This window comes from Acanthopagrus latus, chromosome 20 (assembly GCF_904848185.1).
Source record: "Acanthopagrus latus isolate v.2019 chromosome 20, fAcaLat1.1, whole genome shotgun sequence".
NCBI lineage: Eukaryota > Metazoa > Chordata > Actinopteri > Spariformes > Sparidae > Acanthopagrus > Acanthopagrus latus.
The window spans coordinates 22,579,680-22,841,351 of record NC_051058.1 but is presented as its reverse complement, the minus strand read 5'-3'; the positions used below and the strand labels follow the sequence as shown (position 1 = coordinate 22,841,351).

General features: G+C 43.2%; 10 protein-coding genes and 2 long non-coding RNA genes across 33 annotated transcripts; 7 read left to right on the top strand and 5 right to left on the bottom strand.

Moving 5' to 3' along the window:
- Positions 1 to 475: 475 nt before the first annotated feature.
- On the top strand, positions 476 to 1,881 carry atoh1c (atonal bHLH transcription factor 1c). Its single transcript, XM_037082207.1, has one exon. The coding sequence runs from the start codon at positions 476 to 478 to the stop codon at positions 1,136 to 1,138; it is 663 nt and encodes a 220-aa protein (XP_036938102.1). The 3' UTR covers positions 1,139 to 1,881.
- Positions 1,882 to 3,876: 1,995 nt separating this feature from the next.
- LOC119009684 (wings apart-like protein homolog) lies at positions 3,877 to 28,244 on the bottom strand. The gene is made up of 20 exons (XM_037081173.1): positions 27,907 to 28,244; positions 26,564 to 27,072; positions 22,076 to 22,814; positions 20,196 to 20,596; positions 19,576 to 19,700; positions 13,723 to 13,818; positions 13,405 to 13,575; positions 12,999 to 13,135; positions 12,757 to 12,868; positions 11,784 to 12,041; positions 11,171 to 11,282; positions 10,992 to 11,089; positions 10,025 to 10,101; positions 7,155 to 7,291; positions 6,915 to 7,030; positions 6,383 to 6,556; positions 5,415 to 5,628; positions 5,231 to 5,319; positions 5,002 to 5,097; positions 3,877 to 4,378 (listed from the first exon to the last, which is right to left on the bottom strand). Exons 2-20 carry the CDS (start codon positions 27,048 to 27,050, stop codon positions 4,313 to 4,315), a joined length of 3,705 nt encoding a protein of 1,234 aa, XP_036937068.1. The 5' UTR covers positions 27,051 to 27,072; positions 27,907 to 28,244; the 3' UTR covers positions 3,877 to 4,312.
- A 6,245-nt stretch (positions 28,245 to 34,489) lies between these two features.
- On the top strand, positions 34,490 to 50,347 carry plekha1b (pleckstrin homology domain containing, family A (phosphoinositide binding specific) member 1b). 4 transcript variants are annotated; one of them, XR_005071841.1, is made up of 13 exons: positions 34,490 to 34,590; positions 36,267 to 36,452; positions 38,225 to 38,281; positions 38,454 to 38,499; positions 39,269 to 39,366; positions 40,544 to 40,669; positions 41,431 to 41,568; positions 41,800 to 41,868; positions 43,275 to 43,339; positions 43,428 to 43,491; positions 43,729 to 43,818; positions 46,379 to 46,556; positions 47,956 to 48,095. XR_005071841.1 is itself a non-coding variant. In XM_037081617.1 (13 exons), the coding sequence occupies exons 2-13, from the start codon at positions 36,312 to 36,314 to the stop codon at positions 48,212 to 48,214; spliced, it is 1,227 nt and encodes a 408-aa protein (XP_036937512.1). In that variant the 5' UTR covers positions 34,490 to 34,590; positions 36,267 to 36,311; the 3' UTR covers positions 48,215 to 50,347. The 4 variants fall into 4 exon arrangements, 2 of the variants coding, with proteins under 2 accessions (XP_036937512.1, XP_036937511.1); XR_005071842.1 differs by having other exon boundaries at positions 46,379 to 46,664; positions 47,956 to 48,088; XM_037081617.1 differs by lacking the exon at positions 46,379 to 46,556 and adding an exon at positions 44,576 to 44,649 and having other exon boundaries at positions 47,956 to 50,347.
- On the bottom strand, positions 48,628 to 51,660 carry LOC119009895. The gene is made up of 2 exons (XR_005071843.1): positions 51,503 to 51,660; positions 48,628 to 51,409 (listed from the first exon to the last, which is right to left on the bottom strand). It is a non-coding gene; the product is annotated as an uncharacterized LOC119009895 (long non-coding RNA).
- Positions 51,661 to 60,078: 8,418 nt separating this feature from the next.
- On the top strand, positions 60,079 to 77,585 carry htra1b (HtrA serine peptidase 1b). The gene is made up of 10 exons (XM_037082449.1): positions 60,079 to 60,665; positions 65,637 to 65,736; positions 65,872 to 65,986; positions 66,164 to 66,253; positions 73,081 to 73,275; positions 73,396 to 73,428; positions 74,192 to 74,306; positions 74,934 to 74,991; positions 76,024 to 76,119; positions 76,960 to 77,585. Exons 1-10 carry the CDS (start codon positions 60,206 to 60,208, stop codon positions 77,126 to 77,128), a joined length of 1,431 nt encoding a protein of 476 aa, XP_036938344.1. The 5' UTR covers positions 60,079 to 60,205; the 3' UTR covers positions 77,129 to 77,585.
- A 3,377-nt stretch (positions 77,586 to 80,962) lies between these two features.
- c20h10orf88 (chromosome 20 C10orf88 homolog) lies at positions 80,963 to 87,377 on the bottom strand. The gene is made up of 9 exons (XM_037082450.1): positions 87,239 to 87,377; positions 86,620 to 86,791; positions 86,187 to 86,384; positions 85,930 to 85,999; positions 85,548 to 85,739; positions 84,954 to 85,082; positions 84,561 to 84,684; positions 84,122 to 84,332; positions 80,963 to 82,088 (listed from the first exon to the last, which is right to left on the bottom strand). The coding sequence occupies exons 2-9, from the start codon at positions 86,745 to 86,747 to the stop codon at positions 81,866 to 81,868; spliced, it is 1,275 nt and encodes a 424-aa protein (XP_036938345.1). The 5' UTR covers positions 86,748 to 86,791; positions 87,239 to 87,377; the 3' UTR covers positions 80,963 to 81,865.
- On the top strand, positions 87,365 to 91,301 carry asb3 (ankyrin repeat and SOCS box containing 3). Of its 4 annotated transcripts, none has more exons than XM_037082448.1 (10): positions 87,365 to 87,506; positions 87,761 to 87,965; positions 88,292 to 88,459; positions 88,605 to 88,717; positions 88,809 to 88,941; positions 89,092 to 89,269; positions 89,617 to 89,835; positions 89,936 to 90,238; positions 90,327 to 90,460; positions 90,552 to 91,301. In XM_037082448.1, exons 2-10 carry the CDS (start codon positions 87,764 to 87,766, stop codon positions 90,782 to 90,784), a joined length of 1,683 nt encoding a protein of 560 aa, XP_036938343.1. In that variant the 5' UTR covers positions 87,365 to 87,506; positions 87,761 to 87,763; the 3' UTR covers positions 90,785 to 91,301. The 4 variants fall into 4 exon arrangements, with proteins under 4 accessions (XP_036938343.1, XP_036938342.1, XP_036938340.1 ...); XM_037082447.1 differs by having other exon boundaries at positions 88,289 to 88,459; XM_037082445.1 differs by having other exon boundaries at positions 88,286 to 88,459.
- Positions 91,302 to 91,498: 197 nt separating this feature from the next.
- On the top strand, positions 91,499 to 111,669 carry abca5 (ATP-binding cassette, sub-family A (ABC1), member 5). 3 transcript variants are annotated; one of them, XM_037082442.1, is made up of 39 exons: positions 91,510 to 91,648; positions 91,874 to 91,975; positions 93,336 to 93,505; positions 95,213 to 95,399; positions 95,559 to 95,732; positions 96,433 to 96,530; positions 96,806 to 97,032; positions 97,146 to 97,287; positions 97,465 to 97,653; positions 97,882 to 98,029; positions 98,201 to 98,378; positions 98,831 to 98,889; positions 99,117 to 99,403; positions 99,686 to 99,805; positions 99,965 to 100,103; positions 100,485 to 100,575; positions 100,697 to 100,836; positions 101,062 to 101,181; positions 101,307 to 101,508; positions 101,926 to 102,092; positions 102,375 to 102,502; positions 102,735 to 102,872; positions 102,956 to 103,069; positions 103,545 to 103,715; positions 103,896 to 104,009; positions 104,166 to 104,303; positions 104,768 to 104,836; positions 104,933 to 105,024; positions 105,199 to 105,322; positions 105,574 to 105,691; positions 105,973 to 106,064; positions 106,283 to 106,458; positions 106,613 to 106,688; positions 107,108 to 107,202; positions 107,405 to 107,524; positions 107,609 to 107,761; positions 108,029 to 108,108; positions 108,193 to 108,248; positions 108,408 to 111,669. In XM_037082442.1, exons 2-39 carry the CDS (start codon positions 91,945 to 91,947, stop codon positions 108,546 to 108,548), a joined length of 5,064 nt encoding a protein of 1,687 aa, XP_036938337.1. In that variant the 5' UTR covers positions 91,510 to 91,648; positions 91,874 to 91,944; the 3' UTR covers positions 108,549 to 111,669. The 3 variants fall into 3 exon arrangements, with proteins under 3 accessions (XP_036938338.1, XP_036938337.1, XP_036938339.1); XM_037082443.1 differs by lacking the exon at positions 91,874 to 91,975 and having other exon boundaries at positions 91,499 to 91,648; XM_037082444.1 differs by lacking the exons at positions 91,510 to 91,648; positions 91,874 to 91,975 and adding an exon at positions 91,988 to 92,158.
- A 564-nt stretch (positions 111,670 to 112,233) lies between these two features.
- Positions 112,234 to 122,441, bottom strand: LOC119009673. The gene is made up of 4 exons (XR_005071787.1): positions 122,293 to 122,441; positions 120,835 to 120,927; positions 116,592 to 116,744; positions 112,234 to 112,461 (listed from the first exon to the last, which is right to left on the bottom strand). It is a non-coding gene; the product is annotated as an uncharacterized LOC119009673 (long non-coding RNA).
- A 1,641-nt stretch (positions 122,442 to 124,082) lies between these two features.
- On the top strand, positions 124,083 to 128,300 carry LOC119009672 (charged multivesicular body protein 6-like). The gene is made up of 8 exons (XM_037081154.1): positions 124,083 to 124,308; positions 124,793 to 124,902; positions 125,123 to 125,210; positions 125,299 to 125,385; positions 125,473 to 125,538; positions 125,623 to 125,703; positions 125,860 to 125,932; positions 126,330 to 128,300. Exons 1-8 carry the CDS (start codon positions 124,246 to 124,248, stop codon positions 126,377 to 126,379), a joined length of 618 nt encoding a protein of 205 aa, XP_036937049.1. The 5' UTR covers positions 124,083 to 124,245; the 3' UTR covers positions 126,380 to 128,300.
- Positions 128,301 to 129,576: 1,276 nt separating this feature from the next.
- Positions 129,577 to 204,669, top strand: LOC119009671 (brain-specific angiogenesis inhibitor 1-associated protein 2-like). Of its 8 annotated transcripts, none has more exons than XM_037081148.1 (16): positions 129,577 to 129,643; positions 130,476 to 130,658; positions 152,434 to 152,509; positions 157,375 to 157,461; positions 173,077 to 173,088; positions 173,700 to 173,761; positions 174,816 to 174,887; positions 177,079 to 177,216; positions 187,723 to 187,875; positions 190,510 to 190,746; positions 191,708 to 191,912; positions 192,300 to 192,501; positions 192,806 to 192,886; positions 192,982 to 193,147; positions 194,349 to 194,386; positions 201,263 to 204,669. In XM_037081148.1, exons 2-16 carry the CDS (start codon positions 130,620 to 130,622, stop codon positions 201,417 to 201,419), a joined length of 1,725 nt encoding a protein of 574 aa, XP_036937043.1. In that variant the 5' UTR covers positions 129,577 to 129,643; positions 130,476 to 130,619; the 3' UTR covers positions 201,420 to 204,669. The 8 variants fall into 8 exon arrangements, with proteins under 8 accessions (XP_036937043.1, XP_036937040.1, XP_036937044.1 ...); XM_037081153.1 differs by lacking the exons at positions 129,577 to 129,643; positions 130,476 to 130,658 and adding exons at positions 133,853 to 134,163; positions 200,803 to 200,846 and having other exon boundaries at positions 201,263 to 201,401; XM_037081145.1 differs by lacking the exons at positions 129,577 to 129,643; positions 130,476 to 130,658 and adding an exon at positions 133,852 to 134,163.
- A 326-nt stretch (positions 204,670 to 204,995) lies between these two features.
- Positions 204,996 to 253,691, bottom strand: aatkb (apoptosis-associated tyrosine kinase b). Of its 7 annotated transcripts, XM_037081742.1 has the most exons (16): positions 233,093 to 233,356; positions 230,745 to 231,128; positions 230,439 to 230,525; positions 229,374 to 229,507; positions 223,426 to 223,567; positions 217,549 to 217,628; positions 216,726 to 216,844; positions 215,661 to 215,748; positions 214,492 to 214,625; positions 213,955 to 214,039; positions 213,434 to 213,555; positions 213,078 to 213,227; positions 209,257 to 212,779; positions 208,719 to 208,848; positions 208,406 to 208,612; positions 204,996 to 207,820 (listed from the first exon to the last, which is right to left on the bottom strand). In XM_037081742.1, the coding sequence occupies exons 3-16, from the start codon at positions 230,497 to 230,499 to the stop codon at positions 207,792 to 207,794; spliced, it is 5,004 nt and encodes a 1,667-aa protein (XP_036937637.1). In that variant the 5' UTR covers positions 230,500 to 230,525; positions 230,745 to 231,128; positions 233,093 to 233,356; the 3' UTR covers positions 204,996 to 207,791. The 7 variants fall into 7 exon arrangements, with proteins under 7 accessions (XP_036937637.1, XP_036937639.1, XP_036937640.1 ...); XM_037081744.1 differs by lacking the exon at positions 230,439 to 230,525; XM_037081745.1 differs by lacking the exons at positions 230,745 to 231,128; positions 233,093 to 233,356 and adding an exon at positions 229,712 to 229,831 and having other exon boundaries at positions 230,439 to 230,457.
- Between the last annotated feature and the right edge of the window lie 7,981 nt (positions 253,692 to 261,672).

Sequence of the window (261,672 nt, the reverse complement as noted above, 5' to 3'; positions counted from 1 at the left end):
TCCTTCCTCTCCTCTCCTCTCCTCTCCTCCTTCCTCTCCTCCTTCCTCTCCTCCCTCCTTCCTCTCCTCTCCTCTCCTCCTTCCTCTCCTCTCCTCCTTCCTCTCCTCCCTCCTTCCTCTCCTCTCCTCTCTCCTTCCTCTCCTCCCTCCTCTCCTCTCCTCTCTCCTTCCTTCCTCCCCTCCTCGGCCGTGCTGCTCTTCTGCTTGGCCGCCTCCGTGTATCGGGTCCACAGCAGCGCACTCAGACGCTTCTAATCCTCTTTTGATGAACTTGGTTAATGGACCTCCTGCAGCGGACTTTGGCTCTGTTCATTAAGCAGCACACGACCCTCTCCACGCCCCCGGAGCACGCACTGCGCGTCCCCGCGGCTCCCACCTCCATAAATTCACGCATCAAAGTGAAGAAAGTTGAAGGCGTGTTGTTTTGTTGAACTTCTCAGTAAACTGTCCGCTCTGAAGAAGAAGAAGAAGCGCCATGCCGCCGAGTAAAAGCCTCTTTGCGCCCTTCATCTCGGTGGACCCGGAGGGGGGACCCGGCCCCGCGGCCCCGGTGGCTCTCCACGCAGACATCCACGCTCTGCTGCAGCGGAGAGGCGCGCAGGAGCGGCAGGGGACAGAGCGCTCCAGGCGGGGCTGCGACCACCGAGACCCTCCGTGCGCCATCGTGGAGCTCCGGCTGGGCCCCGCGCTGCACTACCTCCAGCCGGACAAGTGCGCTCTGGAGCGGGCGCAGAGACGGCGACGCCTCGCGGCCAACGCCCGGGAGCGGAGGAGGATGCTGGGGCTCAACGTCGCCTTCGACCGGCTCCGGAGCGTCATCCCCAACCTGGAGAGCGACAAGAAGCTCTCCAAATCGGAGACGCTCCAAATGGCGCAGATTTACATCGCCACCCTCAGCGAGCTGCTCCAGGAGGGGCCCTGCGAAGCCGCGGCACCGATCCGCGCACCGCGGCCCCCGGGGGCCTCTCCGCCCTCACAGGGGACCGCAGTCCTGGCAGGGGAGCCATCGGGGCCAGTCAGGGACTTTCACTCCGGGAAGAGCAGCTGTGTCCCGGTGCGCACAGAGGAGGAGGAGGAGGAGGAGGAGGAGAGGAGTTATAACCAGGACATGTGGGAGAGAAGCAGCGGGACCAAGTGACGCTGAAAACCTGAGTGAACTTTTAAAAATGAGACTTTTCTATTTTTCTACAAGATTGTAATTATTGGTTTCCTCCAGTTGAGACACTGAACTCCAAGAATTCTCACTTTGTAACGCACAATTCATGATGCCTGACACTGTAGCTGAGGTTCGATGTGTTCTGCCATAAATGTCTCATAACTATGCAACATATTGTGTTTTCCTTCTGACCAGCGAGGCTGCAGTGAGCTTGAATCTCTGCAAAAAAGTTCTAAACCAGATTTCATTTTTCCAAAGCGTTTATTTCCTGTTCATCATCGACTGTGGGAGTACAGGAAGAAAAGAAAAGACGGAGCAGGAGGTACTGAAAGTAGCAATTTTTATTATTTTAAAATTATGTACAGGTAACCAAAGACATCAGTCTGCAAATTGGTACAAAGATCAAGTTTTCCTGCAGTTGGCTTGTTAAGAAGCTCTCTGTCTGTCTGTCCAAAACAACAACACGACTGGGAGAAAAGGCTTTAGAAAATGAAAAATAGAGTCAGATTCAGAAAAGTAGAGTCTACTGGTCTAAATTTAAATTTAACCCTCCCACCCCCACCCACGAACCCCACCCACAGTCCCACCCGCACCCCATTATACCCATCAGCCTCTCCTCCTATGTGAGGAAATCAATCTATGTACAAGGACTATGTACAAAAAGCTATTCCATTCATTCTTCCAGACGTCTGTGAATAAAGCTCTTGTAAACTTAACAAAAAAAAGGAGTGTGAGGGTTAAACTGTGTTTGTGTGTGTGTGTATGTGTGTGTATGTGTCTGTGTGTGTGTGTCTGTGTGTGTGTGATGCTTGATGACACGTTTCAAACTTTAACAAACGGATGAACTTCACAGAACTTGTCAGTAATGGGAGAGAGAAATACAATTATGTCTTCATTTTCCAAATCTGAACATCAAATCGAAACAGAAAATGAAATCTCTGCTCCGCCTGGGATCATTTAGGAAAAACACAAATGAAATAACTACAGCCTTTCTGAGGTAACAGAGAAACAAACACCCGCTTTTGTTTTGTTTTTTTCCTGCCCTGACAGCGAAACACTTCGAAGAGAAAGGAACAAAAAAATGATTATTTCAAACAAAAGGCTTTGAAAATGTGACTCTGCTCTGACAAAGCTAATGAAAAACATGTTGGGGGGGAAAAATCTCCACAATACATCATCTTTTCTGTTCTGTGTTTGGAAAGTGAATTGTCGGATCGTGAACGTTAAGTGCCGGGAATTATTTTCAAAGGTTTTCATGTTTAGAAAATCTGAATGTTTTCCTATTTGACGTTTCTTTTACATCATTTCTCTGCGTTTCACCTCAACAGCTCGTCTTCAGCAACACGATGGAGCGAAGAACATTCGTTATCACTTCCTCATTAGGCAGCTTCAACATTTCACACCTGCAGCTCCTGAGTATTTAAACCTAATTCTGAAAGAGGACAAATACTATTTACTTATTTCATTCGTACTGGATGAAGGAAGGGATTTAAATTCATATTTGAGTCACATTTTTGGACTGATCGACCTGACAAAGGAAACGGTCAAATTATTACAAGTTTACAATCTTCGACATCATGTAAATTTAAAATACACGTCTTCCTGTAATATGTTGGACAGATCAGGTCTGACCTAGTCAAAGGGACCAGAGGATCATTTTTACATGAGGTCTGCATACAAACGGACGACTTTGGGATTCTACGGCTGAAGTCTCTCAGTCCAAAACAGGAGGCAGAAAGTATCGGCTCGATCGCTGAAAGCTTCTCTGCTGGTGGTTCAGTTCAAACAAAAGCAAAGCAGCTCGACTTCACCTCTCAGGCTGGAGTATTGGCTGCCTTTGTGCTGTAATTGAAGGCTCTTCACCGAGCGGCCAGCGAAGACGCAGGCGGTAAATTGAAGGACAGGTTCTGGACCGGAGGGCTCAGGTCCTGCCGAGACACGAAGCTTTGATGCCGAGTGAGAGGGCGATCGATTTTTAAAAGGAAAAACTTTCTACTTTTGGGGGTTAGGGTAGTGGTTTAAAGTTTTCCAGAGAGTTTGAACAACCTGGAGGGTCATTTTGTTTCGGTCTCAGGTGTTCTGTTCGCTGCTAACGGACGAGAGTGCTCGGCATGCTGGGAGAAGGACCTGTTTCGATAACGGCATGAGAAGAACACCCCAATTTAAAATCAGCTGGTTTGCTCAACAGATTGAAGGGGGAAGATCAGCTCCTGCCTGCAAAGAGAGAAAATTTCTGGCCCAGTTGAAAAAAAAAAAACCCTAAAAAGAGGCCAGATGGGAACGTTTGAAAGGCAACTACCTTAAAATACCACCTCTACTTCACAAAAGCCCACAACTCAGGGTCTGAATTCTGGCTGTTTCTATGTTCTTGGGCCAGAAGAGATCAATACTTCTGATTTATCTACAGAGTCGAGAGTTGAGAGGTCAAAGTAGCGCAAAGAGAAGAAGAAAAACGCAGCGTGTAAAGCAATTATTTTGGTCGGTGGTTGTTTTTTTTCTAACCATTTGAGTTGTTTTGGCGATTATCAGCTCCAAAGGCGGAGCGCAGGGGTGCCGGGCTTTGATGACAGGCGGGAGAAAATGGCAGCTCCACTCCAATCTGTCAGTGATCGATAAGAAAGTCAGATCTTACCCTGAGAGAGCGGAGCGAGCAGCAGAGAGGAGCTGAACTGAGGAAACTTCAAAGGACATGTATCAAGAACAAAAACTGAGATAAAACATCGTTCTGAGCAACTTTTATAGAACAGAAACGGTGGAAAAATATCTCAATACTGACTTGGATTGTGTCTTAAATAAACGTAAAATAACATCTGATCACAGCTGGGGCAGTGGTGTCACACATCGTTATGTCATAAAGTTAAGTTCCTCAAAAGTCTATTAAAAGTAGAAGTGTTGGAGTTTCCACTGCTGGAACAAAAAAATAAAACAGCAGAAAGCTCCTTTAACTGGAGGGCGAGGAGGACGTCTGGTCCCGACACGCAGAGGAGAAGAAGAAGAAGAAGAAGAAGAAGAAGAAGGTTTCCAGCAGTGAACTTAACCAGAGGTGATGTTGAAGATGAAGTAGATGGTCGCAGTGTGTGTGTGTGTGTTTGTGTGTGTGTGTGTGTGTGTGTGTGTGTGTGTGTGTGTGTGAGAGAGAGAGAGACAGGCTTCTCTCTAGCAGTGCTCCAGATAGTCAATGATCCGGGAGATGGACTTCTGTCCTGTGGTGCCGACGTCACACTGCAGAGAGAGAGAACAGAGGTCAGTTACCACACACACACACACTTACGCACACAACAAGCTCATTCATACACACACACACGCAAACTTACACTCACAAAAAGGCAACTGTCACACAAACTAATCTGTGTTGAGGACACGAGTTCGATCGTCTCACTGTGAATTCTTCACTGATCATTTCAGATTCATTCTCTCGTCGCCTTCATCAAACCACAGGCTGCACAACTAATCGTAACATTACTGACATGGTAATATGACTGAGCGCAATATCCAAATCACAGGAACTGCAGTTACTTTAGGTAAAATGTGTCACAGAGCAGAGTTTTAATGAAGTGTTGTTGTGCTGCAGAGAAGCTCTGGTCTACAAAGCTTCTTCTCCAGATGTAATAAAACATGTTTGTTTGGCCGAGACCGAGAGAAAAGTGTATTATAATCATCGTTAATTTTTGACCATACTGTGCAGCTCTACTGTCCCACTATAACAGTGCTGCAAAAATGAGTGTTAAAACCTAAAGATACGTTTATAATGAAACTGAAGCTCAGAGGTGATGCCGTTGAAGTCGTACGACAAAGATGCATTTCATTTATACACAAACATTTGATTTTCACTTCTGCAGACTCACAGTGAGGTTCATGAAGTTGAGGAACTTTTTCAGCATTTCTGTCATGATGGAGAAATCTCCTTTTGGCAGGTTGTCCCTCACAGTAGTCACATTCAACTGGTGGACAAAGACGCAGTGAGGAAGAGAGAAAGAGAGGTACACAAAATAATTAAAATAAGGAATCAGAAAACTGAACATCCAATCAAAATGTTGTCTTGATATGTTTTGTTTGTGTGTGTGTGTGACTCACAGGGCTCCCCTGACACAGGCAGCCCAGCAGCAGTGCTGTGTAGGAGGCCACGATGCTGTCCTCCATGTGCTTCCCTGCATGCTGCAGAGCTGAGAAGAGGAGGGAGACGATGATGATGATGATGAGGAGGAACAAACATTTTAGTAATCTTGTTCTACAATCTACAATAATTCTGTGGTTGTACCTTTGTTGAGGTCCAGCTCCTCGTCCTCCTCCTCCTTCTCCTTCTTCTTGATGTCGTCCTGTTTCTCTGGGGCGTTGTCATTAGCGACCCACTGGATCTCCCCGCCCGACTCCTGCCACTGCCCGCTCTGGTCCGCAGGCTTCGGCGTTTCCTTGATGAGGTCATCGGTCTGCGCCTCAGCCAGGATCGCGGCCCGCTCACGCTGGAGGAACAGCTGAGGAGGAGGAAGACGGAGGAAGTCAGTGTAGCAGGTGAGCGGATTTTAATTACAGCATCTTACAAACTATTCTGATGACCCAACATTTGGACTTTCTTGATGGACAGATAGTTACACCGCTAGCCTCTGCTATCTGTAACAATAACTGGCTTTAGCAAGTTAGCTTGATTAGCTGTGTAGCTAGCAGTCCTATCCTAGCATGGGTGTAACAAACAGCACTACTGGCTAATGTAAATGCCAGTCAGTACCCAGGAACGTGTCACACATATTGACTGGCATCCACAGTAGACAGTACAGAATGTTCTGATTAACCGTGCAGCCCAAACATTGTTGTATCCCCTCCACTCTCGTTTCTTAGATCTTGTTAGTGTGTGTGTGTGTGTGTGTGTGTGTGTGTGTGTGTGTGTGTGTGTGTGTGTGTGTGTGTGTGTGTGTGTGTGTGTGTGTGTGTGTGTGTGTGTGTGTGTGTGTGTGTGTGTATCATCAGGCTGCTGTTGACCTCACTGAAGTCAGTCTGGATAAGAGCATCAGCCAAATCTGATTACACAGGATGATTCGATTTAAATGAAGCTTTAATGGTGCTCATGGGAAACTGAGCTGCCACAGCAGCACAGAACACAACACAGAAGACAAACTGTGAGCACCGTGGATAACAACTATCAAGTTACAGTAAAAAATCTAAATGAGATCGGCTTAAAATACTTCTCACACAGCACACCTGCTGCATATCAACTCACACACACACACACACCTGTACGAGTGCAGCGATGGCGCTCAGCGGGCCGTTGCTGGTGATGTCCTGGTGCTGAGGGCTCAGCAGGACGGTGGAGTTGCAGGGACCCTGACCTCCCTCCATCTCCATCTCCATCAGGCAGTACTTGTTCCTGGCACTGTACTCCACCAGGTTGATGAGCAGGCCCAGACCCTGAACACCACACACACACACACACACAAACACACAAACACACACACAGTGAGTTATTAATAATTAAACATCTGCCACCTTGTATCTGTTGGCTTTCAAGAAATGTTCTGCCAGATATTTGTTCACAGATTCTGAGCACCTTTAAATTCTGAATGTCACACTCCAACAGGAAATTCATGACCACAAACTGAATGTCATTACGAGCTCCACAATGATTACAAGTGACACCTGTAGCCGTGTAGTAATGCTGATCTTCCAGGTCTACTTGTTTATTTATTTGTATATTAATATATTTTTCTCAGAGTCAGTATTTGTGGATTAAACACTCTGTCAGTGTGTGAGAGTGTGTGATACTCACCAGCACTCGGATGTCGAACCTCTGCTCTTGTGGAAGATACTGAGGGACTTTGAGAACACAGTTCAGAGCCGTCATGATTAAATCCTGCTGTTCTCCCGTCTTCGTACTGCCCCACTCTGCACACACACACAAATATAAGAGTACATACTGTGATCGAGCTAATGTCAGCTGTGAATAATTCAACAATCCACTCAAAAGAAGGAACCTTTTTATAGTATGTGTGTGTGTGTGTGTGTGTACCGTTGTCGTGCGTCAGGTTCAGCAGGACTCCTATAATGGCCCTCATGCAGTCCTCCACTGCCTTCCCCACCATGGCCCAGTCTGAGTTCAGCTCCCTGCTGTAACGCTGGATCATGGCCTCACACCTGTTCAGCGCCCTGACAGAGAGCAGAACAGAGGAGAGTCCAGGTTAAAAACAACTTTCTCTATCAAAATGTTTCCACTGTGTTTGGATCGAAGAGATGTACGCCTCCAACATGAAAAACAAGATGGAGGATCCGAAGAACTTTTACAGATCTTTGATTGTGTTTACCACAGAAACACGCTTCATTCCAGGCTCCCTCTTCCAATTAAATGCAAACTGCCCGACTCGACTTTGGAGAGAAGCCCAACTGAATTAAATGTTGTGTACTGCTGTGTGTAATTACAACACGTTGGTCTACCTCAAACTGCTTTCCTCGTATATTTTATTGCCTTCATCACACACATACAGCCACGCAGACATGAGACCTGAAGGAGGTTACCTAGAACAAAACGATGTAAACAAATGTACCAGAACTAAGACAGACAGCATGTGGGAGTTATTTGTTTCATTTTATTCATCATATCTTCTTTTGTTGATTCACTGACTTCGTCTTATCAGAGGAAAAAATTAAAAACCATTTATAGTCGCTCGTTCGTCACTAACGAATCACTGGATTTACATCCAGATGTCATCTGGATCCATCTCAACTTGACTCTCCTCTTTCCTTTTCTACTCCATCATAAAACAGAGCAGCATTCAGGGAAAGATGTGTCCAAACACACACACACACACACACACACACACACACGCCGGCTGCAGCAGCAGGAGGGGTGAAGCAGGTCAGCCGCCTGATGTAAATAACTTGATTAAATCTAATGACGGCAGCGACTGAACGGAGAGCAGAAGCCAGAGTCTGAACACCAGAACGCAGGGAGAGGAAGGAAATACAAGAAAACTGAAAAGGGGAAAGAAAAAGAGTGACAGTATAACATACAGGACACACAGGATGTGTGACAGAGAGTGACCGTCAAGAGGACGGGAAAGAAAAAACTGTTCAAATTTAGGTTATGACTTCCTTTTAATAGTGTGAAATGTGCATTATTTCCTGTTATTTTCTGTTTATTCTCCATGAGGTCCATTAGTGCACAAAACTAATAAAATAAAACCCAAATTGCAGAAGCCAGAATTATTCCTACAGATGAAAATGTCTGTCAATGAAAAGGTTTGGCTCCCGCTTAGACACAGATGAAGATAGACAATAAGCAAAAGGACTTAAACGTGTGTGTGTGTGTGTGTGTGTGTGTGTGTGTTGCCTAAATGGGTGGTTGTTGTGGGATTATTGAATTAGTCCTGCAGACAGCTGAAACAGTCAGAGGCGGAGGGGTGAGTTTGGGTTTAAACAATGAGAGCAACGTGTACGGTGACAGAGAGGAGAAAACCGAAGAGACCAAGCGAAGTCAGATGAACGAAGAGACGAGGGAAAAAATTGCAAAAATGATGGGGAAATGAAGAGGAAATGGCAGAGAGAGGAGTCCTGAGGTGGATGAATACACAGCCTCAGTGTGTGTGAGGGTGTGTGGAGTTTAGGTGACAGTGCTCGCTCGCTCGCTCACCCTGAGGTTTTGGGGGTTAATCGAGTTAGCAGAGAGGACAGCTGAACGCTCAGACTGAGGCCTGTGTCACCCACTGCAACAGCAGCTCTTTGTTGACCCATTTGGCCTTCATCCTCATCCTCATCCTCATCCTCACCCCCACCGCAGACCTTCACATGGGGATGAAGGTCTGGTCACACAGAGGGTGATGGAGGTGGAGTGAGAAGATGAAGTAATTCAGTACTGTGCTGTATTTTTCGAGGCTGATATTGATATTTGTTGTTTTAACATACAGCACATTAACAAACACGTCAGCAACTCAAGTGGGTTCATACAATTTAGCGACTAAGACATGTACGAGTGGGACTCTTCACTGTTGAGTAATGAGCCTCCTGGTGGTCAAATTGTAATGAAGACACTGCCTCCAACACAGGAACACAGTTCATCTCTCTAACATCATGTAATTCAGACCTGAATCTAAACCGCAAAACAAGCATCCATGTTTAACCCAGAGATCCACTGAATACTGACTATGTCACGAAAATAAAATACATGTCTTATTTATTATAGTTCAGATCAAGAGTTATTGGTCAGTTACAATTTAATCTATGACTGTATCAAATCAGATTTGAAGAAATACACTGATGCTGTGTGTGCCTGAGACACTTGAGTGAAAAGACACACAAAACAGAGAGCAAAGTCAGGTCATTTCCACACACACACAAACACACTACTAACACACAGACAGACAGACACACACACACACACAGACATCTGCTGGTGCTCTGCCAACAGCGAGGTCCTCGAGGTCACAAGGCAAAGGCCACTGCTGTGACTGACAGGATGTCACCACCAGGAAATTAAACAACAAAACCCTGATAATAATACACATAATAACCATCAGGCAGACTGAGTCAGAGTGACACACACACACACACACACAGATGTATATAGACACAGTATACAGCACAGTTGTAGAGCTGAGTCATTGTGTGTTTCTGGAGGCAGAAGAGTTTCTGCATTTGAATCCGTTGTCAGTGTTCAGCATCTGTAGATGTGAACATCTTTCAAATGATTCAGTGTTCAAGTATTTCCTTAAAAAGCCCTTCAGACTTTCATGAGGTGACTGACAAGATGAAGAAAAGAGGAAGGAAAGGAAGAAAATCTGATAAAATTGGTTCCGTTATGATAAATTCATCATTACAGCTTCAAGACGACCCATCAATCAAAATGATTTTGAAAGTGTGTGTTTGTGTATGTGTGTGTTTGCTCACTTTGCAGAGGAAATGATGAGTGACGAGTCTTTGTAGGCGATCAAGTAGCTCTGGTTCTCCGGGTTGTGGACCGTCACCTGCACGCACACAAACAAAAGCAATGACTTCTTTTCTCCCAGCAGGAACTTTATGTTCCACGAAAGAGTTATAAACTGATTTCACTCATTCTTGGCATTTTTGTGTGTTCAGCATTTTTAAGTAAGCCTTAAAAGCTTAAGATAATCAACAAGAAATACATATTCACAGTTCACTTTGGGGAAGAAGTAACCACATCAGAGTGAATTTCTCTCTTGCTGGTCAGAAGTTATTAGAAGGTTGCGTCTCTCAGGCAGGAGTTTATTTGATCTTTTATTGTGTAGCTTCCTGCAAAGATTTTGGACTTTGTGTTGGTTGTGGCACTGGATACTAAACAGGCCAAATATGTTTTACCTGGCCTGAAACAAACCGTTTATTTAACAAAGTGAACTTAATTAAGACGTGAACCTCTTCTTTGAAAATAAAAAAAGACCCAACAGACCAAACAGGATCCGACTGCAGCTGAACAGTCGACGTCATTCCAAAAGTTTACTAAGGTTTTCACACTGTGCACCTACACTGCCAGCTATAATTTCTTCTTTGTGTAAAGATAACCACAGAGGTTACGAGACAAACTTCATTGTGCCTCCCAGCAGACAGACAGATGCCTGAACCTGCATTTCCACTGCAGAGTACCGTACAGCTCGACTCACTTGGAGCAGTGGATACTATCTGATCACATCCTGGTGGAGTGAAAACACTGCAGATAACTGACTGATCAGAGAGACTCATCACGTGAAGCATCACTAGTGCAACACAGACATCCTGCACACCAGCTGCAAATACAACACCGAGGTTTAACTGCCAGGTCGCAGCCGTTCCTCTGCTTTGGTTGTCGATGAAAGGAGGAAAGAATTTTCTCCACTGTTCCAGTTTATGTTGTCACACTTACACTCTCTAACACCCGTAGACATCTCTCAGCTCCCCACAGAGACGACACCAGCTTCTCCTTATCATCCTCCTGGTTCAAGTTATTAACACATTCCTTCACTGTGGAGAGAAAACAAAACAATCATCATCATCATCCTCTTTTGTTATTTTGAGCCAACATAAATTCTTTACAACATGTACCTTTATCTACTATGTGGTCCAGTCCTCCCAGTAGCCGCAGTTCCTCTTTGAACCAGTCTCCCGCTCGCTTTGACGTCAGCGACAGTAACGTCTCCATGGCTAAATGACCCGTCTGCAGGGAGAGGAGAGACCAGGGGAGTCAGCCTGAATCTAAACCGTCAGGTCACTCTTTCAGAAAGGTGACATCTCAGCCCACAATGCACTGCAGCAGCTTCGTGGACTGTTTCCTGTGCTTGAACAAGTTGGATGACTGTTGAACGCTGGTATAAAATGGAAGCTCTTGATTGCAAGAGACTGACACCAAAACCTGATATTTATTGTAGATGTCTGGATCATAAAAGATCCTCAGCTCAGAGGAGCTGCTCGAAATATCTTGACACACGTGGGTGGCTGTGACTCATCGTGACTGAAGAGCTGCTAAAAGAATATCATGAGTCAGAGCTTTTAGCGGCGAGGTGCAACCGTCTCAATGTTTCAAGGTTATTCCACCATGACATTATTTGCAGGAAACACTGAGCGTATGGAATTAAAGTGATCCAGTGTGGTGACTAAATACATCAAACTAGAGACCAGAAGTGTAAGTTTGAAACAGAGCAGGATCCTTTTTCTGTACCGTTATGTTCTGTAGGTCCAGGTGCTTGTTGTGCACCGTGTCACACAGCTTCCTGATCTTCTCCTTCACCTTGGCGATTTCCCTGGCGCTGAACTGAGGGGTGGAGTCTACCTCTACCTCTACCACAACCCCGCCCCCTTGGTCCTGGTCCAGCTCCAGCAGCCGGATCATCAGGTCCAGACAAGACCGGTCCAGATCCATGTTCAACCGGTCTCTACTGAGGATATACATGAGAGACGCCGTGCACAGAGCCAGGTTCTGCAGAGAAGAAATGTGTTTCAATAGAGTTAAATGAATCCAAAAGAGAAGAAAATAAGATTTTTCACAAACAAAATTTAATTCTGAGATTTTTGAAAAGTCTTCGCTTTGATAGAAATTCAGAACTTTCTCATGGAACTTTCTCATTATATACTTTAGATAATGCTGAATTTCCAGATGTGTGTGACATTAAAGGACGGGATTACGACGCCAGATGTCCTCTCACGCTCGCTTAAATTCCAACAGATGATATAATTTTCCGGTCTGTGCACATTTACTTTGTCAGAACTCCCGTACAGATGGCTTGTAAATGTTAACAGGAACATATTGGGGCTTCTGATCTTCTGAAATAGCTCATCCATCATGCAAGTTAAAAGTTTCTTTCGTCAGAATTGCCAAGTAACTCGTTTTCAAAAAAAAAAAAAGGCAGAAACTATCTCAAGCAAGTGCAAAACCTTCTGAGTGAAACTGAGGAAGATTTTAAAATCATGCATTTTCAATCACTGTCTTCAAATGCCTACTTCAAAATGTGAGAAAGAAAGAAAAAGGTTAATGGAAACACGTCTAATGCGACAACACTGACTGAGTCCAACCACCGATCCAGCCAAACAAAATAGACAGTAAAAATTTAAAAGAGCTAAATGGCATTATTCCTGCCGTTTCATCCAGGAAGCAGAGTGAGGGTGTGTGTTTGTCTGAACTGACTGATCCTTACTGGGTGTTGTGGGGCATCATTGAGTGTTTTGAAGACCTGCGCCACCTTCCCTCTGGCCCTGAGGTGCATCCTGAAGCTGGGCATGGCACAGCGCGTCGCCAGGCTGATCACACTGAGGAAACAACACGACACACGCAGCATCAGCAAACAGTGAAAAGTATATCTTGATATTTCTGTCATTTATCTACTTTAGACAAGCTTAATGTACAAAAGTAACAAATGTGATGCCAGCAGGTTCATACCTAAGGCAGCGTGTGTTGAGAGGCTGTCCAGTCTTCAGACCAGTCGCCAGATACTCAAAGTCATCAGTAAACTCCTGGTTCTCCCCAAACTCAACCACGTCATTGAAGTGCTTCACATGCTGGACGACTGTATACAGCTAGACAACGCAGGGGAAAGAGTGAATCAGTGTGATGAGTCCAGAAATACCTTTTTAAAACATTGTTCCTGCTATGTTGATGTATTAAGTGGAATTAATCAAAATGCAATCAAACACTGGATAAATCTGAATCCACATCTTTGTCAACTAACTCAGTGGTTTATGGCAGCAGATTTAAAATTAAAAAATCAGACATTTTCACAAGCCATTTGAAGTGGTGAGGTGGAGTTGTACAGTTCTAGGATAAGTGCAAAGTGCCTGATAAGTACCTCCTTGTGCTCCTTGCGGCACTTGAGTGCGGTGACCTGGTCCTGGTAGAGATCTGTGGGGATGGTGACACACTTGGTGACCTTGGGAGGAGGGGGAGGAGCCTTAAACACACCTTCGTCCTTCTGAGCGTCAGAGGGCTCCTTACTGGATCCTCCTGCTGTGGCTGGTGCCTGCAAAAATATAAATATAACATGTATAAATAAATGATATCAAAGTGTTTTAAAGCTGATTCTTAAAGTGTGTGTGTGTGTGTGTGTGTGTGTGTGTGTGTGTGTGTGTGTGTGTGTGTGTGTGTGTGTGTGCGCGTGTGTACTTACAGGAGCAGTCTGTGATCGTGAGAAGAAAGGTGGAGGGGGCTCCTCCTCGCTCTCCAGCGTCCAGTGTCGGGCGTTGTACACAGCTTTGGTTGGAGACTGCAACAACAACACACACAGAAACAACATCAGTCACACTGGCAGCACAAATCTTGAGTAAGACAGACGCTATACAACATGTTTCAACTGGCCATGAAAAGAAAACAGTGTTAGGAGATTTAATATGAGTTTAATATGATGAAATTAACTCGTAAAAATTGGAATATGTTTTAACTTGTCTGCTGTTATGAAAATGAGCTATCAGAAAGATTACAGTTGTTTATTACTAAACCTGATTGACTGTGAATGCAAACAATATGTCTGATTCTACAGAAGCTTTTTTCTGATTCCATGGGAATTGTTTTATGTCTTTTACCAGACGACTTCATGCATGGAATAAAAAAGATGAACTCTCTGGTCCGGCTGTGTTACAGGAGTGCACTGCTCGACCAGTGTGCTGCTTTTCAGAACATGGCACCTACATTACCCAAAATGCAACTGTGAGTGGCACTACTGGAGGACTTTTCTCTGGTGGAGTTACGCTTTAATCTCGGCTATAGTCTGTTCAGCTGTTTAATTAATCATTTGGTTGATAAAATTAAAATTTCCCAGAGCTCTAGCTAACACATTCAAAAGTTGTTTTGTTTAACCAGCTCTTAAAAACCAACAGATTTTTAGAATTCAGCTTGACTGAAGATGACCAAAAATCAGAGAGGAAGTTTGTAGATATAAACAGATAAAAGAGGAAACAGAGGAGTGACGGAGAAAGAAGGGAAACACGATAACTGGATGCACATTAAACTGGTGATCGTCAGCCAGCACTGATCAAACAGCAGGACACACACACACACACACACACACACACACACACACACACACACACACACACACACACACACACACACACACACACACACACACACACACACAACCCTCATCTTTCATCCTTGGCTCGTCTCCTGTCCTCTCCATATATTTTTGCCAAACCTGTGGTTGGTGGTTGCTGGGGCATTCATAATGAAAAACAAAAGAAGGAAGGACAGGACAGAGAGAAAGAGAAGAGAGGGAGCTGGCTGTGGAGCAGAGGGCTGAGGGAGGTGTGGGGGGGATTCTGCACCACAGGGTTAATAAGCAGAGACAAAAGAGGAGTTTGGGAATGAGCTTTGCTGTGCTGGAACATCAACACACCAAATTAAAGCCTCCTCCAGTAATCTGAATGACACAGACGGACACCTACCCCACCCGCCCCGCCCACCTGCCGCTAAGCAGCATGGGAGAGATGAGAGAGATGGAGGAAGGTGGGCGAGCGAGGCCGTGCTCCTGCTGCGGACTGTTTTGGCGTCAACAGTAAACTACCTCCTCACTGGAGTCAACAGCACGAGCCCGGGGATGGGCAGTGAAATGACTCCTGCGGCTCTGGGAGAGTTTTCAAAAGTCTGAGAAAACAACTCCCTGATGATGTCCTGGTGATGTCATCAGGGTATTGTGGTCTTAGGGAACACTCATTCTAAACAGAAGGCCTGTGTGGAGTTTGAATAACGCAACCATTTGCAACCAAAACCTGCTTTCACACTGGACAAAAATCTCACCAACGCTCACTAACATCCAGCTTTTCTCTTCAATCACAAAGGGTACGATCAACATTCAGTCGCATGTTAAAACGACTCTGCAGTAGTCATGGATGATTATCAGCTCCAGCTCCGACTGGCTGTGATGGAAAGATGACAGTCACGTGGACTCGCTAATTTTCCTTTTTCCGGCACGATGCAATAACACGGACGTTGGCGCACAAACAGTTTTCCATCCGTCTCCATTCAAGCAGCACTCAAACACTGTTCAGTCTGCACCAAGTTTTAAAGACAAAACGAAGTAGATTAAAACAAGAAGACATAAAACAAAGTAAACCACCGTAAAGAATGTCTGTACAAACCCCTCAACCCTGGTGTGATGAGGTTTATCATGTGATGCTTTCTACCGTCTACCTGAATATATACGCATTAATTCTGGTCTCCTTAAATGTGACAAAGGCCGAGCTCTGTCCAGTCAGCAACATGAAGCTCACACAGGACAGTGATTATTGGCCAAGTGTAAAACCTCCAGGATGACGAGGTCCAAGCAGGTGCATAATTTCCCCTGGTTGTGCTAAAATTTGTTTAGTGCTTCTGTAGACAGAGCTGTGGACCAAACCACTGCACTTTTCTGGTAATTCAAATGTGTCCACACATACAACAACATAGAGAGTATCAGCAGTGAATGCTGGGACCAGTTTGTGCACTGATCATTTATCTTTGCATTTATCAGACAAATTATGACTTTAAACGTTTTGTATCTTATTAAGGCATGACTGCTCCACATCTGACAAGATTTGCTTCAAAGAAAAGATGCAGGGGTTACGTGATTAGCTGTCAACTATTAGATTACTCAACAAACATTATGTTAATCGATGAGCAATTTTTAAAGGAAAAAGCGTTAAATGTGAATATTTTCTAAATGAATATCTTTGTGTTGTAAACAAAACAAGACATCTGAAGACGTCATCACGGGCTTTAGGAAGCACGGATAGACATTTATTTTACCATTTTCTGTCAATTTGTCGACCAAAACACAAACTGATTAATCAACAATTAAAATATTTGTTGGTTCAAAAAGAAGGGATTATCTAAACAAATATGTTTTTATTTCTCAAAGTAGAGATTATGAAATTAAAAAGTTAGATCTTTGAACATGATGACATTTTTCCTCTGTTTCCTTGTGGGATGACAAATCACACTGATGGCACATCAGTGAAAAGATCCGCTGTGGAGAGGGTCACTGTTACGGAAGTAATAACTGCTCATCCCATAAGAACCCTCTCCAAATAAACCCAACACGTCTTCTAAATATGGATGAGCCTGTCTAGGCGCTGTCATTATGGAAACATCTAATATCTCCCAGCGTCCTCTGCAGAATAACCTAACAGCACTCCAGCTCCGCCGACACACAGTTTACTGTAATTGAGGCAGAGTTTTGATAACTGCTCTGTAGGCAGGTCACTTCCACCGGCTATTGTTTATATAATGAGCCCATCTCTGCTCTCACTCTCAATTATGTTAACCGAAGATGGAGTGAGGGAGAGAAAGAAATAAGAACAAGAAGGAGAAGGAGGAGGAGGAGGGGGAGGGAAGTAAAGAGCATTATTCACAGAGGTAAAGACGGAGTGGTCAAGAGAAAGTGATGGAGACGGAGAGGAGAGGACATAATTCAAGTGAGAGGGAGGGAAGTTATTGTGAGAGTCGGGGCATAAAACTGGAGAACATCAGAGAATGAGAGAGTACATTAAGTACATTATTACGTTCCTACGGGCGACATGTCTGCTAATACTCTAACAGCTGCTCTGCAACAGAGGAAATTAACTTTACATTTGGCCCTGCGAAAGTTCCCTTCAGGTGCTCAGAGAACTTTACAACAAAGTCTTCTCTGCCTCTCTTCAGGCTTCTGACGGCACAACAGAGACCATAAAGTCCACTTACAGGAGTGTTGTGGTTGGTGACGTGGTTTCTGCATTAAAACACATCTGCCAGTGAGTTCAGAAAATCTAGAAGTACTTGATGCTCACCTTCAATTCAACGCAAAATAGAGCCTCTAGACTAAGAGGCCCCTAACTTTACTGTGCAGACGAGGCCAGAAAATTAACAATCAATAGAAGTTGGCTTCAGTTTTTAATAGGCAACAAACTCCTGATTAAGGTCCGTCACTGCATCATGATCTTCTTTGAATAGAAAGAATTCTACACCATGAATCAGCAAAAACCCTGATCCGAGGTGTCGGGAGAGCAGAGGGTTTTGAGCAACTGTACCACTGAGTAAAGCGATGTGGCAGGTTGGAGGCAAACAGGTACTCAGGTAATTCTTTGCATCCTTAATAAGACTGATGATATGACACTCACCTCTGCAACACTGTCACTGCCTCATACTACATGCAGAATTGTTTAAGGTGTTTTCTGATACTTGCTAAATGAACAGACAGCTTGGTGTGAAACTCCTCATGTTGTACAACATGTTTGTGTTTCAGGTGACGAAGATTTAACATTTATCTTTATTCATCCTTTATGTATTCTTTTTTCTCCTCATTTGCACCTGTAACTCTCTTGAACATTAACACACCCCTGCCTTATGAGGCTGTTCAGAGATGTATAATGTTGGTTTAAAGTTTTGTTTTGTAAACTTGTCCAGCCGTAAAACTTTTTAGTTATTTGATTCTATGAAACCCCTCTCAGCCAAAATTATTATTTTCTTTCCTGCACAATAATGTACTGGAGAAGAAAAATGTAAATAATATGCAACCGTAATTTACCGCAGACACCAGGGGCAGTGAATCGTATCGTATTTAAATCATGTTCTGGCTAATCCTAACACCCATCTATGAAACTAATTTAAATTAAGAAATTAGTCTTGCTAATTACAGCTACAATCGTGCATCACTTTTCACAACAAAGTTAATAAACGCTGCAAACTAAAAAGAACGCATTAAACAAGCAGCTGTGATGTAGAGCGGCCTCGCAGAGCTCGTTAAGACAAACACGGCAAACTGTTCTGAGATCTAATTACCAACATTCCTGCAGCATAACGAGAGTGAAATCAAATTATCAGTCCAGTCCAATCCAAGTTTTTCACCTGATGTAAGGCTGAGACTGGAGCCAGATTTATGTGTAATACAGCCTCAAGAAGCAAATGCTGACAATTCATATACTGTAAATATGAGTTACTCGAGACCTGGATTTCAGCTGGTCTGGACTGATGGCATTGATCGGTCTCTGCTATAAAAAGGCAGCAGGTTCTTTTGAAATCGACAGAGACTGATATCCAGCCTGAGAGCCGGGCAGCGACGGGCCATTAGCACGCTGATAAATAAAAGAGAAGCAGTTCAGAGATGCTCAAAGACGACTCAATCCCTCCCCTCATGCAGCCATGAATAAACCAGAACAGACTCCACTGCTCTGCCCGCCCACACACACACACACACACACGCACACACACACACTGTGCTGAGTCACAGTGGGCGTAGGTGGATGGTCCCCACAGGTACATCACATAGATCTCTCTGAAATGCTACGAGGCAACGTTTTACGCTCGGGGATGAAACATTTTTCAACATTTTTTCTATTTATTCTTCCTCATCAAACTGAAATTAAGCTTTGAGACTCTTAATGCTTCAGTCAGACGCCAGCGGTCAGATTCCAAGATTTTAATCAAATTCAGCTGCAGCAGTAAATAAACTACAAGCTGTTATGATTTTAAACTGACCATATTTCCATCTATTACAAGTCTGTCTTTTTTAATCCAACTGAATTTTTGGCAAGCTTTGAACATGTTTAATAACTTCCTGTTTAAACTTCAAACCAGGGAAAAATTTTAAAAACTATATTGAGCCTTTTCTTTATTTTTTGTACTACTTCCAAAAAAAAAAAACCCCGACACATCAATAGCAGGATTTTTTTACTCCCAAAATGTCAGCATCAGCCCTAAATCTCAGGTAAAGGTCAGGCTCCATATTTACAATAATAAAACTATGAAATATTACAAGCCTCCTCCTTTCCTTCATATGGTAAAATATGACGATACTGTGCAGAAAATATTATCGTCTGTGTCTGTTTTTTCTTCCTGGTTCAGTTTTACAGAGGATCCTGGGATTCAAGTGAGTGAAAAGTACCAAGCGCTTTTAAAACACAGCACCAGAGGTCGTAACATGAAGTATCAGGCAGCACTCAGCAGTCACCATGCTGTGGGAACCTCGGTGTGACCCGACGGTGGTGTGAGTGAACACAGTGTTGATTCTCACCTTCTTGTGTGCGCTGAAGATCCTCCGCAAGGAGTCTTGGTTCTTCTCGGCCTGTTTAGTCTTAGTCGGCCTCCTGGGAGCACTGGCCACCACTCTGAGGCCTTCCTCTGAGAAGTCCATGACATCTGTACACAGAACAAACAGAACACAAACTTCACAGTCAGTGAATGGAAATCAAATACAATTAATTTTAACAGGAGATACATTATCAAGACAACAGCTTGATTAGGGAGACAAGAAGATAATAAGCTGTCACAAAACCATCTCTCCAGCCGGCGTGGTTTAGATGCCAGTGGGAGAAAAAACGTTTGCCAGCAATGGTGATTCATGGAGGTTGTGTGTGTGGTTGTGTGTGTGCGCGCGCGAGTTCATAGTGCATATGCTGGTATGGGGGTAAAACCAAAGCACAGCATGACGGTGTGTTTACATACCAACATTACACAAAAAAAAAGACCTTTAGTCTTCAATAGAATGTAGAAATGCAGTCTGGTTATATGAATAGCCCTGTTACACAAAAAAACTGTTAATTAAATTACATTACCCTGTGTGTGTGTGTGTGTGTGTGTGTGTGTGTGTGTGTGTGTGTGTGTGTGTGTGTGTGTGTGTGTGTGTGTTTTAACCTGCTCGTATCCTGCTTTCCTGCCTCTCGGAGCACTTCTTGTTCTCCTTGGCTGCCGGCCTTTCCTGAAACTCTTGAATCTCTGGAATTTCCAGCCTCTCGAATGGATCGGGCGGCTCGTCGCCGTCGTCCTCTCGTATTTCTTGCACTGCTGTAACCACCGGTTTCCCCTTGGCAGCGGCAGCCTTCTTGGCTTTCCTCCTCTCTTTCGAGCCGTCGTCATCGTCATCGTCTGCTCCATCACTGTCACTCATGTCATCAAAGCCGAAGTATTTGATTTTGTAACTGGATCCACCATCTGTGTTGTCTGCGCTGCTGTCCTCCTGATGGGCGTCTGCATCCTCAAAACCAAAAAGCTCCAGCTTACTTTCCTTCTTTGACTTGGTCTGGGTCGGCCTGGTCCTGAGGCGAGGACAGGTACACATCAAGGAACATGTTAAAAAGACAAACAGTGTTCATGAATTTAAGAACTTATCAAGAATGTGTTTTTAATTAAGCACTCAGGTGTCATCCTGCAGAGTCTTTATACCTGTCAGGTGTATTTCTCAGTAGAATCTGCTCAACAGTAGCTGACATGAAAGACAACCTGCCAAAGTTTAATTAATATTTTCACGATACTTGCCCCTGTTGAGGAAACTAATCTATTAATTTCACCCACGTAATGAAAGCCAACTTTTGTTTCTTGCAGCATTTCAAAAACTTAATTAGGTATTCTGTTGGGGATGTTCTCACTTTGATGATGTGAGACTTCGGCGGCTTCAACCAAATAAAACTACTGGGCCTTTAGTGTTCGTGGCAAACTGAGACCATAATGAAATGCTGCTTTAACCTCGAGCCTCTGGCCAAGACATGAAAATATGTAAAAGACGAAAGATGCGTGAAATGGCAATAATCCATGAATACTTTTCACAGAATGATCAACTGTCCCTGTGAGCAGACACATGCCTTCATACAAAACATGTTCACTCAATTTGCTTTAGCAATTTTCCTCTTTTGATCAGTGACAGCATTCAGAGCATTCAGAGAGAAGTTGTGAAAGCGGAAAGTAAGCAACCTTGAATGTCTGTTGCTTTAAAACAGCAAGTGTCATCAGTGCTCTGCCCAGAGAAGGATGGAATCTGTTTTTATCGGTAATGATGTTGATGATCTATTCATTTGAAATATCACTTAAATTACAACATGGCCAACAACAAATTCAAAATTTCATGACCTGCCAAATCGTTTCCACACAGCTCCACACATGCACTGCGAGTCAACGTGCAACCTTTTCAATTCTATGAGAACTTGTGATCCGATGTGTTTGCAGGACTCCTGAACTTCTTTCCAGTCCAAAATACGTCTCAAGTATTTTCAAAATCTTTAATTCTGCACCAGATTTTGGACAGATCGTATGCACTGTGTGCCACAGGAGGTTAGCATAAAAATGATTTAGCTCACTGATTACTGGATGTAAAACTGCTCTTTTTGTAAACTTTCCTGAAGTGAAAGTCATTAGTGTAATGCTATCTGTGTAACAAATCTATAGAGTGCAAGCATATATGTGGTTTAACAAAATATTGCACAAAACTGGCGACACATCTGGCAGTCAAACCTCATCACCATCCAATATTAGTCCTGATTTGTCTTGATAATGCTACATGGGGAAATTGGCTTCTGTAACATTTTAGCAGTGGTGCTATCCTCCGTAAAGAAATCAACTTCCTTGCACTGAACATGCGTACATGATGATTACAGATACTAAACAAAGAGTGTGGAAACAGGTTGTAAGAAAATCCCATTCCAGCGTAAGGGAACATGCTCGTTCGGTAAAATCGCATCATTTAACAATTACAGTATCAGATTTCAGAGGCGGCTGAGCTCTGCCACCTTGTGTTTTTCTACCTTGTGTTTTGTTGTTCCGTCTTCTTCCGCTGCCAACCTGCCTCGCCCCGCTCTGTCGTACTGCCGGACCCGGCACTGCTGCTACCACTAGAGGGCGCTGCCTCGGTGCTATACTCCTCCACTCCTCGGTCCTGGATGGTGACGTTACACATCGAAACAGAGGAGGGATGCAGCACTGTGTAATCCCTCGTCCTGCCCCGTCCCCCTCCACCACCTGTCGCCTTATTACTGCCGTCAGATGTGGATTTGGGAGGATCGGTGCCAAAAGCAGTGCTGGAAAAGCCGCTGGAGTCTGAAGCTTTGCCTGAGCCCTGTTTGTTGGGCCTCCTGTACGTCCGACAGTTAGAGTTTCTCGTAAGTGATGAGGAGGAGGAGGACGTCTGGGAGTAGTCTGATGATTCGACAAGGAAGTCCGAGTCGAGCCCAAGGTCCTCGCTCTCACTCAGGGTCTGGAGCCGTGGAGGGGAGGGGAGCTTCTCATGGCGGGTCTGCCCATCACAGCTGCCCATCGTGAGACCCACTGAAGACCAAGAGAGCGTGGGGGCCGGGTTTCGAGGTTCCTGGCTGGGCGAGGGCGGACGGAGACCCATGATGGCATCCCAGGAGTCGTATGTGGCTTCAGACCCCGTCTTCAAGGTCGTGGTCTGCGCCAAGGGCTTCCTGTCGCTCTCAGAAGCATTTTGGTACCACGAGTAGCTGTGCTGGTTCTCTGACAATGAGGAACTCTGCTGGGAATTTCCTGTTCAAAAAGAAAAACAAACTCAGTATCAGGACGATCAGATATAAACTGGTGGCATCTAATGTGGTGTATGTAGTGTACAGCTCAGTCATCAGAGCGTCACATGGACAACACAACACAACCGCAAAAACTAAGTCTTAAAAATAAACAAATAAAGTTCAATCCATTCTTTACAAGCAGTAACTTTCTTATTTAAGTATTGCAGGTAATGTATAAAGGTGAAGTGAGCTGGTGTTCCCGTGCAGACGCAGTTGTTAAAGAATTACAGAGAGCTCAGTAACATTATGCATTATGATCGCTGCTGATCAGAACAAAATGATGGACACAGAGGCTTTAGGTTAACATGCAGAATAGGTTAATATGATGAGTGTTGTTCAAGCTGGTGCAAACTAATTTCAACCAAATTCACGCAAACTCAACACTGAAGCAACACAGAGCCTGTAGTTTGGTTTCTTAACTACACAGGCAGCTTAGAAAAACCATGGCATGCACGGTGATTGCACCATTTCACCATGAAAACAGGTCACACACACATACACCCACACACACTCACACCTGGAACTGCTACCGAGCTTCACATCGAACGCTCATTCTACAGTTGGTGTAATTCTTTAAGACAATCTAAAAAGGTTCTGGACCCACATGCCAGGACATTACACACACTACGGTTATTAGCAGCACCCTGTGGCCATTTCTGCCTTCACAGATAACAAACGGATGACAACATCGAACTCGTTATTCTGAGCAAAGACCGGAAATTGCTTAACATGTAACATCAAAGAACATCGTTATCTGTAAAAAAGCTGTGGTTCTTCTGAAAGGCTGTGGCATCGGAGCATAAGCGGAGAAAAACTAGAAAGTAGTCCATGTTGCTCGCTCATGCACGAGGGTATTTCCCTCTTCGTACTGACTGCTTTTTAAAAACACATACAGCTGATTAAGCAAGAACAGCATTTGGCTGGAGAGGAGATACAAGACCTAGAAATCATGTGTCAGTTGGGTTAGTCCTCAACTTCTGTCATTCACTACTTTCATGATCTTGTCTCATGTTTGTGGTCTGTCTGATGTTTTACAAATTAGATCTGTTAGATCACCATCTTAGAACAAGTCTAAGATCTTAGAACAAGTCTAAGATGGTGAAGGCTGATCATTGTTCCATACTTCAACTCTACCATCCACACTGGCTGTAGGGTTTCCAAAATATTCTCCAAAATGACCACAGACAACATGGCAGACCAACAAAATGTACGATCAGCATCGGGATGATAAAATCGATTCTACTATAAACTCTGAACGTCTGAGAGGTTGCAAATGGGCCGCAGAGGTATCTGAGTGTACCATTGATCCCTTTTCTATTTGCACATTTAACAACGAGGCAGACAGAAATAACAGACTCTGGAGGGGTGACACCTCAGGAACCTGCAAAGATGACACTTTGGGTGTCTGGCTTCAGGAACAAGATGAGACTTGATGCCAGGGCGTGTCTGGGCTCATGTGTGAGTGAGTGTGTCAGGGGATCGAGAGATTGCAGTGAAATGCACATCAAAAAGAGTACGGGGGTGAACAACCACCAAGCACCAGACACAGACTAGGTTGATAAATCAGTAAAACCAATTGACTGATCACAGCATCACCATGTTCAAGCTCTGCAAAGGGGTTCAGGAGCTGCCAGCTCTGTATACAGCCATCAGCCAGCTGCTCAGGGACGACCCATGGAACGTGACAAAGCGCTCAAGACATCAGGCTGGTCTCAGAATCCCCAGATCTCAATAAATTTAAACACCCCTGGGATACGCTGGAACAGGTCCGATCCATGGAGGCCCCCCACCTCATAAGTCAGGACACAGGACATCCACACAGAGCCTGTGGTCATGCCTCAATGGGCCACAGATACAGATTGGGATCCTGAGCTCTCTATCACGTTCCTCAAACAGCTCCTGAGCAGTTTGTGTGATCTAGCAGGGTGCGTTGTCGTTCTGAGGGTTAGGGTGGACTTGTAGACCAAGTATTGCCTCATAGAGGTGGTCTAAGGTGGGTGCATGTTAATCCAAATGAATGCTATGAGCTAAGGATTCCCAGTTGAATACACTGTAATGAGATGCTCAATGTTACCCTGAGGATATATTTAATAATGCCTAAATTTTTGGAACTGACAGTAAAGCAGGAAAGATTTCTGATTGTATTTTCTGTTCTCAAATGAAACATTACTCTGAACGCAGCAGGAGTCAGCTCTTCAGTTTTGGCATTGACATTATCAGAAGTTATTTGGTCAAGGATTTCACCACGTTTACTGAGTCAACACTGCCGGTCTTAGTGGGCAGATAACAGGGCTGTTGGTGGACACTGTTTCAGCTGAACTTCAGTGTCGCGCTGGCTTCCCTTCAGCGTGGCTCACACTGTGGGTACGTCACTCTGAGCCCAAGTGCTCACTGAGGGACAGCTTGTTGTTCAGAGGCAGTTGGAGTGTCTCTGGCAGGTGGCCAGCAGCGGTCACGGAGAGCTGAGGGCAGTACGAGCTGAAAGCGACGACAATGGCGACAACCGGCTACGAGAGGGAGACAATAAAACTGATTTCTCCAATGCTACAGAAGCACTTACCAATTGATCCTGAAAATTAAATGATTTCACACAAAGCTGCCCAACATGAAACATTAGTCTTCACATCTGTGCAGTGTGGTATTACACCTGTGCTGATGATGCTCAGTGAAAACTGTAGAAATTCACTTCACTTCGCTTCACCTCACCTGGAGACAAACACCCCAAAAGTCCACAGGAGCGTTTAGTTTCAGGTGTCACTGAGTTTGTGAGCCATCTGATTCCACTGCAAGACTACCAAACCATTTCCCCCGACATGGGGTTTCTGTTGTGTGCCAAGAGTAATGTGTGTGGTTCATATGAACCTCAGGATGCCACCAGACTGAGCGATCATATCTGTCCATCTATGATGGCCAGATGTTGTTTCTAATCTGCAGGATAAAGATGTTCAGATGATAACCTTTAAAAAACTGCCGGATGCCATTCAGAGCTGGTTTCCACTTATACAACAGCTTCACTGAGACAGTTCATTGTTGCCATTATATTAAAGACTTTGAAAGACAAAATACAGAACATTTAAAAGAGTCCAATTCTCGGCCTGCCACGCTGTGTTTCCATGATTCAGTTCAATACCACACATACAAACAGAGTTATTATTCCTGAAACGTGATCTAAGGTTGTGTGTTTTATACAGCAGTTGATCAACTTTGAAATCCATTAACCTCTTATTGTCATCCATCATCAATGTTAAACATCAACATCATGACTCCATCCTGCATAAACAGTGTTTACCTTTAATGTATCATTGTAGATTAAATGTTGACTGCACAGTGTAATGGCTTTAGAATAATGACACCAGCCACATTTAGACTGGTTCCCTATAAACTTTGCTGCCACTATGCTGTTCTGCCTGCAGCCGGGGAATTAAATCTCATTTCATTCATTCTCATCATTTACTCCACGATGCCACCTGCTTTCACGTCTCCATTAAAGACTACATTAATGAAAAAAGTAACACTTTGTCCTGTTGCTGGCAGTTGTAACTCTGTAGAAAACCGAAAGTGATGTTTGTCTTCTTGAAACTGGCACCAACAACAGTACAACTCAAATAATTAGCATCTACATCAATCAAGAAACAATCAATCATTGACAAATACAGATGCCATCTTAGTCCAGATTGAACCAAGATCAGAGATTGTAAATCTGTGTATTACCTATGCTAGCACTGCTGCTGTTGAAGAACCGAGCTGTATCCTCCAGCAGTGTGGGCTGGTTCCTGTCATTGGCCAGCCATGATGGCCCTCTGGAGGGTGCCAAAGAGAGAGATCCTCCCTGGAGGCTGGACCTGCTCCCCGTGTCCAGAGACAAGCCTGGCCTTTCTGCCAGAGGAGGCTCTGCAGAGGTCGGCTTGGCGGGTGACGACTTGTTGCCACTGCGAGACGACACCGGCTTGGATTCCTCATCGCTGTCGAATCCAAACGGATCCTCCAAGCCATCTGCGGATGGACGGGGCCTCTTGTGAACCCCAAGGATGGAGTCATTCTTGGGAGCGCCAGCGCGCTTGGAGCCCACCTTGGCCTTGTACTTGGTGTCACCCCATTTGGTACTGAGGGTGCCTCTCTTGGTGGACAGAACCTCATCAAACTTGGACGTGCCCTCTCCACCCTTACGGCTGTAGGTTTTAACGAATCTGGATGTCATTGTTGCATCTGGGTCATATTCTCTAGCAGGACAATAGAGCAGACAGAAAAGAACATTGTTTAAGACTCTGTGAGAACCTTTTTCATGAGCATCATGGATGCGATTCTCCACGTCCACCTTTGTCACAATTTCTCTAAATTACTACAAATTGTATTTACATCTATGTTTCAAATTGAACTGCAGCAGCCAGTGACAGCCATATTCACTGTTCAGCTGATTAACTGGTTCAAAACCATCATGACTTTTATAAACATTGGTCCAAAAAATATCGGCCTCTAAATAGTAGTGTTCGCCAGCAAACATTAAAAAATGTTCAATCTTATCATATATGTATGTATCTGGTTTTACTGATAATGAGGTTAATACAGAAACGGTGTTACAGAAGTTAGCTGTGTGAATTACTAGCTAACATCTTGAGGACTTCTCGGCCAGCTGGTTTGACAAAACAAGGCTAACATTAGCTTGTCAGCGGGCTAATGGCGCTAAGTTACCTATCAACACTGGCAGGATGCTAGCAGGAAAATTAATGGAGATACAACAAAATCTGCTGGTGGAGGTGAACCAAATCAAGCAGAGAGTCAGTTTAATAACCAGCCGAGACATGTGTCACGCAAAAACAGATCAACCTTTCTCCAAGTTACTACTAAGCTAACGTTAGCTCGAGTTTTAGCCGTTGCCATTAGCAGAGAGCTCAACAGAGGAGAGGAGCCGTCAGTCCAGCAAACTGCTAGCTTCAAGCTAACAGCTAACAATAACTACAAACTGTCATCGTGTCGTGCCACAACCAGAAAAATCCACACATATGCCATTTTCTGCTGGTATGAGAACACTGACTACTACCCGTATTTCCACTTACTTGGTGAGCTAAAGGGCCGATCCGCACAAAACACACTCCAGAGCCGAAACGGCCGTTAAACTCGCACCGGACTGGGCCTGTTTCTCTGATTCAAGCTGCGGTGCACAGTATAAACAAGGCCGATCAGACGCCCTTAACGGCAGATTAGCGGGGTCGAAAGACTGCAGAATGAACCGCAGACCCAGACTAGAGAGAAAAGATCCAGCTTATTACCAAATCTAACGAAATCGTCTCTTATTATCAAGCTAAATCGCACTCGATTGTTTCCTCCGGGCTGCGACGAAGGCTTCCATTGGACTCCCCCGGTACGTCAAGTTACCCGGACATTGAAGAGCGTGACCGGAACTTAAGGTTATCGATCCTTAAAATAAAATAAAAGCATAAATTGACGATACGGTATAGGTATTTTAATAAAGGCAACTTAACATTGACGTATTAATACATAAAACGCGCGTTCTGTCAGATGTGACTTTAATACACTCCCACTTATTCAATATGTATTCGATTTCACCTTGATACATTATTCTGTTTACGGTTTAGACTGGCTGGTTTTTGCCTGGTTTTGTTTTGAAATGTTTCACCGGATTTGCTTATATGTAGCACTTCGAGCTTCACACTAGTGGCTTCAGCGATCTTATCATTACAAATGCCGCGTTCAGGGACTCCCATTAAACTCGTAAAAAGGTAAATTCCAAACGGCCCACAGTTAAATACTCGGAAAATGAGGCAAAATGGAGAAAAAAATATTCAACTCAACAGAGGAAATCACAGATAAACCATTTCTGTAGTTACTGTAGAAAGTGTGTGTTGTTATTTCTTTCCTGTTGAGCAAATCTAAAACATATTTCAACTAACAGTGTTTCTGAACCCAAACAAGTTTATTTTCCTACTTTCAAAATTGAACAATCCGCAATAATAACCTCATTGTAAAGGAGCCACAGGCTGTACTAGTAATCTAAATGGTAGTCAGATCACAAACACCTGAGGCAGTTCCTCAGCGTGAGGAGACGGGCGGGAGATCAACATGAAACAATCAAAAGACAGGCACTGTTTTCTGCACCTCTTCCTCCAGAGCAGCCACCCTCACCTCTTCTTCTGCTGCTTCTTATAGAAAAGGACTGATAAGGGTTTTTTAAATCTTCCCTAATCTGTCTGTCTGTGTTTCAAGACTGCTCATTGACGTGTTCTGCTGTTTTAATAAAGACCTTGAACTCATCCTATAAGGGTATCAGAGATTTCTGGAGCTCTTCTCTGTGATCCTGTGCAGCTTCCTGTAGTGAGAGTGTCACTCCATGAAGAAAATGTCTGATGAACTGGACACTGAATTGTTTCACTCCTCAGCAGCTCTGCAGACGGGCTTTACTGAAGCTGTGGCAGCGTGACGGGAGGACAGGATCTCTAAAGATTTCATGGCAGGCTGGACTGCAGTCATCCTCCTTGGACCTAACAGCCATTCTCCTCTGAGTAAAGCTTTTGGTTGAATGGTAATAATCATCAAATTAGTGTTGAGCACTGCTACATGCGGATATTGTAATGCAAGATTGGATACCGTGGCAAACAAATTAAATACATTGCCGCTGAACATTTTACTGAAAAGCATTTTCTGTGCAGCAGTACAGGACAAACAAAGCGTGTTTTCCGTTGCAAAGAGTCAATATAATTTCTTGGGGACTTTTCCTTTACTTTAAAGAGACTATTACAGACGTACACCTGCTCACATAACCCCTTTTTACTGAAAATAAAAACTGCAATTTCATTGTGTCTTTGAGGAGCATTGAAGCAAATGTGATAAATGGTTCAAAACATAGCTAAGATGTATTTGGAAGACTTGAATATGTTTCAGGACAATGAAAAAGATGAGAGAAGAATAATAGGAATATCTGAACTGCCTGGTGTTTTCTGAGCTGTCAAGCACAGTTGGATAATGTTGTTACTGAATATCTGAATGTACCTGCAGACACAACACAACCAGCATTTTCAGCCTGCTCTGTTTTATCCTCAGATGAACCACCATTACAGTCCCCGTCTTCTCTGAAAGGTTCCTGACACGAACAAACAGAAAGAGATTCTCTGAGTCTCTGTCTCTTTGTTTCTGAGGAGGGATGGAGTCACCAGAGCTGGATGACTGGCTCTTGCCATTTACCACAGAAGGACCTGAAATGATCCCAGTGCTTGTTGACATGCACCCCGCTACGGCTGTCTGTTTCTTCAGGGCAGTCAGGTCATCTTGGCATTAAGCCTTGCTTCTTCAAACCTCAAAAAACCTGTTACTGCGGAGCTCTAAGCCTGGCTGCAATCCCTGCGTGGCATGCTGCAGCCCCTGTGCCAGCATCAGCCGTCCTGTCAGCCAACACACTGGCCTTACTGTACCATGAGGGGCTCCATATTCACACAATAAAGAGCAGATCTGGAAGCAAAAGCTCCCTGAGCAGGCGTTGGTTGTTGAGATCCTGGCAGAGCTTGGAGGTGGCACCTGGAGTGCTCAGGCATCATACGGTTTTGAAGAATAGACCAGCGCAGGGTCTGGCATCAGTGCTGGCGGCGCCTTCCTTAAAAACAATTAGGCCTTTGACATTTAGCAGATAGCAGCTGTAGGATCAAATCTGGCAAAGACAAAGAGGACTGAAGCCAAATGACTTACCACCCCAATCAACTCACTGTTTTTTGGAGAGGGGGGCACTCTCTTTACTTTCTTTACACAAAAGATATTGTTGAAGTTCCATTTTGCACTAAAACATATTGGATCTATCAGGACTTTGAGGACCGCACCTCAAAACAGAAACTCACACAAAAAATCGCTCTGACTGGAAGCATCAAACTGGCACAGTTTGAGTCTTTAGTTGACTCCAGGGTAAGACTGTTGATGGACTGTCGTGGCTGCTTGAGAAACCAAATCATATTATTTACATATGATTTTGTGAGCACAACCGGCGACATTGAATATGTTTGCATTCTCCTTTACTGAGAGACTTTATGGGGCGCTGGGACGAAAATAAAAGAGGCAACAGAGTGTTTCCCTGCCTGATGCCCCTGTAGAGTTGTGCTGGAGGGTGACAGTAAGCTGGTGAATATATTACACTTGTTATATTATGCAGTCATGAAACTGGGACCCTGGCACAAGTTAAAGTCCACAAGAGCTGAGCTGCTGCAAAAACAGACCTGTATCCCTTAGAATAAGAGCCATATTGGAGGACTAAGCAATGAGGAGGAACGTTTAGTGAAGCTGAGAGTCGGCCGATCTGGTTGAATCAGAGACTAATGTGACGCCACCTTGAAGCAGCTGAGCGTTGTTCCTTTAGCTGACTTCCTGTCTGTGCTGCAGTTAGCGACTCCTCCCTCCTCTCTCTGTCACCACACTTTGCACAACTCCTTTACTTTATTGCAGGGCAGCTCTCGCCGTTTATCATTTCTCTCAGTAGTATAAGCCAGGAGCACTGGAATGTACCTGTAGCTGTACCTGTTCCACCATCTTGGTGAAGTTCTCTGCCCTGATTGGATAAAGTGGGCAGGGATACCAGCACATGCAACATGACTATAGTCAGTATGAGAGGAAGGTTGTGGCACTGTGGTTAAAGTCTGGTTGTAGTTAGACAGCTGTGACGCCTGGTGTGGGTTAGTGTGTGATTAAGGTTAAGAAACAAAAACAAATCTCAGCAGGTGTTGCCAAACACTGCATCCTCCTCCAGACTCTGTTTTCAGACATTCACACCCAGATGTTTCCTCATCACTGATATTCTGTCTCATATTCACATAATTCTAAAACACCAGGCTGCACTAAGGAGATTACTTTTGTCAGGAAGTCTCATTTGGAATAATGGCCTCGATATATGTATATATATATATATATATATATATATATATATATATATATATATATATATATATATATATATATATATACATACATATATCTCGAACAATATGGGGACAAACATGGACACAAATGACTGTTGGCACTGTGACAAACCAAGCACAAGACTTCAGTGTCATCACAGACCAAATCCATCCAGATGTTTTAAACTCCTCGTGGTAAAATCTTTCTCACTTGAATATTCTTGGAAGCGTCATCTTGATTGAACCTCACGTGGTCTATAAAGACAGTAGCAGAGCTGGTCTATGGTCCCTGCACACACATTTTTACATTTACTCATTTTTTCTCTTTATGAGCACCATGTTCCCGACCTGACACTTCCCTTTACCTGACTTCTTACCATTTATTCTTTAGTTGGAAGCAGACTGAGAATTTAAGAAACACAATTGTCAGAAGTGCATCGACCAGCCGGCAACATTGAACAGGTTTTGTGATTTCCTGTGCTGTGATGTTGGTCTGCCACCACCAGATGTCAGAGTTCACCCACAATCTGTCTCTGCTTCACTCGTCTTCTGTCTCATCCTTTCATCTCTGTGTGTCTGTTATGTTTCTCCCTCCTTCCTTCTTATTGTCCTGTTATAATCAAGGAGACATGATCTTTGACTTCTGTATTTCTTCATTATGCACAGACATGTGCACAGTGCAGTGCAGACCTATGTGTTGGAGTTATTTGTGTCTGTGTGTACAGTTGAATAAACAGCTGTAACAGGGACATTTATTGCCAATTTAAATAATAATAATGATAATAATAATAATGTTATAACTCAAGGCTTCTATAATTGACATAACTTTTTTTCTGTGTGATAAATAAAGTGTGATGAGGGGAAGACGACACTGAAGATTTGTAGAAGTAGCCGCAGTGCAAATGTGATTTTCCAGAACAGCAATTGTAAAATCCATGAAAGATTAACGGACTCAATCCCAGACTTTAATCTGAGGATTAACACTTGGCTCTAAATGGCTGATTTCAATTAAAGCCAATGCAACTATCACTGTAAATCTCGCTTCTGAGACAGTGTTCACATCGGCAGAACCTTATTGACCTCACTTGTTCCAATGGACTGTTACCGCAGGGCTTGAAAAAATGCATTGTGATCCAATAGTTCTAGGCTCAGGCTGACGCTTGATTAACAACTCTAAAGTCAGTGAATTTTATGTATCTGGATGAAAAAATGTTCCTCCTGCCACACAATATAAATATGAATATTTGTAACCTTTTTCCTCAAGTTGCAACACAAAAATGGGTTAAAAATCAGTTTGATCCTGCAGATCAGTGGGAAGAGCTGGGAAACAATCTGTTGGCTTTAAACTACAGCAATGTGTTAGTTTGTCTGTCACATTCATTTCTGATGTCAACGAGACGACCTGAACCAAACTCAGAGGTTTATCACCAGGTGTCGAGTGTCAACGTCACCTGACTGTTTTCACCTGTTTATTCTCCTTTAGACTGCTCACAAATCATCCTTCACAAAGAGCCTCTACACACACACACACACACACACTGAAAATAAATTTAGGGCCAGTCAGTCAGAAACACACACACACACACACACACACACACACACACACACACACGTGGTAAGTCCCCTACTTTGGTTTGAAGCATTATACCAGATGCTGTTTCCGTCTCTGAGTTTCAGATCAGCTAGGTGTGTGTGTGTGTGTCACCATAACTACCTGAATATCTCAGGTTTCTAGCGGCAGGTACATGAGAATATTTCCTGTCAGGTGACATTTTGACCTGAGTGACTGTTTCTCTGTTTAAATTGATCTGATGGATCACAGACTCTCTGTACTCGCTGCTCTTCAGCTGACCACTTGTCTGTTCTTGCAGAAGGAAACAATGTTTGACTGCTTAGTGTTTTTGTGAGACTGCATTTCCCATCAGCTTTTGCAAGAAGCGCAAGAAAAAACAAAATTAAACTGGCTGTGGATTGGTTGCAAATCTGCATCAAGTTTTCAGCAGTAAGCCTGTGAGGAAAACACTGTTTTCTGCCTTCAAAATAAAAGCTCAAACGTTTCAGAGGAAAAAAAAAAAAGTTTTGTCTTCTCTTCCTGGATAATTTTACCACCTCAGATCTGTACACGTTACTGAAACTAAACCCATCATACGGTGATCATGAGGTCATAGGTAGACTTTGTTATTTCAATATTTTGGGAAATACAATTATTTTCTTTCTGTCAGAGAGTAATCAGTTATCTGTCCATCATGAATCTTCAGCCAGGAGCTGGTTTGCTTACTCTTACCTTAGATTAGCACAAAGACTGGATGCACAGGGAAACTTTTAGTCTTCAAAATCTTAAGAAAACTTTGTTTATTACACATGACAGCTTGAATAATATATATTTTTGTGTGTGTGATATGTTACATCAGTTGTCATACAAAAGATAAATGACATATTCTGTTATTATTTTCAGAGATTGACAGGTCCATATTACCAGTTCAATAATTTCTGCACGTCCATTTTGACCTAGTTCATTTAATGTCATAACATAAGTTTTTATTTAATTTATTTCATATTGTTGTGCATTATTTTTTTACATTTATGTTTAAATTGCACACCACATACTTAACATGTATTTTTTGCTGATGGTTCTGCACTTTTGCACATTTCATGTTAGAATAGTTATTTGTCTGCTTTCCAGTTCTTCAGTGTTCCGGTATTTTACGTTGAAAACCACACGGAAGTGACGCAGTTGTCGGCTGCTTTTATTTTTAACAACTAAAACCGGAAGCGGGTTGTTTGTCTCGCGTGTAGCTTGACGCTGGTGCCTGACAGCTGCCACACTGGACTCGGACTGAGCCGAACTGTGTAAGTAAACCCAAAATCCGCCGCTTCTTTCCCGCCCGTGTTCCGCCTGGCGGCCGGACCGGTACGTCAGCAGAATAATTCCCGCCATGAATATAATAACTGAAGAGCGCGAGCTGCCGAGCGGGCAGCTAATGGAGGCGCGAGAGGAAATCGGTCGATGTGTGTAGGCCCGTGACAACAGTTCGATCTCCGCCGGGAGGAACTGAGCTCCGGTGGCTGTTTAAATGGACCGCAGCGGTTCTGGTGTTGGTGTTGGTGTGTGTGTGGACCGATGGTGTCTGAGTTGAAGCTAACAGCGGCGGAGACAAGACGAGCTCGCGCTTGTTACCTGAGATATAAAGCAGTAATGTGACGGTCAACATGGAGGAAAGTGGTGATGTGTTCTCCTGTAGAGAAACACTGGAACTGTCCTGAGATGTGAACTTAACGTGTGTCTGAGGTGTGTTGATGTTTGTTAACGTGCTGTCAGATGTTTCCACACAGCTGCAGTGTGTCTGTGACTGGTGACAGACTCTAGATCAGCTCCAATGTTCATTTTATAGACCTCTGAACGTGTCTCTCTCCTACAGAGATGATCTTTTTAATCAATTAGCTGATTGGATGAAAATTAATCTGCAGTTATTTTGATCGTCCGTTAATTGTTTCAGTCATTTTTCATGCAGGACAACAGATATGTGCTTAGTAAATTAGATATCTTAAAGGAGCAGTTCACCCCAAACTAAATGGATAAATAAGTAAGTCATCTTCTCCTCCTCCTCCTCCTCCTGATGATATAAAGTCATCCTCTCCTCCTCCTCCTCCTCCTGATGATATAAAGTCATCTTCTCCTCCTCCTCTGACAATTGAATCTGACATTTGAACATTGCGTTATCTTGTGTCCTGGGAAACTTTATGTTCTCTCTGTCAGTCTGGGAGTTTCCTTGCTGTCATTTTGTTTCAGCTGCTGTAGTTTTCCTGTATTAACTGTACGGTCGTCATCTAAAATCCTGCAAAGACTCTGTGTAGTTTTGAGTTGTACGGGACGAAAATGTGCCCACAAGAGGAGATGATTGACTAGTAGTTGGAGAAAAGGAGTTTAGACATACAGTAGATCATTCTTAATCCCAATCAAATCTGTGAAGTTAGTGACACACTCACACACACCGTGAACACATGACTCTTCAGGTGTTTTCATGCATTTGAAAATTCCTCTTGCAATGTGCAGAAGCCTGAAACTGAAAGGTGAAGAAACCAGATAAAGAGGTGAAGTCTTCAAATCCTCATTCTTGGTGTTCTGATGAGAGTTTTCAGGTCACCTGCTTGTAGCAACAGGTTTTGTCATGAGAGGGAACTGAAGAGTTCAGCTGTTGCTCGCACATGCTTTGAGATTAAAATAATGACCTTCAGCTTTTATTTGAAGTTGTTTATGTCCATGTGAGGTGAGACGTGTAGCAGTCTACACCTCCTGCACTGTTTATGCGGGTGTTGAAACATTTAAAAGCTGGAGTCAGATCATTGTTACCTTTCAAATCTGATCAAATACAAAGCCGGCAGACTAAAACATGTCTCTGTTATGAGCTGGGCATTAAGTTAATATTTAATACAACACACAGCCAGACTGCAGCTATAAACCTTCAAAGTGTAGCTCCTTTCACCTGAGGTAACTCTACCTGTCGACCTGTCCCGCCTCCCGGCAGTGTTCCTGTGATGCTCCAGGGCGGGCTGAGCTGGTCGGGGTCGCGATGCCGTACGTGGACCGACAGAATCGCATCTGCGGATTCCTGGACATCGAGGAGAATGAGAGCAGCGGCAGGTTCCTGCGCAGATACTTCATCCTGGACACCCAGCAGGGAAACCTGCTGTGGTACATGGACAACCCACAGGTGAGGCTGTGTGTGTGTGTGTGTGTGTGTGTGTTTAAGCAGTTTGTTTAGTTTACTTTTTAAATGATCTGTAGCAGCTCTGATGTGTGAAGTTATAGAAGTGATAGATTAATTTCCTTCCCTCCAGGCAGCTGTTGTTAACAGTACAGCATCACTCGCATACTTGCAGCGACTTGAGACTCGCTTCAGGAGATAATCTGTCGCATAGTTTCCTGTATTGTTTTCACTGAAGTCAAGCAGACATTAGAAATACAGTCTGACTCACCGATGTGCCCTCAGGCATCTATTTCAGTCAGCTATTTTATAATGAATTGACTGGTTTGATTCAGTTTTCTCTCTTTTAAGTCAGAATTCTCAGATTCCAGCTTCTTAAATAGAAATATTTTTATGACAGTAAACTGAATGTCTGTGGGTTGAGGACAAAACAAGACCTTTGAGGACGTCATCTCGGGATTTGGGAAACGCTGGTCGACATTTTCCTCCCTTTCTGCAACCTGCGAGCTGCTGCCATCAAAATCCCTGTCGCTTGGGGAAACAACGACAACGACATCCAAACGAGAAACATACATGATAACACTTAACATCAACCCAACCAGATTTGACTTTTTTCATCCACTGTAACTCTGGGGCTCGCCCCGACAGGCGGAGCCGTCGTACATCCTGGGCTTTGCACCACCCAAGACAGTTGTGATTGGTTTAAAGAAATACGACATCAATTATTATTTCACAAGGTTGCATTTCAGCCTCAGCCCTCAGAGGTCTGTGGCACTCAGCCTAAAGACCATTGGTTCAGTTCTGTTGGAGACAAATCTTTATTTCACAAACGTGTGGTTTTCATTCCTCTGAAACAGCTGGTCACTGTTGAGCAGATGTTGGTCAAACAGGAGGAAACGGTGCATTTGTAGGGGACTATTTTCAGCAGCGGATTAATTCACATTTGTTGCTCCAGTGAGTATTTGGGGCAGAAGGACGGTGTGTGTGTGTGTGTGTGTGTGTGTGTGTGTGTGTGGAGTCAGACTGAGAACTGCACCGTCAGTACAGCTCACAGAAGAGGAATAAACAGAATACAGTAAGGCAGATGATATCTAACCAGAGGAGGGTGAGCTGCTAACGCTGTGAAACCCTGAAATAATCTGGGTTTAAACGCTCTGAAGAGGAAGTCGTGGGTTTATAGGAGCAGATGTGAACGTGATTGGTTGAATCTATAAGTCAGACAGCTCTTATCAAACACATCTGAGAGCTCCATCGGATCGCGTGTGAAACAATGCAGATAAACAGGAACCAGAACAAAAAGTGAAAAGTTTAGTAGCGTCTATGTTTCCCACAGCCGGGGAAGTCCTCGAACACTGCAGCCTCGGGCAGGTCGGCTGCTCCAGCTGCTGCCAGTGACCAGATGTTTGACTCCGGCAGCTTAAAGTTAATATCTGCTGCTGATGCTGCTGCTGTGTGGTGCGACAACACCTCATATCACAGTATAGTCCATTTCATATCCAGATAATGACATATAGATGCGTTTGTGTTCTAAATAAAATGAATAGTTCAATAACATGCATGGAGAGGCCTTTTGTTTTATTGCATTTTAAACAGGTGCTTTCTTCTTTTTTAATCATATTTTCAATGAACATTTTAATTGATTTGAGCACTTGACTGGACGTTCAGACACCCAAACCATGTGGATGCAGCAGAGGCAGCCCCCTCTCGTACCTGTAACACTACCGCTACTGTTCAACATGAAAATAATGGTTCGATGTTTTTTGTGTTTTCTTGTTCAGAATCTGCCTAAAGGTGCAGAGAAGGTGGGATCTCTCAAACTCACCTACATCTCCAAAGTGAGTCCTCTCTCACATGCACACACACAGTTTTAATAACACTTTGGTCTATTATCAAATACCTGCTAACCTAAGAAGATCTCTGTATTAGATCCTGAACATCCTGTTGGCTTTGACACATGCAGTTTTCTTCTTCTTCTTCTTAATTAACACCTTTCTCGCTTTCATTCAGGTCAGTGATGCAACCAAACTCAGACCGAAGGCAGAGTTCTGCTTTGGTAAGTTCATCTTTCATTTTATGCTCCCTATCTTTATTACTTTCCTTCCTCCCTCTTTTCCTGAGTCAGACCTGATCACCACCTAAATCCCTGGATCCAGCTCCCAACATCTGGTGGAAAACCTGATGTAGCAGCAGATAAACGCACACGTAGGTGTAGTCTTCAGGTGTCCATGTAGTTTCGGCCATCGATTTTGCTTTTTCCCCTCAAACCTCCTCTACTTTTTCTCCGGCATTTCTTCCTGTCCAATCTGCTCTATTCCCACTCCTTCCTCGCTTCCTTCCTTTCTCGTTTCTCCCTTTTTCCCCTCTCTGCCTCCCTCTTTTCCTCCCCCGTAAGGTTTATTTCCTCCCTTTTGTCCCTCACTGCTTGTTGTTGTTCCTCTGGTGGCCAACGGTAGCTTTTTGTCACTCAATAGGAGGAAACTGTACAATATCCCTGACCTGACCTCTGTATGTGTGTGTGTGTGTGTGTGTGTGTGTGTGTGTGTGTGTGTGTGTTTGCATCTGGATTGGATGTTAGCATATGCACACACACACACACACACACACACACACACACACACACACACACATCCTCTGCCTCTGAGAAACCAGAAACAAACTGATATTTTTAGCTCAGGATTTGCATGCAGCTCGGTGTAGTTTTTCTTCTTCTTCTTCCTCCTGTTGTGCTTTCATTTGTCGAATGTTTTAAACCAAGAAGAAGATGAAAAAACAACACATCTTGTTTTGTCTCCCTGACTCTCTCCCTCTCTCTCTCTGTGTAGTTATAAATGCAGGAATGAGGAAGTTTTATCTGCAGGCCAACGACCAGCAGGATTTGGTGGAATGGATCAGTGTTCTCAACAACGCCACCAAGATTACTGTGAGCCTCACACACACACACACACACACACACACACACACAGATGGATCAATAGGTGACCCTGTTTCTCTGGTTGTTGTAGGCCGCTCTGTCTTCTGCCTCAGGCTGCAGCAGATGGAAAATTACCCATCAGGCCACAGAGATAAAGTTCAGTTCAGAGCTTAACAGAGTTTAAATGGAACGAGAACATGAAAGACTTTCACATCCACCTGCAGCTGCAGCAGCGTCCATCAGCAGGGCAGCACAGGTGTCATGTTCGTCTGTTCTCAGAACTTTATGTTCCCTTTTCTCTACTTTGAATTTTGTACCACAGAATTCCTACATTCTGTCGTTTACTAAGTAAACATCTGTAACACTATACGTTTATAAAGGAATATAGACGTGTAGATAATCTTCTTTCAAAAAGTCCGAGACATTTTTCAGACATGTTTCAGTAAGTACACTGAGCATGTAGGCTGATGATATTTAGACACGTTGTTTGCCCCGCGTTGGATCGCTGATGTACACAGGAAGCAGATTGTCTACTCGGTTGTTTAGCTACAGAGTCGACTGTGAACGAGGCAGTGAAACCTTTCTGCTCTTCACATGATCTTCAGGATAATTTGTCATCAAAATGTTGTCAGCAGCCATTTTTGTCTCTCTGTTCCATCACTATATGATTAATGCCTGTTTGTGTCTAAGTATAACGTCAAGAAACGTCCTCTGTACAAACTCAAATATGCCAATATTATAATAAATATTCAGATTCCGTTCACGTTTGCCAGCAATAGTACAAACGCTGGTAAAGTTGTGTGTCTTTGTCATCGTATACAAAAATCTCTTCCTCTGGTTTCTGTCTGTCTGACTATTCTGTAGTGACCTGAAACACTGTTTTCATGAAATATCCCAAAAAGTCTCAGGTCTTTTTTGTTCAGTTATTGTCAACAGATTCCACAAAAGACCAAAACCAACAACAAATTGGTCTTTCTAGCAAGTATTTTGTGTGCCTGGTGTATCTTCTTTACAGCTCGAAAACACAAAAGCACTGTGCTGATTTTGGTTGTTAGGAGACAAAATACAAGATGAAAGCTCCTGGAAGAGATAAGAAAACAAAGATAAACCATGAACTTAAGACCTGTGGGTGTTGACCGTGTGCTCGACAGACGGGCCTTTTGTTCATCTCCTTTTGTGTTTTTAGGTGCCAAAGGCAGGCGAGGGCCACGCCGCCCACGCAGAGACTCCCCAGGAAGCCCTTGGAGCCATGAAACAGGTCTCCTACAAGACTGAGATCATCGGAGGAGTCCCTATCATCACTGCCACACAGGTAACACACACACACACACACACACACACACACACACACACACACACACTCTGTCATGTGCGTTGCCTCAGCAGAAGCCTGTCAGGTCCGGTCCTGCCTGCGATGGTATGCAGCCACAAATGCGCGACCCAACACGCATCGACACAAACGAGTGATGGCTGGTTTGAGTTTCATGATCTGTCCTGCATCTCGACTCGGCTGCTGGGAAACTAAAGACACAGAAATGTTTCGGAGCTCATTAAGAGTTCAGTTATTAAAGGAAAATTTGTGTCCTTAAGTGATGTGTGGAGCTACAGCAGGAAGGAGGAAGTATACCAGGCGCTGTAGCCTGCTCCAGCAGCTCGAGGCTACGTTAGCTGCTACCAGCACAACTGCCACTGACGAGGAAGAGGAATGCATGGAATGAAAAGATAAAATCTTGCTATGCTGTGTTGATTTTTGATTTGAAAATTGAGGACTTAAATTTGAACCTTTTGAGAATTTATACCTCAGCATCTCTACAGCATGTTGAATGAAAGGTTCTCTGCTCACCTGATGTTATTGTGACTGTTGTAAGTAAAATGAAACGATATGACGACCTAAACACCAAATAGAACTAAAAGAAATAAAAGTAAAGAGTATCAGACAGATCAGCAAAAACTTTGAAATGTTTTTGCTTAAATATCTGAGTTGACAGTAGGCAAACATTGTGTGTGTGTGTGTGTGTGTGTGTGTGTGTGTGTGTGTGTGTGTGTGTGTGTGTGTGTGTGTGTGTGTTTCAGGAGCAGGGGGAGGGGCAGAACGGGGCGGACCGCGGAGGTTTGAAGCGTGGGCAGAATCAGCTGCCCTACTTCCTGTCCAGAGGAGCTCAGGACCAGGCCGTCATCAAGGCTGGATACTGTGTCAAACAGGGAGCTGTGGTGAGAGTACACACACTCTTTATGATGTGTACATGACTACATTCCTGCTCCTCACAGGATGAACCATCTGGATGAACTTAATGAATTTTTACATTTTAATCTGCACTACTAATGGCTGAATTCATCGAGATCTTCTTTGTTTCTGTGAAAAAACACCCAAAGCTTTTCTCTGGCAGCCGTGTCCAACTAACTGGGTTAAACTAACTACATACACTGATGTCACTTCCTCAGATGAAGAACTGGAAGAGGAGGTACTTCATGCTGGATGAAAACGCCATCAGCTACTATAAATCTGACCTGGTGAGAAAATCTGTCTCTTAGTTGGTTAGCTGGCAGCAGGGAGCTGCCTGGAACCAGGTTATTTAAGAGCATGTGAGCATGCCGAGTAGCTCACACTTAACCGTGTACACACACACACACACACGCACACACACACACACGCACACACACACACAAGCACACACCCACACGACATACACACACTTGGGCGTTCTCCTACTTTCTGTATTTCATTTTTCCTCAGGTTATTTGTTTTGTTATGGGAGGTAAATGTCTAATTTCTAGAAAATGGTGTGTGTGTGTGTGTGGGGGTGTGTGTGTGTGTGTGTGTGTGTGTGTGTGTGTGTGCGTGTGTGTGTGTGTGTAGCAAGGCTTGTTGTGCCCTCAGTCAGTTGTGCGTCTCTACATGCTGTGGCATGCGTCCTGAATACCTCATCATATGATCCACGTGTGGACAGATAGGCGAGTCCCAACCACAGCCTGTCAGGAGACACACCCAGTGTGTGTGTGTGTGTGTGTGTGTGTGTGTGTGTGTGTGTGTGTGTGTGTGTGTGTGTGTGTGTGTGTGTGTGTGTGTGTGTGTGTGTGTGTGTGTGTGTGTGTGCATACTAGCTGTGTGCTCATGCCTTGATATTGATGCCATGAGTACCACTGTTGAGAAAATCGTCACTTCTTTAAATGTTACAACAGAGAACAGAGTTTCTCTCCGACTGTAAACTCCCATGAAGAACCTTTTTCAGAGTTCCTCAACACAGCAACACAAGATTCTCCTGGATAATGTTTTAATAACATGATACTAAAGAGAGGAAACACTCTACTCCCACTGAATTTATCCCAAAACTGACTCAGAATCTGAAAGTGAGCTTATTTAAACTGCTGAATCTCAAATCAGGTTTATACAAAACAGGGGTGTCGCCAATAACAGCTGTTGACAGCTGTGATATTTAAAATATAAATATGGATATCTTGTTAAAAAGAACACATATGATGTTATAGTGTAAATGATCCAGCTCCTCTTAAATCACTGCTGTTTCTCTCTGTTAACTTTTAGCCAGATAGTGAGTTGCTGCTACGCATTGATTAACTACAGCAGACATGATGACGGAAAAAACAGACAAACCACAAGATGAATATATATATATATCGTGATAATCTCATTTTCATGAATTCTTTCAGACATGATAATCATCCAGTGAAATTATGAAGTCATGACAGCCCAGATACAAATCTTTAGATATTGCTCTGTGATTGGATGTTTTGTATTTTTCCTGTTTCTGACAAGGTGAGAATCCAAATCACATCAGGAAACATGCGACAAACATAGCACAGATATGAGTCACGGGGTTTTCTTAGAGTCATACCTGTTTCTACGCATGTTCCAGATGATGTGAAGCGTCTCTTATTTTCTCCTCTCGCCTTCCTTGTAGGAGAGGGAGGCGCTGAAAGTCATCCCGCTGAAGGAGATTCACAAAGTGCAGGAGTGCAAACAGAGGTCAGTGTTGCTGCTGGCAGGTGATTATGTGCTGCTGAATCGTCTCAGCACATCTGAACATTTCTGCTGCTCTGCTCTGTTTCTGCAGTGAGCTGATGATGAGGGACAACCTGTTTGAAATGGTCACCAGCTCCAGAACCTTCTATATACAGGTGACACACACAAACAGGACTCACTGAGGCGTTGCTTACCATCATTTTTCTTGTTGGAGTTTAAATGTTTGTGGATGGATTGACGTGAAGGATTGTGCAGACAGCTTCCTAATATCTCCTGATCACTGTGGGGATCTCTTACCTTGTCCTCCAGTGCCACCTGCAGGCTGACATGTGAAAAAAGTCTACCAAACTAAAATATTACACATTAACATTGTTTGTCTCTGTGTGTGTCAGGCTGACAGTCCAGAGGACATGCACAGCTGGATTAAGGCCATCTCCGGGGCGATCGTGGCTCAGCGCGGCCCCGGACGCTCCGCTAACACTGTAGGTGCCCCGTCACATCATGTTGCACTAACATATGTTATCAAAGAGGAAATATCTACGTAGACACCCACAACTCTCCAAGAACACAAACTGTACGTGGTGTAACCGCGGCAGAAAAACACTTTCTGACACTTTTCCATACTTCCAGACATAAGCTCTGTTGCTTTTGATGAGAGAGTTCCTGCAGCAGGCGAGGTTTAAAACGTGGAGCGATATAATGACATTGTTCACTTCATCTGTGCACCACAGTCAGTAACATGTTTTAAATCAGTCACTAGGTGAATGTAAGTGTTCTGTCATTATCATGTAGTGGAACCTGAACAGGTTCAGTCCATGTTTTATCATCTTCTCTCTTTTTTTAGGAGGTTCACAGCCCGATGATGATGATGATGATGATGATGTTTGAAATGTGTTTTCTTTTGCACAAATTGTCTGAAACAGTTCACCTTACACTCACACAAACACACAAAACGACTGATGTTTCTCCCTCTCTGTCTCCAGTCTCTCTCTCTCTCTCTGTCTGAAGAGTTTCCTTCCAAAACGACACAATTAACCACCAGAATCATAAGCAAAGTCGAATAAATGAATTACATTAAACGGCAGTCAGGTCTGCATGGCCGTAACAGTTCGGATCGGATGTGTAAAGTTGGTTGACTGACGGGGACACTTCATGGCCTCTGTGGATGGTCGGTGGTCGTTTGGAAAGAAGCTCTTCACTTCGCTGTAACTGAGCTGTGCTATAAACTGTTGTTTTCAGATCCGTCAGGCCAGAAGGCTGTCCAGCCCTTGTATACAGAGGTATACACCATTCTGCAGTGGTGAATGCAGCACGTATGTGACCCCATGCCCTTCCCCCCTCCAAACCCTCTCCCCCCCATTCACCCCAGTCACCAGCCGCCCCTCACCGAGCATCGACTCTGCACACTACAGGAGTTTTCTGGTTCTGTGTCCAACTGAGGCGTTCTTGTTTGGATCTCGCAGCACAGTGAACCCTGTAGTGTCCATCCATCCTGTAAGCTGCTGCTGGCTGTCTGGTTAGTGTCACCTAATGCTGAGGCAGAGGGAGAGAGCCTGTAGTAACAGCAGGTGGATAGTTTGTAGATTTACATGAATTGTGTTTAAGATTCATCTCAAATACAATCCAGTCCTGTCGTTTCACTTCCACCTGCATTAACAAGAGTCTTTCATCCAAATGGGCTCTGAATCTGTGGCACAGTTCACAACTTGGAATTCAAACTGAACTCTCTCTTCTCTGTACCTCAAGACAGTTCAGATTCTAACAAGAATCTCTGGATCCTTGCTTCAAAGGTCCAGTGTGTCCAGGCTTTAGGCTCCATCCCATCAGGACAGAGAAACAAGAGGCAGTGGTTGAAATCTCCACCTACGATGTTGGAAAACCCTTCAACACCTTCATTTCCAACAGCTGTCTTCAGCTGCAGTGATTGCTCTTGTTCTACTGCGGCAGACTTGGTGTCTGACCACACTGCTGCTATCAATCAAGTCACTGAATATGAACGAACACTGTGTCATTACCAGGACGCTAGCGGTGTTTTGTGGGCTAACATCAGCAACTGGTACTCCTGCCCTTCTGTCTGCACGGACATTAGAGGAGCAGCAGCTTTACTGCTGGGCTTCTGTTTTCTTTCAGGGATCATGTCATCAAAACGACACGGATACAACATAACAAGACGATCCGTAACCATGTAATGTTAGCTAGATGGCAAGTAAGCTACAGAGTAGAAGCAATTGAAAAATGAAAGAGAGTCTCGTAACCTTCAGTTTGAAGTTTGCCTCTGACAGACATTTGGAAGGACACCCTACACCCGACATGGGAGCTCAAAGTGGAGGGGTTGGCCTGACGGGTGGAGGCAGGAGGGGTCAGGGATTTGTCCTGAGGTGACATGTGTGATGCAGTGTGATGCAGGTGGAATGTTAGCGAGTCCTAAATTGTTTCTGGGATCAATAAAACGAAGATGTTACAGTCTCTGAGTGCTGCATGATAAGGGCCTGATCACTGACCTTTGACCTGAGTCCCGCCTGCAGCCAGATGTGCTCGCTCATCACTGACGATCACCTCATGCCTGAACGTTTGTTGGCAGCAGCCCCATCATCCTCCATCATCCTCCCTCATCCTCCATCATAATCGCCCCCCTCCCCCAGACATCGTCGTCCCCTTATTGATCTTTGTTTATTCTTTTATTGGTATTTTCACACATTGTTCAGTTGTCTTGTGGGCTCATCCATCCACATCTCAGTCAGCTCAGATCTGTCCGTCCCCTCTCATTCTCATAATCATCTCTGAACTTTACTTGTCTGTCTTCACTCCTTTCGTCCTCGTCGCAGTGCTCTTTCTTCCTGTTGTGGGTCATTATTCACATCTTAACAGCATTTACAGCGTTCCTGACTCCCAGCAGGATTTGGCAAAAACCAAACTCATCATGAGCTTTTTCTTTTTTTCCCCGCTAACCCTCTGTCATGTTGTCTTTCTGTCTTTCTGCTTGTTTGTCTGTGTGTGTGTGTGTGTGTGTGTGTGTGTGTGTGTGTGTGTCTGCTTTTTCAGAGAGTGAGGTGTGACAGTGACGTACTAACCTTCCCCAAATGAGCCCTGCTGCCTACTTCCTGCCCCTCCCACTGCTGCTCATCGTCCAATCACCAAGCCCCACTGCCTCTCTCCGCTTCCTTAGCAACTGCTGTTCGATTCCTGCCCTGCTCCTTGGCAACTGCAGCATCACTCGTTCGTACGTGTTGCTTGTAACTGCATGAACCCTCGTGCCACAGTCACAGTTCACAGCATTTTCTCCGGATGGATATTGTGTGACCTCGTATCTCAGAAATTAAGCTGGCAGGTAAAAAATGTTAACAGAAGGGACAAAATTGTACTTTCCAGGACAGTTCAGTCGTCCACATTGTACTTATGATCTTTACTGATAGTGTGCAATAGATTCACAGAGATTTGTTTTGATGTCCGGTTGGAGCACCTCAAGACTTAAACTGCAATGAATCACCAGAGCAAAAGATGAAGAGCTCAGTTACAAAAAATACCTGGGTCTTTTATTTTCTAAAAGGTCAAACTAAAAGTCTGCGGACATAAAACTTTCCCAAAGTTTAAAAACATCCGGTTGCAGAACTTCAAATCAGCAGTTTGCAGCTAATTCACGGCTGAAATTCAGGCTTTTAAACATGAACTATGTGTCGGCGCCTCTATGATCACCAGGATCTTCGCTTCAGCTATCAGTGCTGAACAGACGCTTTTCTTCTGCTAATTAATCAAGAGCTGTGAGGCGAGCTAATGCTCTTTGGCAGCCGTTAAAGACGTCCTCAGCATCTGCTGAACCCAGATTTCCTTTCATTAAATGATCTGGTCATCATCGATCCATCAGGTTATTCTGTGAAGATGATATCATCTGAAATCTTTGGCTTAATAGATACGCTGTGTGATATTGTAGAGTTTGATCTATCTTAACTTTTCCATCTAATACCAAATGTTTACTGAGCTTAATCCTCACTCACACAGTGACCTGAGAAGCATGTCAATCAAACCATATGTCAAGATTTACAATGTAAATGTTTCCTTGATCATCAGCTTTATAATCTTAGATTATTATTATTTTATTTATTTATTTTAGTTTGCTTAAGTAAAGGTTGGATGTTTGATATTTCAGACCTGAAGTCGAAAATTCTGAGAATATAATTTGAGGAAAAAAATACAGAAGTGTGAGTTGAGATAAAAAGTTTGTATAATGAATTAAAAAGGTGAATTTTTAAGATAAAAAGTCAGAATGATGAGATACAAAGTTTCATCTTTTTATTTTATTGCTTTTATCTTTTACTGGTAGAAGTTTGATTCCCTACAAATTTAAAAAAATATATAAAATATTTAGTTTCCTGGTGAACAAGTTGACGTTAGACTTCTACATTTTACATTTTACCTGCAGCTTAATTAGATGCTTTTGTCTGGAGGAAGAGAAGAAATCTGACAGACTTCTCCTTTTACTGCCTCCTCCACCCACTGAGCCATCCCTCCGTTCAGCCCATCCATCCATCCATCCATCCATCCATCCATCCATCCATCCATCCATCATTCACAACCGTCTGTCTCTTCTGCCTCTCACTTCCTGTCCTCCTTCCTCTCTCCAGGAACGCAGTGACCACTCCTCTCCCTCCCCAACATCCTCCTCCACCTTCTACTACCCCCTTGACCAGGAGCTACACTACCCACAATCCTCCTCCAGCGCCACCTCATCGGGCCCTCAGCCTCACACTGGACATGCACCACCAGGACAACTTCCTGGGCCTGCTTCCGTGGAGGCTGAGCGGCGTCCAGTCCGTGATGATGCCCCTCCCATCGGCGCGCTCCCGCCTGTCGCTGCAGGAGACGGTGCAGTCTTCAAAGTAACGGAGGAGATCGAGTCCCCGTGGAAACGCCGCAGCGAGATCGCCCGGCTGGGATTTGTTGACGGCGATGGCGGGGAGCAGCTTAACAGTCGACCCACTGAGAATTCTGACCTGCAGATGACAATGATTTGATGATAATTCTTGACAATCTCTAAAGGACACACACACACACACACACACACACACACACACACACACATACACACACACACACTTCTACACAAGCTCCGTGTGCTGACTGCGCCGCGTGCTTAGAAAACTACCTGACCGGTCACATGATCCTTCAACAAAACTTCCTGGGACCATTTAATGTTCGTGTGTGCACATGTGGAATAGGACCTTCTTCTTCCTCTGCTGTTTTCTCCTTCACGTTTGTCTTCCCGGATATTATTCACAAAGTATTGCTGCGGGGCAAACAGAAACCGTGTAAAGAAAAAAAACAAATCTTTAATTGTACAGTGAAGTTTTAACGTGTTTCAGTAGCACAAGAATCACTAAACCCGGCTCGTAAGAAACGGATGAACCAAAGTTTGCAGTCGTTTGGTTTTTCAACAGCAGCGGCATGAAAAAACTGTGTCAGTCGTCTGTGACGCTGAGAGACTGACTAATCCAGCGTCTCGGTTTATTTTCGAAGACAATCCCACTGAATATTTTAACACTGGAGAGCTTTTTACCTTCTTCTTTCTCTCATCTCCAGTTGAAGAGTTCATCCTGTCAAAGATGTTTTAAATCCAGACTCACTTAAAAATGCTTTTTTAAGGGACGTTCAATGAATTATGCTCTTGAATTTATTTTGAAAAATGATCCATATGACAGAAGGTCAGAGCATTTTCTAAATGTTAGGGCTTACACACACAAGCATTTATAATAGTTAAATTAAATACCAAGACAGGTTAATAACAGTTTAATCTGTGGATTCACTTTTGGGGGTGAAGTAAATCTAACCTGACGGGCCAGATATTTGACACGGAACCTTCTGGCACTTTCAAAAACATGATTTTCAGGTGATCGTCTATCACACACTGACTTCAACCAATCAGAGTGCTACCAGCGGAGCTAGCTGGTAAATCAAACTCAGAATTGATGAAAGCGCTCGGTGCCGTTCTCTGCTCGTCTTTTTATACATTTAAACTCTGCAGGAGTATAAACGCTCCACCAAACTGAAGCATCAGGTTTCGAGTGGACGGTACAAACGTATGTTGTATTGTGTAGTTAGCGAGCTAACTAGCTTGCTCAGTGGTCGTTAGCTTCCTGGTTGGCTGCCATGTTAGCCCCATGAGTGCTTAACGCGTCAACACACTTCCAGCAGCGCCTGTTTGGCGAGCTAGAAGCTGTGCATTAAGATTGATGCATTTAAGCAAAACATAAACCATCAACATATTTCCAGCAGTAATCCTGAGCCATTTATTATTTTTGAAAATGTATCATTCATAAAAATAAAAGACAGACAGACATCTCCTCATCTACGGAGACAGTATGTGGATTTTTTTCGATGCGAGGTAAAACATAGTTATAAAACGTTGACATTTCTGATAAAAATCAACACAAACTCAAAACTGAATCCAGAGAAGATTGTAAATCTTTCAGCTGAAGCAAAAACATGAAGTTTACCAAAGCAGTGGAACATTTGAGTTTGATAAATGACTCGACCCCCAGAGAACCTGAGCTGAGCGCTGACAGAGAAACATTTAAAGGTTTCTGCGTGTTTCTTAAGATAAAGACGACTGCACACAGCAGCAGAGATTCAAGGACGCTGCTGTGGACTGAAGTGTCGAGGGACTGATTCTCATTCTGCTCACCAGCTTAACTCACCTCACCTGCTGCACTGTGCTCTCATGTGACCGCTCCTTTGTGACTCCATCACACGTCGATGTATTTGTTTTAATGTTTTTAGTGAAAAGATATTGGGAGACATGAAACCAAACTCATATTGTTGATTTGTTGACCTGTAAATGTTGTTTTTGGACTCGGGAGCTGCAGACGGCCGCGGTCCTGGTTCGGTTCCTGTCGGCTCTCAGGTTGCCGTGGGAGACGGGCCGCGGGTGTTTTTTCTTTGTTCTGATGTGTTTTTACTTTTGATGACCTTACTGTTCACAGTGATGAGATGCTTTTGAGGAAAAATAAATACATATATGTTGTTTACTGACTTTTATAAACACGTGCGCATGAATGCATGCACACACACACACACACACACACACACACACACACACACACACACACCCCTCCTCCTCCACTGTTGTTCCTGTATGACATAAGCTGGTAAAGTGCCTGCGTTGTTCTTTCTAAAGAGTTGTTGAGAAGATGTTTTGACCCTTTTTAGTGTGTACTTGATTCTAAGACCATGTGCTCTGTTTATTAAAATAAATTTGAACATAACTTAAACTGGATTCAGGTGTTTTCTTCGGGAAATGGAACGACATGGTGATTAAACCAGTACCACAGGGAAACTCTTCCTCTCTGAGTGTCTGTAGGTTGCTGGTTTAACACCAGTGGGCCGGAAGTGAAACTCTGCTGCCATCTTGTGGGTTTAAAAGAGGAGCAGATCTGTGTCAGTGCACTAGGTGTCACTGTGTCCAAATCCTGTAAATCTTCTCACATATTTCCTCACATCAGGCTGGTTTATTCTGATAAATGGTTGGAGGAAGCCTCCATTCCTCACGCTGTTCCTCATCGGGTGGAGGCTCTCCAAATAAACTCTTCTGAGGCGGTTGGTGGTCATTAGGTCATGATTTCTGGACCACAGCTGCGGCGCGTCGGTCCCACAGCCCCGTAACGTCCCACACCTCCAGGAGTTACGTAAGAGGAACATCATCGAGGCCGAGTGTGATGAAGACATGTATCTGACTTGATGCTCAGTGCAGGTCCCAGGTCGACGTGACCTCTGGCGCCTGTAGAGTTTATTCTTATGAAATCCAGCGTTGTGAAAGGATTTCTCGCTCTTACATTGGTGTCCAGTAGATTTATTTTCATCAGGTTAGGAGGAAGATGTTTTCTATCTTTCTGTCATTCTTCATCTGGACTTCATGTTCCTCAGTGGAACAATGAATCACAGCGCACAGACTCTTTGTTTCACTGCTCTCTGTAGGCATGTTGTTGGCCACGTCCCAATCAGTGATCTCAAAGCCCGGCTCGTTAGCCAAGCGGACCCACCAGCTTTACATTCATTGTCGATGACAAATAAATGAACTGTGACCTGAAAGTGATGAAAAATTGTACAGTCCAGCTCTGTTAGATATTTATCAGAAATAAATGTGAATTGTACCTTAATTTAATTTAATATACTAACATTAGCTGCTTCATCTGTGTATCATGGCTCTATTTATCAGTGCCTTGTTTTTGGTTTAGTTATTTGCAGTTTTGTTTTGTAGATAATATCGTCTTGTGTTACTCTCCACTTCCTGTCGTCAGAGCCTCTTTTTCTGAGTTCGTCCCAGCCTGATTCATCAGTTCTGAGGGAAGCAGACTTCACTTCCCTTCCTCTCCTGATTCACCTCACCTGTGTTTCTCCACCTGCACCTCATGCTCTCGTCAGTGTAGGTTGTATTTAAGTCCAGTCATGAGTTTGGTCTTTGTTGGTTCGTCTCTCCTGCGTCTCCTGTGGCCTCGGGTTTCTCTTCAGTTCTTCTGAATGTTTTCTCTGGACTTTCCTTTTCTTTGTCTGCATTTTGGTTTTTGGACTCTGTCGCCATTAAAGCTCACTTTGTGTTGTTCAACAGTCTAACAATTTATTTGTCCTCTACTTACTCTTCTTCCCACTGATCCAATTGAATGGAAGCCCAGAAGCTCTTAACTGGTTATGAAACATTTTGATTTAATACGTATGATTCTATATGAGGGACTTTAACAAACAATAAGATCTGTCTGTTTCTATGTAGTTATTATAGATGTTGTACTGACGTAAAGGCGAATACAACCAGGCAACATTATGGTGAGAACTCAGTGGGTGTGGACAGGATGTATACGTCTAAACAAATCCTTCACCTCATCTGTTCTCCTCCAGCTGTTACAGTCGGCTCTAAATATCCACAAAAAAACATTTCCAAACCAGCCTCAGTTCATTCGGACCGCTGAGAGCTGAAAGAGAAACTCCCACAAATGACTCTTGATTATTTATTCCTGACGGTAACCGGCCAAACAAAAGCAGAGGTCAGTCACATCTCAGCCAGATGTTTCCAGCAGCTACAGCTGAGTTTGACATCAGAACATGAGGTGTTCGGACTTTCCCAGAATCCTTTATCATCTTATCAGCTTCTTAAATGAGGCAGAGACTGTTTTCTATTTGAGGGGTAAAGTGGTTCAGTTCAGGTCGTGAGTGTCTCTCTGAAATGTTCATCCAGATGAAGACGTAAGCTTGACAGTAAAAGGTTTGTGGATGTGATGCTCAGCTAGAAAAACATCAGCCCAAGAGTTTACATGAGACTGTCCTGCTTCCACAAGACGCTCTCCATCTGCTGCCGTCCAACTCAAGAATCACGTTTCTGTTAGTCGAGTGAACCAGGACGAAGCTAACTGCAGCGGTTAGCCCACAACAATCCATCATCCGTGCAGCACTTGAACACATCACCTCTCCATGAACCGTCCTGCCCGAGTCACACAGAGAGACTTTCAGAGTCAGCGATCATTTAAAACTGAAGACAAAAACTCTCAGGATCCCACACAGCTTCATCCAACCACAGCTTTTGATTCTGTAGTTTTCATTTTCTCGTGCCATTCACTCAAAAACTAAAACCTGCTGCAGTATTCAGTCCTTGTGAACATTTTCAGCATGATGCTTATTAGCTCTCTTACATCCAGTAGCTTAGCTTAGCATAAAGACTGGAAACAGGGGGAAACAGCTAGCATCACCATCACATCTAAAGCTGACCAGTTATTACATAACATAACATAACCAATGTTTTAGTCAGACACTGCAACTTTATTTCATTTTCACCAAGTCGTAGGACAATTACAACAAAAACGTTTCCAGGAACCTCTTTCTGCAGTTTCACATCTTGGCTTCAGTTTTAGGCCAAACACAGATTTCCCAAGGATCTTCAGTTTTTCAGATGTGGTGGAAAAAACCACCACAAACATGCAAACCAGAGAAAAATCCCTAATTTAGTGGCATGAAGGAGCTAATCAGTCTTCAATATCAGACCTCAAAGGAGGCGGGGCCTTGAATTATGACGCAGCTCAGAAAAACGAATGATTTTTCTGCCAAACCAAATGGAAATGGTCATTTTTATTAGCAATAAGTCTGTCTTCTTATCCCACTAACCTAGACAACACATCCTCGTACACTGAGTCTTTATCAGCTCTGCGCTCATCCGTCTAATGAAGACGCTGCTGTCCAGCATCAGAGACGAATGGGAGCGAGGGAGGAGCTGGCTCTGAGTTCATGTTATAGATGGTCCCACTGAAAGAACCATGTTTTGTTTCATAGAAAAAGACAGAAACCAACCAGTACTGCCAGTTTTTAGGATTTAAGAACCAACTGTGATGCTGCCAGTAAGAACAACATGAGAGCAAAACAAGGAGTCCTGCAGCCCGGCTGCTGCACAGTCCATCCAAAACCCTCCATGTCAAAGGAAAGCTGCTTCAGTGGCCTTTAGTGAAGCAATATGAGTGTGATATAAGATGTTCACCCCTGATGACAGGCGTCAGTCTTCACACAGGAATATTTACCTTATCTTACTACTTATTACTGCCCTGTGAGAACCCTAATATCAACTGCTTTCTGCAGGAGACACCTGGAACCTGGAACAACCTGGAAAACAGAAGAAAGGTGTTATCATCATTTGACAACTCATAATCACTGTTTAAAGCTACAGCTGACTAAAAAGAGCCCTGATCAAGGATCCAAAGCTACTAAACAGTCATACAGTCGTCTTTGTTTTCAGGGCCTTGTCATGCGTCCTTGATGCAGAATCAGTTGTTTTCCACTACAACAGTGTATATAAGATGACACGCATTGGACCATTTTCAGCTGTGTGTAATCACAGACAGGCTATGTGTTGAGAAAACTCAATATCCAGCATGTCTGCTGGCCAAAATAAACGGTTGTAGCCATGCTAAGCCAGGCCTCTCCTGTGACACCAAGATGTTCTCAGTGTTTTCACACACCTTCTGAAATGATTCAACATTTACAAGATCAGAAAATTAACAACCTTCACTGACATTTGTTGTAGGAGGCGACCTCTGGCGGCCATAGGAATTATGACGGAAGTAAAAGAGGAACTGGAATGAACAGAGAGAAAGTTTGTAAAGGGACGCCATCGCTTCAAATGTTCTGCCTGTCCAACACATCGATTTCTTTGCATAGTTGCTAGTTAGCAACGTTAGCACATAACATGCTAAACAAAGACAGTGAACACGGTAAACATCAAACATTATAACTGCTGAAGACAATCATGTTAGCACTGTCTTCGTTAGCATGTTGAAGTTAGCATCTAGCTCGAAGACAAACATGGTGGCAGGAGTGTAGAAACTATTAAATCCAGAACTTTGTTGCCTGATGGAGGCCAGATGTATCACACAGCACTGTGTCACGTCCTCAGGCTTCTTCATGTTGTCCCAGGTTCTGTCAGGTCCAATCCAGATTCTGCACACACCTCAGAACCTAGAAACTTTAAGTCAGAGCTGAATAAGTGAGATGGACCACAGACAGTTGATCTAACACCTGGTTCTAAATCCAGTAGGAGGACGGGCTGTTTCTGGTTGAGGATTTGTCCCAGTTTGACTGTGTGATCTCAAACTGTCTGATCTGGACTTGTTTGCCTTGACTTCAACCACAATTAGCATCAAAGATCTGACGTCCACTTGTGATGCAGGGAGGGAACTAAAGTCTGCAGAGCGGCTGTGACGTGAGGGCTGATGGGAGGAGGCCTGAGTCATCTGAGAGACAAACACACACAGACACACAACACTCTCTGCACAGGCCTGGCAGCTGCACCTTCAAATATGCCAACTCTGACGTTGCTGTTGTCTCTTTTGTCTTTTTCACGCTCTCTTTTTCCAACTCGGACACACACACACATAAATCAAAGCATTATTGCCAACTGACTCAACTTTAACGGAATTAAACTGATATTTCACACAACCACACACACACTCACACTCAAACTCCCAGTTTCCAGGAAAACCAGAGCGTTTGAATGTCCTCCAGTGGACTTCACATCATAAACAGGACTGATGAGCTGTCCAACAGACCCTGGAGCCGAGCAGAGACAGGCAGGCAGAGGACAAATCCACCGGGACCGGAGCTTTTGTTCATTTATTATATTGTACAGTGTACAATATAAAATAATTTTCTGAATTATTTTACATGCGTGACTCACAGAAAAAACATTTAAAAATCCTGTTTCCAAGATGAAGAATCTCAAATTTAAGATCAGTTTCAGCTCATTAATTTTCCTGCTCAGCTGTGTTCACTGCCAAATTAAAATAAATGCAAACGTTCGGTTTTATGACTCAGCTCTCCGGTGCATGAACACAAACTCGTTACAAAATGCAGACTGCTTTATTGTTGAGAAACTGACATAATTTGATTAAACAGAGTGGAACAAATTATCATGTGTAGCCAGACTTTCTGCCGTTACACTGCAGTCTTATGTGAAGTCCAGCGTGCGAGGAAAACAATCATATTATGTTTATTCCCCGTAGTGAATTTATGATTATATAACAACTAAATCATGTTTTAGACCACATACGCTCCTGGCGAGGCTTCTCGTCGATCAAATTGTTCCTTATGATATTTGGTATTCCTTCAAAGGCTGAGCTCACTCCTTCAGCACTCTTAAAAAGCCAGTCAAAGCCCTTGAAGGACCAGCTGACCGGTCTCCAAGGACCAAAGGAACCATGTTGAGGTCAGTGGAAGTCCTCCTTGAGAAATCAGACAAAGTAACAGATGCACTCGATGCCAGTGAGGAACTGAATCATTTAAACCCATTGAAAGAACCATAGAACCTGAAAAAATAGCATTAGTACCCCATCAGAGACCACAGACTCATCTTCAAGTGTCTTCAGAACCCCTTGAAAAATGCATGGAGTTCCTTCAAGACCCCTCAAACCACTAGTGGAGCCCCTTTAACCACCAGACACTACAACAGTGGATGGCCAGATGCCTGAAAGACCTTCACTGACCGAACTAACGTTAAAAGGATCAATAAATCTGATCACAGCCACCAAGAGCTCTGCAAGGGAACAAGTTCATGATACAGTGACCCCAAGTACACAAGTACACATTCAAGGACCACTAACTCACCTTCAAGTATCACTGGAAATCCTTGAAGGATGCATGGAGTTCACATCAAGGACTAGTGGAGCTCCTTTAACCAGCCACTACAACAGTCAACTCCTTTCAGACAATTAGTACCCATTTAAAGAACCCTGGACCCCAACTTTGAAACTCCTTCAAGGATCCATGAACTTCCTTAAAGACCTCCTGGTCTTGGCTCTTACGGACCAGTGGAGCCCTTTTCACCAGCAGTTATTGCAAGAATCCATGGAACTCCTTTTCCAGGATGCATAAAAGTCCTCAAAAGTTCCCTTGAATTTCTTCAAAGGCCCCTGGAACCCATTCAGTGACCAGAATAACATCTCATACGATCATTTAAAGTCCCATCACAGACCTGTAGAACATTTCAAGGGAACGTTGCCACTGGAGTCCTTCAGAGACCACTGGATAACATTCAAGTCTCCTTGGAAGGTGTTCAAGGGTCATTGGACGTTCTCCACAGAACGAGTCCCTTCACTGACCACTGGAAACTCTCAAGGGATCACTGGAACTGCTTCAAGGACCATTTGAATCCCCTCAAAGACCTCTGGAATCCAATCAAAGGGCCTTGGAAATCTCTAGAGAACCTTGAACATACACACATTCTCTTTCTTCAGTGAGTCTTGAGATGATCAGCGCAGCTCTGAGACCCTCGTGAGTACGTCTCTATGGCGATGAGGGTGGCAACAGCAACACACACAAACAGAGAGACAGAAAGACGGATGAAAATCCCCTTTGTGTCACGGCTCGTCTCGGACTGATGCAGCAGCTGGACGAGAAAACCCCAGAAAATACAGATATTTCATAAAACAACATAAACACACATTTACTCGTTCGTAACTCAAAACCTGATTACAGGAATCGTCTTGTAAACTGAGCACAGACATATGGACGTACGTTAAGTCTTACAAGTAAATACCACACACACACACACGCACACACACACACACACACACTGAGAGCTGTTTGAAGCTGGTTCCAAGACATTAGCATAACTCCCTCCTTCGCATTTGTGCATATAGATGTTGACTTGCACTTTCTCTCTCTGCCTCTCTCTTTATCACTCAGATTTACATGTCACCACATCGGTTCCAGACCCACACACACACACACACACACACACACACACACACACACACACACACCCTTCAGAGATCCGACTCTGGGTGGATTTTCTTGGCTCCCTCCTGCAGTAACTCTGAGAACTCGGCAGCAGCCGGAGCCTTCTGACACAAAACACAACAGCAGCGGCTCTGTGGTGAGTTGAGCCGGACGGGAAGGAAATGAGCCCCAGCAGAGGCTTTACAGTCAGATCACACAGCGCGGAGGGACGACTGTGGAGCTGATTGTCAGTTAATTACGTGCAAATATTTACCAACCGGGCCAGAGACAGAGAGCTGAGTGAAAACGCCTGTTGTGGCGCGGCTGTAAATACAGTCAGTAAAGTTCACAGGACAAAATCTGACCCATTAAGAAATAAACGCAGATATCAAGTCCCATTAGCACCTCACAGAGGCTGCAAGGTTCATCATACCGTACAGAACTGAAGTGGTGGACCAGACAAGAGCAGCACGGAGCTGAGCAGAGATTCTGACAGTGGCCACAGTTGGACCTGCAGGTTATACAATATCTACCTTACAAGCAAGTCAGTGATACTTGTAAACTGCTTCAAATGTTTTGGTCGTGTCTTAAAGTAAAAACAGTAAGAAGGCTCAACACAACATGAAAATTAACTGTCCTCCAGGTTACGTCTCATTCTGAGGTCGACTCTTCTCCACTGGCAGGACGGCGGCGAGCGGAACAAGCTACTGCTAACATGAGCTGTTCAAAAACTTTCTCTTTAGTAACTCTGTGTACACAAACAATGTTGTCAGTGCTGGTGTTCATGTGTAGAGACCCTGGTGATGCTACCAGCAAAGTTTCATGTTGTGTTGAGACTTCTTACTGTTTTAAAAATAGAGATTTTGATGCTATCGTAAAAGTGCCCGTAGCACTCCCACTGAAAATGAGTTGGACCCGAAAACGAAAATAAGGTCAATCTTAAACGTGCCTCTTTTAATTATGTTTTTACACGAAGGTTTGACTCATATACATTCACAAAAAAAGCCTCAGTTGCATTTTGTCGAGAGTTTCACTTTAAGTGAGGATGAACAACAGGAAGTCAGTGTCCAGGTACTCTAACGAGGGATTTCCTGGTGTGAGCTATTTAATCACAACATTTACAGTTTTTTAAAACTTACTTGCTGCATTGAAACCACTGTAGCACATTTAAATGAATGTATTTAGTTGTGAAGGCTAACGAGCGCTGGTCTGACTGGTAAATGAATAAATGTGGAGCACCTGCTGGAGTCACCACAGCAGAACCAGCTGCTGATGGTCAGTATGAGACAGCAAGAGCTTCCAGAAGTGAGAACGTCTGATTCAAAATGAACTCTGAGGATTGTTTGTGGTTTGAAATGTTTCAGCATCAGGGAAACAAATCACTGGCTTCATCACGGTCGTCTACAGAGCAGGACCATGACGTCATAGAAACCTTGACATCGAGTGTTTGGCGGTCAGAACAATTGACAGTTTCGGAAACAGAATCTGCGTCATGCTGCTAACGACGTGTCTGCTCTCTTCTCCTGGATGAATCGATCAGTTCGAACGATTCACTCGTGTGTGTTTGTGAGTCGCAAACTGGCTGAACAGTCGACTAGAAGGCTGTGAACATCGTTGTGTTGTCAACATGAACACACAAAAACACAGCTCAGCATTACTGATGATTAAAATGTTTCTTTTCCAGAATTGTACTCAGCTGTTCGAGGGTGAGTCAGCTCATCCTCCAGGGAACAAACGCTGGGTTTGAGTCAGGGACACAGATGAAACTGTGAAATAAGGGAACAATGATTTATTATTTCTTGATTGTGTAATTAAAGAGCGAGAGTTGGTTGAAGAAGTGTAACCTGTCCCTGCACAGTTCCCGGTCTCATACTCAGGATTCAAAACAGACAAATCCCAAAAACCCGGCTGAACGTTTCCATCACTGCACCGAATCGTCTCGCATGGAAAAATCATTTGTTGCACGGCAGCATGATCAATGGAAATGTGCAGCCTGCAGAGTGAGATTACGTCTGATTACATAATACAGTCAGACTGGAGGACGTAGAATCTTTAACTAAGCATTATTAAAACAATATTATTTCATAACAGCTGACTGACTGCAGCCTGGTATGAGGTCAACACTGAGGAGTTCAGTGAATCAGACATGTGGGTTCTGATCTGACCCGTTCTGAGGTTCTTGCTGCTTTCTGCATGTTAAAATACTTTTAATATCCACAGTAATTATATCAGAAACTTTAAGATTTACTAAAATAATAGATGATTGATATATTATCAAAGTGATATTTTGAGAGTTTTTACAGCAAGTGAACTTAAAGTAAAAGTACTCTACTTGTTTGGTTTGTTTATGACTTTACTTCAGTACTAATAGCACAGGTGTTCTCCACCAGGCTCAACTGTGTTCACCTCCACCTCCCCCCCATCATCCCCTCCTTCAGTCTGACAGACGTCACACACGCCCACCAATCGCCTCGTGTGTTTATCCTGCAGCTTTTATAAACCGGGACAGCTGCACTCTGCATCAGAGTGAGTCCTGACCTCCAAACTGACTGAGAGCACACGTTGACTCTTTTAAACTGTAACTTAGTATTTCTTTTTCAAATCAACTTGAAGTTTATTTTCTAGTTTCCCATCATGCGTCTGCAGTTGCTCCTGTGCGTAATGGCCGTGCTGGTCTGTCCATTTCTGCTCGCCGAGGCGCGGATCGCCAAACGCTTCGCCATCGGCTGCCCGGAGAAGTGCGACAAGTCTCAGTGCCCGCCGATCCCCGCGGACTGTCTGGCCGGCGACGTGCTGGACCGCTGCGACTGCTGCCCGGTGTGCGCGTCCGGCGAGGGCGAGCAGTGCGGTGGACCCGAGGAGCGTGAGTGTGCCGAGGGGATGGAGTGCGTGGTGACCGACGGCGTGGAGGTGTCCGCCACCGTCAGACGCCGCGGCAAGGCCGGTGTGTGCGCGTGCACCAGCTCAGACCCGGTGTGCGGCAGCGACGGTGTCTCGTACCGGAACATCTGCGAGCTGAAGCGCGTCAGCAACCGGGCCATGAAGCTGCAGCAGCCGCCGGTGATCTTCATCCAGAGAGGAGCCTGCGGGAAAGGTGAGAGCTGTGCGTGCGTGCGTGCGTGCGTGCGTGCATGTGAGAGGTTGAATCTTAAGAAATTCTGAGGAAAAGTAAAGAGAGGGCCAAGTGTGATGAGCACAACATTTGTCAACGTGTGTGTGTGTGTGTGTGTGTGTGTGTGTGTGTGTGTGTGTGTGTGTGTGTGTGTGTGTGTGTGTGTGTTGGATCAGAACCTCGCTGACCTCAGCAGCAGTTCCAAACTCATTTCTCAGCGCTTCTCTTCGTCTATCTGTGGATCAGAACTCTTATCACGTCTCCCAGAGAGTCCAAAATAATCAAATTAGCTTCATGGACGCATTCATGAGGGAACACATGAGTCTGTTCTGAGGCTCCGACAGCTTCATCACATTCTGCAGCAGGCAGCAGATGAACTCAGCCAACCTTCCTCATCCCCTCATCACGGTCCGGTCAGCTGTAGTGGTTTGATAAAGACAGACTTTCTCTCCTGTTTCCTGTGATGGTGCAGCAGCTCACTTAATCTGAAAGATGTTCAGTATTCTCCGATGCAGCAAACAAGAAGATGTTGTTGAAAAACTTTAGATGCTTAGATGCTGCTCCGATAAACCTGCGACTGCACTGAAGTGATTGGAAAAACTCCCAAGTTCTCTCTACAAGAATAAAAACACTAAATTATTTTAGTTGTGTGTCCTGGGTCCAGATTTAGAAAGTCATTGTTTCTGACCAAAGATTCACCAGGAGACAAAACTCAGAAAGTTGCAGCAGTGTAAACCTCCAACACGCCTTTTATTTTCATCACTGGTAGAAATGCAACTGCAGCAAGTAACTTATTCAGATTTCATGATGCTGCAAATTAAATTCAGCGCTAAAAGTAAAATAATAAAAAAGCCGTCAGCGTCAGAACAGAAGAACAAAGAGTCTCTGCTGTCGGGACGATGCCGCCTCGTCTGGTCGCCTTGCAGTGAACCAGAAGGTTTCCAGAACGCGAAGGTTTCCAGTTTCAACTCGTCTTATCGTGAATCTTTGATCTGAACGAGGCTTAAACACATTAGCATGTCTTATCATCACTGACAGGTTGCCAGGCAACCGGCGGGGAAACAGCCAAGAAGTACAGTAGCTCCAGGATTCGACCCTCCGACTTGTTTTTACACTTTTGTACGAACCGTTCGGATCAAACAAGATGTGACATGTTTATTATCCAGCTTTAGAAGTGCCGTTTCCTGCAATATTTATGTTAAGCTAAGCTAACTGCCTGCTGGCTCCAGCTTCTTATTTATAATATGAACAGAGTGGAATCATCCAGCTCGTAGAAGAAAGGGAGTCAGCATCTTTCCTAAAATGTCAAACTGTTCACACACTCAGGTTTGTTTCTGCAGCTGGTCTCAGTCTGGTTTAATGCCCGGCTGCTAATTTTAGCAAACTTTTGATATTTTAGTTTTCTTTCATCCTTCCTCACTCTCCTCCCTCTGGGCGACCTCTCAGGTGATGCTTGGACGCTGCAGATGAACAGAATTAGAAGAATCTCAGTGTTTTCACACAAAGGGAAGATTTTATATTTGGACCTGTCACAGAACCAGAACACTCAGTCAGACAGTATCAGGAGCTGCTCTCACATGTCTCCCCTTTTCATCTGCTCTTTCTCCTTCTCACACACACACACACACACACACACACACACACACACACACACACGCACGCACACACACACACACACACACACACACACACACACACACACACACACACACACACACACACACACACACACACACACACTCTTTATGTTATCTTGACAAGGTCACAATGTCTTGAAATTTGCCCAGGATGTCCTGAGGGCCGGCCCAGTGCTGCAAAAACAAACTATGTTCCCATATTTCACACACACACACACACACACACACACACACACACACACACACACACAGCTGTGAACACACTAGTTTGTTGAGTACAGTTTTATTCTAGACTCTTAATGGAGTTCAACCAGGTCAGTGTCTTCTTTCCTCTCTCTCTCTGTTTTCTCCTCTCATCCCATTCTTTTTCTTCTTCTCCTCCTGCATCTCTGTCTTCTTCCATCATTGATCTGGTGGTCTTCTTCTCCTCTCTCATCATTTTCTCTTTTCTGTCCATCACCTCCATCACTTCCTCTCCTCACATTCCCTCCTCTCCTCTCTCCTAGTTTCCTCTCCTCACATCTTGATCGTCTTTCTGTCTGAACTTCTTGAGCTGACACACACACACACACACACACACACACACACACACACACACACACCATGTGAAGTCTTCTGCAGTGATTCATCTCTTGGAGCTGATTGGATGATTGTGTAACTTCCTGAACAGACGCAGATGTAGGTCAAACAGTCGTTTTACCCACATTCGACGGGATCAGAATTGTTTTTTTTCCTTTTATCGTGTTTCTTTTTATTTTTTCTGCTTCCTGTAAAGACGTGCGAGCGCTCTGACACTCTGACAGGCTTGGATACAGTGTCAACAAAACACGGTTGCACGGTGACTCAGCTCCTTCAGGAACCGGAGGAATGTTTCCCCAGTTCAGGCTCGTTCCTCAGAATGAGATTTCACTTAATGATGCATTCAGGGACCCACCTGAGCAATTATTTTGACAGTATAATCTACCTGCTGCAGCTTTATTAAACAAGTGAGCACAACTGACCCTGTTGGACCTAAAAGATGCAGCGCTGCTACCGACACTCGCCGTGTGTCTGAGGTCACTTTGTTCCTTCGCTCATCTGATGCAACCATTCACTTCACTTCACTTCACTTCACTTCACTTCACTTCAAAGCTGAAACAACTGGTTCACCACTAACATCCAGCCAGCCAAACACACACACACACACACACACACACACACACACACACACACACACACACACACACATAAACACATCAGTGTCCTCCAGACCGTCTGCTGCACCTGAAGTGCAGGTGAACAGAAACTGGCTGCACTTCACATCAGAGCGTCTCTGAGGTGTCGACTCGAGACGCGTCAGCTGAACTTGATCCAAACAGCAGTCACGTGACTTGGAGTGTCGTCAAGACTTTGACATCTTCTGATTTAATTGGATGAAATAAAAGGAGGCTGAACTCGACAGAAACATTAACGACTGGCGACTTCCAAAAGTTCAAAGCTGGAAATCTTTGGCTGAGCGAGACAGTAAATTCAGAGAAAGAAGCAAAATCTACGTCACCAACAGAGACGACGTCCACCAGGATTACGAGATCAGAAGCAAAGACTATATGAGCTGCAAATTCTGAATCTAAAACTGTTTAATAATTGTTATTTGAATGATTTTCTCCAGGTAAAAGCATTTAGTGTGAAAAAAGAAGTACATCTTATATATAAAACACAAAAAGTAAAAGTGGAATTATCTTTGAAATCTACAGACAGTCCATATAAAAAGTCCCAGAACACGTTATTGGTTCGTTTGCGATGAACAAATGTTCAATCAGCTCCACCTGCGTGACCTGTTTAACCACTGAGTAAGAAGAGAAATGATAAAAAGTGGAATGAGGTGATAACCGAGCGAGCTCCGGGGCTCGATCGTGATACGATCTGAAGGCAGCTGCTGATACATGAAGTGGATGAGTTCAGATCTCTGAAGCCTGAGGACACACAGACTCACGGAGTCACCGACTCTTTCTCATGTCATAAGAAATGATGCTTTAGGTGTTGAAGACTCCGCAGCACGACAGGAAGTCAAATATTATCACACCAGTGAAGATTTGCCTGTTTTGACATGAACATTAATGTGATGATTAAAAATAAAATAAACATTTTACTTCCTCTCAAAAAAAACCCCCAAATCATCAGGAAGTCGGCTTACTTGGGCATTTTGTTGGTTTTAGTTTTTTAATCAACTTTTTTATGAGCCGTCATTTTTGCTTCTATTAACAGCCGACAGGATGTAAATGTTTAAATACTCCGACGCTCCGGATGGTTTGTTACATGGAACCATCTGGAGGAGCAGCTAGAAACTGTTTAGAAAACTTTGAACCAGCCTGATCAGCTGGAGGAGAGCGCTGAGCGACCACCAGCCGGAAGATGAAACAAAGTCAGTCGACAGAGAGAGAGAGAGAGAAATACATTTCCAGTGTCGTTGTGCCAGGCAGTGTTTGTGTGTTTGTGCCCTGTAACTTTGAAGCATGGAGCTCTTTTTACACCCTTGTGCTCAGTATTTTCGTTTGCTGCTGCTCTAGCTGCCATCATGTTTGAATCAGCCCCAGCTGCATGTGATCGTCATCGTAAACAGTCGTTGTGTCACAGTGCGTAGTAACATCTGTATGTCAGGTCCCATGTGCTGCTTTAAATCACTTCGCTTTGAGAAAACATGTTTTCGCCACCAAAAAAGCACAGATGGAGGAAAGTGTCTGCGAACCGGTCCCAGCCGGTCGGAGTCGGGGGAACTTACAAACGACCAGTGAAATGAGAAAAGAAAGATCTCAATCTGTGACAGATGTTGCAGCACAGCTGGAGTGGAACCAGGACGGGGTTATATAAGGTGACAGCGAGAGTTACATGCAGACTGTTACCGATCCATCAGAAAACATCCCAACACCCTCTCCTGCCATCTCTCTGTATGTTCAGAGGCTCTCAGGCACTTCCTTTGTTTTACAAGCATCAGCGGGTGCACGAGACGTTCTGCAGCTGCTGTCTGATGTACAGTTCTTATACCGTTCTGCATCCACATCTGGACTGGATTTAACACAGCAGCTACAGTTTGGGTCCAGTCACACCAGCCGTCAGCACCACACATCATGCCTGAGGTGAAAGTCAGGAAACTCAGACGGAGCTCGATGCCCAGTAACGGACGCCGGGTAACGAAAGAAGAAAAATGATTGACAGACTTTGGTTATGAAGTGGTCAACCAGAACCAGTGTGTGTGTGTGTGTGTGTGTGTGTGTGTGTGTGTGTGTGTGTGTGTGTGTGTGTGATGCAGTTCATTAACACCGTGTCTTCCTCCCTTCAGCTCAGCAGAACCCTGACAGTCTTCGTTTCAAGTACAACTTCATCGCTGACGTGGTGGAGAAGATCGCACCGGCTGTCGTCCATATTGAACTTTACCGCAAGTAAGAGAAACTACACGAACAAACAAAACACACAACTAACAAACTGTTTGGGCATGTTTACAGTCAAGTACTGTAGTATATTTCTCAGTGTGTCCACTTATAGACAGAAACACGTCTCTTTCTCTTTCTGCTCAGGATGATATTTTCTAAGCGTGAGGTGGCCGTCGCCAGCGGCTCTGGGTTTGTCGTGTCAGAGGACGGACTCATCGTCACCAACGCCCACGTGGTCGCCAACAAGCACCGAGTAAAGGTTCGCAGAGCAGCGTACAGCTGTCAGCGCAGGGGAGAGATATTCACTATAAACTGTACTGGACATGAATTGTAGGACTGAGAACTCTTGCTCTACATTTAACATATGACTGGAGTCTCAGTGTCTTGTTGTGGAGGACGTCAGTGTGAATGGTACTAAACTTTTCATTTCCTCCAGGTGGAGCTGAAGAGCGGAGCCACGTTCGACGCCAAGATCAAAGACGTGGATGAGAAAGCCGACATCGCTCTGATCAAGATCGATACTCCGGTAAGGAAACGTTTTGAATTATTATTGTTTTTGAGGGGACGAACCTTCAGTTTGCCTCGAAATTATGACATTTTGAAATCTGATTTTGTTGTTAGCCTCCCCGTCTGTCATGCTCCATAAACACATGCATGTAAATCAGGATGAAAGTAGAGCTGAAGCACAAAAGAAGCAGATATTTGTAATGATATGAAGAAACCTCATCCTGCCTTGATTTTTCTGTAGAAACTTCCTGTCTCGTGTCCTTGTGTGTCCCTTTACTTCTTTCTGCTTCTCAGACGAACTGTTTTCTCTTTCCCTCCGTGCGTCTCTCGTCTCCTCCCTGTTTTTTTTATTTTCCAAAACAAATTCAGGTATTTATTGCTGAGAAATCTGCTTCCCTGAACCTGTTTTTAATTCTGTCTCAGTGGGATCTCTGCGGCGAGGCACCTCAGTGAAATAATATCCTGACTCATGAAAGTGGATATGTGAGGGGCAGGTCAGCAGACAGAGGGAACTTTTTATGCGGGTTAATTTGGGATTTTATTTTCTCACTTTGCACTTTGTTTTGGTCCAGGGATGACTGGACGACCGGGTTCAGCTCAGGAAGCAAAGTTTTCCACAAGATCTGTGCAGTGGAAAAACATTTTTAGCATAACAAGGTCGATGTGTCTCATTTCCGTGCAGACTTTGGGCAGTCAGAGCTGCATCATCCTGACAAGGGCAGACGCTTAAAGGGCGATGTTGTCTATTTATACGGGTAAAATTCAGAAATGTCGATGCCCGAACAAAGTGCTAAAATAAATCACATCTCCAGGTTATATTTAGAGCTGCCCTGGGGAGTTTGAGATCCATTCGAGCCCAATTTAACAACCAAATAAAGGACCAAAACATTAAAAAGCAGCCTGTTCATGACTGAGAGTAGCTAAAGTTCTACATCTATTAATAGGCTGAACACAAGAAAGACAGATGAAGTCCAGCTGTGCTTATGAAAGCAGACAGGATGCCTTATGCAACCTCTCATCTGGATTCTATTCTCACAATATTAAAAACACAAGATTCAAGAACTTTAACAATCTTTTAAAGTCTTAAAATGATTTTAAATGACTCCTGCACGAGTGATGTTTGCAGTGGACAAATATAGAGAAATTATCGCTCACTATAAAGCTTAAAACTTAGAATATCTGTACCATAGGATGTGTTTTAAACTCAAAGTAGGTCAGATTTGGATGACTGTGTGTTTGCCCCCTCCAGTCTGTGAGGATGGCAGGTTCAGACCTGTTAATGCCATCTACACACAAACATCCTTCCTGCCATCTGGAACTGCAATCAGGGAGATGATGATGCCTCCACAGAGTCGCACAAATATATAAAAATGCTCTGTTTATATCATTTGCAGATATTTAGATATTTTCAGATGTCTGAGGTGTGTTCATACAAGTTTGAATGTCAGGCGTCTCGAGCAAGATCCATGTTTAAAATGTGTCGGATTATCAGTGAAGGTTCTTTTATTTAAAAAAAAAAAAAAAACTCTGCGGGTGTTTTTGTCTTAATGTGTCTCAGATTTAACTTCAGATACGATGTTTGATTGGCAGAATGAGAGCCGCCCGCGCACAAACACACAAACACACAGACGCTGCAGGATGTGAGTTCATGTTCGCCGGTCAGACGAGGACGATCATGGTTTTCCTCGGCATGTTTTGGGCGGAGCGGCCGGGTGTAGCTGCAGCTCCGGGGGAGGAAATTGTGCTGAAATCCACAAACTGCTCAGCGCTTGTGGTTTTTGGTTCACATGCACACAAAAACCAAAGAGACCGACTGCACACACACACACACACACACACACACACACACACACACACACACTTTCATCAGCTTACAGTAAAGTTTGTCTGCTTCAGATTGTTACTGAGGCAGGTCTCCTCTGAGCTTGTGCAGACAGGAGCTCTCCGCTGCTGCATTGAGTCTTAAATCATCCAGTAAAGCCTCGCGGCGATGTTCCACCTCGATCCAGCATCGATCATTTTCCATGACACGTGTCCATGAGCAGCTTATGCAAACTGCTCTCAGCTTAAGCAGATCTGATTTAACAGGCCCGGACGTCTGAAGGCCAACGGCAGCATTTGATCCACGCTAATACTGTTATTTACTGCAACTGTTGATGGAGACATCTACATCTTTACATTTCTAATGGGTCAAATCATTTTGAAGTCTCAGAGACGCTAATAAAGAGATGAGGAGAAAATATTTGTCATTAGTTATAGTTTGATGTGAATGATAACAGCTGTTTGCACAGGGACGGGATTCTCTGCTGCTCACTGCTTATTTTTCATTTTGCACATGTTATCTCAACAAATTCCTCAGAGGTTGGCACTTCACTGCTCTGCTTGTTTAACCAGATGACTGAAAGGTTCTGGTTCTGCCAAGAGAAATGGTGAATACAGAAGAAGAAATGAGAATAATTAGATAACACTCATGTCTTCTGCATGTTTTGTGGTTCTGGTTCTTGTTGATCAGGTGTCAGATGGACCCTGAGCAGCAGAACAGACAGTCCACACATGCAGCAGATGTGGAGTTGTGTGTCCGGCCATCTGATTTTAGTTTGGTCAACTCCTGAGAGAGAAATGTCTCCTGAATGCTTCACTTTATTCACCGACGGTGTCTGTCTGCTGTGTGGTGCTGGGCAGGTAGAGCACAGTGGCTTTATCAGAGCTTTTTATCTGAAAACAACTGCCTGTTGAGTCTGGGAACAAGGTTGATGAGTGCACTGACTGAGCCAAAACAGCAAAGTTGCAGGTTTTACGACCAGAACTGAACTAAACTGAACTAAACTGAACTAAACGTCCCAAACACCTGGTTCTGACGCCACACAAACGACTGCGAATGTCACCTGATGTCTTTGAAATATCCAGCGGTCTGACTCGAACTGTGCTTGGCCGTTTGTTATAACGGCACCATCATCACCTCCACCTCCTGATGTGAGAGGCGGCTAATAAGAATATAATGTGGACGTGATATGCCACGACTGGTACAAATGTCAGTCTGTGGTTTGTAGAAATGTAACCTGCTAACATTATATAATGGAGACTGAGCTGCACGTTCATATTCAAGTGGCTTACGTACTGAAACAGCTTAAAGTTGTGGATTTTCCAGAGTAACAAAGACTTTCTTTTTGCTAAAATCCAAATTCTCTAGTGACCTCGGTTGTATTTTCTTGGCAGTAGTGATGAAAACTAACCACATGGTCAGATACCGCTGACGGAGACATTTCTGTGTGCATGTGATTTGAGATAACCGACCCTGTAACAAGCGTACTGTACTTGTGATTGTATGGAGAGACAGATAATGAGAAGGAGAGAATGATGAGAGGACAGGAGGGATGAACAAAACCACCGCTTTGTTCCTTGTTGTGGTCTTTGTTGGGTTGTTGCACTCCGCTGTGTTTGCGTGTCTTGATTACTGAACGCAGCTTTGTAATCTCACCCCAAACAAAGTGCTGTCATCCTGAAAACCACCGAGCGGGGAACATGGTGATTTTCCAGGAGGGCGGAGCTCCGCGGGCCGTGTGGTGGACGGCGGATTCAGGCGATTCTGGTTGTGGTTCATTACAGGCGAACAGAGGAGCTTTATGTTGAGCCGACAGGGTAAAACTCTGATTAGAGGAGCTCAATGAATCCATTCATAACCTCCTTGTTTAGGTCTGTGTACAGTATGTTTGTGGGTGGTGCAGGAGGGAGGTGGTGTGTGTGCATGTATGTAGTGACCTCATTAGAATATATACAGCACTCAAATCTGGGGTTTATTATCTATGTACTCAGTTCAAGCTGCAAGTAAAGAAACATGCAAAGTTATTAAAACTGTGCTGAGACGTGAAGTCGAGTCGCATTTACATGTTTGTGCTTTTTGCGCAAAAGTCTAAGTTTTGTTGTTTGAACTTTAATGATCATCTGCGGAGGAAAGTGGCTGTTTTAAGTATTAATGGGAGCGTCATATCTTAGGCATGACCTCATTTTACTGGTCTGGAGTGTTAACAGAGGAGCAGCACGGAGACGCTGCGACGAACGCTCACTTAAAATCTTTGGCTGCTGTTTCAGGCTCCACATTTTATTTTGCTTTGTCATCTTCTGTGACTCATCCAAAAACCGAGGCATGCTCCAGAGTGTGGGTCATGTACAGATGTGTTGAGCATACCTGTGGTTTCTTTCCACAGGCTGCTCACACATGTCACTCAAACCATTTGGTTTGCATTTCATCTTCACTGGATGTCTGGAAATGTCTTCGTCATTCCTCGGCTGCCCTGAGATATAAAACACATTCACATGTGTCACAGCTGTCATCTCTTTTCTGCTTCATTTCATGTGTCATTCATTCCTTCTCCCCCCTCCCTCTCTCTCTCTTCTAACTTGTGTTTCTATCTTACTGAACCCTACCAAAAGTGGGTCAGCATGTTACTTAACAGAGGAAATGGGCACCAGATGTGTCTATCATCACCGGGGGAAACACACACACGCACTCGCTGACAGACAAATAGACGCTTGTCATGCTCGGTGGAGTGTGTTGTCGATGAGAGTCGGGGTCCTAACATCACGGCTGCTTTACATCTGCCCGCCGTCACATCTGGGGCTGAAGTAGGTTAGTAGGACGACTTTCAGGAAGTGAGCGCACAGTTCACAGAGGGTCGGCCAATCAGCCGACTCCGCTGCAGAGCGCCGAGCCGGTTCAACAGTGTCTTAAACTCATAGATGTATTGAAAGAGCTGGACGCTGCGCAGGAAGTCAGCCGTGCTGCCAGTTTGGCTCGGTACCGCAACAAAAAATCTCTTGTGGACCAAAATTTTCCTCTCTGACCAAAAGAGTCTGTTAAACTGCTGACAGGACACACTGAAGTGCACATACTGGTCCAGTGAAGACCAGGAGTGTAATTTTACACAGAGTAAGTAAAGTGCTTACTGGGATGTTGAGGTCTAGTATTAAAACTAAGGTTTTTTATCCCATTACGTTGTTGTCTTACCCTCTCAACACAAGACCCTTCTCCTGATTTAAACCCTGAATATTATGGCATGCTTCTAAGAAATGTATTCCTCCAGTCAACATGTAGCGAGCGCCGCCAGCCCGAACTTATTCCCTCATCAGATACTGACACAAGCTATGACAGCTCAGTATGGATTTTCTCCTTCAAAATAAGAGCCAAAAGGTGCCATAACAGCTGTTCCATATGTGATATTATGAAAAATATTGCATATGATGGCAAATATCGTAATATTCTCTCTTTTCAACTAGCTAAACGGTGGTTTCAACATCATCGTGTCACAAAAATCATTTAGAAAGAGATTCATATGAAGGTATTTCTCTCAGACTGAAGGTGTCGGTTTGCCGGCCAGACATGTAAATATCCAGTCAGCTGAGGCACATTCGGTTCAAAACCCAACTTATTTTTCTTCGCTTTAGTCATAAAAAATAATTAAAGCCCCTGAAAACTTGGCTTCCATCTGTATTTCTCTATAACATTAACCATAACATTGACAAAATGTTTTCAGAGCCTAACGACATGTTTAAAAATCATTTTCTTTTGCGGCAAACAGGAATTTCATTTATGACTTTAACACGAGTTAATGGGGTCGACTGTGGCACATTTCACTCGTATTTATGTTGTAAATTCAGGGTAAACAAGGGGTGTGTGTGTGTGTGTGTGTGTGTGTGTGTGTGTGTGTGTGGAGGCAGAGCTAACAGAAGTTTGAGTGTTTCCTGGTTTGAATAACCCAAAGAGAGAGAGAGAGAGAGGGAGGTGTAGAGCAAATTAAGAGAAATCAAATCCTATTAAAGTCTATTTGCACAGATTATTACATATAAAAGTCTTTACAGGCTCTGGGTTCAGCGGTGGTATAAACTGTGTGAGTGTGTGTTTGCCTGCAGTCGCGTTCAGGATGGAAAAGCTGATAGTTGCGAGCTGGTTAATCAGAGACGCGGAGCTGTGACCTGAAGCTGCACAAACAACAGTGCGAACATGTTGGATTTTAAACACATTTATTCTGCACAATCACATCACACTCATGCTGTAATGACACATGGGTGCAATTAGTTTTGTTTGGCAGGATGGTTTTGGCTCATTTACATAAAATCTGGCTGCTGGAGAAGTGTTACAGAAACAGCCAGGGCAGCATCGAACTGCGCAAAACTTCCCACTGACCACATGTTGGTGAGAATTTATTCATGTGATGGGAGAAAACGGGAAAAATTGCATTGGGAATAGAAAAAAGACAGTATCCTGCTTTCATTGAAGTGTTTTATGAGAGAGGACTGAGTCAACACTCAACATTATGTCTGTAATAATGCTTACCTTCACACAAGACATGAAGGATTAGTGCAACAAACACAAACAGACACGTCTGACTGACACGGTGGTCACGGTGAGCTGTCGCCGACGGTGATTTACAGTTTACAGTTTTTTGGTTGTGGATGGAGAGAAGCGTCGTCCAGACTCAGAGCTGACTCAGCTTCCCACAGGAAGCCCACGTCTGCCTCGTACAGCTCGGGGAGAATAAACTGCTGTTTACCTCCGTGTGTGTGTGAGTGTCGTTGATTCATCTTCTCCCCCAAAATTCAGATGACAAACACAACACGATCACGGTTAAAGAGTTTGGATGATGGGGACTTCTTTCAGTCTGTCCAAGTTAAAAACACGAGGTCAAAAGAGTAAAGATTGGATTAAACAGTGTGTCTTTCTGCCTCAACAAGTGTTTTATTTGTCCACTCTTTCAAACTACAGTTGAAGATAAAGTTGTGTATCTTGTGTCAAACTTCCTCCATTCTTCAACCAGATGTCTCTCTCTCTGTTTCTGTCCGGTGGAGCAGATGAAGTTGCCGGTGCTGCTGCTCGGCCGGTCGGCTGACCTGCGTCCCGGAGAGTTCGTGGTCGCCATCGGCAGCCCGTTCTCCCTGCAGAACACCGTCACCACCGGCATCGTCAGCACCACCCAGAGGGGAGGCAAGGAGCTGGGCCTCCGCAACTCTGACATGGACTACATCCAGACGGACGCCATCATCAACGTGAGTGAAGAGACGGACGTGGGGTGACATCATCATTCTGTCATTCTGTGTGTTCTTTAATAGAAATGTGCTGTTTTCTTTGCTCAAACGTTTCTTGTTTTCTCATTTGTTTTCTTGCAGTACGGCAACTCTGGAGGACCACTAGTCAATCTGGTGAGTGACAGAAAACATGCCAAGAGATTTCCCGTTTCAAATGCACCATATATCCTCCATAAACATCATATGTAAGGAACCTCAGTATAAATAGATACAAATACAAATAATTAAAGCAATAAAAAGAAGACGGGTCAACATTTCTGCTCTGTATCTTGGAGACAGACCCAGAAGTCAAATCTTACAGTCGATTCTTAACTTAAGGGAGCAAATGGAAAGAGGTGAGGATTACCACCTACAGACTGCATGATAAATGCTGATTATATTCTGTGTTTTTGGCCTCACTTAAAGGGCATTTTAAGATATCCTCACCTCTTGATTGGGGAGCTGAAAGTGAATGTTTTGGAGATAAAGTCAGCAGTCATGTGATGTTTGTATCACCCCGGGGATCCAGGCGAACCTCACTCTTACATCACCGCTCCCATATCTCAGAAACAGTGTCGGGAAACACAGCTTATTATTACTGGGATCACATCCATATGTTGCGAAACAGAGATATACGTAATCTCATATAAACAACACCAAGGCTCATAAAGTCCGTATTAGGAAAGGTAAATAAAGAGTTTAGGTAACACTTGGCAAGCAGTCGCAGCCCACAGCTGAGTCTGATCGGATTGTTTTCAGCTGGCCGTGTTACCAAACGAAGAACAACGTGGCGTCAGAAACAAACTGCTTAACGAGCTTCACGAGGAAATTAGATTTTTACTGCTGGGCGTCACTGATGATAAATCAGTGTGGGTGTTTTCATGCGTGTGCCCTGCAGGATGGAGAGGTGATTGGCATCAACACTCTGAAGGTCACAGCGGGAATCTCCTTCGCCATCCCATCAGACAAGATCAGGCAGTTCCTGGCAGAGTCACACGACAGACAGTCCAAAGGTTTGCAAACATCTAACTCTTTATTTTCTCTCAGAGACAAAGAGAGACGAGGACGACATGCGATAAATGTCTAATGGCCGGTGTTTTAATCAGCGGTCTAACGCAGAGAACGACTGTTTATTCGGTGGGATGGAAACAGAACATGGATTATGCACAAAGATTAAGACGGCTGTTCATGTACAAAACATTTACGTCAGCCAGTTACCCAGAGAAATCCTTGGAGAGATAAACATAATCAAAATATTATGTATTTCTGATGTATTTCCACGTGGGACCAGCCAGATACTTGGCAGCAACATCTCAGCAGTAAAATGGAGCCTGATTCAGCAGCTCGTAAAAAGACTCTTAAATCCAGTTCCCACTGAGCCAGACGTATATTAAAATCATGTGTTTATACTTGTGTCCATTTTCTCTCCACTGTTACAGTTCAGAGGTTTCTACCTGCAGGTGATGTGACCATCTGTGTCGATACATCCAAAGATTTTAAGATGATAGAAATATTATCTCAGGGCAGCTTTTTGGGCACAATATGCAGAATGCGTCCACAGTATTATTTCACAAAAGAGAGTTTATGATCGTCTCGAGTGTTCACTAAATGACATCGACTCCTCCTCCTGCGTTCTTCAGGTAAAACACACCAGAAGAAGAAATACATCGGCGTCAGAATGATGAGTCTCACACCAGCGTAAGTTTCCTGTCTGATGACATCACAACACATTTAATGTCATAATGAAACGGCTGGAGCTTCTGTTCAGTTTCTGTGGTGAAGGTTAAGGCAATGTTGGGGGGGAAACAGTTAAAGTATTGTCATGTTTGAGTTAGAAACCATCAATATATACATTTTTTCACATTGCAGTGTTAATGAAAGTTCATTCTCTTGTGTGTTTCTTGGAGATCAGACTATGTGGTTGTGCAGTGAGATGAGGCCGTCTGATTAATCTCCCCAGATCCCTGTAACTGATATTTCTCACTCTTGACTTTCATACATAATTAGGGTGGTGATGGTATTGAAACGGTGACCTCAGCTTTAGATATCTGCCTTCAAATGATGAGTTACAACAGGAATGTAAGTCAGCCCGGCTCTGGTCAGATCAGAGGAACACCCAAGCTTCCCCTCGAGAGCGGCTCACTCTGGGAAACACCCTGAAAACAGCCAAACAAGCTTCATCTGGTGGCAGCTTTTTAATTCTAAACATACCAGTGGGAGACCCTTTCCATCACTTCATAGACTGATTGATTTGTAGAGAGTTTTGTCACTTTACCTTCTGGGGAAACATCTGATATGTCAGAGAGATGCAGGAGGACAGTGAATGTAGCTTCACCATACCTGTAAAGAAAAGATGGAAAAGAGGGATGTTGACGAACGTTGGAGCAGATGGTACCAGTTGTCTTTCTGTTGGATAAACTGACACCATTGTTGCACAGTTTTAGCTTTTTGTTTGCACGTGGCTCATGTTCATGTCTGGAAGAATCTGTTAGACCTAAACAGCTTGAATAATAACTACCAGTCAGCTACCCGACATGTAAACACAATCAGGTCTGTATTGTTGAAGTTGCAGCTTCTCAAAGCGTGAGTGTCGCTGTTAATCAGAGCTCTGCCTCACAAGTTAGGATTTAAAGTGAGTCATGATGTATCACCCCTTCCAGCTGAATTAATGTCAGACTGGTGTGGACATTTAGTACAAAACCTCATGTTTGGGCTGTTTTTCTCCATCAGGCTGGCGAAGGAGCTGAAGGAGAGGCAGTCAGACTTCCCAGATGTCACCTCGGGAGCGTATGTCATCGAGGTCATCAGCCGAACTCCAGCTGAGACGTGAGTGACTCTCTCGGCACTTTTCTTTTTTTTCCCACGCCGTCTGCTGTTCGCTGCCCACAACGTCAAAACAACATGGTGCATGCTGGTTTGCTTCCAGACTCACTCCTCCAGAATATATGTTGTCCCTGGACAGATTAGTGGCATCCACATGAAAAGCTTGTTGGAAGCAAACCGCAGCGTTCCACCTGAAAAAACAGCCGGTGGAGTTTATTTTCTTGTTGTCTGGTGGGTTTATGTGGAACACAGGCTGCAGTCAGGACGCAGCCGATCTCAACGGTCATTAGATTTGAACTTTCTGTACGTGAAGACAGCAGGATGTGGAAAAGTTCACCTCTGGTTTTGAAGCGGTTCTTCTGCTGTTGGCACGGGGCTGAAAGGCGGCGGTGAAGACAGAATCGTGAAATGTTTCCCACCCAGGCCGGCCGGCTCCCTCGGCCAGGGAGGGCACACTGCTGCAGTCACAGCGGGGCAGATTTTATTTTTCTTTTGTGGAAAGTGAACCTGAAATGAGAAGAGACCGACTGAATCCTGCGAAACAAGCTTGGAATCCCCCACATGGATGCACATTGTGTTTCATTTGGTCGCCTCACACGATAACTCCCATCAGTCTTTGCTTCGTCACTATATTATCGAACTACAACTCCCGTTTTCAATGTTTTGATATAGAGAGAAGTTACATATCGTGCATTTAAATGACAAGCGTGTCAAGCTCCAAGTTAAGGAACAGCAACAACACTTAGTTTCCTAACAAATCAGATTTAATCAATCACCTAATCAGCCTGTCTGCAGATCAACTACACCTCATTTGCTTGTGTCGCTCTTCTTTCTGAATGACAGCGCTGGCCTGCAGGAGAGTGATGTCATCATCAGCATCAACAACGAGCGGATCACCTCGGCCAGTGACGTGAGCGCCGCCATCAAGCGGGACGAGACGCTGCGAACGGTGGTGCGGCGAGGAAACGAGGACGTCATCCTGACCATCATCCCAGAGGAGATCGAGCCTTGACCTCAGCCAACAAGAGTCAAGACAACAACCCAGACAGTCGACCAATCCCGAGCTGGCTCTCAGTGTTTTTCAACCAATTATGAACATTTTGAAAAACCAAGCAACGAATAGGTGTGTGTGTGTGTGTGTGTGTGTGTGAGACTGTGTTTAAGAACTTGTAATTATTAGTAGTCTTCCATGGTTTTTTGCTTGCACACACCTTCAAAGGTCCAACGTTCATTATCCAGAGAAATGAAGCTCCTGCTTCTCATGTTAGCTTGAATTTTTCTTCTAATCCCGATCTACTCTTCATCCTCACGGACCTTTTATATCCGACTAACCCCGTCTGTCGCTGCAGGTTACCGTAGTTCTGTTTCATTGTGTATATTCTTTATGGAATATTTTTTTAATAGTATTTTTTGTCTTTACGTGTTTGATGACATTTTTTTCAAAAAAGGGAATAAAAGTCTTTACAGAATCGTTGCATTTATTGACAAGGATGAGAAAAAAATGTTCATTTGATGTTTGATCTCAAACGTGTTTCCTTAATGATCTGATCAGATCTGTTGTAGCAGTAGTTACAGATCATCTAACCTTGAATCTACTGTAGCAGAATAATTCATTGCAGACAAATAACTTGAGGCCATCTTGCCGTGAGGTTACACCAGCTGCAGCACCAACATGTCAATGTTCTGACCCGTTAGTAAAGTAGAGGTCCACTGGCCCCTCTCCCACTTCTTGCTTGGACGACTGTCTTCATTTTGATCTCAACAAGGTTTTGTGACTTTATTCTGCACGGCTGTGACACTAATGTGTCGGCAGACATCAGGCACAGGACGCAAAATCACTCCTGTAAAGGTTTCTCCCACAGAAAGGTCTCCAGGACCACATTTCACCAGATAAACTCACAAGGTCGACGCTGTGGTGGCTGATTACATTTGTCTTCATTTAAGATGTTTAATAATGTGCCTATATGAAAAAATGTAGCAGAAATTCAACTCCGTCGCGACTCCAGCAGCCGAGCTCTGTTCACACGGAGACCACGAAAACAAGTTGAGAAATAAGTCCATCATCTCTCAGACATCTCGCTCTGTGAATCTGGTGTGAGCCATGTAACACCGAGTTCAACACAGCATGACACAATCTGTTGGCTGCAGTGTGTGTGTGTGTGTGTGTGTGTGTGTGTGTGTGTGTGTGTTGGCCCAGTGGAGCAGAGGTGTTACGTAACACCTGACACAGTTAGCACAGTAAGAATAGTGATGTGTTCTCTGTGCCGGTTCACGCAGGAGGTCAGCTGATGTGAGTCAACTCTGCTGCTGTGAACGCTCAGCAAACCTTCTCTGTACATCACTTACAGTATCTACATTTTCTGCTACTCTATACAACTCTCCACTGCTTTTATTTGATGGCTTTTGTTACTCGTTACTTTACAGATTACGTGCTGCATCAGAGCCAAAATAGAACAGTTTAAATGCATTTTATCAGCAATCAGATAAAAAAAACGCTGATTACTTCTGATACTTAAGTTCATTAATAATCAGATACTTTTATGGACTTTTACTCAAGTATTCATATAAGTGACTGTCCCTTTAACCAAAGTAATATTTTAACATGATATCCTTCTGACTCCAGTATGATTTTTTGGTACTTTTTACCTCAGTGGACATGTGTCTCGACTGTGTAATTACCATCAGATTAACAAATTTGTTTTATCAAATCCTTCACTTTGATTTTATTTTATGACTTTTCAATCTCAACTTGTAGGTCAGCATGAACACGCAGTCCTCAGAGTGCTGCAGAGGACGGTGAAGCACAACTAAACGCTCCAGGACTGATGACTGATGTGACAACGTTTGGTCAAGACGTTATTTTCAACCTTGACTCACATCAAGCGATCATTTGCGCACACAAACTGCTGAACTGTCTTGGGAAGATTGGCTGTAGTGTGACAATGAAGAAACTACTGTGATAGAATGTGTTTTTGTCCTCAAATGAACCGTCTTGCACTCCCTCCTGAGGAAAAAAGGTTTCTGTGTCTTGTTTCAACTTTGATATCGTGCTTTCTTCTCGTTTGCCTCGGCCAAGGTTGTTCTGTGGGTGAGAGCAGATAAAACCAGTTCAGGAGTTTCTTATTAAGCACTCCTCCTTTCTCTGCTTTGGTTTGTGTGATGAGAACATGAAACAAGCTGGAAATGTTGACTTGTTGCTCGTTCCCTCTGCCAGACTGAACCCACATGCACATGTTTCTCACCGTGTTGTTGGGTGAAGAAATAACAAAGGAACTCAGAGTCATCCTCATCTTCAAGATCAGATCTGCTGCAATCAGCATTATTGCAACTGTTGGTCGAATTACACATGCACACATCGTCAGTTCATCTTCGCAGACGTTTATAATACAGAGGTTTCCGCGTCGGTCCGATCAGGAATGTGTGATCCGGCTGCAGTGTGTGGAAGAGCTTACACAAACACTGGATGTGGCTGTGAGGTGAAGCGGGTTCACCGTTACTGTAAGACATGAATGACATCTTTTCATCGCCAAGTACCTCCTGGAATGCGGATAGAAGCCGTCGACCAGCAGGAAAAGACGAGCAGAGAGATGTTTCTTTCATTTGGACCCCAGCTGGATGAGATGAATGGAACCAGTGACCCGGTTTAGTCCTGATTGACAGAACAGATTTTGTCCCAGAACTGTGCTGCTCTGCTGACTCAGTGTCTGCTCTTCTCTCCGCACTTCTTACAAAACATCCGCACAACATTTTATAATTTGATGTCCTCCTTATGTAAGGAGTGACCCACTTCACTTCTGATGGCTGAGTCATCAGAAGCAGCTGTCCGTTGGTCCGTTGCCATCATGGCATCGACCGGCTCCTCTGTTTCTTTTTATATTTTGGACCGGAGCCTTTCATGCAGCAGGATTCACTTCAGATGTCTTCTGTCCTGGACCTCTCTGCTGCTGTTCTCCCCATGAGAAGACTTCCACTGACCTTGATAGTTCATTTATGACTAATTTATGACTCAGCATTACTGGAAGGCCCGACAGGAAACATCAGCCAAGTCGAATTTACATTTCGGGAACAAGTCTTAAGCAAACTTTTCCTCTCGCTGCCATTGTCCTCCACACATAATATCCATAAACCAGAATTGTCAACTCTTAGAAGTATTTTCTGACTCATATGTTTTGATTCTGGTCGGATTATGCAGCACTGGAGCCAAAAAATACCAAATTGAATGCCAAGACGTTCTGCTTGGTGAGGCTGCCATAGTTAAACAGAGCTGCCTGATTGTCAGTCATTATGTACGCTTTTGTAACACAATTTTGCATGAAATAATAGATCTTTTGCCATTTTTTATGCAGTTTCACATCATTCGTTAATGTCCCATATCCTGTAAAATGTGTCAATGATTAGTGTTCTAATCTATGAAAGCAAAGCACTGAGCTCTTAAAGTTTCTTTTCCATGCGCCTCTCTTTGTTTAAGCGTGGCCTCAACATCCTAAACATCAGTTTTAGATGTATATTACAGCCGTATGTTTCCACCCAAATTTGTAAACTTTAGAAAGAAAGCAGGCTTGTATTCAAGTAATAATTTCTAGGAGATAAAACATGTTTGTTACTATTTTAGCAGAGCTTTGTTTGTTTTGATTCTTCAATAACACAGCAGGGAGAGTATATATGCCGCCTGTGGGGCAGCTCTGTTGTAATAGAGACGCAAATCACTCAAACCAAGTCGAGTCGAGCCAGCACGTGTATGAAAAAGCCCCATAGAAGTCCTAGAAGTTTAAAGAATATATATCTATATAACCCAAATAAAAAAGTTACATAATGCACCTTTAAAAGAGTTATTAAGAAACCCAGATCTGTATAAATATATTTATTATTGCTATGCACGTCAGCACAGTTATTAAAACCATCAACATCACAGTCCTTTTACTAGTTACACTGGCAGACAGGCTTTATGTTACAGACATGTACATTATTTAAAACATTACAGTGCCATATTAAAAACATTTTTAATCAGTTACACCTTCTTTATACACTGCAGTAACCACAGCATATGGACTCATTCTGAGACTTTCCACAAGTGTCGAACCAAAACACTTAAGGCCTGACGGACCAAAACACTTCAGATAAGTGCAGTTACAGTACGTTACAGAGCGTGAATAAGAATAACTGTCGGTCAGGGTCATGTGGGTTATAAAACCTGGGAGTGTTTACACGCAAAGTTTCATGTGAACATACGAGTGTCCTGCCCATGTTGCATGTCAATTATTATCACGTTAAAATCAAAAAACAACAACCTGAGTGAGATCACATCACTGCAGTTAATTAAAGCTTCTTCTTTATGTTAAAATACTTTCACAAACAGTTGGAGATGTGTTTCTGTCTTCTCCTTAATGTGGCCAAACTTGCCCAGAATGCAACAGACGTTTTCTGAGATCTGAGGGATTTCTACGCTCAGCGGGAGATTCTCACTGGTTGTTAAATAGAGTCGCATTCATTTGCTATTTTCTCCCAGAGATAAATACAAACTAACCGTTTCAGAGGCTGAATCTTAGACAGCTGGAGATGTACACTTTAAGACAATTGTATGCTTCATCAAATTGTCGCAATTATCATTTAAATGTGTCCTGTTTTTGTCTCCGTTAGTATCTGCATCCTGCTCTGCCTTCCTTCTGACACTGAGGTCAGTCTGAGAGGGACCAGGGCCAGAAAGGCTTCCCGGTCACACATCATGTTAGTCTTTTTAGCGGTGCTGAACTCAGTGCATGGCTGGTGTCGGTGCGGTCTGATCCATCGGTCCGGTGGATGCTGCTTCTCCTGCTGAGCTGCTCATGGCTCCCTGGTTGAGGGCGAGCTGTGGCAGGGCGCTCAGGAGGGCCTTCTCCAGCTTCTGCTCCAGAGCATCCAGGCGACGGTCCACGTGCTCCATCAGCCTCTTCTCCATCTCCTCTAGACGACGCTCCATGACTGAGTCCAGCTCCCTGCAGAGTGGAGGGACAGTGTGGTTACATTTGGCTTAACTTTGGTTCTCTTCTGCCTCATCAAAGAAAACCTCGTCTGAACATGAACGTTGGGTGCAGCTGCATTTTTTCGACGAGTTGCAACTCATGTTAAAAGTAATATTAACAGCATGTGGCTTCACATTAGGTCCTGAAATGAGTGCAGAGGAATGAAAGAGGGCAGCAGGCAGAGAAAGTTAAGCTGTGACTGACTCACAAACCCAAATGAAGCCACATCAGAGACAAAACCTCACATATAAACACAGACACTGAAACCAAACCACCCACACAGTCAGCGTTGACCATCATGTTCCCCTGACCTCAAACTCCTGCTGCGCCCGTCTCACTCAGCCACTTTTCTTTATGTAAGATGCTGACTTGTGGTTTGTTTCATCCTGATCAACCACAGGACAATTTCCAAAACCTTTTTCTCTTTTCCCACCTTCTCAAACATGTCTTTGCATTTTCTCAGCATCACTTTTAACCCTCAACCCTCGTCTTAAAGAGTCTTCACAACATCGTCAAGTCCTTCTCAAGCCAGCAGGACATAGACCAGAATGCAGCAGTCTCAATTTCCCACAATGCAATGCAACTGCAAGACGGGTCCAGACATTACTTCCAGTTGCTCCACTGGAAATGAAACCTGTTTCTTTCACAATTGATCCCTACACCTTCGAGTCAGCTGCACAACTGAAAGCAACAACTTACTGATGATGAAACAGGCAGGTTCAAGGTCAGTTCACAAGAAGAAGAAAAACAGTAGCATACCAATAACACATCTTTACAAAAAGCAAACACTCAAATTAGATGATTTTCTTTAAAAACTATAAACTTTCAAAATGTATATATTACCGCTTCTTTGTTTTCTGGAATCTAATTTGGATTCTAAACTAAATCAATAATTTCATCCTGTGGTAACTCGGCTGATGTGTTGTGGTAAAGACGTACCACTGAGCTGCCGTCCTCTCCGCGATGTGGAGCCACAATCAGCTGACATTCTCTCTGAACCCACATGTGCTGCTCTGTCCTGACAAAGAGCCTCATTTATCAAACTGCAGTTTGTAGCACCAGCTTATCAAGACATTTTTCAGCTGTAGAGAAAACTGATGTCAGCTGTAAATCAACTGATACGAGTCTTTGCATCAGTGTTGGCTCAAAAATTCAAAAGGAGGTTTGGTGTGTTTGCCAACATCTTAATGACTCACACATCGAGCGACGCTGATAAATGAACTCTATTGTCTCGATCAGCCTCCTCCCTGCACTCCGAGCAGCCACGGGCCAAACCCACATCCTTCTATGTGACCCAGACTCTTAGCTGAACACTAACAAGAACCCTTACCAGAATGTTTTTTTTTTAAATTAGAACATTAAAGTTTCAGTGACTTTATTCCCATTTAGTCTGATGAACAACATTTGAAGTGCACGCCAACACACATCATGCGTGTTTCGTTCTGCCAGGCAGCCGAGAGATCAGCGAATATTCTAGGACGAGGCAGTGATGGGAAATGTTTGGGCGTCACTTTCAGCCAACAATGCAACTTTAGACCACCAAATCTGTCGGCCCATTAAACAGATGAGTCTTTGTTTCACCCATGCACTCAGTGAGAACAATGTGAGCGAGAACAATGTGATCAAAAATGTTGACTGTTTCTACTACAGTGCTTTCCATTTAATTAAGAACTGATGAGCCTGGATATTCTGCTTAGTCGTGCCTGCAGAGATACATACATCTGCTCTGCGGCTCTGATAACTGTGCAAAGACGTCACGTTTGTTGCTCCACATTTATTTAACAGTAATGATTATTGAACAGTGGTGGTACAGTAGAGAAGTAATGAAGTAAAACATTGTTATCAATCATCTAAAATAATTTTATCTTGTGACCTTAGTTAGCAGGAACCAGGTGTAGCATCCTTCTGACACAAGGTGGTGCTATTTTATCTGATTAAAAATGGTGCAGACATTAACACAGAGCTGTATTTTAATTTCTACTTCTGCTCCACTAAACTTCACTCACCATGTGCCATTTCTCATCTTCTTCTCTTTCTCTGCCACCGCTGCAGCATCATCCAGCCTCAGCTTCGTCACCTGACCGCAGAGGCTCTGCAGCATGGGCAGAAGCTTGGGGTCGGATCCGATCACCTGGTCGCGTCCCTGCCCTTTCATGAAGTGTGACATCATCTCTGCTAGCTGCGCGTGGCTCGTTGTGGCTCTGCTCTCACTGTTAGCTAGAGGTATGAGACCAACATTTTTACATTTCAAAACCAAATTTGAATGTTTGGTAACGTTATCTGCTACATCATCAGGTAGTAAGATGACTTTTGACAGTGGCTGGAAACAGATTTCTTTTTATGCCACTTGAAACAATTTTTCAGGCCTGTGCTGCGTTCTGAGGTACATATAAAATCAAACAGCTTCCTCATTGTGATTTTCAACGCAGGCAAATATTTACTTACTTATATTCTCAGTGTTGACATCAGAAACCGGCCGGTCTGGGGACGAGGAGGTCGAGCCGTTTGACATCGCTCCATTCTGAGCCGGAAGAGATTCATCTGCAGGCCTGATGGAGCCGACTGGAGACTAATGACACAGAAAAAAAAAAGTCTATTATCTAATGTGTAAGTATTTTCTGAACCCACATTTACCTGACATCAGGCTGATGATGGACATGCTCAAGTAAACATTTATGTTTTTATGTTTGGCTGCAGATTTGTGCTGCTGTTACCTGACCTAAAGTAAATTTGGATTATCTATTGGTGTTATGTTATATTCAACCATAATGCACTATGAGGAGCAACAGATTCTAAACTGTTTTTGCAGCTGGTTGAGAGTAGAGGTCAGATTTATACCCTGGAGTCTGCAGGCTGGGGCTGGTGACTGACGGCTGCTGGGGACATGTTGGCTCCTTGAGCCAGGGCAGAGAAAGCTCCACTGCCCATCAGGAGAGGCAGGAATCCACCCAGAGAGCCGGTCTGGTTCTGGAGAGAAACACATACCGACAGATTACATTATTTTGTGCAGCTGCCATTACTGTGCAACAGAAACTACAAGAAGCTGCCAGTTTTCTGTCTTAAGATTTAAATGAGTTGGCAAAAAGCATGACATTAATGAGATGCACTGTCATAAATCCAAATACAGAAGAAAAACAAGAAGAGAAGAAGTTACTGTTCAGCAGGGAGGACTCCCACATCTCTGTCAGAGCATCGATAAATACACAAGAGAGCTTTTAAAACAGTCCTTGTGTCAAGAATCACAAAAATAAACTGAAATTAACTCAACCCAAAAGTCGCCTGGAGGCAGATAAACTATATAATCATTTACGTGACACTTTGGGAAACACAAGCACAGCCCTTAAACTTACGTCACGCCTGTTTTCAATTACACTTTTTTCCCTGCAGAGGTTATTTAATGCATTGAGTAACTTGTTGGTCCTTTACTCCCACCTTCTGCTGGAATTGCACCATTTCCATGAGGTTCTGGGCTCCTGGTGAGAGACTCGTCCCCATCTCCTCAACCAGACACTGCACCTGCTGCATGTCGATGCCAGGCCCGCGGACTGGGCAGACCTGGAGCTGCTGAAGGCCCACAATGACTCGACACACCAAAACACTGCTTCTACCGGCCAGAGAGAGGAGCTGAGAGAGAGAACCAGAAGATAAACTCAACATTGTCATATAACTCTATTAAGAGTGGAGTGTCATTAAAAGAACTATCAAGCATTTACAGGTGTGAAGACTAAAATGAGGTTTGGAAAATGCAAGGGTCTCTAATAGATGTCAAACACTCAGTGTTTTTTATGTTTGGACATCTCTGAACACAACTCACCTTCACCTCACAGGCTGAGGACGGCTGCTCGAGGATCAGCTGTTTCTTATAGAAAGGCCCTCTGTCTGAACTGTGAGCACAGAAGAGAGGAGACACAACTTCAACACTTCATCACACATCAGTCAAACTCAGACTGAATCGGAAAATTATTAATCTGAAATCAACACAGATGAAACTGAAAGATGGATTTCCTGTATATCAAAAAATAACTTGTTAAACATGCAAATGATGTTAAAACTGTGTATCTGTGTGTATACCTGTCTATCTGGATGCCGTCTTCTCTGTCCCCGCGTACAGTCCCACAGTATTCTCCTGTCTGGTTGTACACCTCCATGGTTCGAGCCTCGCTGATGACCAGCAGGCGGCTGATGGCAGAAGGGGAACAGGGGCCACACTGCAGCACCAGGACACACGGAGAGCCTTCCTCCTTCTGCTCCAACAGAACTGGGCTGACGCTGTGAGGGAAAGATCAGCGTTTTAAAAAAATCACACTTCACTGATTTATTGCAGTTAGTGTTAGTAAAAACAATGGTGAGGCTTGTTTGTTAATATACACTTCCATCTCTGACTTTCCCAAAACCTTGGACCTGAATAGGGATTGTGCAAAAACAATTCAACAGCAGGATCAAAACACTGAGCATCTACCTTTTTCATGTAGCAACTTTTACGGTTAATTCTTGACAACCTCACCAGTTTTTGAGCTCGTCTTCATGGTCGTCCTTGTCACCGATCTGAACAGGACTCAGGACATCAGCCAAGCGATGTCCCTCAGCCTGACAGACCCAAGCGGCTCCGTTCTTCACAGCAATGTCCACCATGATGCTGCTGAGGCCACTGGGACTGTAACCTTCTTAGGGAAAAGCTAGGACACAAAATAGGAGACAAGAGTGTTCTTATTCACTCTTGTCTCCTGTTTTGTGTCCTAGCTTGCAAGTTAGGAGAGAAATAAAAGTTCTAAAACAAGACTCGAGGACAAAGCCAAGACAGAAGATAAGTTAGAAAATAAGGTTTGGTGACAATTTAGGAAACTCTTTTTAACAAATTAACATACATATACAAACAACATATATTTTGCAGAGGCTTAGGTTTTCTTGTCCACTTCCCATTTTCATCTCTGTGAGGGACAGGACATTTGACAGCTGTGATGTGGGAATGATTTGACTGATATCTTTTCATTCCAAGATGATTATTATCGGCCGACATTATATTCTGATGTGACTGAAGCGTTGGGGTTAGCAGTAACTGTACAAAAACAAAACAGTACAGAATGCTAATATTAAGACATAACGCTGCTTTAACGTACTCTTACCTCACAATAGCTTCAGCTGAAACCGTTGATTAGCTTGTTTTCCTCAATATGCTGAATTTTCGTCTTCGCATCTCTTCGTACGGATGAATTTGATATATAACTAATAATAAAACGCAGATTTTCTGGCTCGGGGAAGCTAACGCTAACGCTAACTCTGCTGCTCATCTGCACTACACCGACCGTGTGGCAGCACGCGACAGGATGTTGTGGTGTGACGTCATTAAACAGCGACGCGTGAGATGCCATCTCAGGCTGTGATGCTGATGTGGTAAATACGCACTTTTTAAAGTACAGCGAGTAACTTTTGTGTGGCGTATTTAACAAGAAATGTTTGTATAATTCTGTAAAAGCTTGTGAAGTTTTTCACAGTAAAGCCAGTGGTGATAAGCAAGCTATTGTGACTGGTGAAAGGTAGCTAGCTAGCTTAATAGTTGACACAGCTAAATGTACTTTATGATATCCTAGATAAAGAGCTGTACATATAAATGCGGGAATAATGGACCCAGCTCTTTTGTAAAGCAGGACATGGACTTCACAGAGTGCTACAGAGACACGGTGTCCAGTGTTGCTGCCGCAGCTCGCTCGGGCTGTACGAAGCAGGTGAGGAGGCTGATTCAGAGACGCTTCAGTGTGGACTGTCGGGACAACCGCGGCTGGAATGCTCTGCATGAAGCTGCAGCCGCCGGGAGTAAAGGCTGTGTGCAGGAGATTCTGACTGCAGCCTGCGGTGAGAAGGGCTATCACACAGTTCGGGGCTGATATTAGAATCTGGAGTGTTAAGATATGTCCCAGGATAAATAACCTGAACAATTTGTTTTCCCTTTAGTGAACTATTCAGTGAATGGAGCCAACAGTTTAAAACCAAAATATATGTAAAAAATAGTATTAAAATCCTAGTATTTCAAAAGGTGGGACCAGGGAATGTTAAGCTGTTTCTTGATGAGTTACTTCAAAGAGTTATCATAATGGTTTGTTAGGTTATAAAGTCAAATATGCAATTCAGATGGAAACAACTTTTGTTCCTAATTGTTCTGTTCTGACTGCCAGCAGCAGGCTCCTCCCGTGGCTGCCGTGCTTATGTGAACTCTTTGACGCATGAGGGAGAATCTGCATGTTACCTGGCAGCGAAGCATGGACACCTGGCCGTGGTCCGACTTCTCATAAAAGCACATGCCAACATCAACCAGCTAACAAATGACTTGTCCTGTCCTTTGTATGCAGGTACATTTGCATTATCAAACTGGTCTTCATGTGTTTTCAGTTCTGTTTTCATGCTACTCTGACCGCTCTTTTGGATTGTAAACTTAAACTGGCTTTGATGAACTCTGTTTATGATACTTATCAGCTGCTAAATGTTTTCCACCAGCTGTAGACGGTGGGTACAAGGAGTTGGTAGAACTGCTGATCAGTAAAGGTGCAGAGGTCAACAGAACACACACCGCGTCCTGCTGGACCTGTCTTCATCAAGCTGTGTATAAGGTAATAACTGAACATTCAAACACAACTCTAACTCTGTGAACTCTATGAAATGTATCCTAATGTGTATCATGGATATTTTGCCTTCCCTAAGGGTCACAGTAAAATTGTGGATATACTGGTTAATGTGTGCAACCTGGAGGCAGTAGATGACCACAAGATCTCCCCTCTCTTTGTGGCTGCACAGTATGGACAGCAGGAATGCCTAGAGATCCTTGTGAATGCTGGTAAATGGTTGTTTTTCTTTCAACCTTTACATATTCTTCACTTGGGTTCAAGTTTCTCTCTTTGTCACTTTTTTATACCCCCCTCTTCAACCAGTAATTAATGAAATTTTATGTTGATTTGGTTTCTTTACTTAAATTTGTTTACTCTAGGTGCCAATGTGAACATCCAGGCAGTTGATCTTGCCACACCACTGCTGATTGCCTCCCAAGAGGGCCACCAGGCATGCGTGAATTTCCTGTTGGACCACGGAGCAGATCCCAACATGGCCTGCAGTCACGACTGGCCCCAGCTCCCCATTCACGCTGCCGCTGAGTTTGGCCACATCGGGTACTAAATCTTTAGAGTGATCTTATAAAGAAGTAATTTATAGTTGTGTCCATTTCTCGATGAGGTGTTTAATTTTTGATTTTCTTTTTCATTTGAAAAGAAATTGACACTTATAAGAAAAATAAGAGATAACAGAAGAAGTTTTTAATCGTGTAGTTGATTTAATGTCAGAAAATGGTGAAAACCCAATGATATTCCATTAACAATTATAAGATAAGGAAAGTATTTGGATCCAGAGAACATTAAACATTTTTGACAGATGAATTTATTGAAATAACATTTGCATATATTATATGCAAATTTACCCATATTTTCCCCTTAACCCTCTTTTTTTGGTTTTCATCTAGTGTCCTCAGGAGGCTGATAGCTGTTACTGATCGTGTGTGTGACCGTGGTGATGGCACGGTTAGTCCACTATACTTGGCCATCCACAGGCATCAGAACAAGAGTGTCGAGATGCTCTTGAGGGAAGGTTATAGCCCAGATGCTCAGGACTGCACACACATCCTTGGCCTCCATTCACCACTCTCTTTCACCTTGTCTCAGACATCGAACAAACCATACAGGTTTGTATGAAAGCAGATTTAACCTATTCACTTTCTTCAAGAACATAGACAAAATCAAAAAGATGAATTTGTCCCTGAATTCAGTTCAAATCTCTTTCAGTGAATCGGTGAGGTTGCTGGTAGCTGCAGGAGCTCGTCTGAGTGAGGAAGACTGGATTTATGCCTTGGCCACTGACAAAACAGACCTGCTGCAACTGATATTTGAGCACAGATGGATCCCCCGACCAGAGACTTTGACCAATGACTGTTCTGCATCGAATCACCATGGGAAAGCTATATTAAAACTGCAGGAACTGAGGGATCTGCTCTGTGTGGCATTACACCAAATCCATTTTGCTGCCTGTTGGCTTCCTCTGCTTCTGAAGGCAGGACTGGAACCTTCTTTGCTGCTTCAGTCTCATATGTAAGAAAATCTTTTAAATATTTCACTCTTTGGTCAAGTATCGGATGACTATAATTGATCAGTTCTTTCTGTCCTCAACACTTTCCAGGTTGGAACAGGCCGACAGCGAGGTGTTGAATTACCTGCTAGAGTTTGTGAACTGGTCAACTCTGTCCCTAAGTTTGAAACATATTCTGGATCGAAGACGGGTGGCGAACACTTGGCAACCGTCTCCACATTTTGGTACAGTGACAAAGTAAACACTGCGAATTTGCTGTTGCTAATCTGTTAAACTTCAAATAATTATATCTCCCTCTTCCGTCTCTTTTTCTAGACTCCATTACCTCTCTTTCCCACATCTGTCGACTGCATGTGAGGTCAGTGTTGGGACCAGATCTACTGATGAGGACCAATGTAGTCCAACAGCTACCTGTTCCCGCCCCACTTCACAGCTTCCTCCAATTCAGAAACATCCCAGACGCTTCTTACAAACACTCACCGCCATCACCGCTTTCAAATCGAATACAGAGATACCGTAGCACACACCAACACAGACATGTTCTGTAACCCCATCTAGTTTACCTCTGTATGTTGCTTTAAGATTGTTAAAATCCATGTTTCACATATATATCTCTATCAGCTTGTAACAGCTTATTGTGGAAGTATGATGATTGAGTGATATATTCAAACCCAGGAGTATTTGTGGGATCTTCTGAGACTTTGGGATCACAAGAATTTAGAATATAAGTGGGGTCTGAACAAAGTGTGACTAAACAGGTGGGCTACTGAGGTTTAAAACACTTGATAAGATGGTCGCATGATTGCAGATAGTATTCGGGCCAGGGGTGAGAAAACAAAACAAGAAGAGGAAGTTTTTCCTTGATGATGCACTTTGAGAAGTCAAAATATGGAGAATAAAGTCAACTCTTCTGGTCCATCAAATCAAATAAAGGGAGCAGCTGTAAGTTATGCAAGCTAAGCTCAAAGAGAAATAATAATAACTTATTTGCATATTTTATAAATGGACCAGTGCTGTTTGTTTTCACTTGTTTCTTGTGACCATTAAAGTTATTTTTTAATTTGATATACTGAATTTCTTTTAGTAATTCAAGTGAAAACATCATCAAAAAGAGTGTTGTGGCTCCGGTTTGATATTGATATGCAGGGATTTTGATGTGACAATAATAATATGACAATAAAATCCATTTGGTCAAACTCTGATTGGTGCAAGCCGACGTCATTCAAACGTAGACCAGCTCTGATTGGCCAACGTCACATTTTCTGGGCTCTGTATTTGACAGGAGGAGGAAGTAGCGACGCTGGAAACAAGGCGCTCGTTCAGGGGGGCTTTTCTTGACATGAAACAACACCTGTAACCTAAGGCTGTTATACCACACGTTGAAGAAAGATATGTCTTAATGTATTTCATACGTGAGTATGACACATATCTGTTTTTCCTGCATGTTTTCCCAAACGGTGTCGTCTGTGTTGCTGTAGCTTGCTAGCTTGTTTGGCTTGTGCGCGCACACAACGGTTGCCACACGGCGCGTTAGCTCAGAGGAAAGAAACCAACGTCTAATTTGTTTGCGGTTGTTAAATTTGAGCACAACGACACGTATTTGTATACCGACACGTCACTTTTTTTCTATTTTCCAGTCAGCAGGAGAACAGAGAGGGTGGAGACAAAGATTTTCGGATTAAAAGGAAGGATTTGATAGCATGCAGTGATGCCAGGCTTGCCAACAAACCACACAGCAGGTTAGCGTTAGTTCACAGGCTAACGTCGGTTAGCTAGTTGTGGTAACAAACAAACTGCTGCTTCGACAGGGGGTTGGGTTATATTTACTGTCTGCTAGCTGAAAGAGACTTCACGGACATGTTGTCAACCAGTGAAGCGCAGCATGAGAAGCACCGCGCTGAAACAGTGTCTGTCTGCCTGAGGTAGGAAGGGAAAGCTGCTACCTCCAATAAAGCTCGTTTTAAAACTAATGTTTGCTCTTCTCATCATTGTTGGTCATGAAGAAAGTAAAATCATTGCACAGTTTCAAGCATTGAGCTGGTAAGAGGGTCAAACGTTATTCATGTTGCACCATTCACTGATTAAAATAAGTATTTGTAACCATAAAGGCTATACAGAAACGCCTGAATGGACAGGTTAAGGCATCAGGGCACATGACACACATTGACTAATTCATCCCTCCATACTTGATTCATGATTACACTGCTTTAATCCACCAAAGTGTTGTTGGAAGTGCACCACCCATAATTGGTCAGGGATATTTTACTGTCACTCGATCGTTTATTCTGTGATATAATCTGATTATTTATTTGGGTAAATTGTGTTGAGACTGTTTCACTCCTTCATAGCATTTGATTGATTTAAAAGTTGCAATATTAATGGATCAGATACGTGTACTGACAGAGTTGCAGTTTGGTTGCCACCTATTCATTTGATTGCCAACTATTTTGATAGCCGAATAACCAGTTTGAGCCATTGCTAATGTAGAAAGAGTAAAAATTCAATCTCCTCGACTGTGACTGTGCTCTTCTTTCTTTACTCCTTTTCATAAGATTAAAGTAAATGTCTTTGGGTTGTGGACAAAACAAGACATGTGGGTGTCTTTGGCTTTGAGTCCATTCTCTGACATTTTATAGACCAAACATGTAAATCAGAAAATAATCATGTGTTGCAGCCATACAAGAATATGGACGGATTAAATCTCAGACCATGATGATACGGTTATTCAGAAGTACTTTTTCTGCTTTCAAGAACAACCCCTATTCAGAACTACCGTGACACCTCTTTGATAATGTGGGGTGGTCACATGATTTTTGGCTTGGCGGAGAACAGGAGTGTAATATTTGTGCTTTCAAAGGTCACACTGTGTTGATGAGGGTGCTTTGAGCATAATCACTACTGAATGTATCCAGCCCATAGTCCTGAAATATCCTTTGTATTATCAGATGTGACAGAAAAGCTTAAAAGACTGAAAAGAGATGCTTATTAATTCCTTTCCAGTTTGAATAATTGACTAATCTTTTAAGCTCTACTGTATATGCTAATTAACGTCCAGGACAGGAAGGACATTTTTAATTTCCTCTGTCTTTTTTTTTGCAGCTGAGGCCAGCATTAGGGAGACGTCATCTCGTCCACACGTCATCCAGATGAGGCATGCTGGAAGTATGCAGCCCATGTATAGAAGAGATGCTGGAGTCTGGCACCAAACAAGAGCCCTTCTCTACAAGAATCTCCTCATCAAATGGAGGACCAAGCAACAGAGCCTTCAGGTGATTAGTTTTCAGAAGACTGACACAAGAAGACTGTTGATTAAGCAGTCAGAGGAAATGGGTTTGCAGTGTGGATTCAATCTTGAGCAGTTAAAAGGAGAATTTTGCTGCTATATATCACTAGCGACTCAATTCTAGCCATTAAACAGTGCTGATATGAAGCAAGATTGCCTTCGCTGACTTAATAAGAGCAGCGTTTACAAAGTCAGATACAGTAGGTTAATGTTTGCACCTTGATAGTTGAGATGAAGAAGAATATGGAATATTAAATTATCCATCTTTGCGCACAACACGTAAACCTTTCATGTGCAAAAAGAACCAGGTCATTAAGTTAATTTAAAAATACCAAAATGTGAAGTTATCGGTTAACTTACTAGTATCAGGAAGCAGGTTATTATCGGTTTATCACTATCAGCTGAAAACTGAAGTCTTGGCCATGTAGCCCCTTTTTAAAATTGGATAAATCATTAATATAAAACCTGTGTTCAACATTCATTTTGGTTACTTAAGTATTTCACCCTTGACACTTAAATAAGTGTTTGAGATATCTGTTGAAAAATTTGTTTTGCCATTGATGTCCCAATACCTCGCATTCCACAAACATTTGTCTCAGGGCCAGCACACTGTCATGGTCTATAAATCTGCCTGGCTCAGTAAGAGAGCTCTCTCTGGGGTTATAATCAGTCTTTTAGTATCGTCTTTTTTGTCAAGCGTGCTGCTGCTCCAGTGCAACCAAGAAAAAGAACAAAAACAAAGACACCCATAGCTTTTGCCTTTTTAAAGTACTCCTTAATTTACACACAAGATGCATTTTTATTTTGGAGTTGGATAAACGAAGTGGCGTGTGCCTCTTCTCCCTTCAGTTTCCCCTTTGTTGGGTCATGCATTTTTCATTTGGATTTAAGTTGCACTGATGCATTTTTAATGTCTGTGTATCAACTCTTCAGCACAGACGGACATCCTCCAACTTCCTTAACAGCAGTTAGGGAAGTCCAGGGCATTCCTAAGATGCAGTGTGAATAATGCAGCTTGTTTATTTCATACCACAGATGCCAACTAACCCTTTGTCAGTGGCTGTTAAAGATCAGGACTAACATATTAATCCTTTAACAGGAAAGAAAGAACTCAGCTTTGTTTGTATGGAAATGTTGTGATATTTTGGAGGAAACAGTGTTTCCTAAATGAGATATTAGTTCTGTTGTGAACGCAGGTAATCCCATGTGATCCAAAATCTCCTGATCAAGTTTTTCTCCTTGGATCTGGGTCAACCACAAGCCATAAAATATTTCTTGCTGTAAAGCTGTTTTAGAACCAGACAAGCCCCTAAATCAGCTCTTGACATTCCAGTGGCTCTGAATTTATAGTTTCAATTCACCGTGTTGCTGAAGGTCGAGCTGTATCATGTTGTTTATGGCTCGGAGGAGAGAAAGAATGGCTTGTTGTTAGTCATGAGGTTTGATCCAGCTGCCGTCCCTGAACACGAGCGGTATTAGAACTTCTCTTCATCTCCAGGAATTAAAAGCATCCTCCAGGTTGAACTGGCAGATGTTGAGGCTACAGATGGAAAAGTAGCAGAATATCCTCAGGGCAATTGGAGGATTTTTGTCAGTTATGTGGGTGGTTGGACTGACCTCCAGTAGAATCTTCTTCCAACTGTGACAAAAAAATGCAAGGTTTTCTCATCAGCTGTCCTGTCTGTCCTTGCAGGAGTTGATCTTACCTCTGCTACTGTTGGGTCTCCTGATACTCATCAGCACCCTCAATCCTCACGTTTATTATGGAGGCATCAGCACTATGGAGCTGGAGCGTGACGACCACTTCTTCAAGGGCCTGGGCTACACACCGATCTCTAATATCACCAACCACATAATGGAGGAGGTGGCCCAGGAGATGCGTAAGTGCTTGGGAACCATTTAATGTGTTAAATTCACTCCTACAGCATCACTCCTGGTATCAAATTGGGAAACTGACTGATGAAGCGAATCTAGAATAATACAGTGGACAGTATAAGCTTGGTTCATGTACTGTTTTATCCTCCTACTTGTGTTCTCAGACATGCGGGATCGTCTGGAGATGTTTGCCAGTGAGGAAGACCTTGAGAACGCCAGCCTGTACGAGCCTTCCAGCTATGTTGGTGTTGTGTTCATGGACAGCACTGCCACCTCATACAGGCTACGCTTCCCGTACAACCAGCTGCCTCTACCAAGCGATTACACAGAATCTTTTGGTAAGTCTGATGAGACTGATTTTATTATATTCTGTTTTTCTCATGAATATATTCATACTTAAGAAATGTCCTTTGGAAAGTTTTTGAAGAATAGCACTGCGAATGAAGCTTTGCTCACTTTAATTTACTCACAGCAATTCAGCCGCAATTATTATGAAAAGGAAAACATTTATAAAACTCATGGCTGAATCTGATTGTCTTTAGCTGGCCAAAATAGAAGGGCCTGCTGGGAAACTGTAGCTACAGAGATCTCTGTGAATGTTTGCAAACCTGCTGTAAAAGAAACTGCGTTTGTTAGGAGGGGTCGTTATTAATCCTTGCTGGAAGTATGGACAAGCAGTTCTACTATATACACAATCTGAGTACATGTTCACGACAATGCTGGATAGGCTCCAAGTCCATTCTGTGACGGTTCTTAAGTGGATAATCCAAAATCCAGATTTAAAACTCATTGTTCATAATCTGTGCAAAGTCCTGGCTGTTGCCTTTCGCTGTAACTGATCCTTCCTGACAGAGAATGTAAGGATTAATGTCCACATCAAGTGTTATTGAGTTGGCGGGTGGGGATCAATTCTTTGTAATGACTTACGCGCCACGTTATATTTCCCTTTTATTGCTCTGATAAACTTACTCGGATCTGTGACTCTCTTAATATTTTATGACGAATAAAGTGTTTGTCTTTGTGCTTGTTCTCCTCTAGCCAACTGTTTTACTAGCTCGGTGAACTGCAGAGCAGCTAATTACTGGTATTCTGGCTTCATCCGCCTCCAGTCTCTGATCGATGCAGCCATCATCCAGGTGAGACAGACCAGCGATCAGCAAAATGTCGTCCAGTGAGAACCCCCTCGACCCAAAAGATGGAATGAAGATGGAGCGTTTGTGTTTCTTGGAAAAGCTTTTTACACAGCAAAGAAAATGCTGTGTAAAGGAAACTCTTATTTAAAGGAAACATTTTCCTACACAGTGAATTTAAAAATGGTAGTTTGTTGACTGAGTTTCATGAAAAGCGCTATACAAATAACATTATAGTTTAATACACTTTAACGTGCCGTTGGTTCATCTGTGTTGTGCAGATGCAGACGAAGCGATCAGTCTGGAGTGAGATGGACCTGAAGGTAGTCATGATGGGCCAGCCAGGCTCTGTGGAGGTGCAGAAATTCCCCCACGCCCTCATCTCCATCTACCTGGTCCTGGCCTTCACACCTTTTGTCACCTTCCTCATCGTCAATGTGGCAGCTGAGAAAGAACATCGTCTCAAAGATACCATGACCATGATGGGGCTCTATGACACGTCTTTTTGGTGAGGGAGAAGAGAAACTGCAGTTTCAGACACTTAAGTGTTATTTACTGTAAGAAGCAGCTTGCTGTGTGAATACAATTGTGTATATAATATGTTTTTATGTTATTGAACAGGCTTTCATGGGGCCTCCTGTATGCTGCTCTGGTGACAACCATGTCCCTCCTGATGTCCATCATCGCTACTTACACGGCCCTATTCCCTAACAGTGACTTCTTTGTCATTTTCCTCCTCATCTTCCTCTATGGAATATCATCAGTGAGTAGAGTTGTGAGGGAGGGAAACCTTTACAGATGTGTGACATTGTTTAAAGGGTTACTTCACCCAAATTACACTGTTTTTTTTTTCTCATTCAGAGCTCAGAAATGTTTATGTCCTGTCTCTCTCTGCCATCTTTTGCTCTTCTCTCTTCCTTTGTCTTCCCTTTCTTCACAGATCTTTTTCTCCTTCATGCTGACTCCGTTGTTTAAGAAGCCCAAGTTTGCCAGCACGATTGGCTCCATGCTGACGGTGGTGTTCGGCTGCCTGTCACTCTTCACCGTGCTGATGAAGGACTTTCCACAGCCACTGGTCTGGCTCCTCTGCCTACTCTCACCCAGCGCATTCTCAATCGGAATTGCACAGGTAACAAACACACACATATACTTGGTTACATTCCCAAATCCTGCTTGACTGGTCATGCTTTGAAATGAAATACCTATTACACCTATTAATATTGGCTTGTTGTTATTTTTTACCTCCCATGAGACTTTTTAGAAAAAAATGATGCAAAGTTTGGAGGCTGATAATCATGGTTGCTGTGAATTGATCTTTGTGTGTGTGTGTGTGTGTGTGTGTGTGTTGTTGTGATAGGTGGTTTACCTGGAGGCTCAGGGAGATGGTGCAGTCTTTTCCTCGCTGGCCAATGGCCCCCATCCTCTCTACGTACCTCTGCTCATGTTGGTTCTGGACTGTGTTCTCTACCTTCTCTTGGCTATCTACTTGGACCAGGTACTGCCTGGTAAGTACACACCAGGCCTCAATATAATTTAAACCTTATGAAATCTACTTTGATATTGTTAGTTGGTATCAGTTCTGCAACAACAGCCATACTGGGATCACTTTTTTCCTAATCTGTTGTTGTTTAAGTATTATCATGTGTTATAAGGATTACATTTTATGCAAAATACAGGTGAGTTTGGAATGCGGAGGTCTTTGGTGTACTTCCTGAAGCCTTCCTATTGGTCCAAACGAAGGAAGCGCTACGTTGAAGTGAGCTCAGTGTACGACGCAGAGGTGAAAGGAGCTCCTGGTGGGGACGAGTATATCGAGCCGGTTTCACCTGAGTTCAGAGGCAAAGAGGCCATTCGGTAAAGAACTTGCGCATGATTGTCAGCTGGATGTCTTTTTTTCTGTTTTGGATTGAGTGTTTACAATCTGTTGCCGTGAGATGCTTCTTTCACATGCAGCTTTTTAGATAGTCGATGCTTTCTTAGCATCATCACTTAACTTGTGGTGAATTTTAAAAAATGTATTTTTAACATAATATTCACAAAATATCTATATGCACAGTATCCTTTCAGGTGATGAGCCCTTTGATAGCGAAGCATGAGGAGAGAGATTGAAATTGAGAGAATTTGTTGAACGTTTCTTGGTTCAGTACCAAACGGCACTCACTGCTCCATCCGTCCTGGCTGTGGAGCGATTCTGGGATCTGCCTGTAACCTGAGAGCTGCTCGTCACTCTGACACTGTCACTGTGTTCACACTTCTCTCCTGTTTTTTTTTTTGTCCTCATTCCTCATTGGCTAATTCTCTGGCAGCATCAATAACATCCACAAAGTGTACAAAGAGAAGGACAACGTGGTGGAGGCTCTAAGAGGTGAGTCCTGAACACCCTGACTTCATTGTTTTTTGTTTTTTTTAATATCAATGGCTTCTCACATAGCAGATGGTAGTTCACAGTGTCCCATGGTGCACCTTATTTACCTGATTATGTTTCATTCTATTGCACACGCCTAAATTGCTGAGACAATATGCTGTTCAGCGAGTATCTGCGCATTTTCTGATTGACGCTTGCTTTATGAAGCTGTCTCTCTCTTTATCTAGGTTTGACGTTTGACATCTATGAAGGCCAGATCACGGCTCTGCTGGGACACAGCGGAGCTGGAAAGTCCACTCTCATGAACATCCTGTGTGGAATCTGCCCGCCCACTAACGGCTCGGCGACCATCTACGGCTCCCCTGTAGCGGAGATCGCAGATGGGTCAGAAATGAAGCAGCTGGTGGGAATCTGCCCCCAGTTCAACATCATCTTCGACGTGCTCACGGTGGAAGAGCACTTGATGATATTTGCTGCTATTAAAGGAATCCCACCGGCGGAGATTGCTGCTGAGGTAATACAATGATAGAAACGCTGGTTTAAGAGTGTCTGTCACAATTTTCAGTCAGTTAGAAGTTGTCCAGTATGAAATTATTTGTTGTTTGATGATTGAAACATTTTAAACAGTTCAGTGCACAGCATGGTATGAATTTAGAATGGCAAGATTTGGCATGAAATAACATTTTTATTTATTTTTGGGAATGTAACAAATCTTTAACTGAGATACAAACATCTGCGGTCCTGAGTTGTGGTTTCCATCTTCACAAACCGCATTCTGCCTCTGCCTCTGCTTCAGGTTACTAAAGTGCTGAAGGATCTGGACCTGGAGAAGATCATGACTGCTCAGGCCAAGAACCTGAGTGGAGGCCAAAAGAGGAAACTCTCTGTGGGCATTGCCATTCTAGGAGATCCTAAGGTACCTTGAGCTGGGATTGGAGGAGTTATTTTACCATTAAAATTTTACTTTGATTCTTTTTGCATGGACTAGAAGGTCTTTGATTCTGTTAACAGTCTTAGCAGGTTAACATTAGTTTGGACCCATACTGGGCATTTTGCATCATGTTTGTTTTGTCAGATCCTTCTCCTGGACGAGCCCACAGCAGGCATGGACCCCTGCTCCAGACACCAGGTGTGGTCGCTGCTGAAGAGCCGCAGAGCCGGCAGAGTCACCGTCCTCAGCACACACTACATGGACGAGGCTGACATTCTCGCTGGTATGAACTCTCTCTGTTCCAAAACATACACTGACACACAGGCATTAAAACTATTAGGCAGGTCAAAGATCATATTCAGCTTTTCCTCTTGCTATTTTTAATCCAGTTTAAAAGCAACATTACATTTTAATAGAAGGTCTGAGAGTTAGGAGTCATCAAAGTCCTCAACTTTTGAATTCTGTACTAAGCAATGTTGAATAAAAACCTTCAAGATGTTCATTAATTATTTTTTAAGTGCCAACTTAATGTTTTGTATTCATTAGAGAGCTGCCTGTTAACTCGATGAGTAATGAAATAGAATCTCACCAACTGCAGTTTGAGAATCACAGAATCTGTTCTTCATCTGTTGTTTTTGTTTAACACTTATTTTATTTTCTCCAGATCGCAAAGCTGTGATTTCCCAAGGACAGCTGAAATGTGTTGGCTCTTCCCTGTATCTGAAGATCAAGTGTGGCGTTGGATATCATCTCAGGCAAGAGGACTATATTTCTTCTGTGTTGTCTACTATGTAAACTGCATCTTAACCATATGCTGGTCTTTATGTAAGTAGTTTTAGACGTAGTTTTTAGTTGTTTTTTTTTCTTCCACTGCAGAATGTCCATCAATGAGAGATGTGAAGCTGAAAAGATCTCATCACTGGTCAAGCAGCATGTTCCCAAGGCAAAGCTGGTGCGACAACACGAGGCAGAGTTGACATTCACTCTGCCTTTTGAGAGCATGGACACATTCTCAGGTCAGACACGAGATCTTTTTGTAAAGGTTTACGTCAACATTGGTGCTACTTGGACAAATCTCATATTTAAAGCCAGTTTAGTCCATTTTCACTGTTTCCTCTGAATGCCAGGCGTCTGTCATTTAGTATCAAACCCAACCCAGATAAACACTAAAATAATTACTTAAGTTTTGAGGTCAACAGCAGTCGGCCAGCATCAAATGCTAATTAGCGTCTCTTTGATAGGCTTGTTCTCGGAACTCGATTGCCAACCCAATCTGGGAATTATCAATTATGGCGTTTCCATGACAACACTGGAAGATGTTTTTCTTCGTTTGGAGGCAGAAGCTGAAGTTGACCAAGCTGGTGAGTGTGCCACCAAAGCAGCAAGGAGTATTGTATCTAACCCTAGCATAAAAAAGAACCCCAAACTACTCCCTTATTCAATAAAATAACTTTGTGCTTATAGTGTGTTTGTTTCATGTCTTCAGACTACAGTGTGTTCAATCGGGAGCAGGCAGAAGATGAGTCTGACAGCGCCTCTTTGGATGATACAGACCAGCGGCTGCTGACGTTCTCAGACAGCAAGTCGGATGTTGTGATGGGTCACGCTCTGTGGCGGCAGCAGTTCAGCACCGTGGCTTGGCTGCACATGCTCAACATGCGACGGGAGAGGAAGGCCTTTGTTTACACGTGAGTGTGCAGAAACAAAATGATATGAAAGCAAGATGCGTTATGAGGTCAACCACTCGGTACTGAGACACCATATTTCCTCTAATAGAACGTGCTTTTACTTTAAAACAGTCTTGTATTAGAACAAACAATGGCACTTAATGAAAGAGTTAATTGTTGTATAAGTGGTCCCTCAGTGTACATTATTAATATATTCAAACCAATGTTTGCTAATGTTTGATTTGCTAACATGAGTTTCTTAATATAGTAATCTGACATTAATGTATATTTTGCTCATAGCAGGTGGAAGCATCTGAATAAAATCTAATTTATTAAATAGATGGTTGACATGTTTATATTCTGCTGTAGGATTAAGAAGAATCTAACCTCATCCTTCTCCTCATCCTGTCTTTCCTCACCACCTCTTTTCTCTTGCAGTCTGGCCTTGTTCCTGGTGTTTGTTGCGGCAGTGCTTGTCCTATCACTGGCCACAGGAAACATCCAGATTCACTCCCCAGATCGTCAATTTCTGCCCATTTACCTCCTCAAAAAGAACCAGGCGCCCCGGAGGTACAGCACCAGTCTCCTGGTTCAGAACTCCTCAGGTGAGTCCACTGGAGATTTTCCAGAGGAGAACATTTTGCTCTGTGACCTGGGAAGAAACATGATAGCTGAAATTTTGCATCAGGATGTTCGCTGTACAACTGAAATATAGACCTTGTTCTGCTTTCAGGTTCTGTTATAATATGTCCTCTCAATTTTAACCGACCTCCTTGATGAGGATCTTCTGGATTTTATTTTACTCTCCATTCATTCTCTGTTTTGAACTCCTTACAGCGTCAGTGTCTCGAACATGACTTAGCCATGATTTTTCCTTGTACCAACAGGCTCTGATATTTCTGACTTCATCCACAACCTGGAGTCTCAAAACATCAAAGTGGAGATGATGAAACAAAGCGACTACATGGCCGCCGCTCCCCACAGCGCTGCCATCAATGTAACAGGATCCAGCAAGGTCACTTTTTAATATCGGAAATATTTTTTTGAAACCAGATATTTAATGACACTGGAGATAAAGCATGTGATGTCCTGCTTTACCTCCACCTACAGTTAATGTGGATGTTGTGTTCTAGATGAAGGGCCAGTTGTTTAAGGGTCCTCAAACTGAGAGCAGTATATTTAGATGGAGTGGAGTTCACCTACAAAGATGTGAAGACTTTAACACTTTGTCTTCTGTCTGCATTCAGGGTTTCAGATACAGTGTTGCATTCAATAGCACGACAGTTCACTCCTTGCCTATGGCTGTCAATATACTAAGCAACGCTCTGCTCAGAGGTCTGAATGGTACTGGGCAGATCCGTACATGGACCAAACCATTTGATTATGTGAGTATGTGACAAAGCCTATATATTCTGTTTTTCTATTGCCTTTTAAAGATATTAAATGTTTCCAATGTGGTATCTCTCAGCAAATCCCAGATGCTACGTCCTACGCTCTGGTGTACATAGAAGCAATCCTACTGGGAATGCTGGCAGCTGGAATGCCTGCATATTTTGCAATGGACCACACTCGAGACAGAGAGGTAATCACTTAATATGTTAAATCTCATTCTAATGATCATTTCCTCTGTCCAGCATGGAGATAATCTCACAAAGATAATAAACATTGCACATCATATAATGGACACGCAGCCATAGTTTGTACATAAACAAGATGGACCTACACAGGGAAATATTTGTGTCCTCATGAGGCACTCCTTCCTTGTTTTTGAGGTTGTTTGCCTTTAAAGGCAAATTAGACAGTTTGATAAGTAGAGGGCAGCAGGAAACATGCTGTAGTTGAAATTTACTCTTTCTCCTAAGGTTCCTGATCTCTGGGGAAAATTCTTGTGGCAATAGAAACACACAGAAAGTGGTTAGATTATAATTAATTGTCATCTTCTGCGTAGTCCCATCACTGCTTTATAAATCATTGTAATAATACAGTAGATGTCACATATATTCCAACATATGTTAATCCTTTTTGACTTGTGTAATTGCCTTTTTTTCCCTCCTCAGATTAAGTGTCGATCTACACTGCGTATCTCTGGTCTGGTACCATCAGCCTACTGGTGCGGCCAAGCAGCTGTGGATATCCCGTTCTACTACATCATCCTCTCCAGCATGACCATCATCCTTTTCTCCTTCCACACTGGAAACCTGCTCACCTCCAGCAACCTCACCGCTGTGGTCCGTACTGCTGTCTATAAACGGCAGCTCATACATCAATGACATAGTTATTATATGTTAGGCAACAATACTTTCTGCTTCTCAATTTCAACTTTTTGACATTACATAGATTTCATTTTCCAGACAACATACCCCCTTACCATTAATTCATGATTCATGACCTTCCTTCTCCAATCTTAGGTCCTTTGTACTGTTGGCTTTGGTCCGGCCATGATCCTCTTCACCTATGTGTTTTCTTTTGGCTTCGCCCGAGTCCAGAGCAACAGGGATTTCTTCTCTGTCATCTCCATGATGGTGAGGCAGCATACACCATTTAAAATATAGGCATTACTGCGTCAATATGAACTTCAAAAAGTACCTGAAATCATTTTGAAAAGGCCTCCGCTTTATATTCATTGACATCAAAACAGTTTTAGGTTTTGCTTATTAACTGAGTGACTTATTCCTCAGGTATGTGTGGTGTCAGCCTCGCTGGTTCAGTTGTCAGTTGTGAACGACAGTGCTGGACTGACAAGAAACCTGCACAACATCTTGTGTTTCTTCAACCCTCTGTACCCTCTGATGGGCTGCCTCAACTGCGTCACCAAGGTAGGAGCACCAGTCAGCTCTGTCAGTGGTTTCTCCATTTGTCTTTGAACCTACATTAAGCTTTATTTTAGACGATGTGGGCGAGTTGCTTGTAGTGATGAACCCACTGAGAATCAACACCAACTCACCAAGAGTTCGTCTTAGCTTTCAGCCTCTTTAAACTCGATGCAATTCAATTTCTTTGTAACCAATAGTTCTTTCTAGAGGTGAGCAAGCTCACCTTTAACAGCATCTGTGTCTGTTCTCAGAGATGGGTGGGGTTCACAGAAAGTACTTAGAAGTTTTTATATTTTTCAGTGGATGCTTTTTTTCAGCTGAGTACTCGCTGCACCTTGTTCTTTGGATCCTTAAAGTCATTTTGCAAAGATTTCAATGTGTTATTAACAGTTAATCACTTTTTCTTTTACATAGTGACTGCTGTTCCAGCAGGAGTCACCTTAAAAAATGCTGTTCTCTGTTAATAGGCGACCTTCCTCCCCTCTCTGTATGAAGAGAACTTCTTGTGGAAAAACCTGCTCATTGCGGTTATAGCTGTATGTATCTTATCTTATTTTAAAAAATATAACCAAACATTTTTTTGCTCACACAATGAAAACTGAAATACTGTGTGTGTCTGTTTCTGTGCTCAGCCATATCTCCAGTGCATCCTGCTGCTTTTCCTGCTTCGTTGGCTGGAGCTCCATTACGGAGGGAGGACAATGAAAAACGATCAGTTCTGCAGGTGATGATCAGATTTTAGGTCATAACTCAGATTACATGGAGCCTCGGTACATTTCTTTTTGTAGAAAATGACATTAATTCAGCTGAAGAAACTTACACTGTGAGTGTTCATGTCAAAATGATTAAGGATTGTTGATATTTTAAAACCTGGGTGTTATTCTTTAAACCTTCACAGGATCTCTTCTAAGTCAAAGCCCAAAGTGGAGAGAAATCCAGAAGAAGGGCTGAATGAGGATGAGGATGTTCAGATGGAGAAGGCCAGAGTGAAGGAGGCCCTCACCTGCCAGTCCTGTGAAGAGGTGAGTGAATATCTTATCTTTTGGTCCAGGAAAATAAGGAGTTGTTGAATTTTGCTTCAGTATTCCAGATCAGACATGGGTTGTTTTATCAAAGAGGTAAAAGTACAGGTTGGACATAGAGAAGCTTGGGAACCTGAATCTGCAGGATTTGTTTTTATTTGTAGAACCATTTTGTCCACTAGCAATCATAAATAATTTGCTGAACACAAGTTGATTTGGGCTTGCTTATCTGTTTCCTGTCCTTTTTTTAGAAACCGGTGGTGGTTGTTAGTAACCTGAGGAAGCAGCACAAGGGCAGAAGAGAAGGATTTTCTCTGAACAAAACAAGGAAGGTGGCCACGAAGAACATCTCTTTCTGTGTTCGCAAAGGTATGTTTAATCTCCTTGTCAAGTGGACTGAGGATTATAACATTGTGTGCAGGATTTCCATTTCCACCTTTTAATGAAATTCAGATTGTTCTTAGAGGGGATTATTCAACTGGACATTGTGACTGGAGGGATTTAAATGTGTTAGACGTTAACCTTTTCTTTTCAAAAATGGTAATTATGAGATAATGGGAACCCTGATTACATGGTTGTTATCCATGAGGAAACATGACAAAAGGTCCCCATAGTGGTTGTTTTGAGGTAAAACCTTGCTGTTTTTTCAGGTGAAGTACTCGGACTGTTGGGCCCCAATGGAGCAGGAAAAAGCACCATCATGCATATGTTGTCTGGTGACACTCACCCCACTGCAGGCCAGGTTGGTACATGTACTACCAAGGCTTACTTCCTTTTTCTCTGCTGTTGAAAATACACATTTCTAATTGCCATTCTGGACTGGGGGTTAAATGAGTGATGCATGAATTCCCCACTAGTGTTGGTCTCATGTGGAAACACCTGGAAATGAATTCAAAATGAATGTCAAAGTGTTGAAAGATAAGTAAACTAATAGTGACCCACCTGTTTTCTCTTGTCCAGGTGCTGATGGGCGACTACAGCACAGAGTTTCGTCCTGTGGACAGTCCGTTGGAACATGTGGGTTACTGTCCACAGGTGAACCCTCTGTGGCCCAGGATCACCCTGCAGGAGCACCTGGAGATCTACGCTGCCATTAAGGGTCTGAGAGGACAGGACGTACCAGGGATCATCAAACGGTGAGTCTCACTTCACTCTTACAAACACAATGAACCATCAGACTAAAATGGCATCCAATCCAAATACTGTACGATTGACAATAGCAGATGATTGCTTACTGTGACAGAGTTCACAATCATGGTCTGTTGCTGACAGTTGTTTTGATGTTGTCAGTGTTGTGAACGCTCTGGAGCTAAAGGACCACTTGAACAAACAAGCCAAGACGCTGTCAGCAGGACTGAAGAGGAAGGTAAGAACATGTTCACCATTCTTAATAAAACAAAGTCCAACCTCACTCAGCTGTCCAGAAAGATACAGCGATTTAGAGTCTGAGACATTTTGCCATTAAACTGCTTGAGTTCCTGCCAAAATGTGATTGTGTGCATGAACAGCAAAACATTTAAAAATTAGTTTTGATAGAAGTCCAGTACATCCTGTTGTTGGCTCCACCGCCTGGACGACTAAGAGGACTCTGAAGGAAGCTGTTCAGACGCTTTTTCGAGATAAAATCTATTTTGTTGCCTAACTTGAGTTGCACTTACCATCATCAAGCTGTTGTGAATAAAAGTTTAATTTAGAGGTATGTGTCCTCATTATTTTGATGAAACCGCTTTTATTCCATGTATTAAACACACAGTTTGACAGCATTCTTGTCTTGTGTGTTTATAGTTGTGCTTTGCCTTGAGTATGATCGGGAATCCTCAGATTGTTTTACTGGATGAGCCGTCATCAGGAATGGACCCCAAGTCTAAACAGCGCATGTGGTGAGAAAAGAACGTCCCTCAACTTTTGTTGTTTTATTAATTGTTTGCTTGATTTTGCTGTAATAACATTCATTTAAATGTTGTTTTTAGCTGGGTTGTGTTGTGCTTCCGCGACCGGACATTTCTTAATCATCTGAAATAGATGTGAACTTCATTTATTCAGCTCGTTCTGGAACTGACCTTGGTGTCCCCTTTTGTGCAGGAGGGCCATACGCGCTGCTTTCAAGAATCGTCAGCGGGGAGCCATCCTCACCACGCACTACATGGAGGAGGCGGAGGCCGTGTGTGACCGTGTAGCCATCATGGTGTCCGGCCAGCTGAGGTTAGCACCCAGAGCTGCGTAGCATTCTGTGAGGAGACGTTTGCTCAAAGAACAGATGCCTGCATCATTGTTTTTGTCCAACAGATGTATCGGCTCCATCCAACATTTAAAGGGGAAATACGGTCGAAGCTACAGTTTGGAGGTCAAACTCAGAGAGGAGCTGACTGGCCTCCAGCAGGTGGCGCTGTTGCACAAGGAGATCCTCCGAATCTTCCCTCACGCTGCCCGGCAGGAGAGGTGAGACCCAGTCTGGTGGTGGACAATAAACATGTCTCCTTTTGTAGGGAACTTCACGAATTCTACTTTTACTCCTTTGCTCCCATAAAAATATGCGCATCACATGCATATATATGTCATGAGCAAAAAAAGTAAAATACTATGTATTCATCTTAATGAGAGTTAAAAGGGAAGTTAAAAACCTTTCTTGTTCTTTGGAAAGTGAAATGTGAAAAGTATCCTTCAAAATAAAAGCTCTGCTAAAACCACAGATGATTTTCTCTGCAGCTTTGCTACTCTGATGGTCTACAAGATCCCCATGGAGGATGTCAAATCACTGGCCGAGGCTTTCTCTCAGTTAGAGAGTGGTGAGTCACACACTGCAGCCATCTGGGACATTACTGCTGACTCATTCAGTGTAATTTATCTTCTTAATCTCTGTTTGTCTTCAGCCAAGCAATCGTTCAACTTTGAAGAGTACAACTTCTCCCAGTCGACCTTAGAGCAGGTGAGTGGCAAAAAGTTGAAGTTTGAAATAGATGCTGGTATGCTTGTATGAACACTTTGCCAAATCAATTACATTTGTTGTCTGTCTGCTTGATAATGACCTTTTATTTTTTTTAAGCAATAATGCTAATGTAACTTTTTTCTTTTCTCTGTCCGGAAGGTTTTTATGGAGTTTGCCAAGGAGCAGGAGAACGAGGAGGAAGAGGTCGGATCCCTCAGCACAACGTTCCAGTGGCAGCGTCTGCGTCAGGACGGCCCAGTGTCCGTCAACCACACCGACAGCATCGTGCACCAGCTTTGAAACTCTGACTGACAGAGGGAGCAGGCTGGTGACTGACCAGGACGGACCAATCCCAGACCTGCCAGGCTTCGACGCCTGAGGGTTCACGCCAGCACTCGCCCGCTCCACGCACACTGAAGTTCACCGCCCGTAAACGAACAGAACAGTCCTGGGTGGGGGGGCTCACATACACTGGGACTGACTGTGTGTGTGTGTTCAGGCTCAGGGCTGTTACGGCCCTTTTCTCTGGGTCTGAGGTGTGCATGTGTGTAACCCTCGTCCACTGGTGCTCCGTGTTTTCTGAATAGCGCTAACCGAGGGGCTTTCTCAACACACTGATGTGACACCTACTCCTCTTTCTATAACGGTGTTTTTTTATCTTCACAGGGAGTCAGTTAAAGTAAAAATATATATAAATAATATATAATATTTATGCTTTGTAATCCGTTCCATCCATTCTTCTCTGAGGGAGACGTTACAGTAAGTGTGTTTGCTCGTCTCTTCAGATGTTTTTGTCTGTTGTGTTTGTGAAACTGTTTTTTAAGCACTACCAGAACTGAGATCCATCCACGATCGTACCAAAGCAGCACATCTCTGAACCACACACTACCACACCTCTTCACACAGTGAAACTGAGATGTACTTTTTGTTTTTTTTTTGGTGTCAGTAGCATGTGCATAAATAGTTTGCATAATAGTTCTATAATTGATGCGGGGCAGTGGAATTAGGCGATGTCTGAAATATCCCATTTTGCTAACACACTGGAGAAGAGATGCTACAGCTCTCCACAGTCTTTGGACCTTAACGAAGCCCCCGACTAACAATAACAGAGTGTTTTTTTTTCTCTGAGGTTGAAGTCACTTCTCCTCATTTTACACCAGCATGCACATCTTAACATTTAATCTCTGCATTCTCCAGGAGTGTTTCAGCATGCACGCTCATGAAGAGGTAGATTATGTTGTGGTAGACAGATGTTGGGATGAGGGTTTTTGGATCGCTGGTCTTGGTCCTGTGGCCTTCCTCTCTGTAGGTTTAGCTTTGAACCAGAACCCATAGTTTGGGAATGTAGTGTAGAATATGCACACCAGTACATGTAGCACACTGCCCTTGTCACACATTAGCCAGGGCCGATGACCTCAAAAAAATATGGAGATGTGAAGCTCGAGGTTGTGTTCAGATCCAGATGTTTAAGTCGTCTCTCATCCAGGTGTTGTGAAGATTTTTGATAACAGATTTTTGAATGTACGTTCGGCCTCTGGTGAGAGGAGGGTTTGTTCTTCAGTGGTGACCGCGCTCTCGTCACGCTGTTTCACTTTGGTGCCACTTTTACTCACACAGCTGTGTTTTGTTAACTCTATCTAACCTGTTAGGTGTGCGTGTGTGTCTGTGTGCGTGAGAGTGTGTGTTTCTTGTGTTGTATATATTGTGTGTAGCTGCGGCTATGTCTGCATATTTAATCAAGCATTTGTACTAGCAGGTGCGTTGTTGGTGCAATACCCATCAGCAAACCGACAAATTGTAATTTTGTTCCTTGACATTCAGGTGAGAGTGAGAATATTCTGTCTACTTAAAGGGATTTAAAGGGACATTTTGTTGAACAGACTTATAAATATGTGATCTGATGGGTTTCATGTTGATGATCATATCTGAGTGCTGGCTTGGTTAAGCACAAGAGGGTGGACAGTTGACCACTCGGTCCTCAAAACTCAGCATTAGAAGTTTCACAGAGGAATTATTAGTTGCAGGGTTATTGTACTGGATTTAATGACACAGTCTGGTATGTTTGTTTTGTCCTCCTCTGCAGTACTTAATCTACGTTAACAGAGCTGCAGGGGAGCAGAAGATGGTTTATTTTAAAGACAGCCTGAGGTTTTTTGATATGAAGTATAGATACCTATTTGTATAAAACATCCGAAAGGGTTCATTTTCTGTCGTAAACTCTCAGATTCATGGCACACATGCTGAAAAATGTCTGGTATACATTTACTTTAAAGGATTAGTTCACCAGAAAAAAAATGAAAGTTGGCTAAAGTTTTAAGTCTAACAGATGTAAAACATTTCTGGAGAATCACAGCAAAGCAGCGATGCATTTTTATGTTTTTTTTAGTCCTCAGCTACTTCACTTGTTTTGCTGTGAGGCTCCTGAAAGGTTTTGTGGCCTATAAAATCTTTCCATTGGCATGGAGGGAGGAGATGATGGAATTTTCTTTTTTTGGGGTGAACTGCTCCTTTTAACATGTTTATGCAGTGGCTTCTATTCATCTGTTAGGACTTTTGTTTGCTGGTTTACCTGCTACGCCGTCATTAATGAAGTTGAGAAAGAGCGATCAGTCATGATGATGGTTAAGAAGTACGAAGCCGATCAACTTTCCAAACCTTCACTACAAACATTAGAGCACATTACAGACACCACAGATTTAAATATACTTATCTTGAGAGAGTGAGTGGGATTAATGCCTTAGGTTCTGTCCATGCACTGTTCTTTTTAAATGTGAAAACTTTATTTAAACCCTGTCAATGTTTTATTGCACACATGTAGCCTTGTTCCATCAAACAGGGAACAAAAACACTGGCTCTGCATGTTGAACATGTGTGGTGAGGATGGATGGGTTTCTATGGATGTCATATACACACTATATGTTTTATATTTGTTTCCCAAGTGCAATGTAGAGTATTTGTTCCCAAAAGTGAACATACTTTGAACTTTTTCGTGCTCCAACATTTATGTGTGTCAGTAACATGTAGCTCCAATATAACGTCACATTGTTTGCACCCGTCTCCTTCTTGCTATCAGAACAAAAAGCATCGAGTCTGAAGTATTTCACACCAAGAAAACCAAACTTTGGCTCTGTGGAAAGTGGAGCATTTAACCGATTGGCATAGAAAGCAGAGCGGGTTACATTTTTCTTTTCCTGGTGGTGGTTAAATTGCACTATTTCTGGGAAATTTTATAAACCTTTCTTTATATTATGCAATCTTTGTAAGATTATTTGTTCACTGATTTTTATTTTTTAAAGACTGTGGTTTAGCTGTGTGCTGTATTTTCTTCTGTATCGCCCGCATGTCTGGATGGACACTTGTCATTAATGAACTCTACGGTCTCTACATGACCCTTTCATGAATAAATGTTAATCCAAACTACTGTTCTGGTCCTTTTTTGATGGATGGATGAGAAAGCCAGAGGCAGATACGACTAACATCAGTGCTTCTGGTGAGTTTGTATGGATTTAACACAGTTCTTGGGAAATGTGAGGCAAATTGGATTAAATCTGAAGCAAATTCATCATAGATGCTAGAAAAGTAAAAATGTATAACTACAGGGGATTATTGCCGACTACATTGTCGCAGCATAATGAGCATATAAACTACTTCAGCTGCTCAAAATGACCTTTCATCTGTCTACTTTGTGATTTTACAGGCAGCACTTCAGGTGTATTTCATATCAGCTGCTGGTAAAACATTTGAAACCTCTCACTGAGCTGCTGGTAGCTTCATTAATGTGATAAGAGACACCATTAAACAACACACGGGCCCTGTTTCTACATCAATCATTTCCAAAGTAGGAACAGATAATGAAGGTAATGGAAGCCCTGGTCTCCACTGCAGAAAAAAAATGTTATATCTAATATAAAATGCCACCCAGAGGAGATGTTGGACTCCATCAAAAGACTCAACAGGGATGAGCAGGATTAAAACCACAACAGAGTGTAATTCAAAAAAAGGGTTTATTATGTAAATAGCCAATAGAGACAGCAGAACTGTCTGAGCAGGTGAAACCGTAGTCAACAACAACTGTACGATCTGAAGGAGCTGTCAACAGAAGACAGACACTCAGATACCTGAGTTTTCCTGCTGGCTCGTCTCCAGGATTGAGCTCTTCTTGTCGGTCCTGACTGCTCTTCTCGGGGATTCTACCTTTCGACTTGTCTGTCACCTGCAGGAAGAAAAAGAAAAGCAGTGGTAGTTGGATGTCTCTTTGAGAAGGTTTTGTGTTTGGTTGTTTGTTTGTAGAGGTTTTTTGTTTGTTTTTTTGTGGTTTTATGTGTTTGTGGAGGTTTTTTGTTTGTTTTTTTTGTGGTTTTGTGTGTTTGTGAAGGTTTTTTGTTTGTTTTTTTGTGGTTTTGTGTGTTTGTGAAGGTTTTTTGTGGTGGTTTTGTGTATTTGTGGAGGTTTTTTGTGGAGATTTTGTGCGTTTGTGGAGGTTTTATGTGTTTGCGGAAGTTTTTGTGTGTTTGTGGGCGTTTTTTGTGTGTGGAGGTTTGGTGTTATTTCCAGAGGTTTTGTGTTATTGAAGAGGTTTTTTGTATCACTGTGGAGTTTTTGTGTTTATAGTTATTTTGTGTGTCATTGTGAAGACTTTTTTGTCTTTTTGGGAGGTTTTGAGTGTATCTGTAAAAAAACATGTACACACTGAGAGCTACAACATTAGAACCAGTGACAGGTGAAATAAATAACATGGATGATTTTGTTCCAATGTCATGTTCGGTTGTGAAGCCATGACTCCTAGCATTCATGTGGATGTCTCTTTGACAAACATCAGTCACCCAAACACAGCTGCAGACCAAGTACACCCCCTCATGGCAGCAGCACTCCTTGGTGGCAGTGCCCCCCCCCTCAGGAACGACCCGAGGAACGTGGGAAAGAGCTCAAGGTGTCAACCTGACCTCCAGATTCCCCAGATCTCAATCCAACTGAGCTTCCACTGGATGCAGTCAGAGTCAAGAACCATCCATGGGGGCCCCAACATGGATGGTAGTTGGTTCTGATGCATCCAACAGATGCTCAGCTGGATTGGGATCTGGAGAACTAGGAGACCAGTTTGACACGTTGGGTTCTTTGCCATGAGGGGGTGCAGTTGGTCTGAACGGTGTTTGTGTGGCTGGTGTTTGTCAAAGAGAATCCACAGAAATGACAGAAGTCAAAGTTTCCCAGCAGAACATTTGATTGTAACAAGATGATCAATGTTCACTTCACTTGTCAGCTGTTTTAATGTTGTGGCTGAACAGTGTAGATATACATGTTAAATACTTTTTATATTTTGCATAAATTGAGTTTTTAACTATGTTATTCATAAATTCACTGCACTTTGTCTTAACAGATTTAGTTACTAGTTACTTTGCAGATTCATACAATCAATATTAAATATTCGCTGATCAAACATGATGTATTATTATAGATTAAGTTATCCAGCATTAAAAGCAGAAATGTGAGAAAAGCCAGTGATTATTATTGGTCAACTGATAATTTGCCTGATGTCGGTATACTCATAAAACAATTCTGTAGAAAGACAGCTGATTTTGAGTCTCATTCTCAGGTCGTCAAATAACGCACTTTGTGGACTATTAACAGGACTCAGAGAGTCGAGTTGTTAACAGCGAGAAGACTTGTATTTCCATATACAATTTATTTCAAGATACATTTATTACAATTTTTTTTTTGTTTATCCAGTAGCTGTAAAAACACTCCTTGAATCCTGTGTGTTTTGAGGTGGGGCCTAAGTCTGCTCTGGTTGGTTGGTTCAAATAAGCCAAAGACACAACAAATTCACATCTCTCTGGTCAGTTCTACTGGTGGTTCACTGCACTTCTACCATCAATATGACTGAACGCACACTTGCTTATAAGATCTGCTGTAACCAGTTCCAGTGAGCCACTGTCTGTGTGGCCACAGCGTACAGGACAGCACAAAGACATCTGCAATGCAGAGTAACTGAACTCCAGTCAAGCTAACCTGTGACTAACAATGAGAACCAGGTTTGCCTTGACCACCAACAACTGGATCGCTGTTACTGAACTTTTGTGCCTAGAACTCCACGGCGGTGAACTGGTTGTTGTAGCTTACTGCGCTCAACATTGTTTAGGTAACACTGTTAGCCTGAAAAGCTTCATACCACGATGTTTTCTCCAGCAAAACAACAACTTCAAAGGCTTCATAAAGCTAATCAAGCACTTCCTGAACGCACAGTTGCACACTTGAGTGGAGATGTACAAGAACTGAAAACAAACCTTCAATACACTCAGAAGGACGCAGACAAACTAACAACAGCTCAAGATGTTTGTAGCTATCAGTTCCCTGCACTGCCATGGACATGACCACAACAACTGCTTCTGAACCAAAAACGTCACCATGGCACAATCGGATCTTTATCAGTGGTCTGCTGGGCATTAAGGCCGAGGGCCCTGTAACAGCTTTGTAATGATCTCTGCATGGTGTTGTCATGCAGGATGCTGTTGCACACACTTGCAGAGAAAATGAATTCCTGCAGTTGCTTTAATTTAGTTTTACCACAGAGGTTCAACGTTATCTTCAAGCAAAGGCATCGCGTCCATACACACTGAACTCGCGAGGGAAATCGTCATGGACAGTTGAGGGCAGAGATCCAAGCTGCTTTAGTGGCGTCAGGCTAGCTTCTACCGTGGCCCTGAGCATGTCCCTAGCCAGGCCGAGGCCCAAGCTAAACACGCACACTGTGTGCACGCTTCTACCAACCATAGGTGTCTGAACATGAGGGACCTGTAAGTTGGCGGGATCGCACGAGGGCTCGTAAGATACGCTATTACCAATACCAGCAACTGATCAAAGGCCTGACTACTGCCATTCATGGAAAACACTGCTTACAGCTCCGATGGACTGCACTCGGGCATTTGCCATTGAAGATAGTTGAAGTCCTGTCAAATTAACCTGTAACTAACAATGATGACACCAAGTTTGCCTGGCAGACCACTAACAACTGGACTGCTGTTACTTAACTTTATACCACAAGGCCTCCAAAACAACAAGCCTCTGCTCAGTCCTGCTGATGCTGTAGCTCTCAATTCTCTGCACTTCTACCATGAATAAGAACGCCAATGTTAACACCAGGCTCTGCTCATCATAGTTTACACACTCAGAAGGACGTAGACAAACTATAAACCACTCAAGAGAAACTTTACATAAGCCACCAGAAATTAACATGTCTCCGGTCATTCTGCTGGTGTTTGTAGCTCAGTTTATTGCACCTCGACCATGAATGAGACCACAAGAACAGCTGAATACGACCCTTATTAGTGGCCTGCTGAGCCAACAGGCCAAGGCTAATGTTAATCTACATAAATGAAGCTGTCAGTTCAAAATGTATAAATCCCATCTCAAAACCCACAGGGTTCAAAGGAAGTAGAAGTATTTCAAAAAAGGTTTTGTTTTACTAAGAGGAAATATAAATAAGTCTGGTTACAGTGCCTAAATGGATTTATCTGATATAACTCATAAAGTATTTAACATATGTATACACTGAGAGCTACAACATTAGAACCAGTGACAGGTGAAATAAAAACATGGATGATTTTGTTCCAATGTCATGTTCGGCTGTGAAGCCATGACTCCTAGCATTCATGTGGATGTCTCTTTGACAGACAGGAGTCACCCAAACACAGCTGCAGACCAAGTACACCCCCTCATGGCAGCAGCACTCCTTGGTGGCAGTGCCCCCCCAGCAGGACAACGCGCCTGCTCGGGAACGACCCGAGGAACGTGGGAAAGAGCTCAAGGTGTCAACTTGACCTCCAGATTCCCCAGATCTCAATCCAACTGAGCTTCCACTGGATGCAGTCAGAGCCAAGAACAATCCATGGGGGCCCCAACATGGATGGTAGTTGGTTCTGATGCATCCAACAGATGCTCAGCTGGATTGGGATCTGGACAATGAGGAGGCCAGTTTGACACGTTGGGTTCTTTGCCATGAGGGGGTGCAGTTGGTCTGAACAGTGTTTGTGTGGCTGGTGTTTGTCAAAGAGAATCCACAGAAATGACAGAAGTCAAAGTTTCCCAGCAGAACATTTGATTGTAACAAGATGATCAATGCTCACTTCACTTGTCAGTTGTGTTAATATTGTGGCTGAACAGTGTAGACATACATGTTAAATAAAAAAGAATTATATCATTTATATAAATGAGATCAAATACATGCAGGCATTCTAAACAGATATACTGTTTTTATTTTCTCCTCTGATCCTAGAGTATTAATGAACAGCAACTGACAAATCTCACACTTTCTGCCTTTAATTCTGGCACCTCCGTTGCACTGACCTGGTTGGACCAGGTGTGTCTCCTCTCCGGGTCTGATCACCATCCAGGTCAGAGCTGTTCCACCTGAAGCTGAAGCTCGTCTCCAGGATTGAGCTCTTCTTGTCGGTCCTGACTGCTCTTCTCGGGGATTCTACCTTTCCACTTGTCTGTCACCTGCAGGAAGAAAAAGAAAAGCAGTGGTAGTTGGATGTCTCTTTGAGAAGGTTTTGTGTTTGGTTGTTTGTTTATTTGTGGTTTTGTGTGTTTGTGGAGGTTTTTTGTTTGTTTTTTTGTGGTTTTATGTGTTTGTGGAGGTTTTTTGTTTGTTTTTTTGTGGTTTTGTGTGTTTGTGAAGGTTTTTTGTGGTGGTTTTGTGTATTTGTGGAGGTTTTTTGTGGAGATTTTGTGCGTTTGTGGAGGTTTTATGTGTTTGCGGAAGTTTTTGTGTGTTTGTGGGCGTTTTTTGTGTGTGGAGGTTTGGTGTTATTTGCAGAGGTTTTGTGTTATTGAGGAGGTTTTTTGTATCAATGTGGAGTTTTTGTGTTTATAGTTATTTTGTGTGTCATTGTGAAGACTTTTTTGTCTTTTTGGGAGGTTTTGAGTGTATCTGTAAAAAAACATGTACACACTGAGAGCTACAACATTAGAACCAGTGACAGGTGAAATAAAAACATGGATGATTTTGTTCCAATGTCATGTTCGGCTGTGAAGCCATGAGTCCTAGCATTCATGTGGATGTCTCTTTGACAGACACCAGTCACCCAAACACAGCTGCAGACCAAGTACACCCCCTCATGGCAGCAGCACTCCTTGGTGGCAGTGCCCCCCCAACGCGCCTGCTCGGTAACGACCCGAGGAACGTGGGAAAGAGCTCAAGGTGTCAACCTGACCTCCAGATTCCCCAGATCTCAATCCAACTGAGCTTCCACTGGATGCAGTCAGAGTCAAGAACCATCCATGGGGGCCCCAACATGGATGGTAGTTGGTTCTGATGCATCCAACAGATGCTCAACTGGATTGGGATCTGCAGAACTAGGAGACCAGTTTGACACGTTGGGTTCTTTGCCATGAGGGGGTGCAGTTGGTCTGAACAGTGTTTGGGTGGCTGGTGTTTGTCAAAGAGAATCCACAGAAATGACAGAAGTCAAAGTTTCCCAGCAGAACATTTGATTGTAACAAGATGATCAATGTTCACTTCACTTGTCAGTTGTTTTAATATTGTGGCTGAACAGTGTCGATATACATGTTAAATACTTTTTATATTTTGCATAAATTGAGTTTTTAACTATGTTATTCATACATTCACTGCACTTTGTCTTAACAGATTTAGTTACTAGTTACTTTGCTGATTCATATAATAAATATTAAATATTCGCTGATCAAACATGATGTATTATTATAGATTAAGTTATCCAGCATTAAAAGCAGAAATGTGAGAAAAGCCAGTGATTATTATTGGTCAACTGATAATTTGCCTGATGTCGGTATACTCATAAAACAATTCTGTAGAAAGACAGCTGATTTTGAGTCTCATTCTCAGGTCGTCAAATAATGCACTTTGTGGACAATTAACAGGACTCAGAGAGTCGAGTTGTTAACAGTGAGAAGACTTGTATTTTCAAATACATGTTATTTCAAGATTTAGTCTTTATATATTTTTTTGTGTTTATCTAGTCGCTATAAAAACACTCCTTGAATCCTGTGGGTTTTGAGATGGGGCCTCGGTCTGCTCTGGTTGGTCGGTTCACACAAGCCTGATAACCACGTTTGCCTGACAGACAAATAACAACTTGATTGCTGTCACTGAACTTTTGTGCCTAGAACTCTATGGTGGCGAACTGGCTGTCATAGCTTACTGAGCTAAACATTGTTTATCTAACACTGTTAGCCTGAAAAACTTGATACCACGATGTCTCTCCAGCAAAACAACAACTTCCAAGACATTACAAAGCTTTTCAAACACTCTCTGAGTGCACATTTGCGCGCTCGAGTGGAGCTGTACCAGAACTGAAAATAAACCTTTAATACAATCAGAAGGATGCAGACAAACTAACAACCGCTCAAGCTGTTTGTAACTATCAGTTCACAAGACAACAACTCCAAAGGCATCGCAAAGCTTATCAAGTACACTCTGAATGCACATCAACGCGCTCGAGTGGAGATGTGCATGAACTAAAAACAAACCTTCAATACAGTCAGAGGGACACAGACAAACTAACAACCGCTTAAGCTGTTTTAGCCATCAGATCGCTGCACGTCTACCATGAACATGACCACAATAACTGCTTCCAAAAGAAAAACATCACCACAACACAATCGGATCCTTATTAGTGGTCTGCTGGGCATTAAGGCCGAGGGCCCTGTAACAGCTTTGTAATGATCTCTGCATGGTGTTGTCATGCAGGAAGCTGTTGCACAAACTTGCAGAGAAAATGAATTCCTGCAACTGTTTTTTAAATTTGTTTTATCACAGAGGTTCAACATTATCTTCAAGCAAAGGCATCGCGCCCATACACACTGAACTCGCGAGGGAAATCGTCATGGACAGATGAGGGCAGAGATCCAAGCTGCTTTAGTGGCGTCAGGCTAGCTTCTACCGTGGCCCTGAGCATGTCCCTAGCCAGGCCGAGGCCCAAGCTAAACACGCACACTTTGTGCACGCTTCTACCAACCATAGGTGTCTGAACATGAGGGACCTGTAAGTTGGCGGGATCGCACGAGGGCTCGTAAGATACGCTATTACCAATACCAGCAACTGATCAAAGGCCTGACTACTGCCATTCATGGAAAACACTGCTTACAGCTCCGATGGACAGCACTCGGGCATTTGCCATTGAAGATAGTTGAAGTCCTGTCAAATTAACCTGTAACTAACAATGATGACACCAAGTTTGCCTGGCAGACCACTAACAACTGGACTGCTGTTACTTAACTTTATACCACAAGGCCTCCAAAACAACAAGCCTCTGCTCAGTCCTGCTGATGCTGTAGCTCTCAATTCTCTGCACTTCTACCATGAATAAGAACGCCAATGTTAACACCAGGCTCTGCTCATCATAGTTTACACACTCAGAAGGACGTAGACAAACTAACAACCACTCAAGAGAAACTTTACATAAGCCACCTGAAATGAACATGTCTCCGGTCATTCTGCTGGTGTTTGTAGCTCAGTTTATTGCACCTCGACCATGAATGAGACCACAAGAACAGCTGAATACGACCCTTATTAGTGGCTTGCTGAGCCAACAGGCCAAGGCTAATGTTAATCTACATAAATGAAGCTGTCAGTTCAAAATGTATAAATCCCATCTCAAAACCCACAGGGTTCAAAGGAAGTAGAAGTATTTCAAAAAAGGTTTTGTTTTACTAAGAGGAAATATAAATTAGTCTGGTTACAGCGCCTAAATGGATTTATCTGATGTAACTCATAAAGTATTTAACATATGTATACAATGAGAGCTACAACATTAGAACCAGTGACAGGTGAAATAAAAACATGGATGATTTTGTTCCAATGTCATGTTCGGCTGTGAAGCCATGAGTCCCAGCATTCATGTGGATGTCTCTTTGACAGACACCAGTCACCCAAACACAGCTGCAGACCAAGTACACCCCCTCATGGCAGCAACACTCCTTGGTGGCAGTGCCCCCCCAGCAGGACAACACGCCTGCAATACTGCAAAAACTGCTCGGGAACGACCCGAGGAACGTGGGAAAGAGCTCAAGGTGTCAACATGACCTCCAGATTCCCCAGATCTCAATCCAACTGAGCTTCCACTGGATGCAGTCAGAGCCAAGAACCATCCATGGGGGCCCCAACATGGATGGTAGTTGGTTCTGATGCATCCAACAGATGCTCAACTGGATTGGGATCTGGACAATGAGGAGACCAGTTTGACACGTTGGGTTCTTTGCCATGAGGGGGTGCAGTTGGTCTGAACGGTGTTTGGGTGGCTGGTGTTTGTCAAAGAGAATCCACAGAAATGACAGAAGTCAAAGTTTCCCAGCAGAACATTTGATTGTAACAAGATGATCAATGTTCACTTCACTTGTCAATTGTTTTAATATTGTGGCTGAACAGTGTAGACATACATGTTAAATAAAAAAAAATTATATCATTTATATAAATGAGATCAAATACATGCAGGCATTCTAAACAGACATACTGTTTTTATTTTCTCCTCTGATCTTAGAGTATTAATGAACAGCAACTGACAAATCTCACACTTTCTGCCTTTAATTCTGGCACCTCTATTGCACTGACCTGGTTGGACCAGGTGTGTCTCCTCTCTGGTTCTGATCACCATACAGGTCAGAGCTGTTCCACCTGAAGCTGAAGACAGGTCCCACTGTTCACCTGGAGAGAGGAGGAAATACCTTAATATAACATGGTGGTCTGTGTGTGTATTCTGATCATAACAGAAAAAAAGAGGATGTAATCAGACTAAAGAAACATCCAGCAAAAAGGGGATTTCTTGCAGGATTATCATTTTATAATAAAAAATGATATAGCAGTCTGTAATCATGTGTATGACTTCAGTAGTCTCACATCACTCTGCACTTTAAAATCTACTATAATCTGATTTAAAAATGTTTTTTGTAGGTAAACCAAATGTATTCAGTCCTGAGAACATTCAGTACTTTAAACCCAAGTGATATGATTTTAACACGCAAGGAGTCAGTGCAGTGATTTAAATAACACATTTAACCAGAACTGAGACAAACACACTGAATACATTCTGTGCAGCTACAATGAGGCTGCATATTGTGTGTATAAACTACTTTAGCTGCTCAAAATGACCTTCTAGATGCTGACATACTAACATACTGAGACATTATCAAACACAACACATGGAGCCTGTTAGCTAACTGTGCTGTACTGCGATATTTGGCTGTAATGATGCTAGTATTAACAAGCTAACATTACACAGCCTGATAATGGCGCCATGCTAACACTCTCCAACAGACGCACTTTAGCTAACATGCAAACCGGTCTGTAAGATTAAATAACTCAGACCTCTTTATAAGCTCTTTATAGTGCCAGTACTCGGTTCATGTGTCCTTAACCGTAAATAAAGGCAGCTGAGCCGCTGCTAAGTGCATCTCCAACAACTTTAAAGTCAGCTAGCTAACTGCGATCATAACCACTCAATATAGCTAATCAGCAGAAGTTAGCTAACCACATTTCATTGTGTTCTAAAGAATACATGCATTTAAAAAACAAAACAAAAACCTTTCATGCCGATTTTACAGAAACTACCGACTTGTTTTGGGATAGTGATCAACGTTTAATAAACGGTGCATTATTTATTTAATAAACGCGAAAAGAAAAAACGCCCAAAATCTCAATGAGGTTTGGTGCACTGAACAAAACACAAGGTGCGGATTTAATTGGATGTAATAGAGGATTATGTTCAAGCCGAATTTACCTCAACACTTAACAGTTAAATGAGCCGTCTTCAGCTTCTGTTCAGAGTTATTTCAGAAACATTTGTGGCTAAAACAAATCTCACCGACATGAGAGGCAGGCTGGCTCCATTTTAACCCGCTCCGGATAGTTACCAAGTGGAGCCTGCTGATATATTAAGGAACATCTGGGCTTTTTTACCTGAGATCTGTAAGTAGAAACTGATCTGTACACCTCCCACACAGACATGAATACACCTGTACTGAGCAGGTAACTGGACACACAAAGCAGAATAATACAGAATCGTTTACTGACCGTGTTCGTGTCCTCAGAGAAGAGCCGCTCCAACCAGAGTGAAGATTCCTCAGTGGTTATTATAGGGATCATAAGTTTTGGAGGGAAATGCTCTAATTTCACGCGGGAAACGAGTAAGACCGCCCCACACCACCTGGATTCGTCAGAAAATATTAGGGCGGGACTTATATGACGTAGTTTATGCTTCTCCAATCAGAGTGGTATATCCACTGAATGGTCTTGCTCAGTTAGTAGAGCAGACCTCCCCACAGTGTTTACCTCTGCATGGGGTTCGTGTCCCGCCCTGGGTCCATTACCACATCCTGTTTCCTGTAATCACTCAATCTGAGGCTAAATCAAATACACTAATAGAACGAACACAGATAAATTATTGTGAATAGTATTAAAATAGGCCACTTTTCTTATTCATATTTAATTCCTCTGACCTTCATTTGTTATTATTCCAATACTAACAGAATGTAATCAGGTTACATAACTTTAATATTGTAATCAGGTCAGTTCAGGCTATCAGGACACCTCAGCTCAAGTTTTGTTGATTTTTGTTCTGTGCTTTTAACATAAAATTAATGAAATTAAATGTGAATGATGACTTCATGGGGGTGATGTCAAAGAGAGGAGTGGGGCACTTGTATAATGTATATAAGAATCTTACCTTTTTATTATATTGTTTATTTGGTACAAGTATTATTGTTTATTGTTAAACTGAACTGTCCTCAGGCTGCTGTGACATACGGATATCCCTGTTTGCAGGACCAGTAAAGGAGTTCTGATTCTGATTCTGAGTCAATCACGATCCATGGCAATGGCATGAGGAGGTCAGTGCAGGTATCACAAAGGTATCCTTTTGGATTTCAAAATAAAGGACGACGTGAAAACAACAACAACAACAACAACAACAAACAAACAAAAAACAAAACATTGTTTCCATAAGTAGTCCAAGTTTCATATACTGCTGAACTTAGTACTTCCTAGACTACTTGCATGAATAATATGAAGTACTTTTACTGTGTACTTTTTGAGTAATACTTTATCAAAATCCTTACCACAGAACAAAAATGATTATTTTCAAAATCTGAAATTTGAGATTCATATACTGCTGAATATTATTGAGTACTTATGTTTGGGAGATGTGGTGGTAAAGGATTGAGCATACTGAGGTATTCATGGATTGTTTGTCACTCTGGCAAAATGCAAAATTGTATGAATTAAACACACTCAAAAACATTGAAAAAGTTGTCAAATTGTTTTATTGTTTCAAATAAGAGAAAATAGATTTAAAAAAAAAACAAGCAAGCAAAAAACAAAACAAAAAATGGTAGTTTAATCAAGAAAGTTATTTTTATAAAACACAATCATATAAGTGATACATTAAAAACATAATAACAATCACTGCAAACATTGGTATGATTCCAAATTGACAGTTAACAGCAATTACCTTCATCATTTTCATGAAAATGTCTTCCGTTATACGTTTGGGTATTTAATTTTGAAGCGGAAGTTCCAGTATGCATGTATTGACGATAACTTTATTATAGTGGTGCAGTTCATCTTAGTGGCCACCAGAGGGCAGCGAAGGCTCGTTATCCTGCCTTCAGTCCACTCGCTGAGGATTAATTTAAACATACATCTTTTGTTTTACACTCGACGCAGTTGAACGGAGCCAGATTAATGATGTAAATTTAGACTGAGGACTTATTAAAGGTCAATCTGCCATATCTACTACTTTTAATGTCATTTTTTTGTCATGTCCACCTCTCGTTCCGCCAGGTTTTGTCCCTACCCGGACACCGTCCTTCCTGATGTGGGTGTGGACACTAACACAGATGACTACACAAATAATGGAGGAGAAGCTACACTAGTCTGCCTCGTACAAGTTAGAAAAACAGTTAAAAATCGGACACGTTTCCCGTTTTTCTTCCTGGTTGCAGATTGTAGCTGGGATGCTGTGTCAGGATGGGAAATCTTTTTGGAAAAAAGAAACAGACCCGAGTGACAGAACAAGACAAAGCGGTTTTGGTAAGTGCCACAGCTAGCTAACATTAGCTAGCTAACTAAACTGTCAATATAAGCCGCGACACTGTACGTGCTGTCCTGTAACACAAGTCAGGCACGCCAGACCGCTTTGGAAAATAAGCTAATTAAACAACTTTGCGTATCAGGGATGGTACACACCCAGCTCATACAGCAAAACTTTACCATATTAGCACTCTATAACACACTCCTCAATTCGGCATGATTGTATCTGAAAAAATACATTGTTATAAATCTGGCCTGCGGTTTTAGTAAACATGTAAACGTGTTAAAGGCTGGTACTTTACTACACATATTGAGATTGAGGTTGGCAGAGCTAGGGACAGCTCAGGACACAGAGCTGCAGTGTCTAAACAAAGCCAGATGTTGGTGTATGACAGTAATAAATCAGTTTGAAGTATATGAGTGTGTAAGTGACAGGCTTGTGTACATACGAGGTGTGCTCATGTGTCTGTTTCCTCATTCACAGCAACTGAAACAGCAAAGAGATAAACTGAGGCAATATCAGAAGAGGATCAACCTGCAGCTGGAGAAGGAGAGACTGTTGGCCAAGCAGCTGCTCAAAGATGGCAAAAAAGAGTGAGTGTACAGAGAAACTGCAGTGAAACAGGAGTGGATCATTAATGATGAACGGTTTAGTTGTAATAGAACGATCAATTAATCCGACCTGTTGAGGGGCGATCATACACGAGAAACATATGCGTTCACTTTCACTTCCTTTAAAATGAAACTAGCAGAGAAAAATGAGGCTGGTATTGTAAATGTGCATCTGATTTCGCTCTCTTTTGGATTCGAACAGGAAAGCACTCCTGCTGCTGAAGAAGAAGCGCTACCAGGAGCAACTTCTGGACAAAACGGAGAATCAGATCGGCAACCTGGAGCGCATGGTGAGCGATCAGAGGATGTGACTGACGCACGGTGTGAAGCAGCAGCACAGAAAGCGAAACTCACTGTTCTACTTTCTGCTTATTTCAGGTTCAAGATCTGGAGTTCGCCCAGATTGAGAGGAAAGTCATCGATGGGTTGAAAGTTGGAAATGACTGTCTGAAGAAAATGCACGAGGTGAATGCATCTCACCCTCGGCCTCACCCTCGGCCTCACCCTCGGTGTCGCTGGTTATTCATGAGCTCTGTTTTTCTCCCATGTTAGGCGATGTCCATTGAAGAAGTCGAGCGGATCATGGATGAAACCCAAGATGCCATTGAGTACCAAAGGGTGAGTCAGAAACACAGGACGCTTTATTTCCCTGCAGGTCAGTTACATTTCATCAAGTCTGACCCTGAGCTCGTCTCTCTGCAGCAAATAGACGAGATGCTCGCCGGCTCTCTGACACAAGAGGATGAAGACGCTGTGCTGGCTGAGCTGGAGGCCATAACTCAGGTGGGTCCAATCAGCATCACTGTGAGTGTGTTTTAGTCTTCACACGTATTTAAAACTGAAGCAAACGTGACGTCAGCGGCTCGGATGATCCCAGACAGAACTCTGCTCTGTATCCTCCTCCTGATCTTGAGTTGTCTCTGGTCTCTGGTCCCTCAGGGAGACGTCGAGCTTCCTGAAGTTCCCTCAGAAGAGCTGCCTGAAGTCCCCGAGGCCTCCGAGGAGAAACCAGGTTTGTTCTGTCCTCCTCTGAACTAGATTGTGACAGAGAATCTGAATAAATGTTTAATTAGTTTTCTTTTTTTGCAGCTAGAATAAAGTAATCTGTGATGCATTTAGTATTTTATGGTTTGTATCAGGCCGTTTCATGATGGCCACATAACAAACCCACTTTTGAAGGAGCCCCATTGGCTGATACATGTGTGGATGTACTGATCTGTTGAGCCCTGCGTGGTGTGAGGAAGTGTCAGACAGATATACTTCAGTGAAGACGACAGCTGTGGGCTCAGAACTTGATATCAGACAGTGTTATCAGGAGAGTAAAAGTCGGAGTTTCTGTCCAGTCGCTCTTCTCCACCTTCATCTTCCGTGCTCCCTCTTGTAACTCTGTGCACCCGGTTGTGTTTCAGAGAGGGAGCGACCCAGGAAGAAGCCAGAGCGGGAGCTGCTCGCTGCGTAGGAACACGGCTGACCTCCGTCAGCCGAGCTGCTGGAGTTTCTCCTCAACACTCCGATCCTCCATCAACCTCCGACCATACAAACATTATCTGGGGAGCTCTCTCTTTCTCCTCCGGCGGCAGCAGGTCCTCTCAGAGCCCGGGCTTCCTTCATAACATCCAGCTGCTGTCGGTCCTGGTCTGCTGCAGGTGGACTCCTGGAGGCAGCAGGACCGGTCCACTGCAGGACGGAACCACCAAGTCCTGTGACATCAGATACTTGTGCCTAAACTTCGAGTGTTCGTTATGTTCACCACTAAATCATTTTACATACAGAAACTTATATTAAATGCATGTATGTGTTCCTCATTTTATTTAATCAGATCTCCCTCACGGATCTTCTCTGATTGGATGCAGTGATTGGATCTGTAAAGGGTCAGTTCACCAAACTTTTATAATTGTTTCATTGATTTCTCCAGATTTAAAGATTCTTGGCAGTCAAACTGGGCAGACTTTAATTTGTGACTCTTAATGAAGTTAAAAAGTTACTTTTCATTTCTTTCCAGTGAAATTATCACTCCACTGGATGATCCACTGTACAGGTTATTCATTTTATTTGTTCACTTTTCTACCAAAGAAATCTCAAATCTTAAAATCCAACTTAAACAAAATCTTTCTGTTTCCCTGCTTGGAAATATCTCAGTGTCAAGTTTGACATTTAATACAAAGGTTGAGTCAGTGTTTATATAAATGAAATAACTTTAGTCTGATTAAATTCCTGCAGATGTTAATAAACGTGTTTATTCAGTTATTACATAAAAGTTCAAGAGAACTTTAAAATGAACAAAATGTTTTTCAGTGTTCAAATCACACATGTAGTTATTTAATTTATTCATATGACTCAAAACTACATTAAACTTGTGTAATAAAAATACTCTCAGTCTGTGTTAATGAAGAATTTTCCCTAAAGATGTTTTTTTTATTTCCCTCCTTGTAATTCTTACCTGACTGAAAAAAACAGTGGTGGAGTAAAAAAACAAACCATAACTGTAAAGATAACTTCTACTGAAGCTCGTGGTGTTTATAGGCAGTTTGAACGCGATCAGAGGTGATGAAGTATTTAAAATCCCGTCTTGAATAGTGAATAAACGTCACGTTTGCTCGATAAAGACAGCTCGAGTCGACACGTGTTGGTTTATCCACGATTCAGATTCCTGTCATGCTGCCAACCAACACTTCTAATGTTCCAGCAGCTGGACATTGTTTTGTGGTTTCCATTGACACATGAATGACTAAATGTTATGTTTTGGTGAACTGACCCTTTAAGTCAGACATGATAACCACCTCAGACTCCTCAGCGTTTCTTTGACACAACTTATTTGACCCTGACTGGAACTTTTTTTTGAAAGTACCCAAACACAAGCGTCTGTTTCGCTGAATATTCTGTCGCTCTGACCCCTTTTCAAGCAGCTTAACTCGTCTAATTCTCCGCTCCCCTTGTGGATTAGTTCAGTGTCATTGGAGAAAGGGCTAATCATATTGTCTGTGGGTTTACCTATGAAGCCCAGACAACAGTCGTTAATCTCTCCGAGGCAGAACCTGGATCTCTACCCACTGAGTGTTATCAACGCGGGCCTGTAATTATTTTACTGTGCATATCGTGCTCAGGTTCAACTCATATGGATCTGTGTTAAGTTGCAGCAAAATGATGATGACCTACATTTGTGAGGCTTACGCTTGTGTATCTTTGAAGATCTATCTAACTAATCTGTAAATCAGTTAATCTCGCTGACAGAAAACACTGATGACTAACTCTGTCGGGCTGCACGCGTCATTTCATCAGCACGGCGTCGAAGCAGTCGCCTGAAGTCGGTTCAGAAATTGTACCTCTGTTTCTATCATGTGCATTCTTTTTACAATAAAGGTGTTTTTTTAATTGTCATACGTTGTTGCGTGACAGCTGCTCATAATTTACATCTACCACCTCTGAACACAAGGTGGCGACAAATGTTTTCTCAAGCGTCCTTCTGCGAGGCCGGAGACTCTGTCTGAGTCGACATGCAGTTTTTATTAGACGGTAAAAATAGCAGTAAGTCTACAGTGAGACTGAAGTGTGAAGCTTTGTGAAGCTCCTCCACAGAGCCTGGACCTCCACTCCATCCAACACCTCCAGGAGCCGGACCTCACCTCCCAACACCACCCAACACCACCCAACACCTCCCAACACCTCCCAGCACCTCCCAACACCTCCCAGCACCTCCCAGCACCTCCCAACACCTCCCAGCACCTCCCAACACCTCCCAACACCTCCCAACACCACCCAACACCTCCCAACACCACCCAACACCTCCCAACACCTCCCAACTCCACCCAGCACCTCCCAACACCTCCCAACACCACCCAACACCTCCCAACACCAACCAACACCTCCCAACACCTCCCAACTCCACCCAGCACCTCCCAACACCTCCCAACACCACCCAACACCTCCCAACACCTCCCAACACCACCCAACACCTCCCAACACCTCCCAACACCACCCAACACCTCCCAGCACCTCCCAACACCTCCCAGCACCTCCCAACACCTCCCAACACCACCCAACACCTCCCACCACCACCCAACACCTCCCAGCACCTCCCAACACCTCCCAGCACCTCCCAACACCTCCCAACACCAACCAACACCTCCCACCACCAACCAACACCTCCCAGCACCTCCCACCACCACCCAACACCACCCACCACCTCCCAACACCACCCACCACCACCCAACACCTCCCAGCACCTCCCACCACCACCCAACACCTCCCAGCACCTCCCACCACCACCCAACACCTCCCAGCACCTCCCAACACCTCCCAACACCTCCCACCACCTCCCACCACCACCCAACACCTCCCAGCACCACCCAACACCTCCCAGCACCTCCCAACACCTCCAGGAGCTGGACCTCACCTCTGAACATTAATGACGTTAGCTAGCTTAGTTAGTTAGTGTCCTGTCGAAGTCTCGCCCCTCGGCAGCCATCTTTACAGCTATTTCAGGATATGAAGACCATCAAAATGAATGAGAAGAGAATCAAACCTTTAGTTTCAATCGTCACTGGGACATAAAAATGGCAGGTATAGAACTGCCGTCTGTTGAAATACGTTTAAAAGCTTCAGTGCTTTTGCCCCAAAATAACGTTTAACACAGTTTTTTTTTCTCATCTCAGGTTTCATCAAGAAATCCTGACTGCTGGGATTTGACGCCGTCAGCTCATCTCACCAGGCAACTTGAACGAGTGTGAGTTTAATGTCTACTATTTGAATAACCTCATATTTCTTGGTGATCATGCACGTCAGCGTGACATCCTCCTCCTCCTCCACGCCTCAGAGCGCCTCCACATCCACAGCAAAGCTACTGAAACATGAACCTCTGTCTAACTCTCACGTTAGCGCACAAAAACCATGGATAGATAATGTTTCCCAGCACAGGACATGATGTTTTTACTCATTTTTCTATCAAAATGCTTCAGATATCACATTTTATAGCATCTCTGCTCTCGTCCAGGAGTTCATGTGTGCTTCCTTCTCCACAATGATACCAAAAGAAATTATTTCCATCTTGAAACCAGGTCATGATTTCTGGAAAGGGATTTTCCAGAAATGTGATCACGTTGAGCACCACAAGCCGTCTGCCTTCTAGCTCCATTATATCAGAGAGAAGGCAGAAATCTTTACTGACCCGTATCTCCAAAACTTGGCAACTCACAGCAAAACAATCTAGATGTGTTAACAGCACCACAGATGAGAGGAAATACTGTATATGTGTGTGGTTATTGGATGAACTGTCCCTTTAAGTGCGCAGGATTTTATTTACAAATGAAGATGATGGAAGGCTAAATGTAGAAGCTTCTCTTTCTGTTTCTCTTCCTGGCGTTTCTTTGTCAGATAAAAGGTTTAAATAAAGCTACAGGACAGAAACAGCAGCTGAGAGAAGAACGTCAGATGTTCCTATTTATGACCTTGAAGTGTTTTCATTCGACAAATCTCTCGTACTGACTTCCCGTTGTTCGAGAGTCCTGCCGGCCTGAAATATCCTGATTTGGTCTTTTTGCTGAACATCCACTCCACAGTGATGCGATCTTTCTGAATGGACCGGCTCCCATTCTGCAGCCGACTGTGCACTACAAGCTGGTTGGTGCTGTGTGGGAGTGGGCGACGCACAGACAGCAACCTGATGATGAATCACCGACGTGGATCTGAAGGCTGAGAGGACGATGGCGTGTGGGACGATCATGCTGAATGGATCTTTTCAGGTATGTAGGTGTGTGTGTGTGTGTGTCCTTGCCCACCTGCCTACACCTCCACGCCACACTGAATACACACAGGCGGAACTGTTTTGTCAAGTCACGTAAGTGTTCAGAAATAAGTCGCTGGGGTCTATAAGTGCTGACTGTTCACTCCGTGCTGGAATGTTTTTGCTCTCACATCTTAAGTCCTGAAGAATAATCAGCTCCTGAACCTTTGACCGCTCGAGTCCAACAGGGTGCCATTGTTGCAAGTCATTCCACGTCTTTCTCTCACCTCTGCACCTGTTTGCTATCAGATAATGACACAAATAACCAACGTAAAGTCTTTAATGAGTCGTGTGTCAGGTGTTCTATGGGTCGAACGTTATATCTAGTGTGTTTAAGTGTCCAGTGTGTCAGATTTAGTGAGCTTTAACAGCAGAAATGGTTTATAATATTCTTATTTATCCCGTCATCCATCTGCAGCGAAGCATCACTGTCTTTCTTGTCCTTAGATTGAGACTTTATCCGCCATGTTGCACCTTTATGTTTCTACGGTAGCCCAGAATGTACAAATCAAACACTGGTGAAGATAATAGAAGAAGGTTTTCAACTTCATACTATAACATCTACCTTTAGAAATGCCGCTTCCTTCAGGACATGTCAGAGGTCTTGTCAAGCACCAAGTCCTGGAGGGCAGGTCACAGGTCAAGTCACAGGTCAAGTCACAGGTCAAGTCACAGGTCAAGTCACAGGTCAAGTCACAGGTCAAGTCACAGGTCTTCACTAAATTGTTGTCTGTCTGAAGAAGTCTGAAGTAAGATAAGTCTCACACACACGTCTCAAATCCTTGTTTTAGTGACTGTGTGTCCAAAGTTTTTGAATGCTGGTGATTAAAACGTGTTATTTTTTACACCATGAGATCAAATCATGTTATTGCACAGACCTGCTGATATTATGTCAAAATTTGTCCTCATTTTTGACTCTTTCTGAGTCTCAACTCTGCAGCTCTGCTCATGACTCGAACTAAACGTGATTAACAACCATTATCTTAATTTATTTCTCCATAATTATACTTTTGAGATGGATCGGCATTCAACTGAAGGCCACACTGAGTTGCGCAAGCTAATTGTGGGGATTGAATCCTCACAGAGGAGTAAATCAATCGGCTCGCTGACAGAGAGAATGTTGCTGTTTGCTCCGGTGAAGACCAAACATGCCTGATTGATTTCCACTAACGCTCTGCAGTTTCGTCTCCTCAGGATCTGCTTTAATTAGATGTGACAATAATAAAAAAATCACATTCTGTTCTCATGCTGAGCTGAAGTTATACTTTATTATGTTCGCAGCCACCAGCCCTAAAATATCTCATCTGTTTTATCTCTTTGGGAAAATGTGTTGCTGGATAAAAAAAGTCTCTCTCTCTCTCTGGTCTTCTGCTCGGTCCCTGTTTCATAAATTGCCACAGAAAGGGCTTCAGATCGTGATGTGCTAAGATGTGTGAGATTCCCCAACCGTCCACACGAGAAGCTGCGGCTCCGTCCCACTCAGAACCAGCAGGAGGAGAGGAGCCACACAGCTACAGGAGCAGGGAAACATGTGTAACACTTGTTGAACACATGTTGCACCGTCAACAACAAAAAAATATCAAGTGCACAATCTCAGCTACAGGATACAAATCAGTAAAAAATAAACAAGCAAAAAGCAACACAAACACATCTAGAGCCAAAGAATGATTATGTATTATTATTATTATTATTATATTATATTATTATAATACCATAATGAACTCATGTGCCTGTGCGGAGCTGCTCTGAATGGTTGTAGCAGAGGCAGCTGGCGTGGGCAGCGTGTGACACAGCGGAGGGGGCGTGGCTTGTTTAAATCTTATGCTGCATTCAGGGACTCACCGTAAAGCACCAAGATCTGTGGCTTTGTGGCAGAGTTAGCTGGTAATAATAATGATGGGAGGATGGTGGCTCAGAGAGATGAAGAAAGGCGAAAGGCAGAAGAATAATTGATGTTCGAGTTAATGTGATAACTTTAAACAACCAGCAGGCTAACAGCATCAAGAGAAAGTCCCCTTCATGTGACTACAGGTCTTTGGTATCTTGATAAACTTTCCACCCTGAAGAAATTTGAGAAAATGCCAAAAGATAGTTTGTCCTCTGCACATCTGAATAAGCTCCGAACTGAGAGAAAAAGGCGTAGCCAGAAATCCTTCCACGACTTCAGCACAACGAACAGCACTGCAGGTTTATCGATACACAGCACAGTGAGATTATTGATGATACGTCACAAGGTCACAAACCTCCGTCAGACAGAGGACCATGACTCTTGTCGTTTACGATGTTTCGGTAGTGTTGGTGTCTGATAAAGGTCGAGTCAAATGAAATGTCAAAAATAAGGATGATTCCAGGTGTCCAGTCATGTGTCATGAAGACCAGTAAAATCACCTGAGTTACCTGGTTGGAAAGAGAACCTGCAGACTGTCGGTACAGGTGAGGCTGTCTTAACTCCCTCTAGGCAAAACAGGCACCTGTAGGGAAGTCCCACAACACGTTTATACAGGTTGAATTGCAAAAAACTTAGATACATAATATTCTCCACTGAAGCAGAATATGAAGATAACATTAAAGAGATCTTAAGTTGTCCCTCCATGGTGGGTGGTTCCTGTTCAGGCCTGTCAGAGCGGTCCAATCAGAGCAGACTGGGCTTTTCTGACGAGGGTGGATAGAAGTGCTGCAACGATGGACGACGTGGGAAAATAATGTGTTCTTTGTACATGTAAAAATGTTCTACGTACCTGAAAAAAGCACAATGAAGGGTTTTTGGTTTTAATGTGTCCAAATGAAAATGTTTTGAAGCTGCTACAAGTAACGTTGATATTTTCTTGATGTGGACAAAAGTGGTTGTGTTACCAATGTCAAAACCACAACATATATTTTTAACTAGAGTCCAGTTGAAGAAAAGCTAAATAAAAATGGTTTGATAGTCTTGTTTGCTTATATAGGGCATAAAGAGGCATCAGAGACCGTTTCATGAACAAACTACTGTCAGAGTACACCTGTGGCCAGGTAGCATCTCCGCTTACAACAGCTGTACAGTGAAGCTGATGGAGGCCAAGCAGCTCGTTTTTTTCACCTTAGTAAACCATAAAGTAAACCATACGTTCGAGTTCCTCTATTTCCCACCGTCCGTGAAGGCAGCACCGCCCCTCTCGCAGTGACCGCCTCTGCGCTCCGACGAGCGGCACCGACCGACAGCGCGGCTGCGTGGGGAGCCGGTGTGGGCGCAGCGGAGGACTTTCCTATAAAAGCAGGGATCCCACGTCCAGACGAGCTCGTCTCTCTCAGTCTGCGCAGACAGGAGCGTCGGTCCCCCCGCAGACAAGCCTCAGTCCTCCCGTCACAGCGCGGACCGTCGTCTCAACCTCACCCACAGGAAATCTTAGTCTATGGTTCTGACTGACGTGCCTACAAGGATGTCCCGGACCGACGAGGTGCACCGTATAACGGAGAATGTCTACAAGGTAAGACGGACAGTTTGGTAGTTTGTTTCACGCCGCTGACCGCGCGTCCTCCTGCCGCGGAGGGACACCTGCTGCACCGGGGGACGGAGGCGCAGAGGACGCTGGTGGAGAACAGACAGCAGCAGAACTTTGTCCCAGTTGGCCTGAAAGGTGTCGGTCCACTTTGGCAGCACACCTGCCTGGTTCTGTGCGCTGTGGAGCGAGTTAGTGTTAAAGAGCTGATCTCCGGTCAGCAGGAGAAACCAGGGGACGTTTATTCTGGTAATAAAATCAGTGTTGATGGCTCAGAGAGGCTGATGTTAGTCTGCTGATCCTTTTCATTCAGGTAATAACTGAGTCTGTAAAATATTAAACAGCTGGAGCAATATGACGTGTAATCAATTAACAGAACTGCAGTCGATTTATTGGCTCTGTTTGGACTAATTGATCATTTTAGCACCAGTGGATCCAGTCGTCCAGCCTCTGCTCACAGTGCTTTTTATTCTAAAGAGTGGTGCGAGTCAGACATGTAGATTTCACCTGCTCCACCTGACAGCTTGCTCGAGGGCACTTCAGCTCAAGTTGCCGAGGAGAAGCCGTCACCAGGAGGAGAAACTCTCCTAGACTTCAACTCGCTGAATGGAGGCAGAGCGTTAATGTAGAGGAGGTTTGGGGTCTTTACTGATGGCTGTTGGTGGTTTCTGTGCTTCACATGGACTTCATATTGGCATTAAGGTGCCAGGATGAGTTCAGGTACAGTCACAGTGAGATTGTAGGTCAGAGGAAGGAGAAAAGCTCATCCCTGAAAACTTCTACGTCGACTGAACGCACCACCCTGCTCTCCCTGAAACTCGAGAGCCCAGAAGGTGACGAACGTTCAGGTCGTCCATTGTTATTTCCGCAACAAAGCTCCTCTTCAGCGGAGAGAGGCAGGCGGGGGAGCGGCGATGATGGCGGTGGAGAGGTGTTACGCTTCAGTTCCACCGCACTCAGGGCAGCTCTCCAGGCGAGGTACAGTTCAGCAGCGGAAGTACAACGAGGGTTTTCTCTTTTTAAAGCGAGGAAACTTGTCACTGCTCAACACTCCTCCGCCAAAAACACACACACACACACACAAAACCCTCGGAGAGATCTGGGGTGCCTGAACGCATCTCTGTATAGGATTTCTATAGAGGTCGGGTGCAGGAGGAGAAGGTGTGTTTGAGGAGGTCACGGTCGTGTGATGGTGAAGGAGTCGTTTCAGATCGTGGTCGACTGCATGAAAACATGCAGACACACTTGCTCTGTCTTTTGAAAAGGCTCTAATGAGGGATCAGTGGTACACGAGGAGGAGGCGCCTGGTGTTGTGACCTGTGGGAGGTTTTCTTTGGATCGTTAATGAGCGGTGAGAAACCACAGCGAGGAGGAGGAGGAGGATGGAGGAGGAGGAGGATGGAGGAGAGAAGAGACTGGCATGTGAATGGATGTTGGTCCTCTAGAGGCTTCGAACCCGCGATCAGTTGGCATGTTTGCACTTCAGGGTTCTTCGTCATGAAGCCAGAAGGTTTTCAGATGAATGTCTGACAAGCTGAAGAGATGTTCATCCCTGCAAAAGAAAGACTACCAGCTTCTCCGCTGTGAGAATTTCTTTCTCTTCTTCGTTGTTTGTCACCATAAATCAAGTGTGTTCATCTTCTGGACTGTTGCCAGGCAAAACAGGCTATTTTGAAGATGCCACCTTTGGGCCCTGAGAAGTTGTGATAGGTGGAGGTGCAACCGTTAGACGATCCAGAGAAAAGTAATTGCCAGCTATTTTTAATAATCGAGCAGTTGTTTCGTTCCATTTTCAAGCAGAAACATGAAACACTTGCTGGTTCCAGACTCTTAAATTGTGAGACTGTTTGTCATTCGTGCAGGTAGATGAAGAGTCTTTGGGTTTCGACTGTTGGTTGGATGGAAGAAGCAATTTGAAGATGTCACTTCGGGCTGTGGGAGATTTTGGAGAACATTCCTTGACATTTGATAAACTGAACGATTCAGTGGAAACCTAAAGCCAGATTAATCAATAAAAACCTGACCATTAGTCGACGCTCTGATGAAAACACAGAGAGGATGAGAAGCTGTCAGCGAGAGGACTCTGCTGTAGAGTCGGGTATGAAAATGCCATTGTGCAGAAATGCAGCAGTGGGGTTTCTTCCTGTCATCAGCAGGCCGTATCATTATGGAGTCAGCAGGAGTGAGGAGAAGCAGAGAGCCACTGCCGGTTTGACCCGCTGCTGGGTTCTGCTCGAGGCTCGAGGCTCGTGGCGGTCGGTGCTGCAGTGGCGGAGGTTCCCCCGGGAGGTTTTTTTTTTTTCTTATGAACCGATTCGATGAGGTAGCTCAGCTTTGTCCTGCGCTGTGTTTAGAGACACTAACAGGTCTTTATTAATTCATCAAAGGAGCAGAAGATGAAGAGGCCCCGAGGTGCCAGCTCCCATTAGATAACACTCAGGTCTGTTTCTGCAGCGAGGAGGGAAGGTAGAGACGACAAATGTCAGCGATTAAATCACGCAGCATCGGGGACATCAATTACAGAACACAATATCACGAGGAAGTGTCGAGCTGAATAGTACTCTGGGTGCATCCGTGTGCCAGAGCTGCTCATATTTCACTTGAATGCCTTATATTGAATCTTATATTAATATACAATCGTATCAATCAGCTGATATTAAACATTTACCTAAATCCTGTCAGAAACAAGAGTTCATCAGAGTCATTGACACTGACTTATAGCCATCGACTTACAATCAAAATGCTGCTTCAGAATAAATGTTTGGAAGATTAACTGTTTTATGATTGGATTTAATTGCTCAGTGAATAATAATGAATGACAAAGAGAAACACAGCTACCAGATGTTACACTTCAACCAGCTACACTTCGACCACCTCTGCTAAATATTGGATGAAATGTGTGTTATGAAAAAAAAAAAAAGAATAAATAAAATGTCTGTCTGAAAATTGTCGCAGCCTGTACCAAAATATTAATCTTAACCCAAGAACTCCTGGCAAAAATGTTTTGCTTCTAGTTGCCTTTAACTCTGTTTATTAGTCTTGAATCAGATTTAATTGTGTTAACAGCCAAATGATGGCGGGAAAAAAATCTGTGATTCAACAACCTGAACGCCAGAGTAAATGTTGGCGCACCACGAATATCCTGAAACTTCTCCTCTCCTCATGTTGCAGCTTTATGTAACAGTTATGTAAAGGCTGTGCTTCTGAGCTGGTTTGGTTTAGGGACAACAGACAACAACCTCAGTGTTCAGAAAAGATCATGTCTTGGCTTAAAAATTACTGATTTCTTTGGCTGGAATCTGTCCTGAGGCCCCCCTCTTTTTTTATTTTTAAACATCCAGCGGTGTCACACTTACAAATGTTGAAACAACATCTCGCTGGCTTTGCAACAAGATTTGGATATTTTGATAATTCTCCTCAGCAGCTACCACTGAGCGAGCAGGCTTCTGCAGATGTACTTTAATTATTTCAGAGTGCTTTTAACTAATCTGAACCGAGCGTTATGACCCCTCTCCGGTTAGACACTGATTTTGTTTTCCAGCAGCTCTGCATGCTGTTTGTTTTCTTTGTTTGTTGGGCTATTAACTGCCAGAATACAATAACTCAACAACAGAGGACCGAAGCCTTAACCCCACAGAGATGCTGAATGTAATTTTGGATGACTCACACAGGCGGATGCGAGTGTGTGTGTGTGGGCAGTGTCTCACGACTGCGTATGTGTGTGTTTAGCCTGTTTGTCAGCACCCATACTGTACTGCGGAGTGGCTGGCACTGGATCTGGACCAGGCTCTGTAACGTTTCACCAGAAGATGCAGATAAAGAAAGGAACCGTTGGGTGTGTGCTGAGGCGACACAGTCAGACTGAAGTCCCTCTGGATTCAGGATCCAGAGACGTGTGTGTCGACCCCTGTCAGTGTGGGTAAACAGTTTCCTCAGGTTGTGGTTGCTGAACGAGCACCATCTGTACGTTTGTTTAGGAGTGTATTCAGCCAAGTGCTGGAATCCCAACAGTGCCGCAGGCTCCGTTTGTTCACTGTGGCTCGGGTGTCAGGGAGAGGCTGGTTTCAGTCGTGGTTGATGGAGGGAGAAGATTTAAGACGGATCAGCTGGTCAATTGATTGATTATTGATTATTCTTTGCTCTGTTTGTGTGTTCATGCCTCAAGGCGCCTCGTGGAAGATCTTGACGAGTTCAAGGCCAGATGATAATCAGTGGTTATTCAGTCTGTCATATTATAGAGTGCATTTTCTGAAAAGTCAACAATAAACTCAGTAATTCAGACGTAGACCCTGATGGAGCTTGATTTTTGGGGCCTTTACTGTTATCAGGCTGTAAAGATAAAAGAAATCAGCCATTATACATATTTTTTGCAGAGGTGCCTCAGATGTGGTCATCAGACATTTTGTGGCAGAGATATGTGACAGACAGGATGTAACAATGAATATCTGTCTAAACATTGCACTGAAATGGTCACTGAGAAAGTAGAAATGTGTTTTATACTACTATAATAGACAACATACGAGACAATACTGAGATGGATCTGTGACAGGCCAATATCAGATGTTAATGTTGGTAAACCCAAATATCTGTCAGGCTCTATTCATTGGATTAAATGCATCAAATCAATTAAAATCCAACGCTGTCTTTGAGCATTGCATCTTTGAACTCCCTTTTGATTTATCTGCAGCAATTTTGCAACTCGTAATAAAGGTGTACAATATCAATCTAATCCTGCAATGACAGGAAGGCTGTATTAGTATTTGTGTTGCGTAACTGTCACTGGGGAACATCCTCGAGTGATTGAAGCCACAAATGCTTTCATAAATATTGTCAAATATTCAAGTCCAGTCTCTGCAAGACACGAGACTACGGCAGCGCTTGTAGAAGCCAAAACTATTTGTTCTCGAGGGAGGGATTCTCGTCCAACGTGTGGGGGGTTGTGAGTAATGCTGGAGAACACTTTATCCCCACAGTCACACAAGTACAATCTGTTCAGAGTTTTTTTCTTTCTTCCCTCTAGAGTCTTTTCATGTCTTAGCCCAGTGGACACAATGCAGACAGTTACAGTCAACAACAGGAGTTTCCAGCTGTTTGTACCACGACCACAGCTGGTATTTCACAAGATCTCACCCTGGATTCTGGGTTGCCGAGTTGTCGGAGTCGCTGCCTGTTGGTTGTGTGTTCTCCAGTCCATAAGGTAGCAGACAGCTGTTGTTCCTGCAGAGTGCTGCAGGTGAGAGGCAGGGCATCTGTCGCTGGGGGAGAAGATGAGGTGCAGCAGTGAACGGACGGCGGGATCGGCAGAAAGCTCCATCAGTGTTCCCCTTCTTCCAGATTTCAGCCGAGAAAAAAGAAAAAAAGATGCATTGGTGCCATGTGCAACATCGGTACCGACCGGGCTTTGTTCATATTTGAGGTCATTTGAGGTGAAACCAAGCCTCTAGTCTCTGCACTCATGTGTAAGGAAGCATATCGAATCTAAATGCTCTGCCGAGGCAGATTCCTCCAGTGTGATTGTTTCAAACCAGTGATTCCTCCTCTCTGATTAGTCACACTGCTTTCACCTCTTTTGTCTCTGTTCGAGTTACATCGCCGGCTTTGTGCTTCTGTCCCTGCAGAATATTGTGCCTCCTCATGCTCCAGGCTTTGTTCTAGCCTCGTGGCTTGTTGCTGGTCTTCGGTCAGCAGCGGCGTTGTGCGAGCGTTGTCGTGACACTGTTTGTTTGACGGTGTTGTGGGGTGCATGCCTGTGTTACGTAAGAGCGGAAGAGTGCAGGCAGGTAGCAATGGATTCAGTGTTGCAGTCGTTCACTGTTTTGTGCATTAATCATTGTAGTGATGATCTCATTGAGAATCATCGCCAGTGGAAGTGTTTGCACATTCATTTTAATTCAAACAAATTGTGTTTCAAAGGGCTGCACGCGTCTGTGGGGGAAGGCTGATGTGTTTTGGGCATCAAAGCATGTAAACTTACAATAGCAGCATCCCGAAACATAATTATTAACCTGAAAATGAGCATAATATGTGTCTTTAAGATGAGAGGGGCAGGGAATGTTTCAGCACCATATGTTGTGCACATTTGGTCAAGTACACCAACAAGGAACAAAATGTACCAGAATGGTGAGCTGTATTCAACCCTGATGTTTGTACGTATACAGACTAGATTCACCACAAAGAGAAATACAGAGTCGGCACCCTCTTTCCATATGAATCTAATATTTGTGTACAAGCTCAAAGTCAGAACCCAGAAGGCTGCAGCTCGGCAGGTCCAGGAGTCTGCGCCGCCATCCGTCTATTATTTAGATTTCACTGCTCTGTTACGACACAGCTTTCATAGCTGTCACACAACATAACTGTTGGCATCTGCTGCGTGTGTGTGCGCAGTACGTCAGCAGCCTTTAACACATCTGTAAGTTATCTAATATGAGCTGGAGGGAGATCTGGGATGAGAGGTGGAGGCTGTCAGGGAGAAGGAGGTTGGCAGCGGATGAAAGGAAAGTTACTGGGACAGATCTCCAAAGAGAGACGGAGGATAGAAGAGAATAAATGAAAGCCGACCGAGGAGACAAAAATGTGGAGCCACTGTTCTTTGCTGATTAATTAGACTGAAATTAATGGAGGAAAGGCCTAAAGAGGCAACACGGTGCGCACATATCCACATCCACACATCCTGGTGTCACGTACGTGCAGACACTCCTTCGTCGTGTCTTTGCACAGGAAATGTTGCCAAAATAAATGTGTCCCCGTCATTTTTAGTTTTGAATAACGACCTTGCCAGCAACATTTGTGAATGAACATCTCGACGTACGAGCGTGTGCTCATTCATGTGCACGTGTGTGTAAAATGAAAAAACGGGGTTGTGACGATGAAATCGGTTGCGTAACTCGGAGGCGATGACGACGATGATCACCTTCGTTCACATGATGGCGGAGGAGACTTCCTCTCTCCAACCCTCCTGCCACCTCCTCGCTGTCTCCTCACCCACCAGCCCGTCAGCTTTTCCTGTAGAATGAGACGAACGTGAGGTGAATAAAGATGGGCTGCCCTGTCACGGGGGGGAATTCCTGCACTTCCATATATAGAGACGGAAGTGCCCCCTCCCTCCCGTCTCTTTCCAAAGCTGCATCTGTGGAATAGGGGGCGCTGACTCTGCCTCTGCTCGCCTGCACGCAGATAAGAGCTCATCTGAAAGGGAAATTGTCTGAGTTCTCACACATTCATACGCATACAAACTCTCTCTCGCACACACACTCACACACACAACCACACACACGGCGGATAGGCACTGAATTTCCATCTCCTGAGGGCGTTGAAGCATTGAAGCTTTAGTGTGGTGATTGTCACACTGACTGAGCAGAAGCAAATAATGTCCATTTCCTGGGGAACAGCAGCAAAACACTAATGGACGTTATGTGTACACATCAGCTTATCGCTGCCACGTACAGTTCATAACGCAGCTGGGATCTTCTTAATAATGTTCTCCAGCAGTTCTTATTTTGATGCACAATGCAGCTTTACATGTGTATGTTTGAGTTTATATGCAGTTTATGGTAAACAGGGTCCGTTGATGACCATATGCTGTGGAGCTAAAACGCCGTTAACATCTTTAAATCTGAAGAGAAAAGAGTGTAAATCAAATTATTAGTTTATTGCTGAGGCGACAGATAAAAGTGACGTTTTTGATTTACTAGATGATACTGAGGTGTTTGTTTCTGCCTTTTATATGCATGATGGGCATTCAACAGCACTGTCAACACAAACATCATGTGCATCATAAAAGTAGACTTTATGGCAAAACAGTATTAGATTGCACAGGTGCACGCCATGAAATGTGTTTTGAAAGATTATAAATCCTCTGCACAGCAGCGTAGTCCATCAGATGACTGCAGATCACATGCAGGTGCAGAGGGAAAGAAACAGAAGTGAGAAATGGATTTGCTGCACATCAAAATATAAAATTACAATAACATTTTAGATGGATCCAATATAACTAACTGACAGAACACTGTTTGGCTAAATTAACAGGCAGCCATATTGAATTAACATACAAAGACAGCCACTTGTTTTGTCCATGTGTCTTTTTTAGATACCTGCGATGTGAAATCTTGTTCATGTGATCTTGCAAATCCATCTTACCAGACTTCAAGCTGTGCACTTGTGTCTACAGTGGCTGGACCGATTGGTGTCGACTGAGGAAGTGGAAAAAAAGAAGTGACCAGCACTTCAGGAAGTTAGCATAGATTTAGCCGTAGCATCAGCTCTGGGCGGGGGGTTGCTTAATTGAAAGAAGAGCAAAGGATGGCACTAAAGGCTTTTCTTGCTTTTGACGGTCTCCGTCTTGCATTTCCATTTACCAACCATATTTAGAAATGTTAAATCTGTTTTGAAGATTTCAGAATACACGTTTCATAGGAAGCAGTTTTATTTTCATCTCAGCAAGTGCAGCAGCAGTTCATAAGAAAATAAAAAGCATAAATATGCTCTAGTTCAGTCTTATAGAAATCCTCACAGATCCCAGATCTGCACCAAAAACTTGTTACTGCCGGGTTTATTTGCAATCTGTTACTTGTTGTTTCGGAGGTCTGGCTCATTTAATTTACAGCCAAACATAAAAACACAACATTATTGTTGCAATAAATAACACAAGCTTTCAGCCAGAGGCCCGGCTTTACTTCATCCTACACTATTAATGTGAACTCAATATTTTATACATTCATACTGAACAAGTAAACTGCGTCCCTCCGACTTTGCTTTGTTTGATGACTTCACAAATGGAGGAAGCTGACGGGTTCGTCTGCACCCGTCGCTGTGCTGCAGGAGCAACAAGCTGCCGTCAGTGATCAGCTGTGGGTGAGCTGCTGAGGTGAAACAGCTGAAATCTGAGTGCGAGTGAAAACATTTGAATTATTACATCCGTTCAGACTTTTACATTTCGATGTGCTTTCACGACCGCTTCATGTAGATCGCAGCGCATGTAGCTCAGAAAGGTTTTTTTCACAAGACATATGCTTTAGACGGAGCTTTTTACACCTCGGGTTATGCAATATATAAATAAATTCATGGAGAAAAGATGAATGCACTCGAGGTGAAGCCATCAGCACCCTCCAGTCTAATCAATGTGTGCTGTTTGGAAAGTTTCCATCAGGGTTCATGAGAATAAAAACAGCTCTCTCTTTATCAGGAGACATTTGTGATAAAGCACACAGCGGCTCGGAACAGAAGGACGTGTGGAATGTGGCTTTAACCAAAGAACTGACTTTGTTAAACTGCTACAGAGTCAGATAACAAAGAAACACACACACACACTGTTAGAACTGATGCACCCAACCATACACTTAATCATTACATTGTTATTTGGACAATTTAATAAAGGGAAAAAAAAGAACATTTACGAATCTAATAACAAACTAGATTAAGGCGAAAGATCTTTTCAGCGCTCGTGTAGATAAAATCAAAAACATTTAGTACGTCTGTGTTTGCTCAGGACATCAGGCGGCCGGTGCTGTTGGTGCCGTTTGATTGAAAACGTCATGTAGTGTCGGCAAATTGCTTCTGCGCTGTGTGTAAACGCGTGAGTGATGAGTGTTTGTACGCCAGCTGACACTTGAACACGGTGAGAAATGGGGAGTGTGTGTGGTGGCAGGTTATGGAGAGGGGATGACACACACACACACACACACACACACACACAGTAAAACTTGATGACAGGGGTCACCTTGACTTGTGAGTAGTGGCCAAATACTCTCCAGCACCATACGAGCCCTCACCGTTTCCAGGGCGACCACCTAGAGTAAATGACCTTTCCTGTGTGTGTGTGTGTGTGTGTGTGTGTGTGTGTGTGTGTGTGTTTAATCCAGTTAACCTTGGTATCCCGACCAGTTCACACACATCTAAACAGCCGGGTGAACTTTGCTTATCGTCACTTTAACTGTTGACTCTGTGGTGATTACAGTGTTGGTGTTTTTCAGTTTCCCCCTTTTGATAGATTCTCTACAGACTGTTTACATGTGAGCGGCTGAATCTCACATGATGTCACCTCCTGCAGTCGTGTCATCCGTGTCGAGAGCAGGAAGTGACCTTAGTTTTAGCCGTGTGTGTGTGTGTGTGTGACGGGGCAGGCTTTAAACCCTGTAGATTAATCAGGTGTCTGTTCTTTGTGAAAGATGCTTCTCTTGACCGCAGAAGAGAAAAACTTTAACCCTGCAGCAATGATGTCAGCGCAGAGACTATTCATGTCTCAAGATGGCGAAAACCTGATGTCATTAATAAATCTCCAAGGCAAGAATGTGCAGAGCAACCCTGAATCACTCAAATACAAAAACAAGAACAAGAACAAGAACATTTCCGTTGGGCGACAACAATCTGCTGTTTGACAGGATTTCAGTGACTATATTTCGATGTGTAATTAGCACCTGTGTTTCTGATTTGTCTCACAGACGTTGTTGAAACAACCGGTACATGTACCCAAGCCAGCTGGAATGTATGAATTTTATTTTACTTGATGACGTCAACTGAATCTTTTGACTTGCAAATCACCAAATCAGTGCTTCCTCGTCCCTGACAGTTAACGTGCTTTACATACTGACTGTGGAGTTATGGTTAAGCTGTTGATCGCTGTCAGGTTATTGTCAGTGTCCGTGTTATAAATACTGACTATAGACTCAACACCAGTTATTTTCACTCGGTTATTTAAATAGAAAACACCTCACTCTGTCTCCGGCTCCACCTGGTCTGGCCCTCCCTCCATGCCGGGGTTGCCAGGTCCCTTCTTGCTGGTTAATCTGTTTGGCAGCGTGCGGCGCAGCAGGTTCTAATGGTGCCACACGGTTGGCTCGGCTTTGCAGTAATTTACGCCCCAACATGATATGAACCTGCTGCTGTTTATGTAGGCTCTGACTCACGCCACACACTGGTCTGCTGCCGCCAGCTGACACACACACACGCATACATACATGCTTACACACACACGCACACACACACACACACTGCCTCCTCTCCACCATTGTGGCAGAGCCAGCCGGGTCACGATGATCTTAACGCTGCTTGTTTTCCTACATTTGTTCTCTCAAGTATTTTGCTGTGAGGTGCTTACCTGCGTGGGAAGCAGCTGAAATCAGCCACTACACTGCTTTATTTTTAAGGAGGCTTCTAAATGTTATTCTTTACATGTTGGATTTAGTGTGATGCCTGGAGTTATCAGTTTGGACGCAACGGTAGAACACACAAACTCACTGCAGGACCGACGAGTGCTAATTAAAAAATTCCCTGTTATCTGTTCATCCATTGCGTCACTCACTAAAGCATTCAAAACTGTGTCTGCGAGCAACATCAGCAGATGAACACAGCGTCATATTGTGTGACGATGACACACATACACCTTCCTGCCTGGTTTAGGAGGATCGCCCTCTCTGCCCCACATGTCTTCAAACTCACTGTCTCAGAAGCTGGAAACAAAGTTAGCTAACTGACTTATGATTAATACACTGCTGCCGCCGATATAACCGCCTATCTTGAGAAAAAGAATAAACGGGATATGGAGACGTAACGTTTGTGCATTTTCTGTCACACACATCAATCATAGTGTTTCGATGGTACAGGGCTCCCAGTAGTTGATGACAGTAGCATTGGCTGTCAAACCAACACTAGTGAGGAGCTTCATTAAAATGGGATCCATTGCCTAGCAGCTGCACGCAAGCCTCATCATGTCCAGTGCCAAGCATGGGGTAAGCACGCCGCCGCTGAACTCTGGAGCAGTGGAAACATCTTCTTTGCAGCGATGAATCACGCTTCACCATCTGGCGGTCTGATGGACAAATTTGGGTTTGTCGGCTGCCAAGAGAACTCTACTTAGTGCCTGCTTTAACGATACAAAGATACACATTTTAGCCAATTAGGCACTTTCAACTCGGTTGCAACAGTAAACAGGCCGTTTTCTGTTCCAGCTTTACTGCCCATATGCACAAAGCAAGACATGGTGAGGTGAGTTTGGTGTGGAGGAACACGGCCCTGCCCTCAGCCCCCAATGAACACCTTTTTTGGAAGGAACTGTAAAGCCGATTGTGAGCCGGGCCGTCTGATCCAGCGTCAGTACTCGACCTCACGGATTTTCTTTTGGCTGACAGGGTACAAATTTTCACAGACGCACTCAAAATCTTGTGGAAAGCCTCCCAGAAGAGTGTCTGTTAAAGGTCCAACTCTATGTTGATGCCCATAGTTTGTAGAATGGGGGCCTGTGTGATAGTCAGCTGTCTACACACTTTTGCTGTATATTATGCTTAAGTTATTATTTAATTTTGTACACATTCAAGTATTAAAAAAGTATATGTACTGATTAGAATGTGTTAGGCGGGAGCTTTTGGCGCTACTTGGCCGCAAGTATTGACACAAAAGTTCATGCTTGTGATGTGTGTTCTGTGTTCGTCAGTGTGTGACTGCACCTTAACTTGTCATAAACACTTCAGAGGAACGCCTGTCTGGCTCCAGTATTAATAGCTTGTATAACCTCTGGCTCTGTTCCACATCACTCATCTGTCATGGGACGTGATGTCCGTGTGCTGCCATGTTGCTCTGATGGATCTATTAACCTTGGTGTTGAGGGGCTCGCTGCTGCCTATTCAATCTTCCTCTCCTTGCATTAGCCATCTGTTACAGCCATGACAGCAGTTACAGTGAAATGCCACTGGATTTCAGCTGTATTAGCAGGATGTCTACCGTCTTTCTTAGCCGTGCGATTCAGTGTGTTGATCCTCAAGACAAGATGAGAGAGACTACAATGATGGTCCAGAGGATAAAGATGTTTTCAGGATATGAAATTATTATTGTTGTTTGTAAGAATTTTTGCAAGAAGTAAAAATGTTCTTGGATCATGCACAAAACGTGAAGCTTCAATACAGGAGCTGGATTCAGAGAGTCGACGCTGGTTTCCTTTAACCATGTTGTTTTCCTGAAAGAAGTAGTTTTATTTGGCTAGCTGTAACCGAGTGTAACCATGAAGCTGGCAGATCAGAAAATGGTTTTATTATGCTCGTACATATTTGGAATGAGCACACTTGTGTTCTGCTGATGCCAAACGGCCGTTAGAAAGACCGATGCTACGTTGTTTAGGTGTAAAGGCTTGTTCCTGTATCATACCTGATAAAAATCAAAAAGATAAAATACTTTCTTTTCCCACAAGAGAAGTTCAGTCAAGTCACAGGCTGCTTCCACTGACAAAAACTGAAGAAACCCCCCAAAAACAAGAACAAAGAAACAATCGGAGGCCCAAATCTTCATCTCCCCTGCAGAAACTGATGCTACATGGCAGCCAGTCCTGCCTGCCAGCACGGTGCGCTGTGAACAGCAACCACACACACATGAACACACCAACATTTACTGACACAAACAGAATTTCATTCCACAGTTATGCCTCTACACACACTCGCACAAACACACACTTTTGTTGCTCTCGGACGCTTCCGGGGTCGAACATCTGCCTCGACGATCAACTGAAACATCCTTTTGGTGAGAGAGGTAGAGAGGCTCGTTTCCTTTTTCTGTCCTGAGAATAAATATTTCAGATGCTGGACCAACAGCATGTCAGCGTGAGATGGATTGTACTCTAGTGTGTGTGTCTCTGTGTGTGTGTGTGTGTGTGTGTGTGAGATGGCATGTGGATGTTCACGTGCTTCCAGTCCACCACAGTACCTGAAGGCTGCAGGAGGAACGAGCTTCTGTTGCTATTTTGCTGCTCGCTGTTCTTCTCTGTTGATTAATCGTACACACTACAAAATGTCCAATATTTTTAACACAAATGGCCAATGTGACATCCTCAGATTACTTTGTTATGTCCAGTCAGTAATGAATAATACGATAATATCAAAACAGAGGAAAAACAACAAATGTTCACATTTAAGGAACTGGTAACAGAGTGTTTGTCATTTTTGCTCGACAGTGAATTAGTGAATTAATGAAATCCATCAACTGACTAATCCTATTAGCATTCTCTGATTTGGTTATATAAACATTAATAAGATACCAAACCGGTGATCAGAAAAGATGCGTTTTCTCCTCAAGGTGTTATCGATGTTGACTTTAAATTGTGCTCCAGACACATTCCTCATCATAAAAACTCATTATGTCTCAACTGAGATTTGTTGAAACTAATTTGTAGCCACACATTTCCTCTAAAGGTTAACTCCACTCTGGTCTTGAGTCAGCTAATTATTTGTGTAATATTTCTATCTCCCCAGTGGGATCAGTGATACGCTTCATGGTAGATTTCAAAGTGTTCAGTGATTAGCTCCACCTTGGCATTTAGTCTGTTCCTGTCTGGGAGCCAGGACATTAAAAAAAATGCTGCATTGGTGACACTGTGGCTGCATAATGGATTGATTAAACACGGTGTATCATCATCTGTGGGCAGAATCTTACTGTGATCAGTAAACAGAGTATCATTATCACTGTTTGTATCTACGTGACTGTTTCAACAGAGTAGGAGATAATGTGCCGGTTGTTATTATTTGGCTTCCAGGTGGCTGATCGGAGACGAAGCACATTCATGAGAGCTTTTCCCCAACGCTGCAACGTGATAAGACAATCCCTGTATTGTTATTGAGTTTTTTGTGCATAATTGGGGAGGTGATTAGCCAGTCAATTAAAACACATGACCGGAGCACACACGGGCGCCGTAATCCCTCTCATTTCCCATCAAATGTGGTCTTTCATTCAGTGGAATGCTAATCAGCCTCAGTCCCGGTTGCTGAAGGAACAAGCTCAGCTGATTGAGGGTGGATTAAGGCAGGACCGGCCAAGTTAATGATCCTATTAAATCGTAGCCTTAACTGTATGAGCATGTTGTGATGATGATGATGGTTAAAACTCATGAATTCACAATTTGCATGTGCAGGGCAGCGCTGATGGTGATTGACGGGTGCAGCGTGCGTCAGTGTTGATCAGAGGAGTTAATTCACAGCACTTAACGTGGTTTGTGTGTGACGGGCAGCACCGACTGAACCAACTTTGTGGAGGGTCAAGAACTTGCTGACATGCCGTGCAGTGGGGATGATGGATTTTTGTAGGCTGACCCGGAAGTTGGCATCACTGTGGTTCCCTTGACAAAAAGCTTTCAGCGCTCAATTCTAGTTTAAATGTTGTAGAAAGTCATGATCATAAGTTTTTGATACTCACTCGTCTTGTTCCACAAATAACACCACAGGATATTTGTGTAAGCGATTCTTCTGTAGTCTCAGTTTGCCACTTGTTAGGTCTCGGTTTAGGTCGTAAAACAAAACATGAAAATCTCCTCATTCCAGTTTCTAGTTTCTGTGAACAGTTGTACTAACGTGTGCAGACGTTTGTGGCTGAAGCACATTTAACCTGTCAACAGTTATTGTGTCCTGTTTTGGATTCCAATAGTGTGACGAGCCGATTGTAAGCTACCCTGAAACAAGTTATTTTGTTAGAGTTCTGTGAAAATGCCCGGCGTGGCTGTTTCTCATCTTTATGCTAAGCTAGCCGGCTTCAGCTTTATATTTAGCAAACAGACGGAGTGTTATTAAATGTTTGTTCATCTTAAGTCTCTGCAAGTAAGTGAATAAGCATATTTCCCAAAATGCTTCTTTTGTTTAATTAAGGGAAACATTTTAATCTGAGCTAGTTTTTGTTCTCTGTCTTCTTCCAACCACACAGACAGTTTTTTTAACAACAACCGTACAAACTCTGTGAAAGAATGCAACGCATGAGGCCTAACCTGTCCGCTAGTGGTTACGTAACACACCTCATCACTCAGTCACTCAGTCATAGGCATGAAAGCAATCACAAACACACACACACACACACACACACACACACACACACACACCCTTCACAGACATTCCCTCGGTTCTCTCTCTGTAAATCTGTTGATTTAGACATGACAGCCGGGCAGCTCTCCATCGTCTATATTTATTCTTCTGTTGATCGTCCCTTTCTTCCCGCCAAGCAGTGGTACATCCACTGCGATAATTACTGGTGCTGGAGCACTTCCACCGACCGGGTTTGTTCAGCAGCCGACACCTTACGTAACAGAAAATATACCCAGAGATGGGAGAGCGGGGCCGAGGAGGGAATTGGGGTATAAATAGCTCTGTTTGTCCTCAGAAATGCAGAAAGAAACACCGCTAACCTCTTTCCTTCTTTTCATGTTGGTGATTATGTGACGAGGTTAGAGAAATCTTCCCTGGGAGTCCACAGCGGGCTGCTTTTGATCCGAAGTACAACTAGTTTTCCATTCAGAAATCACCTTAAATCACCTTAAGCCTCACATAGATCAAAATCTGTTTCTGCTTCTGATGTATTTATTATCATCCCTTCGCAAAGTCCAACTCTTCAACCCCTAAACTAAGCTCACCTCATCTGAGCACCTCGGAGCGCTTCTCTCTCCTCTTTCACCGGGCAGTCGGCCTATTTTTCTTGCACCCCTGTGTCGTCCTGCCCTACTTCTTACTTTCCTTTTTCGAAGTCATGGTGAAGTTTGTGTACCAAGGTGACTGTTGTGCGTCAGCTGACGGGCATTAGCAGGCATCCCTCGTAGCGAGCAGCCACAAAAATATGTCTATGAACCTTAAACGTACCCTCCTCTCCCCTCGCCGTCTGCTCACTCCTCTGTTCTCTTCGTCCCCTTCAGTCTTCTTACTTTCATCGTTCTCCTGGCCTGTGAAGTCTGTTTAACATATTTCAGCCTCAAATAACTTTCTACCCTTTAACTGACCTTTGGTCCCGTCTCACCAGGAAGTGGAATTGTGAAATTCAGCCGTCCGTCTTTGTAAATGATGTAGTTTGATTGATTGATCGTTAATGGCGGGCGCGTTGATGAACAGCAGCAGTCAGTTCGGTTCTATGGATATAAATCTATGCATTAGAGTTTCTGTGAAGTTTGTGCAAAGCCTCTAAGATTCCATCAGAGTTAGAAGTTATTTGCAACATTTTATAGCTTTGATGTTGATGATTTGAAAAACTGCTTATTAGTCATTACACAGTATAATCCCCCATCTGTTCTTCTGTCTTGGATCGCCTCCTTCTCACCCCTCACTCCCTTTGTCCTCTCTCCATTGCTGCTTCTCTGACAGTCCTGCCACTTCAAAGTTATAAAAGAAAGTCAAAGAGAAAATTGCTGGGTTTTTTTCCGGAGTTTCAGCAGAAGTGAAAGGGCAGCTTGGACTGAGTGGGAGGTTGAGTCACTGCAGACAGAGAAAGTAAAACTCATTATACTTTTCTTCTCGACTGTTCCTTCACTTGTTAGTGAGCGCTCGGGCCTCTGCTCGTTGTGTGTTCCGATGTGGACGCACTCTTCTGCCCATTCGCTGACCAATACTTGGTCATGAAAGCGAGAGAGGTCACATCAATAATTAATAATCCCTGATTCTCCGATCACCCAGAACTGAATCACGCAAGAAGCAAAGTCTGATGTTGCTCCGCTGAATCTGCACCGATCATGACGTGCTCTTTGTCCTCCTCACTGTTAATGGTTGAGTTATTCTTCTATCACTCTCTGATTTCATGGTGATGATCTGCAAGCACCTAATGGTTAAACGCTGTCTGGTACAGCTGACTTTTGACCATTTATATATACTTTTGATTTGATTTGTCAGGTTGTGAGCTGAGGTCGGGTGACACTATAGCTAGCTGCCACTCAAGATGACTGAGAAAATGTGTTTTTTTTATTAGTGAACTGCCACTTTAAAAACAAAAGAGAAAGAAAGAAAGCAATTAGCGGGAGCAGTGTGCTGGAGTTGAGTGCGTGTTAGAGGGATGGAGGGGAACAGGGACGTGTCCAGCTCTGCTGCTGAGTGGAGGGAGGCTGCAGCCAAAAGCAGGTTTTATTTTAATAAAGCCAGCAGGGGAGGTGAGAGGAAACAGCCCCCCAGCTCCACCCTCCACACACACACACACACACACACACACACACACACACACACACACACACACACACACACACACACACACCACAACATATAAATACACAAGTGCCCCCCCACAGTTGCTTGCTCTCTCTCTTTCTCATAGTTTCATCCCTTCAGTTTTCAGCTTGAAATGAATCCCTGCTGCTCTCCTCTTCCTCCTGGTTGGCTCATCTGACTGCTGTGTGTATGACTGTGTGTGTGTGTGTGTGTGTGTGTGTGTGTGTTCATGCCCCAGTAAGAAAAAAGTGGCGCTCTGTCATTGGAGCTCATTTCAGTGTTTGTAACGGTGTCCTTCCTGCTACTTGACTAACCCAACGTGCTGTTCTTCTTCCCTTTTCAGTCCATCATGGAGCAGTTCAACCCCTGCTTGCGGAACTTCATAGCCATGGGAAAAAGCTATGAGAAGGCGCTCACCAGTGAGTACAACAACCATTTCTTGTTTTCCTCTCTGTCTTCGTCCTTCTTTCATTCCTCCTGTCCGTCCAGTAGTCCAGGCAGAGGGCCAGCTGACCCGACACTTGGCGCTGCTTTTATATCTTCAACTTGACTCCAAGAAGAGATGTGTTGTGATGGAGACACAGATATTCAGTAGATTCTAGTGCTGTTGACGTCTGCATCGAGCCACTCCAGGAACCTCAAACCTGATGTCTGTAAACTAGCTTGTTGCTCTGTTGCAGAAGTGACAGCAGTAACGTCCCCCTGCAGAGACACTCATCCAATATCTTGTGTCCAGGTTAATGTGTTCACTGAAGATCTTTTCAAATGTCAAAGATTTGCTTATCAGAGATGAGATGTCCTCTGATTCTTCCTCTGTGACGACGTCCATGTTCACACGTCTCCGTCCCTCAGACACCGGTTCATCGGTCCTAAATGTTCACCTCTGTTGTACGTCATTTGTCATCGCTTTTTGTGGCTTGCACAGATGTGTTTGCATTGTCGAGACAGAGAGAGAGAGAGATGAAGATGGAGTGATTGAGGTGTACATGCAGCAGCGGCTCAAGGTTAAAGACAAAAGCACTGCAAACGTCTTGAGGGAGCTAAGTGGAGCACAAGCCAATGGGAAGTGGAACAGAAGCAGAATAACGGTGCCCCCCCACGGGGCAGAGGAAACGAGAGCAGACCGAGCCGGTATCCAGGACAAGACAGGGGGAAAAAATAAAAACGAGAAAAAACACGAGACGGAAGAAAAGATAAAGGTACATATCCAGAAACACAAGAAGAAATATGTGTCAGAAATAGAGGAATGTCCGGCAGCTTATCAGCATTTCACGGGCTCTGATTGGTTCTTGCAGTCAACATTGATTTAGATATTTCATACTTCCAGATTAAAAGCTGGAAACGCTTTTAGCTCGGCCATGTTCATGTCGTAAGATAAGACGAGCCTCCGAGCATGTTGAGCTCATTTATTGATAAGAAAAACCTCCTTTCCACTCGGTGCTTTCATGCCACTCTGCAGGGAGGAGGTTATCCGGCTCGCATCGTGCTTTATTTCTTCAGCGATGGTGCAGCCGTGCTTGGTATGCTGTGTGCACAGTGTTGAGCCGGGCTCTCCTTCTTGTGCCTGGAGGGGAAATGCAGGGAAGACTCTGTAGCCCACAAGACCACTAAAGGAGGCCTCACTCCGGTCTGATAGATAAGGCTAAAAATAGCCCTGCGACTCCCTGAGTGGGGATTACACTTCATCAATGCCAGGCAGCGGCACAGCGGTAGGGTTTAGAGTCGAGCAGTGCAGAGCAGGGCTGGGCACCCGGCGAGCAGCTATTGTCACAGAAAGAATACCAGCGCAGCCTCTGAATTTTTAAGTAGAATGGGGGCGTCTGGTTTACACCTCTGGGGACGATGCAGGGAGGAAGCTGACTTGATCTGGTTTTGCTTGCTGGAGTCTTGACGTGTTTTGGGCTTGAATGCACTGGATGTGGGTCGTGTGGTTTTGGATGTGTGGTGCTTAGCCAGAATTAAGTTTTTATTTAAATGTTCGCTGCATATCATTGCAGCACTGTAGCTGGCAGGAGCTGTGAGGCTGGAAAATATTGTTGGTTTGCAGGACCGAGGGAACATCTCACCTGGGACATGTGTGTGAGCGTCGCCCAACAAACACTGATCTGGTAGTTTAAAGGTCAGGGAACATCTAGCAGAGGCTATTTACAGAGAACTGAATTAAAAAACAGGGAAACAAATAATTATTATACGTTACTATTTCTTTAACTAGTCTAAAACAAGCAATTCAAAATACTTTGAACTCAATGAAGTTCTCATTAAAAGTCCAAAATAAAAAACATGAAGATATTAAATCAGAACCAGGACACTTCGCTCACTGAAAACACGCTTGAAAGAGTTGTATGTCACCTATGAATGGTAAGTTAATACAGTGCTTTTCTGATCTCATAAACAAAGATCTTTCATCAATCGTCAATCTTGCAAACTGGCAGGTATATCAGGTGGACAAAACCAGGCCCCTATGAATTTGTAGAGAGCCTTAACTTCACAAAAACTTAAAAATTGCTGCCGAAAAAAGTTTTTTTCTCACAGGTTATACTTCTGCTGCACATGTGCACAGTTTCATGACACCAACTTCTTTCGCAGCTCAATATATGAGTTATTCAATCAATCAATTCTGGCTTTACAGACGTTTCAATTCAAAATGTTTGACAACAGGATACACTGATGGGGGCTTCAACATGTAACATAGGCTGGGAGTCACAAACACTGACAGTGAACGGAGGAGATCCAGCGTGTTTGGGTCGGTTCGGCTGTGAGACATGGACCTCTACGACATGATGTTTAGTTCAGTTTGAGCCCAGATGTCCTGCAAACCATCAAGTCAGTGCATATTGGACGGTGATGAGGGAGGTGATGTGACTGATGTTGAAGACTTGATTTGGTGGGAATGAAGATGGAGTACATACCAAACACCAATCACAGCTGATTTAGATTTGTTTTCTTGTTTGTGTTTCATCCACACTGACACTCTCCGCTTTCTATTGGCTTTATGTCACTGTTCTGATCCTCTCGACAGGCAGACACTACTTCTTCTTCCTTTCCTCACACACCTTCCTCACCTCCCTGACGCTTTTTCAGCTGACAGACAAGCAAAGCATCCCCCCCCAAAGCTAAACCTGCCTCACCTGGCCCGCTCTCCTCCCAGCTGGGATTTCTCCAGACATCGATTAAATTAGCTGTGCTCATCCAGCCGCCTTAGCCTCACCTCCATCCCCGTGCTCCCTCGCATTCTTATATCCCACCAAGGCTTAACTCAAGCGAGGTTCAGGAGAAGCCAGCAAAGGGTCCTGACTTGTCACTGCATCAGAGCTTACTGTGGAGGTTTGCACCGCTGTGTAGAGATTTACTGGCTTCTATCTCAGTCTGTGGTTTTGATAGAGAAGTGACAGCGGGCCAGTTTCAGAAGTTGTCTCAAAATGTTCCCATAGAAGGAATGAAAAAGTTAAACATGTTTAGTGATTGAGCAACCGGACGTCGTCTTTCTTTGGTTTTTTTTTCAGAACAATAACTCACATAGCAGCTTTTTAGTGTTAAGAAAACAACTACAACTAGAATAGATTTACATTGTTCTCCATGTGGAGATTTAAATACATTGTCATTTCCCTTCTCTCTCTTGGGATTCTGCATGAGCGTCCTCTGGCAGTTCAAAGCACCAGCACGCATCAACATGACGGCCCCGTAATAAAACTCAGCCCTCATCCATATGTATCTCCCGACTGGACATGCGTCCTCTGTCATCATGGCTGTCAGTCCCTGTGTGGCTAACCACCGACCTGCTTTAATTCACCGTCACTGCTGCTTGAGGCCATCTTGTCCCCGTTGTTAAGGCCTGAGTCACCGTCAGGACTCAGCCAGCATCCTCGGCTCGTGTGATGATGAACCGCTGAGGGTAACAGCTGACATACAGTATTAGAACTGCAGCGTGCTTTGACATCATCGCCATGGAAGTTGGAGTTGTTCAGATGGTTTGTTAAGAACTTTAAAGATTCAGTTCATCCAAATTACGAAACAACATTTTTCTGCTTATCTAGCCACGTAGACACTGAAATTAGAATTTTATTAAACTCAATTCACCTCAAGGTTTATTGCTGTGGTTGAGGTTTGATTGCATTTTATCAAATTTACTCAGTCCCAGTGTTGAATCCATGCCTGTGGGCATCACAGTTTCTAGGTTTAGTGATTTGATCTATATGAAAATATACTGGGAGATTTGATTTACTGAAACTGATGTGATGTAATTGGACACCAAGAAGAATCATTATTACTCGGCTTGTCAGCTCAGGATTGCGTAGTGGATCTGTTCAGACAGACGGCAGCGCTGCGTTGTTCAATAAACATGATTGACACTTGATAACCTTCCACATTCTGTCCTATAGAAAAACAATGTGCATTGATGAGAAGCCGTAAAACTCATGGATCTGTTACTAAAACTGGACTTGAATCATCGGCTCACTGTATATTTTAGTTTGAACTCCTGCAAACTATCCTGCCGGCTGCAGACGCCAGCGTACTGCCGTTTGTAGACGATATATTCTCCCAGAAATAAATGCGATAAAAAACATTATTGTAATTTTACGACCATTTTATGCCACTGATATAACGATAATGTAATGGAAAAATTAGGCAATTACAAACTTGGTATCAGCAAGACACTTAATAGTCAGACACTGGAATTGTATGTGACAATAAAACAATGATAAATGTGAATGATAGGCGGAAGACAAATGTTTGTTAAGTAATCAGTTCTCAAATAAACGCAATGGACATTAGTGAGGTCAGAAAAAATGAGGTCGATGAGAAACGATGCGTATGGAATTATTTTGATGTGTCTCTGGAATTTTCACCAGCCTGAAGTTAGATCCCAAATAATAACCAAAACCAAATCATTGTTGTCTTATGCAAATAAGTGTCAGAGACAATCAGATACTGTTTTTAATGGTTAGATACCTCTATGGGCAAGTAAGAAAAATGTTTTCTCTGTAATTTGTTCTAATCAATCCATCGACAAGACTCAGTTTGTGCTGACGACAGGGTTTCTGCTTTGTCACTGGTTGTGCTTGAGATTAGTCTCTATAGCTTTATCTCTGTTCCCTGTAGTTGCCTCCATAGAGCTTTTTCTTTTCCTGCCTGGTCTCCATTTCCGCCTGTCGCTCTTTATTTCCCATGCCCAACCTTACCTCTCTGGGGGGCGGGGGCTGTAGGGGAGGGTTGCAGAGCTGAACAAGACATCTATTTCAACTCCGCACCCTTGATCTGATGCCCAATGCTTCCATGTTTCCAGGTGTCACATATGCTGCAAAGGGCTACTTCGACGCTCTGGTGCGGATGGGCGAGATGGCCAGCGAAAGTCAAGGCTCTAAGGATCTTGGTGAGTCCTTGTAGTGGCTGTAGCGCCCCTGGTGGGGTGGAGGGGGGATGCACAAGCAGATGGTGAATGGGATGGCCTCAAGTTGTAGAGCAGAAGCAGCTGATGACCAACGTGAAACTGGACACACACACACACACACACACAGTCATTTTCCAATAAATCAGTGTTTAATCCTAAAAGACTTTGTCGTCGTGCAATGTGGAGATGATTTGATGCATTATTACTCCCGAGTCATTTAATCAAACACATTTAATTTGGGAAGAATTAACTCTATACATGTGTCACAGCATGCCCATGTGGTTAATCTCTTGTTTCCCTCACATTCAGGAAACATAAAGGCTCTCCAGTTGCTTTTATGTAGCACCGCTGTGAGCAAATAATAAACTCACAAATTTGTCTGGCATTTAATACTCACAAAAGCACACATGGCGAGATGGATTGGCTCCCTATTCACAATAAGCCTTCACTATATTTACTGCGTTAATGAAAAATCTTCCCGTTCCACTGCTGCTTCCAGCAGGAAGTGTGCAGCAATTTTCCCAGCTCGCTCAGCCCTCACTCAGCGTGTTGGATCAGCTCTGGTTCTGCTCATCATAGACCTACTTTTAGTCATAATTTGCATAGGCGAGCACTGAAGGCCCATTTCTAGTGGATGCACAGGTAGGAAAATCTACAGTATCTGTAGCAGGACAGGCCTGTATGTAACTGCTGCACTCTGTGCAAAGTTGTTTCATAGTTGTAAACCCGGTCACATGCCGGGGAGTGTGACGAGTCTGCGTTAGCCCTGCATCACTGCATCCTCTTCGTTCCTTTACCCTGATGCGACTTAAGATAGCAGGCGTGGACTGAAAAAGTGTAGGAGAGGGAGGACGCAGGGTAAAGCAGCGCCGTGCAGGGGAGAGTGTGGAGGATATAAAAGCAGCGTTCATTATTCATGTGGAGACCTTGTTTTGGTGCTTCCTCGCACTTCTTCTGGAGTTTCATCATTTCATTTTTCCTCCTTGTGTCCTCTTTGAGTAAATACTCAGTTGAGCTTGAGTGGCCACTCTAATTTTAAATAGTGAGAAGCTCATTATATTCAGCTTCGAGGCTTTAATTTGTAAACTGATCTCATTCAAACCACTTTAAGAATGAGCACTCATTAAAAACAACATTAGAGTGTAAATTAAGTCCTGTGGAAGATCAAGATCGTTTGGACATTTACACAAACACTTTGTTCTTGGAAAAAGTTCTGCTCTTTATGGCATCCGAAAAAAAGAACTGTGTGTTCATAAATAAACGTGACCTGTGTGATAAAGCACAGTGTGTTCATCTAATTATGTAGTGTGTATTTTAACTTTAAGCAGTCAGCCTGCTTACAAAGAAATCGGACTTTTTGCACAACATCTTGAAAATCCCATCATCCATCTGTACATCCCCATTTCCATCAGCTTGGTTGCTTTGCTGTTGTGCCTTCCATGTTTCTGTCTGACATGACTGTTGCTTTATGTCGCCTCTCGTCTGCACGCATGTTTTGGGATTTCTTGTTTTGTCTTCCTTTTCGATTTCCTCCTCTGGCAGCCTAACCATGACTCAGCAGCCCCCTTTTACGCAGCAGATCCTCCCTCCGCCTCCAGTCAAATGACAGACTAGGCTGAGCAGAATGGATTGATGCCGTCTTCACGTATCAGCCGAGCTCAGAGCAGCTGAGGTCTGTGCAGACTGAAGGGGGAATTGCTCCGACGACACTTATTGCTTTGTGGATGCTTTAGCATATTCCATTACTCATGTTGAGCCTCACAGCTTCAGTAAATTATCTGAGAAAATGCAAAGAGAGTGAAAAATGTAGTTTGAGGAGGATTATTAAATTTTAACTTCAGGTTGACTATAATGTCAGCCTGTAGGACCGTAATCAGTCATGTACATAAAAGCTCTGCCACATTAATCCATGGATGGAGAGCTGGTTTATTGGGAGGGTCATGTGATGGTGGGGAGCTTCCGCACAGGGAAGAATAACTCGGGAGATCACAACTGAAGCCGTTCTTTTGTAGGAAAGACATTATTTTCCAATTTCCCAATCCCAAAGAGAGGATTTAAACTGTTTTCCTCATCAGGCAGATTCGTTGGGTACGTTTACATGCACACCAAGATGTAAAAATGCCAGTGAGCAATATGAGACAATACCATATGCCCAGTTTACACAATCAGCTAAGAAGAGGAAGAAGCTGTCGCCCCTCTTTCTTTTCTGCTTCAGGCCATCTGTGCGTCTTCCAGCCAACAGTTAGACTGACATATAGACACGTCTGGTCCTCCAGAGAAACGCATCAGCTTTTTAAAGTTTTTATGAAAGTTTCTACTTTTTATGGAAAAGGAAAAAGGTGGATATCAGCAGGTTTATGTGCAAATGTCCCGGCGCTGACCTTTTTCAAGAAGGTGGATAAAGCCATTAAAGAGGGAGGCTGTTTGTTTGTTTGTGCGGCTGCACAGTGGAATGGCCATTTTCATTAGCCAGTAAACAGCGTGGAAGAGATATTGTCTTCTTCAGAATAAGGGGCCAAATCCTGAAATATTATGTGCATATAAATGAAGCCACTGGTGTTATGAAGTAAGCAGCCTCCTGTAACCTGTTGCTGCAGGATAATGAGAGGCGGCAGGGGCGTTTTTTGTTAATAGTCAGGATTTCTGTGTGTTTTGTTCGTGAAGAGGTCAGAGGAAACACTGAATGTTGTTGTTGTTGTTTTGATGTACAGTAAAGTGAAAAAGTTCTCAAGCCCTCTCGCTTATTAATTAGTAGATAAGAAGGATTGTGCAGTTGGTTGTGTTTGTGTGTGGCTGAACGTTTCGCTCAGCTGGCACGTGTCTCTAACTGTGACCAGAGCTAAGACCACAGATAAGTGTGTGTGTGTGTGTTTGTGTGTGTGTGTGTGTGACAGGGATAATCACTCACCCAGGGCTTTACCTCGCACTTCATAATTGATGAGGACTGAAGGCGGACTTGTAAAATCGGCCAACTTGTAATTGTGTATTTAATTGGGTTTTTGTTGAGGGGGGAAAATGTCCGGGCGCGACGGTGCTGAATTAACAGGGACCGGACTTTAAACTGCTTGAACCCTCTGAGGTGACGGGCGCCTTTCAGCCCGAATTCACTCCGACTGTACTCGCTGGAACAATGTAATTAATCAGAGTATTAGGATGAACAGCAGCTAATGGCATTAGCACATGAACAGAGGATGTGGGACTGCACGTGACAGGGCGAAATTAACCGAGGGCTTAGAGTTGGGTTTGAGAAATTGAGCCTGATGGAGAAAATGAAGAACGTTATGTCGAGCGGAGAAGCTCTCGATTGTTTTAACGTCGCCGCTTTTCTGCTTGAAGGAAAGTTTAAAAACTGTCCTGAAAAAAACAAGCAATTAATTCTGTTGTAATTGTTTTAGCATGAAGGTTCAATACATTATAGATTACTTTAGGTGGAGTCATGAATTTAATTTTGAAGGCCGGGATTAATTATGTTGAGTATTAATTTTGGGGCCGTGTAGTAATTTGCAGTGAAGTAGATGGATGCTCTTCCGTGTGGCTGAGTCAGGAGATTATAGCTGCGTGTTTCCTGCCCTGCAGGAACACGGTGAACACAGCTGCTGAGGTACGTAAGACAACGCAACGTGCAAACAGGAAGATCAACCTGCTGCTGCATCCCAGGTTAACGATGGGTCAGAGGAGGTTTAGGTTTGGGTCTGACGTGTTTTTGCTTCAGACTGAATCCTGTTTCACATTCTTATGTTTATTACTTCAGTATAACAATATGTAAAAATATGTAGAAATCTAACCCAGCGTACTTGTCAGCAGATTATAGGGTGTTAAAGATAAACATTGGTCATAAATTATGGGATCTGTTGTATTTCCTTCTTGGTTAAGTCCAATAATTAAAGATGATTGTCACCATGGAGGCTTGTTGAGGGGCCTGAAGCTAACGTGGATGTTTGAAGACCGTCTGTGGTGAAAAAGCTTGCATCAACAGATAAATACTGCAGCTTGGAGGGTGCAGACTCTTGTTCAAAAAGCAAAGACTATTTTGTGTCTTGTTGACCGTTTACTGGTTTACACTTGTTTCACTTGTTGTTAGAGCTGCGCATCAACACTCTCATTGTCGATTAAGCGGTTAGTTGTTTGGTCTTTTAGTTTCCTAAAGCCTGAGATGTCCCCACATGTCTTGTTTTGTCCACAACCTCAAGATATTCAGCATCCTGTCTTCAGAGGAGGAGAGATACTAGAACGTGTCCACATTTGAGAAGCTGGAGTCAGAGAATCACTTAAACTGATTAATCCATTCTTAAAATAGCTGGAGATTAATTAAAAACTTGACAACGTCGCGATTAATTGATTAATCGTTGCAGCTGTAGTTGATGCACAGGTGAAAGCTCAGTGGTTTCTAACTTCACCCCAGTCTAAATGTGTGCTCTGTTCGATAATTGATATCTGGTTTAACCCCAGATGTCAGTAAACAAACAGCAGAAGACGTTTTCTCATGCAGATGTTCTCGGCTGCCCTCTGGAAAAGCTTCTCGTGAGTAATTATAGCCTTTAATATTCCGAGGGACGCTGTGGTGATCCGGTGTGTCACTTTAGAAACACGGGAACAGTTTAATGGTAGATTTCAGCTGCCTTCACACACACACTCACATATACACACACTCACATATACACACACTACACGTACTATACTGTACAGGAACACAAGGGTGACACCCTCGCATGCCGGAGCAGGCGGTGCTCAAACTGAGTAATTAGGACAAAGAAACGACATTACATGATAATTATCCACTTTTGTAGCTCAAAATAAACTGACTCACGTGTCCTCATGGGGACACTTGTTCAGTAGAGAGAGGTGTTGTTTATCACAGGAAGAGGAAATGATGCGTCTCTCTGTTTCATTCAGTTATTCTTAATTTACATGATGCTGTCAGAGTTTGAACCACTGCTCTGCTGCATGACTCCCTGCGTGGAGAGACGAGTTACTCCACGCCTGCAGTGAGGAGTGATCATCCCACTCATCCTCTCCTCTTTCACTATATAGCTCTCTGTGTCTGCGAACGCCCCCGCATTGATGTGGGAGCTCAGGCAGCCCTGGGAGAACACGCCGACTCTGCACACGTTTCTAAAAATAGATGAAACGAAACGCCTCGACCGCGAGCCGCTTCGGAGGAGGAGGAGAGACGAGAGAGAGTACGACGCTCGAGCCGCAGCCCAAAGATGGTGTGTCGGTGATGTCACTACGCTGAGAACACCGCCGTCTTTCTTCCGTAGACTAAATATGGACATGATTGTGTGAAAAAACATAGGAAGCTCCTGCAGTTCCGGTTCTCCTCTCTGACCATATAAGGGCTCTTCCATTCAGATGCAGATTTGGGCAGAGGTGATGCTCACTCAGGTCTGCGCTCTCAAACCTTAAAGAAGCACAGGCACAGAGGAAAACAAAGATTTTGGCTTTACTTTATTTCATTTTTTTGGGTTGTTTTATGGATTTCAAGTCAGTAGATCATAGATTTGAGGCTCCATCACATTCTATATGGATGCATATAGACTGTATATCTCCATCTGTGACATCCAGCTGTTGCTTTTCATCCATTACTCTTAGAAATTTATATTAAAGGAGGCACAATTAAACAAAAAATGATCGAAATTTCAATATGACAAAGTGCAATATCCAAATCTCTTTGTGATAAAGGTAAAATGTGTGACAAAATAACATCATGATGAAGCGTGTAGGGCTGCAGAGACGTCCTGACCTTCAAATCTCGTTCTCCAGATGTAAGAAAACAAAACTATTTGGTCGATAAATGTTACATCATCACGGGTTCAGCAGGATGTTCTTCATGAAAAGGAGAATTATGGTGCAAAAATGATCGTTCCCACTGACGCCAAAACATATGGCAATCAAAATACATATCGGAAGACATTTGAAGTATGAATTTTCTTGTTCCATATCGTGCAGCCTAATTTATAATGTAGAAGAAAAGAAGGGAGAGGTCTTTTACTAAACATTTACCCGATCAGGACAGCAAAACTAAGATTTTTCAAGAGTGTCCTGGAAGAAAAATAAAATAAAATGGATAAGAAAAACAAAAATGTAAAGTTGTAAATGAAATGATCAGAACAGATCCATTTAATTTCAACTCATCTTTGACTGTTTTTCTTGAGGAAATGCTTCTGGGAAAGAAAAAGTCCCCGAGAGTGGAACCCGGCTGATACTCACAAAAATTTGAATTGATCATCCATTACATAAAAAATACAAAATTTCTGCGATATACTAACACCAATCTGTATCATGTTGTCCAACCAATACATCATCGGTTGGGCCATACCCCAAAATATTTTTTTACCTACACTGTAACTTATTTCAGTCAACTATCAAAAGAAATACTCGTAGTATCACAGATCTTTTATTTATTAAAAGACAACCATTGCGAGATCTAAATGCACCTGATGGATTTTCAGCTGCAGCCCAGCCAGATATTTCATGCTAGCCGTGACCACGAGCTAATTAACAAAGTATATCCACATATTTTATCCTCCCACTTTTGGCTATGATTAGATTTTCCTTCCATCCCTCTCCTCATCTAATTCTCATCATTCTCTCAGACGTTCCCGTTGCCGAGGGGGCTACACACACTTTAGCATAACATCCATCTCATTAAAACAATTTAAGGTTAATTCACACGGCCAGATTTGAGGTCCGGGAAACAATTACCCTCTGGTTAATTAATTCATGAGGAACAAGATTCAAAAGAGTGTATCGGCCTTCAAGGCATATTCCTCCACTTCACCAGACATACTGTCATGGCAGGCTTTCACGAATGGGAACAAGACTCGGATACAAGCGGCGATATCACGGACTAACTCGGGCAGCAGCAGGGGAGAAGCTGTTCTGCTGGGTCAGAAATACAAAATTTCATTCCAGTGGTTCAAAATTCATCAGCAGCTTCTACTGTATAATTTTCCTCCCATTTTGTCTTTCAAGTAATTACACTTCTGTCTGGTAGAGAAGTGTTTGAAATCACCCCTCATGCCGCACATTTGAAAGGCGGCAGCAGCAGAAATATGAACACTTGCTCCTGGAAGCTGAGGTAAACAAAACCAGAGGATGAAAGCAATAATAAAGACTCATATCCGAGGACGGAGGAGCAGCGTCCTCAGCGACAGGCTGTTTTTTATTGCTGAGTCACCGAGCATCTCTAAAATTCTACCTCCAATATTCGCTTTTTGTTTTCCCTCCAACTGTGTCTTGCTTGAAACCTCGCGCTTCTTTATGTTTGGGGGAAAAAAAACGTGACCTCGCCGTGACCCTCGTTTCTCTGAGCTAGCACCGGCTGAATTTCCCCCGAGCTTCAACCTCAATCTGAATTCAGCCGGCGTTCGCTCTGCATAGAGGAGAAACTGCAGCGAGAGCACTCTCTCAAAACATTTTCCTTTTACCCCCGCCTTGTCACCTCGCCATCTCTCAGTGTAATAGTCCTCCCACTCCCACGCATATTATCCTACACGGGACGCTTTTTTCTGCTGCTGTCCAACTAGGAGAAGACTGATTGTTGCATCTTGACTCATCAGTTGATGACTAGTCTGTAAATAAAGTCCAACCTGAGGGATAATACCAGAGTTAATAGAGTTACATAACGGTGAGTGAGTGGTGATGTGCTGTCACGCTACAGGATGATTGAGCCTTTTTAAGTGGAGACTTTATTTTCATCTTCGTGTTCAAGTTTCATCTCAGGATGGACGAAAAACTTTGTATGAGCCATGTGAGCATTTATCTCCAGGAGCAGAGGCAAAATAACGAAGGGCACCTTTTTCCTGAGCAGTGTTAGGATGTGATTTTGCCCTGAAGGCTGCTGTAATGAGGTTACCACGGGCACTTTTGGACCAATCACGGGGGCAGTTGAGCCAATCTGACGGGCAATTGGGCAATCTTGAAGTGCAGTTGTGCCTACAGCATGGATCCAAGAGGGGCAAGTGGTCTGACCAGAGGGGAACATCGATAAGTGGCATTTTGAACAGCAGGTGCCTGAAGTGTGAGAGAGGCAGCTGGGCCAACGAGGGGCTACGAGAGCCACCGAGAGGGGCAGTTTGGCCACAGTTGGGCCTCCCAGAGAAGTTATTTAGCCGACAGGGGTGTAAGCTGTTGGCAGTTGGGCTGACAGCAGGCGCCCAGATGCTAGTGGGGCACCAGGGCTGAGATAGAGCGACAGGTGTGCTAACCAGAAGGATATATGTCCCATCGGCAAACACAGTCAGGCATTAGGGCCGAATTGAAAACATGCAAGAGGCCCATCATACTGAGGGCAGAGGCATTATGGCGCTCACCTCTCCTGCCGTGAACATTTAGTTTCAGGCCTCCACTTGTCATTTAATTTAATTTCTATCTGGGGTCAGCTCACTATTTAATTACCAAAACCCAAGTGACCACTCTCAAATGGGAAACGTTAGCTGTCCGTCTGCACGCCATCAGAGCCGCTCCGCTGTACCAATTTAGCTTTCCTTTACTGTCGCTGCCCTTTGAGAAAGTCCTTGTCCTCGAGTCACCTCACAAAGTGAGGGAGGACGCAGAGAAAGACAGGAAGAAACGAGAGACACGTAATGAAGGGAGACACGGCGAAGAAAGAGGAAGGTGAGACAGAGAGCGATGTGTTCCCGGCTCATTAGCAGCCTTCAGGCGGTTCTGGTCAGATCAAAACCTCCCTGTCTGCCGAGCACATAGACACGAGTACCTGCACTTTGATCACGCCGACCGCCACTCGTTAATACATCCCACCGCAGCTGTCTTTGCTTTTCTTCTGCCTTTTGTTTCATGCGTCTGTCTCGAGTGTCACATTCATCAGAGCTTTCTTGTCAGCATTAAGCCGCACGTCTTTTTGAGTGCCAGCTAAGTTACAGAAAGTGATCATGGAGGGATGGTGTGGTGTTTGATTAAGCAAATCAATGTAATAGGCTGTTAATGTGGCTTTAATAACGTGTTAGGCTCTATAAAATGTCCTTGAGGCGTCGCATTGTCCTTGATGTGGGGATTCAGCCAAATGGTGACTTAATGATGCTGATAATAATGTGAAGTACACGCTCTGATCTGAGGCACTGCAGCGTTAAATATGCTGCCAAACATCCAGACCACACACACACACACACACACACACACACACACACACACACACACACACACACACACACATATATATAAATACCGATCCAGACATTTTTAGAAGACAAAATCTAGAGAGAACACGCAGGAAAAGACAGGTTGTCAAGATCTTTTTCATGACTCCTTTTTTTTCTGCCTGTTCTTGTGGGAGTCCCGGCTTATTAAATTAAAGACAGAACACGGTACCACTTGTCAGCTTCATGTCACATAGTGTGAAGCTGTCAGTGAATCCTCACACACTTTTGTGTTTGCCACTAAAAACAATGTGTCTTATTTTTGTTCAAGAAGTGATTCATTTACTGCCTGATTTAGAAAAACATGTCCACCTTTTTATGACTCGATGTGTAAACTGCATAGAGACAAACGACGAGCGGGCTGGACCAGGTGATGGATCACTTTGAGAAAGCAGTTTAAAAAAAAATCTTTATTTGCAGTTTTCCCAGCGTGGGACCCAATTAGAGGCCAGAAATGATGAGTTAGAGGAGATGCTGGGGATCAAATTGACCAGCTGAGCTCCATGTGTGTTCGTCACAATACAAGAAAGCTATCAGATTTTATCTCTGTCGTCTCCTCCTGCCCTCCATCTTTCCCATCTCTTCAGCTCTTGCTTCCAGCTTGCTGTCTCGGATAATCAGTCTCCATTTTTGCACTCCATCAGCCGCCCTGTAATGATTATGTATAGCTAGTCATTCCTATCGATCTTCTGCAGGCAGATTCCTTTTTAAAAGGATTCATTTTTCTTTTCAACACACTGCAGGAGCAAAGACATCAAATAGAGCCCAGTTGTGACATGACATGCTTACAAGTGTATCATGAGATTGGAAGGATTTGTGCTGTTATAGTAATTTATCACTGGCAACATGACAGCGTGGGTAGTTTAAACATTTGAGCCTCGACATTACTGCAGCACGCTGCAGGTTTACAGATTATTATTCTTTCATGCAGATGTTGAAAATGTTGATAAATTGGTTTTGTAACTACAACAAAACTCGTCTTTGTCAAAAGTCACTCTGTAGTCAAGTAGATGCTTATAATGTAAATTGTGTTTGCTGTAGTGGAAACGCATGCACGTCGTCGGGTTGACGCAGCCGGCAGTTAGAGAAATTAAACGCCCAGAAGAGCGCAACAATAACAGTGTCAATCATGCGGCTTTGAGGAGGACAAATCTCCCTGCAGCACCTTGTACTCCTCCACTGCAGCTTTCTGGGGATTAGAGTTGCTTGTGTTTGCTTTCAGGCTCTTATAATACAGTTCCCTGCAGAGACGCACACTACATAAAACACCTTCCCTCCATATGGCCATTAACTGTGGTTCCCTCTCTCACCCTCTGTTGTGCCCAGGAGTCACATGGAGAGTGGCTGGGGTAATAAACCCAGATGTGAGCGCTGCCCTTGGGTTAGCCACACTGAGTAATGGGGCTGCAGTCAGAGCTGCTCAATACACACATACTGTACATGTATAAGCACACACATTAGGGTGGTTCTGATACTGAAAGCAGTATTGGAAATGTCTCCAATACGACTGGGATCTATACCAGTGAGTTCTGGAGTCTGTGCACCGATCCAGTAGCAAGTGTTTTATTTTTTAGAAACTTTTTTAGAGGCATCGATCACTCATTGTTTGATAGCTGACAGGGTTTTAAAGAATTATGAGCTGCAATTTTGTTTTGTTCAGACTGAACTTTACCCCAGTGTGGGCCGATAAACAAGCTATAATTCTCTGGTTTAACTCTCTGAGCTGTATTTTGGAGGCAGTTTTTAGGTGCTTGCCTAATTTCTCTCCACGTGTTCCGTAAACTCTGTCTAATACTCACAAGAGCCATCATTAAGTCTAAGATGCAAACAATAATGTGCCTTCTTTTGCTTAACTGGGCTGCACATTTTACTAGTTTGCCAGATGCAACGGTCATGAACTCAATTAAAATCCTGTCTTTAGTTTCCATTATTAGACTCGGCCAGAACACCAGTGAGGAGATTCAGGAAAAGAAAAGACGACCTGCTGCAGTTGTTTTTCACCATCAAACTGCAAAATACTTCGTAGACAAAAGTGGCATTTGCGTATTCTTTGCGTGATCCGGACCCATGCACTGTGGTGGCGGACAACAATATGCTTTACTCCCCTCTAAGCCTCAGATGTTGTGATCTGCTCTGATTATCGGTAAGCTGCTTAGTTCTGGCGCGTAGAAGTCCAGTATTTCACAATGCAAGGTGGAGAGGTTTTTTGGATTAGATGGGTGCAACGAAACTAGAACATCCAGGAATTTGAGGATCTTCCAGTTGATGACAAAGTCACCTGCTCAGGACGCACCGATACAGACACCCTGAGACCTGCTGTCACAGCAGGATCTCTTAATGAACAAGGATTTTAAAAGATGAATCAACTTTATTACAACTTGGATCGCATCTTTTGTAGTTTTGGCTGGAATTTGCACAACACTAAATTTGGTAACACACTAAAAAAGAAATCCAGGCAGACAGAGAGAAATAAACAGTTAGATGCTCTGTGTTTCCATGGAGAGTGTTGTTATAATAACTGATAGAAATGATGTCTGAACTATAAAAATAAAACCTAACAAGATTTATATTTGGAAAAAAAACAAACCCTGTTAAATCATGTTGTGGCTGCCGCAGCTGGTGGCAGGGTGACCTCTGACTGACCATCTGCTCTGCTGAAGTGTGAAGTGAAGAGACAGTGGCGCTCTCACTGTGCTGAACCCTGACCTGCCTGAGGAGAAGAACAAGGGAGAAGACAGTTCCCCTGCAGAGATCAATGAAGGACAACCTTAATTAGTCTACAGATGAACACATCTGTTGTGAAAGCCAGAAATAATGACCAAGGCTCCGTTTTGTTTTGTTTTTTTGTTTTTTTATGGAAGCGAGCATCTTGTGAAGTGTAGTTAATCCTACGGCTATATTTCATTCCCAGCTGAACGGCCTCACATTGGCAGAGCAGGAGTGTCGCTGTCTGTGCACAGGAACTGATCTGTAGAGGGAGCGTTCACAGCGCAGGTTACAAAGAAAGACTGAACTATAGAGGTTGTGTCTGTCTGTCTGTGTGAGTGTGTGAGGCTTGCCGTGGAAGTCAGACTTACCAATGTTACGCGTTGTTTTCGGACATACACCGGTTACGTTACACGACTCCCTCTGTTGTTTTGTCTTTGTTAATCAAGTAAGTGTCTGCTCCCTTCAAGTGCAGCAGCAGAGTGGCAGGGAGTCACATGACAAGAATCAAGAGAGATGACCAACAAGATGATGGCAAAGGATTCGTTGTCAACACAAAAAAAGCTAAAGTAGCTGTTTGGCAGAATTTCTGATTGTAACTCGCTGCTAACAGGGATCTTAATAATGTTAATGAGGGTAAAGGAGTGAGGATTTGGAACGCAGCCTGTTGCCTGCAGCTCTTCAACCAGCAGCTTCTTCTTGTTCCATTACTCCCACAGACTGAGATTTAGCAGGGAGAAGGTTCATGCAAACTAATTTGCTGTCAACAAATGCAGAAAATGATGTTCTGATGAATGTTAGCAGTTGACTTTTATTATGAAGTCGTGACAGGAAATGCAACTCATGTTTTGACAGTAAAATGCTCTTAATGTGACACTGCAGCAGGAGGAATCTTCCATTTGCATTAGCAGTAACTTAATACAGCGCTCCACAGATGGTGAGCAATCTTTTTATTTTTCTCTCACAAAATGTCCAACACATGGTTTTGTCATGTGTTAATTCACTAGTGGCACAAGTTTAGAGCTCTTCACAACATTCAGAAACACAAAGTTAAGTTTTATTTTGGAAAGAAATGAGTAATATGGAAAGTAAACCCAACTAAAAGGGATGAAAATGAAAGTAATAAAACACATAAACATGAAAGAAAATCGTTTTTCTGCGGACTAATATCTGATGGAGTCCACCGGCTCTTAAAGTGTAGTTGTCCGATGCACCTCTGGCTGCGATCAACATCTGTGTAATTGTGTGTTGCTGTAGCCTGTCGATGGCCGCGGGCTGTTTATTAATGGATGGGATGGAGTGTGTGTTGGGCGCCCTCCAAGAATCAAAGGAGAGTTTTGAAAGTACACGCCAGCGCATTTATCTGCCTCGCTGCTCGTAATGCCCTGTCCTGCTGCAGTCAAACACTTCCACAGTGTTAAAGCTGTCACTGCATTTTCATAAGCAGATGGGCGACTATAAAATGGGATGGTGTGTCTGAGATGAGAGTGTGTGAGACTCGTTTCTGCCCAGTTCACTGGGGCTGTAAATCACCAAACAATCTATCAGTCCTGTGGACAACTCTACGTATATTGAGGACATGATGTCATCTGCGTATTTAACACAGTCACTTACATGAGAAGCCGCCACCACTTTCTTTCAGTAGTCACCATTATTAGCTTAAGCCTATGGCATCTTACATTGTATAAATTAGCTTAGTGGCTAACAGACATGTCCTTAGATGCACACAAGCTGATGCAGGCGTGCCATGGGAATTCCAAAATAAAGGCGTGACCTAAAGATGAAGATACCGATATTGATGATGTATCAATCCAGATCAGTGGCTCATTACAATCTTACAGTTAAACACAACATATACATGTGATATATGTGACACTTGTCCTCCAGTACTTCAAATCTTGAAATATTAGCAGTAAAATATACTAAAATATCAAAAGTAAATGAGAACTGATGGTGAAGAACAAGCAAAGTGTTGCAAAGACATAAGAGAAGAGGTGAGGAGAGAAGGAAGCACACAAGGAAGGAAGGAAAGTGAGAATGAAGGAAGGCAGAAACGAAGAAAGAAACACTGAATGTATGGAGGGAAAAGTAAACATATTTCATGGAAGAACTCAAGAAGTGGATTTAACTTTGAGGTGCTTGTACTTAACTTCAGTAAATACGTTTCCTTCCCACCTCTGCCCCCCACCTCCTGCTCCGACCTTTTCCTAAATCCCTTCTCCCCCAACTGAGTCCTGTCTGCATGACCACAGCACTTCCATTAAGCCCATTAATCCTGTCAGGCAGCCCACTCTGGCAGTGTCCCCTCCACCAGCACCCACCTGCCCACACACCACCTTCATATCCCAGCAGCATACATTATCTGATGCCAGCATACATTATACAGGAGGCGGATGAGTGCCGCTGATGCATATTAGTGGGCTCATTGAGAGTTGATTGGCTCTTAGTGCCTGGTGGTTCTGCAGCTGTACAACATTTAACAGGTATTTTCAGGACTGTACCCAGATCTGTTTGTCTGTATGTATTTATTCTAGTTATATGGTGAGCCTGACTGACACACTGATCAGAAATATGTCCTGTTGTCGTCTCACCACAGATATTCTGTCAGTGTCTCACTAAATGTTGCTGCAATAAGATGTTAATATGTTTTTAGATAAGTTTCATTTGTCTTTTTTTATATACAGCTGTTATTTATAATAATGTTCAGTTAAATTATAGATATATAAGTTTGTTGTCTAACTGTGTAAAACTGTATGTTATCATACTGTCTCAGTATTAAAGCTTGACTGATGCTGGATTTTTGAGGCCTGTATCCCAATATCATATATAAAAGCATAACTTGAACATACTTTATCACAACTTTGGTTATAGAGTAATTGTTATATTGTGAATTTACAATTAGTCAATAAGTTACACAGAGTTTCTGAGTCCCGGACATGTGGGAGAAATTCCTGTCAATGATTATCTTTGTTTAAAGAGATTAAAAAGAGTTCATGGAGACAGCTGACGCAGCTCATCACCAGCTGAAGGATCAGATTCAGGTCTTATCATCTGTCTGTGTTCAGTTCAGCCTGACTAAACTCAGCCAGTACCAGAGATTCTGTTTGTTCCCCTGCAGTTACGTCATTTCTTCCTCTCTCCTCTACACAATCATGAACGACAGTATCTTTAAAGTCACTTACTCTCCAGCCAGAAGTCAACAAGGATGAACAGACTAGTTAAGATAAGTTACACCTGGTCAAGAGGCGAGACTGAAAATGAATTAATGTTACATTAATTAACATTGGAGTGAACAAAGAGAGAAATGTTGGTCTGAAAGATTTTTTTTTTTCTGTGCTCTCTAGTGGACAAATTATGAAATGATGCTGCTGTATTAAAATGATCTTAAGATCTCTTTAATGTTCATATTGGTGCTTTGTTTAGGCTCCACTTGATATGTAACAATAGATAAACTAAGTAACATCTGATAATGTTGATTTATAATTATTGGATGTTGAAGCATCAGCCTGAGTCTAATAATCCCGTGTGTGTTGGGGCTCACAGATCAGTGGACGCTGTGTAAACAAGTGATTAACTGCCTGTCTGAGTGTTTTTCTGTGTGAAAACCTGTCGTGTGTCTCATTTTTCTCGGGGTAGTTTGATCTGTCACTGTCTCTCCAGATCTCTATCCCTCTGTTCTTTGCTCAAACTAGATCTTTTTGTTCCTTTTTTTTACAATGCATTGCATATTCAGAAGAGGCAGCATGTAGGTATCTTTAAAACGACACGCACCTCCCTGGCTGCATGAATCATCTTTTACTTTACTTTTGTGTTTTTTCTTTCGTTCGTTCTTTTTTTCTCTTTCGTTAGCGTTTTGACTTCTTTTTCTTTGGGTTCTGCTTTTTGGTGTTTTCCCCCTGTTATGTTGTAGTAAGGCATATTGTCTTAGTGCAAAGATAAAATACTTTTTATTTCTGAAGATTTTCTTTTATCTTGCTGTTCCTGTGTGTTTGTTAGCAGCAGAGTTGTAAGCTCTTGGTGATATGAAAAGTATTTAAGACATTCAGTAGATTTCTTGGTTAACTCTTTGATTTTTTTCATTCATCCTGTCTGCACTGCGTATTTCTGTCTTGTTCTTTTGATTTTCTCACCGTTTGAGTTTCATGACAGATGTTTCATCCTGTCCATCCTCCCTCGACACCACACACCTGTCTCTCATCTGTTCTGTGTGGCTGCATGGTCTCTTTTTGCACGATGTATGTAGCTCTCACAGACATTGGAAAGATTTAATATCACTCTCTCTTTTCTCTTTCTCTCTCCTCCCCTCCCTCTTTTTGTTTATTGTCTTTTTTTCTTTTCTTTGTTTGCTCTCTGCAGGGGAGGTGCTCTTTCAGATGGCTGAAGTGCACAGACAGATCCAGATCCAGCTTGAGGAGATGGTGAGCATGTGGTGACGGTGCTGGTGGTGGTGTTGCTAAAATCAGCGCTTCTTAAGCCACGAGTTGGGAATCAAACAGACTGTGGACCAGTTGGTTTGGAGTCTCCACACCACAATATATATTTTTATATTCAGTATTCAGCGAAACACACTCTCCTCACTGTGCTGTGTAGCTTCTAGAGTACCTTCTTTTTTTCTGAGGGCAGCAGCTTCACTTAAGTTTGGTTTATTTACTGATGCTTTGATATGTAAATTACACATATTTAAATTCACATCTCCAAATATCTCTATTTGAATCTTCCAGCGAGTAAATTGGCCAATTGTGGCGACATTAGCGGGCAACGTTCAGTCAACCGAGAGAAGAAGAAGCGAGGAGCTTTAATCTTTATGCTAAGTGTGTTTTTATAAAAGGTATTTAAATGATGTTTTTTCTGGTCCTGTGGGGTAATGGGTGTCAGAGAGGATCCAATGATGATGTTTTTTTTACTCAACAGTTCAACTTACAATTGAGGTATTGAGCAGATGCTTGTTTATTTACCAGAGGGACTGAAATTAAATGCAAATGACGAGGAGTTTTATAACACAGTTCAGACCTTCCAGTTCTCTGAGACCCATCAACAGTTCTGTCCACATTTCTAGGAAATTAATTCAATGTCCCTCGTCAACTAATCGGATGCAGTTCCTTCTTTTTCTGCAAATATCCTGCAGACAGTAGTTTAAGACAGGACAGACAGGGATGATAACAGAGGGACAAAGACAGCAGAGGTCAGTAAGAGTGAGAGTACTGCAGAGGATTGTTTTTCACTTGAAATGTGTTCTTTGGGTCGAGATGTCACAGATGAAGCCACAGTAAATTGACTTCGGCATGCCTCCTCTCATCCTTTGGGTGTGACATTTCCAGTGGCAACACAAATGCATCTGTTCAAGCCGCACTTGCGCCACAACACTGCAGAGTTGCATTCCTCTTTTTAAAAATAATCCTCTGCGGTCGTGATTATAATTACTTGAGGTTTTTTTGTTGTTGCATTGTTCTTGTTTTTCTGTGTGTCTTGCAGCTGAAGTCGTTCCATAACGAGCTGCTCACGGAGCTGGAGAAGAAGGTCGAGCTGGACGCACGCTACCTGAATGTGAGATGTCCTCCTTAATGTTCAGTTATATACTGACAGAGTCGTTATTAAGCTTTATGAGCCAAACCACAGAATTATCACCACAACTCTGCTGCTCTGCTGATTGCTGCTCATGCATTCAGATTTCCAGCAACATTATATTCTGATAAACTCTCTACATGACACACTACATCCCCTGCACTTTACAGCAGACAGACAGGAGAAGGTTAAAGTTAAAGAACCGAGCTGAGAGGAAGTGAATATATATATTTTTTCTCGCTAATGCATCAAGGAGAATACCTTTTCATAAAGTGTTCATGTGTCAGAGTTGGGTCAGATCTGCCTTCCAGAGGCTCAACTCAATATGCTGAGCCTTAAAAAATGAGTTAAAAATGAGTTCAACAGCTAAAAATTGTTTCATAATCATTTAATCTACACATTTTGTTAAGATTAAACGTCAAATTGGACCACTTCAAATTTCTTTTGTGCAACAAAACAGTCCAAATCCCAAGGACTCTTCATTTAATGTCATAAGTGATAAAAGAAATGCAGGAAATCTAAACATTTAAAAAGGAACCTGCAAGTCCTGTGAGTTATCGTGTCATTTGTTTCCTGTCACCTCAAGCTGTAACTGATGAAAACAGTGACTTGGTCGCTCACTTCTGGTATTTAGAGCACCACTGATGATCATATCTACTCGAGGAGACTCACACAGCATCACGCTCTGATTCATTATGTAACGGTATTCCTGACCCAGTATGAGCTTGAATGAAACACCACTTTTAACTCGGCTCTGTGTCACTTAGCCCTCTCCAGAGAGTGACGTTATGGGGAATAAAGTATGAACCATGTTCTCATAAAATCGTTGGCTGGAGACAAAATGCACTCTCTCTCCTTAATTTCCCACCGGCTTTCATCCAAACCACTGCAGCAAGTTACATAAATGACTTCCCACTCAGCCCTGTGAATTATGACTCATTCTGTGAAAATGAGTTGTTTTGCAGAAGAAAAAAAAATAATTTATGGTGATCAGTAGATTGGAATCATTCCCAAAAAATCATTACATCATTTGAGACGGGGGATCTACGAGTGCGTTCTGAAGGCTTGATTTGGATGTTTCTTTTATGTTGTATGCGTCACTTTGACTGGATGTAATGTATTCACAGGCGACACACATCCGAGGTCTGTGAAAGACTGCCGACACATCCGCGGTGCTCCCTGCCTCTTGCCCAGTGCGTGCAAGAGGCAAAACATGTCATATTTTGAGTCAATATGGCAAATGTGTTAGCACACAGTCGCTTATTTACATACCCAGCAGACACGTTTCTGACCACCTGTCCAAAATTCACTCTGTGACTGTGTGCTGACTTCTGATGATGGCCTCCAGTATCTGGCTGTTCAGCTGCTCGATACTTCTCCACGTTCACTAGTTAGTGTTTCACTGTTGCTGTCTGCTGTTGGGTGTTGGGCAGGTGGTGTGCAGGAAACCGGATGTCTCAACAATGAGCTGAAATGCTGCAAAGCTGCAACTTCAAGTGATAACTCTCCGTTCGCTCTAACATTATCACATCGTTTTCACATTTTCATGCGAAGGGTTTACTTCTCGGTGTCTGTTGTGGCACCTGGTGTCAGAATTGGGCGACAGTTTACTGAAGGTTTTGTAACAAATTTGTGAAAAAATCTGGGGGGAATTAACAGGTTTTTTAATCACTGAAAAATAAGTTGGAAAATAATACATTTTAAGGGGGAGGCTCAAAATTTTTTTGTCAACAGAAACTCACATTAAAAACTATTATTTGGGAGCAATAAACTACATTTTTAGATTTAAAGTCACTGTACCACATTTTGATATTCACTAAATTGTTGCTCTGCTAAACCCAGACTTTGTCGTTGGTGTTACTGCCGTCACTAGTCACCCTCTTGAAAAAAAGAAATATGGGCACTGTAACACATTTTAGTCTTTGGGGGCACTGTGGACCGATCACAGTCACTGCTTGACTGCTCTGATTAGAGAGTTCAGAATCAGCAACAAAAAGAACAACTACATCAGATGGCGAAATAACCAACGCATCACGATCCTTCAGTTAAACGGGAGCTGACCACTTGTCACAACAGTCTGAAATGAATGTATGTCAGTCTAGAATATCATCTGCGGTTGCTGAAGCATGCGGGCGCTGCTGTGCCCCTGCTGACTTTGTGCTGCCCCCCTCAGGCTGCGCTGAAGAAGTACCAGATGGAGCACAAGAGCAAAGGGGAGAGTTTGGAGAAGTGTCAGGCGGAGCTGAAGAAACTGCGCCGGAAGAGCCAGGGCAGCAAGCACCCCTCCAAATACGGAGACAAGGAGATGCAGGTCAGTGTGTGTGTGTGTGTGTTTGATGTCATGAATGGTGCAAACTACAGTTTCTGGAGCTTCTGTGGTTCAGAGATCTTTCTATGGCTCACTGAGGAAGAACTTGGATGTCTTAGCTCTGCGTCTCAGAGAGGATCCTCACGGCCAGTTGGAGGATGATAGTATAAAAAGAAGCCCGACATGGTTACAACAGCCGGCGCCAAGAGGATATGATCCTACTGGCTTCAGCCCAGTGTGCGGTTCAGACGACCTGTCAGTCAGCCTCTCGAGAAAACATCACATTCTCATAATTTACTTCATCTTTATTTCAGCAAAGCCAGAATTAGAATCACCAGCGCAGACTTTAAGTGAACCCATGCTGACTCTTCAGTGTGCCACACACAGATGCTTTTGCCTCCTCCTGATGGGATTTGAGCTTCAGTGTGCCCGGTAATCCGTGGCTGCTGCCGGTGCTGATGGGATAGGACATGCTGCGCTGAATGGGTTTGGACCCCCGACTGGGAACAAGCAGTTTGGGTGCCAGTCTGAGGATCTCTTCACAGGGAGAGGAATGGAGATGGTGAAGGTTATGACTTTAACCCACTGTGTCAAACATTTTAAGGATTTTCTTTTTTAGAAAATGCAGCCAAATTTGAACAGCGTTAGTCTGTGGCGCTCATCAAGGACGTCGATCCACACTTGCAAAGTATATTTAAACATCGAACAGAGAACTTTTAACTGGTTATGAAACAGTCTCAGTTTAATACTGACCCACTGACAAGACAAGGAGGAAGATGTGCTGTTGCTCAATAGTCTCTTACAGTTCCAGTTTCCAACTTGTCAAAGTTGGATTAAAGAGATATTTTTTATGCTGGAGTGCTGAGGATCACTGAAGGAGTCGATGCCACGATATTAATTTCTGACAGTTGTGCCGTGCAGCAGTGACATCCACGCTGCAGGCAATGAGGAGCGGTGGTGGCTTCATTTCAGGAAGGAAAGATGACAACAGTGCTAATATAACGTCTGTGAAAGGATCATTTCAAGTATGAGTGGAAACATGGGTTATATGCTGCAATGTATTTCCATATATTCAACAAACGTTGCTCAGGAATCAATAGAAATTGGTTTGATAATGCTTAGGGCTGGCCAGGGGGATTACCTGGGAATGATATCATCAAAAATCAACTATCTTCCTCCAGAATTGTTAATGGATGAAAAGCTGCAGAACAAAGGAACATGTAAATGTAGCAAGACTTCAACGAAACGCTGCTGAAGAAGTCTGATAACTTTGACTGTTTACATCAATTTCATTACCCGCTGCACTTTACCAGCATTACATAATGTTTGTTTATGATATCAGGGCAGGTGGAGGGCTTGATTTCCCTCATGTTCAGGTAACTGCTTGAGCGGAGGCGTGAGGAGACGGTGCGAGTCTCTTTGCCCCGTCTGTAGGTGTAGCGGTGACACATGGTGGGCGTGCCCTCTTACACAACCTGCTGCTGTGATGTGCTGTCGGTCCAATCAGCTGCTCCTCAGCACAATGACAGGCTGAGAGAGAGAGAGAGGCGAGGGAGACAGAGGAGAGGATGATGGGAAGTTTTGTCTGTATAAATCTATATGTTGTGTAGGTGTGTGTGTGTGACTCTCAGGTGCATATCTGTGTGTGTGGTCGTGAGGTTTGTTTATTTATTTTTCCATCCAGAGTCGACAAAAGCAAAAAAAAAAATCTATTTGAGACATAAAGTACGTGCACAGAAGAACTCTCTGCCTTTTTTAAATGTCACACACCAAAGTTCTTCTTCCATTCAGCCGGGTTCTGAATGGGTCGACAGGAGAAATACCTCGGCCGTCTGCTGATGGACTTCTATTGTTATCGTTCTGCCTTGTCAGCACTTAAGCTGTCAGATGTGACGCAAATAATTAAACTCACAATGAAACGGGGCATACGGGGCTTCATCCACCGACAGCTACACAGCAAAAAAGAAAAACATACTCGGCTGCAGCTCTACAGCGGCATTTTCAACAGACATCACGCAGGAATACAATGAAATCACTTTCAGAAGATTGTGATAAAGTAAACTGCAGTCACTGATTTTATCATGTCAGGTGTTGTTGAACAGAAAAACATCTACCTGTAAAATCACACGATATTGTGTCAGATGCACACAGATTCATGGGTTTGACCTGAGATGGAGGTCTGATTCTAACCAAGGATGAAGCACTTACATGCTGTGAAGTGCAGTGAAATGTAATTCCATGGTAGGATGATAGATGATGATGTAACAGGTCAAGAATTTTATTTGAAGGATCGGAATAAATTTAATTAAGCTGTAGACAGCCTTGAGTTTTGAAGCCTTGAGTTTGGCACTAAGTCCGTTGCCATCTTGTTTTCTTTGGATCTGAAAGTGAACATAGTTGGACTAAAGAGTGGAGCTGAGGAGGAAACGCTTGGCTGCACCTCTATACACGGGAGCAACTTGCCAATCACAAGGCAGCCAATTAAAACTGAGCATCATGTTGTATTGAAGAGGACATGAAATGAGGGAATGAGACCGTAAAGTCATTAGGAAATGGTTTACTGAGGTAATAAATTAAGTGAGAAGTAGGGTTATTTTCTCATAAGCTTAAGTTTAGTCAAACCTCCTGTTGAAACCAGCGTCGCCCCCCTGCTGGCCAGGAGAAAGAATGCAGACGTCAAACCAGCAACACAACAAAGTGTTTAACTAAAACCTATACACACATTAAGTGAATGAGACTGAACCGACGCTGTAAATGACACTTTATGGTTTTAACTCATCATGGCGGTGCAGAGAAAACATTGTGTCAGAGGTTAAGAGCTAATTGTGCAGCACTTCCAGAGGCTGAGGCCGTCGCCTCTCGCCGCTCTGTAGGAGCAGCAGGGGAGGTAATTATTGTGTAATTGTTAGTGTTGCTTCGATGGATGGCTGGTGGAGCGTGAAAGGGCCGACCGGGCCTGTTGTTGCAAAAATCGATCCGTGGAGCTATGAGGAACAACAGCACGGGAACATTGAGCCCCAAAGTCCTGCGGTTCCTCTGGGCTTCATCAGCTGTGAACGAACAGGTCTGAGCTGAGGCACCAGGCTCAGCCCTCAGGTGTGTTTGGTACCTCCAGCATGAGGCCATATTGATTTCTGATTTAGATTTTTTTAAATTTTTTTTTTATTAGGATCTCTTCCAAGAGTCCGCACACATAAAAAAACATCACTTAAATAGATGTAAAGAGAAACAAACACTGGTAGATAAGTAGAACACACTTTGTGCAGAACATGAAATAACAGTTTAGATTCCAGCAGCATCTCTTAAAGCTTTAATATTTCAGTGACACATGGACATAAAATGTTCAGCTATGGACCGAGGGATTCATTTTCCAGACATTTAAGAGATTGTAGTGAGAAATATGTGACGTATTCGTGAAGTATTTTGACGCTGACCTTGATCCGGACTCTACCGAGGCCACCGTGTGTACAATCAAACCCTTTACAATCAAAATGATGCACTGATTGTGCATTTGTGGCCAGCGTATGCACTCGTGGTGCCATCTGATTTGTACCCGTGTGTTGTGGACCTCCTGAGTCGCATGTGTACTGTATATTCTGAGGGAGACGGTGTGGTTGGTAGCCAGACTCCCGCTGTGCGTCATATGGGCCGTCATGGGAACCAGGTCTTGGCAGGAACAGGAGACAACATCGACCAGACGAACATAAAAGACAGATTTGCCTCCTTGAACATACAATATGGTGCATATATTCGTCTGGGGTACTTACTGTACGCTCTTCAGTATGTTTGTGTGAAGCCTGAAATCTTGCCTTTTGTGGATTTGTGTTGGCTCATTTGCTTCTACAAAACGAAGCTGTACAGTCCAATAAAGCCTCCCGCTCGCTTCATGCTTCCCTCCGCGGTCCAACACTTAATTAGGTGATGCAACAACTTCCTTGTGCCTTTTGGAGCAGCAAGGGTAAAAAAAAAAGGAATCTCAGTTCACTGTTCCTGCTCATGACTGACGTTAATATTAAAACTACAGGCGAAGGGAAGTCACCCAATCACAACAGTGGCCCTCAGGGGCCATAAAGCACTGATTTGCTGCCTGAGCACAATATACAGCCTGATAAATCTCCTGGTGCATTTGTTAGAGAAGCATGATTGGTGGGAAAAGGGTCGTTTGTGACTTCAGAGGATGCCAGTGTTTAAGAAATCACCTCCTCCCACTTCCACTGCATAATTTTCTTGCTTTTCAAAATAAGGAGTGCAGAAACATTTGACAACGTGATGAGTGAATCAGCAGAACATTAATCCCTGACAGTTTTGATTAATTAATGGTTTAAACCAGAGGTTCTAATCCTCAACTACACATTACTCAGATGAAACAACAAACTGAAAGTCACAGTCCACAGCTCATAGACACGTCACCTGCTCTACATTGCATCATATTAAAGGGTGACGGCCAGAAATAACAATTTATCACTGAGCATTGTCTGCTTCCAGCTTCTCAAATGTGAGGATTTTGCTGCTCTTCTTTGTTTGTATGTGGAATAAACAGATTATCTTTGACTTTTGGACTCTCGGTCGGACCGAAAAACAAACAGCTCAAAGCAACTGAGACGTCACCTTTTCACTGAGCGCTGACATTTCACAGACTAAATGATTATTTGGTAAACAGAGCCTTCTAGAAGTGAATCAATACTGAAAATAATCAGATGTTGCAGTCCTGATTATGATTCATGCCTGTGGCACTTGGACTGAGAAGTCAGCCGAGCTGCCAGTAGAAGAGGGGACATTACATCAGGAGTCGGAGGGTTTGAACAGGAGGAAACTGTTTTGTTGAAGTGTCTTGTTATAGTATGATTTCTCTCTCTTTGTGTGTATCTATCTTTTCCATTATAAAGACATCTTTACCAGGTATTTCTCCATGTGAATCCCCGTGCGAGTGCAGACTAGTAACACCAATTAAACACATAATTTGCATCCCATCACGAGAAGACAGCCTCGATGAATGACGAGAAAATGGGGATTTCCTGTGAGTGATGCGTGAAAACACCTTTCACCTGTTCACAACTTTTTTCTGACAGTTTTTACTGGGACGCGATCAGAGGAGATAGTAGCACTCCATGAAATGAGATATTGAGAATGAGAGGAGGGGGAGTCGATAGAACGGAGCGATGAGATGGAGGAGAACTGGCAAAATATAGGAAGTGAATCTGGACCGAGCTCAGCGGCCATGACTCCTGATCTGTTTGAAATGTAAACATCTAGACGACTGCATTAAACACATTTTCTAACTAGCCTTTGAGCTAAATGCTAACATCAGCGCTCTAGCTACTAATCATGATGTTCCTCGCTTAGCATTTCTTTTTTGGCAAATAGAAATAAACACCGGCCATTGAAAGTGCTTGAATTTTTGGTATTTGGTATTTTTGGTATTTGGTATTTTTGGTGTTTTTTAAATTTAAACCGAATGAGATTTCCATCCTTCAAGCCAGCAGTTGTTTCCAGATGGGCCGTGACAGCCTGTTCTGCTTCGTGTCAGTCACATTTAAACTTTCTGTCCGCAGAGACGTTTCACTGCGGCCGAGATGACTCTCAGAGGTGCTTTGCCGTATGTAGAGGAGATGGCTGGCATCAGGCCACAAACAACAAAATCAATTCCATCCTGAGATTCATTTTTTAAAATCTAACAGGAGGCTCACAGCCAGTTAACCCAATTGTCTGTTATTACGTTGAGCCAGTTGGCAGTTTATCTCACTGAAACAAAGAGACGAGGTTCATCTGTTTAAGATGTTGAGCTGAGGGAAATCTGAAAAGTCCAAATTCATTTGAGCAGCAGGGATTGTTTTAGCTCCTGGTGAGGTCAGTTTCATGTCAGAAAAAACATCCCAACCTTTAAATATAATTACTAATCAATCTGTTAAAGCGAAAAGTTTGGACATGTTCTATTCTCAGCAGAGGGTTCGGGTCAGCAGTTTTTTGCACTGATGGTTCACCATCTTTAATATGAAATACGAGCAGCGGCTGATTGGCAGAGGCATGAAAGTCCAGCTGGAATCTAATTAGGGCTCCGTATCTGGGAGCGATCACAACATGTGCAGGCCTGATGTTTCCAAACTACTTAGATAATGGAGGAGGGGCTGTGGTGGCTTAATGTACTTCGGTGTGTATATCTAAGTAGTTGTGTTCTCCAGGGATCTGTTATAAAACTGCTGTTCTGCTGCGTACGGCACTTCAACATATCATGTCCTGTACAGTGTTCCTGCTCGTACAGTGTCGGAGCTGCGGAATAAGATTCAACAGAATGAGTGATTGGTTATCGGATGTCGACTACATGATGGATGGATTAGCCTGTTCGGGTCCTTGTAGAGAAAAAATAACTATTGACTTTTCTTGACAATTCTTCACCCTGTGTGTATATTGTGTATTTAAAGTATGAATATGTTAAGATTACAAACTGAACCTGAAGACATGGAAAGTTGCAACATTAAGAAATGTAAACACTTGGCTAATGTAAGAAAAAGATGATGTTTTGTTTCCACAATGACAGCTGGAAAATATCCTGATACCTCTTTAAAAAACATCCAGTGGTTTCAAACTTACAAATGCTGGAACACCTAAAACTAAAGTTTTTAAGGCTGAACTAATTGGTGAACTTATCGGTTTGACAGAACATTGGACATACATTTTTAAGAATGCTTCTCAAATACAAATTAGTTCGTCTTCCTCAGTTTTATGACTTAAATATCAAAAGTTTCTGAAAAAAAACATTTCACAGAACAATCAGTTTGATACTGATAATGTTCATGAGTCGCAGCTTTAGACGTGCACTTCACCTGAAAGCTCAGATGTGATAATAAGAAGAGGAAGTATAATATTATATTTCAGTATTTGTGAAGGAAACAAAATCTCCAAAGATGAGACCTCGCTGCTGTGAACAGATACTGTATCGACCTGGTTCCAGGTGAGGAGCACTTCATGCCCAGGGCCAAACAGACCGGTTCTACTGCTTCTGCTTCTACTTTTATCTCCAGCACGGTTGTAAAATCATGAGGAATTTAGCAGACAAGGAAACAAAGCACACGCAAGGACTCCAGGATAAACCACCTGTTAACTTTCCCTTGTGACTTGTGATTTTCAGTTTAGTTTACTCCGAGTGTCTGTGACTAAACTGCACTCAAAGCCTCAAACATGCAGAATATTCTGGCAGTGGTTCCCGCCTCCAGCTCCCTCAGCCCGTCACTCTCTGCTGATTGACATCTCCCTCGCGGTTCCCCCGACCTCAGCATGTGGGTCTGAATCTGATCAACACGGTCGCTTGCTGTGTGTTTTGTCGTGGGCTTCTTAAAGGTCTCTCCACCTCCGCCGTATCTACTGTAAATGAATCATAAGTGGCCTTCGTCTTTCTCTGCTGTCTTGCCACTCTGGCTTGTCGCCGTTTAATGTTCACTGTGGGTGATCTGTGCGTGTTCAGCCATTGTGCGCCCACATGAAGGACTTTCTGTAGTTCTCAGGCACAGTTTCTTTTTCTGGCTGGATAATCATATTCATGTGTTGAATATCCCCTCCAGTTGCATTTTGAGTCGATGCTCCAGCCTGAGATATGTAAGGGACGACAGATTTTAAAGGTTTGAGGTGAAACTGTGGCTCCTCCATGTGGCACATCGGTATATAAACAGAGTTTCCACCAGTGAAACTGACTTGTGGCACAAACTACACGCTATAGAAGAGAGCACAGTAATGTAATGTGACGTAATGTGATGATGATGAATATGACCCCGACCATGTGTCAAAACTGATAACAACAAAAAACAACAAAAGGTTGTAAAATCTAATTTACTGCAGAAATATGAAGAAAATATCTTTGATTATCAGTTTTGGTTCATCAGTAGTTTATTGTATCACTATGATTAATAAGCGAAGAGAACAAGTACCACAGTTCTCTGATTCATCTGTCAGATCTGAAATAGTCTTAATATCTTGGCACTTATTTAAACTTTATTGATGTCACAGCAAAGTCATTTGTAAAATTATCATCATCAGATTTCTGTATCAGGACGCTGCTTGACTCTGGTCAGCCTTTTGTATTTAATACCGATGAGTCACCACATTGTTCATTTTCTCTCACTTTAAATTCTTTTTCCTCTTTTGTCTGAGTTTGGATAGAAGGTGGAAGGGATCAGACTAATTGCTGGGTGTCTGCAGCTGTTGTCTCGTCCTTCCCGTCAATCCTGGACTGTTAGTCGTGTCTGTAGTGACGAGGTGAAGCCAGAGAGGCTGTGGAGGTGAAGCAGGTGGATATGATGGAGTTAACTTTCTGGATAGTCTATTATCTTCATAGATTTTACACAGAACCTTACCTAAGTGAAACCCCCTTTAATCTCAAGGGTTTATTCTTCAAGTGAACAACTTTTTTAGATAACATTATTTGTTCCTTTTTACCAGATGCAGACTAAAATCAGCATCAGCATCTTGCAGATTTAGTTGCCCAGATTTAGTGAATGTTAATGTCATAGGGAAATAATTAATTGGTAAAGGCAAAATGCTCATGGACATTATTTTTCAATAAGCCTACAGTATCAATAGTAGCATAATAAACATGTTTATTATTTGAATGTAAGACACAAGCAAGTTTATAATCTGAGTTTTGTCAATTAGAGCATCACAAACACATTGAGTTTAACTTACGTTGTGTTTCTGCCTTTAGAAGCTTTTCTGTCGCTTTATTATACATTCATTATAGTTTACTGCGCACTTAATAACTGTATTTATTAAAGCTTAGTACGATGAGTTTAATATTAAGTGTCAGACTTAGTCACATGTAACCACATCATATAGTTATGAGTCATTCAGTTAACTATCTGTCCCATGATGAACCCTGTATTAAAAAAAAAAAAAAAAAAACTCAGTGAGAATCTGCATCTTATCATAATAGTCTAATTTTAACAGCGTTATTTTCTCAGAGGAAGTGAAGTCGACTCTGCAAGATTATGATCAAGTGAATAATACGATCAGGGCCACTTCAGAGAAAATGAGCATCTCGCCCCGGCTGTGCTAATTCTATTCTCTGTGCATTATTACATAAGATCAAAATTATACGGCCTTTGAAAACTGACATATTTTTGTACGCGCTCAGATCATCTTTTAATTAGATCTCAGCCTGTAAAGAACCGCGTTCACGTTTGATTTAACACATTGGCTGTATGAAGCAGTCCTGCGTGTTCAGGGATCGAGTTGCTTCACTGAGTCGTGGTTTATGAGTCTTACTGCAGATTCACTGAGATTAGCTCACTATAACTGTATCACAGGGTCCTTTGGTAAAGGATGCCAACGCCTCAAATACAGCAGCTCTGTCAAAGGTCCTTTAGCTTGAAGCACTCCTGCAGTGTAGATCTTAACAGGTCAATAAACAAAAAACTTTGTGAACTATCTGATTTATTTAGTTAGAAAATTACAGATTTTTTAAATACATTCTTTTTTTTATTCATATTAGCCTGTGGATAAGGCAGAAATATGTACTAATGAATACATAAATTAGCTTAATTTATTAGCTAAGTAGCCCATCTGGTGCTGCTTCTTACGTGATGGTGATTACAGCAGTAGGTAACTTGAATTAATAATCATATCTTGGCACCACAGATTCGTCTCTTGCATCTACACTTTTGCTTTCTGCAGAGCTGGTGTTCGTTAGATCAGACACTTGTTAATGACAAGCGTGTAGGCCGCTTCCTTCTCAGCAAACAACCCGGCCTCGATCATTAACACCTTATTCAGGAGCTCCGCGCTGTCTGGCACTTTGAGAATGCTGTTTCAGATTATTCGACACCGTGGGAATCTTTTTAAAAGCTTTAAGTTCTGTGAGAATTACCTGCGGAAAACGCTCTCCACGTTCTACCTTTAGCGTCTATATGTGGATGAGTGGTTCCACTTGTTTGGTGGAGAGGAGCTGCCTGTTCCAAAAAAAACACACACAAAAAAAGCACTGAGCGGACTCAGTGGGCTGTGAAGGACTGAAGGGTGAATGGGTTTAAAAAGCCAGATACAGTGTTGGAACGGCAGGTGCTCTAATTCAGTCAGTCTACAGGAAAAAACAGAAAGCCAGCCACCATTATCACTCAACAGACACATGTGTGATTAGTCAGTCTGTGGAGCTTGATGTCTTTTGTTCTGATTCATGGTTTTCAGCTCTGATGTGCTGTGACATTTTCCAAATGCACAGCAATTTGGTTTTCAAAGCAGTACACGAAAGCTCAATTTGTCTGCTTTTCATATGTCAGGATTGTCACGTGTGATGCCCGGTTTGGTTTAAGGGGGGAATAATGTCTTTCAAAGCTTCAATTGTTCATTGAATTTTCATAATTGACAAGTCAAGTCAAGTCAAACGGGCCATCATTATGTTCAGGGTTGTTGCCCTAAAACACCAGTTTGTGGCATCTTTCCTTCTCAAACTTTAACCCTATCAGAAACTGCATGCCATGTTTTCTTGTTTTTTTTTCATGCCATCCATTTCCTTCTTGTCTGCAGTATGTGGAGGCCATCAGCAACAAGCAGGGCGAGCTGGACAACTACATCGCTGAGGGCTACAAGAACGCTCTGTCCGAGGAGAGGCGGAGGTACTGCTTCCTGGTGGACCGTCAGTGTGCTGTAGCCAAGAACAGCACCGCCTACCACGGCAAGGTGAGACGGACGGTCCAGTCTGTCACTCATTTATCTGATGGTGATGTCGAGGCGAGATGAAGAGATTAAAAACTGTCTGCAGCAGGTTACAGCCCGGTTAAACCGTGGTTATTTATTAGACCGTAGTGATATATTTCACTCTGTAGGTAAAGATTTTTTTTTATTATATTTATTTATTTAAATGCCATATTCATCAAGCAGACAAACAACCAAATTACTTCTCTGTTCCACATTCAAAGCTACTAAATGAGCAGGTAAGTTTTTGGCCCCGTCTTTCTTTCTCTAAACTGTTACGCTCCGCATTTATTCACCCGTTTCATTCAGGAAAACGTTTTTGCTTCATACACGCGTCAGTGCAGCGGGGAGATCGCTCGACAGGAGTTTGTCAACCAAGAAATTAATACGTAAAAGCATCTCCCACCCACCTCTCATCCCTTCACATTGGGGAAATGCAAAGTGAAATGAGAGAGTCGTGGAAGTGGAGGGTGAGTGGGTGAGGAGGAGGAGGAGGAGGAGGAGGAGGAGGGTGAAGTGGGGAGAGAGAGAATGACCTACTTCTGCGAGAACACTTGGTTCAGAATCGCTGTGTGTGGGTGTGAAAGTGTCTGAATGAGTGATTGATAGACAGAGGGAGGAAGCGCAGAGCACTAACTGCTGGCGTGATGATGCATAAACAGCAGAAGATGATTTTTAATAGCCTCGAACACGGTTATGAAGTACAGTCGAATCTTGAGTGTAGTTCCAGTTTTTTTTTTTCTTTGAAGCGATAATGACAAACTTTCTATGGCTCCAGAATAATTGATAAAAAAGATCAGCAGATGGATGATAGTAAAAAAAAAGGGTTAGATTCAACAAACTGAGCCATGAATTCAGTGTTCTTGCTGCCAGAGAAAAATGTGCTCGAACTAAATATTTACTAGAGTTGCTTAATGTTGCGAGGGTGTTGTTGCACACTCTCATTGTTCTGGGTGTCACTGGGTTAGCTTATTTTAGGTGGTTTGTACAGACACATACTCACTTTTGGAGAAGTTAACAGGTTGCAGAGACGCTAAGAATGATTTATATGAAGTGTGATGATTCTAAATTGATTTTTAATTTCAATTATCAGAATCAAAAGCAGGATCTGTGATTCTCTTCCCTATTTGTTCTCATCCAAAGATAAAGAAACACACCTATTCAAACTCTTGATCTCTATTTATTTTTAGAGATCCTTTATTGATGTGTTTGTGGAGAGGGTTTACTCTGGACAGATCTGAGAAACCAAACTTTGTAATTTATTGTTTGAAGATGTAAATGCTGTCGAAAGTCAACAGTGCTGCGTAAAACAAGTTTGAATCAGAAACCAAATCACATTGTGACCTTTTTAAAACCAAAAGAAGATTTGAATAATATATTTTGAGAATCATGACACCCATAATGAATATTATATGATATACTTTCAAGCAAAATTGTCAAACATTGGCTGGTTCCAGACTCTTAAATGTTGATTGGATAAAAGATAGAATTTGAAGACTTCACTTTGGGAAATTGTGATGAGAATGTTTTACACTTTGACACTTTTTTGACCAAACGATTAATCAGATCAGTGGTTAATGAAAACAATCATTAGTTAGCAGCTGTTATGTCAAAGTGTCAGCTTCGAGAGCACAACGTCAGAGTCCGTTCTCTCCGGTCCTGTCTTTACATTCTTGGTACACTGACAAATCGACAGCGATCAGCTTGTGGGAGATTTTCCAGACAGAGGTTCTCGTGTGCTGTGGAGGGCGAGCGAGAAGGCAAGAATGAAGGAGAACGATCCACCGTCTGCTAGTCGATTTTATCAGCGCGCTGGTAAAGCCACTGATCCGCCTACACGCTACCTTAGCGATTTGAAAGGACTAACTGAGGTCGTGGTGACTCATCAATTCTACCAGCAGCGAAGAAACCCAGAGAGATGCTCTGCTTGCAAACACACACGTGGAAATACATGGTTGATCTCTCATTCATCCCAGTTTTCCATCAATCCAACATCTCGTCATCGTTAATGACCACAAGGAGTAAGAATGTCACTGAGAGACAGAGAGAAGTCATTAGCTTCAGCTCAGTGAGCTAAACGTGATTTCAGTCCGAGCACGAATCCCCTGTAACACCGTGTGCACCCCTGTTGGTCTGAATTTGTTTTTGCTGTACTTTTTGTGTGTGTGTGTGTGTGTGTGTATGTGTTAATTTATTTGATCATCCCACCCACGCCCTGACGCCCACACACACTCAGCAGGGACAGACAACCTTGGCACCACACTGTGTTTATCCTCCACACCAGCCTGGTGGAGTTAAAACTGTTTGAGCAGCAGATTCTCCTCCTCTATCCTTCCAATATTTATGGATTCAGGACTCCCTCATTTATTCCCTGATGATGAATGCAGATGAGAAGTATCTTTTATGTAACTGCCCTACTGTATAATGTATGGAGGGAATGTTACTCGGCTCTTCAAGCACGAGCGGAGAGCTTCTCAAATGAGTGCATTCATAAAGAGGATTCTTATCTCTCGCGTTATTCTCCTGCCTCTCATCTCTTGTGGCCTGCTTCATCCTGCCATCTATTAATCTCAGGCTAATGTAAATAATGTGATGTTATGTTTATGGGGTTTTTTTTAGGGGAAAGAGCTTCTAACCCAGAAGATCCCGATGTGGCAGCAGGCGTGTGCCGAGCCGAACAAACTGCCAGATCGCGCCATGTTCCTCGCCCAGCAGATGAGCGGTGCGGCGGGCGTCATGGCTCCTGGCGCTCATCATCCAGGCATGCCCATCTCTGAGCCCATCCCCGGTGCTAAACCCCTGCCAGTGCCTCCAGAGCTGGCTACCCTGAGGGCCAGTGGGGGCATGGGACAGCAGGTCTGTACTGCCTGCAAATCATCATTTCGTCACATTCATAGCCGTTTTATATGGTAATGGGTTGTTATAGAAACAGCAGTTGGAGTGAATTGTGTTATTCACGGGCCACTGGGTTCATGTTCTGTTTGCGGATCTTGCTATTGCAGTAAAATATCCCTCTTTATAAGCCTTTTTTTCCGAATGCTTCACACACATTTTTAACTTCTGTCCTTGTGAGGACCCTGACTGGCATGTTCCCCAGCTTAAAGCTGAAACACTAACACCAAGTCTTACCAGAGGAAGTGAGACTGAATGAAGCTAACATGTCCTCCTTCAGCAGACTCACCCACATTTAAGTCTTCTCTAAAATCAAATTGGTCCCCAAAAAGATAGAAGCACACACACAGGAAAGTGTTTTCTAAGGAGACCCTTAATAAGGTCCTGGAGTGTTGAGGGGTGTTGCTCCCAGATGATGATGATGATGATGATGATGCATCATGGGAGCCCTTAACGCATCCTTAGGAAACTCTGCTGAGTGCAAATGAAATCATTAGTGAAGGTAATGAGGTTGTTGCACAGACGAGGCTTAAATTCCTCACCTCCGCAGGCTCTTCTGCAAACTACCCCTCCTGCAGGCCTGGTTACTGGAGGCAACAAAAACAAACACAAAAAAAAGATTTGCATGAAAGTCTGCATCAGTGCTGTCAGAGCTTCTAATTAAAAGCCTGGTGCAGATGAAACACACTTTGAAACTCTACACAGTCTCCCAGAAGTTATTCCATATGTTTATCTTTAAACCAACGTACACTGTGATGTGGTCTTCTCATTAATCAGCATCTCCCGACCCAGATCCACTCGCAAGCTCGCTCGATTTTATTAATGAGTAATTGGATGTTACGTTACAGCTGTTGGGTGATGTAAAGAGGGAGAGAGGCGGTTTGCATTTTTAATCGCCTGCATGCACATTTCATCATGTTTGCAGAGGCTGATGGGAGCCGTTGATGGAACGATGACGGTCATGAACGGGACGGCCGGCGCTCACGGAGGAGATGATTACCAGCAGTGGATGGAGGCCAAGGTGGCCCAGGGCAAGGCCTCGCCGCAGACCCAGAGGCACGGAGGGGAGGTCTACTCAAACACCCTGCCTGTGCGCAAGGTCGCCCCGGCCAAGAGCAAGACCACACTGAGTAAGTGGTTAATTTGTGAGCGTTAACGACCTCAGACAGTGGTTATGTTTGTGGTTTATGTGGTTTTATATTACAAGTATTTCTAAATGGTATCAATGCATCTCAGATATAAAATCCACCAGGAGAGCTGATGAAATACCGTGTGGACGTCACGCAACCTGTGAGATTTTAATAAGAAACAGGACAACACAAGTGGGAATACAAGGAGATGTGATATTAAAAATGAGAAAAGGGAGATTATGAGTAAAAATAGATGTAGGACAGGAACAAGTTTAAACAATTGAGTCATTTAACATTTTAAGAGTGAGCTGTGACTCCTTTTTTAAGAGTTTTTGTTCAACAGTGTTTTGTGGAAAAGTGGAAACTAAAATCCATCATCTGTTCCAGCGGAGACCCGTACGCTGCCCCGGTCCAGCTCCATGGCTGCCGGGCTGGAGAGGAACGGCAGAACTCGGGTCCAGGCCATCTTCTCCCATGCAGCCGGTGACAACAGCACCCTGCTCAGCTTCTCTGAGAACGATGTGATCACCCTGCTGGTGCCAGAGGCCCGCGACGGGTGGCACTACGGAGAGAACGAGAAGACGAGGATGTGAGTGCATCTTGTGTTGTTGAAGGTTTTATGGAGGTGTCATTACCACTTACATGAACAGGTCAGAAATTACTCCTCCAATTTTAGTCACTTTTGGTGGATTGTAAGGCCGCTGGAAGAAGAACCAGTGATTAGTTTTTGGTGCAACATTTGGTCTACTTTCATTTTCCATCTCTTCATTTCTTTTTGTTAAAATGGGTCAAGCTCTTCTGAAAGTTCTCTTTTCTGATGTCACAAACTATTGATCTAGATATCTAGATATTTTTTTGGATGTTAAGATCTGGTGCCTCCTCATCTCTTCCAGGCGTGGCTGGTTTCCCTTCTCCTACACCCGAGTCATCTCTGAGGCCGATGGAAGCTCCATGAGGCAACTTCGAGTACACAAGTATGTTTTTGGGGGATTCTACTTTGAGCTAAAGATAAAAGCCACTTCACTGAACATCAACCGACTGAATGTTGGTTTCACCTGTGTGTTTCCAGCCTCCACGGGAAGAGCAGCAGCACAGGCAACCTTCTGGAGAGAGAAGACATGGCTCTCTCCACCCCTGACTACGGCATGCACCCCCGTATGGCGGCGCAGAGTGCTGCTACGCTGCATAGCAGACAACAGCGCCCCTACAGCGTGGCAGTGCCAGGCTTCTCACAGGTGGGGGGGCTTGAAAAATCACACACACACACACACAAAAACACACACACTGGCTTCTTCCCACACATGATTTCACAAGTGACACATGAGCTGAGCCGTCAAACAAAACCTGGCAAAGATCTGTGCTCGTCTGTCTCGGAAAGTTTGGACGTGGCTCCTCTCCACATGCTGCTGACCTGAGATACAGTGCAGGGTTAGCTTTGCTTTGACAGGCTGTCTCTTCCTTTACAAGTATTCAGAGTTCTCTTGAGCCAAAGCTCGCAGAGAGCGCTCTGCTACATTAGCTTACATAAACGCATAAATCAGTTCTCCTTTGCTTCACACGTTCGTGTTTATGGAAGGTCGAGTGTAAGATGTGGCCCAGCTCAGACTGGAGAAGTCTTCCTCTGCGCTCGGCTGCCTCTGTCTCTGAGGGAAGCTCTTCTGACAGGCGTCGGTTGATAACAGAGCGAGCGTTCGCCCAGCTGACTGAACGAAAGAGGAGGCAGCGGTGGTGACGAGGGAGGGGGTTACATCTTTCAAAAGGCAGAGTCAGAAGTAGTCTTATGCAACGCTGAACCCTTCTCCGTCGGCCCAGCTTCCCTCCTACGTCTCACCTGGAACATTAGATGTGGGCGATGCTTAATTGCTCAGCAGTCATGTAACAACTTAAACTGTTCTTCTTTCCACCTCAACACATTTACGAGTGGAAACATCCTGCTGACATTTAAGGGGGAGCTGGATGTTGTCGTCAGGCGTATGCGCACTTGAAAGCATCTTAAATGCTTAATGAGCTCTGATATGATGTTTAGGTCAGAAGACATCAAAACATTTGGTCAACAAAGACATAAACCTGGTCTGAAACAGATGAAATAGTTTGATAATGAGTATATTTCAATATATTGTGAGAATTTGTTTCACGTCAAATATCCAATAATGGTTGAGACTCAGTTGTTATTTTTGGATGAAGTTTTACTGTAATGCTTACTGAGCAGACCAGTGTAACATTCATATGATGTCTTTTCTACGTGAGGTTTGTAGCCACAGTTTGTCAGCTGGAGGAAATACCTTGTTGGGTCATTGCTCAGATCTGAGATCTTTGCTGCCACCTGCAGGCTCCAGTGGTCATTGCACCTTTAGAAATGATTAATTCAGCTGTTTCAGAATGAACTGCATGACCAGATCTCTCATCTGTTTGTATTTTTTTTTTTTGTCTTAACAGCAAGGAGTTGAAGAATATGAGCCCCGCTTCCCCACAAGGTAAGAACCACTTGTTGAAGTTAATGTTCATTTATTTTGTATTGATTCAGAAATCAGGTTCAGATAATTTAGTAAGCTTATCATTCATATATTTTGATTTTGATCACACTTTGGTGGAGCGTGATTGGAAGTATCAGTGATTATTTCCGCTGGGCGCTGAAGACGGAGAGTTGAGGGATTGGGATAATTTGTGGCACAAAGTCCAGACCCGCAAACACACAACCAGCAGGACACACCACACTCTTGTTTTGTGTTGTTTTCTTTGTGTTCCTTTGTGTTTTCACTTGTTTATAAGATAACATGATAATATCATAATACTGCATCCTGCTGGAAGACTGGCTTTCTGTCTGGTCGTCTATGTATGTTAAGGCACAGAACCATCAGAAGAAACTGATAACAGTTCGAGCATGTTGTTACTCATTTGTCTTCTGTTTAAAGCTTAAGTTGATTTAAGTTTTCTTTTTGTTAATTTTATAAAAACACTCACGCTTTGACCTCCCAGCTCCTCCACATGCACCATGCAGCTCCACTAGCACCTCCACCTGCTAACTGCACTCACCCACCCCCAATCCCTTTACAAGCTCACCCTGCTTCACACCCTCTCATTCACAGTTAACGTAGGAAGTTTAAGGGTTCAGACAAGTTTTCAGATTGTTGAGTTTGTGTCACGTGTCGGAGGGTGGACGTGGTTTCTGTCCTCCGTGTGTCCTGGTTGTGTTTGCTGCTGTTTCTCCTGAGCCAGCCCACCTGGAAGCCTCTTCCCTCTCTTTGTCCACAGTTCCACAGAGGGCAAATTGATTTCGACAGTGTGAGGACAGACAGACAAACAGGCACAGACTCAGCCAGACGATGCGATAGGACAGGCACCTCGCTGCCCCTCAACCAACCCCTTCCCTCCATCCTTCCCCCCCTTCTTCCCGCCTCCTTATCTCTCCCGCTTACGGCAATAAACTCTCCCTGAGCCGATCAATGCAAGGACAAGGCTTTGGTCTGTATCTTTACCCCTCTCTGATCTCCCTCAATCCCTCCCCTGTGCTGTCTAACTGGCCGGTTGCCACAGCGGGCCGCTGGTGACGCCTTGGTGCAGAGCCACGCCAAGTCAAACCAGAGCAAACTGGACTGTGCGCCATCCGAGTATTCAAAATCAATGTGATGGACATTTTCTCTGAGGAAAATGTATCTTTTGCTTGTCTTTCATGCATGTACATTTCTTTTATATATTGCTGGGGGACTATATCTCCCCACCAAAGGAACCGGATTTTCACAATTGTCAGTGCACTCCATCCCAATGACAATGTAAAGGAAATGTAAATCAGGGTGTGGAATTAATGATGTTGATCCCAAAGAGGATTTTCATAATGTAAAAAAAAAAGAAAAAAGAAAAAAAAAAGTACATTGCAATCAATACTTTTACTGGGTCTTTCAGTATTTAACAGTAATTTTACCTTTTCATGCTGTGAGGTTTTGTATTCCTCTGAGATGAGAGGCCATGTATCACGAGTAGTGAACAGCTGATGTAAATGTTTTAACTTATGGAACGGAGACGATGTGACGGGAATGTTTACTGTACATAAGTGTGCCATACAGAAGTGCTTGTCATACATTATCTATGATCATTAAAAAGCAAAACAAACAAACAAAAAAAAAAAAACACGCACCTTATGGAATTAATAGTCTATATTTCTGACTTTGTGTAAACAAACTTACTGTAATGTTTTCAGTATCAGCCTTCGGACACTGTGCTCAGACACACAGTCGCAGGTGCTCGGGGTCCTCTGACGATCTGTTGTGGTGTGTAAATACCGATGCCAAGGCTGAATGGGGTCAACTACCTCGTCCCTGAATGACATTTAAGGCTCTGAGTTTGGTTTTAGTGCTGAAACTATCCGCCGTCGTCTGTTTTAAAGTTATTTACGAAACAAAAATGAACAAACACCCGCCGGCTCTAAGCTTTCTTAAATGTGAGAATTCGCTGCTTTTTCTTGTTTTATACGGTTTTCATACAAATTCTTGAGAGGTTTAGTTTAGGAATGAACTTCTTGAAGAATGCTTGATTTTCACACATAATTTGGTGTAGGGCTGGGCAATATATCAATATTATCATTATTGTGATACGAGACTAGATATTGTCTTAGATTTTGGATATCGTTATATCATGATACGGTATAAGTGTCGTCTTTTCCTGATTTAAAAGCTGCATTACAGTAAAGTGATGTAATTTTCTGAACTAAGCGGACTGTTCGACTTGTTCTAGCACTTTAGCCTTTATCGCTTCAGTATCTATATCCACATTACTGGTGATTATTTATCAAAAATCTCATTGTGTTAAAACCTTGTGAGCATAAGAACAGTCGTCCCTACAAAAGTGTCTCAATATCAATAATGAGGTATTTGGTAAAGAAATATTATGATATTTGATTTTGGCGCCCAGTCCTAACATTTCTGAAGTGCTTCTGAGGAGGTTTCAGAATATTGAGGAGATTTATCGTGTATCACGATGCAGCTTGAACATATTTTTTTTTAAGTCCACATCGCCCAGCATCAGTCTATCGTTTCATCTACGCATCATCAATCAGATCAAATGTATTTTTTTATTTGAAATGAAACGATCCTGCCGTCATAGTTGTTTGTCTCCAAAACACAAATCATTGTTATTATGAACAGCTGGTAGAATGAACTTTACACTGATTTCTGTGGGCATAAAGGAACTTTGTGACTCTTATTCATGTACAATTGTATTTAAAGTAAAATCCACAGCAGATGTGGTGATGTTGCTTCAAAAGTCTGGAAATTGTTTGTGTCTGTACTTTGAAAGCTGCTTGAATTTTACTCTTAAAAAGCTCCAGAGCCTCGTTTGTATTGCAGATCGAAGGTGGTTTGGTTTAAAAAATCAGCTGGAAGACATCGCTCTGGCATTTGGGCATTTTTTACTTTTGACAGACTTAGAAAACATTTTTTAGAAAATAATAATCTGATTAGTTGCCAATAAATAATATGAGTAGTTGCAGCCCCAGATACATTTGTTCGTTCATGCATGAAAGAAAAGACAAACTGGTACAGCTGTTTGGCTCGGTGCACATCGTCTACTGACATCGCTTTCAACTCCCAACACTTTTAAATCTCTGTCTAAGTCGGGACATATTATAGTGCCTCCATACTGTGAATTAAGTGACTAATGTGAATAATATACTGTATTTCTATGGCAACTTAAGACTTAAAGTTATTCACCTATTAGAGATGCTGATGAATCCAGAGATTCAGATGAGGCATCAGCAGTGTTGTGATGATCAGATTTACGGCACAGCCTCTCTGCAGCCTTGAAGGGGAGAGGAGCTCATTTGATGTTGAAACCTCATTCAGCCTTCTTGTACTGTTGTCTTTGCAATTAAAGGCTTGATTTTAAAACCTCAGTAAGTAAAAAAAACAAAAAACAACAACAACAACAAAAACATCATGTTTTGAAGATAAAGAACTGTTTGTCTGATTCTCTCTGTGCTAAATAAAGATGCTGGTCTGCTCGTCTGTATGTCGGTCCAGTTAGTGCCTGTCTTTACTTACCTCCGTCCGTCCATCCACATCTGATGTCCACACACAGGTTCACCAGGAATCAGTCTGTCTCATATTGTTGGCTTCTAAATCCTGTTTTTATGAGGATTTTTATGAAAATCTCTTCGAAGTATGGTCTTTTACCAAAGTGAAAGAAAGAAACGTTAAACTGTGCACCTCTCTCGTACCTCCTGCTCTGCAAAACAGTCCATCCTTACCAAGTATCTAACATGGTCGAGTGTTTCAAGAGTCATAAAATATGTTTATTTTCTTCAAATGTAGTGAAAGAAGCGAGGCAGCTGTGTTCACTTGTTCCCAGCGCTTCTTATTCTGTGTTGCAGTATATTCATAAACTTGAGTATGGATGGAATTTTTTGCATTGTAGAAATGTTTCCCTCGCTGCGTTTGTCTGCCGTCTCTTTGCTGTCTTCTCCTCTGCTCTCCGTTTGTCTGTTGCCTAACACTCGTCTTCCCCCTCAGCTTTGCCAACCCCCCTTTCTCTCTCCATCTCTGTCTTGGTGAATTTTAGAGACAAAAGTCGAGTGCAAACGACTGGAAGCTGCCAGTGTTTCTTCTTTCTCCACTAAAATAAGCCCAAGGTATGACTGCCACTGCTGCAGAGAAAGCACACCAACCACCTGTGGCCCCGAATAACTCCCACATCAACTGATGTGCTTTTATTTTGAGGGATTTTGTCGCAAAAAGAACAAAAAACATGAAGTATTGTACAGAGAGTTTATGGACGTGCATGCTTTGAGGGCACCAACAAGTGTAATATTGATGACCTCAAATGTATGGTGACTTTCTACTCTAAGAAGTGTGAAATAAATGTATTCAGCTGGACCTTTTCTTGGCTGTTTCTATTCATTCATTTTTATCCTGAAGGCCTTTTACATCCAAAGAGATGTTTAGAAAGAATTCAGCCCCTAAATCTTTCTTTTTGTCCTCGAAGGCCAAATGTGTTTTACAACTGCTGCTTTTTAATTTTGTAAAGTAAACTATCTTTATTTTATATGTCATTGTAAACATGTAACAGAAAAAAAAACAAGCTAATTAAAGGAACAATTTATCCAAAAATAAAAAATGAGGTCATTATTTACTCGCCCCCATGCTGATGGAAAGTCAGGTGAAGTGTTGTAGTCCACAGAACATTTCTGGAGCGTTGCAGCGTCGCAGCTGATAAACTGAAGCAGATAAACAACTGAAGCAGATTTAAAATGGAAAAACAGCTGGAAAAAAACTAAAACATTAAATATATCATCCTATCCAAGAGTCTGGACATCTCAGATTTATTCAAAAAGGCTCATGCACACTTTTAGCTAAATTACATATTTTAAAAGCTCCAGAAATGTTTCATGGACTACAAAACTTCACCTGACTTTCCATCAGCAGGGCGGGTGAAGAGGAAAACGTCTGAATTTACATTTTTGGGTGATCTATTCCTTTAAGCTCTAAGCTTCTGCATATTTTATAAACTTCTCCAGAAAAGTTTCTTTGCTTATTCACCATCATCGTAACAGACGAATTAGTCGCTCATCTGTTGCTTTAACACATTAACCAGCGGCTCCTCTTTGCACATTTGGTGTCGCTTCTCATGACGACATTTCTGGAACCGACTGCATCACAACTGCACACCGGCCTTGTTGCATGTGAACTGTGTGTGTGAGTGTGTGTGTGAGTGTGTGTGTGTGTTCAGTGCACAGTAGTAGTTACACTGCATCCTACCCGCCCTGACCTGCCAATGCCATACACCCACTGGCCTGCTCCTCCTCCTGCTGCTAGCAAAGGTACCTTTTTCAACTCAACTGTGTGTTTGTGTCCGTGTGTCCTCATCACAACATATTCATTTGTCCGTCTGTTTGTTTTAGTTCGCTGTGCCGTGGTCTGTGTGCCTGCCCGTTTTATTTATTCTGTTTCCTGTATTGTGAAGTTAATATATGTGGGTCATGATTTACATGTAAACACTCAGCAACTGTGCGTTTTGTAGAGTCGTGATCTGTTTGGGTTTTTGTGAATGTATTTGTGCAGCACTTTAACATCGATCTGTAAACACCAGAGTAGTTTTAGTGCATCAGTAGAAGAAACACAGACAAGTGAGAGCATCACTGAGAGTGACTGGCTGCCTCAACAGGACTCAACACTTTGTTTTGTACCTTATGCATCATCAACAGTAATGAAACTTGTCTGTTTAAGTACTGGAACCACTGGTGGATAAAGTAGTCGGATCCTTTACATAAGCAATAGAGCTGTAAGAATACTTTTTTACAAGTACATTTTAACTCCTATTGAGAGGTAAAGTCTCTCCCCTTGAGGTTTATTACAGAAAAAAATATTAATATAGAAATTAAAATGTAATTAGATGTCACTAACCTGACTGTTGGCTGTGTATTTTTGTCTTGTATGTCATTAGTTTTATGACAAACCGCAACTTTCTCGAGCTGAAAATGATCTTTTAAATTCACAAACGTTACTATCAGCCATGTTTTTTCTGAAATAAGGTCCCATATTTGTCCACCAGAGGAGGCAGGACGAACTTTTAAGAAAGTATTCTCACACAGTTGTATTGCGACTTTTTACTGAAACAAACAATCTGATTACTTCATCCACAGCTGATTCCAGTGCTGCCTCAGACAGGAAACAGCTCCCAGTCGCCTCAGTCTCGGTCTCAGTTGTTTGTATTGTAAATCCTACACAGTGCTCCTTTTGATTTGATGTTTCAGTAGTAATAGGATATGCATACTGTATACTATAAAGCCAAGTGAGATACACATTTATAGTAATCATGCACAGCCCTGTGAGGCGTTAGGATACAGTGTGTGGCTTGAGGAGATTGTGAATGTTGACACTTGGGGACTGTGTCTTCCTTTCAGCACAGGGCCTGATTACGCCCGATTTTGAGTGACCAGAACCCATCGTAAGTGACTGACCTCGGGTCCTCGGCGTCTTCATGCAACCACTTCCTCCTTCACTTCTTCATTATCACTAAAACCGTCTGCATTGTCGTGTCGGCTTTGGGTGTCCTGGAGTTTTCGGGTTATTTGCATCGTTTGTTTTGTTTTTCTGTGATGTGACTTCATCGTCTGACTGTCGGGTGTTTTTTCCTACATTTCAGGAAATGTGCTGCATGTTTCAGCATCATGTCCAACTTTCCCTCCTTTTTTTTGTTTTGCATGACTCATCAGATTCATATTTAATTCATTCCATTTTTAACTGCACTGTTGCTGGGGGAGAAGATGTTTCATCCTTTTCTTTTTCTTTTTCTGCATGATTTGCATTACATTTCATTACTTCATGTTTTTACTATATTTTCTTTCCTCTTCTTACTTCCAGCATTTATCCACCCGACGAGCCGGCCGTGGAGGCCCCGCCCATTCCACCCCTTTCTGATGATGACGAGGACGGGGTGGAGGAAATCGAGGACGAGCAGCTTGATGAAGCTCACTATGACTCCTTGGAGAAGACCTCGAATCCCCCGGATGACTACTGAGCTCATCCCCAGTTTAAAGCAGCTGTAGGTGGATCACTGGGGCACAGTTCCACCCTCCCCCCGCTGCTGTAAAGCTCTGATTCCACCACAGTATTTCAATAGTTCGACTATATAATGAGAATTAAATATTAACAGCAAAGTAACTCCACCACAACAGTTCACATTTACTGTAATCTCTGTATTAGTTGAGAGAGAATTTAATGTAAATAAAAGCTAGAACTGATTCATTTTTGATCTTCTAGCACAAGAAAGCACATTGAAAGCCTGGAGAGTTTAAAAAGTCCGGCTCTTTGTCTTGATTGTTTTCCACTGAGTTGTATTCTGCAATATGATGATGCACAGCAGTGAAGTTATTTCACTCATCACTGTCCAAACCTACGAGGAGCACATGCTGTGAGATAAGAATAAGAGTAGCTGTTGGCCTGCGTGGTTCACTTCTTTGTTCATTTCTAAAGCCTGAACTGTCTCTTACATCATATCACGACCCAAAGACTGAAGACTGGCTCCTCGTGGAGACTCGCAGCTGGTGTGAGAAGTCGTCTGATGACGTCGCCGAGCTTTTGAAACACAGCTTCCTCCCCCGCCATGTCAACAAAAGGGCTTTGATGTTAGTAAGCTATACATCTTGTCAGGTGTCTCACCTTGTAGCCTCACCTGTTAATACTGCCTTCTCCCAGGGCGAGCAGAGCAACCTGTGTTGGTGCTGGTGTCAAACACTGACACACACACACACACACACACACACAGAAAGAAAACCGTCGTTTGTTGTTTGTCTGAACTGAGAAATGGAGAATCTAAACAGCGACATGTCAGATGTTTCAGCAGATGATGGAGAGAAAGTAAAAGTGCTGAAACACACGAGAGAAGAATAGACTAGCCAGAAAAATCAGCAGTATCTGTGTGATAAATCCGTGCTGAGTGATTGCATCCAAACTGATAAGCACACGACTCATAGTACTGTATCTTCAACTAATTGTATACTCACAGGAAATCTTATATTCTGTAATATTAAGCTGCACTGCAGGTGTACCTACAATAATGATGTACTGCACTGGGTTTCAGATTTCATTGATCTGATGTTTGATTAATATTCTCTACAAGCAGTTTGTAAGATCTTCTTAAAGCAACGTTTTCAACAGACAAATATTCAGTAATACAATCAACAAGAGAAAACTTTTTTTGATTGCATTTTTTTTTTCTTTCATGTTTAAGATAACTACTGGAGAAACAAGCAGTCAGGAGCACACTGATACAGGTCATCATCAGTCTGAGCTGATATTGGCCTTTTGTTTGTGTCACAAAATCTGTTTTCTCAGTCTGATTTAAATTGTTCCTCTGTCTTGTGTGTGTGTGACTTGAGAACTGGTGCAGGTAAAGTTTTGCCAGGAATTTATTTTAATTTTTTTCTCGAATCTGTAAAAAGGAGGAAAAACCAAGTCAACAAAGTAATGTCTTCAAAGAGAAAAGGAGTTTTTATAAGGTTTTTCTTTTTCCTCCATGTGTGAACCAAGTTTTTATTTTTATTATTTTCCTTCAGGAAAAACTAATCAATTTTTTTTTTCCTGTGTAAAATAAAATGTTTAATTCTTCAGGAAAAATGACACGAATGCACACAAATGTTTTTTTCTTCAAGAATTTAGTTAATTCTGTCAAAACAAGTGGATGGATTTTTTTTCTACAAGATATTTTTTTTATATGTTAAATGTTAGAAATAGTTCTATGTTAGAAAACAGAAAAAAAATGAGGAGACAAGTTTTTTCTTTTAGGTGTAAAACAGAGTGAAAAAAAATGTGTTCAGCCAAAACAAATAATTTCTTGGTCGTAAAACTAAGTGGAAAAAATGGTATTGGAGAAAAAAGTGTTTCATGGGTGAAATGAAGAGGACAAGAAATGTTTTCACAGATGGAAAAAGAAAACTTTTCAAAGATTGTCCTGCAAAACATTTTCTGCACCGGTTCTCAAGTTACAAACACAGGAGAGAGAAATCTGTTTAAATCACACTTCAAAAAAGTTTAACAAGCAAAAAACAATTCTGCAGGGTTTCTGTGTTCAAATATTAAAACACCAAACATTTTCTTCTGGTGACTCGGTGTTTTTCACGCCTCTGCTGGTATCTCTTCATGCAGATAGTTTGAGTTTTTCAGACTCTTACGCCTCTCAGATCTCTGTGATTTGTGGCGCTCACAGCATCGTGTCTTTCCATAAACAGCGTCCTGGTTACTTTTTACATTCTTCCATTACACTTTTTTTTTTTTATTAGATGTTTAAATGCTATGAGCACCACAAATGCAATACACTTCTAAGGGCCCTGTTTCAACCGCAAAATGACTGAGGAAAACCTGTTTTCATTTTAAAACCTTGACAACGTCTGGATGGTTGGATACCAGCAGAGATAAATCTGGACACTATTATTTTAGTATATATATATTTAACGTGAACTCACTCTTTAACTTTGCCTGATGCATGTGAGGTTATGTATGTATTTACTAATGATTTCCATATTTAATTTAGTGGAAATAACCTTGAGGTGAATTCTCCTCTACAATTCCTAAAATTAAGACTGAGTTCACTGTTCGAGAGATTTTAAAGCCAAAATAAGAGAGATTAGATTTTAAAAGTGATTTTAACATTTGAAATAAAGACTTGAGTGTAATAATGAAACATGCTTGACATGTTAGCTGTCATTTCCTTGGCAGACGAGACAGCACATAGTTTAAATGAAATGTGCCTTAGTTTACAATGTTTGAAATGTGAAAGGGAATTCACCTCACTGTCATCCGTTTCAGTTGGTACTCACATCCAAGTGCAGGAGGTTTTAAAGAGCAGCTGCACTTTGTTCATGTTCAGGAGGTGGGAGGTGAATTTCTGTGCTGGGCTCTGTGGGTAAAATGGTTTTTAGTCTGTTAACTCACAGCTGGGTGTTGGCCAACTGCAGTATTGCATTGCAGAACTGCACACTGAAGCGCTGAACTGTAGAGGCACCACAGACATGTGCAGTAGTGACCACTAGATGGCAGTGCACACAGAGTTCTCAGCCTGGAGGTAGTTAATGTTTAAATATCACATATCAGCAGCTGAAATCTAAAAACTGGTATTCAGACTGATGAAACCTGTATCAGTGTAACTCCAAGTGATACATGAAGACTAATACAGTACAAATATGATGACTGGCAGTCAAAATCTGTATCGTCATGTGATTTGATGGCAGATTATTTAATTTTGAGAATAAAGAATCAAGTATTTACTCATATTGTGTTGTGTGTCTCATATGTACTGTTTCAGACTGCATGAGGTTTTTATCTTTCAAGTTGTGTCAGATCGAAGTCGATGTATTGACGTATTGAAGAGGCATGACGGGAATGATCCAAAGTGTCGGAGAGGCGAAAGAAACATTTACTCACTGCACTTCATATCAAAATAATATGTGGTTCCATATTTTAATTTCAGTATTGTAATGTCGATACGACACCGCTGGATCTAAAAAACACACCAAAATCCTTTTCCCTCACTTCTCCATGTGTAAATGATACAAGAGACACACCTATTGTAAACACAAAGAAACAGTCAAAAGATAACTTAAGATGTGTAAAACAGACTTTATTTATATTTGATAGAAGGTACAGAAAGTAATGATGTGACCAGGTCAGTGTGGGAGCACATGTTACTGACAGTATCCCAAACCAAAGATGCTGTAATGTTCCTCCTCTCCGCCGCCATCTTGGGGTAAAAACATGACCAACCGTTGCCTCCTGGGCCACAACACAACATCTCTTTGGCAACAATAAACAGAAGAGACACATTTTTCTAACCTTCTCTCCCCTCACAGGTACAGTACATCAATACTCTTAAAAGTATTTTTGTCGAGATACAAAAATATTACGGACAGCTGTCTAGATGGTTCTATGCTAAACTCTTAGAGAATATTAAAGCCTCGGAAGGCAAACAAACACTTAGAAGACACGACATGTTGATCATTGGGTGCTTTGAAAGGTGCCATCCTGCTTCTCTGAGGCTCCGGAGCCGACAGCCGACCACACCTTCCGTTTCACTTCCTCACATTTACACACACACAGAAAGCAAAGCTGCAACATTTCATGATCATGACGTTAGCCCTCTATCGTCTTTCAACCAGCTGATCACACAAATACGACTCAACACTGAACTGATCCATCCCGCCGCCTGAAAGCAACGTGGCTCAATACATTTTGTTTTTTAACAGTTTTTATACATCATGTAAAGAATCCAAATTATGAATTAGAACAAACTTTTTTTTTTTCCTGCAAATCTGAAAAGGTTCAACAGCTTCTAAAACCAGATTTGTCGTACAAAACTGCTCCAAACAAGCTTATTTTAGATGACAATACAGCAAGTGACAGTAAAGTCCGGCAGCTTTTCTCGTTTCTCTTACAAACAACATGGTAGATAACATGGTAGAAATGGGCAGAAGCTTATAAATACTGCATGTATAATGTGCTGATTTACAAACGCATGAGCAAAATGTTTGCTGTCAAAACATTATTGAACAGCCTTTTTAATACTTTGTGCATGTATTCATTTGTATTGATTGGCCTGTAGGGTTGGGCAACATGACGACGCATACTGGCAATTAAAAACAAATCATTCTACTCAGGTATTTTGCCTTTTTACTATCTGGTTCTACTTGGAGATTGTGAATATTGTTGCAAATGACTGAGAATTACTCCTCGCATCAATGTGATGAAGAACGTCGATTTATCAGGTGTTAAACTTCAAGTAGATACTTTATGTATTTACTGAAATGGTACCATATCGAGATATATACCGTTATTGCAACGTAGTATTACAATGTAAAGTAAGATTTCATTCTTATTGCCAACCCTTAATGGAACATGTCATTATCAGAGAAGTGACGTCTTTACGAAGCAAACCATTTATTTTGGATCGCCATAATAGATGTTGGCAATGTACATTTCTGCAAACCTCCATGTTGCATCCTACAGTTTCAGTTTTATGTTGTGACAGTGCTGTGCTCATTGTCTGGTTGGGTCTGAGCATAATAAAACACTTGCTAAGGGTTGGAAAACATCATGGTTTGGCTCTAAAATACTTGTTTTTGTCACCACGAACAGCTGGAAAATGTCCCAGCATCTCGTTAAAAACATCCAGTGGTTTCACACCTTCAAATGTTGAAGCGATGTCCTTTTGCTCTCCATAATTTGCCTAGCAGATAAATGTGATAGCATATTGTCGATTCTAAATATTGTACCTATGACACAAATAAATTTGGATGTATCTGTGGTTTGCAGGAAAGTAGAATGCCAACATGTTGTTTAGCTGACTGGGTGAAACCATGAAAATGGATTTCTGTACTCCAAAAAAAGAAAGCAAGCCACTGTCCCATTTCATCTCAATGCAATGAATCCTTATACTGTCTTCCAGTTACTTGGAACCATGCATTGCTATAAAAAACTTTCAAACCTTAAATAAAGACTTCAGCCTGAAATGACTTCCTTCACTTCTTGTCACCATAGTGAAAAGGTTGTGCCAGATGTTTACAGCAAAGAGTGGTTGGTTTTGATCTGATGGTGGTGCTGGTACTCAATTTGGTAGAGAGAATGAGCCACATATTTGTGAAAAACAGTACAGTAGTGGTCCGATACAAAAGAAAGAAAGAAAGAAAGAAAATAGGGTCAAAAAATATCAGGCTGTCCAGGTTCAATCAGCTGTTTCCCTCCTGTGACCAGATGTGACCCATTATAATAATAATTCCCTTTGCTTCCTTCGTTTATGCTAGTGTGTCCTTCGTCTCCGAACAAACCCAAATATTAACAATATATTACTTGTGATACCTCAAGGATTCTGGTTGATATTCATTAAGACAAGTAAAGCAGTTTCCTTAAAAGTACAAAGTCTGTGGAGCTGTACAGTCTTGTTCAAGGTGCTGAAGCCAAGAAGTTGTCTTTCACTCCGCGACAGTTTCTGTTTGTTATAAGTCCAGTTGGTTCCACGCTGTCATGAGTGCTACCCATCATAAATTAAGAAGTGAAAGTGGTGGCAAATGTGATGCTTTCCAAAGGTCTGTCCTTCCATTTCGTCTCTTTGATCCAAAAAATATGAAGAATTCAACATACCCCTGCTTTCATATATTCTTTACATCATACATACAGTATATATTAATATTCTGTAAATTTTATATATTAACCATACTCTTTTCAGTATTCTAAACAGCTTAAGTCGGTCCTCCGTTGTGGTAAGACGGACCTTTCAAAAGTGTCCACAGGCGATAAGAGGCACTGTCTTGTGTTTCTAAAACCTGACTTTAAAAAAGAAATCAGAAGTCATGCTAGCAGGCCGAGTCATTGTCACAGAGAGGCCGTAAGTATCCACAGCTCGTTACTCTTTGTCCCCATCCTCGCTGCTTCCTGCAGAAGAAAGAATAAAGCAGACGGGATTAATGACTAAAGTGTTCTTAAGAGGCAATCACGCATCTCAATAACCCAAAATGTTTCGCAGATTTCAATTTCATTTGGCAAGAAACTTTATTATCTCATTAGGGTCTTGTGTTTTACTGTAATCCAGTCTGTGGCCAATATTGACATCTGTTTTCTAAACTGGAATTAAGTCTAATTCAAGAAAATGTACCCCGCTAGCCACATCCATACATGAGTTGGAATTAGTCTAAATTTAGGTCAGACTTACTAGAAGAATCAAGGTTTGAATTAAATCCCAGAAGAACAGAATATTATTTGTTGTATTCAGTATTTGAGATCTGAGCTTTGCGATGAAAAGTGGGATGTCTTCACCTTGTTGCTATGTGTCCCAGTTTTAGCAGCTTTGACCTTTCAGTTAAGTTTCTTTGCAATTTCGATCTATAAACTATTTTCACATCTGAACATTTGATACGTATTTCAATCCCCAAAAATAGATATCATTATGTGTTTGAAAAAGAAATAAAAATTATTAAAAGTCTGTTCTGAGGGGGGACAAGTTATTATTCAGAGACGCACCTCCTACTGAGTCCATATCAGAGTCCGAGATGTGGGTGATGGAGAAACGGGACACGTTGGAGGGGGAGACGGTGAAGCGGGAGAACTGTACGGCTGGTTTGGGCTCTGGAGGTTTGGGGGTGGATCGAGGTGGAGGCGAGTCAGATGTTGCAGACGCTGTTGGTAGAGGGAGCAGCGGGAAATCGTCCTCCCACTCGTACCCTGCACCTGAGGGCAGACGGTAACAAGATATATTTAAGTAGTGACACATACTAACTGAATACGTTTTCTTGGTGCTGAAACAAGAAGACTAACTTTGTTTCCGGGTACTTACTCTCCTCTGAGATGTTTCCATCTGAAGAGTCATCCGAGGCATTAACCTTTTCCTGGGATTTGCTCCGTGAACTCTGACCCTCTGTTCCTAACGGGAAGCCGTGCTCAACCAGCTCCTTAGTTGGGCTTTCCTAATGGAATTGAAGTTCAGGAGAAGACAATTAGAAAGTACTTGTTAGAAAGAATTAACATTCGATCTGGGCAGGTGAGTCAGCTTGAGCTTTAAAGCTGCAATCAGGCGGCAGCTAAACATCTGAACATGTTTTCCACCTGATGAATGTGAGCCCAATATTCACCTTCCTTCCAGCTGTTAGTCTTCACTGACTTAACTTAAAGGATATTTAGCTTTTTAGCTGCTACGTGCATAAATATGTTGACTATCTACTCTGGTGTCTCCTGGTACTGCACTAAAACACATTTTACTTTGTTACACCCTCATATTTTTTTTTCATAGGGGCTCTTAGAATCACCAAAAAGTGAATGTGCCTTGTTGTAGTTTTAAGTAGTAAATGAATAAATTTGTCTTCTCTGCCACTCACCTGGTCAAACAGATAGACGGTGACATCGTCAAAAAACGACACCGTCTTGGTCTTGCGCTCGAGCTCCTCCTCCAGGTTCTCCGCTGTGAGCAGGGTTGGCATCTTCAGGAGGCTGCGCAGTTTGTGGGCTTCGCTGTTGTCGCTCACCACGATGGGCACTGGGTGGACCTCGTCTTCGCTCTCCTCACCTCCGCTCTGTTCCTGCACACTGTAGATTCGCAGCTCCTCATCCGACTCGTCGCTGTCATCTGTGTCACCGCCCTCCTCATCCGCCTCTTCTCCATCAGCCGGAGACGCTCGGCCCTCTGTTGTTGCAGGGAGGGGAGGGGGAGGGGTGGATGGAGGTGGGGGAGAGGAGGAAGAAAAACGTCTGGTGCTTGCTGTGTGCTGCAAGGCCACCTCATCTTTGGGTAAAGTATGCAGGTTTTCACCGGATATCCCCGATGGCCTGGTCTGATTCATCTGTACTGCTGGCTCTTCTGTTGTTTCTGAATCTTGAGCAGAGTTTTTCGTGTCTTCTGCATCTTCCTCTTCCTTGACATTGGAAGTACAATCTCCATTCAGGGCCCCAAGGGCTTCTTCCATGGCTCCTACCACCTCTGCTGCCCAGTCTCCTAAGGATGAGCTCTCTTCCTGAGATGGCCATTCATCCAGCCCACCCTCTGCTATTGAAGCAGTGTCAGAGGGCTCCAGAGGTAGCCCCAACTCCTCATCCTGGTCACCCTCTTCTATCAAGTATGCCTCCATCTCTGAGTCTGTGCCCTCTGTTAATATGTCTTTTATTTCAAGTTTAATGTCTTTGTTAGCAACACCGTCTTCTAGTTCTTCTTCCTTGTCATTCTTCCTTTTCTCGCCCTTCTTTTCTCCCATGTGCTGTTTGTTTTCAACAGTTCCTTCATCCTTTACCATCTCTGACGGTTCGTCCCCTTCATCCCGAGACAGCCTTTCATTCTCATAGTCTGAAAAGTAGGCAGAGTCTCTGTATGGAGTCTTATCAGTCAGTGGTAAAAGGATGTCATCACCTGATTGTGAAGCTTCTAAGGCCAAATCTTCATCCAACGGTGGTTCGGCTTCTGTGAGCACTACTTTAGACTCGACTCCCTGCTCCTCCAGGCTCGTATCAATGGTAGGCTTTCCCAAAGGTTGTTCACGGGGTTCATGAGGCTCTTTGGGTACAAACTCAGGGCTCTCATTGTTTTCTGTGTCATAGCCACTATCCATAGCTTTGGGTGAGCTGGAGGGGTGGGAGGACGCTGGGCTGAAGCCTTCACAAGACCCAGCTGCAGATGGCAGATCCATGGAATCCATGGAGTCAGGAGTTCCTACCTGCTTCTGTAGCGACTTGAAGGCAGGAGAAGCGTTTAGCTCACTAGACTCGTCAGCAAAGATGCCTGAGGTAACGTCAGTGATATCATCTGTGATGTCATCGTCATCGTCATCGTCACTGCAGTCAAGGATGTCAGCAAGGCTCACAGTGGAGTCGCCGTGGTCAACACCGCTGTCTACAGTGTGACTCAACTCTGATTGTGGGTCGGTGAGGGTCACCATCACATGCATGTTGTCAGCAGGAGGCGGAGAGGTTCTAGTCATTGTCAGGGTCACCTCTTCTGTTCTAGGCTCTGTTGGTTTTTGCATGATTGGATTTTCTTTGATTACATCCTCCCTCTTTTCTTTGAGTGGGGTATCATCAAATGTTAGGTCAGCATACTGCTCTCTACTGTCCTCAGTCTTTGTCAAGGCAGGTTTGGCCACAATGGGACCCCCTGGAGCTGGTGATAGATTGATCATCTCCTCATTGCTTTGGACATCAATGGCCTTATCACTGATGTAGTTGCTGTGACTGTAGCTATGACTGTAGCTGTTGTTTCTGACTAGTAAACCTGTAAGGGGGTCAACAAAGTGCGAGTGGCAACACTCTCCTGATGCTGGCACCTGAGTCTCGCCCTCATGGCACAGGTAGATGTAGGCATTGCAGTTGTCTGAGGGCACCATTGAGTGATGTTTGCTCAGACTAAGGCAGGCACTGTTATCTTTGGCCTGGTGGGGCTCGAGATAGTCAATGGGTTTGGGTAGAGAGTGGAAGGCGAGGCTATGCTCCTCCGGCCAGGAATCTTCAATATCTGTACTTGGCATTGTGTAGTGGAAGTCTACATAAGCATCCTGTCTGCAGCTGTGGCTCGCCCGTCTGTGGTGACCCACACTGCTATGGCTGTGTTTGGAAGGCCAAGTGTTGCAGGTGTGTCTTTCAACAAATATGTCTTCTTCTTCCTCTTCTGAATCAGTGTCTCTGTGCCCGATGAAGAGTGCCCCCTCTGTCTCCATGTTTATACTGACAGAGTGGCTGTTGTGCCTGGTGTGACTGGGCATAGTCTTCCTCAGGGATCCCATCATGTCATAGTAGCCACCTGTCACGTTCTTTCCAATGATAGATGTCTGACTTGTGTCCAGGTATGTGTCTCTGTAGGCCTGCTGAGGCGGACTGTTTACAGAGGGGGATATACCAAGTGGGTTTTCCAGCTCACCCAAGGCCTGACGCAGGCTCCTCGACCCCCAGCTTTCCCGATGATGGTCTCTGGTGAGCTCACTTCCAATCAAATAGTGATCAATTCCCAACGGGGGTGAGTGCTCGTAGTAGTAACCCCCATCTCTGTCTTTATAAGACACATAGTGACTAGACTCCCAGGGTCGAATGGGGCTGCTGTCCGACACTTGCCCTAAAAGAGGCTCCATTGTCAGGGAGATGGCAGGACTTGAGTCATTGGAATCGTACATATCCGACTTGTGGATATCTGCGGACCAATAGGGATCCATGTTCTTAGCCTGTGATGGGCAGGCCATGCACTCGCCTGAGTCGGCGCTGCCAGTCAGAAAGCTCCCGCTGCTGCCTTGGTAGTCTGGGCTGTAGGAACACATGGTGTACTCTGGATCAATGTTGCAGTCTACTGGCTCTTCGATGCGGATGTAGTATTCACTGCTAACTGAGGGGCTGTGGGCACTGAGGACAGGAAGTATGCCAGGAGCGTGAAGATGTTTTGGTTGGTAGTAGGGTGGAGAAACATGTCTGTGGTTCTCCATTGGACAGCCTCCCACAATGCCTCCAGGTGGGTAAAATGCTTCTTGACAATGATGGTTGACTTGTCCCAGGGTACTCGAGGAGTCTGGGGCTCTATATGACTGGTCTGCCCTGGCTTGCTCCCACTTGTACTCAAAGTTCAGGCCGTGGCTGGTCTCAGTGACTGTTAGTATGTCATCCCCAGACTCTGAGTGGTAGCCATCACCAGCTGAAAACTGCTCTAGGAGGGGGAAAGAGGAGGATGTTGATGAGGGGTGGTCTCGTGATATTGCCGAGGCACCACGATGGCTGTTGAATCCAGAATTGGGACGCAGCGAGTTCCATCGCCTCTCAAAGTCCTCTTCGGCCTCGCTGGCCCCCTTGGCGCACAGATAGCTGAGCAGCAAGTGGACTTCCTCTGCATTGGGCCTCTGATCAGGCTGGAGCCAGCAGAACTGCATCACCTCATACCTGAGAAGCACAAATCAAACATATCACACAAGATTTGAAATAAAAAAAATAACGGTCAAATAACAAGCAAGTATGTTTTAGTTATAATAAGAAAAGAGACAACTGAAAAAATAGCCCCTCTACAGACAAGCAAAACAAACAGGATTAGCATAATAATTAGAATCTGCAAAAGAAATAAGAATCCACTCATCCTGCAAGACATTTAATTATGTTGCTCTAAATATTGTGTTTATCCCTTCTCCTGAATTAATTTCAAACATTTTAAAAATGCATCTTAATGTGTTTCAGTGTGTCTCACCAGCGCTCAGCCAGCGGCACTTGGAGCAGCGGTTTGGGCAGTCGCAGCTGCTGCTCCCTCACAGCGTAGGTCAGGACTTGTCTGTCAGAATAATGTCTGTAGGGCTGGTTGCCGAGCTCAAACAGCTCCCAGATAGTCACACCCAGAGACCTGAGACAAAACATAGCATGGACATTGTCGTTAAACACAAAACAGTAATCAGAACAAGTATGTGTAGTTCAGCCTGTGTAGATAGATTTGATCTAATCCCTCAACTTTTTAAAAAATGTATCTTGCTTTCTTTGTATATTCCTTCACAGGTGCTTCTCTTTTTACTGTGTTGTCAGGTTTTCTGTTGTTGTGTGTGTTTATCCTACCACATGTTGCTCTGTGGGGTCTGATCAGCCACCAGCAGGTTTCCGTGCACCTCGTCTACCAGCTCTGGAGCGATCCAACGCAATGGCACGAACATCTGATCCGATGTAACGTAGTAATCATCCTGAATGGAGGGAAGGGCAGCGTGTGTTAACAGGCAGACAGCAAAGACACAACATCATCACACTTTATTTGCTTACTTGGAAATCATCTCCCCTTATTAAATTCAATATTCTAAAACAAGTGAATGAGCTCCGAGGAATTAAATCATCTGTATAATCTGCTCATTTGGATGAAGTAAACACTGGATCTTTTGGAGATAATATTAACTCCTAAACAAGCTTAGCTCGCTTCTTTCATCGTTTCATTCATTAACTCATCCACTCATGTTTGTTTTGTGTAGACAACCATTAACAAGGAAACTGTCCTAGGATTATTTGCTTCTATGTTACTAGTCCTATTTCTTTATCAAATCATCTTGGTAAACGGTGCGTGTGTGTGCATGCATATCTGATAAACAGACCTTGTACTTGGTGTGGGACAGACCATAATCTCCGATCTTGACTGTGACGTTAGCGGACAACAAGCAGTTCCTCAAAGCCAGATCGCTGGTGACAAAGAAGGAGGTGGTGGAGAGTAAAGAGCTGTTATTACAGGTCTTCATCATTCATCAAAATATAAACCAAGACCAGAGCATAGCAGGACTTACATATTACTGAAAGCACAGAAATATTTAGAGGTCCAACATGCAAAAACACTCACTGGAGCAAAATTAAAGTTGCTCTTATCAACACATATTACACATATCAACATCAACTCCTGTCTCTAAAAAAAAACACAGGCTGAAGACTGAGTGGATGTTTGAGTTGTTCTGGAGATGAAGGGTCACCGCCTGCAACAAAATCACTGATGCTGGAGTCTGTAAGGAGCACTCAGGCAGCACCAGGATATTGTTCCAGGAAGCAACCGAGACGCAAAAGGCAGATTTTACTGATCATGGCAAGATACTGTCAGGACGACATCTGTGTGTGTTATCTATTAACAGAAAATTGCTTCCTACCTGTGTGTGAAGTTGTGTTTGTGCAGGTGCAAGAGTCCCGAGGCGATGTCACAAGCCATCCGCTGAAGAATCAAGGGCTCCGGGGTCATGGATTCTGCAGTCCGGCAGCTTCGGAGGTAACCCTTCACATCCCCCTGGATACAGAAGAGAGTAATAAAAGATCTGAGTGTTACAGCCTCTGACCACTGGAGGGCAGTCTTTCCATTTCACTATGCTTACTGCAACCAAGACTCAACCATTTCTTCTTCAATCGTGTCAATCTGGCTTGTTTCATGTACAACTGAAATGTTTTGCATGAACAGACCAATCCGGCCTTCTTTTTTGGGACTAAAGCAGTCTCCTCGACGGAGCCTTCGTCCTCCTTCGTTCGACTAGTTGCGCTAAATTACAGGCTTGCCATCACAGATTTCCTTCCTATCTGACTATTTTCTGTCCTCACAGATTCTGTAGTTCTTTGCCCTGTATATTTATGTTTTTATCTTAAAAAATAAAAACTGTGAACAATAAATTTCATCAGCTATCACCAACTTATTCACTTACACTGCGGAGTAAATTAAAAACAGTCAGAGATGAAGAGGCAGGAAGCCAGTTCTTAGTCTTTGATTACTTCAGTATCACCACAGATATCAACGTTTAATCCACTGAACTGATCAATCATGTGGAGCCGATAGTGGATTTTAGGCTCCAGTCTGAGTGGAACAACTGCAGTGTGATTCATTGCTGACTTTGGGCTCGCCTGCCAAATATTTACAGCAGGTGCCAAGAACGTTTTTTACTGCCAGATGTAATTAACAAATAAATCCAATAAACCACATATTACATGAGGTTTTTAATCCATGTAATGTACGGGATGAGTTAGAGGATATAATGCAGACTTTGAATTTAAAATAAAGGTCTTTAAAGACTTAAGGGACTTTTATAAATTACAGTACATATCTCATACTGTAGGTTATTTCAAGTGTTGCAGAGCCTAACAGAAAAACACTACGGCACATTTACACTTCAGTGATTTTATTATAATATTGATGTCTTAAATGACACAGCAGGGTTGTGGCAGTGCTCCTTTTAGATTCATCCACTCAGCAGTTAGCTTCAGATGTTAATCTCTTTTACACATAATGTAAGCCGTTCTACCAACGACACCTGTCCCTCTGGGTTTGGATACTCACCAGTGGACAAAACTCCATCACCAGCAGGTAGGGAGTGACCTCAGTGCACTGAGCCAAACACTGCACCAGAGCGTGGTGCTGGAGGTTACTGGAGAGGAAGAGCATGAGATCAGATCAAGGCAGAAAGTTATGACGCACATTATATCTGTGACATGCTTCAAAAACAACCAAGTCTTTGAAAGCAAGGCCAACATTTTATCACAATAAGTAGAACATTATGAGACACTGACAATAAGATTATTAATAAAAATTCAAACAGTATTTGTGAATATGTGGTGCAAATTATGCCTCTATTATACACCCATTCTAATTAGTATAATAAACAGTTTGTTTGCTAGTTGTCTTATCTTGCACATTTCATTATTGTGCAGAAGGTTGTAATTAAAGCACACGATGTCAGAGGATGAAGAGCAACACAGTACGCATAGGAAGGAGGTCGTGGTGGATGGAGAAGTGCACGACACAAGGCTACTTGGTTAGGTTTAGATAAAGATTGTGGTTTGGGTCAAAGTGGAACCTTTCACATTGTTAACTACATGTTGTAAAGACTTTCAAGTAGAACGCTTTGCTGGAAAAACCTCTCAAAATGCTCATTTTGTAGAACGGAAGTGGGAAACAATTAACCTGGGTAAATGTCAGATTCCTCAAAGTAGAAAACCATAATTGAACTGAAACAAACAAATAGGTTTATTGCCTGAAGAGCTGTCGCTTTTCTGGTGCCAATACGACCTGTATTAAGGTTTATTGTTACTTGGCGACCTCTGGTGGCCGTAGTAATTATTTCAGCAACAAAGGAGGACATTCAGACAACCTGCACAAGGCGATGGATGGATCAAACAAACCACAATGTTTTCCTAAACCCAACCAACTGTGACCATCTGACAAAGACAGATGTGCCCGTCTCTCATGCACTGCACCAGTCAAGTTGTTTTGGGGAAAGTAAGACTGTATATGTCCTTTGCCTTACTGGGTAATGACCTAATTATTCCTTTAGGTATGAGGATGTGTTGTTAGTGTGAGTTCCCATCAGTGACAGACAGACAGGTGACAGAGGTAAATGTGTACCGGTAAGGCTGAGCTTCTTCCAGGAAATGCATCTGGTCCTGTACGCTGGCGCTGGCTTTGAGTTCCTTCACCACCACTTGGGTGGTATTTAGGCCTGCATTCACCTCCCCAAGCAGAACCTGAAACAGCACAGATGGAGACATATACGCATGGAGAAGACAGATTGACAGACAGACAGACAGATGGACATCCAAACAAACATATTAAGCATGGAGTGCGAGTGACCAGACAGTCAAAGAGACAGAAAGCAGTCATGCAGGAGTTTGGCGAAGAGGATTCAGAGACAATGAAGAGACAGAAAAATGCAGACAAACACACAAACAGATGGACATACCCAGTGAAGGTACACAAGGATGGAGAGGGCGGATGTATATTCATGAGTGAATGAGTTGGAAAAAGGAGGAGAAACAAACAAAGGAGCAGAAGGAGAGAGAACGACAACAACATGTTATCTGGTTGTATAATCACCACACCACATGGTTCAGCCTGCAGCGGAGGGTTATTACTCTGACGTTTTTACCAGCATAAAATATGTTCTCAAGGGCGAAGTGTATCACCTCTGGGAGAAGCGGACATCAAAGGCACGAGGATCAGGACTGCATTACACACTCAGACATTACAGGTATTCTCAGCATGTCGGCCATTTTTAACTGACTCCATTCTGAGCACGGCTGGGATCACAGCGCAGGCTAACAACCGTGATGTGAGACTCACTGATGCTGGGTTTCATCTAACCTGGCAGGCGGGTGCAGGGACAGCAGGTGCGACTGTCAAAACCACCAGCAGCAAGTTATGGAGATTGAAGTGTCAGCAGTGGGCTTACCTTCCCGAACCAGCCATTCCCGATCTCTTTCAGGTAGAGGAGACTGTGGCGGCTGAGATCTGTGGATTTCAGGAGTTGGACTGGAAGAAAAGAAGGGAGAGCAAAAGGTGTAACTGTGATGGACAATCATCCACTATCGGAGTGTTGATGATGTTGTGGTCTTTACAATGTCACAGCCTGTTAGTCCGTCACTGCAAATCACCTTATGCTTGATGACAGCTCGCTATTTCATGAGGCGCATCACATCTCCACATGACCCTTAATTATATGATATTAGAAAACTCTTTCAACCTATAATTAACAGTTCTCAAGCAGTTGGCAGTGTTACCTATTTTTCTATACCCAACATAGTTTCACAGCAGTTCCTCAACCATCATTTCTTTTTTCCATCATGTCTTTGTTTGATTAAAACACAACATCTATGAATCGTGCTGGAGTCGCAGGGAGGTGGTCAACGTGACGGGTGGGCGCACAAGAATGTCACACCAGAATCAAGACCCGGCATCCAGTCTATGTTTAGATTAAGGCAACAAATGCACTTAGGAAGAGATATTTTCAGTTTTTGAAACAGTCAGGAAATGTTTTGTTTTGTTTCTATGTTTAAAAAAAAATGTTCCTGAGTGTCTAAGTGCACAAAAGTGCCGCGATTCCATCAGTATCTGATGAACCGCCACAACACTGGGCTGTCACGCCACATGGAAACCAGCGACTGCTTGGAAGAAAATAAAACCGTTTATCATTCTACATCTGTTTAACATACATTTGGAAAACTGTCAGAAAAATGTCAAGTATACATAACTTAAAATGGAGCTGGTAGTAAAAGCGTTCTGCAAGCCACATCAGCTGAAATATGAGTTCATTAAACTAACATTATTTTCAGGGTCAGATTTTCATCTGCCAAACAGTGCTGCTTGATGCTTTTATTGGTGGAGGCCGACCTTCATCACAGGTAATGTTTTCATTAGTGTCAGAAGAAACAACCATTAGAGGGCAAACGTGAATCAAAAGACAAACTACACATTGCATGTGTTTGAGCCAAAATGAGGTTCTGTGATGTTTTACAGCAGATAAATTTTCAAGCAACAATGCATAAAGAAGGACTGATTGATAAAACATTGACTTTTGTTGTCTTGTTAGATATAAACAGATGGAGATATCATGCATACAGGCACAACTGCTTTTGAAAACAAGATACAGCATGTCCTCACTCACACAGAGGTGAGTCATAGACCTCAATGATAAAGAATGCAGAATACATATAGCTTTTATAACACAGACATCAGTAACATGAGCACGCACCATTTCCGAGATCTTAAGTGGCTGTTGAAGAATCCATCGTCTGTCCGGCTGATTGTTATTAACCCTTTCTGAAGTGAAATATCCGAACATGCCAGTGGATGTTGCCCATGTTCCCTCAGTAAACAGATGTAACTGTACTCTTATTCTGTATCGAGCCGACTGTGGCACCGATCTGTCTGACTGTCCTCCGACCCCCTGATGCATCTCTGTCAGCATCCCCAGATGACCTGAGTCCTTCCTGCCTGCTGAACACGCCCGACCGTCCCGTCCCGGCTCAGCCAAATGAAACAGGACCGACGGCAACATCCCCCCCAACCCCTCTGCCCCTCCATCTCCCATCCCTCACCATCTATCCCTTTCTTTCTTTCTGTCTGTCTTTCTTTCTTTCTCTCTGTGTCTCCCACGATGACACTTAGATTCTGGGTGTAGAGGCAGACAGACGGACCTTTGTGGCGCTGTCGTCCCCCTCCAGACTGCCACACAGTCCAGTCACTGTGTGGAGGCCATATTGGACACCCCCGTCTCTTTCCCCAGACTGGTCATTCCTTACACCCACTCACGCTCTCTCCGGCCCGAAACAGAATAACCACCATTGTCTGGCTGCTTAGGGCAGCATGGCACCAGTTAGGACCAGTTAGTAAGCACACACTGGGACCATTATCCACCAGCTCCGTGACACAGGAACGGACTGAGCTTTGGCGATAACAGTGAGGCAATGGGTCCCACCTACGCCATCATGTCAAGCTCAAATATTCATCATTTCTGATGGAACAATGAAGAGGAGGGGGATGCATTCTGGGAGAAAAAAATAAATACTCAAAGATTTACTACAATATTTGTTATCTTTGTTTTCTTTTTGCTTGGTTCTTAGCAGGATGTCCGTTCATGCAATGAGCGATGTGTTTTAGTACTGAAATGGTTCTCTTTTTTTTCTCTGTCTGTCACTGTGTATTCTGCTATAATCAAAGATTACATTTAAATGACTCGTATGTCAGTTTACCTACTGTCACAAACTGAAAATGCCCTGATTGCGCCTGGTAAGTTCTAAGACCTCTTTGCAGCCGATTCACTAACTGAATTACCACTTGACAGCGTTGTCTGGTCTTTTCTAAGCTCTGAGCTGCTGAGCGTCTCTCTCTGAATGCGTCCAGCTTAATCGCTATAGTATCCAGGAAGTCTTTAGCGAGATGCACAGCGGCTGAATCACTCAAACTCTAATGGAATTCCCATTATGCTCTTCCAGTCCAGTGCATCCCAGTCCGGGCTGTGCTGAGGTGCTGAGCTGGAGTGCTGTCCTTGGACAATCGTTTAGATTCACTTATGACGTTGGCCCGTTCTTGTTGTGTAACTCAAGTAGAAATGGAAGCGTGGAGGTCGATGTATGTGCTCCCAGTGGTTGATGTTCTGTTTAGTGCATGTGTTAAACTGGACTTCTTGCACTCAGTCTCTCGTTGTATGATTTTTAACATGTGTGCAGCTGTTTACATGTCATGTCAACTCTCTGTGTGAGCTCCATTAGTCTTTGCAGTGCAGCCTGCAGTACAGAACAGCTGCATCAGGGTGGGTCCTGGGGAACCGGGCCACAGACTGAGCCAAGCTCTCACAGTGCTGGTGTCTCATTAGGAGCTCCACCTATCCACATATTCTTTTGACAGCCCCAGGGCAGCACGACCGAGGAGATGGGAACATCGACTGAAAGAAACTTTCTCGTGGCTGCTGAATACTTCAGCTCCATGTCTCTCTCTCAGCTCTCAGGAATCATTAGTGAGTCAAAATCTGAGATCTTTGTTCGATTCAAGCAACTTCAAGTTTGTTTCACCCAGTTTCTCATAAATTATTTTAAATCTTGATACATATATATTGATTTTCCTCTCCTCTCTGTTGGCATCTGTCTAGTATCTACTCTCTGCTCTCTACTTCCATTTGGTTGCTTTAAGTTTAGTTTTTCAGTTTTAATATTTTATCACCCTGTAAAGCATCTTTCAACTGCATTTCTATCAGGTGGTAGTGTGCAAATAAACTTGAACTTTGACAGTGATGCGATGTAACATACTGTACCGTACTGTTTGAAAAACTTGAGCATTTAAATTTTCTGACATTTAATACTTCCACTCCACTACGTTTATCTAATCATTTACACAGATATATCTTCACTTTCTCACTTTTAAAGTAAATATTTTGGGTATTTTTCCAACACTGACCTTTAACTTGAACTAATTCTCAGTTGAAAGAAACAAATACACGAAAATCAGCTAACAAAGATAAGAAACTTGTGAAACTTATAAGAAGGTTTAAGAAAGAAGGGTGTGATGGATCCGTTCAGCCAATCCAGTTCTCTTAAAAAACAACAATTCATTTCCTTTCATGATGTCACTGGGTGAGGCAGTCCTGAAGGCGCAGTAATGAATCCCTGACCTCTGCCATTACTGTAACACATACACATATGGTTTCTATTATTCACAGAAGACAAACCATATGTTAAAGGGCCAGTTTACCCAAATCGCAGAAGAGGAAATGGTTTCTCCCTTTACACTAGTGGCATCAAGCCATGCAGATATATCTGGTTTTATGCTTTTGACGTTTTGTGATATCCACCCCTGGAACGTTTTTCTTCTGTTGTTTTAATACATGGAACAGCAAATTACAATCTGTTAACCAGCCATGTATCAACTCAACTTTACACTGTTACACATTATACAATAAATTCCCTATTCACCGACCCCAGAGTCGGTCGAACAAACATTCACAATCGTCTCTATCTGAGCTTTGATGCAGACTGATGGCTGAGTTAACTGCGTGGGCATGATCCATTAAGTCTCACCACACTCCAGTGTCATAAGTTTATCAGGCAGCATCAGCCCATTAGCACACAACACGGACCATTGTCACGCCGAAGCAGAAGGAGAGAAAGAGAGCGACAGAGTGAAAGACGGATATTCTCACTGGGGTTTTGTGCTCTCGCATGCCTGACATTCCAACGGGCAGCAGTGTAGGCTGGCCGGCCTGGACGTTATTATGCAACAGGCAGATGTTTGTGGGAGAGAGTGAAAGCTAAAGAGCACAGAGTTCATACTGTGGGGACCTGCAGTGAGGGATTGTGGGATAGGTGGAGGCCCAGCTGACTGAGGCCAGCATCAGGGCGGTGTTCACCCCGGGGACAAACTCTGACTGACGCAGACGCGCAGCTCGCCGCGCTCTTACATTAGTTCTCTCACATCCTTGAAATGCAGTTGCATGTGTAACGCTCTGGCACTTTTGCAAAGCTATTGCAAGGCTTACATCAGTTTGCAGCACATGACTGAAGGGGTAAATTATGAAGCGCTGACAAACCATCAAAAGTGATGTCATGATTGGATATTCTGTGACTGACCATTCATCTTATATTTGATCCCTTTCAAAGGCAGGAAAAATGTGTAAATCTTTTTAAATGTAGAGTGGGGATTCAAAGATTTACTGAGGGAAAAAACTGGAAATGGAATTGGAGGACCAAGTTTAACCTCTTGAACACTCAATTTTTCACTTTACATATCCCAGTATGATTATTTTAAACACTCTGTGCCCTATCTTATGCCAGCCAGTGGCGCACAGCACGGCATCACTAAACTCAAATGTGCTTGCGCCTATCTGTCCATCTGTGGATGTGATGGACTTAAACTGAGCTGTGATTAGATGAGGAAAGTGACGGAACCATCGACTAAAAAAAATGGTCTTATATCGAAGGTGGAGATGCCCGGGGTTCACGATGAGTCACACACAGCAGTGCTACACCTCAGTTAAAAATCAGTACATTTGCACATATGCAGTCAAATAGAGCTGCTGATGGGACAAAGGATTTGGGAGATAGCAGAGATCGTCTGTTTATGTTCTTTAAGTTAATTTCCTCTGCAAAAAAACAAGAACATTCTCTTCTCCAACTGATGAATTGGCCATTTAAATAGCAACCGGCCGGGTGCAGGATCACCTGTCTTTAAAAAGGAATCTAATTGGTTTATTTTATATTATGCCCCACACAGACCTATGATCAATCAAGAGAGTAAATGCAACCACTTTACACTTTACTTTGAGGCCAGATTACTCACTGCTGAGTGAGCAAAAGACAGTTGGATGCTGCTTGAAACGCACTTTAGACCATGTGCCAGATTATTCAAATCCAGTTTTCATGCAAATGCAGAAATATTGTTGATTTTGAATCATTTTGTTTTCACTTTCCCCCCAAGACTGAAACTACATTTATGGATAAAACTGTCTAAAAACAATGAGACCTTTGTTATAAATGTTGTTGAATTACAAAATTCCAAATGTTTCCAGCCGTTTTCAAACAAAAGAAATACATAATTTTATCTTAAGTTAAGTGCGTTGTTTGCGGTGTTTCCTGGTCACTAAAACCTCAGAAGAGAGTCAGAGAGTGAGGAAGTCAAGTCGTCTGTTTCCTCCTGAGTTACGTCAGTAGATTTTCAAAAGAAATCCAACTTATTCTATTGCATGGTTTTAATTGAAAGCCCCCTAGTGGCAGAAATAACATGACATGTGTTCAGTAGAGTTTAAGACATGATATTTAACTGAACTGAAGTGACTCACCTGACCGTACAGGTTGCTTTGCGACCGGCAGGGACACCTCGGTGAGCGGCAGGATGTAGACGTCGGGGCTGCCCTGGGAGGCCGGCGAGCCCAAGGTGGACATATCTGCATGGTACTCCTCCCCGTCCACATTCTTGAATTCCTGGAAAACAAATACACGAGAAGCTCAAAGGTCAGACACTAACATACACTCACAGTTGGTCGGGCAACTTGCCAAGTCACAAATGTGAGGATGTGAAGCTGAAAACTTGGAAAGACACTTAAAAAGCATTGCCTTAACCTGCCTGCAGGGGCATTGTAGATCATATAAACACTGCATATGCAAAATATAATATCTGCCTGCATCATTGTACATACATGTAGACAGAAGACTGATAATGTTTTGGCTGGACCATCGAGGCAGATATTAGATAAACTGAGGCAAGCTGTCTTGGCCCGGTTCAATGTTTCTCTAAGCTGTTTGTGAGACCAGTTGGAACATCACAGTGTAAACAAAGCCAGTGTGATTTATCCAAAGATTATTTGTACTAAGATTACATGTATCTCAGTCCTCTGCTCTGCAATTAAGCCTGGTGGTTTTAATGCTGAGATGCTTTCTGGAGAGAAGAGTTGCTGTGACTCACTCTCAATCGGCAAGAAATGTTATTTTTATTATCTGGAAAAACATTTCTTAATGACTTCGTAATTCAAAATCAGCAGGGAGCATGTTCATAAAATAATGAGAAGCGAAAGTTTCAACTTAATTTACTGCACTTCAGTAAGTTCATCCTATCACAACTGGCACCAAGGCAGAGATTAATCGATGAGTTTCACAACTCTGAATGTCCAAGAGAGATTAACCTGTAAGAGATAGCCTGATCACGCACGATCAACAGAGATCATCTACCAAGCCTTAATCATAACTTTGTACTTGGAAGAAACTGTGAACAAAAGAGTCAAAGCTTTTACTCGCACCATTTGTTCCTTCTCTCTTTCTGGCACCCCAAATTTATGTGCACTTATTAGCATTTTGATGTGATAACGCCAGATGGATAAAACAACACTCGATGTCAACATTGTTGAAACATTCAAGAAGCACAATGCAGGCTGCAGTGGAGGTTTTCTTCTGTGTTAGTGTTACATTGAGGCCTGGGCTGGATGTACAGTCAGGAGCCCCTGAAAGATTCCTTCTGTCAGCTGAACGTCGAGATGGATAGCAGAACGAAGCAGAGCGCCGAGAGGGGAGGGAGTTGGCTGCATCCACAGACCGGATATCAGAATAAAAGTCCCTTAGTTGCAAGCTGGAGAGCAGCGGGGTCCCAACACTGGAAAAATGTGACCTCTGCAACACCCACACACACACACCCACACGCACACGCACACGCACACACACACACACACACACACACACACACACACACACACACACAAACACCTCCATCTCTCACTTCATCCTGTCCCCCAAGAATGTGAGCACATACACAACGACACTCCCTTGGCCTCAGACCCAAATCTTCACACGGCCCCAATCGCCCTCCTGCTCAACATGTGGTTTCACTCTACACATCGACACACTCACACTGTCGCACACCAGCATTCACAGAACGACATAATCTCTCATGCTGCCATATGTCCTGCAGAAGGAGCTGTCAAAACCAGGCCTTCATGTAACAACTTGGTTATTTTTTTAATTAAAACCAAGTTGGAAGAAAGGAAGCGAGGAAAGAAAGAAAGAAAGAATTCAGGGTGACATTTTCAAAACTTAAAGACTCAGTAAGGATTCAATAAAACAAAGCAGAAGTACGTGACTAAATGTGAAGTGATGACTGAAAATCATTGCAATGATTTCATTCTTACGCATATAAATATTTTAAATTATTAACAGACAAACAAACATTTAAGTCCTCCGTCTCCCTCCTAATATGCAAAAATCCGGCTGATTCCCAGCTGGTAAACTGATTGTTTCTGTGGCTCCACAGCCTCTCCAGTTCACTTACCTGTCCTCAGACTCCACAGGTGAGGATGACATGTCAAACGGCCTCAGCTCTGGTTACAGCATCTCAACCTCTTTCTGGTTCTCTTGCACACACCCATAAATACAAACACACACACATACACACACACACCCAGTGCCCCCCCAGGGTGCCACTTGTGTGCAGGGTGCAGGGCAGCAGGAGGTTGGCGGTGCCAGGAAGAGCGGCAGCAGAAACAGGCACCATCACTCTGCAGAGAGAGTCTCATTGTTGAGTCCAGAGAGGAGGAAGAGGATGAAGAGGCTCAGTAGCTGACCACTGACTGTCCCCAGGATCTGCTGGGGATGGAGGGATGGAGGGAGAGAGAACGAAAAGGGGGGAGGAAGAAGGAGGAGCATCATCTCCCGGTTCACAGGCGAGATCGAACCTGCAGTCGTCTCATGAGGGAGGGGAGAGAAATCGAGCCCCCTCAAAAATGTGAGGGAGAAAAATAAAAGTGGGAGGGGAGGAGGGGAGGAGGGGAGGAGGGGGGCGGGCGGGGTGAGGGGGGGTTCACATACTATACATCTGACATCACATGCTCTCTTCCTCTCTTTTCTCCCTCTCTCTCCCAAAAGCCAAAGAACATCTGCAGGGCAGTCCCCTTCCCCAGTCAACACACACACACACACACACACACACACACACACACACACACACACACACACACACTCACATACAGACACACACACACACACACACACACACACACACACACACACACACACACACACACACACACACACACACACACACACACACACACACACACACACACACTGACTACATCCTTAAATGTGTGACAACTGCATGTGATCCTGTGGGCATTTTTCACCTGGGTCAAATATAGTTGGCGTGTATTGAGCCTCACATCTGGAACTGGTGCTGAAATTTGTTCTGTCCAGCACAGGGCTAGAACTGGGTCGGCCCGGTCATCAAGGTTGGCTGCGATATGTCATGGGCTATATGTGGCTGTGTTCTAGGAACCAGGTCTGGACCACCTTTGGATCATAATTCATTGCTGTATTTGGGTCAAGTGTAGATGGACTGTGTGGCCCATCAGGCCAATTCTGCCATGTGGATCAATAATACAGTGACTTTAAAAGTGAAATATCAGTATTGAAGTGTGGCAGGTCCAGATATCTCTCACTAACTACATGATGTGAGAAATGACAAACTTTCTGTTATTCTGAAAAGTCTCCAACTGAAAACATTTTCACTTCTAAACTGATTCCAGTCCCCCAGCTCGCCCTACAGCACAGAGCTCTGTCAGAGGAAGTTCCTCATCTTTCCATCGCTGTCTGTAAAACACAGAAAGCTTTTCTCTCTCGTCTCCTCTTGAAGTTTTTTTTTTCCCCCCTGAAATTCCCTCTTCCTGCTCTGGGAGAGGCTGTGTCTAATTCCAGATGGGGCCCTGAGGCCGGATGCACTGTGGGCTCATGGGTATGCCCTTCCTCACGCCCTCGCGCCCCCTCTCTCCTCCCCCTCCTCCCGTCCTGGCCCCTTCCTCGGACACACCCTGACAGGTCTGAGCTGGGTGGTCCGGTCCGCCAAAGACACAAACCAGACATGATGCACATCACTCATACTGTGTGTCTTTGATAGATGCTTATTCCTTGCCTGCAGCTTAACAACAACTCAAGCTGCACACTTATAAACACATACAGTGTTGAAGAAAGAACAGGATGTTATGTAATCTTGCTACAAACACTTCTGTAATCGTGTGACCCTGCGTTTGTTTAGACAGAGAAAAGAAAGGCTGAAGCTGCAGAGAAAAGTCATCTGACACGGTTATTCATGTGGGTCTCTTCACAGCAGCATAAATGATTCTGCAATTTCCTCTGAAGACACGTTATTTTAGCTCTTACATAATGCTGCAAGTTAAATTAATAAATTGAGGAAAATTTGTGTCCTTTGGACCATTTCGAGCGTTGTGCAGAAATATGAGTCACAGTAAAAAGCTAGTTGTAGAAGAAAGGAGACGAAGGGTGTGATGCATTATGGTAGATCTGTAGATAATATTACATCTGCTCTCATAAGTTTCTAGAGCCCAAGGTCACTTTTTCAAAACTTTTGTTTTGTCCGTTCTGCAATGATGTAAAGCAAAAGAAAAGCTGTAAATCCTCACATAAAACTCTGAACATTTTGCTTTTTAAGCCTCACTAGAGGCTGTATGAACGACGCATCAGGTCACAAGTCCAGTGTTCATCGTCTCCAGAGGATGACCTGTAACTGTTCCATCAGCAGCATCAGGAGTTCAGTATTTTGATATAAAAATTTGGTTTATAACCAAAAAGATACAAAACTGATAACATTCCCATCAGCCTCTGCTGTATTTTAACTGTATTGCTAATCAGATGTTAACATGCTAACATGCTGATTAAAGATGGTGGACACGCTACACATTAAAACTGCTAATCATGGTCATGTAAGCATTCTTTGGACTAATCACTAAACCGACTAACAGTTTTAGCACAGTAGCGTATCAAATACTGTTTGTTGTATGACTGTACGTGGACCGGATTGGGTTTTTAAATACACCTGCTGGTTCTGCTTGACTCATCAGCCCAGAGCAGCACTTAGCATTTGTATTACAACCAAGCGACCTGCTTGAATGTGATATTAGTAACTGATGTCGTGCTTATCTTGAGTCGTGGTCACAGAGTGGCTTAAAATACTCTTCTACCCTGCAGTAGTATCGACGAATTGCTGCTAACAAAGCTCTGCTTATTTGGTGACGCTGAGGAGTGATTATTTCCAGGAAGACCAAGTTAATTCATTTTCAACGGCAAACTGGGCAAATTAGGAGCACAGCGGGAGAAAGGGGTTAAAAATAGGTAGACTACAGTGGAAATTGGCAGGCATCGAAGCGAGGACACAGGAGAGAAACTAAAGAGATTCAATTAGAATAGAGAAAAGACTTTCAGTGTGGTCTCCTACACAGAAAGTAGTCGAGTATCGCAACACATGCTTGTTCGAGGGGGAGAAGGACGCTGCTTGGTGCCCACTGGTCCATTTCGGGCATAGCTCAACCCAACAAGGCCAAAAGTGTTAATGGCAGAGACCCATCCAAGATTTTGACTACTATTCATGCTTTGAAGAGATTTTTTAATCTCCATTTTTTGTATTCTGTAGGCAAGGATGAACTGTACACAAGCAGTTGTGCGATGTGATAAACATTCTCGCTGACTGAGGAAGGCTGTGATGTAAAGGTGCAGTGAACCTGCACTAAACGTCATCCCTCGGACTATCAACAGCTGCTGATGGTAAAAAAAACAAGGCAATGAGCTGTTAAAAGGCGGGAAGAAATTGGCTGCCGGTTGATTAATGAGGAGGGAGCGTTCAAGACGTTAAGCCTTGAGATTACACCGAGTGAGAGCTGGTGAGAAACACTGAGTGTTAAGAGAAATGTTTGTGTACAGTGATGGAAAGTTACATAGACACATATTTAATAATTTTCACAGTCATATGCTCAGTCCCACCATTCCCTCGATGTACACACACACACACACACACTCACACACACTCACACACACTCACATCCTCCTTGGCCTATTTTCTGCGGTGCCGTGACCCATTTCAGCACACGGCTCAGAAATGGGGTCTGAATCAGCGACACAAGATGGTCCTGAAGAGCTGCAGGCCTCCCGCCTCTCCCACCTTTGTCTGCTTATCCATCTGCTGCCCGTCAACATTTTCTAAGTATAAATGGCTCCTTGTGCACTGAATATAATGGACTAATCTAAACTGAGGCTGTGATGAATGTTTGTTCTCGTTACATCCATTAGCAGCAACGCTCACGGGCAAAGACAGGCCGAGTGCACATCTCCATGCCAGACTTCATTAAAACTTCGTATGATTTAATGTGTGTGTGTGTGTTTCAGTTTGTCTTCATGCCTCATGTTGTTTTTTTTAATGTTTCAGGTGGAAGTTGATGAGAAGTGGCAATCTGCCCACCTTGAAGCCAGTTTTGCCCTTCTTGCAGCAGAGGCACGCCAGCATGAGGAAGGCGAAGGTGAAGAGGCCCGAGAAGGAGATGGCCACCACAGCCAGGGACGACGACCAGGACAGATCACTCAGCGGAGCGCCATCTGCAGGACACATCCAGAGTAACAGACAGTCAGAATATCAGCTGAGGCATCAACAGTAAAATGATTGAATGCATATCAAAGCATGTGCAACAAGAGAAATTAGGTTGCAACAATGAAAAAGAGGAACGTAATTTACTCCAAAACACAAGTTGACTTTTACATTTCATCATTTGAAATGTTTTATACAGAATCTCATGAACTCACTGCTTTCTCAGGTGGTTCTGTTTCCATTTAGGGATGTTCACATTGCCTGATTTATAGCCTCCCATCCTGTTTTTGCTCAAAATGAAATGCTCTGAAACATTATAGTCCTGTAGGATTCATCTGGCACACAACAACAACAACAACAGCACCATTACACCTCTGCTCGGCTCAGAGAAGCCGGCTACAAATGCACATTGATTCATCACCTTCACCTGGTAGCACAGGCTTATCTTTTGCACTAATTGTTTAAAAAAAAAAAAAAAAAAGCGATAAGCACTCAGATTCTGTTATTATTTAAGTGACCCTGTTGGTCATGTCTTCCACCAGGTCAAATATCTTGGCTATATATCACTATATGGGTTCAGAGTTTAAGAGTATTGACTCCAGAATCAGATTCTCACAGTGAGTGACAAATAAACACCAAGTAAACACTCAGAAAAGAATATAAATTTAGCGGAAAGTGTCTGTTTCCTTTCCTTTAAGCATTTCTGACCCCATTTCTCAACAACAGAAGACAGAAAACAGAAAGGAAACACAGAGAGAAAGCAACAAGGCTGACATGCAGCAACACAATCTCCCCGACTGGAGTCGTAATTTTAGATGTAGCAATTACTGTTTTCAGCCACACAGCTGTGCAACAAGTAACCTCCAGCCCACTAACACCAACCTGCCCCTCAAGTTCTTCTTTGGTGTTTTTATACATGTGATATTTTCCAAACCCCCTCACCTAACCAGAGCAGAAGCACCGTATCCCCAGTGTGCGTTGCAGAAAGGTGCACTTGCAACATTTATCTTGGCGCCTGTGTTGAACTCTCTGTAATACAGACGAACAGTAACATACAGCAGTGAGGAGACCCTGAGGGGCACTTCGGTACCTCATGTGTTGAGCGATATGACAAACACCTCCCATGTGTCCTAAATGCATTGTTTTTTTTATTCAGTTTGCTTTATCTGCAAAACGAGAATTTGGGGGATTTAATTAAAAGTGTTGTGCAATTATAATAACGCTAAAATATTCATGTAGTTTACTTACAGTGTTTACACACTCTGCTTCTGCCTCTGGAGCTCAACAGTGTGGATTTCTCTGCTGAGTTACTGAATTTCCTCCGGCTCTGCTTCGCTCCCGTTCTTCTGTTCGGAGCATCATTCTGTATCAGTGACACCGATTTTTCAGGCTTTGATGGTTTGAGTTTGCATGCCGTCCCAATCTTATAAATAATATCTTGTTCCCAATTTTAAGGGGAGGAGGGGGGCATTTTTTTGAGCAGTGGATGATTTATTTTTTCTCATTTTGCGGCGGCTTCTGAAATGCTACGGTTACCATGGTAACAGATTGGACGGATGGACAGCCATGCAGGATTGCCTTCAGCTGTAAATCTCTCACCCTCGTTCCTGCCAACAACAGTGCCACCCAGCTCTGCAGACACACACACACACAGACACACACACACACACACACACACACACACACACACACACATACATATACATTATAAACAGAGCAGTGAGAGTCAGTTCTGCTGCCAGTTTGTGCTGATCCTCTGAAAGCTTTGCGACTGGCTCGGACTGAGTATTAGGCTCTTAGTGTAATTGGACAGAGTGCAAACACTGTTGTTCGGGAGGCCTTCTGGCAGAGTGTAGGAAGAGAGGAGAATATTAAAAAAAACATGCAAATTTAACAGTTAAATACAGGATTAGCTGGCCAGCCCAGGGTTTGTGGAACATAGAGTCCTTGTTTGAATTTCACTGAGTGTTACACTCAAACGGGGCTAAATAAAACCAGCGGTCCAGAAACAGTGTCCATAAAAAAAACTGCAATAAGATGCCACATGAAGCAGAGTGGGAGGAAGAGGTGGGAAATGCCAGCTTGCTAAATCAGCCAATAACTGTTTAGTGCTCTGAAAGGCTATACAAGACGAATCAGATTTAATTACTTCATTTGTCAGGGGGGCGATTACAGAGAGGTGAGACATATTCCGAATCTGTTGTGGTTTATTTAAATATCCCTCGCGAACAAATCCCATCTCCGCCCGCAGCACAAGTGAGAGAGTGTGACTGGAGATGCAGCTCGGGATTAATATTTGACGAACGCACTCAGGTCCACATGCAGCCGAGATGAAAACAGGGCGCTGAAGCCCAGCTGAGGCACGTGCACATTATTATTATGAGCAGATGCAAAACTCTCTGCCTGCCACACCCGGATGCTTCAGTAACCTCACATCAGAAACCATCAACATGACTGTAAATATTGTCCTGGGTGAATGACAATGGGTACGAATCTCTGATCAATCTATTTACATTTCTAAATCATACAATAATTAGACATAAGCCAACAAATGAACTGCTCCCACTAACAAGTAGTGTCATACATCAGATTGTCTTCTGTCTCCACCTGAGAGTCAGTGAGTTGCTGAGGAGAGAGTCGGTGCTGGAGAACAAGAGAATTCTGAAGAAAGAAGGGAAATAAAATCTAATCTTATGCCTGAGCTTTTTCCAGGGGAGCACCAGGGGAGTTCTAGTGTCGACAGGTGCAGAAAACAGCTTAGTGCAGCAGTTGTAGTAAGTTGGCAAAAGGAAGAGAGACGGGAAGGAAAGAGAAAGATCATTTAAATTTGTTGCTGCAGTAATGTGAAGCTGCCACACAAGTCCAAAGTGGCCACTCAGCAATTGTACAACTATATTATTAATCAGGAGGCAATAATACCCTGGTTGTGACTAGCTGAGGTGGGTTGGACTCCCCCACAAACACACAAAACCTTGTTGTTGTGTTTTCTTCCCTCGCTGTGTAAAAATCAATGCCATCGACTGCTAATCTTAATGAAATAGAGAGGATTCTCCCTCTTGTTAGCCGTAATGAGCTCAGACCTAAAGAGACAAATGTTTCCCGTTTAAAGGTCATTCAGTTCACAGGGACAGTTCTCCTCCTGAGAGCTTCATTAAGTACACTCAAAAGCACAAAACACAAAGACCCAATTTAGAGTGAAAAACGGGAAGGTGGATGGAATTTCTGAGCATCTGCATTTTTTTTCCTCTCTTCTCTTACTACTCGATGCTAGCAGCTTGGATACCGAACAGCTCTCAGCTCAGAGGTGGTAGCCATTTTTAGCCTCCCGAGGCAGAGAGCTGAAGCACATCCTGATGACTAAATGATGAAAAGGGAGCGGGCATGAGGAGACGAGAGCAGAGAAGAAAGGATCTGAGATAGAAGAGGAGGTTGAAGAGCTGTGTACTCTGCAGCGTCTCCCCCAGGAGAATCTCCTCAGCACTCAACACAGAAAGTCAGCAAGTTGAAGAGCAGCAGCTCGAAGTCTAACCGAGGGCAGACAGAAGCAGAAACTGCAGAGTGTTCGAGTAAAAGCTGAGTCTATCTGACAAGCTCACGTGTTTGGTCTGCCTCTACAGAGATGGAGCTCCAAAATCAGCCGGCTGCAGCATCTGTGAACACTGACTGCCAGCTTCATCCTGATTTCCAGATTGAATCCATAAACCTTCAGCAGTACAACAGCCTACATCACCACAGCCTGTGAACTTAGAATACTGCTCGCCCTGTAGACTGAATGAGACTACAGCAGTTACAGTAGATCCACGGCCACATCTGTACACTGAATATGAAGCTAGAGTCAGCAGGCAATTAGCTTAGCTTAAGTTAGCCTCCACCGGTTGCCAGGCAACCTCATATTGACGACAAGATTCCAGGAACTGACTGCACCAGTCCAAGAAAAAGTCCCAGCATGCAACTCTACACAAAACATACATGGTTGTCCTGATCATAGAAACGAGATATAATGTAACTACAGGTGCCCCTCACGTTCAGTCTTAATGTTGAGCTAATCATATTTATCTTTATCACATTAGAGTGAAATCAAACCACGATTAACAGATTAAATGAAGGCAATCAGATCGTTTCCATCATCATCTAAGACAGAAATTAGTGACCATCGGTTTTGTGTGTCGGGGCCCTGAGGGACAACAACAATCTGCTACACGTCGACAAAATGTTGTACCTGATCCAAAGACACAGATATAACCGCCTGAAAACTGATGGGTGGAACCAAAATGTGATGCAGCCAAGAGTAGCAACACATAACCACAGAAGAGCCTAATGAGTTTTGTCCTGCCATGATTAGGACACATGTTATCAAATGTGAGTCCACTTGCATCTAGTTGGGTATCAGACTTACAGCCACACAGACCTGAGACCTACAGAAAAGCAGGGTTAGGGTTAGTGCTAGCTCAGCTGCCTCAGTCCCTGACAGGCTGTGGGTCTGTATTTTCTTCCACGCTTGTCAGTGCAAACAATGAGTAACTGAGCTGTCTGAACTGAGCCCCAGCAGTACAGTTAAGGTAGGAGTCACAATGCCTTCGCTTGTCAGAGAGACTAAAAGCGTGGGACATTTAAATCAGAGCTGACAGACTGAGAAGAGTCCAGACTCTTAACCCTGTCAGCAGAATGTCCTCACTATCAGCCCAAATGTGGCAGAGCATTGTGACATTACCTGAGCAGCTGTTAACTGCATAAAAACTTTATTTCTGTTTCAGGTATCAGTGATTAGACTATATGCATTTCAGCTTCATACATATAACCCAACTGTCCACTAAAGAGCGAGGAATGCCCAGTTTTATGCTGCAGCTGCGATCCAGAAGATTCACACCTTCCGGTCTGAGCGTGGAGAGTTACAGCGCTGCCTCGGATCTCTTCCTGTGCCCGCTGCTCACATCCAGCTCAGGGGAGTCAGCAGGAAGTGCGCCCTTCACTTATCATCGGCCCTGGTTACCGTCCCCGTGCTACAGCTAAATTATCTAAAGCTCATCGGAGACAAAGGTGAAAGCACCTGAAGGGCTGGACACTGGCCAGGGCAGAGAGTCTACACTGTGATCCCAGTTAAGGATGAAAGACGCAGAGAGAGAAGAGGTCAGAGATAAAGATATTCATTACATAACGATGACCGTTTCAACACCTATCAGAAATTCACTGGGCTCCTGTTTCTTTAGCAGTCTCCTCTCAAGTTCTGGTTTTAATATCAGCAATTATGATCCATGTGACCAATAGCATCTTGTAAAGGTCACCATCCTACACACATATATCAACCCTCTCTCTTACTGTTAGCATCATTTATTCAAACTGAACCATTCTGCATGTATTTCTTGAATAACACCAGGCATTCCCAAACTGATAATCTTTATGAATCATGCTAAATCCCTGTAAAAAAAAAAAAAAATGCCTGTAATCTCTGCCAAACACATTCACGGTGTGACAGTGAATATTGAGGATCTCCCCTGCAAGCTGCATCAGGCTCAGCAGTAACATGTTCAGCTCTCAGGATAATGCTGAGAGGCAGGTGTCAGAGCGCAAACAGCCAGGTGAGTGATGTGAGCGGCCTGAAACGACTGAGCGATTCTACACAACCTGATATGTGTGCATGTTAAAGTGTCTGCTTGGGAAAAGTGGTTTGACATTTGGAATTAGGTTATTTGGTCATTTCTTTACAACATCAAAGCTCTTTTGGGGTCATAATAACAACCATAAAACACAGAATCTAATCCATAACATAACACGAATAGAAATAAATGGACTTAACTTGCCGCATGTGCAGATTCTGTCATTTTACACCAAGCTGAGGCTAAGCGTCTTCTGCTATATTTCAAAAATGAAAATCACATTTATAAAATCTTATAAGTTCCAACCACAATAATAGTGCAGAACTAAACCTGGGTCTATGCTCGGAAAGGAAAGATGCCACGTCTTAATCATAAATTGTTAAACAAATTACAACCCAATCATGATGAATGTCCCTTTAAAAATCAAAATGCCTTAATCATCTTTTAATAGAAGCTCACAGTCCTATATCAGAAACCCAGTCTTTTATATTAGGAGACAGGATATTTAAGTAGAAATGAATTATGTCATGAAAGATGTGGGGTTTCTCTTACTCCATAAAGTGATTAATTCAATGCACATTAGACCCGTTTTACCTTCGTAAATGGCAGCAGAGATCACAATCGTGACCTCAGACTCTGCTGGAGCGGGCAGCGATTAGGGTCAGGAGTTACAATCAATAGATGCTTCTCACTGTGAGATATGCAGGAGTGCGTCTGCGTGCCAAAGCGGTGACAGAGACAAAGCGTCTTCGCTCACAGCCAACTGAGACACCGTATCAAAATTGCTGGCGGTGGTAAAATAAATGATTGTTCCCCCACTCTGTCCTCTGCTACAGTACTGCTGACACCACGCCTCTACCAGGCTCTGACCGAGAGAGAGGGAGAGAGAGAGAGAGAGGATGACGACAGGAAGACTCATCAGTTAGAAAAAGCAACAACAACAGAGGAGAGGTAGAAGAAGATGATGATGACGAGGGGGGGAAACAGATGGGTGGAGGGAGGGTTAGAGATGGTTAAACAAGCCCATATGGGCCAAACACATGTGAACCGCATGACGCTGATGATCTGGTCATGGACGATCTGTGTTAGGGGCCAATCTGCTGTACATCTGCTGCACCACACATGTATGACACAGAGATCATCCTGCTGGTCGTTTCTTCAGACAGACAGACAGACAGACAGACAGACAGACAGTTGATGCTTTTTTTTTTTCGTTTGTCATCGGGGATCTGAATGTAAACACGACCAAATGTTAGCGGACAGCTGCCGACGCTTCTGACTCAAGAACAGGCTGTAAAAAACTCGCCCGGTTTCCATGGCGACTGCTTCCCCCCCAAAGCCTGTTGAGACTAATTCAAATGCCCTCCTAACGCTCACCGGCGCCGTGCCAAGACAAAGAACAACTTGCCCCTGACACCAGAGAGGATATTAACCTCCTACACTCTTGCTCCCGCTCGTATTTAGGTATTTGTGATTTTTTTTTTTTTTTCCGTAAAAACAAGGAGGCAACGGCTGAATAACTCTCCTGTGTGGAGAATCTGCAGTGTTATTAAAGAAGCTGGTTTTGTAAGCTTAGTTACGAGCTACACGCAGAGTTTATGAGGTGTTTCTCCTCTAAATAGCACAGCAGGATTTTTGGATGCAGTATTTAAATGCAGAGGAGAAAACAGAAACAGAGCTGAATGTAATGTAACATTCAAGTGCTGTTTTGTGATGCTGGATTTGCTCTCACACACACAACTACACCATCATTTTCCACCTACATACACAACCCACATTTCAGAGCCATTGTTTTTGAGTTGTTGAGATTCAGGGAAACACAGGAAATCACCACTGATGAGTTAGAGTGTCCACCTCCTCGTCCAAACTGTTTTGTTTGTTCCTACACTGGAATGTTTGAGCTTCACTGTGTAGAATGTATTTGCATTTTCACATTTTTGTTATATTTATTACTCAAAGTGTACATTTTCTCTGTGCATGTTAAAAATCTGATTTTGAGAGGCGTGCAGATGTGCATAAAATGTGCATATTTGAGAGGGAATTTAATGTGGAAATGATGTAAGATAGTTTATCTCGTATGCTTCAATACCTGTGTGCTGGGGGGCCTTAAAAAGTAGATTATCCAGTAAAGTGAATTATCCAGTCCAATGTATTTTTAGTAAGATGTGCTGCCATATTCACCTCTGTGCATCCCCAACACGTCACAGCTTCCTGTGTTGGAATTCGATACCCTCCACTTCCCCTCCCGAAACCTTTCAGTGTCATTCATCCTGCAGCACAATGTGAGATCATCCAGCGGTGTTACAGAACATTAAGACATTATAGCGATTGGACCTGTCACACAAAGCATTTGAAGGATTAGCTATTCATATCATGTGGGAGTCGGGTCTACCTTCCTTCCATATAAGCAGGCAGCCCACGTACTGTAACCTAATTACACAGGAAGCTGTAACTCGGAGCAACTAACCATGAAACACATCTCCCCCGGAGCGGCCATATTATCTCTGTTCAGCAACCTCGTACAAATAAGAGAGGAGTTCTGTGGATCACCTGCGTCTGCACTTCTGTCAGGAGTGTGTTTATTTCAGTGTGAACAAGTGCGTGGATGTGTTGTGTGCCTGATATTCTCTGGCCTGCTGTGGCAGCGCTACACTTCAGTATGCTGAGTGGAGCCTCATCTGTCTGTTTTCCTGCAGCTCCCACCTGAGGCTCTCACTTCCCTCCCCAGACAACACAATGGCCAGAAACACCTCAACCTCGTCGGGTTTATTCAGCACACAGCTCCCTGGAGGACCTGACGGGCATATCAGCAGGACTTCCAGAAGTGGAACACGGCTAAATATATTTACTCGAGTACTGTCAGTCAACAATCCCTCCGCGATGGTTATCTGATGGTTGGAGTTTCTTGTTGACACAGATTTAACATTCAATATCAATGTCCTTTCTTTTCCTTCTTTCACTCTCCCTATTTTCTTTCCATATCTCTCTTTTCAATCCTCTTTTTTTCCATCCTCATTCTGTCTGTCTTTCCTCCTTTCCTCCCTTCCTTTTTTCCATCCGGGGGCGAACACACACCATCACACCGTTCCCTACAGCGGCTGCTAAAAATACTAAAAAAAAAAACTGTTTGTTGGTTGCAGCTACTGTAGAAACATGGTGGTGAAATGTGGCAGACTCTGTTAAAGAGAACCGCCTCCTCTTATGTATAAAAGGCTCAGTCTAAATTTAAAAAACCTGCAACACTTCTTAGTTTCAGGTGATTATAAACTAATGAAAGCATAATTATGGGTATAATAGTTCCATGTCTATCAATAGATCCCCAGTTAATCCTACTTATCAGACCTTTAAGAAATAAGTTCAAGCTGTATCCATCAGTTTAACATCTTGTCATCACTGCTCAGTGACTTTTCCTCCTGATTTCAGCATCTAAAACACTCAAAGAGGATCCATAGTGAGACAGATAAATGGTTCTTACTCATCCACTCACCTACCAGCTGTGGCATTCAGCTAAAAAATATGTGTGTGTGTGTGTGTGTGTGTGTGTGTGTGTGTGTATGGCTACATGTGTGTGTGATCTGTTAAAGGTCACAACACTGAGAGAACCAGCGGTGCAGCTAACATCCCTCCCACTGACCTCCCAGCACAACAAATATGAATGTCACTCCTTTGTTTGTTTGCTTCGTCCTCGCTGCTCTTTTCACTGCATCTTAATGTGACATCACCGGCGTCCCTGGGGGATGCTGGGATTTTCTGCATGCGTTTGCGTGGGTTTTTTTCTTGTACTGAAAACAGCTCGGTGCTCTCGCTGTGCGTGGGGATTAACAGCAGTTGTGTTGTTCTCTGTGGGTTTGCTTTGTCACAGAGAGGAGAAACAGGCGGCCCGCTGTGAGGAGAGGAGGTGGAGGTGAGGAGAGATCAAGTGGCTGCGCGGGATGTCAGTGTCGATGTAAATGTAGCTCTAAATGTGATGATTTAAATGTTTTGGAGAATTTGTCTCTGTGACATTCATGCACAAATGTTGAACTAAGCCTCCTCAGTTTAGGATGTTTCATTACTTCAGGTAAATAATGGATTATCACAAACTAATACAGGATCTACAACTCATGATGCTACTTGGTATGATAATTTAAAAAATAAAAATAAAGAGAAAGTGATGATTAGTTATTGGATGATTCATGTTTAACTTGGCGGATTTGCTTCAGCATATTTACCGTTTCCTTTAAAGACAGGTAGCTATAGATAACAGATATTGATTGGGGGTTTTACAGCAGTCAGTGGTGCCGAACGGTCGTTACACTCCCTGCTGTGGAGCTAGTGGTGTGTTGACTCAGCCCAGATCAGCAGCTAGACTTCAACATGGACGGATTGATATGGAACAACGCAGCCTCAGAAGATGGAGGCCAGCTTGATGACAGGACGCACAGTACCAAGGTAGTTTTCTTGACGGGTTTGGCTCCTGGCACATCTTAGCTGAGGGAAACAGGGTCGCTAACTTAGCTGCACAGCTAACTGAGCTAACTACATCAAGGCAGCAACATTTTGCACCAAAGCAACCAGCACCTGTCCATCAGGGAAATTACCTCGGTACTGTAACCTTCGCTCTTGAAGGCTCTGGTCCAGAGATGTTCACTGGGAGGCTGCTAGTTAGCAAGATTTAGCAGTCGCTTTAGCAGCTAGTAAAGCTATCCGTCCGCAGCTGAGGCAGGACAGCCAGAACTCATCAGAGGGAAACATCTTTTCCTTTTCAGACCTCAGAACATAACCATTAACAGAAAAACAGAAACAGAAAACCTGCACTGACTGATTTTCTACCGGGTGAGAAAGATCTCACAGGCTGAAATATCCAATCAGCACAGGACACGTTTTCCTCCAACAGGTTGATGTAAGTCCTGTATTCACTCTCCATTTAACTAATAATGAATTAAGACTGAGAGGCCGCAGTCATTCTTTAATGCAGATATCAGCATGCTAAAGTGCTCTCAAGGACAATAATAACATGCTGATGCTGAGCAGGTATAATCTTTATTACTGTCATTATTAAATTATAAGAATTGTTCATAAAACACATTATGAATTTAGTGCTTCTGTGACATTTATAAAATACAATCTTGGTACTAATCCACGATTTCCTTTCCATTTTGTAGTGGGCCTATAATTAACATCATATTTGTCAGTGTGGGAGAAAAAAGACACACACACATATGAATCATTTAGATCTTGAACCTGTCATTAAATAAATATTCAGTGAACTGACGCAATGTGTTGAGTGTTTGTCAGGATGTTAACTGGATATTATTATTCAGAGTGACACGTAGTGAAAGCCTGGCATTTATCAAGTTCTTGTAGTGCAGAGAGCAGCACAGAAGCAAAGGATTATGGGTATCTGGAGCGTGTAGCTCATGAGTGGCACAGCTTCACTGCAACCAGCGAAGCATTAAAACAAAATAAGCCTCCATGTAGATGTAGAGCCATTTTGTATGCATGCGCAGGTTCTTGTATAGTGAAAAGAAACGTCTGACAAATTGCAGGAGGACACAAAGGAAAATTGGAAGCACGCAGGAACATTAACTGTTTCACCTGAGTGAACCTCAGAGAGCATGAGAGCAGAGCATGAACACGTCCCGCTGTTTGTGGCTCTTATGTGGATGAATCATCTCAGTCAGGGAGAATCAATGGAGCAGAGAAAATATAAACACACCACAGAGTGTGGAGCATGGTTTCACTTATTCCACCATGTTCATTAGCTCCTCTAGTCCTCCGTCTATGTCCTAAATCTCACTTTCCCTCCTTTTGCCTCACTTTTTCCCCCAGGGAGCTGTCTGCACATCTCAAAAACTGTTACCTGTTTCTTTTTCTACGCTCACTCAGATTTTTTTTTTCTGCTTCTCTTTCTGTTTCTCCTGCCGTCCCTGCGTCTGTCTACATGTGGATGGATCTCACACAGAAGGAAGAGAGAAAGACCACTGGAGCAGAATGAATCTCTTCTTCCTGCCCTCCGTCCCCGCTGGCGCTGTCTGCACGCGCTCAGATGTGACATCGCTTCACAGATGCCATGTAGGGCCAATTACACACACACACACACACACACACACACACACACACACACACACACACACACACACACACACACACACACACACACACACACCTCACAGGAGCATCAGTTAGGACACACTCAACATACAGAGGAAACACACACATAATTAGCGTTATATGTCAACGTGCAAGTTGATTCATGTTAAAGCTCAAAGGTTACGGCTGAAATAAGGAAGTGTTATGTAATTATAAGAATATGTCACCATAAATTACTTATGTTGTATAAAGGCTGCATTTTTAGTATTAACTATTGTTTATTCAAATTATTAATGCATTAGAGACTAGCTGGTGAACACAGTGGAGCATTTAGCAGCTGAGGAGCCTGATTCTTCCCTCAGCAGTTGGTTTAATAAAATAATAAGTATAAACATAAACATATGATGAATGCATGAATATGTAACTGTACATGTCTGATAAATGTTTAGCTGGCACATGCTATAATTTGTGTAACAACAGCACGCATGTAGGGAAGAGTGATAAAGTCAGAAAACTTGACTCAGTAATGTCGGTGACACATTCTCAGTCAAAACACTAGCTAAAAGAAGCCATTATAAGCGACTGCTCATCCCAGACCAAGTACTGCTGCAGCAGCAAACCCACATTACCATAAAACATATCTGACATCTGACTTGGAGCGACACTCGCACGTAAGCGGCTCCATGTTCTTCGTCCTGCTTTTTCCTATTGAGCGTCTCTACCGCGACACAACCTTGTTTACTGTGATCAGTGTCTCTTTGCAGCAGGAAACTGATCCGCTCCATAAGAAAATGAAAACAGCGAGCTATGACTATTTAATATTTATAGAGTAACATTACCATATGTGATAACACAAAATGTAAGAAGACAAACAAAGAGTGAAAGACCTGTTTGCTAAGGTATGATGATACAAAACAAAGGAGCATGACGGCAGGTGGATTTTGGCAGATTTCAGAGTGTCTGCAGTGTTTTTATCGCTGTAGCAGAAATAAAGAAGGAAGCTCAGATGAGTCTGAGGCCGCCGCGTGTCGATAACACAAATGAATGAGATGAGGCTTTTCCTGTCTGGAAAATGAGACGCTGACGGAAGTCAACTGCAATTCTGGATGAAGTCAGTTCATTTGAATTTCAAAGATTTTAACGACAGTCATTACTGCAGATGGCAAAAGACAGACTTCTGTGTATTCTGACCTACCGGATCTGCTCGTATGTGGTGGCATTTTCCCATTTCTACCTTGGACATTTGCATAAAAGCAGCTTTTAACTAATCAAGATCGCTTCACTTTAAAAGGCCAGCGCTGTGTGAAGAACACAGAGGAGCTGCGGAGCGTCTCTTCACAGAACGTAGCATCTTTTCAAGTATTAATGGGAGATGCCGGCCAGGTTTGTGATATGTGTCCGCCGTGATTATGCGTGATCACAGCGAGCGCACCCTCTGAAAAGGGCCCCCCCCCCCCCCCCGTTATGCACCAGTTTCAACCACGGTTGCCATGGAGACACTTTTAGTGTATCAGGCTGCGTCGTTTAAATGTGCTGCTGGATGTGAAATGGCTTTATGGCCGTGAACATTATGTATTTGAAGTGCTTTTAGCAGGAAATGAAACCCAAATGTTGTACTACCTGTTCAGAATTGGAACAAGAATCTGTACAGCCACCACGTGATGGAGGTGCTTTATATAACTGAGATGATCTGGATTCAGACTCAGGCGGAGCAGAAATGTTAAATCTTACATGAAGCTCCTCGCATGAATGTCTCAGTACAAACAGACTAAATGTATATCCTATGAGCGTAACAGCAGAGAGGATACACATGCTGAAGGATTTATTTCTAAGTTCACTGTTCACAGGCCTAATTGGTTTCTTACATAACCAGTTTCTATAACCAGTGTTTGAACTGGGCCAGTGCTCACTAGTTCAGAGTCGTAGCACGTGAGATGCTCTCCCACATGAGAACACATTCTCCTTATTGAGTCCTGCTACATCCTAGTGAACACTGGAACAAATCTCTGGCTAAAAAACTGCAAAGCTGCACTAATCAATCTTTCTTAATTAAAGCTACCTACAAGGAACTTTCATTTTTGGTAGATTCTGGCGGCCCGTATGGACCGAGCAGCTTCTTTCTTCAGGCTGCGAGACTCCACGATTCAGCCTCGGCCCTCCACCATGAAGAGAGTGTTCATCTTCTAACTCATTCGACCCGGATGGTCTTAATTGCTTATGTAGGTTCATATTGAAGCGTCAGTATTAAACTGAGACTTTGTCATAAGCAGCTCAAAGTACCCACAGATTTTGCTCTATGGCGCAATTTATCTTCTTTCAGCACTGTGTTTTTGTGTTTTTTACAACCTACAAATTGACTGTTTCACTTCCTTCGCAGTGCTCTCATCAAATTCAATTCAAGCCTCGGCTGGCAGCTGTCTTCAGTGAAAAAGCTTTGATAAATCTGCTGTATGCTACCTGCTCAGCACCAAACACCAGACCGACAAAGTAAAAGACCGGCTGGCGAACACAGTGAGGCATTTAGCAGCAAGTTTTCTCTCAATAAAAACAGATATACAGGGAGTAAATATTGGACTTTCAGCCAGGTGACCAACAGGACAGACAAACAAAAACATAAACAGAACCTAAAATGTCTCTTTTTCTTCCCTGAAAGAAAAAAACCCCCAGAAAAATCCAACAGCACACTTCAGTTGCTGTTTACAGCCTGTAGGTAGAGCAAGCAGTGATAACACGCAGCTCCCTCCCCTCTTCACACTATCAAGATGACATTTAATTTGCCGTCATTGCCTGAAAAACATTCCCCCACAAAATGTTAAGTCCTTATTTTGAGTTGCAATCTCTCCCCATGTAGATGAATGTTAATGACACATGATGTCTTGAGGGCAATCAATGACACATTTTTCAAAAGTTTTTGCTGAAGCTCAGACACAAAAATGGATTTGTGGACACAGACAGCATCACAAAAAGTGTGTGTATGTTTATATGTATATGTTCTGTAGATTAAGTTAAGACACTGTGTAATACTTCAACTGGAACCTGTAAGTCTGAGCTGGGAATCAACATGTACTTTCACACAGAAAGAGATTCACAGTACAAGAGTCACACCCAGATAATGTTAAGTTACATACTGACAGCTGGTATTTACTCGCCCTACTAAAAAATTGAAATTGCAAATTGAGTGTGCGTGTGCGTGTGTGTGTGTGTATCTGGAGGATGTTAGTCCGGCTCTGGCCGTGTGGGACTCGACTGGCTGTGATCAGGGAACGCTGATCCAGGCCGGGGTGACTGATGTTCTAAATATTGGATGAGCTCATCTGTGACCGAGAAGAGGCGAGGGAAACGGCCAGAACTAGAAAGTGGAGCAAATCCTGTCACACAGCGTGCAAACACTCACACGTCCACCCACACACGAACTACATGGATGCTGTCCTTTCTCATCTCATACCAAGAGAATTTATATACATATAAATGTGCACACAGAAACACATTCACACACTCACATGATCACCAGTGAAGGCACCTGACACACACACATGCACACACACACACACACACACACACACACACACACACATGCACACACACACACACACACACACACACACACACACACACACGCGCTGAGGTATGAGTATATCTCCCATCACAACACAAAAAACAAACTCCTCCAGCTGCGCCGGCTTCACGTGTGGCGTCTGCCTGCTCACGTGCAAATTATGATGGAGAGAGCGGGCGAGCAGAGAGAGAGAGAGAGATGAGAGGGAGATTTTTTCACTCACTCAGACCTTGATGGTTCAAAGACTTCCATAAGGCTGAATTAACCTGTGATGAATGACAGGACTGATTCTGTGAGTTGCGTTGCCATGGAGACGCTCTGAGGGAGCTACTGGCGCATATGGCGGCTTATCAGCTGAGCGAGTGGGCGGTCGCTGGCGCTGACCTCACAGGTCAACCGCCACGCAGATGTAACATCAGCTACGACAAAAGGACAGAAATATTCCATGTTGCCGTATGTGACAAATACATCAGGTTCAGTTACCTGACAGATGTGGAGTTTAAAGCTCGTCGCTCATCCATCAGGGATTTTACACAGTTAGACGTGAGGAAAGTGGGATTTCAAATAACTTCCAACTATTTTGGAGACATTAGATTTGACCTACTTAAGATCTGTTTTAATATACTTTATATATTTCATGCATCTGTACCTCAGCTTTGGGGGGACTAATGCAGTTGTGCATTTACTGGATTCTTAGGATGTTCATCAAACGGATTTATGGGCATGGAATCCATTTTTAAACATTTTGTCCTGACAAACTGTTGGACAATAATGTTGCTGAAAAAAATATAATATTCAGTAGAAGCCTTCTTCTAAAGTCTGTTATACGACAGCTGAGTTTCATGTCACTGCGGTGCTCAAATCAGCGTTCCAAACAAAATCCCATCTCATGAGCGACAGGGCAGAAAAATTACAGAGTGAGCAGATGCATAGTTTCCACATGGGATGGGAGACAAAATCCCACCTCCATTTTTACAGCTCCAGTTTGATTTAGGGCCCAGACACACCCAACAGACGTCACAGATGAAGCAGGATGTAAAAAGCTGAACAGCCGTTATCACAGACGCTTCTCAAACCTGTTTTATTCAGAGAGGATTCACTGAGCACAGCGCTCCCTTCTCCAGGAACACCCTGATCACTTTCACACAGTAACACATTCACACCTGGAAGCAGCTCGACGGCCAGCAGATCAGGTACTAAGCTCACTGTACTGGAGCAGTCGGGGTTAAGGCCCTTGCTCAAGGGCACCTCAGTGGTGGTAATGAGGGAGGGGCAGCGATGCCTTTCACTTTACCCACCCACATGTATCCTGCTGGTCCAGGGATTTGAACCAGTGACAAGCTCACGTCCCTAACCATTAGGCCACCATCAACACGCCACATCATGGATTAAACATCCTCAGTTGCCCAGAACGCTGCTGATGGTAGCAGACGAGTGCCGACGGTGCCGAACACAACACAACAATAACAACCACTGACTCACTTAAATATCTTCTACCTGCACAGTGGCCAAAATCAAGATGAATAAAGTTCTGAGTTAATAAAAATGTTGAGAAACTCATTCAAGTCACCCTCAGTTATCAGTGTTCATTTAAGTTAAATGGTGCTGAAAGAGATTTGCTCCTGGTTCTGTCTCTCAGGCTGCACACGTTTGTCATGTCTTTGTGGTTAGAAAATAATTTGATCTTCAGTAATATTTAATTGATATACGTGTAAATACAGTCAATGCAGCAAATAGCATTAACGATATTTCTTTAGTTGAAGAATCTTTGTCTTCATGATGTAAATGAGCGGCTTCAGAGTGGCATCGCTCCACATTATAAATTAAAGTCCTTCTGGTGAGTTGTGACATTTCTACAGATCTACAGAAAAGACAGAAGGTTGGTAAATAGGCCATGAATCAACTTAGAAGTGCCTAAAGCAGTTTGACATGTGGATGTTAACGTGAGCTGATGTGTGGTTGAAGCTCTCGCAGCTCAGCTGATGTTTGGTGATAATGCCTCCATGTTGTTGCCTGAATGAAGAGCTCCAGATCTTTTTCTTTTTTTTTTTTGGAGTCCATACCAGTTCACTCTTATCCCTCCACCGACTCTATTCCCTCTTCTTCTCCACCCTCGTCTCTTTTTCTCTCTCTTCATCGGGCCACACTTGGAGTCTGAGCCAGTCGCCCCATTTCTCAGCCAGCCTTCCATAGCCAGCGATGAATCCGTCTAAATCACAAGCTTAACAGTGTGCTGTGATACTGCAGGGACTGGGAGGGTCTCACAGGCACAGTTCATAGAGACATGGAGATGGACAGACATATAGAGAGGTTTAGAAAGAGAGAAACAGAGAATATAAAGACGAGAGGGGAGAAAGTTTATAATGTCAAAACCCAAAGAGGAGGAGAGTTTAAAAAATAAGTCAGTATTGTGGCGTATCGATTGAATCAGTTAATGCTTTGCAGCCAGTCAGCCGGTCAGTGCAAGACTCCACTCATGTGTTGACTCTCCCGTCCTCGAGGCCAGTGATCAGCCTCGCTTGTGCAAACAGACCAAACAGAGCAAAGATGATAACTGGACGTCTCTCTAACAGCGCATCGCTCCAGAGCAAATCAATTTGTCATTAATGCCTCAACTGAGAGGCTAAAAAGGAAGCAGGAAATGAAATTATTCCCTTAGTACACTCGTAATTACATGGACAGGCAACGTAATAAAAGAAATATTAGCTCACATGAATTCATCTGGAGGGCAAATTGTTTTATTGTTGGGGGATACTTTCTAATTCATACTATAAAAATGGACGTTGGTGTGATGCTGCACATCCACTTCTAAGATGGTCTGTATGGCTCGAGTATGGAGAGCGAGGGATGGATCTGAATTTCTTCTCGGTGATGACCCAAGAGTATTATAACCACTGCGTAGCGTTTGTTCCAGCTTTTCTCTTTTATCTCTTCCTCCACTAGCACATTTGTGAGGACATATATATAATGCACGAGCACAAGGTTACACAACAAACACTCCTGCCAACATTTTCTCATGAATCTTGCTGATTGATAGTTGGTGAAGCGCCAAGAAAGGCAGCACTGCAGCAGCAAACATCAGGGAGAGGAAGACTGCAGCTAACAAACATGGATGTAAACACAGCCACGTTACAGTGTCTTTAAAACCATTTATTAACTCTTTATATACTACATATACAGCTCAGTGAATGGGGGTGCTTCCAGGATATCTTTGTAACAAAATATGGATGAAAATACTTTAATACTTTTGCTGAAATAGCCTCATTTCTTCTTCTGGTGCCCAGTTTGTGTTCGCGGTGGGAGCTCTCCATAGTGCTGAAACACCAACACAGACGCTTAACTGTGAGAATGCACTCACTCAGATTCCTTCCTATTCCTCTACTTCAGCTGCCTCGGAGGACAAAATACCCATTACGCTTGCCATGTAGTTTGTAAACAACATAACAATCTCTCCGATGAAACACAACCTCCACTGTGAAAGTCTCTGCCCTCATCAGGAGATGCAGGGACAGAGATGCAGACGTGGGGACCGAACAGCAGCGCAGAGGAAATCTGAACAGGTGACTGATGTCACACTGCATCATCCATCCCATTAGTCAGGCCTACAACAAGACAAGATGGAGGTGGCAGGTTGGTAAACCTTGCTCAAGGGCTGCAGAGCACCTATATCGGCAATCAGAACCGCAGAACGCCTGAAACTCTCTGACTGTGCTGAACTATCAGAAACACCAACAGGAGGATTAGGACATAAAACAATATCAAACAGTGATAAAACTCAGACTTTAGCAGTGCATCATCATCAGGGATTCATCTCACAGGGTTTTACTGCTGCTTCTGGTACATAAAAGGCAAGCTTGAATTTTGTGAAACAAAGATCACATCCACAATTTGCCAAATATGTACCGTTTGAAAATGACTGGGTAGTTCAGGGGAAAAAAGGCATTCTACGCAAGGGCTGCATTCTAAAACCTCATAGAGATGCATGTTAAAGTTGCAATCTCAAAGATTTCAACCAGTAGTAATGGTGAATGTGACTTTAAACTACAGGCCAAAGAAGTCATGGTGAGCAAAACAAGCTATGCACAGCGACAGTGACAGGAGTTGGTTACGTCGCTGGGAAGTTGCCTGGAGCTCTTCATCGTCCAGCTCCCTGTATCTGCTCCTGACCGACTCATTACTTCCACAGACTGTACACAACTTCTCCCTGCAAGATTTCAAACTGATCTACTGTCAGCAAACACTGAAAATAACCAGTGCATTGTTTTTTTTTTAAACACATTTGTGATGAACGATAGCGGTTAGTGTTACAAAAAGAGGCTACCAAGCCAGTTTGAGACGGCGTCATAATATCTGCAAACGTGACACCACTGGATATTTTTTAGAAGGTATCAGGGCAAAAACAAAACAGGAATTTTAAGGCAACATGTGATCTTTTCCTGATCTGTTCCAGGTGTTTTTTTTATAACCAGACTGATCGCGCAGCATCGTCAAAACATAAAACAGAAGACAGAAAAATATAAACCGTCTGTAAAAGTCAACTTTCTGGGAAATTGTGATTAGCATTTTCCACTAACATCCGAGAACCATTTCTGATCTCCAGTATATGACACATATTGTCTGTCTACACAAACACAATATAGAACTACTCAGTAGCACAAGAAATATTGATCCCCGATCAGGTTTAAATGGAGACATTCAATAATGCTCAGCAGTTTAGAGACGCTGAGTGGCAGATGCATGGTGCTGAACTGCTCTGTTGTACAAGCTCGTCGATTCATTGATAGCGTCTTTGTGTTCCATCAAGCCATTAAAGCATCAGAGTGGAGTGTGTGATTGTGCTCGTGTGTGTGTGTGTGTGTGTGTATGATCCTTCGCTGGATAATGAGGAGGTCTATTTCCTTTTTTCATTCGTCCGAGGTCGACAGGAACTCACCAAAATCACAACAGCTGGAAAACAATTTGAACTGAGGTGGGAGGGAAGAGTAGGAGTCTGTTTATTTCCCTCAACAAAAATAGTTTTTATACCATCGGAAGCTATTATTGTTCTGAATTCTTATAGACACACATACACACACACACACACACACACACACACAAACAAGATCTCTCAGAGTGCAGAAGCTATTAGCAATCAGAGGCACGTCTGCAGCAGCCTCACTAAAGACACTCTGGGCCTTTCAATACGCGAATGATTATGTTCTGAACAAGCTGTTCTCCAGAAACTGAAAACAACTGCAGAAGGAAAAGAAATCAGAAATCCTGCTGCTGGATAATCACAATTCAAGAACCAACACAGCACTTTCATCTTTCCATATCAGCGTGAGTGTTGAGGAGTTGTTTCTAACGGGAAGAGTAGATCAGAGCAGAAAGCGTGTAGAGGTTGTCCGATCACTGTCAGTGGCATTAATCCAACGTATAACCATACAGCTTTGTGCCCTGCACTTCTCCAGCTTGCCAACAGCTCATCATTTATTCTGCAAGCTTCTCTTTCAGCCAAAACATCAGCATCTACTGCACGTACTTTGAAAATGATGCCACCTCTCAAGTAAGTTTCTGTCTTCCTCTGTCTGGTCCCGTCTCTGTGCTTTGACTGTAACCTAGATTTTTCTCTGTATGAAGAGCAAAAACACCAAAGATGCTTCGTCTCCAGCTCTGTACAGCTAGTCCTGACTTCTGTCCCTCCAACCCAGCAGCCACTCCCCAACTTTACCTGCTCCTCCAGCTCCTTTCCTGTGTCCTGGTAATTTAGCGAGAAACCGAAGAGAGGGAAGTCCTTTGGGCTTTCAAACATACCATGTCCTGCTTCCCCGCCTGTTTCTGTGTCCGTATAATTAGAATGAGCCTCTGCATATGTAGCCAGGAGCCCAGTGAGAAATGTGAAATGGATAACCTGGGGCTTGGGAAACCAGCCAGCGCTGCCAGTAAAGTCTCCCCCTCCACCGCCACTGATATCAGGCCCTGCCCTGTGGGCTGTGATGTCATCCCTATACCCACTCACACAGCGGTCATCACTGCTGGCACCACAGAACGATCCGAGCTGCAGGTCCAGAACCTTCCTCTCTCTTCTGCCTGCGCTCTCTCACCGTGTCCTTTTTAAATCATTCTTACTTTCAGATTCCAATTGATGAGTTACGTTTTCCTGATCTATCCTTTCATTTTCTTGCTCACACGTCCTTCATCAACAAACTGACGACATCTCTGTGCAACTGATCCCGTCAACACAAACAAGATATACCAACAGACAGATAACTGCTTTATTTCATTGTATTTGTTTGTTTACATGGACAGATAATTTACCCACTGGCTGGACAAATACTACATAAAGTTTTGTTTACATATTCAAAATATGCAAGGTTGTTATCAATATTATTTTTTGATAAACAATTTGGACATCTAGATAAAAGAAAGAAAATCTGCAGATATTAACCAGGGTAGCACAGATAATCTAAATATTATCTAAATGACATTATGGCCAATCCAAAATCAATATCACAGAGGCTGTAGTGCTGCAGAGACAACTGCAAGATACTTTTTTAACTTATCGTGCTGCACAAACGTCAGAAAACAAGGAGATATGTGAGAGTTCTGCTCAAAAAGGGAGTTGTGACAAATAGATTTTCTGTCGATCAACTAATAAATTAATCAGTTAATAATTTCTGCTCGATGCTTGTGCACAAACTATTTCTAGAAAGCACAACTCACCAGAATTTAACATTGAACTAGATAAAGTCCCAAAGAAAAGCTCCTTCATCACCCACGACTGCACACCAGTTCACTCCTTACAAAACAGTTTAATCATCATTTTTTTATCTTTTAAAAGTCTCTGTCACTCATGTGGAGATCACATTCAAACATACCAAATATGTGAGTTTGAACTTTGAGGGAAATTTGTATAAAATGATGCAGAAAAAACATCTGAAGTACTTTGATTTGATGGAGCCACAGACAAACTTGTTTTGAGCTCGTATATTAATCAGATTGAAGGTCACACGGCTTCAGTAAAGAGCCAAAGTCGTGATTTCAGTACAAAATTGTAAAAATTGCTGATGATTCTTTTTTCTTTATCAGAGAAAGTGTACAGTGTGTATTTATAAGCACAACATGTAGGTGCACGTCTATTAGAAACACCAGAAGACAAAGTAACACCTCCAGAAGACCACACGTTAATCACGACCAGATCGCCGTCATCTCAAAGTAAAGAATGTAAAGAGGATTTCTGATATCTGTCAGAGATCCAGCTGGAATTCAAATATTGTCAGATGAATAAATTAGTGGTTTGAAGTCAGAACAGAAAAAAGCAAAGCAAACCGTGGCTCTGAAGTTTGGACATGAGAGAGAATACGAAGCTTTGTTCTCTCGTTTTGGACGTCTGGTTCAAATCAGCTGCTGCAGAGGCAAAAGCGCTGGCGTGGAAGAGGGGGGGATTTATGCAATTCAATTAATGTGTTTTGAAAAGGGCAGGAGGGCATTATGAAAGGTAGCCATTGCAAGGACAGGCAGTAGAGACCCACTTAAGCATATTTGCAGGATACCAAGTGGAAGGCGGCCCGTCGTGCACGCTGAGCACCGGCTGCTGATTCCAGAAACACCAGCGTCCTCACTGACACGTCTATACAACTCCTGAAAAATGCTTACTGCGGGAGCAAATCCATTTTTTATTGACTGTTGGAAGGAAACAGATGAGCCTGCTGCACCTCTTGGTTGCCATGGAAACCACCTGAATGACAGGCCGAGCTGCTTACTGTATGCTGCATTATAAAAAAAAAAATAGACTTTTGCTTTGCAGAGAGCTCCGATTATTTATTTATCTTTGTTCACCGTCATGTAAGAAACAATGAGGTGAACCTGCCTCCGCTCATCATCTCCCATAATCCTCTTCTTTCCCAGCACTATTTGGATAACAGCAGCTACACCCTCCTGCTCCAATTAGAGGATGCCTCTGCTCCCACACACTCCTGCTTCACCTTTCACCTTCACCTCTGCTCTCCACCTTTACACCTACTGCACCTTTAAACTGCTCAGCTGACCCCAGCAGCAGATGTGAGAGCTGCATGAACTTCAAAAAGAGGCACATATTTTGCTTTCTTTCTCCTTTTCACCTCAAATAAAACCCAAGTCACACACACACACACACACACACACACACAAGGACACACAGCACTGGAAATTGCAGAGGAGGAAGATTACATCATATGTCGCCATCTATACAGGTCGTCCTATAGAATTAGGTGAACATTTAGATAATGTGTAGGCGTTTATCTGCAACCAATAGTGTCTCTGCACCAACTTAAAAACGAGTAGAATCAAATAAGAGCACATTAGGAGCGATGATGGAGGTGTTAGCAGAGGAATGTCGGCTCACCTGAGCTGAAATGGGAGCTGAGGGCGAAACCGGGGCTGAAAACGACTGAAGACATCGTCACCAGGAGCACCAGCATCTTCACCACCGGCGTTGCAGAAACCAAAGGAAATAAAAATAATTAAAAAAGAAAACAAAAAAGGCTGCAGCGACAGAACTAGGCAGCACTATTTCTTGAACACAGCCTCATGTCTCCTGTCCGAAGCGGCCGCTGGTGGCGCCTCAACACGCGCCTCCATCTCTCGTCGCACCGGTGAGATCATTCAGTTCACCTGCTCAACTTTAAAATCACTTTCGCTGCAGAGGAAGAGGAGGAGGAGGAGGAGGAGGAGGAGGGCGACAAAGTCCTATTTAATAGCAGTCAGGTTGATCCAGATTGACCCCCCTCTTCTCTCTCTGTGGCTGCGGTGAAGCCTCACGAGACACCTGGATGCAGTCACATCATCTGAACAGCTCGGATCGGATCGGACCGAACCGGATCAGGCACCCAGCGACACCCTCCACACACACGGATCAGATGCTGAGCTCGGTGTCAGAGCTGCCGGGAGCTGTCCGAGGTGCTGACAGCCACAGCGCCATCTTGCTCGGTAATGCTAACAAATAGAATTTACGGAGCGTTTTTTTCTTCCTTTTGCAGGGGGAGGGGGCTGCAAGAGGCTGTGGATAGGCTGCAACTGAGCTGCTGCCTGAGCATGTTCAATATACAGCAGAGAGTCAGATGGTGTGAGAAGGTGTGGAGGAAGGATCTGAAAGAAGCACATTTTCTGCTCCTTATTTCAGGTTTGTGGGCTGAAAACTGGCGAATCTTCACCTGCAAATCAAACATGTGTGTCTTGACTTTACTGTATGTGTGGTTTCATGCTCCTGAAGGCATCGCCTGCAGCTGACTCTTCCTCTGCCCGGACTCCCTCAGTTAGATAAGAAGAGGTATATAACACAGAGACAGTGATGTAACACCGGGGAAAGGCACCCAGCGGGTCTTGGCTCTCTGGACTTTCCCCTCTCTAATCCTACTGTTCATACATGTTAGCCGAGCCCCCTCCCCCACCCAGCAGCATCCATCCTCTCCCAATCCCTCCATCCCTGCCTCCCTCATCCTCTCCCTTCCCATCAGATTGGAATCCGTGGCAGCAGAGGGAGTCAACTTTTGCTTTGTGCATCTTTCACGCTTACTATGCTTGTAATTCTTCACCCACGCGGAGCCACAGAAATGTCACCGACTGAGCTGCCAAAAAAAAAGAAAAGGGAGAACAAGATCTGTCTAAGCACAAATCCTGTCTTTGTGAGATTCTCCTTCGATCTTATTGTGCAGCCTGCTCTGTGTTGCATGGATGAATAGTTGTGTAATGTATCATTTATAATTGAGAGACATATATAGATTCTCTACATGTGAACAGGCCAGTCTGGACTCTTAAAGTGGCTCACATAGAGAGAGGTGGCTTGAAGAAACATGTATGTATTAACAAATGATGAGTCAGATCAAATATGTTAGCTGACAAGTAATGAAAGAAACTCAGGATTTTATTTTACTGAAGGCAAAGACAGTTATAAATATGTCAGACTATTGGATAACCACGATCACCAAATAAATCTGATATGATAAAAAAAATATAATATGAAAAGGTAGTAGACGTTTTCAGACTCGTTATACAGAACCATCTGAAAAGGTTTCACCCTAAACTGTTTGGAAAAGGAAAAAACACTTAGCAGGTGATCGGACGAACCATCTGTCCGTCAGCATCCATCACTTGGCCAGTTGTGAAATCAAACTCTTACAGAAGCCGTCGAAACACGAGCGAAAACATTTTTACCCTTGAGAGACGCCTTCAGCCTTCACACTGTCCAGCTCTGATACAGCTGATGCTGTAGCAGCTACGCTAACCTCTCGAGGAATCTCCAAGTCGCTCTACTGGCCGGTCGTCACACCTCAGTCAGAAGCACACAGCTTAAAGCCGGGAAGGATTTGTGAGACCACATGAGCTCACAAATCCAGCATTGGTGAAACAGAAAGTAAACATACCTGGAAACTGCAGCTGATAAATGTACTTACGAGCCACAGCTCGTGAAAAGATGTGTACATTATTCATGAACAGTCAGAAGGAGTCCAGGCTCAAAGTCCAGATACTGAACATATTCTGCATATACATTTGACATTAAGTTTATGTAAGACTGTTGCTTCCTGTTCCCACCTCTGTCCCTCGTCCTCCAGAGTTCATCAGCGCGGCTCCAGGTCCAGTCCAGTGAGATCCTCAGAACTCCTGGTCCGGGCCTGATCCATCCAGCTCTTCACCTGAGAGCTCAGCTCTGCGAAAACAATAAAATATCTTCAGTGCTGAGACAGTGTCTCATTACTTATCACTCATCAGCAACTTTGACCTGGAAGGACGTTTGATGGGTTTGCCACAATTTAACCTTGTTTAATTAATAATCTGATTAACGCTGATAATGATTCAAAATGTTGCATCTCTGGTCAGATCCACTTACTTACAGTCGATATCGTTAAAGAACATCGAGTGTCCATTAAGGCTTCTGATATTCTTAATGCTCCTTGTTACAGACTTTGAATTCTCAGCTGAAGGGACGAGCTTGTTTCTACATCACATTCAGATATTTCCCTTCATCTCTCACCTGTTTTTCATCTTTAAACTGGCACGGATGTATTTCAGCTTGCTAACTGAAACATATCTGCACCAGACGGGTCAGAGGAACTTTACCGTCTGTAACCCGATCGCCCTTTTTGTTCTTTACTAAATGTGGTTTTCCTCTCTCATCTACCTGTGGAGACGGTTCAGAGGAGGAATTAGACGAGACGATGATGGATGTCCTGTCATCTCTGCCTTTGATTCCCTTTCAGTCCCATTTACCTTCTGATGGAGTCACAGTTTGATGAATAAAGAGCTCAGCGAGGAGAAAGATGGAGGAAGGACACAGTTTATGTTTTACATACATACAAGTTCCTATTTTTAGACATTTGATTTCTCTGACAGGAATACATTCTGCTCAATCTTTCCACTCCTCCTCCACCTCCTCCTCCTCTTGTTTCACTGTCTCGTCACGTCATTTTCTCCTCTCTGATACATTGTGTTGCATCTCTGCTGTTTCCCTGGAAACAGAAAGGAGAGGATAAGATGGATTTCTGGGGTGAAACACCAGCTAGAGGATTGTGCTTTCCAGTCACATCTTAAATCAATCGTGATGATCTTTAGGTTTTTACTGTAGTTGATCTCTTTTAGCAGCAAATTCGAAACCTGCACGAAGCTAATTGCACCTGCTCCCACGCAGACGAGCATGTGGACTCACCGTGCTGAGTGCTTTCTGCATATCAGTATCACATTTTGTGTTGTGGAAAGCAGAAATGGTGGAAACACTGGTGGAATTTAAATAGGCGTCCACGCAGACGCTTCGTCCAATCTCCATCCCTACCCCACAATTCATAGCCGTCCCCGGGGAGAGATGAGAGAGGACGGCTCGGGCCCGGCAGCAGGCTTCAGGCCCAGCTTTAACAGCTCTCTGTGGAGCCTCGGTCATTCTGCACCCGGGCAGCTGCACCCGCTGAGTTACTCCACTCTGGTTCCACTGCGGGGCGCCAGCCTGGGTTTCAGCCGGCAGCTCAGCCTGGATCCACTTCACAAGGCTTGTAACTCCGACGCTTTAATGTCAGATAAGAAAATTGATTTTTATCGTGTTGACTCGGAGCATTGTACAATCACTTGGCTTTGTGAGACTCTGTCAGTGATGGAATGTAACTAAGTACAGTACATTTACTTACTTAATACTGTACTCCACTGCAATTTGGAGGCAAATAGTGAGCTTTAACTTTAGTAAGTAGCTCATCTGCAGACTGCATGCATTTTTGTATTTGAGGGTGTTTTAAATGTCTGAAGTGGTGAAGGGAAACCAGCCTCTCAGCCTCCTATATGGTGAGAAGGGGAAAATCAATCTAATCAATCAAGAGTGTTTTATTTATTTGGATCAATTTGCACCCCAACAAAACATAAAACAGCTCAAACTGTTATATAAATGTAATTTATAGGAGACAGGGTTGCTATTGTCAACACAAGATTCTTAACCCTAAAATAAGTAAATGAACATAATATAACCTCTCATAATGTTGTGCTAATGCCTGTATGTCTTCTTCTTCTGGGCTGATGAATCAACTTAAATATAGCAATGTAAATATTACAGTGACATGTGATCTGCAGAGCCTGGAAACTGAAGAACCTGATACACTCCAACAATAAGATGAAGTGCTTTGTAATGTAACGGGTTTAGACTGCAGAGGAGAAAAGACCTTTTTGCACGTGTAGAGAAAACAATTCCCCCGTCTGCATGAGCTAATAACTCCTGACAGACAGGGAGGGTAATCACCAAGTCTAAATGTTTGTTTGTGTCTGTGTGTTCATGTGTACGGCTGTTGTTACCTCTGAATCCTGCAGGCAGAGACAACGTCCACGGGGAGACAAAGTGATTAAGTCAGAGACGTACAGTCACAAACTCTGCAGGGACCCAGAGGAGCTGTGGATTGTTCACCCACTGCAGGGAGACAGATAACGTCCCACTCCGTTAAAACGAGTCCGACACGGCGACTCTGACAACGGCCTCATTAAGTCGCTTCTGGAAACAGCAGATTGTTAATTTGTTGAATTATATTTGAGAAACTCATTTTGCCTGTTTACAAGCAAAGATCCCTGCTGGCTGCCCCACAGTCTGTTTCTCCCTCCAACAAAGACGGTTTCTGTGGAAATGAGTGGAACCAAATGAAGGATCAGAACTGGTGACTTTGCAAGTAATCACTTCAGTGCTGGTGAATCTGCTTGTTTCTGCCCATTTAATACCAACAACACAAACTCTAAACCATTTTACGCACCATGCTACAATATATGTTGTGTGTGTTTTTGTTTGCATCGTTTCTCACCTCCCAGGCAGCTAGCAGCCATGCTAGCAGCTAGCAGTCCATGCATCTCAGTTCGGTCTGTAAATCAAACAGCAGAGGATCCCTGTGACGTGTGATGATGTGAAATGAAAACTCCTGCAAAACTGTCACTTCCTGGAAGTTTGAAAAAGTGGATCTGATTGGTTTGAAGTGGTCCCGCCCCTCTGCCACTCCTGTCAAATCAAACAGCCTGTCTCTGAGACTGACACTGTGTTGATGATTTAAATGCATTTTGTCCCGACATCCTGTTTCAGTAATAAATAAGAAATTAAGATGTGATTGTGTTGCATCTTTCTTCAAAAAAGAAACTGACATGTTAATGCACTTGTAGCTGCATAAACATATTAAAAGAGACTAAAGGTTATTCTAAAGCAAGTTTCAAGAATGATTTTAATATAATATTGCATATATAGAGCCAATAGCTGTCCACATGTTAGTATGTGCAACTGTATGTGTAGGATTTAGACTGACACTTAGTGCCCCAAGAACTCAGATAGACTGAAGTCACATATAGACCGCAGTGGTCCAGCAGTACTTAGGGCACTTTGAAAAGGGAAAAGAGGTTAGATCTGTAGAATCACCATCTCCTCCCTCCACGCTGAAGGAAAGTTTGAAGTTTCTGGAGCTTCACCGTAAAACAGTCTTGCATCGCTGTTTTGCTGTGAAGCTCCAGAAATGTCTTGTGGACTACGGAAGCTCCCCAGACACCTTGGGTGTGAGTAGATGATGACTTGCTCCTTTAAGATCTCTTTTATTTTATCTTAAAATTCAAGTCCAACATCTTAAGTTTGCTCCATCAATTTAAACACAGAAAATTAAAGTAAATGGAAAAGATTTGTGCTCTGCTTCATGAAGAAACACTTCAAATATAGCCTGCTGAGTATATAAAGAAATATATATATCTCCAAAAATCAATTCATAAACTTAAATGGGCCAGATCATGACTGCAGCACACTGTTTGAGGGCCCCCTGCTGGTGGGATATTTTCACACATACTACTGTCATGCAGCTCTGCATGTTGTCACATCACCTGTCAGCATGTCTCCGACGTGCTAATCCACCACACTAATGTATGTCTGTTAAATGTGGCGTCTCAGCTGAATGGGTCTTTATAGAGTCAATTTCAATTAGACTCCAAGGCTTGTTGGATGAGTCCTTCATCACCCAAGTCAGGGAATTTAATTGGATTAATTACACATCTCTTCATGCCAGAGATAAAAGAAAAAAAAAAGGCAATGAGGCTGAAAGGGAAGGAAAGATTTGTTTTTGTTTTTTAATTCTCTCTCCTTCAGTCAAGTGAAGCAGTCACATTGTATTACCGGTCAGCACTCCAACAGAGAATATCGAGCCTTCAGATCAATAGCATCAGAGCCATTTTACTTGAAGGTTTCGGCAAAGAGTGTGCCGACAAAAACATCACTCGATAGAGGTGTCCTGACACCAGCACAGTCAACTTGATGTTAATAGTCGGGGTCACACACAAGCAAGCTGTCAACCAACACACAGCGAGAGCTTCCCAAAGGCTTCAGGGCCGTGATGACAGCCGCTGTTTACAGATCTCTGTAATGGTTCAGGTTGCCAACTTCCTTCAATAAAATGCAGGTAAGGTCACAAACAAATTAGCCTCAAGGGGAAGAGGGCTATGAAACCCTCATGAAATGAGTCTACACTGAAGCTAACTTACTCATCCAGTGCAACACCGTGTTGTGTTCAACTTAGACGCAACATTGTGTCTGAGACCCAACACACTCTTCTCTAATCTAAAACACGGAAGACATTAGTGTTGTTGTGTATTCACAGTTTTTGAATCAGAGTCTCTGCAGACTGTAGCAGCCTGTCGGGCAGCTGCAGTCGAGATGTGTTCAGCCGCGCTGAGTAAGAACTCTAATTTCAGATACTCTGGATCAATACACAGCAGGAATCAAACTGAGGTTTCAACAGGCCTCCAGACATTTGTTCCCCTATAAATAATGTATCTAAGGACATCTAAGACATTTGCACACAAAACATTGGAAGAATAAATTCTCAGAGATATAAAACCCAGTTTCATCAGCTGCACGGTGCTGCAGGCGATACTCTGCTGATCACTGATCTATACACAGTCGCCCAGAAGTGTTTCACTGCTCATATGTTATTTAGCACACACAACTGAGTTATATAACTGTGTAGTGCAAGACTTCCCCTGCAGAGTCTGCTCCACCCTGGAGCACTTCATGTCAGCGTGTGGCAAACTGGGAACAAACCTGATTACCTGCCTGTCATGATGCCGGCAGGGGTCCAGACCCGTCGAACTGAAAAGATTTAACATTGTGACGATGATTTCTGCACAAAGTGAGAGTTTTGTTTTTGGAATAGCTGAAGTTCTCAACAACTTCCTCACCTTACAGGGTTGTTACAGATGTGAAGAGCCGATATAATACATGTCTCTGACGTCAGACTTTAGGAACAGTCCACTACAAAGTGCTCTGCCTCTTGAACTGCATAGATTATATTTCTGAGAAGCCTGAAGTGCTCTGAATAAAACAATATATCTATAAAGACTCTGCAATGATCTGAGAAGGAAACGGGAGTGAACGACAGCCTCATGCTCAAGAGTTTAAATGGGAAAGAAGAGGGCAGAATAATAAATGATGCAGTCCTTATTTTCCACACTGAAGAAAACTGAAGACATTGAGACGAAATGTTCCCAAAAATGTGCAGTTTCAAGATGTTTCAAGATGTTTCTCTGTGACTGATTACACAAAATACAGCTACGGTTGATCAGAATGTCAATAGTTTTGTAGGTAATAAGTTGGATGCAGAAGGTTGCAGATCCCTTGAGTCCTCCTGCTAGAAAACAAAACAATTATCATGTCTCACATACTCATGCAGTGGCCTTCCAAAACATGCTGCTCAGCACAGATTATCTGGTCATATGGGAGGTTTACAGATCCAGTTTTAAACCTCTTGAACTGCTCACAGACTCTGTGGAGCTGCTTCGATAACATCAAACATGTTTCATATTAAAACTGTCAAATCTGGATGATTACATCACTTTTCCAAACTGGACCACAACAACTAATGAGAGAGGCGTTCCAGATCAGCTGTCGTGCTGCCAGGCAATAAAGATTTGGTCCCTTGAGTCTAATGTTAGTGAGCAAACTGCTGTTGACAGAAACTTTAAATCTCACCTCCAGGTCTCACTGAAGAACAGAAAACCAGTGCCGACCGTGTCTCCCCACCCATCCAGACCTGTTTAACCTTCTGCTTTCTTTTTCTCTCACTGCAACACGTTACTACAGCACGTCGTTGCACCACACCCAACTCCATTTTGTTTACATCTGCCTCTCCCTGACATCACATGAGATCATGTGAGGTGATACAATAACTTCATCTGTAGTGTGTGATGTGCCAGTATTCTGAAATATTGTAGTGGGTGCATGTTAAAGATTAGAGAGAAGAGAATCTTTGGAGTCAGTTTCTCGTGCATGTGACACAACCAGATTTCAAAATCAGCTCGTGTCCAGACAGACAGACAGACAGACAGACAGACAGACAGACAGACAGGGACTCATTCTTTAATAATTTGATAGAGACAGATAGCTATAGATATAAATATAAATTGGATGGGTGGGCAAAAAAAAAAAAAAAGCCAGAGGCTCTGATTGGGCTATTTGGTGTAA

What these genes read in the sequence shown, in the direction of transcription:
- plekha1b (XM_037081616.1), top strand. Translation starts at nt 36,312, where the DNA reads ATGCCGTACGTGGACCGACAGAATCGCATCTGCGGATTCCTGGACATC. An exon ending in AACTCACCTACATCTCCAAA is followed by an intron (nt 38,282 to 38,453) that starts GTGAGTCCTCTC and finishes GCTTTCATTCAG; the next exon opens with GTCAGTGATGCAACCAAACT. An exon ending in GAAGGCAGAGTTCTGCTTTG is followed by an intron (nt 38,500 to 39,268) that starts GTAAGTTCATCT and finishes CTCTCTGTGTAG; the next exon opens with TTATAAATGCAGGAATGAGG.
- htra1b (XM_037082449.1), top strand. Translation starts at nt 60,206, where the DNA reads ATGCGTCTGCAGTTGCTCCTGTGCGTAATGGCCGTGCTGGTCTGTCCA. An exon ending in ATGATGAGTCTCACACCAGC is followed by an intron (nt 74,992 to 76,023) that starts GTAAGTTTCCTG and finishes TTTCTCCATCAG; the next exon opens with GCTGGCGAAGGAGCTGAAGG. An exon ending in AGCCGAACTCCAGCTGAGAC is followed by an intron (nt 76,120 to 76,959) that starts GTGAGTGACTCT and finishes TCTGAATGACAG; the next exon opens with CGCTGGCCTGCAGGAGAGTG.
- abca5 (XM_037082442.1), top strand. Translation starts at nt 91,945, where the DNA reads ATGCCAGGCTTGCCAACAAACCACACAGCAG. An exon ending in CCAAGCAACAGAGCCTTCAG is followed by an intron (nt 93,506 to 95,212) that starts GTGATTAGTTTT and finishes CTGTCCTTGCAG; the next exon opens with GAGTTGATCTTACCTCTGCT. An exon ending in CCTGCCAGTCCTGTGAAGAG is followed by an intron (nt 105,323 to 105,573) that starts GTGAGTGAATAT and finishes TCCTTTTTTTAG; the next exon opens with AAACCGGTGGTGGTTGTTAG.
- LOC119009684 (XM_037081173.1), bottom strand. Translation starts at nt 27,050, where the DNA reads ATGACATCCAGATTCGTTAAAACCTACAGCCGTAAGGGTGGAGAGGGC. An exon ending in CACGATCACAGACTGCTCCT is followed by an intron (nt 13,576 to 13,722) that starts GTAAGTACACAC and finishes ATATTTTTGCAG; the next exon opens with GCACCAGCCACAGCAGGAGG. An exon ending in CTCAACACACGCTGCCTTAG is followed by an intron (nt 12,869 to 12,998) that starts GTATGAACCTGC and finishes TTGTTTCCTCAG; the next exon opens with TGTGATCAGCCTGGCGACGC.
- LOC119009672 (XM_037081154.1), top strand. Translation starts at nt 124,246, where the DNA reads ATGGGAAATCTTTTTGGAAAAAAGAAACAGACCCGAGTGACAGAACAA. An exon ending in CTCAAAGATGGCAAAAAAGA is followed by an intron (nt 124,903 to 125,122) that starts GTGAGTGTACAG and finishes GGATTCGAACAG; the next exon opens with GAAAGCACTCCTGCTGCTGA. An exon ending in ATGCCATTGAGTACCAAAGG is followed by an intron (nt 125,539 to 125,622) that starts GTGAGTCAGAAA and finishes GTCTCTCTGCAG; the next exon opens with CAAATAGACGAGATGCTCGC.
- c20h10orf88 (XM_037082450.1), bottom strand. Translation starts at nt 86,747, where the DNA reads ATGGTGGACATTGCTGTGAAGAACGGAGCCGCTTGGGTCTGTCAGGCT. An exon ending in GAAGACGAGCTCAAAAACTG is followed by an intron (nt 86,385 to 86,619) that starts GTGAGGTTGTCA and finishes TTTCCCTCACAG; the next exon opens with CGTCAGCCCAGTTCTGTTGG. An exon ending in CCTCAGCCTGTGAGGTGAAG is followed by an intron (nt 85,740 to 85,929) that starts GTGAGTTGTGTT and finishes TCTCTCTCTCAG; the next exon opens with CTCCTCTCTCTGGCCGGTAG.
- atoh1c (XM_037082207.1), top strand. Translation starts at nt 476, where the DNA reads ATGCCGCCGAGTAAAAGCCTCTTTGCGCCCTTCATCTCGGTGGACCCG.
- aatkb (XM_037081741.1), bottom strand. Translation starts at nt 253,156, where the DNA reads ATGCTGGTGCTCCTGGTGACGATGTCTTCAGTCGTTTTCAGCCCCGGT. An exon ending in ACCCCACAGAGCAACATGTG is followed by an intron (nt 213,228 to 213,433) that starts GTAGGATAAACA and finishes GTTTTGTCTCAG; the next exon opens with GTCTCTGGGTGTGACTATCT. An exon ending in GTGCCGCTGGCTGAGCGCTG is followed by an intron (nt 212,780 to 213,077) that starts GTGAGACACACT and finishes TGTGCTTCTCAG; the next exon opens with GTATGAGGTGATGCAGTTCT.
- LOC119009671 (XM_037081145.1), top strand. Translation starts at nt 134,089, where the DNA reads ATGGTTCTGACTGACGTGCCTACAAGGATGTCCCGGACCGACGAGGTG. An exon ending in TAACGGAGAATGTCTACAAG is followed by an intron (nt 134,164 to 152,433) that starts GTAAGACGGACA and finishes TTCCCTTTTCAG; the next exon opens with TCCATCATGGAGCAGTTCAA. An exon ending in CAAGAGCAAGACCACACTGA is followed by an intron (nt 191,913 to 192,299) that starts GTAAGTGGTTAA and finishes CATCTGTTCCAG; the next exon opens with CGGAGACCCGTACGCTGCCC.
- asb3 (XM_037082445.1), top strand. Translation starts at nt 87,764, where the DNA reads ATGGACTTCACAGAGTGCTACAGAGACACGGTGTCCAGTGTTGCTGCC. An exon ending in GATTCTGACTGCAGCCTGCG is followed by an intron (nt 87,966 to 88,285) that starts GTGAGAAGGGCT and finishes TCTGACTGCCAG; the next exon opens with CAGCAGGCTCCTCCCGTGGC. An exon ending in AGAGATCCTTGTGAATGCTG is followed by an intron (nt 88,942 to 89,091) that starts GTAAATGGTTGT and finishes TGTTTACTCTAG; the next exon opens with GTGCCAATGTGAACATCCAG.